This window comes from Lepidochelys olivacea (assembly GCF_965140295.1).
Source record: "Lepidochelys olivacea isolate rLepOli2 genome assembly, chromosome: 7".
Classification (NCBI taxonomy): domain Eukaryota; kingdom Metazoa; phylum Chordata; order Testudines; family Cheloniidae; genus Lepidochelys; species Lepidochelys olivacea.
In genome coordinates this window covers 21,359,890-21,615,974 of record NC_140417.1, presented here as the reverse complement: position 1 = coordinate 21,615,974, position 256,085 = coordinate 21,359,890, and the positions used below count along the sequence as shown (strand labels likewise).

The 256,085-nt window shown below is 46.1% G+C and overlaps 2 protein-coding genes, 1 long non-coding RNA gene and 1 pseudogene across 5 annotated transcripts; 2 read left to right on the top strand and 2 right to left on the bottom strand.

The window, feature by feature from the left end:
- Nucleotides 1-13,665: 13,665 nt before the first annotated feature.
- LOC311523221 (small ribosomal subunit protein uS13 pseudogene) lies at nucleotides 13,666-14,133 on the top strand (annotated as a pseudogene). The gene has a single exon. The product of its transcript is annotated as a small ribosomal subunit protein uS13 pseudogene (transcript).
- A 6,038-nt stretch (nucleotides 14,134-20,171) lies between these two features.
- On the top strand, nucleotides 20,172-85,843 carry CHST13 (carbohydrate sulfotransferase 13). Of its 2 annotated transcripts, none has more exons than XM_084634432.1 (3): nucleotides 20,172-20,406; nucleotides 75,460-75,542; nucleotides 83,372-85,843. In XM_084634432.1, exons 1-3 carry the CDS (start codon nucleotides 20,313-20,315, stop codon nucleotides 84,215-84,217), a joined length of 1,023 nt encoding a protein of 340 aa, XP_084490558.1. In that variant the 5' UTR covers nucleotides 20,172-20,312; the 3' UTR covers nucleotides 84,218-85,843. The 2 variants fall into 2 exon arrangements, with proteins under 2 accessions (XP_084490558.1, XP_084490559.1); XM_084634433.1 differs by lacking the exon at nucleotides 20,172-20,406 and adding an exon at nucleotides 71,021-71,077.
- Nucleotides 85,844-102,072: 16,229 nt separating this feature from the next.
- On the bottom strand, nucleotides 102,073-138,471 carry SLC41A3 (solute carrier family 41 member 3). The gene is made up of 11 exons (XM_084634431.1): nucleotides 138,043-138,471; nucleotides 135,663-135,979; nucleotides 120,612-120,719; nucleotides 119,036-119,107; nucleotides 118,589-118,733; nucleotides 114,756-114,902; nucleotides 111,154-111,298; nucleotides 110,621-110,700; nucleotides 107,526-107,660; nucleotides 106,373-106,521; nucleotides 102,073-105,419 (listed from the first exon to the last, which is right to left on the bottom strand). The coding sequence occupies exons 2-11, from the start codon at nucleotides 135,951-135,953 to the stop codon at nucleotides 105,234-105,236; spliced, it is 1,458 nt and encodes a 485-aa protein (XP_084490557.1). The 5' UTR covers nucleotides 135,954-135,979; nucleotides 138,043-138,471; the 3' UTR covers nucleotides 102,073-105,233.
- Nucleotides 138,472-157,448: 18,977 nt separating this feature from the next.
- Nucleotides 157,449-185,221, bottom strand: LOC311524202. Its single transcript, XR_014712503.1, has 3 exons — nucleotides 185,064-185,221; nucleotides 163,077-163,277; nucleotides 157,449-159,271 (listed from the first exon to the last, which is right to left on the bottom strand). It is a non-coding gene; the product is annotated as an uncharacterized lncRNA (long non-coding RNA).
- Between the last annotated feature and the right edge of the window lie 70,864 nt (nucleotides 185,222-256,085).

Here is a 256,085-nt window from a genome sequence, read left to right as displayed (position 1 = left end):
GGGTGGTTTTCTTCCGGCAAAAAGTTGTGGAGCCACTTTGCAGCCAGCGTTCTTGTGAGCAGGTCTGTGCAAGAGCTTCACCAGTTGAGGGGGAACCCAAAACTCTGGTGGGTAAGTAAAGGAGGACATTTTTTTTTCAAATATTTTGTTTAATGTAATTTAATATCATCAATGTGAGGCCTAATCCTGAGGAACTTGGGAATTCAAACCTGTTATGGGAGCCAATGGGAGCTTTTCCTGCCTGCAGTCTGCAAGTTTAGCTGCATTTTTCTTTTATTGATGTGGGATCTCCAACAGGTGTGTTTTTGTTAAAGCATTTCAGGTCTCCAGCAGGATTCCCCTATCTATCTGGTTTCTACCGTACTAACTGTCTCTGGAACTGGAGTAGACAGAAAGCTTTTCTAGCTAGGCCTGAGTGCAGCCAGGCCCGCTTAACTCTGCAGTAAAACTAAAACATTTTTCAAAGTGCCATGCTTCTTTTGCAGCCTGATTTGTACCCAAATATTACTGATTTTCCTATTAGTGTCATTTGGTGACCCTTGTTCTTGTGTTATGAGAAGGAAACACTTCCTTATTTACTTTCGCCACACCAGTCATGATTTTATAGACCTCATATCATATCATATCATACCTCTTAGTTGTCTCTTTTCCAAGCTGAAAAGTCCCAGTCTTATTAATCTCTCCTCATCTGGCAACCATTCCATACCCTTAATCATTTTTGTTGCCCTTCTCTGTACTTTTCCCCCAATGTATCTTTTTTGAGATCGGGTGACCAGAACTTCACGCAGTATTCCAGGTGTGGGCGTACCATGGATTTAAATAGTGGCATTAAGATATTTTCTGTCTTATTTTCTATCCCTTTCCTAATGCTTCCTTACTTTCTGTTCACTCTTTTGACTGCCATTGCTTGCTGATCAGATGTTTTCAGAGAACTATCCATGATGACTCCAAGATTTTTCTCCTGAGTGGTAACAGCTAATTTAAACCTCATCATTTTGTATGCGTAGCAGGAATTATGTTTTCCAATGCGCATTACTTTGCATTTATCAGCACTGAATTTCATCTGTCATTTTGTCATCCAGTTTTGTGAGATCCCGTTGTAACTCTTTGCAGTCTGCTTTGAATTTACCTAACTTGAGTAATTTTGTATCAGCTGCAGCCTTTGCCACCTCACTGTTTACCCCCTTTTCCAGATCCTATTAATATGTTGAACAGCACTAGCCCCAGTACAGATCCTTGAAGGACCCCGCTATTTACCTCTCTTCACTTTTATTCCTACCCTTTGTTTCCTATCTTTTAACCAGTTACTGATCCATGAGGGGACCGTCCCTTTTATCCCAAGACTGCTTAGTTTGCGTAAGAGTGTTAGATGAGGGAACTTGTCAAAGGCTTTCTGAAAGTCTAAGTACACTATATCCACTGGATCACCCTTGTTCACATGCTTATTGAAACCCTCAAAGAATTCTAGTTGATTGTTGAGGCATGATTTCTCTTCACAGAAGCCATGTTGACTCTTCCCCCAACATATCATGTTCATCTAGGTGGCTGATAATCCTGTTCCTTGCTATAGTTTCAATCAATTTGCGGTGTACTGTAGTTAGGCTTATCATCCTGTACCCAGGATTGCCTCTGCGGCCTTAATCTAAACCAGCGGTTCTCAAACTTCACTGCACCACAACCCCCTTCTGGCAACAAAAATTACTACACGACCCCAGGAGGGGGGACTGAAGCCTGAGCTTGCCAGCCGCTCTGAGTTGGGGGGCCCAAAACCCAAGCCACACCACCCCAGAGGGGAGGCCAAAGCCAAAGGTCTTCAGCCCCTGGCAGGGGCATGTAACCTGAGCCCTGCTATCCAGGGCTGAAACCCCTGGGCTTCGACTTCAGCCCCAGGTGGTGGGACACGGGCTTCGGCCCCGGGTCCCAGCAAATATAATGCCAGCCCTGGTGACCCTATTAAAATGGGGTCACAACCCACAGTTTGAGAACCCCTGATCTAAGCAATAGGTTACATACCACAGTTAGTAGTTCTGCGATTTCAGTTGTGAGTTCCTCCAGAACTCTTGAGCAAATACCATCTGGTCCTGGTGACTTATTACTGTTAAATTTATCAATTTGTTCCAAAACCTCCTCTACTGACACCTCAGTCTGGGCCAGTTTGCCAGATGTGTCACCAAAAAGAATGGCTCAGTTGTGGGAATCCCCCTCACATCCTCTGCAGTGAAAACAGATGCAAAGAATCCACTTAGCTTCTCTGCAATGGCCTTATCTTCTGTGAGTGCTCCTTTAGCACCTGAGTCATTCAGTGGCTTCCTCTTGAATGTACCATTGCAATCTCCATTTTTAAAGGACGGGTTTATTACACTGCCAGCGGCTTGGCGTGCTAAGGAGACATGGTGGCTCACAGGCACTGAAAAGAGATGGGGCAGCACCTTGAATTGTTCTGTAGTTGACCCACGGGCAAGGGAGATATGGTGTGGAAGATGGATCAGCCTGCTGGTAGCTTTTAGGAGTAGAATATGGGGCAATGGGGGAGGATTCACCCTCTCCCACAAAAGCACTAGGTAGGTTCTATAAATTTGTTTTCCATCCCCATGAAGAGCCGAACCAAAGTCTCTATGGCTGGGGGTCAGTGGCCATGACAGTGGAGCAAAGATCATTCTGGATCTTTCCCCTGATTAAGAGAGAGCTCTGGAATTGCAGACTTACCCCTGTCTCTCTCTGCACTCATACTATGGTCAGTGGGATTTCCACAGCACTCCTCTACTCATCCACTTAATGTTGAGGGGCAGGTGCTTGACTTGAGCGGCCATTCTCCAGGTCAGACGGTTTGGATGTGGCTTTCATCTGTTAAATCGGTTGTGTCAGTCTCTCCCTTTTGTATCCAGAACCACTGCAGATGGACACACAAGTGACAGCGAAGAGAGCTGCAGAGAATGGAGCAGTTTGGAAAACACAATATACTGGTAGACTTAGTCATGATCAACCTGATCAGTTACTATCTCTTTACACCTATTTTACATATCAAACCCCCCCTCCTCCACACAGACATGTATACATCCCATCAAGGGGTAATTTTTCCTTGCTCAGGGCTAGAATGCTGTGGGATTAAATCCCTGACAGGACCTGAGATCCAGAACTTCATACCTATTCCCAGCACTGCAGTTCTAAACAGCTGAATCATGAGACGCGACGTCCTCTGGCTGAGCTGTTTCAATTCTGCGTCTCTGGGGGAAGTTTAAAGATCACAATGACAATTTTTGTTAAGAGCTGGGGACAGCCTGGGTGTTCTGGCCAGCATGCCTTCTCTAGATAAAATGCTTTCTAATGTCCCAAGCTGTATAGGAGCTAGAGCTGATGGAGTCTATCCAGTCATGCTCCCTGAAGCCAGCACATAACTTCATGCTATTACCAGGCTATTCTAGTTGGTGATGAGCAGTCAGTGTCAGTCCTCCATTTGTGCCTGGCCACTGGGGGCCTTGAGATCAGTGTGTAATCTCCCAGAATAGCCACTGAGATACCGTCTCCTGGGGTGCAGAAAAGGACTTTGTAGTTAACTCCTTCCCCTGACCCACATTCCAGCGAGACAAATACCTGAGGTGCAAGTTAACTCCCTCTTAGCAGTCTCAAAAGCCTTGTAGACACAATCTCCAGGTAGTGACACAAACCAGCAATGCATCAGAGACATTCAAAGTTGTCTGGTTTCAGAGTAGCAGCCGTGTTAGTCTGTATTCGCAAAAAGAAAAGGAGGACTTGTGGCACCTTAGAGACTAACCAATTTATTAGAGCATAAGCTTTCGTGAGCTACAGCTCACTTCCTCAGATGCATCTGAGGAAGTGAGCTGTAGCTCACGAAAGCTTATGCTCTAATAAATTGGTTAGTCTCTAAGGTGCCACAAGTCCTCCTTTTCTTTTTTCAAAGTTGTCTGAATGTCTTTCTTAGTTCTTTATATTGGTGTGTGTGTGTGTGAGAGAGAGAGAGAGAGAAAGAGAGTAAGTGGTAAATTGTATACAAAATCTACATTAAAAGTTTGCAAAGTCAAACACTCAGAAGTTAGGGAATGCCAGAATTAAGGTTGCTTGAGCAAGCTTACTTCATCCCCTTTGTGCATATGTATTAGAAGTCTTTAATTACATGATTGCATGCTTTTTAAAAAAAACATTTGGATGGTTTCTCATGGATACAGCAAAAGGTGAATCCCTAACACACAGCCTACGCCCCTGCCCATTTTCAAGACCTTGCTCCAAAGCACGGAGACACCAGAGCGTCTCATTGAAATTGTTGTAAAAACTTTTTAATATGGGCAAAACAACTTCCTCCCTCCCACCGCCCGCTTTTGTTTTCAGAAACAGACGTGCCGTTTTAGCTGAAACTTTTCAGGGGGAAAAAAAAAAAAGCCTGAGGCAAACACCTGGCTTGGAAAATTTCAGCCTAGATGATTACGGTTTGGCAAAGTTATAAACAACTGAAAACAGGGTTGGAAAGGTTTGGTCAACCTTAACTATATGCGGTTCTACCAACTCCTCCTAAGAGATACTAGGCTCTTCTCTATTGCACTGTAAATGTACAAAGAAATAAAATACAGCTTAGGATAATCAGCAGCCTGGTTTCTGTGAGGAGAACTCCCTTCAAATGTGTTATTAACAGATTTCCTTTTCAGCAAATGTGTGTGTGTGTATGTGTATATATAGATAGAGTTCCCAGGCCAGACTCTCAGCTGTGTAAATGGGCGTAGTCATGCAGCTATTTACACCAGCGAGTATCTGGCTCTTAAATTGTATGTTCTAAACTAACAAGCCTGAGCTTGCGCATGAATGAATGAAGGAGCCCTGCTTTTGGGGGCAAACACTTTCTCCCTTTTAGTCATATCCAGCTATAGCCAAATCATTTCAAAGCACTGTGCTTAGGTCATGCATCATTTAGACAAAGCTTACGGTTTCACCTCAGAGGCCTCTCTCCCTTTTATGGAATCCTTTAACTCAAACCACTGGTCTGGGCTTGAAAGAGAGAATTCCCTTGGCCTAGCATGCTGGAATCCTGTTAGCTGTGTCAGCACTGGCAAAGCAGCTGTCCAGATGTTACCTGCTAGCATTGGGCAGGACCAAAATGTTTCAACTCCCTTTTTGTGCTGTCCCTATAGTCTGATCCTGCAAGATGCCAACTGCTTTCCGATTCTGGCTGCCATATGAATACAAAACTCGAGTGATTAGAGCTCAAGAAAGGAACTTGACTGAAAGCCTTGGAGGTTTAAATGTATCCGTATAATTGCTGCAGAAGAGGCAGCAGATGTGCAGGCTTCCCCCACACCAGCGTGCTTCGGTTGTGGTCTCCTCAGAGCTGTAGTTGTCGCCCCCTAGGGGGTTGCTGGAGTGCCGTGACACACCAGCCATTGTTCTGGCAAAGTGCAGTAGATCACTTGTTTGCTCCGCAGGACCTGGCTTTGCACCGCATAATCCATATTTCTACACTGTCCTGCGACCCCCCACAGAATGACTGGTCGAAGGAAAAGAGGCAAGTAGCTGTCACATCAGATGATCACTGATTAAGGTGACCTCAGACCGTGTTTAGTGATAGCAAAATGTTCCCAAGGTGCTGGGAATCTGTGTGTGGACCTAACTGCCACTCTAGCACTTTCATGATTAGGATCTGCAGAGGAAGTCCCAGTAATTCCCACAGAGGGGTCCCAGCAAAGAGGCATTAATTCACAAAATGTGTTACTATTAATGATACTGTCCAGGATCTGGTCACTGCCCATCAGGTAGGTGATGAAAGTTTGTTGTCAGTGACTCTGAATTCAGATGCAATCATACCTTTATGCTATTTGCTACAATAGCATTCCACTCCCCATGGTAATGAGTGGCACCGTGGACTTGCTTATTAAGTGTCATTCCTGGTTGATGGGTGTGAAAGGAGGAAGGATGCTCTTGTCTTTAATGTACTGATGTGGTTGCAGGAAATCTGTGTTCAAGTAATATGCTCTGCCACAGATTTCCTGTGTAATCTTGGGCAAGGCATGTAATCTCTTTGTGGCTAAGTTCCCCATCTGTAAAATGGGGTATAACATGTCTGTACATTCATTGTTTGTGAAGCGCTCTGATAGGAGATAAAAGGTTAAATGGCCATAGGTCACAGTGACTGTTTCTAAAATAATTATGGTCTGAACCCTGAAAACCTTCATCAGACAAAACTGTTGAAAGGTTAAGGAGAGCAAGGACAGAATATAAATGGAGCAAAGACTTCAGGATCTGGACCTAAGAAAGATTACCAAGGGAAGACTCCTGCTGCCAGCAGAGAGTAAGGTGAGGAGGTGGTGGATCCTTCCTTGTATAGACTCCTGCTGATGAAAAGAGGGTGCTAGGCTAGGGAGGAATTCTCCAGAGCAAAGGTAGGGAGGCAGGTAGCGAGATTCAACTGGTTGGGCCTCGGCCCCTCACAAAGAGTGCCTAAGCTTCGGATAGGCACCCAAACCAGCTCAAACCTCTGACCCTGTTTGGGTTTGCTCACTGTTCCTTAGCAATTTCCGTCTTTCAGGAGCTTTCTCAGGGACTGTGAGGGAATGAATTCCTCCAAGAACTAGGGACCATGACAAACCTCACCACCTTCCTCTCTGTGTGCAAGATGTGTTTTGTTGACATGGACCTCAAATGAGACACTTTACTATCCACATTTCTCCCCCTGGGGAGAGGATGAGAGAACAAACACGTCACAGATTTAGTCACGTTACTTAATGCATCACTGGAAGGGGTTGAGTAACTATGGTGCTAAGTGCAGACTAAAACCGAAACAGAATAGAATAGAACCCCTTTACTGGGGTTCTTGAGGATATATGTCAAGATGACACATGTTGGCTGCTTCTGTCCTGCCTGTGCTGTGGCTTTCGTACCTGGGGACATCTTCTTGTCTGTTCTGCTATTTTGCACAAAACAAAGATCTATCTGTACATGTGCTGATTTCCTAGACACAAACAGTGTATCCCAGAGGCAGGCTGGCTTTTGTTTACACTACCGCTATCCAACACTAGCGTCACTAGAATACCCCATACTAAAGCACACATGGCATCTCTGCTTCCTGAGCCAGCTGGATTCTGTTGGGGAGAAATTGCTTTGACAGTGTAACTTATTAAATCACACACTTACAGTTAAAGATGTCTCTGCTGTCGTGTTGCCAGTAGAGAGGCTTATTCAAAAGCAATTTGAGACAAGATCTTTATGAGGGGCGGGGAGCTGTGATCTGGAATGTAATACAGGAACATGAGGAACTGGGTATTCCACTGAAAATGGAAGCATAGGGGGGCCACTGTCAGGGATGGACACTGTCTGAGAAGCTAGATGGAATAGAATCGGAATGGCATTTTAACACAGTTCTAGTGTCAAACCCATCCTGATCTGAGTAAGCATGTGGAGGAGGGTGTTTTGTGTCTCATAGGACACACGTGCATGTTCCTGGCTGTGCGTGTGTCATGTGCTTTCTTTCCTCTTCTGTTTTGACAAATGCTTGCCCGCACATTGTGTTTTGTCTGTTTGTGCATTTCTCGATATAATGTGTTTCTCAGTTTGCAACAAAACAAAGTTTAGCTTCCAAACTGTTATGGACATACGTATGTGCCCAGCGGAACATCCACTGGAATGGCTCTCTGGAACATGCTGGCTTCCACGTGGTCAGAGACAACAGTGGAACCCTGCTCCAGCAGTTAAGGGAGCATGTGTAGGGTGGAGCTCCAGACCCCTCCTTCTTGGTGATAGATGAGCATGGTCAGTTCATTCACCAATATCCATGTGTGTCCTTATGGATGCAGACTGTGGTATCTGGATAGGGCCCACCACTTCCTGCTTCCCACTCCACCAAAGCAACTAAATACAAGTACACTATTTGCATTACAAAAAGAACAGCTGGTCTGATACATGGAGGGTTGGCCTCACGCTACATGTGCTGTGGCCCGTTGGATCGTGATGGGCACAGTGTAAGAACCTAGATAGTCTGGAGCTGGCAGGCACGGAGGATGACAGGCCTGCTGTGGCCATGGTGGGTACCATGGTGCTGGATGTGCTATCGCTTGTGTGGTTGTCATGGTGACATGCATTCTGGTCCTGGTGTGTGTCACAGTGATGAGTGTACTGGGGCCCTGGGTGTCGAGATGGGGAGATGGCTGTTTTTCTTTGGAAAATGGAGACAATTATTTTAACCCTTTATCCATGCTGATGGGCTCCCCAATGGAGGGTAGCGATATCCTTCTCTTCTGGGGATCGGAATGTGTCACTGAGGATCAGGAGCATCAAGGGGAGAAGGGCAATCTCCCACGGGTTCTACAAATACAAGAAGGACCCTCCCCTCCCTCTTCCAGGGCTGCCAAAACTTTTAAAATTTGCCCTATGTCCTGAATTATCACATTGTGACTCTACCTTTGCAATGCTGCATCAGTGTGTGGTAATGGAGTTGGCTCTGCGTTGCTTTGTGAGATGATGTTGCTCTGAATAAATTCAGGTCATTTTATCTGTCCTACAATTTACAAATCTGCCCCTTTAATATTCCTCCTGCCATGAAGTATAGAGCTATGTGGATTGGAGTGTATGCATATAGATGTACCAACTCCCACTCATCCCCCACCCACCCATGTAGGAACTCTGTGTTAGTCATTGGAATTTGCACTGCAAGACAGGAAGAATTGGAAAGGGACAGGATGGGTAAGATTCGTTTTTACTAAAAACAACTAGTATTCATATTCCAGCAACAGCCAGCCATGGTGCCGCTGCAACAGGGTGAAAGTACCAGTCAGACACTTGCTACAGATGTGAGGTGTTTCACTTGCTCTGAGTGAGTTTTCGTGACATAGTGGTAAAAGCTCCTGAGCCCTGTCTCACAAGGGCTTACCTCATTGCTACTCCCAGGGGAGCTGCAGTGGTGCCTGAATCTGGGGACTGCCTTTCCTAGTGTAGACAAGACCATAGGGGGATAAAAGAATAACTGGGAAAATTAGACCAGTAATTCCCACCACCAGAGAGATTTTTTTTTAAAAGATGGGGGCTGTTTTTCTCCCAAGCCTTGTTTGTGTGTGGGGAACACTCAGACCTGTAATTCACCATTGGGGCAGCCAACCATGGTAGCAGCCGTGGAAAGTGTAGTGGAAACGGAAGCTTGGGCACATTGGCCATTGAGTCATCTAGCTCACCTCAGTGCAGGCCTATGTGACACAGAAGCAACAACCCCTGAACTTTTCCCTCTACCAGAGTTCCCACTGCTGGAACTGCGCAACCGTACGTCCCAGTTTTGCCAGTGTGCTCTGAGAGTCAGGGCAATTAGTTTTCCGTTATGCATCTGTCATGTCCTTCTGTACATGAATCTGTAAATCAGATGTCCGCAGTGAATTAGCTCCTTCCCTATGTTACCGTGGAACCCTATACAAATATAAATCCCCACTACAAAAAGCAAACACAATCCCCAATTGCCATCAGCTGAACAAAATGGTTTAGCTGTTGTTTTCAACATAGCCGCGGTATTTCCAGCAGACTGAGCACTGCAGGCAGCAAGAGGTTCCCAGAGCCTGCCATTTGGATTGGTTCCCCCACTGCCCCAGCTGCTGCGTTTTATTTTTACAGTGTTTTTAAATTGGTTCAGTAAAGAAGTTCAGAGGCAGACATGACTGAAGGAATGAATTCCTGAAATCTAGTTTTGAAAAGTCCAGCATGTCCCTGATGGGAAGAATGAGCCCAAACTTTCAGTCTTCTTCTGACAAACTGTCTCCACAGGTATTTTCCAAGAGCCAATTGTAAAGGGATCTCTGGGAGCCCTCCTTAGTGCTATAGGTTTAGGATTTTGTATTTCTAAACTGAAATGGCAGCAAGACTTGAAAATGACAAGGGTGCAACCTCTGGTCACTGAAGCACCAGACTCTCTTAGCCCTACCAAGCGTTACTACCTTAGGCCTCAAACCTGCAAAGATGTATGCACTTGCTTAACCTTATGCATTGTGTGTCACCCCACAATCAAAGCTAACAGGACTACACACACTATGTAAGGATAAGCACATTTGTTGGTCTTCGCCGGACTGGCATCTTACTTCATAAATTGTCTGACTGAGGTCAATGGGATTACTCAATGAGTAAGGAGCTACTCAGTGTGAGTAAAGGTTGCAGAATGTGATCCTAGATTTAGAAGACACACATGCAGCCTCCCATTGCTTTGTTTATGTTATAACTATTGGGTTATCTTTCCAGAGGAAAGCTGGGCCTTGGTAACCTTAACTCTTGATCCTTCCTATTGTTCCTATAGGGCCCAATCCTGTAACACTTACCACTGCTTATTGGGCTTGATTTCTCCATTGCCCTGAACCTTGTGAAGTCATTTACATCAGTGCCAAGTAGGTTTTAAAATGCTATCATAGCAGAGTGGTCATGTTTATACCCACTCTGCACCGATGAAAGTGATTATAGCAGGTGCTAGAAAATGGAGAATCAGGCCCATTGATTTCAGTGGAACTACTTCAGACACTGAGTACTACATCTGCTAGTGATTGCACTACACCTGATAGAGTTTGCAGGATAAGGCCCACTCTTGTTAATTTGTAAATGTGGCAGAATTGGGCCCTTCTTTCATAGGACATACACTGTGTATTTTTTTTTGTAATCGTATGTAGGGTGTAGGTAACGGCTTCTGATTGCCTTTAGTTATGGGAATGTGCACAAAGTGAACTTGGGGAGGAAAGTAATTCATTGCTGAAGTCAAATTCGGGTGTGTGCATTCATTTATTCACAGATAGAGGATGCTAGTTAACTAAACTTTGCAGAAAAAACATATTTCAATTCTTCCCTCAAACCCCCACATTTATGCCATTTAAACTTACATTCCACATGATTCCCCATTGCCAGTAGAAGTCCTCCCTTCTTGGTAATTACATTCTGCCTTATTAAATCCTTCAAGCACTTTGATTTGGATATGACTCTACTTCCTTCACTTCCCACCCTACGCTGTTGCGCCACCCTGCAGTTCGCTGTGAGATGGCTGCCACATCCCACCCCAGAAGTGGCAGAATTTTAGAAGTGGATGAAGTGGTTCCTGCAGTTGTCATTAGCTGAAGCACTTCTGGATGAAAATCTCTAGGTAAATGCAATGTATTAAGAAACAAGCAGATGATGCCCAAGCTCTTAGTCATGTGACTCATTCAAGTCAATAGGAAAAATAAGTCTAAAATCCAAAGCAAGTGCTCTTAATTCAGAGATGTACAGACACACGTTGAGTAGTTCCCTAGGTACTAGGCTGAGCTACCCAGTGGGTATCACATCAAGCCATTTAACGTCTGTTTATAAGACTCCCTCATCTTGACAGGCACATTGTGAACTGATGCTTGGACTTCAGCAGGTGGCGCTGTTGCCAATGCCTAGTGAAAGCCGTTTACATTGGCCTGGTCGAGCAGGAATCAAGCAAGTTGGGGTGAAATGAAAACACGGTCCTGAAAGGTTGCTTTCCAGGTCAGCTGGGGAACGGGGCCCTGGGAGACATTGTGGATGTATCATTGCAGATTCCTAACCAATTTCAAATTAAACGAATGATTAATCTGCAGTCAGCTCATCCTTGTACCCAGTGTTTAGGCTTCATTTCACTCTGTGATAAGGGACTCGAGGAGCAACTAGCCTTTTCAAAGGAGCATGCAGAGGGAGGGTTAGTGATGAGCTTCTATAATTCAGATGAAGTATCTCCTACAGGCAATGGACTGCAGGCACTGCATTTTTGGCAGACACAAGGACCTGCTTGCTCAGCCATAGAACAGACCCAACCCAGGCAAGTAGCAGCGCAAGCTTCCTTCTGCACTGCCTGGCTACTGGGCCTCCTCCCTGAACTAGAGTGATCACCTCTAATCTCCAGGCACCTCTAATTCAGTGTTCGGTGCTTCTGATGAGGCTGGCAACAATGAATTAGTGCCTAATGCAGTGGTGGGTTTTGTGGTGCAGACATACATCAATTAAGAGCTGGGCTGAGACCAGTAAACTCATTTCACATAGGCCACTGAACAGCCATCAGATAGATTTTGTTTTAATATGTAATATATGTGTATAGATCATAGGTCAGTAATTCCCTGTCCTTTCCATACAGCGGCCAATCTAGCTGGGACCTGCAACCCCGTTTGGAAAAGGAGGGATGGCTCAGTGGTTATGGTGGTAGCTTAGGGCTTGAAAAACCTAGGTTCAGTTTCTCGTTCTGCCACAGACTTGCTGTGTGACCTTGGGCAAGTCACTTAGCCTCTCTGTGCATCAGTTCCCCATTGGTACAATGGGGATAATAGCAACTCCCTCCATCACAGGAGGATAAAGATTGTGAGGTGCTCAGATATTGTGGCAATGGGAGCTGTAGATAGAAGATTGATAGAAACATGGAGATGGCAAGCTACTGACACCTGTGTGAGAGCCCATGTTATACATTTATTATCCTTCCTTGGAGCACACTTGCCCTTTCAAGGGGTTCTGAGCACGCACAATTCCCTTGGATCTGTGGGGGACTGAGCATTTTTCAGGATCAAGGCACTCAGAAAGTGGCAAACATGCTCTAAGGGCAGATGGACCAAATGACTTTACAGTGGGTGCAGAGTTCGTTTACAATGGAATGTAAATACCTAGCATATCACAACTTAACAGCGTTCTTACCCTTAGCTCATCTAACCCTTGGGCTCTTAACAGCATATTGACCTCAAGACATGTAAAGTGCAATCCAGCATACACTGATATGACCACAAATATTCCAGTGCCCAACCCTTTTGGCATGAAATATAAACAAGGGACAGCATGAGCCAACAGATCCTTGCCTGGTTTTTAGCTTTGCAACTTTTAAAAAAATCTAGTAAATGCTAAGGATTTGATTATTTCATCAACTCCTATACGAGTTTGATTGTTTCATTAACTCCTGTGGGCTTCGGGCCAGATTTTCAAAGGTATTTAGGCACTGGAAGATTCCCACTGTGCAAATAATTGATTTTTCCAGTACAGTGGCCGAACCAAAACATCAAAAATAAAACAAAAATTCATTTCAGGTCACCCCAATATAATATTTTATTTTATTTTTATTTTTTGAAACCTGAATTTTTTCTTAAAAAAGTTGTGGGTTGAGCAAAACATTTTGTTTAATTATTGAGGGTTTTTTAACCTTCTTAAAATCGAAATAAAATCTGAAAAGAAAAATAATTTTGACTGAAAATGAAAACATTTTCTTTCAAAAATGTCTAAACCAAAACATTTTTGGGTATGTGGTTTTGGTGGGTTGGTTTTTGTTTTTTGTTTTGGGGAGGCTAGGACGGGATTACCAAAGCAACACAGCAAATTAGACACGAATTCACAACATGTTTCAGTTAACCAGCATTTTTCACCGAAAAAAAAGTTGAGGCCAAAACACTTTGCTTACCACTACTCACGGTGCAAGTGGGCGCCTCATGGCATTTTCAAAAGTCTGAGGCGCCTCTGAAAATTCCGTGAGACAGCCTAAACACCTGTCAAAAGCTGGTCCTTTTCTACTTAAAACTCGGGCTCAGGCTAAAAATGTTGGATATGGATTCAATTTTCAAACCCCACCTCTTTTCCCTTGCGAAGTTGAAGGATCTTGAGGAGTTTGGTTTGGTTGCTTCAGATATTCATTGTTCTGTAACTTTATACTGAGTGAGTGACTAAGTAACTGCCTTTTAATGCGGAGTAGCCGCCATGTCTCTTGTGATCCCTGAGAAATTCCAGCGTATCTTGCGAGTGCTCAACACCAACATAGATGGGCGATGGAAAATCGCCTTCGCCATCACCACCATCAAGGGTGTGGGTCGACGCTACGCTCATGTGGTGCTGAGGAAAGCGGACATTGGCCTGACCAAGAGGGCTGGGGAACTGACAGATGATGAGGTGGAGAGTGTCATCACTATCATCCAGAACCCCCATCAGTACAAGATCCCCGACTGGTTCCTCAACAGGCAGAAGGACGTCAAAGACAGCAAATACAGCCAGGTTCTGGCCAACGGGCTGGACAGCAAACTGCGTGAGGATCTGGAGTGGCTAAAGAAAATCAAGGTGCATCGGGGCCTACGCCACTTCTGGGGGCTGCGCGTGTGGGGCCAGCACACCAAGATGACCAGGCGCCGGGCCAGAACCGTCAGTGTCTCCAAGAAGAAGTAGTGTCTGCCCTGTGTCTGCAATAAAGTGCTGTTCTCTAAATAAATAAATAAATAAAATAAATAAATAACAAGTGTCCCTACCCTCTCCCCCACCTATGGAACCTTAAGATGGTGAATTTTTTCAGAGTAACAGCCGTGTTAGTCTGTATTCGCAAAAAGAAAAGGAGTACTTGTGGCACCTTAGCGACTAACCAATTTATTTGAGCATGAGCTTTCGTGAGCTACAGGTCACTTCATCGGATGCATACCGTGGAAACTGCAGCAGACTTTATATATACACAGAGAATATGAAACAATACCTCCTCCCACCCCACTGTCTTGCTGGTAATAGCTTATCTAAAGTGATCATCAGGTTGGGCCATTTCCAGCACAAATCCAGGTTTTCTCACCCTCCACCCCCCCACACAAATTCACTCTCCTGCGTCACCAGCAGGAGAGTGAATTTGTGTGGGGGGGTGGAGGGTGAGAAAACCTGGATTTGTGCTGGAAATGGCCCAACCTGACGATCACTTTAGATAAGCTATTACCAGCAGAACAGTGGGGTGGGAGGAGGTATTGTTTCATATTCTCTGTGTATATATAAAGTCTGCTGCAGTTTCCACGGTATGCATCCGATGAAGTGAGCTGTAGCTCACGAAAGCTCATGCTCAAATAAATTGGTTAGTCTCTAAGGTGCCACAAGTACTCCTTTTCTTTTTAAGATGGTGAAAAGACTCTGCAGAAACAAAAACAGTGCAGTAAGCCAGGGGTTTTCCTAAAGGGGGAATGTTTATAAACAGAAATCAGACCACATTAACATAAGCCCATAAACCTTTCCCCAACTAATTCCTATTGGCCTGGGATCATGCCTCTAACTTTTCCTCAGGCACTCTCCCCCATTAGCTGGCTTATAGTTCTTCCCCGGAGCTCCTGTACAAGGAGAGTTGATCCTTGAGCCCCTCCTAGAGCTGATGATTATTATTTGTATTGTTGTAATGCCCAGTCATGGACCAAGACCCCATTGTGCTAGGCACTGTACAAACAACGAATAAAGAGATGGTCCCTGCCCCAATCTCTTTGCAATCTAAGTTGCAATCTAAGTATAAGATAAGACAAAAAATGGATATAGACTGGTGGGGCAATCCAAGGAAACAGTGAGACAATATTGGTAGGCATTGATCTCAGGACACCAGAAGCCTAACCTATTAGGTTAGCTGTTAAGATTAGCTGAGGTTAATGTCTTGTTCACTGGGGACAAGACAGTGCCACTGAACGCAGTGAAAGCACATCAGGGTCACAATCATCATATTATTTGTGTGGTGCCTCTTGAGCCTGCCTGACACTAGCATGGAAAAGTCCTAGCAAAAGTCAGCATGCAACTAGTTCAGCGCTGGAGCCAGATTCTGCTCTGCTTTACCCCAGTTTTGTGCCAATGTTAACCCACTTACTTAGTGATGTTACTCCTGATTTATGGTGGTATAAGCGAAGCAGAATCAGACCCACTGTGTACACACGTCAATTTACAATCCAGCGTTAGTTTGACAGACGTTATAGGTGGCTCGCTTTTACACCTTGAGCTGTACCTGGTTTTTAATAGTAAGTATTTAATAACCAGAGACACATGAAAGGATTTGTATTCTTGCAGGGGAGCAGGAAAATAATCTTAAGAAAAAATGTGTGTTTAACACTGACTTTCAATCATTCATATTGCAATGACCAAAATAAACTAGCTGAGTTTAGAAAGAAACCACACATGGCATTTTATTGATGATGGTGTTGAAGCTTTGAACACTGATGATCGACCACATCCTGCTCTGCTTACTCACATGAGTAATCCCACTGATCCCAGTGAGTGCAGTCACATGAAAAGAGTGAACAAGATTTGGCTCACTGAGTCCATGGTGTATAATGGGGCTCTTCAATTAGAATCTAGAATTTCAGTCTTTCATAGGGAAGTGTTCTTCAGGTAATAAATCATCATCAGCTGTTTAGTAATTTTCTCTCTTGCCCTGAGCCCGCAGACTCTGCATCTGCCTTCAGCCCAAGTCTCCCATTCAGAGCTGGTCAGTACCTCTCTTTAATTAAATGGAGAGGTTGCTGTTTGGTTGCTTTAAAGAATGCTCAACTCAACTCAAGGCAGGGGCTAAGAGTGTTGCCTCCACTATATTGTGCTGTAAGGTACAATCCTACATCAGTTTTACACCACTGTGTTCAAGATAGTTACTCACAACTTATTCTTGGGTAGCTGATCGGAGAATCAAGCCCTTGTACTCAATTTCACAGCAAATTCTGTGATAGTTTACTGTCAGCTGTAACGCATTTGCGATCTAGACCGTGGTGTGTGATTTGTTCTCACGAAATATGTAAACTGAGTAATCACACTTTGATATAAATGTAAATGCAGGGTCAGCTTCTGATCTCAGTCCAACCTCAGCAAATCTGGAATAACTCTAATGAAATCAGTGGAATTGCTCCAGATTTATACTGCTGTAAGTAAAAGGAGAATCTGACCCAAAGGGAACTGGACTAGAGGATATATCTACTCTGCTTAATTTTGCTTCCAAGATTAACATTCATTTAAACCACAGCACTATATAAAATGATTAATAATAAGTGGGCCAAATCCTGCCTTATTGGGGCAAAATTTTAACTGATAGTGCAGGATTGGGATCACAATGACTACTGTATTAGCCTTAATAAATATGAAAAAGCTCATAAGAATATAAGAATGGTCATACTGAGTCAGACCAAAGGTCCATCTAGCCCAGTATCCTGTCTTCCGACAGTGGCCAATGCCAGGTGCCCCAGAGGGAATGAACAGAACAGGTAATGACCAAGTGATCCATCTCCTGTTGCCCATTCCCAGCTTCTGGCAAATAAAGGCTAGGGACACCATCCCTGTTGATCCTGGCTAATAGCCATTGATGGACCTATCCTCCATGAACTTATCTAGTTCTTTTTTGAACCCTGTTATAGTCTTGGCCTTCACAACATCCTCTGGCAAGGAGTTCCACAGTTTGACTGTGCATTGTGTGAAAAAATACTTCCTTTTGTTTGTTTTAAACCTGGTGCCTATTAATTTCATTTGGTGACCCCTCGTCTTGTGTTATGAGAAGGCGTAAATACCACTTCCTTATTTACTTTCTCCATACCAGTCATGATTTTATAGACCTCTATCACATCATATCATACCATACCTCTTAGTTGTCTCTTTTCCAAGCTGAAAAGTCCCAGTCTTATTAATCTCTCCTCATATGGCAGCCATTCCATACCCCTAATCATTTTTGTTGCCCTCTTCTGAACCTTTTCCAACTCCAGTATATCTTTTTTGAGATGGGGTGACCACATCTGCACACAGTATTCAAGATGTGGGCCTACCATGTCTTTATATAGGGGCAATGTGATATTTTCTGTCTTATTATCTATCCTTTTATTAATGATTCCCAACATTCTGTTTGCTTTTTTGACTGCTGCTGCACATTGAGTGGATGTTTTCAGAGAACTATCCACAATGACTCCCAGATCTCTTTCTTGAGTGGTAACAGCCAATTTAGACCTCATCATTTTATATGTATAGTTGAGATTATGTTTTCCACTGTGCATTCCTTTGCATTTATCAACATTTAATTTCATCTGCCATTTTGTTGCCCCGTCACCCAGTTTTGAGAGATCCTTTTGTAGCTCTTCACAGTCTGCCTGGGTCTTAACTATCTTGAGCAATTTTGTATCATCTGCAAATTTTGCCACCTGTTTACCCCTTTTTCCGGATCATTTATGAATATGTTGAATAGGACTGGTCCCAGTACAGACCCCTGGGGGACAGCACTATTTACCTCTCTCCATTCTGAAAACTGTCCTTTTATTCCTACCCTTTGTTTCCTATCTTTTAACCAGTTACCAGTCCATGAGAGGATCTTCCCTCTTATCCCATGACAGCTTACTTTGCTTAAGAGCCTTCAGTGAGGGACCTTGTCAAAGTCTTTCTGAAAATCTAAGTACACTATATCCACTGGTTTCCCTTTGTCCCCATGCTTGTTGACCCCCTCAAAGAATTCTAGTAGATTGGTGAGGCATGGTTTCCCTTTACAAAAACCATGTTGACTATTCCCCAACAAATTATGTTGAGCGATGTGTCTGTCAGTTTTGTTCTTTACTATAGTTTCAACCAGTTTGCCTGGTACTTTGCATTTATCAACTGGTACTGAAGTTGCCTATTATTACTCCTAACACATGCCTGCTTTAGGCCAGTAACTGCTGTTTTTCATGCTTCCCAACCCAAAAATAATTATTCTAAGCCCTTCACTCTTTAATTTGTTCTCATTTGCCCCCTCTTTGGAAAGAAAAATCCTGCATTTTATTTCTGTATCCACGTTTAGAGAGACAAGTTGAGTGAGGTAATATCTTTTATTGGACCAACTTCTGTTGGTGAGAGAGACAAGCTTTCCAGCTCTGTGTAAGCTCAAAAGCTTGTCTCTCTCACCATCAGAAGTTGGTCCAAAAACAGATATTACCTCATTCACCTTGTCTCTCTAATATCCTGGGACTGACAAGGCTACCACATCACTGTATGTATCTATTTGTAATATTACTTTGATAAGAAATCTTCAGGAAAAAGAGGAAGGCAAAAGTTATCTGTGTATTCCCCTCTTATTTAATACAGATGAAACCAATAGAATATTATAGAAATGTTTCTAAAAACTTATAGAATTTAATAGAGAGTTATGTCTCTTCTATAGAACTCCATAGGTTGATTTAGTGACTCCACAGAAAAGGGTCTCATTCTCTGTTAAATTCTACAGGATATTTCCATAAGGCTAGCCTTAAACTAGGAAATATGAAGAGACAAAATCTGAAGCCAGGTATTGCTTGTGGGCCACGGGGGATGGATCACTTGATGATTACCTGTTCTGTTCATTTCCTGTGGGGCACCTGACATTGGCCACTGTCAGGGGACAGGATACTGGGCTAGAGGGCCTTTGAACTGACGCAGTATGTCCTTCTTATGGGTATTTCACATTTCTTATGGGTATTTTGACGAATAGAAAACTCTCAAGGCACTGGAATTATTCATAGCTCTTTGTTTGCCCCCAGGGTATTTTAGTCCAGTCCTATATGGTTTATTGGCGAGTGATCATTTAAATGTGTAATGTTATTGGAAACAATTGTGATTTAATGGCAATAGCAATTTTTGCGCTGCAGGAAGGTGCTGGAGGTTGGTCAGAACTTTCCTCTGCCTTCTTTGCAGCTCAGAAACTACAGCCTTGTTTCCGCTCCCAGGTGACTAGTAGGTGAAACTGACCAGCCTTCAATTGTCTGATCGTTGTTGTTATTTGGGTTACAATGGCACTTTTCGGCCCAAACTGAGATTCCGGGCCCACTGCACTAGATGCTATAGGAAAGCAGGGGGGGGGGGGCTGGGCGTTTGGCCCGGCTGCTGGAGTTGTCTAACCCAGTGAGCCAAGCCCGACGAAGGGGCGAGATTTCTGAGCTGAATGAAACGCTGAGCCGACCCCGAAGGTGGAAAGCCAGGTGAGGTCTGTGCCAGGACCCGCCGCCGCGCGGGGACACAGAGGTGCTGCCAGACGGAATCTTTTGTAACAGCGAGCACGCGGGGCCGCCTTCCTCCCCCGGCCGGGGCAATCGCTGCACACACGGGCGCGGGCCAGGGCTTCTCTCCCGTCCACGTGCCGCTTCCCCCGCGGAGCCCCCAGCTGGAGCGCGGCCAGTCCCAGCCCAGCAACTTCGGGAACTCGCCGCGAGCGCTGGCGAGTCTGTAACTCAGCGGGACGGGTCCATGCAGCGGGCGGGGGGGACGCTGCCAGCCGGCCCCCTAAACGAGCCAGGCGAGCGCGCCTCCCGGGCTGGGACCCCCCAGACGGCGGGCAGGGCCTTTGCCCAAAGCGGCTGCCGGGAAGGGAGCGGGGCTTGCCCAGGTGTGTGCGCCCGTCCTCCTCTCACCCGCCCCCTCCCCCCCCCGGCCGGGAGCGGGTTAGTACAGCCCGGTGTGTGTGTGTGTGGAGAGAGGCTTCCCTGTGCCCTGGGGCAGCGGCGGCCGCGGCGGCGCGTCGGGCGGGGCTCGGGTTCCAGCGCCCCCCGGGCCATGCCCAGCTGCAGCCGCGGCAGCAGAAGCAGCTCGCTGGCCGCCCGCTGCCCCGAGGGGAGCCCCCCCGCCCCTGTAGCGGGCTTTGCCCCGGCGTGAGGATGAGGAAAAGCCGGGTGCAGCGGATGGTCCTGGCCACTTGTCTGGGCTCCTTCCTCCTGGTGATTTTCTACTTCCAAAGCAGCCTGAACCCAGGTGAGTGGCATGGTCGCAGACCCCAGCCGGCCGGATCTCTGCCCGCTCCCCCGGCACGGCCCCTTCTCTGTGTGTCTGTGTCCCGGCTCCCCGTCCCGCGCTCGGGGAACCTGCGCCCTGCAGAGGTGTGGGCGCGCCGCTCAATTTGCCCAAGTTTCGGCTGCTCAGTTGCAAGGAGCCACCCGCCTATCAAAGAGCGCAACGTCCCCGGCTCCGGGACCGCTGGGGCCAGGGGCGGTTTCGGGGGTTACAGCAGGACACGGGCTGAGCCGAGTCTCGCTGAGATCAATGGAAAGACTCCCTCTGACTTCCAGGGGAGTGGGGCCCTAAGTCCGCAGGAACTCCCCGGAGATCAGCGGGACTACTCGCTGGCTCTGAACTCGGAACCGAGCCCTTTGTTTCAGACGTTCACCTAGGTGCAGTTAGGTTTATGCACTTCGTTGTGTGCTCAGAGCCAGATGTGTAGAGACAGTCTGGCCAGCTGGCATTTGCTTACTGCACATAAAGTCCTGCTTATGTTGAATGAGTGAAAACTCCCTGGGGAATACACTTGGCGTTTACGTATTTTTCAGCTGCAATCATTTACCTTCACTTTGTATCTTGTTTGTAAGGGGAAGGAAAATGCGATGAGTGTAATTAATAGATATATGAATTTCACATATTCAAATGACAGGTTTCAGAGTAGCAGCCGTGTTAGTCTGTATTCGCAAAAAGAAAAGGAGGACTTGTGGCACCTTAGAGACTAACCAATTTATTTGAGCATAAGCTTTCGTGAGCTACTTGAAGTGAGCTGTAGCTCACGAAAGCTTATGCTCAAATAAATTGGTTAGTCTCTAAGGTGCCACAAGTCCTCCTTTTCTTTTTACATATTCAAATATCCATTTTAAAAAACAACTTTTTTTGGATCTGTTCCCAGATGGCTGCCTGTAGTAGAGTAGATTTGATTTGATGAAGTCAAGGAACACACCAATCTAAAATCTGCACTCGGTATTTGAATTAAAATGTCTTTAATGATGTGATACAGACTAACAAAGGTGAAAGAATGGAACAGGTCTCAGGTGTCATATGTCACACCTAGACCTATTGAAGTGCATCAAAAAAACCAGTTAAATTGTTGTCCCGCTATGGAAAGGAATATCTTTAATGTCTGTTGTCAGTAATACATTGTGCTTGGGGAGAAGATCCTATAGGAGCAGAACTAGAAAATAAACAGACTTGTACTAAAAGGGTGAGAAGTTTCACTGCCTGCTTTCTGCTCTTTCCTTGAAAAAGGAATTGCTTCCTATTTCCAAGAGATATTATTAGGTAATTCCCATAGTTTAACAATGCACTGATGTCTTCTGATAACAGCAGAGATTAATCAATGGTGCTTTTAAAGTTATCTCCTCAAATTCAAAATACCTGTTGGACAGAAGTTAGTAGATTTTTACCACTTTGGACTAAATGAGGTGTAATTTCCATTTTATAGTAGTTATTCCATCACTTTAATACTCTTTTCTTGAAAATAAAAATACATAACTTGTTGGCTAAATAGTGTCTGATTTGAAAAGTGTATTAGGTTTGTGTGTGTGTGTTATGCTTACTGTTAGAAGTTTACTAAACGAGCTGTGCAGTCCTAGAAAACTGCATTCAGTTTTCTATTAATCAATAATGTATACTTTAAAATGAATATCTGAGGTATGATTTTGATATTTGGAACATTCAGTAGAAAAATGCTGCAATGGATCAGTTAAGTATCTATGTAGCAGCCGTGTTAGTCTGTATTCGTAAAAAGGAAATAAGTACTTGTGGCACCTTAGAGACTAATGAAAGCTTATGCTCAAATAAATTGGTTAGTCTCTACGGTGCCACAAGTACTCCTTTCCTTTTTAAGTATCTATGCATCCAACAGAGAGAGGGCCAAATTTTACATTAACTTCACTGGAATTGCACTGGTGTAATTGAGAGGAGAATCTGGTCTGTTATATGATTTTACTGTAGCTTTTTTTTTTTTTTTTAAACAGGAGGATGCCTTCATGGGTGCTGATCCTGAAGACACTTACGCACATGTTTAACTTTAATCCTATGAGTACTCCCGGTATTGATCTGAACGGAATTACTCACAGGGTTAAAGTTAAACATGAGCAAAAATGTTTGCTGGTTCAGGCAATCAAACTCAGTGACAGAATCACTACAACTGCATTGGAATGAGATAATTTAATTACCTATCTGGAACTCATGCTGGCGAGGTGCTGAGTGCCTCTTGTTGAGTTTGTTGGAAATTAAGTGCCCTCAATGCAAGGAACATCCCCTTAATTCAGAAAAGGTATCATTTTTGAGAGGTCTCACAGATGAGCATATTTCATATAAAATGAGGTTTCTTTGCAGGTAAAGAGATAGGGGCAAATCCTCAGGTGGTATAAATGGTCATCGCTCCTGACTATTGAATGAGTCACAGGGACACGCTTGTAATCTGAAATCATGAGAGTTAAGGGTAGTTTCCAGTATTGCAGCTGTTCCTCCGTGTCCTTCTTCAGTTCTTGTGGTTTTGCAGCTCCCTTTCCCTATGTAGATTGAGTGCTGTCAAATGCAGAAAACAAGCAAGCTGAAAAATATCATTTTCTCTTAGTTGAGATAAAATTGAGATTTATCACTTAGATTTTAGGTGTTGTTTGTAGCAATAGTAGGTAACCAATTTCAGACAGAAGTGTGGTTATTTTTTATTTGTTTTTAGTGGCTCTTTAAGTTGTTTGATGTGTTTCTAGTATTACAAAAAAGCATTCCAGAGCAAGAGGTAGTCCCACAAGTCCCCTTCGAAGCAATCAAATGGTTTTTCCATTGTTGCTAAGCTAGGTTCTTCAGATTGTATTTCACACGAAACCTAAAGTGCGTAAATTGTAACTGATCGATCAGTGCTAAAGGCACATATAGATTCTGCCATCATTTGAGCCGGAATCAAGGCTTAAAATTGTGAGAGGCTGAGAGAGACAAATGATCATCTTATTAGATGTAGAAAAGCACTTAAAGGGCTTGATCTGCATGGAAGAGAAATAATTTAATCAGTAAAATTCCCACCTTTAAATATGCCTCTGTTTGGAGCAGCTGGCACTGAAATAACAAGTCATATAGAAATAGGGCACTCCTATTTCGAAGTCAGAGTGTGATGCACAGACTTATACTAAAATATAGTAGAATCTCAGAATTACCAACACCTCGGGAATGGGGGTTGTTCGTAACTCTGAACAAAACATTATGGTTGTTCTTTCAAAAGTTTTACAACTGAACATTGAATTACTACAGCTTTGAAACTTTACTATGCAGAAGAAAAATGCTGCTTTCCCTTTATTTTTTTCATAGTTTACATTTAACACAGTACAGTACTGTATTTGCTTTTTTGTCTCTCCTGCTGCCTGATTGCATACTTCTGGTTCCCAGTGAGGTGTGTAGTTGACTGGTCAGTTCATAACTCCGGTGTTGGTAACTCTGAGGTTCTACTGTAACTAAAAGTGTGAATTACCATTTCCAGTTTCCATGTAGACAAGGCCTCTGACCACAATCCATCTCCCTTGCTAGTGCAGGATACAGGGATCAAACTTGTTTCCGTCAAAGGCAAAATCCCCGTTGTCCTTGGTGGAAGCAGAATCAGGCTTGTATGGCTGAATCCTACTTGCAAGTACATCAGTGTAAAGCCTGCGTAACTCACTGACTTCAGCGGGCTACTCCAGAGTTACACGTGTCTGACCGAGGGCAGAATCTGGACCTTAGTCTTTGTCATGGGGAGAGGATGCATCTGATATTAAACTTGGTAACACATTTGATTTTAGCCAGAATTACAAAATACAGATGTAACTCTTTGTAAAACCTCTTGAAATAAACGTTTAGCGTTGGAATCTAATGCACACTTTGAGCTCGACTCTGATCTCACTTACGTTGGTGTCTGTCCAGTGAGGTTTTGGATTGACTCTGGTGTAACCAACGTCGGAATCTGATCCTCTATTTTTCTCCTCCAGCTTTTACTGAGCTTGTGCCTCATTGGCTGTGTCTCCACAAGCTTTGTCCACCCCAGATTTCCCATCAGAGCTAACCCTGGTGCAGCTTCCCCTGTGGTAGCAACAATGGGAGTGGAGTGGGCTCCAGCAGATGCTTGGGTTTTTACCGTTGTGCCATTTAACCCCACTGAAACTTCAGCAAAACCAGGGTGGGAGTGAGCCCAGCTGATTGAACAGTCCTGCAGGGGAACCTATGGGTTTGCAATTTGCATTAACCTTCACCGTACCGGCATTTTCCACACTGCCAAGCTGAGGAATGTTTTAGGTTTTGTGTGACATTTGCAGTCTCCAAAGTGGTTAAACAAATGGCCACTCCATCCCACAGGAATTTGAATATTTCCTATATAAAAGAGAAAAGTCTCTGAAGAAAGCTTTGTAAGGGACATATGACTCTGCGGGGCCTGATTCTCCATTAACCATTGTAAATCAGGAGTAGCTCCATTGAAGCCAATGGGGTTTCACTGGTATAAGTGAGTGGAGAAACCAACAGGCCCCTTGTGCATAAGGCATTTCAATTCGTGCCTTTGGTGTCTGTCTATTGGTGAAGGCCCACGGGGCTACGGAGTCGTAGTGAAATGCATGTGTAGCTACTACCAGCCCCCTCTGGCTGCAAAACAGTCAGGATTTTCCTCTGTGCATTTATTGACTCTTGCACCCTTGTTTACTAGACTCCAGTGGCAGTTCAGGGTGCCTTGCAGGATTGGGGTTTGCTTCGGCTAATGTATTCAAAGTGCTGTATTCATACAGTCATAGCATTTAATGCCAGAAGGGAGTGTTAGCTCATCTATTCTGAGCTCCTGTGTGTCACTGGCCACTAAACTTCATCCGCTTTCCTTTGTATTGAGACCAATACCTTTGTTTGATTAAACCGCTCTTCTAGAAAGGCATCCATCTTGATCTGAAGACCTCCAGAGGTGGAGAATCCACCACTTCCCTTAGGAGTTTTGTTCCCGTGGTTAATCTCCCTTGCTGTTGCAAAATTGAGGGTTTATTTCTAATTTGAATTTGCCATTGGTTCTTGTTGTATCTTTCTGCCCTAGATTAAACAGCCTTTTAGTACCCAATACTGCAGAGGGTGGGGGGAGAGGGATAGCTCAATGGTTTGAGCATTGGCCTGCTAAACCCAGGGTTGTGAGTTCAATCCTTGAGGGGGTCATTTGGGATCTGGGGCAAAAATTGGGGATTGGTTCTGTTTTGAGCAGGGGGTTGGACTAGATGACCTCCTGTGGTCCCTTCCAACCCTGATATTCTATGATCCTGCATTTTCTAGAGTTCTTTGCAGTCCAGCTGTTGGTGTGAGTTGTTGAACCTCCAAAGATGCCTTTGAATGCCAACACCAGGGCCTTACACCGCCCTTGATCCAAGCACACAGGTTCTGCTGACTTTAGGAGGACTTTTGCTGCCCATCCACAACAGCATATAGCTCATGAATTTTTTGGCACCCAGTAAGCTCAGGGAAAGCTATTTCTTTCCAACTAAGTTCTATGTCTGGTGTCCTAGGTACTGCATCTCCTATAAAGCCTTGAATTGCATTCACAATTACATCCCCTAATGACCTGAACGTTAATGAAAGGAATGGCAGAAGGGGCCCTGATGTCGCACACGTTCTGATATTGTACAAGCCATTAATATTTGCAGCTGGTTGTGAAATAATGCCTAAGAAAAGAAAGGGAAAGTGAAACTTGCAGCGTAGCTGACATTCCTTTAAAGCTTCTGTTCTGAAACTTGCCCATGTAAAGGGGCCCTGTCTTGCTCCCCTCATGCACCTGGCCCCAGCTGTTGACATTGTCGCCATTAAAAGGTTTTTTTTTTGCTACTTTTTACTCATGTTAGACCCGCAGAAGCAGCCCAGCTGTGGCAGAGTGAGCTGGAGTGGGGATTGTGATCAAGTATCAGGGAGATGCAACCACGTTGGCCTTCCTATATTACCAACTGTAAGAGGCATCCTAGCTCGATGGGAAGCAGATTTTGCGGGAAAAGAGGAATTCCGTTATGGAAAATATTGAAATCCTATTGAACATCCATTCATTTGAGTGATTCGAGACACAGTAGCTATAAGATGAGCCTATTTTCTGCTCGTACCTGTTGTGCTTTTCCTCACAGAAGAACTCGGTTTTTGTTTTTTGCTTTCAAGACATGGCTGTGTGACTTTAGAACTAATTCCCAGTGCTGTTCACGCCAGCTGTGACTCCTCGTGTGGCGTTTACGCTGTGTGAGATATCAGCCCAAGCTCCTGAATTTTGGATCTTCCACATCCAGATCCAAATTTGGTGCAGTTTGGATCTGGGGGGGGATTTGGTCCAGGCCCACCTCTACCTTGTACATAGTTAATAAACCCATGATCTCCTTTGAGCAAAGTGGCTCTAACGGACACTACACTCGCTAGGTCACTCAAGCCAAGATTTTCAAAGGTGACGAATGATTTTTGGGTGCATCCATTTTTGGGTCCCAAACTTGAGGTGTCTTAAAGGGGGCTAATTTTTAAAGAGTACTGAGATCTGCCAAAACCAGGCCATTTTAAGGTGTCTCAATTAGGCACCCAAAACTGATAGTAACTTTTGAAAATCTTGGCCAGAGTGAGCTGTCACAGTCAACTCTGGATTTGTCCCCACTGGGAAAATGCCCAGCAGTGCAGTTGTACTAGTGGTAGCATCAGTGGGAATTTTCCCCCTAAAATTCCCTACTGCAGGCCTGGCCACTAAGACTGGGGGAGCGGGGAAAATGTTTTAATTCATATCTTTCAAAATTTCTTGATGACAAATTAATAGTGTGCTCTTCCCTAGTGCTTTTCAGGTAAGGTGCTCAAAGTGCTTTATGATAATTATTTAAATAATATTTTACATCATCCCTGTGGCATATGTAAATATTATTACACCCATCTTGCAGCTGGGGGAAACTGAGGCATAGAGCTGTTAAGTGACTTGTCCAAGGCCACACAGAGTTGGGCCCCGAATCTGCAAATACACATGGGCTTAGGTTTAAATGGGGCTACTCGTGCTTAAAGTTAAGCGTGTGTGTAAGTATTTGCAGGAGTGGGGCATTAGCAGAGCTAAGAATAGGATTTATGGGTCCTACTCCCAACCCCCTCCCCCCATGGTCTGCTCAAACCACTAGACGAGGGTTGCCAACATTGTATTTCAAAAATAAAGGAATGTTTTCTTAGCACCTCACCTCCCAATATTATTATTATTTTATTATTTAATTTATTAATAATAATGAGTACTCACCTACATTCGCCAGGGCTATTTCTTATGGCTTTTTGTTGCACTCAGCAACTCCCGATCTTATTGTACAGAGATGAAGAAATAAGAGATGTTCCTGCTAATAAGGGACTGTTGGCAACCCTACCTAGACAACAGTTCCTCTGCATTTTTTTAAAAAAAGTTTATTTTTCATTCAAAGATTAGGGTAAAATCCGACACTGTTGAAATAATGGTAAAACTCCTATTGCCTTCAATAGGATCCGTGTTTCCTTCCTAGTTTTAAATTATAATAATTCAGGGAAATGAATACATCAGAATGACCCAATACTACTCAAACCATTGTGTTGTAGTTACTCCAAATGTCCACTTGGGGTTGCATCATTGTCTTATGTCTTAAAAAAATGCAATGTTGATCTTGTCTTTGCTATCCACTAGCAAATGAATGCAAGTGAAATCCCAAGTAGCATCAAGAGACGCATGCTCTGCCTTCTCTTACCTCGTTGGGTACTCACCTGTGTATTGAGTCTGGTCCTGCAAACTCTCTGTGCTTGGAACTCCTGCTGGAGCCAACTGGGATTTTGTGCACAGAGGGCTTGCTTGTTCAGAGCTTCTTAGCAGCTGACCGACCCAACTCTAAATCTTTCCAGATAACGGTGCTGATCTGACTTCCCTTTGGTTTGTGCAACATGACAGGTCCTGGTGTGAAAATATAAGGGACCCTCCGGGGCTTTTATCCATTTGCTTTCGTTGCAGATGAGTTGCGTGAGTTTTTTTTCAGCTCATGTTCTGGTTTTTAGCTGTATGAAATCCGAGAGGCAGTAACTGAGTTGTAAGAGGCAATATACTAGTGCGCTGTTAAAACAATTGGCCAGTATGTCAACAGAGGCATTAGATAGCACCGTCTGGAATGCCAGTTCCCACACACTGCTTGCGTTTGCTTGTGTTGAAAGGAAGGCGTGTAACATAGAATCTGTGACCTACTCTTGTGGACTCACTGGCTGGCTCTGCACTCGAACATGGATCCGTAATGAAGTCCATATGTTCCTGAGGGCCAATCCTTTCATGTGGAATGCTTTCTAGTCCCTCTTGGGTTTGTTCAGTTTCCTGACGGTCTGTGATAATTGCAAGAGATTTGAGAGAGGGCAAGTGTGGGACTTAGCTTGTCTGGAAGTTTATTCCGAATCTGCAGAAAAGAGACCGAAGATGGTGATCCTGGGGTCTTTGCCATATTGATCCAGGCCTTTTTCATCCCAGGGTTTGGTTCATTCAGTGCACCCGGCTTGGGGCTACATCTCATGAATAATGTCTGCTGGCTAGTTCACTCTTTTTACTCAGGTTGGGTCCCTGGGTCTCTCTGAAACAGGCTCATCCCTTGTGTATTACTGCATGTGTGGAGATCCAGCAAGCTAGCAGCCTTCATATCTAATGGAGAGGGGGGCTGGAGGCAGGGCATTCCCAGTGAGATGATCTGTGACTGTTTCACTTCTGGCATTGATTGGCCAGAGCCCAAATTTACTGATCTTCAAGTCACACAGTACTTTCTCCCAGCTGTTTTCTGATGAGGGCAAGGGTTAGAGTAAGGGAGAGTGAGGAGAGCACAAATTTCCATCCCCTGGCTAAAAGCAGAGGGAACTCTCCCTCCTCCTTGACAGGCACTGTTCCAATCTACCTTAACCCCTGGGTGGGGCTGAGGAGATGGTTGGGGAGAGCTCTATATTCGGGGAAGCAAAGTAGGAGAGTCTTATTTTGGATGATGTGGCTGTGTGTGTGCTGATGCAGCTCCGATAGCTGCGACATGTGCCCAGATCACAGGATTGAAGTCGTCTTTGGGCTAAATGGTACGAGCTGTAGTGAGGAGAGCCATGCCAGGCAATCGATGTATCCCCTGGGCACCAGTCATCATTTGGCCACTCTATGGAGCCAGTATGATAAATGTGTCAATGTGTGTCTTTAATCTGATGATGTTCCCCAAGGCTCTGCTGATGAGTGAGGTACATTAAACAAACAGGAAGGCAGAATCCTCCCTGGCATACCACTTCCAGCCTTCACTTCTAACACAAGTGAAACGTTGCCGGAAGCCAGACTAAGTGATCACAATGGTCCCTGCTGACCTTTAAATCTATGGAGTTTCACATAGTTGGGGAGTCTTGAGAGAATGGCTGTCCTACCAGCCAAACAGCGGGAAGCTCAACCAGAGAAAAGGAACCCTCTTGGTGGACAGATCTGGTTCTGATTCTGTAATTACTGCTTATGTCTTGATAGCAGGATGGACCCAATCCCACCATGAAGTTACTGGGAGTTGGTAGCATGCAAGGTAGACGATAGGCCTAATAGCAGAGCTGCTTGGAAAATGGAGTTCTTTTAGTGGAAACTTTTTCAACTTCAACATTTTTTCGATTTAAAACAAAAAACAAAAAAATTCAAAAGAAGGAAAAAAATCATTCTTGTGACATAAGAAAGAAAACCCCCAAACTGAAGAGTTTTTGATTTTTGGTTTTTCGATGAAAAGTCAACGTTTTTTGCAGCAGGCAGAGACTCTGGTGAAAAGTTTCATTTAGTAAAACAACCACTTTTCTGTCAAAAACCAGGTTTGATGGAAAATTTTCAAGCCACCTTCCCCGCAGACAAGACTGAGCTTCATGGTTTTCCCGCCATCACTTTCATTTGACAGAGACCTGACTCTGAAGTACACCCCAAGCAGGGGCAGCACTGAACACAGTTTTTGGAAGAGCTTCTGAATAATCCAGTGAGGACAACTGGCTGGGCCAGTTCAGGCAGAATCATGCACTGTCCAGAACACAGTTCTGCCAGCCAGTCTGAAGCTGGCAACTGAATACTCTCTTGATGGACAAATAATCTGAACCTCATTTGTAAAACCAAATTATTAAAACCACTTTTCCATCAGCTGCTGCTTGGAGAATTCCCCCAAAGGAAGTCACAGAACCTGTTACGGGAGCTGGAATTTATCATGTGATGAGTTGTCTTACCTGGCTGCTGTTTTCCATGTATATTTTAATTTAAAGCATTACAACTCTGTTTTAATCCCCCTGCAACCACAACGCTCCCCAGAACTTGTTATAAAACTGTTTATAATAGTGGCTTTTATTTACTTGACTCTGTTTATTAGACACATCTGGACAGATGCCCATATTCTCATTAAAATGCACTTACGGACCATCAGCCAATCCGATGGTAGGTCTCACTGAACATCTGCAGTTAGAGATTGGCCCAAATCACAAGGCCAGCTGTGAACCACCATCAACCATGGGTCCTTGTGTACACTGAAGCTTTTGCACTGTCGTAGCTACACTGTTTAGATGTGCTGCAGCAGTAGGATCGGGCTTGCACCAACATACTTACCCAAATGCAGGGGTAAGTCACTGGTGCATGTCTAAATTTGGGAGTTGCACCAGTGTAACTATATCAGTTTAGTTACATCAGTGCAGATTTCTATTCTGTATAGGTTCTTATACTGTGCTTGTCACTGTAGTATCTGAGGGTATGTTTACACTGCAATAAAAGACCCACGACAGAGAGTCTGGGACAACTGGCGCAGGCTCATGGGGCTTGTGCTACAGGGCAAAAAACAGCAGTGGAGCTGTTCAGGCTTGAGCTGGAGCCTGGGCTCTGTAACCTGGTGAGGGGGGAGGTTCCTGGAGCCCAGGTTTCAGCCTGAGCCTGCAGGTCTACACTGCTATTTTTAGCCCTGTAGCGTGAGCCCAAGTCAGTTATCCAGGCTCTCAGCTCTGCTGTGGGTTTTTTATTGCAGTGTAGGCATATTCTGAGTGCCTTCCGGTACTGCATTGAGCAACAGGGCTACCCATCTGTCAGGTGGTGTTTGTGCCTTAGTCTAGACAAGCCCAGAGCTGAAATTCAGATCTGCATCGGCAGCCTGATTCACTCATGCTCTGCACCCTGTGTAAGCATATTCACCAGTGGAAAGTGGGTGAGAAATGCTACCAGATCAGAATGGCAGAGTTAGCCTCTCCTGTTGCCCAGGTGTAGATGACTACAGGCAGGAAAAGGCAGGTCCTTGAACTTTATGTTTGGGGTCCAACTCTTGTTCCATTCATTGCATGCAAAAGATACCACATGCTGTGAACTACAGTAGCTGTTCTTAAGTTGTCCCATGACAACCGTCAGCTTGTGCATTTTAAACACACACTAAGGCAGGCCTGACATTCTTCTTGCTGTTGAAATTTTTAAAAATGAAATAAATATTAACTAGATAATATAGGTGAACAGTTATTGGTGTGATTTGGGCATGCAGTTGCCATTGTTTGCACATAGAAAGGGCTGATGCACAAAACTGGTTTGAGTTGTGTGCACAATAATAGTCATGGCACACCAGTGGGAGAGATTTTGTGTGTACCCAACCCTGGATGCACGTGTGAATTAAGATTTGCAGCCCCAGCCTGCACACGTGTATCAACAGTTGTGTGTGCAAGTTGGGGACGCACACATTTTTAGATGTGAAAAAATTGTCTCTTTGAAAGCAGTTTAGTGCCAGGTTCATTTAATTACTTCTTGCTGCTCCTTCCTGTGTTTGCAAAGCAACTCTATGATGTGGTCCCTCTCCTCAGGATCTAACCGTCTACTCTGGCTGAGTACAATACACACATTTAACCCAGGAGGCATGAGAACTGGCACAGACAGGTCTGTAGGAGATTGGCAGTGCAAAGGTTGGCAACACAGAGCACAAGTAATGCGCTCTTGTGCATGGGAAGAGAGAGTTGATGATAGCTTCTTTGATATATCGCAGCTTAATAATACATTTATATGGTGCCTTGAGGGTCCCTTAACCAGTATCTCTCATTTGCAGTTCACCCTGGAAAGGTGAACCTTGGTTTCAGTTTGCTGTACTATGGCACAGGACCTGAAATTATCCAGTAATAATAATTTAACTTATTTTGAACATGGCCTTTTGATGGAGGATCTCAAAGCACTGTGCCAATGTTAATTGTTACAACAACCCTGCGGATAGGGAAGTATTCTCCCCACAAGGCATGGCGGGATTTGCCCAATTTATTTCCCACTGACTTCCTTAGGAGTTGAGGGCATTCAACACTTTGCAGGATCAAGGCTAGTTCCACTTGCATTGAAATCATTGCTGTTGACGTCAGTGGATACAAGAGAGGGCTTGGAGTCAGCTGGAAATAAAACCCAGGTTCTTGACTCCCAAGCCTCTGATCTAGCCACTAGCACACACTCCCACCCTTGAAAAGGAGGCAGACTGTGGGCATCATAATCTGTTATCTTTAGAGAGTATATTGCTATGCAACTGAGGTCCAGATACCTGTCTGGGTCAGAGGCTTTGGTTTGATCCCATGCTTAGTTAGGATAACTTGATACTGATTTATTTTCCCCTCCATTCTGCAGTGTTCCCCGTTTTCTAAGTCCACATGTTTAAGTACAGCTAACCCTTTGACAGTAAATATCCCCACTGCCTCTTGAGAGGGAGCAACCTGGGAAAGCTGCAGGGCTTTAAACTGTTTACTTTTCACACCTCCATTCTTTATATTGGATGGTTTGTGCATGCCCTGTTGGCTCTGCTTGTGGAACGCTCTGTGAAGAACTCTCGCTAGGATGGGGATGATCCCCCGGCGAGCCTGTTGTGGATCCTTCTTGTTTATTCACCTCCTTCTAAATATCTGCTTTCACCGAAGTCCTTCGGGGTATGGCATGTAGCTGCCTACAATGGACCATGTTTGCTTGACATTTTACTTCTGGCCTGCCCAGTGCCACTTGAAAGAGCAAATACCCATCAAATCTATTTCTAAAGGGGAGAATAGCCTACGTTGTGCTGTTGGGGGGGAAAAAGGCCAGTGGTGGGAATCAAGACCTCTAGCATTGTCTCCTTTATGGCCTGCTTGGACTCTGTCTTCTGTCTAATATCACTTTCCTAGTAGTGATCCTGTAGCCGCCAATGAAATCCCCTCCATGCAGGCAAAACCTCAGTCTCGGGCCTAAAGCCTGAGGTTAGGCAGGTATGCGAGAGAGCTGAGAGCCTGTCTGTTGGGAGCTAACTGAAAGTCCTGGGTGACCATTGGTCAGCTGAGCTCATCTCCTTCCCTGTGATTTATTGGAAATCTACCAGCCTGTGGAATAATGTTGATGCATTGCTTTAAAAAAAAATTATTAACAACCTAGGGAACAAAGCTAATGCAACATTTATATGTTTTTGGGAAGGCAGCTGAATGCAATGAGGAGGGTGTCTAGCACGTCTGAGAAGAGTCAGAGCCACATCTAAAGGTGTTTAGTGAAATAAGGACTCTGTGCAGAAAGCCCTGAATCAAAACTTCAGTTCATTGGTGTCATAAACTACTTGTGCTGAATCTCCCGTTCCTTGGAGTACCATTAAGAGTTGGTATGAATATGATCATAACTTAATGAGTGAAGTGGCCCCTTTTGCAGGCACTGAGGTATTTACAGACTTTACATAAAGAAGCTCAACTCGTATCAGCTACCCCTGGAATGCAGCCACTTCTGGGCTAGGGGGCAGCAGCCATTAGAACAGTTCCTTCTTCCATACAGAGCGGTTGAGTAGAGGGACTGCTGAAGAATACTTCATGCAGGCAGGGGGCAGTTCTGACTGACAGTATGTGATTATCCAGAGTGGAGGTTAGTCAAGACACTGAGGTTGACACCTCTACCCCAGAATGATCGCACATGAGAGGGGCCTCTGCTTTACAGTCCTCTGCAGGCTGGAAGCAGCATGCTACAGCACTGTCGCGCTATTGAATCACCAGCAACTTGCCTTTTCCTTGGAGGGCTCCAGTCTACATACGTCAACAGCCCTGCTCTCCTTAGCTAGTGCAGACGGACAGAACCACAGCCTGAGGTCTAGGGAATGTCTTTGTACCTGCTGACCAGTAGGCTGACCAGAATGAACCCTCAGCTTTCTGTCAGCGTTTCTTTCTTAGCATTGCAAATATCGTAGTTTTTCACTCCACCAGTGCTCTCGCCACAGGTTCTGTGCTTTGGTGTAGGGTTTGGGGGAGATTAAAGCTTTTCTGTGCTCACCGTACCCTGGCAATCATTTACAACTCGGGCATTTTGAAAGCTTGCTGGCCAGCTGACTCTTGGAATAAGTCAAAGATCTGCTGAATTCCAAACTTGATTCTATGCGCTTAAGAGCTGCCTGGCTTTCCCTCCATTGACTAGAATGCCGGCCCTGCTCAAGTTATGCAGCTCCATTGCCCTCTAGTTACTGGGGTTCCACTGCGGATATAAAACCCCTAATGGTTACTACAGGGAACAGAGTTTCTTTCTTAGCTCAAAGGATGAAGGCCTGTGTATGTGGAGCCAAAAGAACTGATGTCGGAGACTGGTTGGTGTCTCCTGTTTGTGGCCCAGAGGTTTGTTACAGGAGGCCCTAGAGCGTGTTCATGAAACCTTTGGGATTTTTGTTTGTGTAGGAAAACCACTGATTGCCTAAGCCATAAAGGCAGTTCCTGAAGTGTGGCATTGACTGCCCGTCATTGGCCTGGAAGCCACTTATATTTCCTATAGCTCTCCAGTGCTTTGGCGTTTGGTATGGTTATATGGTTAATTTTGTCTTGAACAAGAAGAAAGGTTCTTTTCTGATAGCTTTTACCACTGCATTTATTGCTGACCTAGGGTTCAGTAGCTATCTGTATACCAAAGCCCTGGGATATGCTACTGCCCCCACCTGATCCGTGAGAGGAAGCACAACCACAACACCCACATCTTGACAGAGCTACATTGGTTCCCCGGCTCATGTCAAAACTAAGATAAAAATCTGTCGCCTTTCTGCTTGATTTTTAAAACTGTCCTAGTTTCCGGCTGACTGTTCCCTTGTGTGTCTCTCTCTGCTTCCGTACTGCTCCTACCCCTCCCCTAATACCAGCCTTTTCGTACAGTGTCACCCTGCAATGCAAAAACCTTGCGGTCTTCTGATGATCTGGAACAGCCTCTCTTTCTTACTAGCTGATCCATCTCTGTTGTATCTCTTTGACTCATCAGTTGGACAGATCTCCACTGAAGACGTAGGTCTCCGCCTTTTAATCACTCCCCCTGTGCTGCTGCTATTTAGTTTCACTGCACCTGTTTAATTTAGCTTCACGCAAGGCCTTTTGGCATGTCCTGGAGATGCTTTTCTGTACCTAGCAAAGCTGTGCCGTAGCGCACAGCGAGCGATCTCCAAGCTCACCGTGTTAGCTGTTTTGTGCTTTGCGTAGCTGCTTCCTCAAGCACCACCGAAAACCATGCTGCCCACGACAGGTTCTGGTGTTGGGCTCACATGCATAAATTATGATATGCTGAGAGACACTGGAGACTGGATCCGTAACAGACCTCTTTGAGACCTGATTGAATTGGCCTGGTCAACACTGGTTCTCCACTTGTGAGGTAACTCTCTTCTCATCATGTGTCAGTATATTTATGCCTGCATCTGTAATTTTCATTCCATGCATTTGAAGAAGATGGATTTTTTACTCACAAAAGCTTATGCTCAAATAAATCTGTTAATCTTTTTAAGGTGCCACCGGACTCCTCATTGTCTTTGAGCTTGAGTGTGAGTACCCTCTGCCATAGGCCTCGACTTCCCCTTTGCCCAGTGGGTGCTTGACCCCCCCCCGCCCCACCCTTTTCCCGCCCCTGCACTGTCCTCCCCCCCATTCCACCCCCTTCCCTCAAGTCCCAGCCCTTGCTCCTCCTCTTCTCCGCCTCCTTCCCTGAGTGTGCCATGTCCCCACCCCTCCACCCTCCCTCCCGGCAAGTCCAAAGCGCCGCCAAACAGCTGTTTAGCGGCAGCTGGGCAGGAAGCACTGGGAGGTACGTGGAGGAGCAGGGATACAGCATGCTCGGGGGAGGAGGTGGGAGAGGCGGGGGGAGCTTGGCTGCCAGTGGGTGCTAAGCACCCACTAATTTTTCCCCATGGGTGCTCCAGCCCCAGAGCATCCATAGCGTTGGCGCCTATGCTCTCTGCAATTGATATAACTGTCAGGATAAACTAATCACAGGATTCCACTTAGTACAAAAAGGGTAGTGAATCCACCCAGGAGTTCTGGATAGAGTGGATGGATGGGTTTTTCTGACAAGGCTGAGTACTGTCTGTGTGTGTGTGTGATAGAGAGAGAGACTGACTGGCCAGTGCAAGAAAACCAAGCAGCAGCCTGTAAGCATAGTGTGACCCTGGAGAAGCCTCGAGAGAAGCTGGGGTCAGGTATGCTGGCCGAGTGAAGCTTGGGGCTGTAAGCTAAGAAACTGCGCCTTTTGGTTTTGGTCTCTCCTGTGCTCAGAGAAGCAGGACTTAGTACATTTCTTTTAAATAAAAAAGTCTGCATCAAAGAAGATACCAGACTCCATCTCCATCATCAATATTTACTCCCAACTGGGACGTCCCAGGGGTGCTGAATTTTGACAAGCTGCTCTGGTTAAAAAGGGGCAACATTAGTTAGTTTATGTTCTGACTGTGCTTGGAAATGCACATTGCGTTCAAAGTTTTGGGGCTGATACGACATATTAAAATGGTTGGTACGCTCATACTGATGGGACCTGATAGTCACAGACTCCTTACAATCTGTGTATTCTTAGCCAGGATCTGTTAGTCCTGTATCTATCCCAATCATACACACATTCCACACTAAAGTGCTTTCACACATCCCTTGCTCTTTTATGCTGGAATTCTTTTCCCTGGACAGACCAGGATAGATAGATTGGTAGAGTTAAAAATTTAAAGATCCTTCTCCTCTTCCTCTGAAGGTCTGAATCTCCATTGTCCTGTCCCTTGTGTTGTGACGTGCTCCAGGGCAAGGTGAGTGCAAAGCGTGTGTGAAATGTTACCAGTTAACATTTTACGAGCCCTTTGCACTAGTGTAAATGACCGCAGAAATGACTGCAAAGTGACAGAGACTCAGGTGCTGGCTGTTGGCTGTACAGTCTTTGTGGCTTGTTCCTCACTTCGTGAATGGCACGTCCTGACTAATTTGCCTGCATATTGTGGATGCCTCCTGGGTTCTTTCCTAATTCTGCTCTTGTGGAGAGCCTTGGGCTGCATTGGGTCTGAAAGGGATTGCTGCGTTCCCTTGTCTCCGTGTCTGTCCCTTGGAGGCAGCTCCATGTGAGTTGTCACTCTTTAGACGTTCTGCAGACTGCATGGATTTGCAGCCCACCACAAGTATGAAACATGATCCAGCTCTGGTCTCTGACCAGATGTTATTTAGCTGCTCTGTGTGATGAATTATTGACCCTGCAGGAAGCAGGGTGACTGACATACGGATCAAAGATGATATTTTATTTGGAACTGTTCACGGTGGGTGTTTCTGTGTCTGTCCTGTGTCAAGGTGGACTTCCCGCGAGGCAGGGATTCAGGAAATTAGCTTGAACTAATTAGTGCTCAGCAGATTTTCAATAACACCCCTCTCCCCCATGCTCATTGTCCTTTCCTCTAAATCAGGAGCTGAAGTGCATGAAATTGTGAATAGCTCTCCATGGGTAGCAGTGACACCTGCATAGTATGCCTCTGATGCAAATGAGAAAAGAGGCACAAAGAGATCAAGGACCCAGTCTTGCACATACCTGCTCCCAAGCATGGTGCTTGCTAGGTGGAGTCCGATAGAAGCTAATGGGTCTATTTATGGTAGTAAGCACTATGCATGGTAGTAGCATCTTTGAAGGATAGGGCCTGACGTATTTTGCCCAGGATCACTCCTGGCTCTGGGAGTTACATTCTTATCTCCCTTGGACTTCAGGGAGGTTGAAGGGTGTGACAATTTGGGGGATCTGACTGTACTATATAGGGACTCTGGTTGATGTTATAAAAATTGTTACCTCATGGAATGCATCTAGGCGGATGTGGTCTCTACCATGTGCTGACAAGGCTGTAAGTAATTTCTCCCTGACCAAATACAATGGAGAGTTGCCAACTTTGGTCCAGAACACAGTTGTTAAACAATTGGTATGCTAAGGAGGTTGGCTAGAGCTGGAAGAAGCTCCGTCCTTCTGCTTGTCTGTGAGATGCTGATGAAGTAAAGAGTAGAAAAACAGCATCAGCAGAACAAAGGAACCCGGTGCTGGCAGAGGGACACATAGACTGGGAGACTCCATGGAGACAGGACAGAAAGCTTGGGGCAGGAGAAGGGAAGAAATGGGTATGCTTTCGCAATAGGGGGTCTTATTTAAATGTGGGCCAGTTAAAGTCAGAGAAAACTAGCTGAGCTGGAAAGACTCCATGATTTGGAAGAGAAGTCATACACTGTAGAGGAAGGATCCTAGATGCCCCAGAGGGCTCTGCCCAATCCCAAAGAACTCTCCAGAATGGTGAGGAACCTGAGACAGGGAAATGTGTCTAGGTGTGTGTGTTGTTTTGTATAGATTGGTATATTTCTCTGGCTACTCAGTAACGAAGAAAGGTGTTTAGAATCCTGTGCAAAGTCTGTCAGTGAGTCTGTTGGCTTTCACTATCACATACCCCCGAGGAGGTGAACTGTAAACCAGAAGGTGCACACCTTCAGTCGGATTCTGGGGAATGTGCAAGAGCTGCTGGAAGGCTTGTGGGGAGACAACACTAGTTTCAGGGCCTAGGCAAATGGACCCTGCAGTTCTCCCTGCCAAGAAGGGTGTCAACAAGAGGCCCACACCTGGAGTGAGTGCCTAGAGACCCAAAGCCAGGAACAGTGCCTAAATTCAGCCTTGCCCCAGCAGGCAAAGGGCACTTGGGATTCAGTATTTGGATCTCCTCACAGCACTCTGGTGAATATCCAACAGTGGGGAGCTTGACTAGATCTGTGACAGAGGACACTTGGAAGTCCGTAGGAGTTGGTAGGAGTCTTGCCAATGACTTCAACAGGTGCAGGTCCAGATACCCAGAGTCAGTTGGGAAGAGAATCCATGGTTCCTGACTCCCAGGCCCCTGAACTAGCCATTAAACTGCTTTCCCCCCTGGAAAAGGAAACTGACCTTCTGTAGCGCCTTCTGCAGACCAAGTGTCTCAGAGAGCTAAACAGGACAGCGTGCTTAATGCTGATCGTGCAGTAGCCGTGGAGGCAAATACTGCAGCTGTTCAGACAGCCAAATGGAATTGATACTTATGTATATGGTGTCTCAGTGCTACATTGATAGGCACCTTGGAAATGCTTGAATTCTTCTCGGACCCTTTTTCCGATACTCCGTTGGCTGAGAAGTCTGGGATATCCATGCTGCTTCATGATAACTGAAGTGGGAACTTGGTCATACTGGATCAGACCACTGCTCTGTCTCACCTGGTACCTTGTCTCAGGCAGCATCTCATGCCACAGGCTTCATAGGAAACTCCATGATGGATAATTATGCAATAACATTCTCACGAGGGGGAATTTCTACTTTCACCAGGCTTCATGATTGGTTTATGCCCTAATGTTCTTAAAATTTTATCCCAGCTAATACAACTGTGTCTATTCATATAAATCTTCAGTCCTTTTTTAAAGCTAAGCTCTTTAACTCTGTTTCTAGTGGCAATGAGTTCCACAGGTTAACTAATCATATGTTAAAAGGAAATAATCTAATCAGAGATCTGAACTGGGCCTATAGTTGAAGAAGCACTAAGAATCCCAGAGATAAACAAAGGGAAAGCAGGAGTAACCACTAGTAAACTGGTGCTATCAGAAAGGATTTGCTGAGTCTACCTTTTTCATGATCTGGTTCCTATATCCTGCTTTGTGATTTTTATCAGTCCCATATGGGGAGCTGGCCTGGCTGCTAGAAACATACCAGCCAGGCATATACATCCCTCTGAGGGAGGCTGGGTCTGTGAGCAATACATCATCCGGGATGTTTCTTTCTTGCTTGCATTTTTTGAGTGTTAATGTCGTGTGCCTGAAAACGAGTGACCAAAAGCCAAAAAAAAAAGTCTGAGCCAAATCTAAGTACAAGCAGGCACTGTGCAAGCTCCCTGGCCAGCATTCTGCAAGAATGCCTGATCCTAACTCTCGGCACCCTCCACTATCCTGGGCTCCCACACAGCAATCCCAAGGCCAGGGCTTGGAGCACAGTGGAACAGGAAGCAGTGGCCACTGGCTGGTACAGCTGGGCTCTTAATCTGACAGGTTGGCGCAGTTACCTGGAAAGTCTGAGTCCAAGGGCTTAGTGAAGCTGTGTGCCTGCATACACAGGCCCCAGTGATTGTGAGTCCATATGATTATGGATCGCCTAAACATTCTGCATGTGCACAGAAGAATCTTGGCCTGTGACTGTGAGTGGGATGCCAGCCTCCTCGTTTGAAAATCTGCGCTCTGGCATCCAGGCTGGGTGCTGCTAGACGGATCTCGATCTGCCAACCTGTCACACCCTCTGCATTGACAGGGTGAGCGCTGCTGGTACAATTCCTGTGAAGCAATGGCCTGGAAAGGGTTTATTGACAGTGAATGGGAACGCTCGTAGTTTAGATTTGCATCATAGCTCTCATCCATATGCTGCTGCGGCTGCAATGCAGAACCAGGAGAATGACTGACTTGGGTGGTAGTGTTGGGGACACCACTCTTGGAAGGCCTCTTTCTGGGTTTGCAGGAGAAATTAACCATTGAAGACGTCCAGGTAAGTATTGGGTAGGTGAAAGAGCCAGCCAGTATTTGCCTCTGTTCAGATCAGTCTCCATTAGCTTTGGTTCCTGTCTTCAGCCACAGGAATGACCCTGGGCTGTTGGCAAATAGGATCCAGCTTCCCTGACAAGGACCCATTCTCCTTCTTTGCCCACTTTATTGTGGGCTAAAGCTTGAGCTGTGGTCCTTTTAGGCCATTTGGCTGGAGATTCTTTGGCTGATTCTTGAACTGGTTTGAGTAAATGGATTGAAAAAAAATGTTTTCACCTTAAAAACCCTGACTCAGCACTGCTCATCCTTAGGAGGGGAGAGGGCCACCTACCTGGGGCCAGGTGTGCTAGATCCCAGCACCTGATGCATACCGCACTGAGATGGTGTGACAATTGACCGGTTGGAATCTGAATATAAGTTACCAGTAGGAAAATAAACCCAAGCTAAGGTTTGCAAACAGATAGGTTTATCCTACCTTAACTCCTTTCTTGAGAAGGTTTTATAGAACACGTGGAAGTTCTTGGTTCCTGGCTTTAATCTCCTCTTCTCTTTGTTAATGGAAAGGCTAAAAAAACCTTTGGGCTCTCCAGCAGCATAGAATTTCAATGCTGTTATGTAATGTCTTCTGGCAATCAGATCTTCATAAGTCACAGCTCCTTCTGGGGCCAGTGGCTGTTAGTAGCTGGGCTGACTCAGGGGTCCTTATTGCTTAACCCTTAGAAATCTGGTTAAAGCCTGAAAACTGGCTGGTTTGATTGGGGCTCTCAGAGGTCAGGTCGGGGCACTCTGTCAGAGGTTGGGCAGGAGGGAAGGATGAGGAGTGAAATTGACAAACACAAAAGTAGGGCCAGTTTCATTGCCCAAGGTGAATGACCTGCAAACTGTAACCAAGCAGCAGAAATAAACAAGTAGATTTAAAGGTACAAACCTCATTCAGTATCAAGAGTCTAAAGTTGTATATTACTAACACCACGTTTTGTAAAAATCTTAATGGCGGCCCTTAAAACTCACAGCCGTTCAAGGTAGTGGAGCCTTCACAGGCAGCCTGAGGGTTAGTGAGTGTATATGGTGTGTGTGGGAAAGAATTGGCTGCAAAACTATCCGCAGTAGATAGCGTCCCAGCTTTGGGAATAGCAACCGCTCCAGTGTTAACTATTAGCTGCCAAGCCAGCGGAGAATGCACAAAGAGCTGCAAGCCAGATGTTTATATCCGTTTGGTGGGCAAAATGCACACACGGACAAATGCCTGACTTGTGCACAAAGCTATTACATCTGCCCATCTGGTAACTGCATGGTCCGATGGCTCATGGTGGTCGCCATGTGAGCAGTTGCGCTACTAATTTGTCTGAAAAACATGGTCTGTATTTCTGGCTCTGTGATGGGGCTTAACCCGCAGCACCTGCCAGGCAAGGGAATGAACCCCAGTTAATCATGCTCCACAGCTGGGCGTGATTAACTGGAGGAGCTGGAGCTAAGTAGACTGAGGGAGCTCAGTTGGAGAGAGACTGCAGTGGAAGAAGACTCTTGGAGCAGGTTAGGCTTCTGTAGGGGAGCTCTGAGATAGGGCTAACAAGGGAAGGGCAGTGAAGCCTGAGGGGGTGAAGGGCTGTTAGTTTGAAAATGTGTTTCTATTTTTATTTGGACTTGTTTGTGCTACCCTGGAAGGGGTGTAGACTTCTGGGTGGTTGGCTGGAGGGCCAAGCCACAGAACACCCACAAGTGGAGTTGGGAGAAGATGCAGGCTGAGAAAAGCCTTCGCAGGCCAGGGAGAGCCCAGTAGGGGGCACCAGAGAAAAGAACCCTGTGCAATGCTGTGACTAGCGACAAGGAGGCGCTCATGAGATGAGGACATGCTACCACAGGCTCCCACTGAAAGGTGCAAGCAAAAAGTAGGAACTTGGGCTGGTAAGGCACCTCTTCCTCAACTGCATGATGCCTAAGGCCTGTCAGCCGAAACTGTGTCTAGTTTTCAGCCGTGTGTGTGTGTGTGTGTGTTTGGAACAAGGCCATCTCTGGTCGAGACAGACTTTCCCCTAGTTTGTTAGTGTTTTAATTTGGAATAAAAGCTCAAATAACTGTGAAGGTTGGGACTCTCTTCTGGTGAAGTCATTTTCTCCCTTCCCATCTTCCAGAACTATACTTGAAGTAGAGTTTTCACTGTAAGGAGAATTAGGAGCAACCTGAGCAGTTCCGATTAGTGTTCCAGCTACTCCAGCATGCGGTCTCTCATGGTAGCACATGCCTAAGTGGGAAATCCAGGAAATCCTAAGAGGACAGTGTCATGGAGTTCAAGGGATGCAATCCAGACCATTAAAGGGTTGTCACTGCTTGCCCTGCAACCCTGGGTGCCTCTCAATGCTTTGCTACTGCAGCTCCCAGCCTGGGATGGATGCTCTCAATCATAGACTCATAGAATATCAGGGTTGGAAGAGACCTCAAGAGGTCATCTAGTCCAACCCCCTGCTCAAAGCAGGACCAATCCCCAATTAAATCATCCCAGCCAGGGCTTTGTCAAGCCGGGCCTTAAAATCTTCTAAGGAAGGAGATTCCACTACCTCCCTAGGAACCCATTCCAGTGCTTCACCACCCTCCTAGTGAAAAAGTTTTTCCTAATATCCAACCTAAACCTCCGCCACAGCAACTTGAGACCATTACTCCTTGTTCTGTCATCTGCTACCACTGAGAACAGTCTAGATCCATCCTCTTTGGAACCCCCTTTCAGGTAGTTGAAAGCAGTTATCAAATCCCCCTTCATTCTTCTCGTCTGCAGACTAAATAATCCCAGTTCTCTCACTCTCTCTTCATAAATCATGTGCTCCAGCCCCCTAATCATTTTGTTGCCCTCCACTGGACTCTTTCCAATTTTTCCACATCCTTCTTGTAGTGTGGGACCCAAAACTGGACACAGTACTCCAGATGAGGCCTCACCAATGCCGAATAGAGGGGAATGATCACTTGCCTCGATCTGCTGGGAATGCTTCTACTTATACAGCCCCAAATGCCGTTAGCCTTCTTGGGAACAAGGGCACACTGTTGGCTCATATCCAGCTTCTCATCCACTGTAACCCCTAGGTCCTTTTCTGCAGAACTGCTTCCTAGCCATTCGGTCCCTAGTCTGTAGCAGTGCAATCAGCAACAAGCATGCAAGTCACACCCTGAGTGTCTGTGTGTGATGCAGCCAACCCTGGTTCAGCAGCTCTGACCCCAGCAGCCTCTATGCAGCCCTACTTTGGCTTCCACCAGCCTTGGTTGTAACCAGCAGGGTCACTCCCAGTTCCCAATTTCTCCCAAACCATGTGCCCTCAAGTGTCCAGCCCTCTGCTGGACGTTTCAGAGAAACAATAAAGTTCATTTGTTATTTAAAGAGACAAAAGCACCTCACAGTTATTAACTTAACTGGGGTAAACACTCCCTTTTGTGCAAACACAGCACTGCATTGGTTTATAGTAAAAATAAAACACGTTTCTCAACAGGACATAGGGTAAGGGATGTCAAGTTAGGAAGGGTTACAAGCAAATAAAAGGCAAAACGCTCATCTAGAAGTCTAAAACTTTATCTAGCAAGATACAGGCTTTGTTCAAGATGGTTTCTCTCCTCGGTCATTCTTATTTCCAGCTGTGGCTGACTTTTCCTCATTCAGGACCTTCCACAGAAGGACAAGGTGCTGGTATCCCTTGTCTTCCTAGGTGAAAAATCTTTGCCTCAGCAGGTTTCTCACTTATGTTAAGTTTCCAGAGACTTCAGCCCCTCCTTGGCTGAAAGACCCATCTTTCTCAGCTTGCAAGAGCTCTGGTCCCTTGCGTGTCTCTAGAGATGGATAACTTAGGCATCTTCTGTCCTTCCCTTTGTAGTCCAGTGAACTTTTGAAAAGCATATCTCAAAGTTCATTGACCTTGCTTCAAGAATCAGGAAGGCTTCATGGGGTCTCATCTCCAGCCCCCATCGAGATTAAGTGGTCATCTTTCCACACTTGCTCTCCTGGTGGCTATTTTTACTTTGCATGTAAATGTTCTTTTCTTTGTCTTTGCCTGACAACCAGGCAGGCCGGACAAGCAAATACACAGTCCTTCAGATCTGGAAATGCTGACTCCCCTTGGGAGCTTTGATGGTTCCATTTACTACATATGTAAATTGTAATCCCGTTGTCACTGGTTACCCCTACTTATTTGTATTCAAGATCTGTGCAGGCCTGTTTTGTACTTTGTTCAAATACAGACTTTAAAACATAATATCAGAGAACATCCATAAGGCCACGTATAGCATTAATATATGCCTCTTACAATGATATTAATCCCCAGTGTGTCATTGGAAAACTTTAATGACACCTTTTACATACAGATCATGACATCAGTGAATTGGGGTACTGGTCTGAGCTGCTCAGGCCAGCTGAAACTCATTACCTCGTACCAGTGAGCCCCTTACTCTAGGGTCATGCCCTGAAGCATGAAAGATATTTTTTTATTGCAACTCTGGCTGTATTCTTTAGCCGTATAAACGTCCAGTTCTGTTTAGATTCCCACCCTTGGCATCAGTGATATCCTGTGTCAATTGCACTGCTGTGGAACAATTCGGAGCTCTCCTTCTACTTCACTATGAAGGGAGGGTGGCCAGCCAAGAGTTTGCGATAGCAGTTTGTTAGCTGTATGTATGTGCTGGGTGGGGCTGTCCCATTATTTAATTATTATTGCTCAACTTTGTTATATTAGCAGCTAGAGGCCCTGATCAGTGGGACCCTCCATGGCACAGACACAGAATAAATGTGCTCCAAAGATCTTGCAATCTAATTAAGACAAGCTGCCACAAAGTGAACATAACAATCAATCAGGAGGAGGAGAAAGAGAAGCAGTGTTCTTACATAGGCCAGAGAAATATTAGGCAATCCCTAGCAGCGATCTTCATTGCTGTTATCAGTCAGCACCATCGTGGTAGAAATGAGCCTGGAGGAGGGATGTGAAGAAAGACAGGGCAGTGACTTAGTTTGGGAGACATGAGGGGCAGCGTGGAAAGGAAGCATGGAGGTGCTCGTGGAAGAAGCAGGCAAACGGGGGTTAGAGGCTGGCCTTGGGGATGGAGGGAAGGGGACACAGGCAATGCGATCAGATACAACAGCGCACAGGGAAGTTGTGACAAGCCTGAAAGGTGAGGCCCAGACGTCTGAATCTGACATGGTGGGGAGAGGTAAGTACAGGAGGCAGTGACAGGCATCTTAGTCGCAGCATTTGGAGCGGAGCTGCGGGGAGTGAGGTGGGCATCAAGAAGATTGGAGAGGAGGCAGTTGTAGTGGACACAGTGTGAGATAATGAGGGTGAAGGATCTGAACTGACCTCAAGTGAGCTCCGGCTGAAGCATTCTGCCTGCGGGAGTCGTGGGAGGGAAAGCAGAGACCTGTTCAAAGTGTTGGGTGGGAGCACAGGCGAAGGCCCTGCATTCACAGCAGCATCCTCCACTAGCCTTTCACATCTGTGCAGTTCAGCAGGCTCCCGTCACTGCATCTTGGCTGGGCAGGGCTGCTGTCCCTCCCTCAAAAAGGTTACCGCAGCATCTGGGCAGCTGGGGAAGGCATTTTCCTGTTCAAATCTATCTGTTTGTATTGAGCCGACTCCAGGCAGAGAAACCCAGAGCTGGTGGCAGTGAGTGTGGGAGTGAATGCACCTTGTCTGCAGTTTTATTGTGTCTGGCATTAGCCAGAAAATTCCCAGTCTGGGTGACAGGGTATTAACCAGGACGATTCCACCAGGGTGGAGGGGAGGGGAACCTTCAGATCAAGTATCAGGCTTAAAGGGCCACGCTTCCCAGACAGGCCACAGGTTGCGTGCGTGTTTTTAAGATTGCTCTCTTAAACTCTGGGGCATTTACCTGGTACCTAAATGCAAACTGTGTTCAGCAGGGGCCTGATCCAGACAGGAGCTGCAGTTTTTATTACCACCAATGGGAGCTGTAGGTCCTCAGCACCCCCTCAGTAGGCCCTGAATGCCAGTCCCTTCCCCCCTTCACTCAGGTGGAAATGAGGGAACTGTCTCTGCAGGGGACACGCTGAAACTGACCATTCCCAGAGCACTGCCAGACGCTCAGCAGGCTTGATCCAATGCCCGTTGAAGTCAATGCGGGGGCTGTCCGCTGACTTGGAAGGGCGTTGGATCCGGCCCAGAGTAAACGAACTGGAAAATATGGAGGCAAACACCTTTGTAATCTCTTGGTCTCTATCCATTCTCCTCCTCTTCAATGATACTTTTTAACATAGTAGGGCATTAACCTTCAGGCAGCAGGGATGTTTTTAAAATTGGTGGTGCCCTTGTAAAATAGAGTAGAGGCAGGTTCCAAAAATGCACCCAGATGGGAAAGAAATTCACAGGCAAGGGCAGACGCTCTGTGGTGCAACCTGCCTCACCCACTCCATTTTCTCTTCCTTATAGCAGAACAAGAGATGGATGGAGCATCTTAACTGGCTTGGGTTTACGTTTTGGGTTTTTTTTCCACTTTAACCCACAACTCTGAGATGACTTAACTGTGGGCTTGGGTATTTCGTGTCCTTCCGTCTCAATGTCTGATTTCTGACTTTATAGCTTACGGCAATTCCCTAGCGTCAACCTTTCATATGCTCCAGCCTGCAAAGCGTACAGTGCCATGATAATGTCCAGATCCACAGAAGTGGGCGGTGCTGCCTGGGAATGGGGTATACCCAGAGTCTCTGAGAGATGTGCTGATTTAGCAGATTCCCCTAGCAAATGCCTTTGGAGCCCAAACTAAATTAAAAGCTGTCAATCCCGCACCCTCCTCCCATCCTAAGGAAGCACAGTGGAGCGCACACTCCCTGGCCTCCCTACTGTGAATCGTCCCTAAAGCTCAGCTGTCCCCTCTTGGGATTCAGGGGTAAATCGAGACCACTGTATGTATAGAGTTCATTTGTTCATTGCTGGAATGCAGCTATCTGTTGGGTGGAAAGTGGCAACTGTGTATCTATGTACACTAGGGATTTGGGGGAGCAGAAGTGAAGAATATCTTCTCCCACCGCATCTGCAGGGGAAGTTAAATTAAACGGACATAACTACTCCTCCAGGAATTTGGCCTGGACTCTGGATCTTTCAAACAATGCGTTGGGACCATTAACTGTGGCAAGTCAAGTCTTTGGTAACTTTTACATTCCATCCAAAAGGCTGGTTGAAGTCATGGGTTCAGCATCACAGGTGCAGGCGGATCTGCTGGTATTTTGGGGTAGATAATTTCAATCTCGAAAAGTTTTGCATTTCCCTACCCCGATGTTTGCCAGTAACGGTGCTGCTTCTGGCAGAATCTGCTGCCTGTGTGGCTGGAAACCAGCAGGTACCAGGATGTGTGCTACGGTGACCAGATGTCCCGATTTTTATAGGGACAGCCTCGATATTCAGGGATTTATCTTATATAGGTGCCTGTTACACCCCACCCCCATCCCGATTTTTCACACTTGCTGTCAGGTCACCCTAATGTGCACGCACTCATGCAGGCAGCCGTTCCCATCAGTGTCTCCGAGAGAAGCGCTTAGGAGGTTGTAGATTAGCCTGTCCTATGCATATTCCCTTTTCTCCCCATCCTCCTAGGCAGCCCTGCTCTCCTAGAACAACAGCGTTGTCCTCTTCCAGCCAAAAATGCACATCCCTGGAGGAGTTGGTGCTTTTTCCTGATTAACTCAGTGCAATTGGTTGGATAATCCCCATGTAAAACCATGACTCCTCCGACCCTTCAAAGTGTGCTTTTTGGCTAGAAAGACTCTCACGATCCGCACGGGACCCCAGGCACCTCACATTACTCTCGAGCTGTTCACACAGCCCTGGAACTGAAGAGAAGCCTTGGTGTGGTCATTAATATTTGGGAGACATACAGAGGTGAGGGCTGCTGCTTTAGCAGGGTGTGTGCGTAACTCTGCCCCTTAATATGACTTAAAAGGAAAGAAAACTATTGCAAATGACCACAAACCTCTTGCTGTTCCCTGGCCCACAAACAAGAGTTTCCAGGTAACTCTTATTCTACCGTGGGTTCTGGGGTTGAGGGGGCAGTCAAGCCAATGTTTGCCTTGGCTTTAAAATCAAACATTATCAGAGGCTTCAAGTGCCCTTTATGCCTTGGTGCGGTAAGTAAGGATCTTGTAAAAACGGGGGAAGCAACTTTCAGCTGAGAACTGCTAGGGTCAGTTCTCGGAGTGGGGAGGCTCTCTGGTGGCTCACCTGAGAGAGGTGCTGCTGGTGGGACACAAGATAGCGTGCAAATTGCAGACGCGCAAGATCCAATCAGTTGTGAACCTCTTGTGCAACCAAGTCATGGTGGGAAGACTCAATATGATGTGAAACCCCCCTGCTTGGTTTCTAGTGCTGTGGAAAATCCTGGAGATTGTTCTGCTGTCATCCCTGCTCCAATGATCAGGGGTGTTCAGGGTGGAATGGCAACTGTCAAGTCCCCCTAAAGTTCATCTCATGGGTCCTGCCCAGGATCCTAAGGCAGATGCTATCTGTAATGGAGCAGTCAAGGTGGGCATTGCAGCTACAGTGTCTTAAGAATTGTTTAAGCTTAGAGGAGTGAATGTTTGTTACACAGGCCCAACCCAACTTGCTACAGATCGGCCTGTCCCAGGGGAAAGTCAGCAATTGTATGTGGTGGGAGGGGTCAGAAAATTGCTCCCTTTCCTTTTTTTCGGGGGAAGCAGGTTTGCCCAGCTGTGTGCAACCAGGTCCTTCTCAGACGCTGGAGGGGTCAAACTGTAAACCGGTTCCCATAGCAATTCTTCTGACGAGTCCATGTTAATGAGTGAGGAAGGGTCTTCTGGGATGCCACTTGATAAGAGGTCCAGGGGAGAAGCAGCTGAATGTGGATGGCAGTGTGAGAATTGCCGGAGTTCCAGGCCGGGGCGCTGGAACAGTTTGTACAGTGGGGGTGCTGGGAGCCATTGAACAAAACTGTGAACCCTGGATATCATGGAAACCACTTCAAGCCTGGGGGTGCAGGAGCCAGCACCCCTGGTTCCAGGGCTTAGAGAGTTTGCCTCTGAAAAGCATCTCCAATGTCACTGGCCACCTGGTGACTAAAAAAACTTACTGAAAGTCTTTTGAAGAAGAGGAGAACCGGGGGGCGGCGGGGGAGAGAGTGGGAGAAACCATATGCTGTGATTGTGGCTAAAGATGTTTTAAATGTTTTTATACAGCACTGTGTATGTGGGCAGTGGCTAATTAGCCACTGGGCCCGCACCCAGGGGCTCTGGAAAAATGGGTGCCCCCTCACCCTGACCTGCTCCGTCTGCCCACGCCCCAATCCCACTCCCCGACAGGAGCACTGGGCAGAGCGGGGCAAGCCCCCGTGCCCTGACCCCATTTCCCTGGCAAGAGTGCCACGGGGACTGCAGGTGGAAGGGGTGGGGAGGGGCCCCCACTTGTCATGGCCCAGGGCCCCACAAAACCATAATCCGCCTCTGTATCTGGGGCTGGCTGCTCTGATGTCACATGGGGGCAGAGATTGGGAACGGGTAGAAGCCTGTAGAAAGCTCAGTCAGGAAACAGATGGTAAAAACCGCCAATGTCTGTGGTGTCTGTGTCTGGGAGGTGTTACATTATTGTGGCTAGACTGCCCATTATAGATGTGCTGTGACAGTCTAGTACAGAGCTCACACACGTGCAGTGTACCTCACTGGGGTAGATCACTCAAGTGGAAGCCCCACTGTGCACCGTTCTGTTATCCTCCAAGCTTGGGTCTGATCGCACAGGCGGCCTTGTCTTCACTTTTGTGGGCGACTTCCCTGAAACTGCATTTCTCTTTTGTCAACTGAAGGGTGTGTAAATGCCGAGAAGGGGGGGGGGGGGCGGGTGTTTTGCTTGCCCTTTTCAGCTGGGCTGGGGAAAGGTGCTGGGCTATGTAGCCGTGGCAAATGTACGAGATCTAGCCCTTCCAGCACCCGAGTGCTACCGGCTGTGTCTGACTCTGCCAAGTCCAAGTCACTCTGTTGGTTTAATTTCTGGGTTTATTTTAATTTACCCACACAGAACAGCTTTAAATCGGGAACATGTAGGGTGACCAGACGTCCCGCTATTAAGTTATTTGTCCCGTGTCCCAACCATACATCGGTCGGGATGCCATTTGTCCTGATATTTTGGCGCGGGCCCTGCTGTGTACTAGTTCGCACGTAATCTGGGGTCCCGGGCTGGCGGCACTTACGTGGGGCAGGCCCAACCAGGGAAGCAGCTGGCAGGAGCCTGCAGCCCCTAGGCATAGAGGCGGTGAGGAGGATCTCCGCATGCTGCACCCGCCCTGAGTGCTCTGTCGTGGCCAATGGGAGCTGTGGGGGCAGGGCTTGCAGGCGCGGGCAGCCTGCAGAGAGCCGCTCCCCACCCTCCTTCCCCAACCCTGCCCTAGGAGCCACAGGGAGCTGCTGGATGCTTCCTGGGAGCCACCCCAGTAGGCACCACCGGGACCTCCCACCCACGGCTGGTCCCTCTGGCTCGTAGGGTCGAGAGGACAGGGGGCTCTGCACGCTGCTCCGGCCTGCAAGCCCCGCTCCAGCAGCTCCCATTGGCGCTTTTCCCAGCCAATGGGAGCCACGGAGCTCGCGCTTGCGGCGGGCGCAGCACATGGAGAGTCTGGAGACCCCCCCCCCCCGCCACTCTGACCCTAGGAGCCAGAGACCTCCCAGCAGGGCCAGTGAGTGCAGCCAGGGAAGGGTTCCTCTGCCCCTCCTCCCTCGGCTTTATTCCTCCCTGACCTATTTCTTCCCTTGGACATAGGCTGGTGTCATTGTGAGGCCAGTGGAGCAGGCTGGGGCTCCTGCCCAGTGCTGCCCATCCACCCCAGCATATCAGGGCTTGCGTGTGTGAGGCAATCGGGCGCAGTGGTCCAAGAGGGGACAGTGTGAAAAGCACAGACCTCCTGAATGGGGGCGGGGATTCCCGGGGGCCCAACTATAGGGGAATGGAACTCAGGAAGGGAGAAGCCCTGGGAGGGGGCTGCTGGAGCCCATGAATGTAGGGGGCTGGAGCCCGTGAAAATGTGGGGCTGCCTTCGGGTCACTGGGGCCCATAAAACAGGGGACAGAGCCCGTGGGGGGGCAGGATCCGCAGGGTGCTGGCTGTGTGAGGCAGCTGGGGTCGAGGGGCAGTCCTCCCCCAAACATGGACTGCTGCTGGGTCCAAAACTTCCAGGCTCATGCCACTGCTGCCTTTCGCCAGCAGAGTCTCATTTGCTCCAGGACGGGGGAGGCTGTCTGCTGTATGCACATTTGAACCTCGCCCCATCCTTTGTGCTCGACCCCGTTGTTGCCAAGGGCCTCACGTCGGCACCTGGGAGTCTGCCTGCATTGGGAATACAGTGGAGCATGCTCAGGCTGCTGCAGGGATGGGAGTGGCTCTGCCCTGAAAGTCCCAGCCCCTGCGCATCAAGCAGAGAGGGGAGAGGGCGGAGAGGAGCCAGCAGGCTTGGTGGGGTCTGGGGGCGCAGCACCATTGTATACTCAGTACTGGAAAGAGCTGCCCTTTCCTTGAGGCTGGGAACAAAAGTCACACTTCAATTCAGCTGTCACCTGCCAGCTCTTCAGCTTAGCGCTGCACCAGATCCAAACCCACTCTTGGCGAATGAGCTTTGGGATCCGACCGATCCAAAGTGAACTGAAGTCGCCCATTTATTTTAAAGCTCTGCCATCTGGGAAACTCACTCTGCAGTGACAACAGAGGAAAACCCACCCCAATCAATTGAGCCCGGGTGGGAATGTCCCATTAAACCTAATTGCGCTTTATGTTATCTACTGGCAATTTTGGTTTTTCAGGTTGTTTTCAGGTGTAACACAATTTACAGTAGGGATATGTATTTTTCAGTTCTGAACCACAGTGCATACCCTAGGGCATGTAATAACACGTAAGAAGCACAGAGACTGCGTGGTTCTTTTCAGTGGCTGGCTAGCTATCTAGCAAACGGTCTTTAGCCGAAAACCCCACCCCAAAATGGCAATGGCAAGGGAGGAGACAACTACCCAAAAACCAAAAAAGACAGTGTAGGTACAGGACAGAATGGGAAACCACTTACACCTGGATTCGGAAATCCTACGAGTGTGATTCAAAAGCCTTTTGTAAAGCACTCAGGAAAGAATTTAGCATTTGCCATGGCGGTGAGTCCAATGTTAAGCATCATGCTGATTCAAAAAACATGACCAAAACACCAAAACTCACAAGAGCAATACCCTTGTCTTAAATTTTTCCAGCAGGCCAAACGAAGCCTTCAATAACAAGGTTATCGCTGCTGAGCAAACCACACAGTAGTCTATCAGCACTCCTATCGCTCGTGTGACTGTGAACTTAAACTGGTGCCTACCGTGTATCCAGATTCAACGATTGCGAAGCTCGTCGGCTGTGGCCGTACTAAAGTGGAGGCATTGATCAAAAATGTGCTGACCCTGCTCTTGACAGGATTTTAAAAAGACTTCAGCAAGCCAGATGGTCCCTATTCCTCACTTGCCACAGGTGCCTCTAACAAGGGCAATGTGAAAACTTTCCCCTTCTCGCTGAGATACTGGCCACATGAACATGGGGTCCACGGTAAACTGTTAGACTTCTATGAGCAAAGTGAAGAGACTGCGGAGGCGATAAGCAACACGTTACTTGAAAAACTTGCAACACGCAAACTAGACCTGAACCAAGTGCCTTCCTACTGCGCTGATAATGCAAACGTGAATGACGGAAAGCAGCAATCAGGGTACCAGAATTTAAAAAACAAAACAAAAATATCTTGCCTGCAAACTGCCCTGCCCATGTTGTGCACAATGCCGTGAAACATGCTAGCAATACCCTACAAGTCGACATTGAGACTCTGGTGATTAAGACGGTCAATCGTTTCAGCAGTTCTGTGAAAAGAGTAGCAGCATTGAAGAATACGTTTGACTTTGTGGATATGGAGTATGCCACTTTACTGTGCCACGTTCTGACATGCTGGTTGAGTCTTTTCCCAGCTGTAAACAGGCTTGTAAATATGTGGTAGGCTGTTAAGTGCTACTTTGTTTCTCTGGCCAGTGACGAGTGCCCAAAATCTCTATGGATGCTGTTCTCGGACATGGAAAACGGTGAACAAGGTGAGGGGCCTAGCAAAGTTGAGGTTCATCTGTTTTTCCTCCAGAAAGTCCTGAAAATCTTCAATGATACTGTGCTCTGTTTGGAAAATGAGCGTATGACAGCATGTGAAATGTATGGCATAATGAATACTCTGAGAATTAAACTTCAGCAATGGAAGAATGACATTCTTTGGCTCCAAAGTTGAAAATGCATTATCTGAGATGCTGCCTGTCACTGCTGCATGTCTCCAGAAAGACTTCATGAAATTTGACGATGTGTTGATCCTATATTTGGAGAAATGGTTTGATTTTTCAACAACTGGCTACGTGTTCAATACCCAGTGCTTGAACATCAAAGATAATAGGGCATTTGAATACAAGGATCTGTCTGCGGCCGTGACAGCTGTAAACCTACTTAAAACAGTGGATCTTGATCAGCTCTCTGATGATGTCTTTGATGATACAGTACTCAAGTCCAAGTTGGAGCCTGGAAAATACTCAGTTGGGGAACTCTGGTCTCAAGTGCTGAGAAACAAGGACGGTAGCACTGAATTCCTGAACGTGACAAAGCTGGTGTCATACGTGCTCAGTATATCAGTAAGCAATACATACACAGAGCATGTATTTTCAATCATGAAAGGTGCATGGACTGATGTCCGGAATTGAAGCAGCATAGACTTGGTGCGGTGTGAAACCCTTGTCAAAATGAATTTTTGGGTGCATTGCAAGGACTTCTACAGCTTTGTGATTGCACAGAAGTTATGACTATGGCAAAGTCATCCAAGAAGTACTAGACTCCAGCCATGTCTGAGAGGTATGCAGATTGGGAAGCTGATTGATTGACTGAATAAAAAACCCTGCCCTTTACCCTTGTTGTTTATTTAGTGTACAAATAAATCTGAATGTTTAAATATGGATTACAGCTAAGTCTACAATTTAGTCAGGGGGGCCATGACACTCACTGATTCCAGATCTTTGTGATGTAGTTTGCTTCAGCTGTCAGTGGCTGAAAGCAGGACTGTGGGCCTCCCCTCTGTGACTGTGTGGCTGGGGCTGGAGCCAGGGCTAGAACTGGGACCCTTCACTCTCCTGCCCTGCAACTGGGTCTGACTTCGCAACCAGGATCCTGCGCCCCTGGCCCCATGTGTCCTGATATTCACTCTTGTGATCTGGTCACCCTAGGAACACGTAAGCCTCTGGCTGGAGCATTATCAACGTTTCCACTTTGGTGAAGACTGAGGCCTGGTCTACAGACAGATGGTTGTACGAGCAGAACTACATCAAATAGGGGGATGATTTTCTTTTCCCAACATAGTAATACCAGTACAACCCCTAGTGTGGACCCAGGGTGTCTGATGAGAAGCGCCTTGTACCATGCCCCTTCCCCTTCCCCTGTGGGAATAGCGACACTAGGCTATGTCTCTGCTAGGAGCACTTTACCAGTGTAGCAACACTAGTGTTCGATAGTGGCAAATGTACGACACTAGTGCGGACCCAGCTGTACTTGCAAAGCTGCACTGCGTACCACTCTCGCAAAGCCACCCACCACCAGTGAAACAAGCCAGTCCAGTATTATTGTCTGCGCTAAGAGCTGTGCTGACAAAAGCCCCGGCAGTCAAGGATCACACCACTTCACAACATAGCTATACTAGAAAGGGGAATAAGCTATGCCAGGATAAGCAGTTACAACCTCCTTGTGTGGATGCCATTATAGTGGTATAAAAGTGCTTCATACCAGAATAGCTTATTCCCTTTACCCGGGTATAACTGTGCCCGCATTAGGGTGCTGTGCTGCTTCAACTATACCTATGTAATGAAACGAGTACACCTTGAGCGTGCAGACAAGGCTTTACTAGTGACTAGACTCCGGAGTGAAGGCTGCAGTTTTATAGATGGTTTTAGTGCACTGGAATGCATGGCAGATAACCAAAGCCCAGGGCGTACTTCAGTTTTAATCAAAAGCATTTCAAAGCAGATTGCCGTGCTTTTTAAAAAAAGAAAAATGCTTTGCATTTATACAGAGCTTTCATCCTTAAATCTCCGGTTGGTGGGTGAAGACTAGGATCCCTGGTTTTTTAGAAGTGAGCAAACTAACTCCTAGAGAAGGGACATGACTTGTCTGAGGTCTCCCAGGGACTCGGCGGCAGAGCAGGGACTAAACCCCAGATCTCCTAACCCCCACCTTCTTCCTGTAACCAGTGGACCTTGGACCAATAATGGCTTGATTTTCCGAGGTGCTGAGCAGCCTGGACTGCCAGGCCTTGGAGAAAGGCATCTCCCAGAAAGGTGACGAGAGGGGGCTGGATTCAGACCTCACTAGTTTGATTCCATGGTTACCCTCCCGGTCCATGGAGTCATTCCAGACTCACGCTAGGCTGAAGAAGGGAAATGGAGCCCAGGGCTGAGGTGAGATGGCTCAGTCTATGGATTAACAGGGCGGGGAAGTGTTCAGACAAGACATGCTGTCAGACGGGGATGCTGGCTCCTTATTTTTTCAGAAAGGTGTTTGTGTCCACAGTGATGATAGGTGCCAGCTCTGTTCCCTAGCCAGGGTTGGCAGGGGCTGCGTCTGGAGTGTTGCTGGAAGCTGCTGCTCAGAAGGCTGCTGTATCAGGGCAGAGCTCAGTGCTTTGGTTGACAAGGCCACTTTGACTCTCGCTCACATTTTCCTGTGGAAGAGGCAAGATGGTGAGAATTAGACCAGGCTGCTGAACCCCCTCTGGTGTGATCTAGGGCAGGAGGCTTGAATGGCATGTGTCTAATTCATTGGTACCATAAGAAGGGCCAGTTAGGAGGGGGGCTGTCAGCTCCAGTTCCCTGGGTTCAGCTCCCAATCTGGATTACAGTGGGGAATGGGATTGGTGGGTTTCTCAGTCTAGTGCCCATGTGTGTGTCCCCCACAGCACCACTGTCTGAAATGCCCAAGTTTTTCTTGGTTTGTCTTGGACTCCTCTGCTCAGCACATTCCATTCTCCTTGGCACTGTTTTTGCTGCCTCTGGTGAGGCCCCTGGTCCTGGGTCTGAGAACTCTGCTATCTTCTCTGGGCAGCCTGGATGCCCTTAAAGCCTTTAGTGGTGAATGGCCAGGCTCCTTCTGCTCCATGTGGTGGTGAATACTTTGTGCAGAGAGGTGCCTCTGGATACTTGTTGCAAGACTGCCTGTTATCAGCTAATGTATATTACCACCTTGGCTTTCCCACTGTGCCCCCTTTTTGGAAGGCTATAAATGATCAGGTTACATTATTTTTGAGAGGATGCTTTAAAAAAAATCCTCTAATTTCTGATTCCTGCAGGGCTTCAGAGGACATGACTACGTACATAGATAGGCAACTTCAGCAGTTCTGCAGAAAAGAACTTGGGGATTGCAGTGGATGAGATGCTGGATATGAGTCAGCATTGTGCTCTTGTTGCTATGAAAGCTAATGGTATAGTGGGCTACATTAGCAGGAGCACTGCCAACAGATCGAGGGAAGTGATTATTCTCCTCTATTCAGCACTGGTGAGGCCACATCTGGAGTATTGTGTCCAGTTTTGGGCCCCCCACTACAGAAGGGATGTCCAGCGGAGAGTCCAGCGGACTGGAGAGTCCAGCAGAGAGCAATGAAAATGATCAGGGAGCTGGGGCACATGACTTACAAGGAGAGGCTGAGGGAACTGTGCTTGTTTAGTCTGCAGAAGAGAAGAATGAGGGGGGATTTGATAGCAGCCTTCAACTACCTGAAGCAGGGTTCCAAAGAGGATGGAGCTAGGCTATTCTCAGTGGTGGCAGATGACAGAACAAGGAACAATTGTCTCAAGTTGCAGTGGGGCAGGTCTAGGATATTAGGAAACACTATTTCACTAGGAGGGTGTTGAAGCACTGGAATGGGTTACCTAGGGAGGTGGTGGAATCTCCATCCTTAAAGGTTTTTAAGATCTGGCTTGACAAAGCCCTGGCTGGGATGATTTAGTTGGGGTTGATCCTGCTTTGAGCAGAGGGTTGGACTTGATGACCTCTTGAGGTCTCTTCTAACCCTAATCCTCTATGATTCTATGAACTTCCCTTTCTAAGCTGTATCCTGATTTTTGCACTGCCCAACCCTGAGCCTTCTTCAGTCTCCCTAACCCTCCTGCCAAACTCTAGCCTTCCTGCTACACAAGACAAGCATTCCGGCACTGGAATGAGTGGAGGAGCTGGGGTTCGAGGGGGTAGACTTGGGATAGCGGGGTTTGCTGCAGGTCAGAATTGAGGTGCATCAGCAGAGCTGGTAAGGAGATCCAGGATAAGGGAGGAGATGGGGGAGAAGGGGGAACTTTAGGCCAGGATTGAGCTATACTGGTATTGCTACAGGTGGGAAACTCATCTAGTGCCTGACTTGGCAGCACTGCCCTCCCTATTCACAGAGAAATCCGAAAGCCAAGCTCACCTGAAAACCGATTTCAGAGTAGCAGCTGTGTTAGTCTGTATCTGCAAAAAGATCAGGAGGACTAACCAATTTATTTGAGCATAAGCTTTTGTGGGCTACAACCCACTTTATCGGATGCATAGAATGGAACATATAGTAAGAAGGTATATATACATTCACACATACAGAGAACATGAAAAGGTGGAAGTAGCCATACCAACTGTAAGAGGCTAGCTAATTAAGATGAGCTATTATCAGCAGGAGAAAAAAACTTTTGTAGTGATAATCAAGATGGCCCATTCAGACAGCTTACAAGAAAGTGTGAGGATACTTAACATGGGGAAATAGATTCAATATGTGTAATGACCCAGCCACTCCCAGTCTCTATTCAAACCCAAGTTAATGGTACGTATCTAGTTTGCATATTAATTCAAGCTCAGCAGTTTCTCCTTGTAGTCTGTTTTTGAAGCTTTTCTGTTGCAAAATTGCCACCTTTAAGTCTGTTACTGATTGACCAGAGAGGTTGAAGTGTTCTCCTACTGTTTTTTGAATGTTAGGAAAAATACTCCTTTTCTTTTTGCTAATACAGACTAACACGGCTACTACCCTGAAAGCTAGGGGAAGGAGAATAATCCTCTGTTCGTCATGAGCCTGACTGGCAATCTTGCCATTTCCTGCAATGAGTGTGAAGGGACAAAGCAGAGAGTGATGTGGAGCCAAATGCAGCCCTGGTGCCAGCAGATGCATTTCCCATGGACTTTAATGCAAGTTGTTCCTGCTTACTCCAGGGCACAGTTCGGTCCTAGGTTACCAGGCTAACCTGTGCAGAGGTTCCAAAGGAATGAAATATCCCTACAGCGTATTGCACATTATAATAAAGCCAGCCCAACAGAGTAGGATGCCAGAATTGCATTGCTACAGACATGCACCACTGGATAGACTGGGCACAACTGAGGCTATGAAACCCAGAGCCACAGGAAGCACTTCAGGGCTTGGATTTCATCCGTCTTGGTTCCCTGAGCCATCTGCATAGAGACAAACCCAGCTAGAGGCATAGACCAGTGCACTCTTAACTGAGGGAAGGGGGAACAAAATGGTTTAGAATCTGAACCCAGATCTTGATCCAAATTCTGCAGCTGGCCTTATCTCTACAATGGACCAGATGTAAATCTCAGTACGCAACTCCTCTTTCCCCACCCCAAAAGCCCCCCTCCAAATTCTGGGGCAGGTTACCCTCTCTACTTTGTGGTGCTCTGAGGTCCACTGATGGCTTTGATGCAAATCCAGGTGAAAGCACATTCATTTTGACTGACATTTGATGTGAGAACCTAACTCACTCTCAAATTGAAGCTTAGGGTGGGTGGACGTAGACAGTAGGAACTCCTCTCCATATAAATAAATAAATGTGATTTTAATGGACCCCTCTGAAGTGGCCAGCTGAGTCATGAGTCCCAGGTTTTGGCATGGGACCTAAAACTCTCGGACCTGACCTACATCTTGTTCAGTATCCTAGGTGCATGAAGACCACCCACCCCACCCCATCTCATTCTCTCTCTGCATCGAACTCCTTTCTAATAAACATGGGTTCATGCCACAAAATTCAGAGTGGATTTTAAACACATCCAGAGGCCACTCAGTGCTTGGATATGGGGGCCTGGTTCAGCACGACGGGGAGAAAAAGCCATTTGCAAAATTCAGGTTTGCTTTGCAAACACTTCCAAATTCCAAGGTGTTTGGGCCATCTGAGGCCAGCAGACCTCTGGTTTCTGCTGCTTAAAGTACAGAGAATCCTAGGGTGACCAGATACCCTGATTTTGTAGGGACAGTCCTGATTTTTGGGTCTTTTTCTTATACAGGCTCCTATTACCTACCCCCCGTCCCAATTTTTAGCAAATGTTGGCATTTGCTCCAACCCCTCAGACAGAGACAAACACCTACAAGATCTCTATCAAGCATTCTTACAACTACAATACCCACCTGCTAAAGTGAAGAAACAGATTGACAGCCAGAAGAGTACCCAGAAGTTACCTACTACAGGACAGGCCTAACAAAGAAAATAAAAGAACGCCACTAGCCGTCACCTTCAGCCCCCAACTAAAACCTCTCCAACGAATTATCAAGGATCTACAACCTATCCTGAAGGACGACCCATCATTCTCACAAATCTTGGGAGACAGGCCAGTCCTTGCCTACAGACAGCCCCCCAACCTGAAGCAAATACTCACCAGCAACTACATATCACACAGCAGAACCACTAACCCAGGAACCTATCCTTGCAACAAAGCCCGTTGCCAACTGTGCCCACATATCTATTCAGGGGACACCATCACAGGGCCTAATCACATCAGCCACACTATCAGAGGCTCATTCACCTGCACATCTACCAATGTGATATATGCCATCATGTGCAAGCAATGCCCCTCTGCCATGTGCATTAGTCAAACTGGACAGTCTCTATGTAAAAGAATAAATGGACACAAATCAGATGTCAAGAATTATAACATTCATAAACCAGTCGGAGAACACTTCAATCTCTCTGGTCACGTGATTACAGACATGAAAGTTGCGATATTACAACAGAAAAACTTCAAAACCAGACTCCAGCGAGAGACTGCTGAATTGGAATTAATTTGCAAATTGGATACAATTAACTTAGGCTTGAATAGAGACTGGGAGTGGCTAAGTCATTATGCAAGGTAACCTATTTCCCCTTGTTTTTTCCTACAACCCTCCCACCATTCCTCAGACATTCTTGTTAAAGCCTGGATTTATGCTGGAAATGGCCCACCTTGATTATCATACAGATTGTAAGGAGAGTGATCGCTTTAGATAAGCTATTACCAGCAGGAGAGTGGGGTGGGGGGAGAGAGAACCTTTTGAAGTGATAAACACCCATTTTTTCATGATCTGTGTGTATAAAAACATCCTCATTGCATTTTCCACTTTTATGCATCCGATGAAGTGAGCTGTAGCTCACGAAAGCTCATGCTCAAATAAATTGGTTAGTCTCTAAGGTGCCACAAGTCCTCCTTTTCTTTTTCCCTTAGCTTGCAAGCCAAGACTTGGAGCATTGGGAAAGTCTCCTTTTGAAGACAGCTGGGGCTTCTCCATATACCTCAGCGGACAGAAATGCGGAGCAACCTCCCTTTAACGGATCATGGTCTGCAGAGTGAAGGAATAAGTAAAAGCAATGTATATATTGCTGGCCTGGTCGTCAGTGGATGGAATATCTGATGCTGATTGTTGAGGAGCTGCCTGTATCCACAGCAAACTGGCACTGCATCCCTGTCTCCCTGCGGTTTACAGTAGCCTGCTGCTGCTCAGTATGATATTCCCATCCCAAGGCACCTCCCAGGCAGGATACCGCAGCATGCAAATTCTCTGTCAGCTGAGTGAGGAGGGAGAGGCCCCATCCTCAGCATCACAGGGTTTACTATGCACCACTGGGGCAGCTCCTTGTGGCTCATCTGGGGATTAGCCCTCGACTGGTGTGACGCCCCTCCTTTGTTTGCTCACCCTGTGGTCTCTCTCACTTTCTGTGGACTCGGGTTCCTCCCTCTTCGGGACTCGGCCTTCTGGCCAGGTCACTATAGTTCTCCGCTTCTGGGGTAACAAAGCCCCATTGGACAAACTGTCTCAGCCAGTCTTCTGATCCTCTACCCAGCCTGTGCCACTTTCCCAGTGTCTGGCTGGGGATCCCACCCACCTACTACTTCAGGTTCCAGCCCAGGGACCTTATGCCCAGCAACCAGTCTGCTCAAGCTCCGACTTTGTTGCTGTTTCCCTAGGCGCTTTCCTACTTTTCTTCCCTATTGTCTGGCCCACCTCTGCGTTTACCACGGGAGTGTCCTCCACTCCCCAGGGCTATTGCCCCCTCTCGGCTTCTTGCCTGAGTCTGTAGTCCCATGCAGGATTCCTGGGCTTGCTGTCCTCCTAGAACTTCTCCTTGTTACCTTGTCAACTCCCTCCTCACTAGGGAGTGAGTGCAGAGCTCCTCCCTGAACTCCTCTCCTACCGCTAACTTCCTATCTATAAGCCTATCCCAGCTCCTCCCCGAGCTGGGCTTCATCAGCCACAAGGCCTTACCAGACCTTGGCTCCCCTCCAAGTGCAATCAGCCTGTTTTAACCTATTCAGGCCTTTGTGTGGGGCAGACAGCTCATCACACTCGGGTCTTGCCTTGAGTCTTGCTTTGAGCAGGGGGTTGGACTAGATGGCTTCCCGAGGTCCCTTCCAACCCTGAGATTCTATGTGCAAGAACAAATGTTGCTGTTATTGACCATAAAATGATACCTCCACATATACAATCCAGCTACAACGTGTAACTCCTATCTCAAGTGCACCTGTTGTAATGGGGCATGAGGCTACTTAGTGACACCAAACATGTTGACAGCAAGGGCTTATATGTTCTGGTTCAGAGGTAAGGCGCTTCTATGCATCTTGTCCCAAGCCCTTGCTTGGAGAACAGAGAATCCTGTTTGGAAGGATGCAAATCAGGATTGTGCGGGAAGGAAGAGTCGCTAATTTCAGACTGTCGCCCATGAGCACTTGCATGTCAGTGACATCCTGCAGTTTAATGTGCATTTTCTAGGAGGAGGCTGTGAGCCAGTGGACCCAGTGTTACAGGAGAACCTTCAATGAAACCCAGTCAATTTCACTTCCTTTTTCTAGTCAGTTTCACTTCCTGGGTCTCCTGCACCAGGGGAGTACTGTTGTTTGCGCTCACAAACCTGTAAGGAATGTGTGAATTTAACAACCCAAGCAGATGATACAGTGGATTTATGGAAAATTTTAATTTAAATAAGCAAATGCCTTTTATGTTACTCGCTCTTTAGAATCACTCAATTATCAACATGAAGTTTAATAGCAGGAGTCAAAGTGGGCCGGCTCATCGGTTTTCAGGAGGTGGCTCTCTTGTGTTCCAAAAATCTAAATTTTCATTTAGAAATAAAAATTCAGCTGAGGTGCTGAGCAGCTGCATCTCCCATTGACTATAGCTGCGAATGAAGGTGCTGAGCACTTCTGAGAATCGGGGTCTCTAGTCTTTGTGGTTGTGGAGATACTCTTCCAAAGAGTGAACCTGTGCAGTGAAGTGTGCCCAAGTTTGCAGACCTCCTGAAACAGTATCTCTGAGAGACGTGTGAACTGCTTTTATTAATCCCGATGAGGCCTAAACTCTGAAGACTGATGGCAATTTAAATGCCAGAAATATTACCCTTTTTCCCTGCTGATCAAAGCACACAAGAAAGGAAAGGGTCAATTATATTACATCCGATGAAGTGAGCTGTAGCTCACGAAAGCTCATGCTCAAATAAATTGGTTAGTCTCTAAGATGCCACAAGTCCTCCTTTTCTTTTTGCAAATACAGACTAACACGGCTGCTACTCTGAAACCTGTCATTATATTATGAAGATCAGCACAATGTACTGTGATTTGATGTCTTGCTTAGGTGTGTTGAGTGGGGAGGAGCTTGGATTGTAGGTGGAGCGTCAGTGAGTGCCACTCCTTTTCCACTTACCCTGAAGCAGCAGATAAATTGGAGCTCTCTAAACAAACAAAGACTTTTTAGCTTTATGTCTGTCTATACCTACTGATTAGAGCGCAGAGCTGGGGCTAGGACCTCTTAAGTTTTTAGTCCTGGCTCTGTGTAATGTTTTTCCTGGGTGACCTGTTTTGTCTATTTATATTACACCCCACCCTCACCCCAGTGCCTGTGCTCCACCCCTCTAGGCAGATCATGGCTGTATATAATATCCATTATGCATGCAGGGACCATCACCCTGGGAGAATGCTGTTGCTGCCATGCTCTTTCCACATGCGGCGTCACAGCTTCCAGACATCAACTGGAACATGTACTCCAGCCGTCATTCAAAAACTGAGATGGAAAACTGAGCTCAGACTGCAAAATGTCTGGATTTTTCACTCTGTGAAATATTGTGCAGACTGTGCAGAAATATTTTTCCAGTTTTAATTCCTTTTGGATTTTGGAATCGAAAATGAGACAATCACTAAACAACGGCTGCAGATCTCTCCCTCTTCCCCCCCACCTCCCCCCATATTGAATAATATGGTCTCAGTTCTCCTTTGTTAAATTGGACCACAGGGTTCTATGTTTCTGTTTTTATTGGTGCGGTTACTTTGTTAGCAAGGAAGTTGCTTTAGTGCATGGTGCTTTTATTCTTGTAATCGGGTGGATTCTATTGGAAGTCACTTATCCATCAAAACTGTGTCCCTCCCAAACTTGCTCATATTTCAGGGGAGGGAGGAGGGAGTAGCAAAATTTGGAGAAACTAATCCGTGTGATCCAATGGCCATCAACAGTGACCAAGAGGTCTAGGTTCTAGTCCCAGTTGTGCCACTGACTTGCCGTGTGATTTAGGCAAGTCAATTAATCCTTGTGCCTCGGGTTTCCTGTGTGAAAAATGAAGTGAAAATGCTCGCTCACCTTGATAACGCACATTGAGATCTGTGAATGGAAAGTGCTAAGAATTCTTGTGTATTTCACAAAATTTGAGGGCTGCTTTGGAAACAGCTGTGTCACATTGCTGTTCCTATCCAGCGCAGCTCTGCTGATGCACCTCGATCCTGACTTTCAGACCCCTCCTGTTCCAGTCTTGGACCAACATTGATCACTCTAGGTAGTAGCTTTTCTATGCATGTTAGGGCCAAGTACAGAGCAGTAAATTCGTTTTACTTGACACCTAAACGTGCTTTGGAATGCAGGGTCTCCAGAATGAAGGCTGGCCTGCTGTGGTTTTTCTTCAGTGGTTTTTCCTTGGTCTCTTTTTTGGATCTTGTTCAAAATGTTGAGGAAGAAAAGAGAGAAGCTGTCCCCAGGAAGGGTGACTTGAGGCTTGCCATAAAAATGGTGTCTTCCTCCAATACAAGCAGTTCCTCCCAATCACCTTTCAGACTCTCTGCCTCCAGGAGTCACAGACCATAATTAATGCCCAAGACCATAATTTCTGACTTCCAGGAAGAGCTATCATTTCTTCTTCTTTTAGGTCTTGCATAGACACAACAGGAAATGAGGGATAAAGTGAGTGTGTATTAGGCAACAATATGGAGATCAGTGCTTCTACCAGGATTAACCCTTTAGAGATTGTGTGGTGTGTGAGACAGAGAGAGAATATGCCCGTTTTCTAAGCACTGAAGGCATTGGTTCCTGTGGCAGAATACTTAGCGCTGTTCAGACATTAACCTGTCTGCACATCCCTGAATGGGAGGTAAATATCGTTTATTCCCATTTTACTAATGGGGAAACTGAGGCAAACGGACATTGAAGGTCCTGATTTTCAGAGGTGCTGAGGGCCCACAAGTTCTATGGGGACGGTGGGTGCTCAGCACCTTTTGAGAATCAGGTCTTCAGTGACCTGCCCAGAGTTGCACAGCATGTCAGTGGCAGTGCTGGGAACAGAACCCAGCTTTCCAGATTCCTACTACTGTGTATAATAATAATTAATACCCCCTAGCTCTGATAAAGTGCTTTTTGCCTGTAGGCCACTAAGCGCTCTTCAAAGGAGGCAAGTTTACAGATGGGAAACTGGGGCACAGAGAGGGGAAGTGACTTGCCACAAGGTCACCCAGCAAGCTGGGGTCAGAGCCAGGAATAGAACCCACGTGTTCTGGGTCCTAGGCCAGTTTGCTGGCCTCTGAGTCACATTTCCCCTCTGTTACCCACAAGCCCATATCTCCTCCCCTGGGAGCCAAACTGAAACCTTTAATCTGAACGTCGGCTGCTGAGATAAAACAGACTCTGGGTCTGAATCGCCGCTGGTGTTGGTTCTGCACAGCCCATACCAGCCTCGTCTGCCAACGTCTAGCTTTATATAGGTACGATTCCAGTCTGTGTTTCCAAAAACATCATCTGCATCTTCAGAACTCTGACAGCCCTCTATTTTGTGGTATGGTTTGGTCCTGGGTTTGCTGCAGAAAAAGTCTTCTGTGTTTTCCGTCCTCTGTCTTTTCCTACCTTCTCCTCAGTGGCCTGGCACTGTAGAGATGCAAAGGGGTTAGTGAATCGCTGTAGCAGGCCAAGGGGAGGTAAATTGGGTTGGGTGCGAGCAGAAGTAGGTCTTTATTCTGAATCGTACTAAGCTATTGTTCTCATTGATGACACAGATAGGACCTGGGGAGTTCTGAGCAGTTCTCATTCTCTCCCATACAGGGTAGTGGGTTACCAGCCAACTCATTACGATAATACTTATCTAGACCTTCCTCTTCCAAGCACTAGCTAGCAAATCCTCACCATGCCCCCATTAGATATTATTACTCTGATTCCCATGGACCCATAGAATCTGTCTCCCTGATGCCAGTACTGGCTTGTCTCTGCAGTGTTACAAGAGTGCAGGGAAAGCTTGTTGCTGCCGATGGCCGTGATGTCATCTGCTGCTGCTCAGTGGTCTTTGCCTGGGTTTCTGGAGAATCATCAACCTCTTTCCCTCTCCTTGGATCGCTTCCCTAGAGCACATGGACTCGCTCTGTAAAACAGATGCTGGGAGCAGGGGGAAACGGCGCCATTGGAGGGCTGCTTGCCATGCCTTTGTTTCAGCACTGAGAGCTCCTAGCTCCTCTTCCAGCTGAACAGTGGGCCCTGGCTGCAGGCCCTCAATCAACACATGGAGCAACTTTCCCCTGCTCGTGATGTGCCCGTTGACGTTGGACAGAGGATGCAGACGTTCTTCTCTTGACTGTGGTCCAGTATTTCCTGTGGGTGCGCCCTGGCCTGCCCTGAGCAGTAGGGGATTCCGGCTCCTGCAGGGGGAACAGTTGTCTAAATCCCCAGCTCGGGTGTTCACTTCAGCATTGCATTTACTGTTTAATTTACATTTACTCTGCTACTGTGTTCACATGCTCCCAAGTGCAATAGGGCCCTGATCTTGGTCAGTCCCTACACACTACCATAATAAACATGCTAATCAGAGTTGCTCCAAATTGACACCAGTGTAACTCAGAGCAGAATCTGACCAGTTCACTGCAATTTGGGTACCACAATTTCTGTTTTGTCTTGTTGTACTGTTCGATGCAGCGTACCTCCCATGGTTCTCCTGCATGCAGAGGAATAGAATCAAGACAGGAGGCCTGAAACAAGGCTTTCCCTCTCATGCACTCTTCTGCAGTGCAGAAAATAAGATTTGATAGCAGCACCACTCTTTCAAAGCATTCCCTGGGATATCAGCATCCTGTAATACTTCTGCCCACTTTATTGACTAATAAGCCTAGAAATGTCCCTGTAAAATTGATTTCCTTCTCCTTTTCCAAAGAGAGTGAAGTGAAAGAGCTGAACCCCAGACTGAGAACAATTATTGCTATCAGACTGCTGCAGGATAATAGCTTCTGTGTTCGGTGGAATATTAGTAGAATTTGGAGTGTGGGTTGATTGGTTTATTTGTTTTTTCAAGCTCTACAAGGAAGATTGAAAGCAACAGCAGCACAGAAAGCTCTAAAAAGTACCTGTGTTTCCTTCTAGTCTCTGATCATGTGGTGGGTACCGCTTAGCTCTGGTTCCTTTACAAGTGTTTTCTCTGCTGCTTCCCATCTCCCCCAGTCACACACCCGCCCACTGTATCTCTTCTGTCCCCCTTTCCCAGGCTATGGCGAAGATAAGCCTTTGAACTTTATAACCAATCCAAACACGCCCCCACCTGCCCGTGCGTCTTAGAAAAGTTTGGCACTGGGTCCCAACTTTGCAGCTTGGTCCCATCCTCACTGGTCACCCTCATCCTCATTGATTTCTTAGTTGTCTGAGAAATGGGGTAGGGAAGTGCAGGGGTGTGGGGTTTCTTCCCTATAGGAACTGGATCTAGCTGGCTGAACTGTACCCCTGCATATGGAAACAACTGTGGCTATGCGAAACCTTTCGGGGATTTCCATGTGCGGAGGGGGCTGGATGTGGAATCTGGGAAAGTCACTAACGGGCTGTAAAGTCAGAACTGGAGCCAAGACATTATGATCTTGGAACGGCCCGCGTGATGGAGCATCTGCTGTACTTATAGCTGTGATCCCAAAATGGAGAGGGATCCATTAATCTACCCTATTTCCCCCCACTGTCAGCTATTCCATTACCTGTTGGCTTCATCCCCTTCCTCAACCTCCTAGAGCCCAGAGGCCACTATAGCAAGGGTACCTCCGGCCCGGGAACTTAGCCACTGTAAGCAGAACCGTGGGGGCTTTTTTTTCCACTCAGTCTCTTGAAGTGAAGCCAAGGTAACAATAAATGGTCAGAAATATAATTCCCCACCTGCCCCCTGCTCTAATTCATGGTTCATCCCAAACCGAATGGAAGAAACAGGTTGGCATAAAAACCTGAGACTTTCTTTCCCCTCCAGCCCTATACTGGTTTCCAGTTCAAGGCTCAGTCCCTGCAGTTTAGCCAGCGTTCAATAGGAAGCCACTTGAGAGCTCTGCCTTCGCGGGCTGTGCTATTGTCTGCTTTGGCTTGTGTGGGGGGAGCTGTCTGTAGGGAAGTTCAGGACCGGAATAACTGGGGGCTGGAGGGTGGGATTGAAGTACATGAACAGAGCCGTTAGAGGGAGTTGGTTCCAAGAATAGGATAGCGGGGAGTGCTGCAGCTCAGGAGTAAGGGGCTTCATCAGAGCTGTAGTTGGGAGTGCGGGCAGCAGACCCAAGGCCAGAGGAGCAGGGGGCGTTGCAGGTCTGGATTCTTTGTTACACAGATACACCGTGGAGCCCATGTAGAGTAAACATAGAGTCAGTGACCTCTGTTGGCGAGTGAGTGTTCTGTATAGTTTCAATGCCTGGTGCCATCACCTATTGCTCTGCCTCGTTGCTGCACCGAGGCTCCTTCCGACTACAAAGCCCATGTTCCATTGATCATGTCTTCATCTGCCACGGCGTGAGTTGTGAAATGTTGCCACCCGCCTCTGAGTTTGCAGCTCTGACACTGCCTCCAAGAGAACCCACCCCCTCATTACTGTTCAGCAGCCATATTACTTCAAAGCTCCTGTCCTGCTGGTGACTGCTGGGCCAGCGAGTGAGGTCTAGCTGAGCCACTCGCGGCTGAGTCGCTGCTTCGGCCCCATTCGCCGGGGGTTTCAAACTCTGCTTTAAACATTGCTGTGAGCTGGGACTTGGCTGCATTACTGTCCCAGCCGGGAAGCCCATCTACGTTTCTTCTAGGGAATTAGAGTGTAAAGCAAACAGAAGTTTTCTGGGTTAGATGCTTCCTCTGGTGCATGTGCTTGTAAAAGCTGAATTGGCCCGGACGTCAATCATGAAAGTTTGGCAAGGGCCTAGTCCAGGGGATGGCGTAATCGCTTGTGAAAACTAAACCAGCTGAGAGCTATGAAATGTTGCAACCTGGCTGCTGCCCATTCGAGCTCAGAGCTCTAAGGCCCCCCCATCAGCATTGCAACAGCCGTTTTTAAGTGTACACAGTACGTGCCCTGTGACCAAGCTGACCAGGCTGTTGCAGGTATCTGTATCTATGGAAGGGGTGTATTCTGGGCCAGATCTTGCTCTGGTGTAGGGACAAAGGGGAGACAGCTTTCAGCTGCCCTATTCAGGGGCTTTCTGGGGACACTGCAGCAAACAGTGCAGGATAGGGAAGTCCCTGGTCTAAATTGCACCTCTGCTTCAATGGCTTTGCAGCTGTTGCCTTCAAACTTACCTGTAGCACTTAAAACCAGCCCCTCTCACACTCCAGTGGCCCCGCAGGAGCACCAAATTGCTGGAGGGCAGATCTGCCCTGCCCGCAACTCCTTCCACTCCCCACGCACCCCTCTGGCTGGCCTGCAACATGCTGCTGTTCTGCTCAAAAGTACCTCCTGTGCTGGGGCGGGGGCTCTTGCCTGGTGAGCAGATAGCCCTCAGAGCCGGCTCCTCATATGACCTACAGGATCCTGTACCAATGCTATTTACTAGGGTCCTTATACTGCTGCTAAAGCCCCCTTGCCTCCAGCCTAGCTAAACTAAGCCCTGTGGACTCTAGGGCCCCAGGTCAACCTCAGCAGTTAGTCTTTGGTGGTACAGTTATTTCCTGCAGCTAGAAATGTGACGATTTGTGAGCATGTTATTTTCCAAAGCAAATCCCTCCATGCTATTTTGAATAAAAGGCAGTGTTGGCCATCCCAGTGCTCACAAGCAACCACTGTGCATCCCCCACAATCAGCAGGCACCCCGATAACAGTATTGCCAACTTCAAATGTTCAAAAATCACGAGTCAGGCTCAACTAAAATCATGAGATTGGCTTTCAAATCAGGAGATTATGTACAAATAATAGATTTGTGCTTCTTTTTCTTTGCCTTCTGCTTTTTGAGCCTTTAGGGTGCACTGGGGTCACATTTTGAAGCTTTCTCCACAGTCACGAGGGCTAGAAACTTACTTTCTCTTTAAGAATGAAGGCTGACATCATCACATATCCACTTGATTCCAGGAGCTGGGGCTTTAAGGAAAACAATTATCATGAAGCTCATGAAAAAATCATGAGAGATGGCAACACAGCTAACAACAAGCCAGTGTGAGTGGCCTAGTACTCATAAGCAACCCTACAATAACAAATTGGGGGGAGGGATAGCTCAGTGGTTTGAGCATTGGCCTGCTAAACCCAGGGTTGTGAGTTCAATCCTTGAGGGGGCCATTTGGGATCTGGGGCAAAAATTGGGGATTGGTCCTGCTTTGAGCAGGGGGGTTGGACTAGATGACCTCCTGAGGTCCCTGATATTCTATGATTCTATGAAATCAGGGAAATAAAACTCATTGGGAAACTTGCAGTTTCAGATTTTCACTTTTTAAAAATTATTTCTTCTTTGTAACAATCAGGTTTTAAATAATGGATTTTTAAAAGGACCAGGACCATTTGCCTTTCGTTTGCAAATGACTCAGCCTGGCAATGCAGACTCTTAACCCCTTGGGCAAGTGTTGCAGCATGGCACTGCATGCCTCAGGCCCGTTCCTCATCTCTCCTCACCACAGATGTTGTTACACCCACTTGCGGGGTAACGGTTACATTGGATGGAGGAACCTAGCACCACTGCCCGTTACCTCCTGTTGAGTAACTCCTTGATCATCTAACGCTGCAGGAAGTGTCATTTCCTATGCGTATGTGGATTTAGCAGTGGCTGGTGCTGAGATCTTAAAGTGGGGTCTTTTTTTTTATGTTGTATTTCAAAAGGACTACAGTTGCGTGTCTTAGACCCCAAATTAGCTTGCTGAAAACAGGTATATTTTCAAACCCTAATATTAGCAGAATGCTTTTCATGCTTTAACCTCCATGAGACATGTTTGCTTTGCTTTTTAAAATGTCTCTGCAGCAATTATAACCTGCATCCTGCAACACTGGGCTGCTGAACTTTTCGGGGCATCCTCATCTTATGGAGAGGGCCAACTTATAGTATTACCAAGAGCTATGTGGTGGGAGGTCACAAAGCTAGGGCCGGCCCTGATGCAGGACTTGCATAGCAGAGTGCCCAGTGATGTCCTTTCAGGCTCGATCCTGTCACCTGTTTTCACATGAGCAGTCCCATTTACTGGGCTTGCATCAAGACTTGGTATCAGGCTGTTTAGGATTCAGGCTGAATCAACACTGAGGTGTATTTATTCCATGGCATCCAAATCTTGGGAGATTTTGGCCAAAAGAGGCAGAAATCACATCACATCAGGTGTGCCCGGGAGATTTTCACATGTCCCGTCTAGAACTGGAAAACAGGCCCCTGACTGTTTGGGATTTTTTTTGCGGGGGGTAGGGGTGGGATTCTAATCTAAACTGTTAACTCTCATTTATCTTCCCTCCCCACCAAAACAGCTGAGGGGATTTGGAATCAAGATTCTGGTTTGAATCCATCTCTAGCAGTAACTAAATTTTTAAAGGCCACTTTCAGTCCCAACATAAGCCAGAGCAGCTCCTCTTGACATCACGAGGGGTTACACAGGGTCAGATATGCTATCTTCCCCTGGGCATTCTCTGCTTCTCTCACTCTCTTCATCTGCCTTTTGGCCTCCCCTGCCTCTTCTCCCTCTTCCCCTCTTCTGTCCTGGGCTGGGGGTGATTTGAATGTAAGAGGATTGATCTCCTAAACCTCCCCCACTACTCCTGATCAGCTTTCTTCCTTTCCTTCCCAGGCCTGAGCAGGAACGTTGTTGTGTGGCGCAGACTTCCTCCTTTCTCTCCAGGCTCCTGATCAGCTCCATCCTGCTCCCCCTCTCTCTGAGCACTGTCTCTGCCTCCCTACTGCACTGAGCAAGGATCAGAGAGGAGGAGGATGAGCAACAATTACCATGTCTCCTAGTGACCAGAGAGTAGACACCCAAGGGAAGCTTTCCCTGCTCCCCACGTTTAATCTTTGTCCCTCAGGCAGGAAGCGAGGCATCCTAGAATCCAAATGAGGGATGGGGAATAGAACTGTGCTCTGGGGTGCCACCATTTACAGCAGGGCAGTTTTTTAAACTGACGGGGCCTGAAGGAGGGTAGCTCATAGCTGTCCTGCATCAATCAGCTGTGGATAAATGCATGAGCTGGATGTTTCTGCTACACCGACCAGCCGTTTAAATGGTTGACCATGTGCATATTTCAATTGTTGCCATTAGGCTCCAGAGTCAACACAATCTGACATATACAAGGTATCTCACTCTTCCTTGGTAGCCATTGTTTCAGGCTGTCAGCAGACTCAGGCAGACAGCATTGCATGAAGTCACATTTGGAACGTTTTTCACAACTTTAAGGGCTAGACACATCATTATTCTCATAAATGAAAACTTTTCCTCAGTATCTCCACTTGCCTTGGAAATTGGAATAACACAGCAGACGGGTAGCATCTATCCTGGAGTCTGACACCAGTTTAAACAACCCTCCAGTACAAAACCAGGGTATCTATGTAGTATAGAGAGAAATAAAAACTGAGCAGGAGGCTCTTTAGTTTCAAACACTAGAACAATTTTTTTTAAAATAGCAAGTAAGACTTAAAACAGATTTATAATGGTTAAGGATCTTGACAACTTCCCTATTAATTAGCAAGTGACCTGAGCCTGGAAATGTATATCTTAGTCCACGGGTTCTCAAACTGGGGGTCAGGACTCCTCAGGGGGTCACGAGGTTATTACGTGGGGGGTCGCGAGCTGTCAGCCTCCGCCCCAAATCCCGCGTCACTTCCAGCATTTATAATAGTTTTAAATATAAAAAAAAGTTTTTAATTTATAAGGGGGGGGTCATACTCAGAGGCTTGCTGTGTGAAAGGGGTCACCAGTACAAAAGTTTGAGAACCACTGCCTTAGTCTGTCCCACTATCACTGCCTAGCACAAATGCTGTTACACCCTTTTGTCAGATAAAACAGTTGGGATTGCTATCTGTTACGTCCTGTTGAGTAATTCCCTTGCTGATGCAGCCCAGCGGGCAGTGGTATTTCTCATGTCCACGTGGGTCAAGTTACTCGGCAGTTGCAACTGAAGTTGTGAAATGCAATTGCCTTTTACTTGTGGTTTATTATTTTAAAAGGACATGCATGAAATGTTTGTACCCCAAACTTAGGTTTTGTTTATTGGCAGAAATATTCTGAAGATGTATGCATTTTCTTGCATTCCATGTAAATAGTATTTTCTTTGATTTTAAACATGACCCATGAAGTGTTTGCAGTTCAAACATTGCAACAGTTTGCTAATATGGAGAGCCAGAACATGAAACTGACTAGAAGAAACAAAATAAAAGGAATAATGAGTAGGCTTACAGTACAATTTAGTGAAATACAGAAAATAAAAACATGCAAAAAACCACAACACAGCATTAGTCATGAAAAGTAAATTTGAGAATTTTAGTTCTGAAAACTTTCAGTAATTCAGATGATACAAAGAACAGGGATAAGGAAATTTGTATTACAAATACACTTACTAACCTGACCAGGCTCTTTTAAATCTCAGATAAACAGCAGGGCGTATGTGTGTGAGAGAGATTTTCATGTTTATAAGGCAGTGAGTTTGAACTCAGACTTCTAGGTCTATTCCGTACTCTCTAACTGATTCACTGTGGGCATGTCACTTATAGCTTGATTTTCATAAATCCTGAGCACCTATTGCCTCAGTTTCCCTATGTGTTATATGGGACACCAACAATTTAAAAATCACACATCTGCCTGAATTTTATGAATGCCTGCAAGATGTCTAGTACAATGGGGTGCTCAGCACACTTTTCCAAGACACCCCAGGGCTTTTATGATGTTATATATAATGTTATAAAATAATATTTTCTCTGTAGCCTTCCAGAAATGCTCCTTGCGTATCTTTAGCGATGAAGTCTTCCCAAAAGCACGCCTGAGCTTTTCTCTCTCCCATTATTGTAGCTGAGTTTTCTGGATACCCTTTGTTAATATTTTTGTGCACTCCTGGATGAGCCATTATTTTGCAATGTCCTAGGGATACTTGCATCGATATTTGCAATCCTGGATATGCAAGGAGCATTTCTGGAAGGCTATAGAGAAAATATTATTTTATAAATGTATAATGTATTTAACCATCAGCTGGCTCCAGAACTTTCATGTGGTGTGTAGGGCCATATACAGACCTGGATCTGCATTTAGCAATCCCACATGTGGGCAGCAGCAAGAAGCGCTTTGACACCTTTGAGTATGTGATGTGGGACTTGAATCCAGTAAATCCTAACCCAGAGGTGACCACCTTTCGCAAAGCGTCACACCCAGGGTGACAGACAGCTTGGCAAGTGGTGGAAGGGGACAAGTTGCTCGTTCAGTGTAAGAATCTGAATGGGCTTAAATCGAAGGTGACACCAACCCATATTTAACCCAGACACTCTTCCTGGGAGCTCTTTGCTCTCGTTCATAGCATCTGTACCCGAGAGGCAGTAGCGAGGGAAGTAAAATGCTCTGCTTTCTTCTCCCCTACCCTTCTCTCTCCAGCTGCAGAGGATAGGATTCTGGGGACCAGCTGGCACGGGAAGTCAGGCCGAAATCCACTCCAGGCACTTTACGACAGTGACCAGGTGGGTGAACTTGAAGAGGAAAATGAAGGATCTGAAAGGTGGGGGTGGGGAATCTGTGGGGGTTTGGAGGGAATTGACCCGTTATTTAATGACATTTAGTGTGTTCTTAAATTGCAGCCCCACACAGGCTGCTTTGCAGTAACAACCTGACCTTGAGGTGTCAAGGGCAGCGTCTGAAAAAGGTCACAACCTTCTAGATAATTATCAGTGATAAAAAGTACTCCAGACCCCTGCTGCTACTTGTGTCAAGCAGTTTTATTTGCCTTTGGCCTGGCACAGCCAGGCTGAGGTACAGTAATTGAGGATCCAACAATGGTACTCTAGCTGAGGATTTCAAAGCAAATTCTACAGCACAAAAGATGGGTAAAATCTTCCCCCGCTGAACACATGAATGGCCATGCTGGGTCAGACCAAGGGTCCACCTAGCCCAGTATCCCATCTCTGACAGCATGCAGTGGCAGGTGCATCAGAGGGAATGAACAGGACAGGGTCATTTTGAGTGATCCATCCGCAGTTGTCCAGTCCAACTTCTGGCAGTTGGACACCCCAAGTATGGGGTTGTGTCCCTGACCATCTTGAGATCACCTCTGCCATATTTTTCAAGATAACTGAACAGGGCACCATTGGGCTAGGTGCTGTACAGACAGAACAGAAAGATTGTCCCTGCCTCGAAGAGTCTACAGTCTAAGGCTATGTCTACACTACAGCTTATGTCAGCAGAATTTATATCCCTCAGGGGTGTGAATAAACCATCCCCCTGAGCGACATAAATTACACCGACATAAGCGCCGGTGTGGATAGCCCTATGTCGGTGGGAGAGTTTCTCCTGCCGATGTAGCTTCTGCCACTTGTGGGAGAGCTCTCTCCTGTTGGCATAGAGCATCTTCACCAGTGGTGCAGCTGCAGCGCAGTACTTGTAGACACGGCCTTAGTGAATCGCAGTCATCTTTGGATTGCGTTGTAGCCATCTCATCTCCACCCAAGCCCTAGTCCCAGCAAGACACTAGCTAAGATGATCAGCTATACCACACCTCTCAGGCGCCGACTTTCCAAAGTGCCGGGGGGTGCTCGACCTCCGGCTCTGCCCCAGGCCCTGCCCCCACTCCACCCCTTCCCTTCAGGCCCCACCCCGCCCCGCCTCTTCCTGCCCAGTTCCAGCCCTCTCCCGAGCACGCGGTGTCCTTGCTCCTGCCCCTTCTCCCCCCGGGACTCCTGAACACCGCAAAACAGTTGATCGCAGCAGGCGGGAGGAGCGGGAAGGAATGGGGAGGCGCTGCTCCGCATGGCCCGCCAGTGGATGGGAGCTGCTTGGGAGGGGGAGCTGATGGGGGGGCTGCCGGTGGGTGCCCAGCACCCACCTTTTTTTCCCTGTGCATGCTCCAGCCTTGAATTCTTTCACCCTTGTAAAGTGCTTTGAGATCCTTAAGAGCTAGAACAGGCCAAATAAATGCAGGATAACAGCCTTGTCTTGCTTAACGCTATCCCTGTTACAGTCAGAGCATTCTTAAAGGAAGCCCCCACCTGGCCTCCCATTCAGATGGCCAGCATCTCACTGGAAAACAGGCTATGTGCACGCCTTTAAGCATGTGGCTGGAAGGCCAGACCCATGTATCCTGACGGAAGACATGCGGACACTAACTGCCATTTCTGAAACCTTGACGGGACCCGTCTCCCCAGCGATCCCAGAAAACACAGAGCCGCTGTCAACCTCTTCCTCACCAGGGAAGGGTTAAGCTGAGCTGTCCGACCCAGAGCTCTAGGTCTGCTTCTTGCCCTCTTGGACATGGGCTCTGGGCTCCCAGCCTTCTGAGTGGCTGGCAAGCACATCAGGAGCAGCCGCTGCCAGAGACCAGCTCAGAATTCAGCACATACCTCCCCTTTGGGCTCCTGTCTGAACACTGTTGACTTTACAGATGGTTCGCAGAGGGGGAGAATGAATGGAGCTCGTTCCTTTCACTGCACAGCCCAGGTTTCCTGGCTGCCGGCAAGGGGAGGGAGAAGACGCATGCAGGCCTGGCTCCTGCAGCCAGCACAGAATCCCAGTGGCCCAAGCTAGCAGGGGAGGGAGGGACAGGCTTCTCCACTCTCCCCTGGCTTGGGTGCTCCATTGTCACTGTCAGGGGCTTGCGTGATTTGAGGTGTTTTCATCTATTGTTAGCAGTCCAGGCAAAAGGATTGAGAATGAGGGGACAGTAACCCCCTCATGGGACAGGAGCAGCAGCACAGAGCAGAGAGAGAGACAGTGTTTTGATGAGGAGCCCGAGGGAAGGCCTCGGGGGGGAATCCTGTGGGATCTACCACATCTTCAAAGGTTCCCTGAACTTTTCCACAAATGAGGAGGGCTGGCCATAATTCTCTCCAGAGCCTGACACAGCTACCCATCCATTGACTTTTGGGGGTGTCATGCGGGGGTCAGTGGGGATGCTATTAGCTACGGCTGACCCAGAAACTGAGAGACCAACTTCTGCATCAGCACTGCTGAGTGGGGATCTGCTGCTCGCTGTGGTGTTTTTCCATTGACCTTCCTTCCCATAATGCCCAGGCAGAGCATTCTGACTGTCAGAGAGGGGCAATGACATGACATTCAGGGGAAATTGACATAATCCTCAGCTGGGGTTTCCACTCAGCCCCCCTGTTTTCTAGGAGAGTCCTGGTTTGCCAACTACCTAGCCAACAAGCCCCCAACTGGGTCTGTGAATCTGCATCACCATGGCACTGGGTTGTGATGGCATGACACCAGCTCACCTCACCAACTCCCAAACATCCCATAAATGCATCGTAATGGGGCAGTAGTGCCACTCAGGATATCCTGGGTATCAGCCACTCCTCACACCCCTGCTCTGGGCCAGAGTTCCAGACTCTACAGGTTATACACTGTCACGTGGCTGACCAACTGCTAGCAGCCATGGAGGGACCAGGGGCCTGGAGGCATCAGAGATCTAGAAAGAACTATCCATGTCATCCTCACCATGTTGATCTCTCAGGTGTGTGTGGGGCAGCCTAAAACTCATCCCACTGAAATCAAGTTCACCCTCCACAACCACATTGTGCAGCATTATTGTTGAGAATGAACATGGACACAACTCCAGGAAAGGCAGTTAATGGTTCCCATGGCAACTGTAATGAGTCCCTCTTATGCCCATGTAATAGCTTTTATGCCTTTGTGTGGCTGCATTACATTTGCTCTGGGGAAATGGTAAATGTGGAATGTCTTGGCTCTGGTGCATTCAAAGCCTCAGACTACTGCTCCAGGAATGTAGTTGGGGTTTTTAAAAACTGATATTTAATGTCCTTGGCTTTTAAAAAGAAGGAAATGAAGGGAGCCGTTTTGCACAGAGATAAATACAAGGCGGGCACTTACTCCATTGGGTAACTGGTGAAATGCAGCTGCATTTCTTTGGTGCTGGGCATGCACACTTTTAGCCATCCCTCCATCCCTCATGGTTTTGAGCAAGTACAGAAAAAGCACTTGACTATAGTATGAGATGCTCTGTACTGTTTTCACGCACAGAAATGGCTACAGATTAAAAAAAACAAAACCAAACTCTGAGCTGAGACCACACAAGAGAAATTTCAAGCCAGAGGGTGATTGTTTTCAGGAAGTTACAGTATCTGAAATCCAGGGCTAAGAATGAAAATGCCTCTTCGGCCGTATCTGTAACACCACGAACAAGATGCTAATGTCGTGACTTCCAAGTAGCCAGCCAGGTACAGTGGGGCAGAACCTCAGTTGGTGTAAATTGTCATAGGAGTCAGTGGAGCTATGACAGTTTATACCTGCTCAGGATCTGGCCCATTATTTCCCTGCTGGGAGAAAAAAAATGAGTGAATAGCAGACAAAGGATACTTTTATTTCAGTCCTGCTTCAATTTACAATTAGTATGGGTCCTGCTGACTATGGTTTTGAACAGGGATGTTAATGTGGTTTCAGTTGCCTAAATGGTACCCACATAAACATCTACAAAGGTTATGGACCTGCATTGGTGGTGAGCTCTTCCCAGTAAAAGCTTCCTCCTGCACAGTGCAACTTCTAGTAATGAATCTGCAGGTTCCAGTGTAGGAGCCTGAATGCAAAGCATCAATGGGATGGAAGGCTTGTATTGGGTCCCAGGGTCCAAAGTGCTGTGTTTAGAAAGCTCCCAGCTAGCAAAGCACTCACAGCTTTGCCTGCCCAACCGAAGAAGGATCTTGAAGTGAGCCTTACAGGGACTGGCAGGCTGGCTGGGGGTCCATGCAGGCAGCCTGGGATAAGCAAACGGGCTCCTGGGGGAGAGGGGGTGATGTAACAATGGCGGACAGCTGTCAGGAAGCTTCAGCAGCAAGAATGTGAGGAATGCAAAGGTCTGGCTGCACCTTACCTCATGAGGCGGGAACTCTCTCCATGCGTGGTGAGCTGGGCTGACAGGATAATGATCCCAGTCTTGCTGGCTACTGAAGGAGCATCCAGCCAGAACCTGATTACAGGGATGGAATGATTTTAAGGCAACCCTTTTTTTATTATTATTATTGAGTTTTTAAGGTCCACAAATATTGGGGGAAATACCTGGAGACCCAGAAAGAATACGGGCATGTTTATCAAATGGGAGGGTCATTGTGCAAGCTTTCCCTGCATAATTCTGCCAATGCACTTCCGTCCTGACCTACAGCACCCTCCTAGTCCAGTCCAGGGGTCCCCCCCGTCTTAGCTGAAGCACCTCAAGCCTGACTTCCAGTTGCTCCCGTTATTGTAGTCCAGGGTCCTCATCTGGCTCCGCTGCACCTCAGTCCTGGCCTGCAGCATCCCCTGATCTCCCCATGGGGCACCCGCAGAAGAAAAGGAGCAGTTTGCCAGAGCACTGTCACACCTGTGCAGGTCAACCCCTGAGGTGGCTTGGAGAGCAGGAACAGGAAGGGTGTTCCTTGGGGGTGGCATGGAGAAAGGGGCAGGAGATGGTTGCGGGAGAAAAGAACTAACAGACTCATCTCTGAGGCATTATTGGTGAGGAGGAAGAGGAGGGGGGGAGGCAGATGGTGCGATAAGCAACCAGGTCAGAGAAGTAGGCCAGCAAGGAGCTCTGTAGGGCCTTGTAGACAAGGCTGAGCAGTTTAAACTGTAGGGGATGCTCAGAGGGAGGCCAATTCAAATGCCAAGCCATGGGGGTTGTTCCCAGTCCTGTGGAAGATCCATCCCTCTGTGGTTTGGGTGGTGAAAGGTGCAGGAACAGAGGGGTGTGAAGGGAAACAAAGTGAATCCCAGGCTACAGAAATAGGACAGCGAGCAGCTATTCCCCTGGACAGTGGGGTGCCTGTCTGGAGGAGCAGAGTCTGAAGTGGAAGACACACTCAGCTTGCAACATGGGAGCCATCATCATGGTAAAGCGACAGCTGCACAAAAGCAGGTTTCTTTTAGCAGTGGGAGTGGTAGTTACTTAACTGTCATCATAGTCTGTGAGTTGGTAACACTCTGCCAGCCTTGCAGTTTCTCTTATAGGGCCAGCCCTGAGTGGTATGGAGAAGCCACAGCAGTTGTCTTCTCCCTCTCTGCCAGCATTGATGGGAGCGGATGGGCAGGAGAGGGAGGGGATCTAGCGTCCTGCCAGTGGCTTTACTTTGAAATCGCATGGTTCTAGTGGTTTTAAGACATTGCCGTGAGAGGGGAGCCCCTGCTACAGAGCTCAGAGATCCAAACCTCCCCAGCTCTAGGTTTACAGAGCTAGAGGCTGGCGTGAAGTTGGAGCTGATCTTACCCAAAGTTTTTGGGGTAAGCTGAGATTTCGATCCAGAGACATCTCTGCTCGGCTTTTAGCAAAGCAGTAGAGCTGGTGGGAGAGGAGGCTCGGGGAGGAGAGGAGAGGAGGATTCGAAGACTTGAGGGATGAGAAAGAAAATGTAAATGAAGCGCTCCTGGGCTGAAACCCGAGCCTTCTGCCTGCATCCTACTGCAAAGCGGGGCTGTGTTGGGGGATGTGGCGTCGGAGGAGGAGGAGAGACGTCCCTAGGCTTTGTGCAATGGTGAGGGAAGGCCCCGAATAGGAATCTGAGTCTCTGGTTAGTGAACTTGCCCTGCACAGCCCAGCCTGGGGACACGTGCTGACCTCCGCCAAGCCTTGGCTTTGCAGACAGCTCAGGCAGAAAGAGATGCGAAGTGGGGGGAATGGGGGAGGGTGTTTGGGTTGCTGGAGGCATCTCAAGACAGGTGTGATCACAATCATGTCCTGCGGCCGGTGGGACCGCTCCAGTTACAGATGCTGAGCTGGCCTCATAGAAAACGGGGGGGGGGGGGTGGCGTTGAGACGACTCGGGGGCATCTGCTTTCCTCGTCTGCTGACCTCAGGAGAATAATGTGAGCGGGGGAGAACTGAGGCCAAGGCAGGTCTAGCCCCCCACCCCCCCCAGTCTGGGGGAGCTGCGGGTGTTGCCAATCCAAGCTCTGAGGGGCTGCTCAGCAGGCAGCCCAGCAGATGGCTTTAGCAGCAAGGGTGATGCTGTCTGGCTGTGCAAGGAAGGACAGCCTCTCATTCCCCTCCTACCTTCCCATCTCTGTATGGGGTTTCTTCACTCCCCTCTGCACTGCAGGAGGCCCTCAAAGGGGGCTGTTCCTTTGCCTACACCCTCTGCAGGGCAAGTGCCAAAGGCCCCCTCTTTGCTTCCTGCATTAGGCACAGGGCAGGCCTCAGAATGGTTTGTGCCTTCAGTCCGCGCCGCTCTGTGGGTCATGCTCCCTTCCAGCCACAGCCCGAGCAGCCCCTCGTCCCTGCAAGGCGTGCACGTTCAATCCCGGTTGCCAGCTCCAAGGGGGTGCTAGAGACCGAACGTTCTTCTGCTCCCGGAGCCATAAATGTCCCTCTCACGAAACCCAAGGATGTTCTGACCCTAAAGGCTCCAGTCTAAGGAGCAGGCAGTGCTGACAAAGCTGGGTGATGCAGGGCTCCTGACTCTGCCATCCAGAAAGCATGGGACTTGGAAACAGCTCATTCTCCCTCCCAGTTCCCTGCTGCTTTCCACACCTCTCTGAAAACGTGCACTTGAATCTGACTCATGTCCCAGCTGCCAGAACAGCCCCTAACATGGGAGCTGAGCCATGTGTTGGAGACTCACCTTCACCCAGCCTGCCACCAGCCCTGAGAATATCCCCAGACCCCATCCCACAGAGGCTGCACAGGCAGGCTCCTAAGCAAGGCTGGTGGAAGGGATTGTAGCTTCCTGGTTGAAAACTCCCCTGCCCCCACGTTTCAAGGAGAGATTTCCAAGGACGCGAGTGAGGGTTGTGTGCCTAAATCCCTTTGACTTTCAATGGACGTCTACCAGGCTGCCCCTTGGGCCTTTGAAAACACCCCCTCAACATTCATGGTTTTTCCTCTATGGGTAACTCAGTTCAATTTAATTTTTCCCTAGCCAAAGGGAAGCCAATTCCTTGTATTACGAACTCCGTCCTGACCCCTTAACTGTGCTAGCACAAGTGGCCAGTCTATATTTAGTGTGTATGTTTTATAGCAATTTTTAAAGTAGAATTTCTCTCTTTGCTCCATTTTTCACAAGCGCGTGCTCTCTCTCTCTCTCTCTCTCTCTATTTGCTTCCACTCTCCTCCTTTTTCCCCATTGGATCTAAGTGTCAAGTGCCTCACAGCAATCAAAGCTCAGAGCTAAGGCAAAAAGTCCACATAGGTGAACTCCACAGCCTACAAGCAGAGCCCAGTGCTGGGGAGGGGAAAGCGTGTTCCACCAGAGCAGAGTGGGAACATGGACTTCATGCTCTGATTCCCATGTCTGAACTCAGTACGTCTGGCTGGAGCCCAACTCCATTTTAAGTTCAGTTGGGCAATAACGATTTCCCTCTTGTCTCTCCCCAGTTTGAGCAGTCATCAGTGCAGGCCACTCACCAGCAGAGGCGGGACCTGCTGAGCAGCGTTTGCAGTCGCTACACCCGCAAGCGGCGCCTCCTGACACGCGATGATCTTCGCCACCTGGTGGTGGATGACGTGCATGGGCTGCTCTACTGCTACGTGCCCAAGGTGGCCTGCACCAACTGGAAGCGAGTCATGATGGTTCTGACTGGACAGGGCAAGTACCGGGACCCTCTGGAAATCCCAGCCAATGAGGCCCATGTCTCGTCCAACCTGCGCACCCTCTCCGAGTACAGCACTCCCGAGATCAACCATCGCCTGCGCAACTACCTCAAGTTCATCTTTGTGCGAGAACCCTTCGAGCGCCTGGTCTCGGCCTACCGCAACAAGTTCACCCGCCGCTACAACACGGCCTTCCACAAGCGCTACGGCACCAAGATCATCCGTCGGCACCGGCAGGAGCCCAGCAACGAGGCCCTGGAGCGTGGTGATGATGTGCGCTTCAAGGAGTTCGTCTACTACCTGCTGGACCCACGCACACAAGTTGAGGAGCCCTTCAACGAGCACTGGGAGCGGGTGCACTCGCTCTGCCACCCCTGCATCATTCACTACGATGTGGTGGGCAAGTACGAGACACTGGCCGAGGACGCCAACTACGTCCTGCAGCTGGTAGGGGCCGATGCCAGTGTTAAGTTCCCCTCTTCCTCTAAGACCACCAGGACCACAGACGACATGACAGCCCAGTTCTTCAAGGACATCAGCCCCTTCTACCAAAGGAGACTCTTTAATTTATACAAAATGGATTACTTGCTCTTCAACTACTCCATCCCGTCATACCTGCGCCTCCGATGAGGGTGGTGGTAGGGGGGCCCTAGAGAACTGGGGACCTCACTCATTCTTAGCTACTCAAGACACCTCCTGCCTTCTCCCCACATGCTTGCTGTTTAGTTAATTCCTTTCCCCTCTGCCTCTCCATTCCCCTTCAAGCACGTGCATCGCATGCCGACGCCCTCATTGGGACTGACCATGTGGCGAGAGGCTGCCTTGTTGATTAGCACGCGGAATGCTTGGGCTGAAGCACCCTTAGCCCATTCCAGTGCCTGCGGTAGATTGTTCACAGAAGCAGGCTGCTATTGTTTAAACGGTCAACTTTTGTGTTTCCTTTAGATGCTAAGAGAATTCACTGCGGATCTGAATCTTGGGAAGGCTGCTTATCGGGGTAGGCTCCCTTCACGGCCTGTCCCACTAACTGAGTTGTTTGCAGCCTGGTCACGAGGGATCTCAACCTTTGATGGGCATGGGGAGGAGGTCTGTCAGAATTTTGCATAGGATGATGAGAAAAGCAATAATTTGTGTATTGTTTTCTTTGTTCTTCTCCCTTCCCCCAAGCCACTCCCTTTCCCATTGATTGAGGAAGGGGGAATGTGAACCATTGATGTCGTCTTGTGATCTAGTATTTCTCTGTGGCAAAGCCTGTTTTTATTGCTTCTCCCTCATGCTCAGTTGGAATTTTAAATACTTTGTTTTATGTACATATAGAAAGAGAAGGACAGATTCATAATTGTAAATCGATGAAGCTGCATTGCTTTCAGTGAAACTGAGCTGATTGACACCAGCAGAAGATTTGGCCTAGATATTGTGTGTGTGTGTCCTGACCAAATATGGTAATTAAAGACCCCATGACCCTTATGTGTAAGAGTAGTTGTCAACTGCTCTTTGGGTCAGGGACAGTTTTATTTTCCATCTATTTGGGGTCCCATTGTGTTAAGTGCTGTACAATCTGGTTGCCCTCTAAGGACTACCATAATATAAATGTTCAATAGTATTAATCCTTGTGTCCTGGCCAAATTCCAGTTTGGCTGCTTAAATGTGGCCTACCAAATATTCTTCTTCACCTCCTGCTATGCGGTATAGCTGATGCTTCTCACTCCAGAGATGGCCGTATTTCACTGTTGGACCAAACAATTTCCAGGCATTGTTTGTGTATCAGTTTGTTTGTAAAGCACTTTGGGAGGGGATGCACTATAGAAATGGGAGATACTTATGAAAAGATGACGCAGATTTCCGGAAAGGGTTGGGGGAAGAGCAAGAGAGAGAGTCTGTGTCTGTGTGTTAGTGTGTGTGAGAACAAAACATAGACATAGACACCTAGTGGAAGGTTGTTGGCTGGCTGGCTTTGGACAATTCATTACTTGAAGAAGAAATAAGAAAACCTAAGATTTTAATATCCAACCAGTCCAGATAGATGGATTTGCTTAGACAAAAGAGCACTTCAGTCTTTACTCTGTTAAATTCAGCTTTGGCTCTGCATATAGAGCATCTCCTCTGTAAGTAAACATGCTGATAGCAGAATTACTGTACAGTGGTGTCTGCTGATTCTGTTGTGAATACTTGACTTAGTGCAATACAGTGGCAAGGTTTTTATAAAACTCCATTGTGCTCAGACTTAAGTCTTTGTAAAACAAATGTTTTCACTGAGTATTTTTCAGCTTGTTATTTCTTAATGTCTTTTGCCCTCTGCTTCTGAACTGCTCCTAAAATGCGGAAGTTCTGTCCTTGGTTATCACACTCTGGAAGGCCAAAGTGAAATCCAACTCTGGGAAAATCTCATCAAGTTTGGTAGTTGGGTTTGGATGAGCACTGGAAAAGTTCAGATGATGATCTGGAGTATCAGAACTGCTCTGCCAGACTGGATCTGAGAGCTCATGAAAATGGCCTTTCTTAGGCTATTTTGGCACTTCTCTATCTACCTGAAACCCAGAAGCACAGAAACATATAAAAATATTACAGAATGTGACCAATGAATTTTGAACTTCTCAGAGGTTTGGATTGAATTTTTGCATGGAGGTTTTTGTGTTCATTGGTCTTACATTACCTGGCCATCTTTTGCCCATGCCTGTTGAAAACCTGCCTTGCTCACATTTCTGTGACACAGTGTCATGTTTTTGATAATTGATTGTAGTCATGGGTCAGATTTAGGACACCAAAAGGCTGACACCCGACACCAAAAGGCTTAAACACCACGCACAGCACCAGAGTAGGTGGCCATTTCTTCTAAAATGATCAATAGTGACCTAGGACCAGATTGTAAAGGTGTTTTAGGCATTGCTATGCTCAGCGTTGCAATGCCAAAGTGATTTGTGAGTTTAAATCTCATTTTCAAAAGTGATTTAGGCCGTTAGGAGTCTAAGTTCCATTGACAGTCGATGGGATTTAGACCTACAAGTGCCTGAATCACTTGAAAATGAGATTGAGGCTCCTAAATCAGTTTGGTGTTGCAATGTTGAACACAGCAATGCCTAAAATACCTTTTCAAATCTGGGCCATAGGTCACAGTGACGACATTTACAACAGTGGTTGTCCGTGGTAGGTTTCAGAGTTAGCACCCCATTGAGCTGAATGGAGCAATCCACAAACCTCTTAAAGCTGTTGCTTCTTCAGACTCACCACGACAATTTGACGTTTGTTTGCTTTGTTTTTTGTACCCATAAGATCTAGAAATGTGGTGGGTGGGTTGGTTTATTTTTATTTTTTTTTAATGAAAGCTTAACTTTTACAGAAACCAGGGAAGTGTCCAGAAATGTGGTGGCTGGTACTAGCGCACTCCAACCCCTGCTCTTAGCAGGACAAGAGACCCCACTACGGTGTTGTCTGTCTGGTCTTTCCTTTTCTGGCTACTGTTGATGACTGTGCCAGTGAGCCAGGTTAGGACCTTCACTATTGAGAGTGCTTGTGCACTTAACACCATTTGACAAGGAATATCTCTGTGATAATGAGGAGTACTTGTGGCACCTTATAGACTAACAAATTTATTTGGGCATAAGCTTTCATGGGCTAAAACCCATGAATCATAGAATCATAGAATATCTGGGTTGGAAGGGACCCCAGAAGGTCATCTAGTCCAACCCCCTGCTCGAAGCAGGACCAATTCCCAGTTAAATCATCCCAGCCAGGGCTTTGTCAAGCCTGACCGTAAAAGCTTCTAAGGAAGGAGATTCTACCACCTCCCTAGGTAACGCATTCCAGTGTTTCACCACCCTCATAGTGAAAAAGTTTTTCCTAATATCCAATCTAAACCTCCCCCCCTGCAACTTGAACTCCCTGTGATTGTATATGAGGACTGGGTGGCTCGGGATGGGGAATGGCCTGCATTGCCTTTCATCTTTAAGTTGTCACAGTTTGATAGCTGTTTGATCTCAGTCCCTGTCCTGGCAGACAGATATTCACATCAGCAAAACTGGACCCCTGAATGCCATTACTTAGCCAAGAGACCAGGCCCAAATGGGCCTGACAGATGGAAGTACCCTACCACCCATAGACATGGTCCCTTCAGGAAGGGGACAATGGAAGGATGAAGTTTATAACCCTTCTATACAATGCTGAACTGTCCATTGGAAGTCAATGGGACTTTTGCTTCTAGATAACGTAGGTGCTTTTGAAAATATCACCCTCATTGGGTTTTTTCCACCAATCATTCTGCATTACGTTGCTGTTGAACTCTTGGTTTTATTCTTGACAAAATAATGCCTTTAGCATTCCCGTTGATGTGAACTGAAATCTGTATACCCTCATGGAAAATGGCCTCTTTTTATTGCAAAGATAAGTGAGTTCTGACTGGGTTGGAGCGTTCCATGTACTATAAATGCTTTGCATTTGCCAAGCCAAACCAGCAAATTCAGCCCATGACCAAGGGCCCGTGAGTCCAGGCTTGGTATCAAAAGAGAACGGTGAGGACTGCCCGTTCCATCAAGAGGAGACAACACACTGGTATCATGCTGAGTGGTGAAGAGGGACAGTAAGTTACATATTTCCATCCTTGTGCCTTCCCCTACCACAGCTACAAGGTAACTGCCCCTTCTCATGTCCCTGCTGTCAGAGGTAAGTGTGGGAAAGCCAATTTGTGTCTGTTTGATCCAAATGGAGTTATGGAGACACCATGAGGCCAGCTAGGAAAATTGCAATCCTTTTAATTTCCTATGGGATTCTGGGCACTATGTCCCATGATTTGTGAGTGGTATTTAAAAATTGAGCCATATCCACTCTCCTCCATCTTCCTAGCAGCTCTAAGCCCCTTCTCTCACGGCTTAAGACATTTTCTGGGGGAATTCAGATTGCATAGAAGATTTTATGCAACTCAAAACTTTGCCTTCTCTTGGAAACATGACTCTAAGATGGTGGCTGTTGATGGATGACATGCCCACAAAAATCCAGAGAGTGAATCAGAAACATGGGGTGATGACCACCTCTATAGAGAACATGGAGATAACAGGTTCTGAGGAAGTCAGTGGTTCTGGGCTCTCCAAAGGATTCTGAATCAGGGCAGTTAGTAGCCTGCATGTGAATGTATCCAAACAGAACAGATGCTAGAGCCCTATCATAGCAAAGTGATTTACGTATAGCAAACCTGCTTCTGACTATGGAGGCACCGATTCTTTGTATGCAGAGAGGAGCTAGTCTGGTAATGATGAGGCTGAAGGGAGGTCGGGCCAGAGAAGCATATTGGGACCCAGAGCAGAAGCACCGTTTCCAGGGTCTCTCACTGCCAAGCATGGTGCCTTGTGCCAAACTTTGAGGAAAGTTTGCTGGCCGCAGAAGAGAAGATGCAGGAGGACAAGGAGAGCTCGAGGAACACAGCTGAGATGGGAAGAGACAAGTTCCTACCCTTCCTTCTAGGCAGGGTGGCTGACCGGGCACACATGGGGAGACTCCTGGTGCAGCTGGCTGGCTTTTCTTGAGTGAGCCCTATTCTCCTTAATTCTGACCACGGCCAGACTCTGCTCTCCAGGCAGTGATGGTCAATTGCCCTGGTATACTGCAGATTTTCAATTCAGATCCAACAGCATCAGCACCTTCAAAGCTTGTGCATCAGGTGAGCTGGGATGTCGTATACTAATTATCTACCTTCATTTTTATTTAGATCCTGTCACCATGGTATCTGAGCCTCACTCTTCTCTAGCAGAATCCAGCCAGGGACCTGCATGTGCTTTGCAGACATGAATTAAACCTCATAACTTAAGTTCCTGCAAGATTGACATGTATCATTCCCATTCTGCAGGTGGGAAGCTGAGAAGCAGCCCAAAGTCACCCAGCAAATCAGCGACAGAGCCACGAATAGACCCAGGTCTCTTCATTCCAAATCCTCTGCAATAGGCACAAAGGCCCAGCTTTCTACTCCTTAGTTCCTTTCTTTTAGTGCCTCTGACCTACTCTTCTGAGGAGATACACGTTTGCCAGGAACATCATGGTACTCCACTTTCCCACTTCCTCACATGCATGGTGCCAATGTGTTTATGAATCCTAGAGAAGCAAAGGTTTTGGCTGGTGAGTTTGTTGAGGTATGTAGCAGTATAGCATCCAGCTGCTTCTCCCCTAGCTAGCAGGAGGAAAATCTGTCTTTGCAGAAAGCTCTGTAGCTGTGACTTGAAGATACAACAAAAAAATCGATCTTTGGAGCTAATTGGGGCCATTTTTACACAGTCACTTTTCTGTGTGCCTGTCTTGTCACCATATGTGATAGAATTCTATTTCTCCTGACCTGATTGGTGCATTAATTGGAATTGCATTAATTATCTCTCTCTCTCCGCAAAGCCCCCCGCTTTGGAGCAGCTGCAGCAAACCATTTATCATTCCCTTGTGCTGAGGAGTCCAAGGCACTTCATGTGGTTTCAATCTTTGTCAATTAGAGTGCAGTGCATTGCATAAAAGGATATAATCTGCCCCCTTTCTCACTGCACTAATCAATAAACTGCCACCAAATGGCCAGCTGTTCATCCCCTTACTCTGCTGTAGAACGCAGCGCTCTCCAGAGGGCGCTTGACATGGAACTGTAATCAATTCAGTTCAACATAAAACCAAAGATTTCAGGCAGCTGAGTAATAAATCTTCCTTCTCCTCTGCCCCCTTCCCGCTCCCCTGGGAAACTTCAAAACTGGATCTAATTACTGGAAAGAGCAGAAGTAGCTGCTGTGATAATCTCACCCTGCTGAAAGGCCAGTGTGTAGTATGGGAATTGTGACACCCACAGTTGCACCGGTGCAAACCCCTGTGTAGACACTCCTATTGTGCTTTAAGAGCGGATTATTTCAGTTTAATTTAAGCCTGTTCCCATTTGAAGTAAACCAAGAGCATCCACTCAGACTTTCGTACTGGTTTAGCTAAATCAATTTAAATTCAAACCTTTAGTTAAACAGGTAGAAATCTGTGTGTAAAGCCCAAGGATTGTTCTGGGACTCGGAAGACTTGGGTTTAATTCCCTGATTCGACACAGCCTTTCTGTGTGATTTTGGGCTAGTTGTGTCGTCTCTCTGTGACTCTATTCCCCATCTCCCTCACAGAGGGCCTGCTGAATTCTTTAGAAATCAGTCACACTTTTTTCAATGGAATGCTCTGTGTGAATATGATGGCAGGTGCCCAGACTGGTAGGCACAAGAGAGCTACACATTGGTTATCCATTGATCCAGTTCTTCTGTTCACTGCCTATGGCTTTTGGCTGCATGGACCACGCCACGGGCTGAACCTTTGCTTTGGGACTTGCCGTTTTTCACGGTGTGGTGTGAGAAGAGAGATTTCTATATTTTTGCTCCACTTTAATTCTCTCTCGTGCAGGGCATGGCTCTCTTATTCATTTGTTCTGGGTGGGTCCTTAATCTTGAGCTGCCTCTGCTTGAGAAACAAACTTTTGCCCCAGCCTCCTTCCCAAAGGGTGAAAGCAGCAAGCTGAGCACTAGCAGCTATTTAAATAAAGTGAAGTTGGCTCCTAAATTTCCTTTAATGGCCCCATCTGCACTGATGGAGTGACAAAGTAACCCCCTACCACCGTAAGTAACTAGCCTTGCAGTTGGAGAGCCAAATCCTGTCCCATTGGAATAAAGGGATTTGTGCCTAGATGAAGGGGGAATGCACTGTACTTTTGGCATGGTCTGGGCTGAGATCACAGCCAGAACTTTGGTAGAGTTTGGATCTGGACTGTGGCTTGACCTCATCCCTACTGAACAACGTATCCATGTGTCATGAAGGCAGATTCTGTATGAACCCTCGGTTTTGGCTGAGTGACACCAGCAGGTACCCCACAATTAGCTTAGCAGAGTGTGCTGTACCTTGGCTGTATGCATGAAGGAAAATCACTTCAAACCCTGGACAGCTAACTCTGGGTTAGTCGCTGTCAGAGAATAGAAATGAATGGAAAATCCAGGTCAGCTCAGCCATATGTGAGGAATGAATGTGCAAATCCTGCTGTAAAAAACAACAGCAGCCCTATCATATTCTGGGGTGCAATGCAGACTAGTGAAGGGTTGTATCACCACCTACCCTGCAACCTGGGGTGTCCCGCAATGCTTTGCTGCTGTAGCTCCCAACTTGGGCACTTCATAAACAGCATGGAGGTCACACCCACAGTGTCTGTGTATAGGCACAGCCCTGACCCCAGCTTCCTGTCAGCAACACACCAGCCACACTCTGGCTTCTTGTAGCCTTGGTTACTACTTGCAGGGTGACCACAACGCACTCCAAGTCCTATATTTTCCCTCTCCTGGGAAAGTAGAGAGTACTCAGATAGTACAGAGCTGTTGCCCCTGCAAGGGGTCAATACACAACAGTTCATTCCTTTAATTGGCGTTACCAAAAAATTCCTTTTAAACACCGGATTAGTTTTGATTAAAAAATAAAACAACATCTCTCTCAGTGTACTTAACTAAACATAAGTGAATAGAAGAATAAGGCAAAGTCAGACATGGTTACAAGAAAAATAAAGACAAAATGCTTTCTAGCAACTAAAACTTTACAAACTAGACTTGGGTTCAAGGTAAAAATCCTTCCACGATCCTAGCAACAGGCTGCCTGAATTCTCAAGTCAGGATCTGCCCCAAAAGGCCAAAGGGCTGGTTCCTCTGTCGTCTGAGAGGGCATATGCACGCAAGAGAGAGACTGGTGTGTTTTTGCCCCTCACTTTTATAGTCCAATCCCCCTTTGAAGTGGGTTAGTCTGAGGCTTACCCCTGAAAGCAAAATGTACTCAAAGAAGGCAACATGGGGATGGGGGTACAGGTGTCCCTGTGCTCTTTCTTTTCCCATGTGTATGCTGAAATGCAGATTTGCTGTCTCAAGGACCCTGTTTACTACTTATACATAAACTGAGATTAAACACACATGCCTTTGTTTAAGCTAGACCTGCTAAACCACTCCTGCCTAAGCAGGGGTATGTGGGTTTGAACACGTGCTACCACCATCATATAGGGGGAATTTGTAACTTTACAGATCATGTTGCTACATCTATTTCACCATGATATCATTGACCAGTGAGTTACTAGTTTTTGATTTTGTACAAAGATTATTACAATAGTGTGTAGGCTGTGAATACAGGGGTGCATTCAGTCACAAGCCCTCAGATGGTACTTATTTAAAAATTGAATCCTTCCCATTGATCGTAAGATGCTTCCACCTGTGCGATACCTATCCGGCATTGTGAGAGACACAGCTCTTGAGTCAAGGTGTTGAAATGGCAGAGGGTGAGTTCTGGGGAATGTACAGTTCCCTCAACAGCAGCAAATCCTTAAACAAGAGGAAGGGGATGTGGCCTAGTGATAAGGGTGGCTCAGAAGCCCTGTGTTGTGAGCTGTAAAGTAGGGGTGTGTGTGTGTCATGATCTTTACCAAAGTGGCTTGAGATTCCTGGATGAAAGGTGCTGTACACATGCGAAAGGAGGGGCAAAAGATCAACTCTCAGGTCTCACAACCTTGACAAGTTTACACTGAGCAATATGAGGAAACTTGGGGTTTAGTCCACTGCATTGCTGTGTGACTCTCCAACTCACTTAGGCCCATATTGGCAGAAGTACCCTCTGTTTCTTTTGATGTCCAACCTTAAATGCCTACGGCCTAATTTTTCAGTGCTGCGGTGCAGCCACACAACCCAGTGACGTCAGTTGGCATTGTGGCTGCCTGACACTGCTGAGCAGTTGCGGTTGGGCATCCAAAAAATTAGGGGCCACTTTGGTCTTTCTCTCCTTCAGCACTTCAGAGGCTCCAACTGTAAAATGGGTGTGCGGGTACTTACTCCTGCTTCTCAAAAATGCTTTCAGATCTATAGAGGAAAAGCTTCCGGTAAACATGTTAAGGCAGGGGCCAGGCCTTCCTGTGTGTTTATACAACACCTGACACAACTGGGCCAGATCCTATTTGGGATCTCTTGGTGCTATTGCAATACAAATGCATAAAAATGCAAATTACCGTATATATTATAAACTTAAAAAAACTGATGGCTTTAATGCTCTGCTTTTCTGGCATCACAGTGGCGAAGGGAAAGACAGAGCCTTTCTCTAAGCAGTCCCAACTACACTGCTCTTCATTCTTCAGACCATAAACCGTATTTCCTGTACAGCCTGATATTAAACACCCCTCCCCCCACCCCGCCCAGCAGCTTATTTAATGACATAAAGGTTCTTCTGCCAGTGAAACAAAACTGAGATTCAGTGATGCCAAGGTTTCCTTTCAGCGCTTCTTGGGTGACACTGATTGCCTTGTTTAACCAACTGGAGGAATAAACAGGCTTCCTGTGAAGGGGAAAATTACAGCTGTGTTGTCAAGTATGTCTTTGGAGGCAGTGTTCGTCGTGAAGGTTTTTTCATCCCCCCCACCCCCCAGATTTGCTTGTGTTTACCTGTTGGCTCTTGCACCCTGGGAGAATGCTACACTTCTAACCAGGCATTGCTTCTGGAAAAACACTGGCTTATGCTATGACCGCCGCTGGTGAGGTTACGGGGGCAGTGTATGCTGGGGAATACTGCTCCCCCTCTCCCCCTGCACCAACCCTATTCCCTCCTCCGGTAGGAGGCCGAAGTCATCGCCTCCTTTGCTGAAAGCAAGTTCTAGCTGCAGTGGTGATGCTCCTCAGCCGGCCACGGGTCAGGCTGTTCCTGCAGTCCCAGCCCTTTTGTTCCTCAACTGTGAAGGCATAATGGAACAAGAAGGGGATCTTACCAAGGGAAAGGGGTAACTTCTGCTCTCTTACATGGGGGTAAAGCAGGAGTAACTCCACTGAAGTTGCAGTTCTGCAACAGGATGCAGGTGCCTAACTCCCTGTGGATTAGGCACCTAAAGCCCTTTGAGTTCTGGCTTTAAGTCCTCTAAACCAGATGCTTTCAGTAAATAGGCTAAATGGGGCAAGGTGCTAGTTCACCAGGCAGCCCGGGCCACCTGAACATGAAATCGGGGGGGGGAGTCCCCTCTCACAGTGGCTTCACACTGCTGTAACTCTATTGACGTAATTCCCAGAGCAGAATCAAGCCTGTGGTGCTTTGTTCTGCGACGGATGCAGTGGAAGTGGTAGCGTGGGTTAGATGGCAGAGCAGCAGACACTCCAGTGGTCTATTCTGCCTGTAACTTGTGGGAGCTTGAGCGTTAACTGCTCTGGGCCTGTTGCCCCACCTCTAAACTGTAGATAATGCTAGAGGGGTGCATACTTGATTACTGCTAGACTCTGCACTCACTGCGCACACCTGTGACTCCTTGCAGCCCTTCATTTCCCCCACCCCCTGCCTGTGTGCTACCCTACCCTCCCCCACTATTTCAGGGGCTCCCAGCAACCCCTCCTAACGCCCTTCCTCATGCCAGAGATTCTGTGTGTTGCCTGGTCTCCTCTCCCCTGCATCCCAGGGTCTCACATGTCCCACCCCCATTCAAGGCATTTGTGTACCCCGTCCCCCATTCCTCCGCCCACCAGGTTCTGTGTGTCCTCGGTTAACCCCTCCTCCTCACTCGATATCAGACTATCCAATTCTCTGCAAGGGCTCTGTGTGCTGCCCATTGCCTCCTACGTAGGGTGTCCATACATCCCGTTTTGGCCAGGGCAGTCCCCTTTTTAAGCCCCATCCCGGATGTCCTGTCTTCTTTTGGCAAAACTTGGCTTTTGTCACATATTGCTTTTGCCAACTGATCAAGAGCAAAAGGAACAAACGTACACTTTTCCAAAAAGTGGGGTGTGTCCCCAGGGTTGGGCGGGGTGGCGAGGTGTCCAGCCCGTAGCCCTCGGCGCTGTGGGGTTGGGCCATGTGGTAATGCCAGGTGGTTCAGGCCAGCCCTACGCAATGTCCCATTTTTTACTTTGGGAAATATGGTCACCTTACTTCTATGCCTATTACAGGGACTCTGTGTATCTCCTTTTCCCGCTCCCTTTCTGCCCCCTGGCTGTGAAGGGACAGGCGCCTGGCTGGTGCTTTCTCTCTCGCACGCGCTTTCCCTCACCCTGGAGCAGGTTCTGTGGTGGCAGCATGCTGGAGGGAGGGAGCCATAAAACTGCCTTGCCTCTCTTCGCCCTCGGGCTACCCTGACTGGTTGCGGTCTTGGCTACACTATAGAGTTTTGTTGACTAAAGGTATGCTGATGTAACCCACACACCTCCTGGGGGTGGTGCTCTGTTCCCCTCTACTGGCACCGAGTTGAGGCTCATGCATTTAGCTCCAGAGGTCCCCCGTTCACGCCCTCCTGCCAACGACTGGGGTCTGTCGGTGTTACACTGACATAGAACAGCTGTTTTAATTAAACCGCTGCTGCATGTCCACACTACGCTCCTTGTGCCAGCAGACTGCGTCCACACTAGCAGCTTGTGCATTCCCACAGAGAGCAGTGCACTGGGGGTAGCTATCCCACTGTGCAACTGGCTGCGGGGTGCTTCAGGAAGGGGTTGCGGTGCCTCATGGGGCAGGTACAGTGCCGGAGGAGGCAGGTTTTTCCATCCCATCATTCCATGGACAGCCTACTGGACTGCCAACTGCCTTTCAACTGAAGGGGTGGGGGCGGAAGAGACCGTGTGCGAACTGGGACAGTGTGTATGTGAGAGAGACACACACACACAGCAGCACACACTCTGTCTCTCTCACATACACCCCCCCACACACACACACGCTTCCCCACCAGCACACACTCTCTCACACCCCCCCCCACAGTGTGTGCTGGGGAAGTGTGTGTGTTGCGGGGGCTGACATGCTGGCTCTAAGTTCAGACAAAGCAATCTGCACAGCACAGCAGGAGCTCCCCCATGTCCCCTCTGCAGCAGCAGCCCGCTGTGCCTGCCCGTGTTCCTCGTGCTGGGCAGAGCAGGATTCCTGCCGAGTTCGCCCACAGACCAACGAGCCGCACCCTGCGCTGTTGACCGTAGCGGATTAGCCACTGGGCCGATAGGGCTCTGGTCAACTGGGAGGCCCCAGAAAAAAAATCCACCGCTCAGTGCCCCTGCCACTGGGCAAAGCCCCAGTGCCCCGACTCTGCTCCTCAGCAGAAGCCATGGGACAGGGGAAGACACCCGCGCCCACCCCATCCCTGGCAGAAGCCCCCCAGCATCCCTCAACCCTGTTCCTGGCAGAAGCTGTGGGACGGGGGAAAGACCAAGCCCCTCCCCCACCATCCTAGCAGAAGATGTGGGGCGGCAGGGGAAGCCCCTACCGGCAGAAGCCTCCGGACAGTGGAAGACCCAGTGCCTCCCCTTCCCTGCCGACCCCATCCCCGGCAGAAGCTGTGGGGCAGCGGGAGAAGCCCCAGTGCCCCGACTTGATCACTGGCAGACACGCTGGGGGAGCGGGGCGGGAGATGCCCCAGGGCCCAGACCCTGGGCCCCGACACAAGCGCAGGGCGTGGCAGGAGAAGCCCCAGCACATGGACCCCTGCTGGGGCCCTGGGACTGGAAGAGCTTGTACGCCCTGGCAAGGCGCAGAGACAGGGCTTCTCCAATCTTGGGGCCGAGGGAGGAGAAAGGAGCAAATGGGTTTGGGGGCACAGTGGGGGGGAGTGTTGCCAACTTTCTAATTGCAGAAAACCGAACACCTTTAACTTGCCCCTGCCCCGTCTCCAAGGCCCTGCCGCTATTCACTCCATTCCCCCCTCCCTCCGGCGCTCACTCTCCCCCACCCTCACTCACATCCTCATTTTCACCGGGCTGGGGCGGGGAGTGTGGGGGCTGAGGATGAGGAGTTTGGGGTGTGTGTGGGAGGGGGCTGGGCTGGGGCAGTGGGTTGGGGCGTAGGAGGGGGTGAAGGTGCTGGATGGGGGTGTGGGGCTGAGGAGTTTGGGTTGTGTGTGGGGGGGGTGGCTGGGCTGGGGGGTTCAGAGTGTGGGAGAGGGCTCCATGCTGGGGGCCGGGGGCGGTGAGGACACTGGCTGGGGGTGCAGGCTCTGGGGTGGGGCTGAGGATGAGGGGTTTGAGGTGAAAGAGGGGGCTGCCAGGGCCCTGCAGCCCCTAAGTGCATGGGCGGCCAGGGAGGCTCTGAGCGCTGCCCTCACACCCGCAGGTGCCACTCCTGCAGCTCCCATTGTTCGCGGTTCCCGGCCAATGGGAGCCACAGAGCTGACACTCAGGGTGGGGGAAGCGCAGTGCCCCCCGGCCGCCCACGTGCCTAGGGGCTGCAAGGACCTGGCGACCGCTTGTGGGCGCCGCCATGCCGCCAACCGGACTTTTAATGGCCCCGTCATTAGCAGTTATTATTAGCAGTTTAATGGCCCCGTCATTAGCAGCAGTGCTAATTGCAGTTGCCAGGGTCCTGTTTCGACCGGGCGTTCCCCGAGACAACCGGACGCCTGGCAACCCTAGGCTCATGCCTGTGTAGCTGGAATGCAGGGCAGCAGCGGTCAAAACAGAGAGCAGTGTGGTCACGATGGGCATTGTGGGATATTGGGGTAGGCCCGTTATGGCGCCATAATGAACGGCAGCATCTACAGTAACACGTTGCTTTAACTTTCCCGCAAATAGCCCTATGCCTCTCGTGGAGGCGGTTTTATTTTTGTATGCAAAACAACAGAATTTTGCCACTAAAAGTAGCTTTGCAGTGTGTGCACCTCCACTGCTTTGTCGGCAAAAGGCAAAACTATGTAGTGTATGTTAGGATATAGATATTCAGGCCTGTCTGTAAAGGCCTATACTCTAAGAATTTAGGTGTATTCTTATCACTTGGCTAGTTCTAGAGGTATAAAAGAGAGAATCAAAATCACTGTCTGCTGGTGTAAGGGCCTTCTCTTACTGTGACAGTCTGAGGCCCTGTTCTCAGGCTAAGGCCTTTGGCTAAGCAGCAGAGGCAGCCAAAGCTGGGAAGTGACCGGTCACATCCTCACATTCCAACCTAGTCACATTGAAATAAGGTGCTATTGGGCTCTTAGGAATACAATCCTGTCCCGATAAAGTCTATCGCCTCCAGAGAAAGGGAAGTGCCCAGAAGATGTAAAAGGAAACTTAGTTTGATAGCATCCTGTCTGGCAAGAACTCACTTATCAATAGCTGGGATGTGAAATCCTCACTTCTGTATTGTTTTGTCATTATAGTTCCCACTTTGCCATTGTTTGTCTGTATAATCTCTGTCTGGGTCTGTGATTGTTTCTGACTGCTGTATAATTAATTTTGCTGGGTGTAAACTAATTAAGGCGGTGGGATATAATTGGTTACATAATCATGTTACAATATGTTAGGATTGGTTAGTTAAATTTCAGGAAAATGATTGGTTAAGGTATAGCTAAGCAGAACTCAAGTTTTACTATATAGTCTGCAGTCAAGCAGGAAGTGGGTGTGTGCGGAATGGGGGTAGGGAAATTGGAATCATGTTTTGCTAAAGGGGGAAATGGGAACAGGGAATGGGGGTGGGGAAATTGGAATCATGTTTGGCTAAGGGCAGGAATGGGAACAGGGACACAGGTGTATGGCTCTGTGGTGTCAGAGCTGGGAAGGAGGACACTAAGGAAGGAAACTGGACTCATGCTTGCTGGACGTTCACCCCAATAAACATCGAATTGTTTGCACCTTTGGACTTCGGGTATTGTTACTCTCTGTTCATGCGAAAAGGATCAGGGAAGTAAGTGGGTGAAGGAATAAGCCCCCTCACAGTGTAGGGAAGGCTTGAGACTGCACCCCAGAGCTGCTAAGACGCTCTCAGGAGGGAGACCAAGGAGCAACTCTTGAAGTGCTATGGGGTTTTCTGATTCTCATCGAGTTTGTTTGGGTTCAGCCTATGGGTGCCTGACCCATTCCCTGCAACTTTAGAATTGCTTGGAAACGGGGTCTCAAAGGCTATCACCTTACATCCAGATGGAGAAATGTGATTCAGGTTGAATGTAGAGCTTCTCTTCTCTCAGCCAACTATATGCTTAGCTTCCAGGGATGGGGTTTTGAGGCTGAGTGAGCGTATCTTTGACGTGGTAACTACCTTATTACTATTAGTGTAAGCAGTGTCAGGATAAGCTCCACCCTGACATCTGGTGGTGAGGTGTGGCAAGTTGTGGAAAAAAACTTCAGGGGCTGATCTCATTTGCATAGGCACACCCACTACGCCTAGAATGAGGCCAAAGCTGCCCAAATGGTCACTTTGGCTGCTGTGGGATCCCCAGTGTCTCTGTTATTGGGGCAGGAAGAATAAATTGTTATTATCCTGATTATGGGAACTATGCTTGGAGCTGTACTTGGCCTTTTGTTATGATGGAGGGACTTACCATCAACTAAGTAGCACTCGCTAGGCAAGGGTCATGGGTTCCAAAACTCTGTGAATTGAGAGAGGCTGGGGATGAGAGTTAATTCTTGGTGGTATGGGCCCCTTGGTGAGGGCCTTACATGCTAATTGCACTTCCTCTTCTCTCTACTGTGGAATATCAGAGCTAATTTTGATTTCATTAGAAGTCTAGTTACAGACTGCTGAGCTCACTCTAGGCTAATAGTGCACCAGCACTGCGGCTTCCCTACTACAAGCTGCATTCACCAAAGAGCTGACCTGACTAAGAGCTGAAATCACTGAGTGTTGTGTAAAGTAGTGGGGGAGCCTGAAGCTATAGTGTGGAACAGTTTGCGGGACGGCTGGAGTGCCTTGTGGACAGGCTGGTGGAGCAGTTCATAGGATGGTGGGAGCTGCTGGTGGGACACGGAGCAGTTCGTGGGACGGCGGGAGCTGCTGCTGCTACTGGTGGGCTGCAGAGTGGAGCCGAGCAAAGCAGTTCATGGGGCGGCTGGCGGAGCGAAGGCCTATGGAGCTGTGGGGCGCTCAGCTTCTGATCATGTAAGGTGCCTCTTACCCCTGCCCCCATCTCCACCCAGGTTGGGAGGTAAAGCTCTGCAGATAAACTTTCGAACTCTGGGGCTGCCCTGACCAGGGACAGAGACTTTTGGGTCATTGGACTTTTGGGACTTTGGGGTTGCTGGACTCAAGAACCAAAGGGAAAGGGGCATGCCCCAATTTGCTTGGGGTGGGTTTTTTTGCTCATGGGTTGTGGTGTTTCCCCAACATAATGCCACATTGTTTCTCTCTGTTATTAAAATGCTTTTTGCTACACTCAGACTCTGTGCTTGCGAGAGGGGAAGTATTGCCTCTTGGAGGCGCCCAGCAGGGGTGGTATATAGTTGTCCCAGGTCACTGGGTGGGGGCTCGACCCGGTTTGCATTGTTATTGGAATGGAACCCCTAGATATTGAACCCGGCCCTTGTTGCTGCCAACTCTGACGGGCAGAAGGGTTATATTAGTAATGGCTGACAGTGTGAACTGTTGATCTTAGTGCTGGGTTTTACTCAGTTTACAACATGCTGCTGTCATAGCAAGAATGACTCTAAAGTGAACTGGGCATTTGGGGGGAGGGATAGCTCAGTGGTTTGAGCATTGGCCTGCTAAACCCAGGATTGTGAGTTCAATCCTTGAGGGGGCCATTTGGGATCGGGGCAAAAATTGGGGATTGGTCCTGCTTTGAGCAGGGGGTTGGACTAGATGACCTTCTGAGGTCCCTTCCAACCCTGATATTCTATGATACCTGAGAGACAAGTGCCTTTCAGATTACTGGAAAAATCTCATTCTATCCCTGCCCAAGGCAATCCATGTTTTTCACTGTTCTCACAAGAAAGGTTTAAAAATGGAGAGAAAAGTGGACTCCGCCCCTTCCTCCTTTTAAAATTGGATACTAGATCCATCTAAATGCAGGCTCACGTGGCTTTTCACCGAGTTACGTATAGTTCTGGGACCCAGACGTGCCAGTGCTCCAGGCAAAGAACTTCCACTTAAGCCAAGAGGATTTTTATGCCTGGAACAGTTGCACGTCCGCCTTTTTGGGGCTTGTTTCCCCACTGCCCTCAACTTTGTGTTATAATATCTTTGCAAAGCAAATGCAAAAAAACCGCTACCACCACAGAATGGTAGAAAATCCTCTTTGCACCGATATGAATGACAACACAAAGAGCAAGACACAGAAAATCAGGACCTCCGGCATCGATAAATCCCAGAAATGAGTTAACAGTTTAGCACCAAGATCAGGTCTATATCACAAAGGGACTTGCTTGTATTTTCCCCACGTTGAGGCCCATTTTCAAATTTGGTCACGTGCACATCAGCCTATTTACCTGCTGCCTTAGCACTAAAGCTAAATCTTGTTACAGGTTTCAGAGTAGCAGCCGTGTTAGTCTGTATCCGTAAAAAGAAAAGGAGTACTTGTGGCACCTTAGAGACTAACAAATTTATTAGAGCATAAGCTTTCGTGTTACCATATAACACCCATTGTTTCATGTTCTCTGTGTACATAAAATCTCCCCACTACATTTTCTACTGTATGCATCCGATGAAGTGAGCTGTAGCTCACGAAAGCTTATGCTCAAATAAATTTGTTAGTCTCTAAGGTGCCAAAAGTACTCCTTTTCTTTTCTTGTTATAGAAGCTCTTTTGAAATAAGGTCTGAAATATATATATATACACACACACACACAGAGAGAAAACAGGTTTAGAAGACAAATAAATGTCCCTTTAATACGCACTTTAAAAAGCCCCTTGTACAGAAACCATTTTCTCCTGTTCTCAGCGATTCTCAAACTTCATCGCACAGCAATCCCCTTCTGACAATAAAAATTACTAAATAACCCTAGGTGGGGGCGTGGAGGAGCAGAGCCAGAACCAGAGCCCTGCTGCCCCGGGCTGAAGCCCTTGGGTTTCGGCTTCAGCCCTGGGCCCCAGTGAATCTAATGCTGGCCCTGGTGACTCCATTAAAATGGGGTCACAACCCACTTTGGGGTCCTGATCAAGAGTGTGAGAACCACTGTGTTATATCATATCTCTGGAGGATAGAAAAGAAACACCAATACAGCAACAGAATTATTTTGCTGCTTGGCCAAACAGCAAAAGTTTCAGTATGGCCAGACCTCGGACCTTAGCGAACAGCCCCTGTCAGTGCTATTTATGCCCCAGGCATATTGGCCTCAGCCACAGAGACGCATCTGGGATTGTCAAACCGTCCTACACAAAAACACATCAGTCAAAAGGTATAGCATTTGCTTGACAATCATGCCTGTTTAAATAGGACACAGCTGGGACTGATTACATGTTCCAGCCCAAGGACACTGTCAATATTTACAACCAGAAAAAGCTGGTCATTAAGAAATATTGTTTATTAGAAAAAAAATTAGAAGTGTGAATTATTGCTTTAAGTTCTAAGAGCGACCATGTATCAGTTACTGGGAATCATAAATCAGGAAAGTGACTGGCTCAGTCACTAGGGGTAAAATTCAACCCCGTGCAGAAGGCCAGCACCAGATAAGTCCTCAACATGGGTGCATTGGGCTTGTGCTGGCCCTTTGCACCAGTGTGAATTTCCCCAGGTGACTATCTGTAGGGAAAACTGCTGTAGGGGCAGATGATGGGAGCAACCACCTATTTAGTGCTCCTCTTAAAATAGGGAAAGATTTATCATGAGGCTCCCACCTGTAGGTTCCTTTTTGTCCCTGCTGGACTGTGCTAACACACTAGGAAGAGGCTTGCCTAAGTTGCTCAGATCCCCACCCTAGTAGGGAAGATAGCAAAAACAAAGGAGTCCTTAGAAAATCGGCACAGGAAGTTTGCCCTGCTGCTGCCCATGCTGTACCTGGTCTGTGGTGGGATGACTTTGTTCTGTAGAGGCTCTCAAGCCAGCATCACAGTCACTTCTTAAAAAATTGGTTACAGGCTTGAGATCTGCAAACTCCTAGACTGCACGGCGCCCCCTTCCCTACACATCTGTAATTGCTCAATTGATGTTTCAGTTTGAATGCAAGTAACCCGTCTTCCTGTCTACGCTGCTGCAATTACCACACGTCCGCTCATGGTTGAAACTGAATTGTGCTGACTTCACACAGGCAGCAGATGGTTAGTAACGCATAAGGGGCCATGATTAGAGGACAATGGGATGTGAATGCTGAAATGCAGCCATCCGGGAAGCTAATGTTCCATTCAGCCAGGGCTGCAGCACTTACCGTTGTGAATGAAAAAGGGGTCATCGGAGCTATGTTTTCAAACAGAACAGGGCCTCAAGCAGTACCGCAGAGCTGAACAGCCCAGGATTTTAGGGGTTAAAAGCTAAAGCTAAACTGGGATCTGAATATTGCAAATACTTTCTTCGTAATGGTCTGTCATAGGAAGATCCAGACAGCACTAAGGCTGGGATGTGCAACAGGGCCTAACAGAGTTAGGCACCCAAATCTGTTCATATTCAATGGAGCTGGTTGCCTAATTCTCATAAGCTCCTTTGAAAAATCTCAGTCTAAAACTTTAGCATGCTCAAAAGCCAGATCACAAGTTTGGCTTAAAGACTGAATCAAACCCTACTGAAACTCAGTTTGCAATCTCTCCAGCTGCTGCATCTATTACATGTCTCACAAAGCACCTAGGCACTTCTGAAAATCTCCTTGGCTGCCTACCTACATCTTTGGGTGTCTATATCTCTTTAAAAATCTGGCCCCACATATTTGCCTAAGGTGACAGAGGAAGGCTGTAGCGGAGTAAGGAACTGAACTGTGGTTTTTAGTCTCGCAAGCTAGTGCCCTCAACCACTGTTCCCCGCTTCCTCTCTTAGGGCTGGGGAACACCACCAACCAAAGACTTCTACAGAAATCAACAAGCATCAACAGTGTGACCTAATGGAGGCTTTTAGAATAGGTTGGACAAACACTTGCCAGGACTGGCCTAGGTTTACTTAGTCCTGCCTCAGCATGGGGGGCTGGCCTGGAGGGCTTCTAAAGGTCCCACCCTGTCCTACATTTCTATGCTAAATGGTATTTTTTTGAAGGGGTGGCTGGATTATGTATCCTAGCTGAAATATGACCCAAGCTGTGAAAGGTCCATGCTGTGCAGGTCTAGGTGTTAGTGATCTAACAGTTCCTTAGTACAGTGCCAATATCAGCGATTAGCAACATCAAAATAATGGCAATCCCACCCCCACCACTACGAAATGGTTTACATTTTATTTGTGTTTCCATAAACCATAAAAACTACTGAACAGATGTTCCTTAAGTTGCAATCCAATGGGGAACATGCTCTTTGAGACCCTGAATACAGAAGTTATGGAGAGAGAATTTTAAGGCCTTTATTGATTCTTGCTCCCAGGGATGTGCTGGGGAGGAAGAGGGGCAAGAAAATATTACTTGGGCTCTAACTGCTGATCAGAGACATTGCAACATCCTCATCTAGGATCTGATCCAAAGACTAACTGAAGACAATGGAAAGTCTCCCATTGACTTCAGTGGGGAGTGAATTAGTCTCCTACTTACCAGGTGGTTACATTCATACATTTTTAAGCCAATCAAAATGCAGATTTGCCAAGATATGACCTGTGTTCCTTAACCCCTGGTTTTATAGATGCACACATAGACAGAGTACACTGTTTTAAGATGGCTAGGTCACTTTCAAAGCTGGATAAATCCAGACAGATGCTGCTTCTTTTGATCTAAATTAGACAGCTGTAAGGCACTGCAGTGGTCAGTAGGGGTGGGCAAGGATAGCAGACCCGTTCAGTTTAAAGACTTAGTCTTAGAAGTAGTCTCTAACGACTTTGTTGGACCATATTAAAGCACCATACTGAGTGACTTGCTTGGTGGAGCAGCAATGGACCAACACTGCAGCAGATGTCCGGTTAGTTTCGCAGTTTCATCTCAGTCCCATTGACGAGCCAAACCAAGCGGAAGCAAAGTGCCAGGAATCCCGTGCCCAGGAGGTCACCCAGGGCAGTGAGGTAGGGGATGGAGAAGTTGTCTGGATCCAGGGCCTTCCTCCACACCAGTCGCACAATTAGATCAGCCATGTAGAGCAGGATTCCCACCTGTCCAGAGAGAAGACAGACCCAGCGGTCAGCGAGTGACAGGCATGCAGCTGGGATATGGTACCTATTGCTAGAATACACTGTCATTATGATGGAGGGATGGAGTTCCTGCTGCCAATGAAGACAATGGGAGACGTAAGTGTGAGCAGGATTGGGCCTAAAAATGTAGGGAAAAACAATGGGCCAGCCCGCAGAAGGTAACTTCTGTAGGCAGAGGTTTTATGCTTCTCTTTTACGTTAGCGATTCGGGTCTTGTCTACCTCGTTTTTCCTGGCAGTCTCCCTGGTACCAACTGGAGATCTAGTAGGTTTTTATCACATCAAAGATACCAAGCAAGTGAACCCTGAGTCACTGAAAAGAGAAGTGATTTTTATCTAGACTATTTAAAAATCTTTGTGGTTTTATTTGTTTTTCATTCACATTTACCTCAAGATCCCGATAACCAGCTGTAGGAAAAGCTTTTGTTAAAGATTAAAGACTGCCTTTTAAATTCAATTAAATATTGAGAGAGTTCTCCCACTCCGTATCTCTAGGTCCTCCAAGGGACATCTCAGCATATCAGGGACCACAAGATTGGGCATTTCTAAAGGGAATAAACCAAGCAGAAAAAATAGCAAGCACAACTCTCCTCCCCCTGCATCATTTCCTAGTCTTCATAGATTATAATGCAACTAAAAAGAGCACACGCCTAGTGTTTCCTTCACTACTAGGTCCCCTAGAAATCAGCTGTGATGTTGCTGAGATTCCATTACCGGTGCTGTAATTTATTGCATGTATTTTCATATTTGGCTCCAACTGTGGGAGTGGTTTTGCCATGGTGGATATGCAGAATAGCAAGTTTTTTGTTTTTTTTTAAAACAACTTCAACTGTGGTGTCGGGGTTGTGTGTCATATAATCACAGGCAGAGGATGGCAAAGATTCACCCTCAGCTCAGCTGGACTCTTTTTATTACCTGCAGCAAAGCAGCAGTCAGATAAAACATCACAAAAGTGACGGTGATGGCTGTGTGCCCGCCCTGCAGCAGGCGAATGGTGTACAGGAATACCAGGTGTCCGGGGATAACCAGCAGGAACAGGACGCGGGCTGACTTGGAATTCACCCCTGGAGAGAACACATGTATTAAAATGAACCAGAGCAGTTACTGCTTGAGGGGGAAAGAAGCATGAAGCTGTACATCCTTCAGTGACCACAGACACATTTGTGGATGTTAAATACCATTGCCAGGAGAGTAGGAGAGAGATATGGACTGTTGACAACTCATTTCTGAAGGATACTCAGTTCCTTAATATAACATTAGGTATCGTGAGTAACTATCTAGTTGTTTCATCCACCCCTCTGGATCCCACTTCTCACACCATATAAAGTATTTCTGGGACTGCCCCCAGCAGCTTTTTCTGGCATTAACCTCATAATAAAACCATGTTCTACATACATACTCAGCTCCCTGATTCTCTCCTGATCCTCTTGCTTAACTTCCCACAGCTGTTTCATTCAGCTATCCTACGCAGCTCCGGTCCCCACTCAGCTCCTGCTATGAATCACCGTGATCCACTTTCCTAGCTCTGACTCTGCCCTATCGTCAGCGCACAGACTTCCAACGGAAAAGCAACATAAGCCAGTCATCTAAAAGTAACAGACCAGATTCGGATTTTGCTTGTGTCAGTGTAACTCCATTGCCTTGATCAGAGCTACTCCTGATTTTCCCAGCATGAGTGAGATCAGAATCAGCCCCACTACGTGCTTCAGTCCGCTTCTAATTCATGCACTGGGGCATCTAGGACGGTCCCAGTTACAATGGGCGACTCGCCCTGAGCGTGAATTTGAAGTTTCTTTTCAAATGATTTGTTGCCAGCCACAGATACTCTGGAGGCCAGTGTTCCCTGTCCATCCACGGAGCAAGTACAGCACAGCTAGTAGGAACAAGCTTCCCCCAACCTGCCCTTTGCCAAGGTACCTCAATCCTGCCCTGGAGGTTCCCCCTCTCAGGAAGGAAGAGGAGCGCAATCTCCACAACCCATGCGGTCCTTAACCAGCCAGGGTGACAAAGGGCGCTCTCGTTGGGATGATGGGTTTTGCGATGTGCACACCTGGGGTTCATTGTCTACCTGACATGAAGAACGTAGTGCATGGATTGGGCCAGTTCTGCCTCATCTTGTAGGGCAGGACTCCAGGCGTGCTCCAGAAGTGCAGGAATGTGGAGATGCGGCTGGCTTGGATGGCTACCAGATTCCCACCAACACCTGCAAGTGCAAAATGCAACAATCCCATAAGCCTCTCTCCTAGTGGCAGCAAGTAGCCACATACAATGCATTGGTCTCTAGGGACTCAGCAGAAGGTTGGCCAACCTGTATCTGCTCAGATGCGCAGTGGGCATGGTGGTTAAGAAGAGATCAACCCAAACCCATGTGTCATTGTGGTGCTGTTTTATTCACATGCTAGGAACAGTCACAAAAATCACAGGAAGAGGAACGTTCAGATGAATGTCTCTTTTTGGTGGTTTTATATAAAACATTCTCCCCTGGACCTTCTGCTTGCTATGACAAGTCAAATGTTGCATGATCTCCAGCTGGCATGAACTGATCTCTGGGAAACACCTGGTGCAAACAGCCGGTGCAAAGGCAGCTGCTGCTCTCAGTTCTGCTTCTCGGAGGGACTCAGCTAGAGAGACTTTATTATTTAAATCACAAGTGAAACAGACCGTGATCATCCTGTTCATTTGGAAGCACCTGACACACTTACTAAGTGAGAAAGAATCAGATGAGAATGAATCAGCCCTAACCATGTTGGTTAATTAAAAGGCAATTAGTACCTTCCCAATTGTTTAATTCTGGCAAACATGAAATAGCTGCTACATTCTCCATTAGACCACTGACTATATTCTGGGGAGCAATCCTGCATTGCCTATGGGTCTGTATGTACCTGTGTGTGGCGGAGGGAATGGGATGCACTGGATAAAATAATAATGAGCTAAATCCTGCAGCTTTTACTTGTTTCTTTTCTCAGGCACTCTCTCTCTCTCTCTCTGTCACTGAAGGTGAAATCTGCCTGAGTGAAAACCGAGTAAAGTCTTCAGGACCTGATCCAAAAATAATATGACCTAAAGGGTGATATTTGCAAACTGACTCCCTGAAAGGGAACCCTCAAACTGTTCCTGGGCATCTTTGCCTATGCAAACAGGGAGTTGCACCAAAACAGGGGCATGCTTAATTCTGCAGATGATTTTGGGCCAATAAATGTTCTCTCAGATATCTAGCAATCTGTGAGAACTTTTATGAGCTCTGATCAATGGAATAGCTTTGATTTGATTTCCTAATGTAGCTTTTTGGCTGATAGCACTAGAAAAGGTTTGTCATAAAGGGTGTGTCTACACTGCAAAGTAAGATCAGAGTTAATAGAACCTGAGTTAGCAGACCTTGGGTTTGTTAATCTAGGGCTTGAACGTCTACACTCATTTGTAACCCCAGGTTAGGAATTGCTGAACCCTGGGTCCCAGCCTGGAGCTCCAAGATCTACCCTGCATTATGCAGCCTCGAGTCCAACCACCCATATCCCAGGCCTTGTCTACACTACATGGGAAAGTTGATCTAGCCTACACAATTTGAGTTACGTTAGTAGTGTAACTCAAGTCAACGTAGCTTAGATCTGCTTACCATGGGGTCCACACTATGCGATGTCGACTGGAGACACTCTGCCATCGACTCCCCTTACTCTTCTCGTTCCAGTGGAGTACCGGAGTCGACGGGAGAGTGATCTGCCAAAAGATGGCCACTCTAGCTCTTTGTGTAGTGTGGGAAAAGCTGATTGTCCACCAAACTTGACTGTCCAAAGTACAAAGAAAGTTGGCCCATGGGACTGTGGAATACTTTTGGTGGACTCCCAGAGCACAAGTCCAGTGGGGCAGCATCTGCACTGCAAAGCAACACGGTTTGAACCCTGGGTCCCAGCTTGACTCAGGCTTGGACCCTCCACCCCCATGAGGTCATGGGACCTGGGTCAGTGCGATTTGTGTGTAGTCAGAAGCAGGGTTAGGCTTGAGCCTAAATTCGAACCGTGGGCTTACATTGCAGGTAGACAGGTTTAGCAAGACATCTTGTGGGTATTAGAATCGCTGCAATTTAAAGAGCTGCTAGACGACAAAATGCTTTGCATATGGAACAACGCTGTAATTTCTTAATGAATGTTGGTTTCCTCTAGAATGAGCCTAACTTGCATTAAACATTATATCAGAAAAAAATCAATCCAAAAGCCCAGGTTGTTTCCACAGTTGGCTAATCTTGATCATCAATGTGTATCAGAAGCTTGAACTGATTGCACAGCTCAGACTGTTGATTTGGGATTGGAAGGAAAGGAGTTTTATTGTGATATTTTGCAGTGATTGAATGCTCATGAAACTCAGGGTATGTCCACAGTGCAATTAAAAACCCACAGCTGCCCCTGTGCTCGTGCGGCTCGGGCTAAAGGGCTGTTTAATTGCAGTGTAGACGTTTGGGCTAAGGCTGCAGCTCAAGTCTTGGGACCCTTCCACCTCACAGGGACACAGAGCCTGGACTCCAACCTGAGCCCAAATGTCCACACTGCAATTAAAGAGCCCCTTAGTTGAGCTCCAAGAGCCCAAGTCAGCTGGCATCGTCAGTTGCAGGTGTCTAATTGTGGTGTAGACAGGCTAACAGCAGATGTAGTCAGCTGGGGTTATGCAGGCTTCCTCCCCACAGCTCTGCTCAGTCCTGACCTGCAGCTCTCCCTGCTATTCCACTCCAGAGCCTCTCCCGATCTGAGGATATGTCTACACTGGAATCAGAGGTACAACTGCAGCTCAGTTTGGCATACTCACACGAGTTTTCACCTAGCTAGCATGGCTCAAAATAGCAGTGATTCGCAGAGACCGCAGAGCAAGCTAGGAGCATGAGCAGATACCTAGGGTTCTGGGCTTGTACAGCCCATGCCACTGCGTCTTCACTGCTATTTTTAGCCACACTAGCTAGATTACAGCTAGTCTGGGTATATCTATACAAGCTGTAATCACACCTCTTACTGCACGGCAGACGTAACCTGAAAGTGCCAATTGTTCTGCAATGTGTGATGTGGATAAAGCAAAAACCAGACGAGACCACCAGTCTCATTTTCTTTGGTAACATAAGCTGGCAAGTGAACCCAGCCCTCTGGAGGTGAAAGGACAAAAACATAACCCCCCTCAACCTACCATTAATCACAGGTGTAAAAACTGCCATGCCTTCGAAGTTTGGGTCAGTTACAGTTTTGTCCAAGATCAGCCCACCAATGCTGTTAAAAATGACACAAAATAAAAGCTTATTACCTATCATCTGTTACCAGGCGCAGAATACAGAGACTGAGGCAAGGACTAACTGTCCTTTTTGTTCTGTGTTAGTACAGCATCTAACACAATGGGGTCTTGATCCGCGACTGGGGTTTCTAAGTGCTACCACAATACCAATAATAATGACAGCTATACAGGTTGTATTTGACTATGCAGCAGATGTGTTTGTTTTATGGAACACACCGATCCATCAAAGCGCCTCTAACAATGACAGGTCCTGAGACCAGAGAATTTAAAACCATGTCACTATAAATCATCACTGGAATCTCAGACAGGCAGAATATTTTTTTTGGGGGGGGGGCACTGTCCTGGACCTTCAATTAGGCTGACTGTTATTCCCTGAAAGAGAAAAAGATGTTCGCAGAGTGTGGAGTGAGAAGGGTGGTTCCTAGGTTTACCTGCTGATGCTCATTGCAACAATCACCGGCTGCCATCCAGACTTCAGGACCTCAGCAATAGATGGACTTTGCTTGGCAATAGCAACCCAAAGAGGAATCATGATAACAAACACAGCGCAGATCAAAGGCGAAAGGTATTTCACATCTGGCATGGAAAAGAAATTCAAAGTTAAATGCGATTTACATGCCTCCAATTGCATAAGAGTGTAAAATCTGACTGGACACCACCATTACATTCCTGACTGACTGAAAGAAAGGAAGCACTGCTTGGGACTGAAGTCTTCATGTTGCAAGATATAAATCACATCATCCAGGATATTTTTTTCCCCCCACAGTCCATAATTCACCTCCGAAACTCACCGGCACAGGAAAGTACAAAGGCCAAGAGATTAGGAGGATTCAAATCAAGTTAGATAGATATGAATCACGACGTCCACACCATTTCATTAGACTGGATAGAAATGTATATGGGATATAAACCTTTTTATTTCAGGGATAAGTCAACCACTAACTCGCTGGGGCTAAGAAGAATGTTTTCCTGTGGGCAACTTATGCCATAAATAGACATGAGGGGGCATCTCACCCCTTCCTCTGAACCACCTGGCACTGGCTATTGCTGATGCCAGGGCAGCAGACTAGATGGACAACTGCTGTTTTCTGATGCTCCATACATCAGACAGCTGAGGGGCAGGATTTTTACTTGCTGGTTTACGTTCATTTCTATTAGCTACATTTCCCTTTGGCAGCAGCATAACCTTGAAACGACCTTCAGAAGCAAATGGCACTTAAAAAATGCTGCCCTACAAGAAAACAAACATGACTCAGCACCAGAAACATCTTCAAGAGATGGGGATTGTGCCAGGCCTTTTGAGATGCTAATAATTTGTCTATAGGGCTTCTCCATCTGCTCTCTGTATTAAGTCCAAAGCTGGGCATGGTAAAACATAGGTTTTGCAGGTATTCCAATATATAACGCAAGCTTGATACATTTCTAACCTAAGGCCCTGACAATATGTTTGGGAAAATGCATGTAAGACACGATTAACTTTCTTAGGCCATGTCGACACTACCCGCCGGATCGGCGGGTGGTGATCGATCTATCGGGGATTGATTTATCGCGTCTAGTGTAGACGCGATAAATCGATCCTCAATCGCTCTGCAATAGACTCCAGAACTCCACCAGGGCGAGAGGTGGAAGCGGAGTCGACGGGGGGAGTGGCGGCCGTCGATCCTGCACCGCGAGGACGCGAGGTAAGTGATTCTAAGTTGATCTAAGATACGTCAACTTCAGCTACGCTATTCTCGTAGCTGAAGTGGCGTATCTTAGATTGATCCCCCCCATAGTGTAGACCAGGCCTTAGAATAGTATCTTATCATTATGAAAGCTTTTTTACACAGGGAGGTACTTATCATAGTGCACTTCACCCACCACTGAAATGCAGCCTCTTCTGGGGTGCAAATGGCAGCTGTTTAACAGTGCATAGCACCCCCTCAAGCCAGCTAGGACAGGAAGCAAAGACGCACGATGGGACATCCAACCGAGTCAGATGCCAAGTATCCCCTTGCTCTTTTGGGCATTTGGCAATTAGCTTAATTTTAAACCCCACACATACAGGATGTTCACATCTATCACATACGATCCAAGGCCCACTGTAATCAATGGAAAGATTCCCTTTAGAATCTGTATGTCAGGCCTTTGGACCCAGTTCTGTCACCCTTACTCAGGAGTAGTATCTTACTAAGCAAGCAGTCCATTGATTATTACTTGTTGAGTGAAATACTATTCAGCGCGAGGAAGGGTGGTGTAATCAGCCCCGAAGTATTTAGAACTGGAAGGAGACATGTTGATTTTAAAAGATTATAAAACACTGTACTGGAACGAGAGCATTATACCTCCAGGGGAAAATGTAACTTTCAAAGGCATGTAACATTCTGGGCCTTCCATGACTCAGTGTCCTTAAGGGAATATACTTCTCTGATCAAGGCAGGGTCACACACCCTATCCCACTTCCCTCTCACCTCCATTGAAATACAGAAGAGTTTGGAAACCTGGGAATTATGAAAACCCACCAATTGGGTGATGTCACACTAGTGACTGACACAACGTAACCAATCCTCTGCCAGAGCACTGCTGAATAAAACTCCAGCAGAATTTATGCCCTCTCCAGCCAGACTACTCAGCTGCAATGATAGCCCCCTAAATTCACGGCTGCTCATTACTGTATTTGTACACTAGGGTATATGTTATCACCTTACTCCAGAATGCAGTCCCGGAGAGAGATTACTGGACGTATGCAGTAGGAGATGCAGAAGGCCAAGCCAGTTTTGTGTAGGTAGCTGGCATGGCATCTTGGGGAACTGCACACTGAATAAATACATTTCTGAAGCATAGGAGAACTAGAATGAAAGGACTATTGGACCTCCCCCAGCCTCTTTCTTTCTGGGATATGGATTCAATTGTTCTCCTATTTGTAGGCATGTGGAATAAGTTATTGGAATAGGAAAAAGCTGTCTCTCTCACCATTTCTGCTGTCAGTTTTCAGTGAAACTTTGGGTTTAATTGTTACAAACTTTTCATTTTTTAAAAACATCCTCAACAGACGTTGTTTAAAAAAAACAACCCAGCCCTGAACCTTTTCTCTTTCTAGGTCAGGCCCATGGTACTTTGCTTAGCTATTTTCAAACATCAATTAAAGCATAAATCACATTTCTCCCCAGTTCCAAAAATGTACTGTGCATTTTCCAGGCTCATATAGGAGAAGCAGTTCACGGGCCAAGGTTTTTAGCCCATTTGTCACCTCTAGGATTATGGATACACAGCAAAGAAACACCTGTGGCTGGCCCAGGCCAGCTGACTCAGGCATTCAGGGCTCGGGCTGCGGGGCCATTTCATTGCTGTGTAGACTCCCTCCCACCTTGCAGGGTCCTAGAGCCTGAGCCCAGACGTCTACAAAGCAGTGAAACAGCCACGCAGCTCGAGCCTCGAGAGCCCGAGTCGGATGGCACGGATCAGCCGCGGGTGTCTAGCTGCTGTGTAGACATACCCTCAGAGCATGGTTAACACAGCAGTCACAGCACTGGCCTAAAGAGGGTCTCTTAGGAGAATATATTCTCTCCCCCATTCCAAGATGATGATATTGCTTTGTGCTCCCAGAGGACCGGAGACATCAGCTAAGCCTCACAATAGCCTTATGAGGTGGGGAGCATTATTCCCATTTACATGTGGGGGTGCAAAGGCAAAGAGAGCATAAGTGACTCGGCCAGTGTTGCAGTGAGTTAGTGACAGATGCAAGACTAGAACCGAGGTGTCCTGAATCCCAGTCTTCTGCTCTAACCACTGGACAACATTATTTCCATTCCACTGAATGGTCCCAAAACCCTTACAATAGACCGGACAGTCATAGGACTTACCTACAAAGCCTTTTCCATCTCTATCTCCCACCTCCACAGCCCTACAAGACCACTCCCTGTTGTAATGCTGTGTCCAGTCTAGCTTCAACATTTCCAGGACTGTGGATGCTTCCCTTCCACAACTGAACAGCTCTCCCTAGCAGGAGGCTTCCCCGACAGCTGAGCCGCAGAGACTCTGCTATGTACCTTACCTATGTATTTAAAGAGGGTGCTGCTGATTCCTGCTAGCAGAGAAAGGGTTATCAAATCTCCAAGGCTCGCTGCTATGGGAGTGGCGACGTTGTCTGGGTTTATCCCCACCTTCCTCGCACCGATGATCACGCCGATCATCACTAGACCTAGAGAAGACACAGACCAGGGGTTCAGACACAGAGGATGATGCTGTTTTTTGTGTTGGCACCATTGCTCCACACTGTGCCAAGGGCTGCCCTGGTTCCGGGATGGCCCATGGTGGCTTAAAGTTGCCTTTGCCCATCACTTGGTGCAGCATCCAAGTGGAGTTTGATCACACTCAGGAAATGTGCCCAGTGTTCTCACTGTACTGAAGAACATGGCTCTGCCACGGGTCCATACACAACAAAGCAAACACCACGGCTCAGTGCAGAAAGCACTGAATGGCCCAAATGTAGATGCTGTCATCCCTGCCAGATAGTCTCTACTGGCCTAAAGTGGGACCAGGAACAAAGCACATTCATAGCTATGCACACAGTGGGTACTCAAGACCAGGCAGAAGTAGCAGGGGACTAGAGAGGTGCCATTCTCTGGGGTCACATCTAGATTCCACAGCCCAAAGGCATTTTCCAGAACAGCATTCAGTATTATTCAGAGTTTTTTTACTTGCTTTTGAATTCTTAAGTGGCATGGGGCTGCCACTGCAGGTCACAAGCCAGCTCCACATCCCCAGCATAAGGGTCTTGGCTGGGCATCCGTTTCCCCCAGCGATCCCTGGCTGCCAGAACAGCTGCTTGGGGACCACAGCTCTCTGGGCTGCTCTAATTTACAATGTGGCCTGGAGGCTGGACAGCTTCAGGATCAAGGGGGTATAAAAGTAGCTTCTAGCCACGTACACCCCCCCATCCTGAGGTGGGCTAAGCAAAATTCAGCTGCAGCTCAGGATCTGGGGCACAGTCTCCTGCTGGTTGGTGAGGATGGAATTTTGGCTTATTAATAGAAACCCCAAAGGCCAGGTGAGAGTCAGACTCTGAGAACAAGAGAGCGTCCTGCTACAGCAGTGCAAACCAGAACAGAGCGCAGCAAAATGCTTTGGAGAGTCACAGCAGCAGCAACAGTTCATTTTTGGGGAAATGAGACCTTGGCAGAGATCAGACAAAACTCTTATCTGTGGGCAAGTCAACTGACAGACACGTTTATCAGCCTGACTTGAGTGTTTTGTGACTGTTCAGGGCAGTAGCTGATCTCCAGCCTCCAAAACAAGCCCAGATCCAATGTCCTTCGAGCCTCCCATGGCATTCTGTCCTCTGCCACTGCCCCGAGGCACCTGACCACCGTTGCATCCCCTGCTGACCACCGTTGGCATGGCATGGGGGACGCAGGCCAGGAAAGGAGAACACTCTCTGGCTCAGAAACCTGTGTCTGCTCACAAAGGCCTGCGAGTGCTGAATCTCCATGTGTGCCTGGAACATACTCCATTCTTCCGAACACCACACCTCCAGACAACAGCTCACACACGTGCACACACTAGCCCCTCCCCTCTAACACGTGCACACAATGCACCCCCAAAACACCTTCCCCCCATGACACAAATCACCTGGCTCCCTTCGATGCACAAACACGACCTGCTTCCTTAACTACACATGTCCACACAACAGCAACTTGTCACCGTAGCTAGGAAAGACCTTAACATTAGCTGAATGTGTGTCAGCAAAGTCCTTCCTTTTTACATCCAGTCAATTCTTTGGAGGAACAGAGGTTAATAAAAGCTGTGAGGTTTTTATAAACTTCTGAGAAGTTGTCTAGTGCTCCTCAGCACAGGCACCTGTTGTTCTTGGACTCTGGCCTAGGAACATCTGTACGCTCTGACTTATCCTCTTTTTCTTAGACAACGCCATGTGTGCAAGGCTACTGCATAGGGTTGCCGATTTTAGCTGGATGTATTCCTGAAGGTTTCGTCATATGACAATCTTTAATTAAAGATTAAGCTTTAATTCCTGGAGACTCCAGGACAATCCTGGAGGGTTGGGCAACCCTAGATACACAACACATTGCTGCCCACTCAGTCACTAATAAGGATGTCATGCTGCTCTCTTGTGGCAGATGTGTGAATTCCTACTTTTCCCTTTAACCAGACCCTCCTTATAATGACATCATTGTGGAACGGCCTGCCAAGAACTCAGCTCGATTATCTTCATTTCACAGAGAGGGCCATGCAGATAGAGAAATGAAGTGATTTGTCCAAGTTCAAAAAGTGAATCTGTAGCCAGAAACAGAACTCAAGAGTGCTGACTCCCATCCCCATGCTTTAAACACTCGATCATACTAATCTACCATTGACCTTCCGTGAGGAAAGGGACAGCTTTGACAGCCATTTCCCATCCCTTATCAAAAGCATACCATATTTCCCTAGATCGACATGCTCTTAGAGAGAAGTGTGTGTGTGTGAGAGATGCTGTAAAAGAGCAGTGCGTGTATGCATGAAGTGCCCTTTATACTTCACAAAAAGAAAAGGAGTACTTGTGGCACCTTAGAGACTAACCAATTTATTTGAGCATGAGCTTTCGTGAGCTACAGCTCACTTCATCGGATGCTTCAGATAACCCAGGGCATTTTTCAGTGTGGTACCAATTTACCGCACGTCCTGGCAGCACGGTGATTACAACACCCACTCTGCACTTAGTCGTCACTCACACTCAGCCCTGAGTGTTACAGGCAGTCTTACTGCAAGATGGAGCACCCAAAGCTTTTGGATGGGCACTTATGTGTGTTAATCAGTGAACTGCATTTACTGGCTGGCTGGAACACTGGGCTTTGGATATGCTCAAAGATCTTCCCCGGGGTCTTCAAAATGATATATGATTGGCCACCAGGGAGAAACAGGAAGGGACTCCTCTGAAGAATGGTGCTTTTAACATAGAGCACCCCTTGCTGCTGCCCTGCAGCAGGAATGAGCCCCAGCCCTAACTGGTCTGAAGAGAATCCCAGTGGGGGAGGAGTGTCTGAACTTTCAGAGCACTGGGAACACACTGAATTTCTTTTCTGTCTTTAAAACAAAAATGTGTGTGAGAGTTTAGAGCGGATGGATGGCGCCAGCTGTTTGAGGACTGGCACGGGGGGCAGAGCAAATGAATGGCCCACCCTTTGGGTGTGAGAGAGGCCACAGAACCCAGAAATCAACAGATCATGGGACAAAAATGAACAAAAAGGGATGGGGGTGCAGGACACAGACACAAAACAAAGGAATTTAAAGGGACATGGAGCGGAGGAGAGCAGACAACACCCGCAGCTCAAAGAAGGCATTCAAGGAGTCAGTAGACACCACCCATGAGAATTCTGCGCAGATGTGTGTGCATGAATGAGGAACCCAAAAAAGGCCCCAAAGTCACAGCGAACCCCCACATCCAACATTCTTCTCTTGGACTGATGGATGGCACCACCTTGGCCAGTGCCAGGAGGAGGCTGATGAGGTGGTTTCTGGACTTTCCCTGGAGACTGAAGTCTTCTCTTCACAGAAGAGGTACAGCATGGATGAAGCAGGGCAAGCTCACCCCATCACATCTTGTCTCCTAACTAGGGGTGCGAGGGGAGCTCTCACTCTATGGTGCATTCAGTCCTTGGCCTCCCTAGGTGTCAGTTTGTGGTGGTGATTTTAATAATCCAGTAATATTTTGGGATTTGGCTGCCTGTCCACTGGAAGTTCCACCAAGACCCCAAAATCGTTTCATGTCAGCTACTGAACAGTGTCCCAGATGGGAAAAGAGCAAACAGTCCATGGAGAGCAGATGTGCATGGAAAGGGTGGTTTCTCACTGGCCCAAATTACCGGGTGTGGTGGGGTTAACGAGACTCACCTAGGGAGAGCGCAGCTATGAATGCTGTAGTCACACTGCTCGCACAGAGCACTGCAGCCTGATTCAGCTCCACGTGCCCCTTTGAGATCGCTCCCAGGATGACAGCAGCTATGGCAGCCAGCAGCCCCACTACAGTGGCCTGTACCTGTTGGGCAAAAATCAGCTGGTATGCAGAGTTCCATGTGGGGTCCGTGACCCTGAACACATACACAGGAGCCTGCGATCCCCTTCATCACCACCAGCATGGCACTAATAAGACATGGGGATCATTCCACCCCACATTCAGGAAACTGCACCCCAGAAAGCCAAACTCCAGCTGAATTCCTCTAAGAGAAAATCCCAATTCCATCCAAACACTCACTATAGAATGTAACGAGACGGAACAGCCTGAGAGGGCAGTTTAGCAAAAGAAAGGAGCCTTTTCCAGCTCCAGATGGAGCTGCTTACCTGAATCAGGGCTAAATTGCAGGTGGCCATTTTCCACTGTTCCTGGGTATCATCCATCTGTCCAGTGTTAGCCTGGAAATCAAGAGAGAACGTGAAAGGCACGTGAAAGAAAACGTGAAAGAGAACGTGAAAGAACTCCTGTGGCACTGGCAGCAAGAGGGTTTCACTTGGACCCTCTAGGAGGGAGTAAGTGAACGTCAGCATGATGAAAGATGCTAGCCAGTGTCCCCAGTCTTCCTCACTTCCCCCTCTCTCATTAATGAGTATCCCCCTGCCCTAGCCTCTGAAGGGCACCAGAGTTCAGCTCTGGTCTCTTGCAGGTGGGGTAGGATATCAGCAGACACGCTGGGCCAGACTTTCAAAGGCAGGTACCTGAGCTGTGTGCACTGTGTCTGCAGGAGCTGATCCCACGTGTGAGCACCCACCTAGTGCCAACATCCCAGTGCAAGCTCTGCAGGTGCTACAGACGAGTGTGCAAATTCCAGGCTCGCAGCTCAGGTGCCTGCTTGTTAAAATGCTGACGTACAGCGTCAGGAGCTCAGTGCTGCCGAGAGACGGAAATATGCTCAGAAGAGTCACATGGTTTAGTCACTTCTGCCAGATACAGGAGGCTGACTGTGGCCTTTGACAGAGCCCATAACCACCTGGGCCCATCTCTACTGGTGCTGCTGATGGAAACTACTGATGGATTGTGCTGTGCAAACTGAAGGGAAACGACACAATAAAAAAACAACGCAGCCTTCTTCCCACAAGGGAAAAAAATACCCTTCAGAATAAGGAAGAAGCAGGCTATAGATGACAAATATTATCTTTCTTTTTCAGGCTACTCAGATTCCAGTCCAACCCACTGTCAGACTCAGCAGAGAAAACCTGTCACCTCGTGCACAGAGCACAGCTGAACTGTTTGTTACTATTTATTCTTTACAAGCAGTTTTGTGGCCTGGCCTGTCTCAGGGGCAGACCTGCAGTAGGGGCATCCCACAAACCAACAAAAGGACTCCTAAAGGACAGATCATGCTGCTGCCAGAGGGGCTAGATCATGCCATAAGTTGCCGAAGCTACTAACGGTCCCAAGAAGTCTTGTGGGAACTTAGGGACATCCACATGCTGGTCTGCTGGGACAGCTCACTGCCAGGGATGGGAAGGAAAGTGTCAGTACCCATAACGGTCAGTGGCCATAAGGGGAGACATCTCAGTAGTGCAGCCCACAGCTCAGCACTGGTAGCCACTGTGTGTACAACCAATGTTCTCTTTGGTCTCTCTCAATTTTTGCAACACCCTCCACCACCGGCAACTGGACACATATGGATGAATCATCCTTTAAGAGGCGACCAGCTGCAGAATTGGGATGAACCTTTTTTAACACTCCCCCCGCCTGAAACACCTTGTTTCAGCTTAGCAGGGAAGGGGATGGGGTCTCTGATTCACACACACACACACAGAAGAGGATGGGGTCTCTGTTTCTCTCTCTCGGTCACACACACACACGTGCGCGCATGTGCGAAAGTAGGACCTGTTGGTCAAAGGATTCCTTCCTGCTCAAACCCCGCACTCCCCCCAAAGCTTTTACACTTACAGCAGTAGAGAGTCTGGACGCCAGGGTCATTTCAAGGTTACCCTTCAAGCCAACCAGGGCAGGAACCAGGATAAAAACTTCTGTAATTGTCCGAAACACATCCCAGTGCTAAAAAGGAAGGCAACATGAAGAACGTCAACCTCATCTAATGCCATTTTGCCTAGATAGGTGTTCTCCTTCCCTGGCTCATTTCCTGTCCTAAAACATAAGGCATGCACTGTGAACAACTGGTGTGCTCCACCCCAGAGGCAGCTGTAATCTGATGGTGCGTGAAACAATTTTTGAGTTTACAAAGTGTTCTCTGATCTCTTGGGCAGATAGGTACTACACAAATAAGAGATGTTATTAATGACTATTATTATCCAGAGTCACAACAGTCAAGACAAAGAGATTTTGAACAGGGTATAAAAAATACTTGTGCTTTAGGGCTTAAGACAATCTCTATCTATTAGGAATTAGGATGATACCTTCCTGGAAGCATCTTCCCACCCTGCGTTTCTGGATACTGAACTGGATGGACTGCAGGTCTAAACCAGTATGGCAATCCCCATATTCCGATGATTGCCTTTGAGTTGAGTTACATGAAGCTGATGTTTCAAACTGTGACATTCTATACGATCTGAAATCTCAAGTACAGTAGACCCTCAGAGTTACTAACACCAGAATTTCGAACAAACCAGTCAACCACACACCTCATTTGTAACCAAAAGTATGCAATCAGGTAGTAGCAGAGACAAAAAAAGAAAAGAAAAGAAGAAGCAGATACAGTACTCTGTTAAATATAAAGTACTAAAAAAATAAAGGGAAAGCAGTATTTTTCTTCTGCATAGTAAAGTTTCAAAGCTGTATTAAGTCAATATTCAGTTGTAAACTTTTAAAAGAACAACCAGAATGTTTTGTTCAGAGTTACGAACAACCCCCATTTCCGAGGTGTTCATAACTCTGAGATTCTACTGTGGCTTCAGTGACTAATGCAGAAATAATGTGCAACTTATTTGAATATACCTTTAAAGATAACGTCTGGCCATGCACTGAACTACTGTATGTTCAGGAGGTTAACAGATAGTCATGCTGCAGCCAGAGGAGATCCTCTTGGAGAGGAGTGACACACCAGACAAGCTTATCAGAAGGTTCTGAAGTCTGCAGAGCTATTCTGAAACTGATCCAAGTGCTGCAACAAGACCCCTTTTCAATTACTGTGGGAAATCTGATTCTGGGACAAACTGAGGAGGACTATCAAAGTTCCTCCTAATGTCGCTTCCAGTTTCATTGTTGCCCAGTGGAGCCAGTTAGGAATACAAGGATCAAATTCAGCCCCGGTGTAAGTGGATGGATCTCCCACTGACACCATTGTCCAGAGGTCAGTGGCCTGGCATCTCAGCAGACTTTAATCCAGCTGAAGACACTGGGATCTGCAGGCAGTCAGCACCTTTGAAAATCAGGCCACAAATAGACCTAATTTAATAAACACCCACTACAAGTGAGGAAGGTGGTGGGCAAAACATCTCTTCTGAGCCTCCTGTAGTGATGACCTGGAAAAATAAGCTACGGGATGTTAAGAGCTAACATGAGTGGGGAAGGCGTACTAGTCATACTACCTGAAAGTCTTTAACTTTTGTTTGATTTTGTCAACACCTAACTCAAACACCTGAAATACATTTGGGGTGGAAAAAAAGAAAAGAGATATTTGTTAAAGATTCAAACACCCCTCTTTAATTAAGGGGTAAGAAAGCTTCCCTCCAGTACACATTTGATCCTTCCAGTGAGTCTTCCAGAAAAAACAGGAAAGACCAGACTTGATCTTCTTCCTGTAAAGAACAGGCATAACTTTACCTCCTGCCACCCCACCTCCCCCAAGCTTGCAGGTTTTATACATAAAAAGAAGCCAAAAAAGGACAGAAACACAAGTGTTTAATTTCTTTTGCAGGCCAACTTTAAGGATCATGGTTTGTCATACCAATATGCATCCGATGAAGTGAGCTGTAGCTCACGAAAGCTTATGCTCAAATAAATTTGTTAGTCTCCAAGATGCCACAAGTACTCCTTTTCTTTTTGCGAATATGTTTTTGAGTTTCTATTGTATTCTTCAGATTCCTGCATGGATCCTGCAGGCTTCAAGCCAAAGTAGGCTAAGTTAATGGAGTGCCTTGTACGATTCGCAATGCTTCGCTTTACATATTGTATCTTTTATATGAATTACTTTGTGGGTCCATGGACAATTAATTAAAAATGAAAAAAAAAAGTAAAAAAACCCACAATATTCAGATCACTTCATTTTCCCCCCATTAGAGAGTCTCATTAGTAACATGCCAGGAATCCAAAGGCAGTATTAATTATTATAATTTGTACTGCAATAGTGCCTGGAGCCCCATACTGGACTAGCCCCCCTTGTGCAAACTGCTGTATAAACTGAACAAAAAGAGTTTACAATCTGAACTGAATGAAACACAAAGATTGAAACCAGTTAACACAGAACAGTGATTTTCAACCTGTGGTCTGCAGACCCCTGGGCATCCACAGACTATGTCTAAGATTTCCAAAGGGGTCTGCACCTCCACTTGAAATTTTTTAGGGATCTGCAAATGAAAAAAATATTGAAAACCAGTGATATAGAGGAACAGTCCTCAGAGATGACAGCTTCCCAGGTGGAATATTCCAGCTAGATTCTGTGGCATTTCATAGGCGTACAGGACCAAAAGCAGGGCGGGGGCCTTTCACATCTGCACTGGGGTCAGAGCAAAACTGAAGTGAGCTGGCCTGTGCTGTCGGAGAAGCTCAGGGCTGGAATACTGGGTGGCGTGGCATCTCAGTCCTGAGCTGCATTAGCAGAGCAGGATTGGGCAGTCGGTCTGGAGCAACAGATGGGTGCAGCAGGTCAGGACTGCAGCCCAAGTGTGTGTGTGTGTGTTTGGGAGGGAGCAGGGGAGATGCCTGAATAAAGACTTCAGGACTGAGTCTAAGAATAGTAACATTTTCATGATTCCTCCAACACCAAGTGAAGTGAAAACAGGTTTAGGAGGAACGTGAACATCCCCCTGCAGTATCGCAAGCCTACACTGTGTTAATGTCACAAAACTAGGAAGTGAAACTCACGAGAAACCCAAAATAAAACTGACCTCCCTCATTTCACTGTCCAAACTAATCCAAGCAGAAAAAGTTAAACATAATACATTGCATAAAGCAAATAATTTTATAAAAATCCCTGTCAGTGCTAACAATCTCATGTGCTACTAGCAACCAATGGTGAAGAATACTTCATGCATACGGCTATAATGTGGACAGTGTCTCACTGAGGATGAAAGAGAAGCTTTATTCCTGAATGTTCATGCTTGAAATGTAATCCTCCTGGATCAAATCTGATTCCTCACATTAATGTAACACAGTGGGCCAGATACCAACCTGTAGTCTGCAAGGCTGGTGCCTCTCTAGCAGTGCAAAGCAGTCTGGAAGCCGGTTCAACATGTTGGCTGCAAATTCCTGTGGGGTAGGTGGAAGTGTCTAGCCAGAGCAGTTCTAAGCCATACTCCGCCCCCAGTGCAGGGAGCAAATCATGGCCATGACTAGAGCACTGAGCCATTCTGGTTATCCCCAGAGGGAGGAACAGACTCTGAGGGGCTGCTACCAGTCAGGGCATCCTAGAGTAGCCTTGAGGCTACTCACTGGGGATGCATAAAGCTGATTTACAACCACCTTCCCAGCCCCTCTAGTTGTGTCAAGCCCAGCTGAAGATTTGGGCCTCAATAGAAATTCTATCTGTTTAAATTAAAGTACAAATAGATTAATTTGCATATATCTCAGATTGTGCTATCATTTAGCATTTGGAACCTATCACTGTGCCAACTTCAGCCCTGAAATAGGCGGGTGCACAATTCCAGGAAATTTACAATGGGGTGACAGAGTACAGAACAGGTTTCATTGACTCTTCTCAGCTCAAATTTGAAATTGACTGTATAGTTCATTTCTCCCTTGCCTACACTTTTTAATTCCTCTGTCCCTCTGCTATTATTTAGCTGGTAACTTGGTAAAGCAAATGGGATGCAGTTAAAAAAAGAAGTTGATTTACTGTATTTTTTTGCTGCTGCATTAGTCTCTGATTTGAGAGCTGTTCATTTGACTGTATCTGCTTTTCTAGAGTCTCAAAAGGCCCACAGGAATGCATCTAGCCACTTCCTCTCCCCAGCTTGTTATCGCCATGGATCAGAAGAAACAGTGTGGCCTCTCTCCCTGGCTAAGCTTGCAAATTGGAATAAAGGAGTTATCTCGAAGAGCAGCCAAAAATAGAGAGCATAGCTTGGTGCACTTCCCACCTCCATGCCTTCTGTAGGAAGCCATGTAAATGGGAAAGTGCTTGCAGCCACAATACAGAGGCATTTACTTTCCACCTGCCTTCCTTCTTCCCCTCACTCATTCACAGCTTGCAAAATACTGGTAGTGAAATCCTGACTCCACTGAAATCAGTGGCAAGACTCTCTGGGTACGTCTACATAGCAAGTAGCGGCCCGTAACATCGAGTCTCAGAGTTCGGGTCTACAGACTTGGGCTCATGTTATGCCACTCAAAGTAGTGGCGTACATGGTCAGGCACGGGCTCAGATGCCAAGGGAGGGGGTAGACTTCAGAGCCTGAACTCCAGTCTCAGCCGCAATGTCTACACAGCTGTTTTTAGCCCAATAGCATTAGATGAGGCTCTGAGACTTGCTGCCATGAGCCACCACTTGCTGTGTGGACATACCCTGAGTGTTGCAATGTTAAGCAACTGCTTGTGGCCCTGTGCTTTTGGGAGTTCCATGCAGACTTATAATCCATGGAGTGGAGTGGCAACTCACCTCTCAATCTTTTGGCAGTAGGACCAGAGAAGGAGGCACATGCCTCTACATGCCCCTTTACAGCAAGGTAGGGCCCTGAAAATTATATATAGCCAGTCCCAGCTTCCAGCACAGTGCCACTCTGCTGCTGTTTGGCAAAACAAGAGCAGTGTAAGTAAACTCATGTACACTCACTACACAGCATTCACTTCCATTATCAAGGTGGTACTTGTTTCTGTGTGTTCACATCTCTCTAACAAGGGTAAATAAGGGGATGCTGGAAAGCACTTTGTTGCAGTAACTGGAAATCCTTTAAAACAGATTTCTCAGTGTCAGACCAGCTCCTGCTAAAGGGCGGGGCACAGAGTCAGTTACGAGAGCTAGAAAGGGCCTCTGGGGTTGGTGAATCTCAATGTTACCAATTCTCACAATTTCATGTCAAGTCTTGTGGTATTTTCCTTAAGTTCACAGCTCTTGGGGTCTCATGAATACATCAAAATCTCAGCCTGTTTTAAAAGGATGTAAATTTCTCGTCCTCTTTGTTGTGGAGAAAAGTTAGAAAACATGAATCTTACTGGCTCAAAGACCAGAACACAAATAAAAAGCGCCCCAAATATATTATTTTTTGAAATCTCATGATTATTAAGTCATCTCATGATGTTTTTGGGTCTGACTCATGATTTCTGAATGCTTGGGGTCGGCAACACTGCAATCTATTGCAGAAACATCTCCTCTAAGCTATTTTTGATTCATAGCAGCAATGATGCTTACACCTCCTCTGGGAGTCAATTCCACTGTCCAATGGTTTCTCTTCCTATTAACTTAGAAACTTTTCCCTGTTATTTTGCTTAATGCATGGACCATCCTGTACAAGTTTCCAAGACCCTAATGTGTAAATAAATTAAGTATATATTAGGTACAGAGTCTGGTATTTATATCACGTGTGCAGTATGTTGGAATGTGTGCATCAAGTGTGTGTTATATATTTTCTACCTAGACAGATACAAAGGTACAGCAATATTCTTGAACAGGATCCCGCTTTCCAACAACTCCAAAGGATTTTAACACTTTACGTTAAGGGAACGTTTACACTTAAAATGCTGCAGCTGAGCTGCTATAGCACTTCTGTGTAGACACTACCTACGCCAAAAGAAGCCATCCTGTCAGCGTACGTAATCCACCTCCTTGAGCGGTGGTAGGTAGGTCGACAGAAGAATTTTCCTTAGTGCTTACAGAGGGACTTAGGTTGGCTTAAATGGATCGCTCAGGGGTGTGGATTTTTCACACCCCTGACCAACATAGTTAAACCAACTTAATTTTCTAGTGTAGACGAAGCCTAAGATTTACCTACTTGACAAGGACTTGGTGAGGATTAGTATTTTAATGCCTGTATCCTGCTCTGAAAGATAAGGCTGCAGATAAGTAAGTGCTAAGTATTATTATATAGCACAGGGGAGATGGTTAAGGAGAGGAGCTCCTGTAAGGCTAAAAGGTAGGTGTGTGCCTTGGAGCAGAGCACAGGTGGGTTGTTAGGCATAGTTCAGCATCAGGATACACTACTTCAGTTAGCCATTCTTTCTTTACTGCTCCTCACATCATATTCCCTTGAATCAATTCATTCTTTGCACCATTATTTTCCTTGGTCAAGTGACAGAGCAAGACTCCCCCCCCCCAAATATAAAGCAGTGCCCGTACATGGCTCCTGCTGGGGTACAAGTGCCAGAGAATCCTATGAACTCCAGCTTGCTTTTGAACACGGTACATAACAGTCTGAAAGCAGCAGAAGCTGTGCCAACATTCTGATTTGCAAATCCACCCACATAAGGTACCCAAACAAGATCAAATTTTGAGTTTCTATTTGCGCCACCAGTACAAAGGAAAGCTAGACGGGCCAGATTCTGATCTTGGGCACAGTAGTGTAAATCCAGCATAACTCTACTGAAGTCAAAGGGAGTTATGCTGAATTTATACCCAAGTAAATGGGATCAGAATCTGGCCCAGAAATGTTTAGATTCTAGTCTTATTTTCTTATTCTGTGCCTATCACCAGGATAGCTGAGTGCCTTCAAGATTAAAGAATAATCAATGAAAATAACCTCTAGTATCCAAGAACTGAAATGATAAACTTGCTTCAAAATGTGAACATGTTAACCACAGCTCTGACCTGGAACTTTCTCACTGGTGATCTGTGGGGGATAGAATGAATATGGTACAACAGATGAATATGCTATAGCATCTGTTTGATCCCAGTACTGTGGCCTGGTGCAGCTTCATACAAGTTGCCCCAAAATGCGTGGCTGGGCACAGAATGGGAGGAACCGTTCCTCTACCGTACCTAGGGTACTGTCTGTCCAGCCGCCCATCCCTAAATACAAAGCCAAACACCCTGATTTAGGAAGAGCCCTTCCTACATATTGACACAAAGAGGATGCTCTTTAGCCTGGGCAGGACCCGATGGCAAACATGCTTATTAGACACACGAATTACAAATGCATATGCAAGGTCACCAAGGCAAACCAGCCCCTTGCTACTAAGCTGCTTAATCACACATACGTACTTGAACAACATCCATCAACAGGCCAGCAGCCACCATGCCCAAACCAGCCAAGAGGAATGGCACAAAGATCTGGACGGCAATGGAGAAGGACGTCTCTGGGAGAAATCCATTCGCTGACCTGGTCAGCTTGCAGGTGAAACCTCTCAGTTTCTTCCCATGGAAGCACAGCTCCAGTTGTAGCTGGGTGAACACCATGGTCAAATGCCATTAACCCATATTCAACAAGCAAAGCACGAAAAAAAGCCAGGAAATCACACACACCACACTCCCAGCTGCTTGCTCCACAGTTTGAAGACACTTCTCCCCAACCTAGCAGTGAAGCCACAGTCCTTTGTTTCCTCTTCTCCTCCTCCCTTCCAGAGAGCCACAGCAAGCTTATCTTCCAAAATCAGCTTGACTTGGTTGAGCTCAGACTGAGAGGAGCCTCATGGAAGCTCTTTCTCCATGTTACCTCCAGAAGAATTTAAAAGAGAAGAAAGAAAGATTGCTGAGATGTTTGTGAATAAATACTGATGATCCCACCTCTGCTCCAGCTTCCCCCAGCTCAGTGAAAACCAGAAAGACCTGCTCCTCAGGCTATGGCATAAGAGTCCCTGTGCAAAGAGTGACAGGCCACGCAGGAATCCCTCAGTGTTCTCAAAGGCACAGGTGTCCTTTCTCCTGAGGTTACATTTCTTCACAGAGCATGACTTGCCTTTGATACAATGGTTTAATATATAAGCTGGTGCTGAAGTAACCCCAGCACGTGGGGCACTGAACTTTTCTCACCGTTCCAAGGCCAAGGGGTGGGGCAATTAATATCCAGGTTTTCATTTGGTTTCCCTCAAAGTCTCTGAGAGCAGGAGTCCACGCCTGTTACAACCACGGCTATGACCCAGCTCCCATCAGGGAAGGCAGCAAAGCTGTACTGGCTGTGAGAACGTTTGCCCCGCCTGACCTCCGTTTTGCTCCCCCCTCTCCAGTCTTGTCTGTGGTGTACGAGCTCAGGAAGGAATAATCAGCTTATGTCGCCTGTATCTCTAAATGATTGACTTAAAAAAATTCCACAGAACCAACCAATGAGCTTCAAAGACGAATACCCTTATCTGCTGTCATCACATCAACTTTCCGCTAGCTCACAAAAGACCAAGATAAAAGTCACAGCAAGAGCTTATTTAAGGTAGCTCTATAATCTCACTAGACCAGGGGTCTCAAACACGCAGCCCGCGGGGCTATTTCCTGCGGCCCGACAGCTCCCTGCGGTCCCCCTGCGTTTACCAAGAGCGGCTCCGGCCCGGCGCGCACCAGAGGCAGGGCAGGCTCCCTGCCTGCCTGCCCACCCTGCCCCCGCGCCACTCTGGGAAGCGGCCGGGACCTGGGAAGGGTGGGGGGCCAAGGGGTCTGTGTGTTGCCCTGGCCACTCCTCCAGGTACCTCCCCCAAAGCTCCTATTGGCCCGGTCCCCCATTCCCGGCCAATGGGAGCTGTGGGGGTGGTGCCTGGAGGCGCGGCCAGGGCAACACACAGACCCCTGTCCCTCCCCTCCCCCAGGTTCCGGCCGCTTCCTGGAGCAGTGTGGGGGCAGGGCGGGCAGGCAGGCAGGCAGGCAGGGAGCCTGCCCTGCCTCCGGTGTGCGCCGGCCTGTAGCCCACCTCCCGAACCCTTCCTGCAGCCAAACCCCCGGCTGCGCCCCGCACCCCTCCTGCACCCCAACCCCCTGCCCTGAGCCCCCTGCCGCACCCTGAACCCCTCCTGGGAATGGGGGCAGGGAAGGGATGGGAAGAGGCGGGGCCTCATGGAAGGGCTGAACTTGGGGCAGGGCCGGGGCAGCGGGGGGCGAGGTGCAATGTACTAATGTACCCTCGGGCCAATGTACTAATTCTCATGTGGCCCTCGTGGTCATTTGAGTTTGAGACCGCTGCACTAGACCATGGGGGGAAAAAGGGAAAAGTTTCCAAGTTTCCAATAGCTACTATATGCTCTTTCACTTCCTGTCCTAAAGCTTAGTGCAGCACTGCTGCATGCTGCTGAATAGCTCTTGCGTTTCACCCCAGAGGTAGCTTCACCTCAGTGCTTTCTGCTTAACGATACTTGGCCAAAGTCACTGGCATACGCCCGTTGACTTCAGTGTGGTTGCGCCAATTTATGCTAGTTTTGTATAATTTGTATCATTCTTTGTAGAGATGGGCCTAAACTGTAAAGCTCAAATCCAGATCCAAACTTATCTAAACTTGGGGGTGGAAGGTGTTTTGTCAGGGCTCCTCTGTGACAGGATGGATGAATTTAAATCAGCAAACAGGAAACCTTGGTTTAAATCAACAATTTTAATCATGTTTTGAATTTGAACTTTTAAGTTATTTTCCTGAAGAAAAGTTGATTCTCACTGGTTGATAACTATTAATCCACGTTGATCTGCAACTAAATATAGCCTTTACTCTAAATTTGGTCCTTCTTTCTACTAACCAGGAGGGTACACTATAGCTATATATATTTATTACATAGCTTAACATACAATTATTCAGATTCTTCATTTTTATATTTTTTATTATTTTAGAAAATGGCAAATGATTCATTTCTTATTCACTATCTGGTGATTAACTTTTTTTAAATGTGATTTGTGTCAAGCCCCATTTGGATGGAAATGCAAATTCAATTAAAATACACAAAAACTGCATTTTACTTGTTTTCATTAAATAAATGTGCTGAAAATGCAAGAAAAAAAGGATACCAAAAAGTTTATCAAAACATGTTTTGCATTTAAAACTAACCTGTTTATTAAACGAAGTAAGTATTATCTGTAGTTAGTGAATTGAACCAATTATTTCTGATCACTGTAGAATCATAGAATATCAGGGTTGGAAGGGACCCCAGAAGGTCATCTAGTCCAACCCCCTGCTTGAAGCAGGACCAATTCCCAGTTAAATCATCCCACCCAGGGCTTTGTCAAGCCTGACCTTAAAAACCTCTAAGGAAGGAGATTCTACCACTTCCCTAGGTAACACATTCCAGTGTTTCACCACCCTCTTAGTGAAAAAGTTTTTCCTAATATCCAATCTAAACCTCCCCCACTGCAACTTGAGACCATTACTCCTCGTTCTGTCATCTGCTACCATTGAGAACAGTCTAGAGCCATCCTCTTTGGAACCCCCTTTCAGGTAGTTGAAAGCAGCTATCAAATCCCCCCTCATTCTTCTCTTCTGCAGGCTAAACAATCCCAGCTCCCTCAGCCTCTCCTCATAAAAGTCATGTGTTCCAGACCCCTAATCATTTTTGTTGCCCTTCGCTGGACTCTCTCCAATTTATCCACATCCTTCTTGTAGTGTGGGGCCCAAAACTGGACACAGTACTCCAGATGAGGCCTCATCAATGTCGAATAGAGGGGAACGATCACGTCCCTCGATCTGCTTGCTATGCCCCTACTTATACATCCCAAAATGCCATTGGCCTTCTTGGCAACAAGGGCACACTGCTGACTCATATCCAGCTTCTCGTCCACTGTCACCCCTAGGTCCTTTTCCGCAGAACTGCTGCCTAGCCATTCGGTCCCTAGTCTGTAGCTGTGCATTGGGTTCTTCCGTCCTAAGTGCAGGACTCTGCACTTATCCTTATTGAACCTCATCAGATTTCTTTTGGCCCAATCCTCCAATTTGTCTAGGTCCTTCTGTATCCTATCCCTCCCCTCCAGCGTATCTACCACTCCTCCCAGTTTAGTATCATCTGCAAAATGTCTGTGTCCTTCAAGATTTTAGAACTAGTAGATCTCATCCTCTCACACCTGGTTTCTATTTGTAAACTGTAAGAGAAAATAACAAGCTTTCCTGCTTTTTCAACTCCCAATTGGCATCTTAATTTTGAATGACCTAGTCACTGAACTGAACTAGTTGAATAAACTGAAATGAAGGAAATATTCTCTCTGCAGTCAAAAGTTGTTTTAACACATAACCTGCTCCCAGGTGCTTAGCTAGTGGCTGCCACCAATTCAGTTTGACTTTCTTTCAAAGTTGGCAGCAACTACTGAATGTAATTTTTTGTATTTAAATGATTTTAATAGATTATAAATTTAAATTTCAAAATTAATTTTAAATGTTTTTAAAATAAAGTTGTATTTAATTTAAATAATCTGGTTTCAATTGAAAAAGTGTTTTTTTTTAATCTTCACTTTATACCTAGCCTTCTCTGTAATAATTTGGATGGCATGTTAGGGTCTTGGAGTCAAAAGGTTATATATAAGTTATTTGTAATAAAAGGGGGTTTGGACGGCCTGAGGAATTGGAAATTGGATAGGGAGCCTTTCACTGATCAGTTTCTGGTTTAAATTCAGCCAGTCAGTAGTGATAGAAATTGCTGGCTGTTTGATGACCAGTGCAAAGAGTTTGCTTGTCTCAGTCCAGTTCCTAGCATTCAAAATCAACATTGAAAAACCCTCATCACTATATTTGGCACTAGCTGGCCTCTGAATGGGCATTCTCAGCAAGGAGATTTAAGGACACATGGACCACGGACTCTGAACTAGCATTTGTCCCCAGAGCTAAGCACACTGGCTGGGAGAATGGATACCTTCCCCAGCCCTAAATTCACACAAACACACACACAATTATCAAGTCTAAAGGGTTTGGCTGCACAAGGATCTCCAGGTAAGTGTTAGAGGCCACAAAACAAGAACCCTGGCTCCAGATTCCTGACTCAATCCTTTGCTGCTCCCAGAGACAATGCACCAGGAGCAATGCAGAGAGGCAGTATCCTCAAAGCCCGTGGGATTTGGCACTCCACCAACAGCAGCACATGGTGGCTGTCAGGAAGCAAAGAGGGGAGGTTGTTTCAATCCTCCCTGCTGGAGGAGAGCTGAAAGGGACAGGAACAGGGGAGACTAAACAGAGAAGCTCTCTCCAATGCCTACAAAATGGGTTTTATGACCCAGTCTCCTTCTTCCCACCAAGAACTTCAAGGTAATAGGATGAAGCTCTGGTTCCACTCAGAAGTCCGAGGTCAAGTGAGTAACAAATGCAGAGCTGCTTCTAGTCAGCAACCTCAGGATTTCAGGGGTTTGTATTCATGTATGCAGATAAACAATATACAGTCCTAAAGAGTCACTGTAGGTTGTGAATTGCTCATTCATAGGCAAAAGCATTAGTATAAGAAGAAAAGGAGTACTTGTGGCACCTTTAGAGACTAACCAATTTATTTGAGCATAAGCTTTTGTGAGCTACAGCTCACTTCATCGGATGCATGTGAGCTGTAGCTCACGAAAGCTTATGCTCAAATGAATTGGTTAGTCTCTAAGGTGCCACAAGTACTCCTTTTCTTTTTGCAAATACAGACTAACACGGCTGTTACTCTGAAACCTGTCAGTATAAAGAGAGTATCAGATTGTTTGAAAGACCCAGTGCCATAAAGGGACATAATAGCTAGTATGTCCTATATTAAAGCTTTGGCAAGCTGGGGTGAATGAGGTTATCACTCTCCCTCATGCTCCATTACTAAGTAAGCACAATAAAAAGCATTCAACTGGCAAACAGACAGGCAGAAAACATAGTTAACTCAAGCAGCCCATGTTTGCACACTGGCTTTTTTATTGTACACTTAAGGAACCTCTGATTGAGAGTCATATATCTGGAGCCTCACCCCTTCCAGCACAAACCATCCCACAAGGTAATATTTTGCTTAAACTAAGTTCTTTCAGGCAGGAAACCACTTCTGGTTATATGCCTAGACAACGCCTAGCACAGTGGGGCTCTTACCCCTGACTGGGGCCTCTTGAATAACTTTCAAAAAGAAAATCAGAAGCGCTAAGAGGAGCAGAGGAAGAGACACAAAATGCCAAAGAACAAGATTTTAAACACATTTTGTTTGGATGGGACTTATCATTGCTGCAGAATATGGTAGCACAAGCGCTCCCCAACAGTGTGGCTGGCCACCTTCCTGCCCCCCATGTTCAAATCACTGGAGGGCAGGCCTGTTAAGCACCAGTGGGGTCTAGGAATAAGAACAGTACTGATACTGCTAGTTCACTGCCAGTGTGGGGCGAATTATTTCAATATCGTTTTTTAATTTATTTATCTCCCTCCCTCTATCTGAGCAGCGACAAAAAGGAGAGGAGGGAGCACTTATGTCAAGGTGGGCTGGGAGCAGGCAGACCCTGAGTGAATAAGGGAGGAGGCCAGAAAGGACCACGAGGGAAATGCTGAGTTCCTATTCATTCAGCAGAAGCCGCAGCAACAGGTGGCTTGGGATAAGTTAGGCTGGTGGGGAGGCAAACAAGGGAGGAAGAGTCCAAGCAGCAATGAGTCCATCCATGGCGGGGATGGAAAGAGCCATACATTCACTTGGGCTGTGCACATTCATCAGGACTCCCAAGTGCTAGCAGATGGAGTGCTTGTCTTTCCACAAGTGAGCCTGCACGGGGCTGATTTCTTCCCTGACTGGTAAGGAACTCGGCATGAGAGGGAAGGGTACTATGTATTCTTATTCACATATAATTGTTTGTAATTTCTGTCAGATAGAGGAATTCATTTCACTTCCTGTTCTAAACTACAGAGTGACCTTGCCGTGCATCTGTTTAACAACTGGCACACACTTCCCCAGAAGTGGCCGCCTTTCAGGAAACACTTCACCCGCCACTGTATATATGATCTGTAAAGTGGTTGTGTGAACATTAGATAAAAGGTAATTTATCTTAATCATCAGTTACTAATAAAAAAGGAAAAATCAAAACAGAGATTAAAAATTAAAAACCAAATTAAAAACCCTTTATATGTTAAAACTCCATTAAGGGGGAGACAAAAACAGGATCAGGAAGGACATTCTAAATTCAGAGGCGCTCTGCTGAGCTACTGACACATAGCATCTTCTGTTCTAGGAGGGTTCTTACAAGAGTGGATAATGGGTGCTGCAGTATCTGGCATCAATTGGTGAATTAAGGACACTGTGCCAGTCTTAAGAGGCAATGCCCTTTGCTTCTGTAGGTCCTAGTTGATCTCCTTACACCACAAGAGTAATCAAGGGGCTGAAGGGAAATAACTCCAACTCTGTGAAAGTTGTCAATACCAGCACAGGGCTTTCAGTGTCACCATATCAGATAACAAAGGGGCACGCTGACCTGATAGCTTGCTAGTCAAATACACAGGGAGGAAAAATACGAATGCAAAGCTGAAAAAGCACTACCCATTAGAAATAACACATTGTGACCTCTTGATTGTACTGCAGACATGAACTGTAACTCTAAATGTAAATTGCCTAAAATTAGTTCTTAGTCTAATCAGAACTTAGACTTTAAGTAGTGTCTATGACAGAAAACGTGTTACACAGGCTGGAAAGCGACAAGTTGTTCATTAGAAGGCCTTAGAAACAAACATGGAGAGCAACTGGGTGCTCAGCAAGTTGCACTCGGCACTAAGAAGAGCACTAGGGAGCTCTGGGGCTTGGAAGCACTATAGTGATGCCTTCAGTCTCCATGGGAAGTGCAGGACAAGGCATCTGACAGGCCTCACCCAGTGATAGCCAGAGCACTCTGCAGAAGTAGCTGTATAATGCTGGATTGAATTTTGGGGTGGGGAAGGAAATGAACATCTAAAATAAAGGGAGACCTTCTTCTCTCCCATATCCATCCAACCTGCTGTAACCCTGTCACTTGTGCATATCCAGGAAAGGAGAAAAGGCAAGAGCTCTGAAGCCTGGTAACAGGACACCACACACAGAAGAGCTTTTTACCCTTACCTGAACATAGTCCAAAACCATCCCAGCCAAGACCATGCCAAGCCCTGCTAACAGGTACGGCAGGAGCACCTGCAGGCCAATTGCAATGGCTGATTCGTCCTGCAGCTTTGCCATGGGCCCTTTCCCCTCAGCTGGCTGCTTCTGCAGTGAGACCAAAGGGACATCCTCTGCTTCCTGGCTGCCAAGTCTGCTGTCCTTGTGTTTACCCTTGCTCTTTGCTTTGTGCCTGGATCGCTTTCCATTTTTCGTCCTGCCTTCCTTCCTCCGCTGCCAAGCTTCCTCCTCTTTCATCTTGATCCTCTCAAATCAATGGCTTTCTAAAGATGCAAGACAAGAAACAGGCCAAAGTGAGAGATGATAAAAGGGAGAATCCCATGAGGTGTTTTTTTTTATTATTGTTGTTGAGAGAGAGAGAGGTGCCCTTTGTATTCAACCACACGGTTACCTCCATCCCATCAGCTTTAGGGCAAAATGCTACCTATTCCTCCAAGCAGTAGCACAGATTACTAGTTGATCCAAGTATTGGTCCTTTTAGACTTTCATTTAGCCTCTCATTCCAGGCCACTGGTTTCCCTCTCCGTAATCCCATCTCTCTGCACTGGCATGGGGTCATGCCACACCTCCTGCCATGCATTCCAGCACTCACTCAGTAAAAGGCCAGGCACTCACTAAGGAGATTGCAATCCAGTCCTGTGGCCATGGATGTGCCTGCTTCCCACACTCCATGAGTTTCCCAATGATTATGAGAGGGGGACTCAGAAACAGACTCAGCAATTTGTAGTTTCAGGCCCTTACCTGGTATAGGAAACTGATATATTCTATCCAGTAGGGGGCAGCAGTGCCAGAGCTAGCCCATTGGGAGCCCTAAGCAGGAGTATTTTGGGGTTCCCCCCTCACAACATATACTAATAATCAATATGGGGGCCCGTGACCTGCTCAGGGCCCTAAGCAATTGTTTAGTCAGCTTATACCTAGCGCCAGCTCTGAGAAGCAATGCAGTACAAATGTATATTACAGCAAGTAGTCACTCATTAGCTGATGAGCTGATATTTACTTCACCATGTGTCAGATCTCCATTATACCCTTCTTTCACATCTATCCTAACACACACAAATATGGGGACCTCAAGATCATATCTGTCTGCAAAACATCTACCATGCCTAACTATGGTGCCACATTAGTGGTAGATAATAGTGCAATGTGACATTTATTTGATGGCTCTGTGAAATAGAGTGGTCTCAGCCCGATCCTTGGTCATGTGCCCATGTCAAAATTGGCACTAACTGGGCCCCATGTTGGCAGGCTCATTATAAAGGCTACAGAGAACTGATTCCCAATCCTAAAGGTCTGACCCAGTACCTGGTCACTGGCTGGCTGATGTTTCATGATTTGCAGTTCAGAGAGCTGTGGATTGAACGCATGGGATGCAGGCCTCAGACAGATGCAGCCTAACCCTCAATTCCTCTAGTTCAGGTAGCACTCAACTCTCCTCTCAGCTTGGCAAACATCTGGAGAGTCACAGAGTTTAAGGCCAGAAGCCTTGGAAGACCAGACCATCTAGTCTAGTGGTGCCCAAACGTTTCCTCTCATGCTCCCCCTTACCAGTAATGGAATGTGTCCGTGCTTCTGCCCCCCGCCCCCTCCGGCCCCCGGGTGGAGCCATGGCCAGGAGCTGGAGGCTGAGCTGTGTCCAGGGGCTGTGACTGGGAGTGGGGCTGGAGGCTGCAGCCAGGAGCAGAGCTCTGGCTGGGAGCAGGGACCAGGAGAGGGGCTGGAGCTAAGGCCAGGAGCAGGGGCCAGGAGCGGGGGCCAGAGCAGACCTGGGGGCAGAGTGGGACTGGGTAGCACTCCCCTCCCCATACCCCATAGGAGCTGGCCCAGGCTCCGCCACACCCCCCAGATGTTCCTCCCCCCCCCAGTTTGGGGACCACTCTAGTCTGATCCCCTGTGTATTGCAGGCCACCAACACCCCCAGCACCCACGCTGAACCCATCAAATCAGATTAGACCAAAGCAGTGGTTCTTAACCTGTGGCCCATTTGACATCCTCAGGGCCCTCTAGGTAGCATTGGATGCGGCCCACAATGGTAAATGGGTTGAGAACCACTGGACCAAAGCATTACAGCCCACAGAAAACAGCATGGGAGGAGCTAAGGGGTAGGAAATACAGCTGTGGGAAACAGCTGGAGCCAGGCTGCAGGAACAATTTGTACAGTGCGGTTCCTGAGAGCCATTGAACCACGCTGTAAACCCTGCCTATGATGGAAACCACTTCAAGCCGGGGGGTAGGGCAGCACCCTCACCCCTGGTTCCAGTACCCTGGAGCAAGCGGCTGGGGGAGGCTCCGGGAGTCTCTGAGACCCCCAGTCCCCGGCACTCACCCAGCTCTTTGTCCTCGCCCGGCAGGGCAGGCCTCTCTATATCTCCCCCCGCGCGAAGAGGGGGACGGGGGGGCACGGCGCATCTGGACAATATGCAAACGAAGGAGGCGAGGGCGCCACATCTGGAGCCCGGGCTCCGAGCCGCGGCGGGGAGCTGGAGCCCGGGCTCTGCCGCCGCCCGAGGGGCGCTTTACAGCCGGAAGCGCCGCAGCGGGGCGGCGGGAGAGCGGAAAAGCAAGCGGCAGCAGCTGGGGAAGGCCCTGCCCCGCTCCTGCCGAGGGGCGGGCGGTGAGCGACAGGCCCGGGGCGAGGGCGGCGGCGGCCCGGTCTCCGCCGCAGGCCAAGTCTCTGCTCTGCCGCAGCTGGGGCAAGCTGCGACGGCGCCGCTGGCCCGGCTGCAGCCCTCAGTGCAGCCCCTGGCGCTGGTAGCGACTGCAATCCGGTACAAGCCGCACCCCCCCCCCCCCCAACTTCTGCAGCGCCTACTGCTACCCTGCAGTGCGTATCCTTCCCAACCCCCCACGTCTGCAGTGCCCAGCCTCTGGCCCTGCCCCGCAAGGATGGGTGCATACAGATAGGTGCTCCAAAACCATGCCTGGACACCTGACAACAAGAGAGGCGCGGTTTTTCAATTATGCAGCACCCTCGGCCTCAACTTCCACTAACATCAGTGGGACCTGGAGGTGCCCAGCACTTCAAAGTCAGGGTGCTTTCATTTAGTTGAGGGAGAGCTTCTGTCAGTGTCCTTAATCCACCTGGGGGAGAGGCAGTAGCTATGTCAACACTCCCACTGACAAAGCGCTGTCTACACCAGGGATTAGGTCGGTATAGGGTGACTAGATTCCTGTTTGTATAGGGACAGTCCTGGTTTTTTGGGACTTTTTCTAATAAAGGCGCCTATTACCTCCCACCCCCTGTTCCGTTTTTTTCACAATTGCTGTCTGGTCACTCTAGGTCGGCATAACTACGTCGCTCAGGAGTGTAGATTTTTCACACTCCTGAGTAACATAGTTATATTGATATAAGTCTGTAGTGTAGACCTGGCCTAAATGTGGAGTTTGGTACCTACCTTTAGGCATCTACATTTGAAAAATTTGCCTTAAATGTTGGCCTTACTTACTCAAAACCATAGACTGAGTCCATCATCAGAACTATGATAAAAACTCAGGAGTTCTATTTTCCACAATCTTATGCTCCCGCCAAGAGATTTACTTCTGATCTATTAGCATTATTAGGTGCATCACAAGAAGAGAGGGGCTTTATCTTTCTTTGAAGCATTCTGTCTTTGCGACTGTTGGAGAGAGAACAGTAAACTAAATGGTCTATTTTTCTGCTCTGGTATGGCAGCTGTTATTCATTGTTTGTTAATCACTAACAGTGTGCTAGGCCCTGTACAAAACACAGAGGAGGAGATATGATTCTTGCTTCAAGGAGTTTCCAGTTGAAGACCCTCATCTTGCAAGTTGGTCGCTAGATCCCTGAACCCTTCGGTGCCTCACTGAAGTTAATGGAGGTCTATGCAGATGCAGAGGGTCCACTCACAGACTGACTTGCAGGGTTAGGGTTTACATAGATGAAACAATTCACGCACAAGGTACACTGACTGATCTGTAGAAGCTCTGCAGCTTGAAGCGCAGTTAGTATTTGTGTTGGTTACGATGGCTGTGCAACAGCTCTTTGACTGGTTAACAGTGTGTTCCCAGAAGAAGTGAGTTTTAAGGAGGATCTGAAGGAAAAGGGGGTTTTCCCTGTATATCAGGGGCTGGAAAGGGTTATAAATCTTATGTCCTTCTGGCTCTGAACCTGCCCCCAAATGCTTCCTGCCGGCCTTTTTAATGAGAAATAAAGACACAAACAGAAAAAAAAAAAGTTAAACGTCAAAGGACCTACATGCATACTACATGAGGTGAGTAAGGGATGCTGAATGAGTTTCAAAGGAAACAGAGGGATAAGACAAAAATGGAGAAACATGTAAGGGTTAAAAGACTCACCACAAAATCTCAGCTCCCCATAAGCCATCCACAAAACATGGGAAAACTCAGCAAAATAATGACAGTAATTAACAAAACAGCAAGACACAGTGTTTACCTAAAAGAAAAGGAGTACTTGTGGCACCTTAGAGACTAACCAATTTATTTGAGCATGAGCTTTCGTGAGCTACAGCTCACAGCTCATGCTCAAATAAATTGGTTAGTCTCTAAGGTGCCACAAGTACTCCTTTTCTTTTTGCGAATACAGACTAACACGGCTGTTACTCTGAAACCAGTGTTTACCTAGTTACTTTTCAATATAAGTGCTAGTATATTCACACACACACAACAGTCATTTATGAGCTGGACCCAGGCCTGTCTTTCCTCGCCAGTAACACTTCTCAAGAGACTACCCACGTGCTCTGTCGATTCCTGAAGCTCAGCTGTAAATTGATAAGTATAATAAGAACTACAAGTCTCTCTGTGACTCAGTTCTCTACCTGTCGCATGAGGATAATAGCTTTTCCCTACCTCACAGGGGTGCTGTGAGCATAAATATAGCCTTTTGTGAGCTGCTCAGATACTACGGTAATAGGGATCATATAAGTATCTAAGATAGATAATAAAAATAGATAGTAGAAAATCTCCATTAAACATATACTTTAGCCAAGTACAATCAAGAAAGCTTATGCTCAGATAAATTGGTTACTCTCTAAGGTGCCACAAGTCCTCCTTTTCTTTTTGCGAATACAAACTAACACGGCTGCTACTCTAAAACCTGTCAAAAAGGGCATGTGGCAGTTGCTGAAGTTTCTTTCATCGAAAAACATTTCTTCAGTCTGTAACTTCAAAGGGAATTTTTTTTTCTTAGGACAGTAAAACAGTTGGATATCAAGAAAAACTGCCCGACAGTGAGATCTATCACATTGTGAAAGTCTTCTCAAAGGAAGTAATCAAAGCCACCTTTGCATTTAAAACTAGACTGGACAAAGCACTGGAAAATATACTGAAGGCTGCGATCGTGTAGCTTAGGCCTTTGGTGGAGAACTAGATGGGATCTGACAGAATTTTTCTCTCCCACAATTCCATGATTCTATAATAGATGCTGTTAGAAGCTAAAACTTTCAGCGCTGGCTTGAGTGAATGAGGCTGCAGCTGTGAAGGGGAGAAAGAAATTTCCTCATTTTTTAAAGTGTTTACATACCACATGTTTAAAGCTTCCTGGGTGAAATCCTGGCTTCATTGACTTCAGTGAGAGCAGGTTTTCTCCCCTTGATATTTGTTTCAACCTCCTCTAGAGTCAATGTGTTTTTACTACTCCTGGCATATAAGCACGCAAATCCCATTAAGCATTGCACTTATGCGAACTGATTGAATCATGCAATTTAAATTTTCAAAATAATTCAGGATTTAGAATCATTACCTCAATGCCAGAATTGTGTTGTATCTGAACGAAGTCGGTCCTGGAGGTTAGGTTGTTATGCTAAAGGTTTCATAAGGACAGAATGGTGTCTCCTGGCCTGTGAGCCCATGGTTTAAGCAGGGTAGACTTGAGTGTTGTGAGCCTTTGCAAGTGACAGTAACAAAACCCTGCAGCTGCTTGTGTGCTGGGACCATGCATTACTTCTGAACGTCATTTCTAAAATGATCAGGCTTAAATTTCAGCTCACCGAGCATTATTGTGTGTCTTATCTTCTTTGCAAATGATGCCTCCCTTACAGTGGTCAGAAGGGTTTTTTTTCCCCCAGGGGAAGGCGGGGGGGATGAGGTGCCAGTTAAAAATAGTGGCCTTGACAAGACATTTTAAGACTCGTAGCTCTTATTATACTATCAGTTTACAGCTGAACCTGAAGAATCTACAGAGCAAGTGGGAAGTCTCTTGAGAAGTTTCATTATGAGGAAAGTCAGAACTGGTTTCAGCACATAAATTAAAATAAATAATACAGTGTTCTGCGGTACTGGTGCACATCATGACAGCTTCCAGAAATGCTACAACAGTATTATGAATCAATACTAAAGGACACTAGTGCTCTTTTGTTTAAGGGAGTTGTGTGTGGTAGTTTAGATTCTGGACATAAGGACAAGAAATATATTGTTTGATGGCAGGCAGAGGGCTTTATAGGTGACAAAGTCAGACATCTGTGTGATGGTGTTGACTGCAGCTGACGACAAGGATATGCAGAGCTGGATATCAGGAGCCAATGGTATCACCACCTCTCCAACGAGTTTCAATGAGTTATTGAAAAGGGGAGTGGGCAACACAGATTCCTGCGGGAGTCTATAATGTGGGTCTTGGGGAAGAGAAGCATTTGCCAATTATGAATCTCTGGAATCTGAGAAGCAGGGGCGGCCCATCCATATAGGCAAACTAGGCGGTCGCCTAGGGTGCCAAGTTAAACGGGGCGCCAAATTCAAGGGAAAAAAATCAAAAAAAAAAAAAAGAAAAAGATGACAAAAATACAAATGAAATAACGAAGATGTCATTATTTTAATTCCTGTGCATGTATGGCGGGAATATGAATTATAATTCATTTCTCTACATTTCTGAGAATTTATTAATATGTCAAATCTTTTATTTACTGCAAAAATAAATAATATTTTAGCGAATTTTTTTTTCAATTTGCAATGTAGGGTCAAGATGACCCACTGCTCAATTTTGATAAGCAATAACTCAGCCACAGTGAAACACATCCACCAGTGGCAAGAGCTGCAATGCTAGTGACACCTAACTCGAATATACATCAAGGTTGCATAGCCAGAAATTCATATAGAGTGGAGATATCGCGAGTTGATACATGTCAAATGGTCATTTTAACACACTTCGCAGATAGATGGTTAAGAATTGAGTGAATACTGTGGAAAATTGTGTTTCTTGGTACCAAAGAATAAAGAACAATGTCTTTCACTCAGCATTATAAATCCAAAATGTGAGTATCTTTAAGCTTTATTAAACCTTAGTGTTATTATCAGACTGTATAATTATGAACTTTTCTTTGTTATAATTGGTTCACATGTAATAAATAAGGTCCATAAAAGAAATGTAACAGCGTTAACGCTTAACAGACTAAGAAAGTGATGACGTCACACTCCAAGTGGGTAACCGTGAAGAAGGGGATTACTTTTCAAACAACCGGTGTCGGGTTATAACGGGTTATAACTTTATAATTTTGTTTCCATGTAAACACTGTAACTGACTGTTTTAATAGGTAAGTGATTGTGTGTTTCTAATCACTGAACCTTTAAGCAGTGAAAAGATGTGTTGGGATGGCTGTAATGTGGTTTAAATTGCCAACCACGTGGTGGGTGTGTCAGCTATCCTTAACGCTATAATGCTTGCAGTCGGGAGCACAGTACATAACAGTATTCAAATGCCTCATGGTGGAAAGAGGAAAAAGAAAACCCTCAGGAGCTGAGTATCGTAAACGAAAGGCTGAGAAGGAAAAGGACCAAGCAAAACAGCAGGGATCCTTCCTGAAATATCTTCTCTTTAATCCAAATAAAGATGGAAGCAGTTCACAGCATCCAGATGAAATAATTTTACTTGGAGAGGAGGTTAGCTCACATCTGCATGGAAGCAGTTTGAAGCATCAAGATGAAAGTATATTACTTCGAGATGAGGGTAGCTCACATCCGGAAAAAAAGCAGTTTGGAAACTCAAGATGATGGAAACTTACTTCTAGATGAAGGCAGCTCACAGGATCAGACTGATATGGAAGTGGAGAAAATGTATTCACCTTCAGAGACACATGCAGAAATTGAAGTAAATGGAGTAGAAGGAAGAAAGGATGAGGAAGTTACAAAAAAGTTACAGTATGGGGACCCAGCTTCATAGCCCAGATGTGATGACAGTGTGCGGCAAATTCTCGTGGAACATGGACCTGAACAAGTTCATGAATTTCCTTTCCCTAAGGATGGAAATAAAAGAAAATTCTCTGCTCAGCATTACAAGAGGAAACTCATTAATGGGGAAGAAATTAATCAAAACTGGTTACAATATTCAGTGTCAAAGGACTCTGTGTTTTGCTTTTGCTGCAAGTTGTTTAGAAATCAAGCAATTGGTACATCACTTACTGAAAATGGTTCGAAGGACTGGAAAAACATAACTTTAATTCTCTCTTCACATGAAAGAAGTACAGAACATTTGGAATGTTTTCAAAATTGGAAAGAACTTGAATTACGATTGAAAACAGGAAAAATTATCGATGAAGAAAATTTACTTGTGATCAAGGAAAAAGAAGAATATTGGCCACAAATATTAGAACATCTGATTGCTTTAGTGAGAGTTCCCGTGGGCAAAATTTAGCATTCCGCAGCCGTGGTAGAAATGAAAAATTATACACTCTAGGTAATGGAAACTTTTTAAAATTTGTTGAATACCTAGCTTTGTTTGATCCAGTCATGAAGGAGCATCTACATAAAATAACTGATCATGAAACACAGGTCCATTACTTAGGATAAAATATGCAGAATGAACTGATTCAAATCCTAGCAAATGCCATTAAAAAGAAAATCATAGAAGCTGCCCATTCTGTAAAATACTTTTCAATAATACTGGACTTTACACCAGATGTGAGCCATGTTGAACAAATTACGATGATCATAATTTTGTGAGTATGGAAAAGTCTACAGATGAAGATAATGTTGAAGTGCTCATAAAGGAACATTTTTTGGGTTTCGTACCACTGAAGGAAACGACTGGAGCATTTATGACTGAAACAATTCTACAAGAGCTTGAAACAATGTCATTAACTGTTGAAAAAACTTATGTTGGCCAAGGCTATGATAATGGGAGTACTATGAAGGGTAAAGACAATGGTGTGCAAAAGAGAATGATGGAAATCAATCCAGGGGCCTTTTTCATTCCTTGCAGTGTGCATTCTCTGAATTTGGTTGTCAGTGATGCTGCTAGATGCTGTTTGGAGGCAAGCATTTTTTTTTTACCTGGTGCAACGTGTTTATGTGTTTTTCTCAGGCTCAACATGCCGTTGGGAGATTCTGACTCGCCATATGAATTCTCTAACTGTGAAACCACTTAGTCAGACAAGATGGGAGAGTCGCATTGATGCTTTGAAGCCTCTTCACTATGAACTTGGAAACATATATGATGCCCTAATTGAAATTTCTGATGATATTACCTTTACTGGATCATCTGGCCACGTTCAGATGCAGAAGCTCTTGCAAATGGCCTTTCCAAGTTCAAATTTGTGACTTCACTTATTTTGTGGTATAATATCCTTTTCAAAATTAACCTCACTAGTAAGCAGCTTCAGGAAAAGAACTTGAACATACATTTTGCTATTCAAAAACTGCAGCAAAGTAAAAATATTCTGGAGGCATTCAGAAGTGATGAAGGGTTTGAAAGAATACTGGTAGATTCTCTCAAGCTTACTGAAGAAATAGACTTTCCGACAGAATTTGAACAAGAGCCAGTTTGCATTTGGCAAAAGAAACAGCAGTTTTCATATGAAGTACAAGACACACCCATTCAGAACCCAGAACAAAGGTTCAAAGTGAATTTCTGCTTCGCAGTCCTTGATACTGCTATTCACTCGGTTGACGAAAGATTTCAACAGATGCAGCAGCTAGAGTCAGTATTTGGCTTTCTATATGATATCCGCAGCTTGCAAAAGAAAACAGCAAAACAGTTAAGAGAATTTTGTATAAAACTGGAGTTGGCATTGACTCATGAAAATTCAAAAGACATTGATGCTACAGATTTGTGTCGTGAGCTTCAGGCTTTTTCAAGACGACTTATGAAAGATTCCACTCCTGAAGAAGTACTGAAGTTTGTTTGTTAAAATAAACTCACAGACAGTTTTCCAAACATCTTTATAGCTCTACACATTCTTTTAACTTTGCCAGTTTCTGTAGCTAGTGAGGAACATAGCTTCTCAAAGTTAAAATTGATAAAAACCTATCTGCATTCAACAATGGTGCAAGAGAGACTTGTTGGACTTGCCACAATGTCAACAGAGCATGAAATAGCTGGAAAACTGGATCTAAAAGAACTAGTGACTGAATTTTCAAAACTTAAAGCAAGAAAAGTCATGTTTTAAGAGCACAAAGTGTTTTTTATTCAGAGTGTTTTGTAAATACAGGTTAAAGTTCATTGAAGAGTTTTCTTATTTCTTTCTATATTGGATGTGGTAGTAATGGCAGGTAAAGCAGGATAGTGTAATGGATGATTTTGGATTTATAATAATAAAAATTATAATTTACATTTTTAATGCATTTTTATTTGAAATCGGACTGAAATATCATCTAGCTGTTGTGTACAAATCTATTCTGAAAATTTTGTGCCTCTATTTTATCTGATCTCATTGGTTGGAGAGACAGACGGATGGACAAACTGAATAATTAGGCCTCTGTTTTTTAAAAAAAATGCTTAAAAGACATTAAAAGGAAAAATGGGGCAAAATGTTTCCCAGTTTACCGAAAACCTCAGCCTAGATCTGCCCTTGGGGATGGGGGCACCGATGCATGGTTCACCTAGGGCGCCAGTTGCTGGCAGCTAGTCTAGGGCCGGTGCTGCTGAGAAGTTTGAGCAGAACTGTCATAGTACTGCACCATCTTCTTCAAGGTCTTTTGTTTGCTGATCAGCAACACCCTTCAGCAAACAATATCAAAGGCAGCGTATGCATGAAGCTTTCCCATTGAAAGAGATGCCCTGCAAGACCTAGAAAGACTCCAGGTGATTGACTCCAGTTTGCTGTGTTGGAGGAGTGTATGTAAACAGCCAAAGCAAGAAAGATGGACTGTTTCAGAGAGGCTCTTCACATCAGCCTGCTAGAGCTCACAACAGCCCATCTTGCACTGATCAATCTCAAAAAGTCATTGCCACAGTCAGTGCATTCTTCTAAATGCAGACAACACTGCTGTGCTGGTGTACAGAGATCACCAAGGAGCAAAGAGCAGACCGTTGCTGAAGAAGGAGACCCTTCTGATCAAGTAGGGGGAGTTCCACCATCTGTCCATCAAGCTGAAATAAAGCCTTAGGGTTAAGCAGAAAACTGATATATGCAAGGATCTCAGTAAGTAAACATCTCAGAGGATAGAGTACAAGCAGGGTACACTGAGTATCAGCCTCTATGGAAAACTGAAAACACAAAAAATTCTGGAGCAGATACAGAGACAGGTGAGAGGGGTGGTTTCAGATGCCTTCGGGAGGCATTGGAACTTCCCTCAAGTGCATGCATCCTCTCTGATGCCTCTCATTTGGAGGGTAATAAAGAAAGTCATTTGAGATAGAGCCAAGCTCACGCTCCTTGCTCCTGCATGGCCAAGAAGATCATGGTTCGTATAAGCTGGTTGGTAGTGGTTCGCTTGAGACTTAGTGTCACAGAAACCCTGCGTTTATCATAATCCAGCGCAGCGTATCTATTGGATTGGCTCCTGTGGGAGAGAGAGTGATCAAAGTTCTAGATGCTCTCCCGTTCTCCAGAAAGAAGGGCACGTCATTTGCTCATAGCAGAACCTGGACAGTGTTCATCTCACGGTGCAAAGACAGGAGGCCAATTTGTGCTAAGTTGTTCTCTGTCCTCACCAACCTAGAATTCCTGCGTGCTAGTTTTCCATAGTCCTACCAGAGTGCGGGTAGCAGCCTTGAGAACTATGAAGGAGTTTGAGGATTGTTTCCAGCTAGGATTCCAACCCATAGCATCTCTCTCCTCTGACCTCTTCTATTCTCCCTGCTCCCTCCACAGAGCCTTCACTTAGTGCTTAATAAGCACTTTATTCCCCCATTCATACTATTCCACTTTTGCTTCTCTCCTGGAAAGTAATTTTCCTGGCAGTTATTACTTTAGCCAGGAGGGGAGGAAGCTATCAGCCCTTTCCTATATTCTGTTCTGTATTGTTTCCCACCCTGATAAAGGTGGCCCCTTCGGTTCTGCTGTGAAATAATTTTCTTCCCAGGATCACTTTAGGGATCCGTATTATCAAAAACTTTTCTCTGGTTAGTCTCTTTTGCCCTCGGCAGTAAAAGTGAAGCCAGCGTTAGCTAGCTAGCAGGAGGCTACTTAAGAGATATCTTATCTGTAAAGTGCCTTTTGAGGTGTAAGCAGTGTCAGGATGAGCTCCACCCTGACATCTGGTGGTGAGGTGTGGCAAGTTGTGGAAAAGAACTTCAGGGGCCGATCTCATTTGCATAGGCACACCCACCACGCCTAGAATGAGACCATAGCTGCCCAAATGGTCACTTTGGCTGCTGTGGGATCCCCAGTGTCTCTGTTATTGGGGCAGGAAGAATAAATTGCTATTACCCTGATTATGGGAACTGTGCTTGGAACTGTACGTGGCCTTTTGTTATGATGGAGGGATTCACCATCAACTAAGTAGCACTCGCTAGGCAAGGGTCATGGGTTCCAAAACTGTGTGAATGGAGAGAGGCTGGGGACAAGTATTAATACTTGGTAGCATGGGCCCCTTGGTGAGGGCCTTACATGCTGATTGCACTTCCTCCTCTCTCCACTGTGGAATATCAGAGCTAATTTTGATTTCATTAGAAGTCTAGTTATAGGCTGCTGAGCTCACTTTGGGCTGACAGTGCACCAGCACTGGGGCTCCCCTACTATAAGCTGAATTCACCTAAGAGCTGAAATCACTGAGTGTTGTGTTAAGTAGTGGGGGAGCCTGAAGATATATTGTGGAGCAATTTGCGGGACGGCTGGTGAAGCAGTTCGACGCGGAGCAGTGTGTGGATGGCAGGAGCTGCTTGTGGGCTGTGGAGCTGAGTGAAGGAGTTCGTGGGGCGGCTGGCGGAGCGGAGCGCAGCTGAGCGAAGGAGTTCGTGGGGCGGCTGGCGGAGCGGAGCGCAGCTGAGCGAAGGAGTTCGTGGGGCGGCTGGCGGAGCGGAGCGCCGCTATGGAGCTATGGGGCGGTCAGCTTCAGATCACGTAAGGTGCCTCTTACCCCTGTCCCATTTCCACCCAGATTGGGAGGTAAAGCTCCGCCGATAAACTTTCGAACTCTGGGGCTGCCCTGACCAGGGACAGAGACTTTTGGGGCATTGGACTTTTGGGACTTTGGGTGATTTGGGGTTGCTGGACTCAAGAACCAAAGGGAAAAGGGCATGCCCCAATTTGCCTGGGGTGGGGTTGTTTTTGCTCATGGGTTGTGTTATGAATCCTGTTGGTGGTGTTTCCCCAACATAATGCCACATTGTTTCTCTCTGTTATTAAAAGACTTTTGCTACACTCAGACTAGGTGCTTGCGAGAGGGGAAGTATTGCCTCTTGGAGGCGCCCAGCGGGGGTGGTATATATTGGTCCCAGGTCACTGGGTGGGGGCTCGAGCCGGTTTGCATTGTGTTATTGGAATGGAACCCCTAGATATTGAACCCGGCCCTTGTTGCTGCCAACTCTGACGGGCAGAAGGGTTACATTTTTGGGGGCTCGTCCGGGATCGCCTGGGTCAGTACCCCTCGCAAGCACCTGTTGAGTGATCCACTACATTGGGAAACAATTTATATTTTTTTTTGTTTGTGCTTATATTTTGAGGAAATTACTGTTTGTATAATGGCTAATATGTCAGGTTTGTTGGGCCCTGGCTCAGCAGCTTCTAGCTCAGAGGCTGCAGCCTCGGCTGATGATTGGACAAAAGCTCTGGGGCAAATATTGGAAAAGGTTGTGCTTCCCCATGCTGAGTCAGACTCTTGTCGTAAGTTAAGATTATTTGCTGGGGAGGAGGAGTTTGAACCCTGGTTAGAGCATACCACTGAAATGCTGCAAGAGTGGGCCGTACCAGATGCAGAAAAGCGAAGATGCCTTATAGAGAGCCTTGGCGGCCCAGCATTAGATGTGATTCGCACCCTGAAGCTCATTGACCCTGGGGTCAGTGTGAAGGACTGCCTAGAGGCCCTTGAACACAACTTTGGGAGCGTAGAGGGCCCTGAAGACAGCTACTGTAAGTTCCTTAATTCCCGACAACAAAAGGGCGAGAAGGCTTCAGCCTACATACAGAGACTGGAGAGACTGCTTCAGAGAGCTGTCATGAGGGGAGCAGTGACTGCTGAGCAGATGGATCAGACCAGACTGGCTCAAATTGTAAGAGGAACTCAGTATCAGAACCCGATTCTACTTCATCTCCGGCTAAGAGAACGACGGGAACATCCCCCAAGTTACTCCCAGCTGATAAAAGAGGTCCGAGAGGAGGAAGAAAGGCAGGCTGCCAGTGAGTTTTGGGAAGCCCAAACATCGGAGCCAGCCAGCACAACACCACTGCAAATGGCCAGTGTACTGATGGTGAGCACCAGAGAGGAACTTGCCCAACAAATGCAGGTCCTGACGGAACGGATAGCTGAGCTGCAAAGTACCGTTGACCGAGTTAAGACTTCTAGGAATAAGAAGCCTCAAACTGTGGCGATTGAGAAGCCCGCACTTAGAGCCACCATCCCCCCCAGGCGAAGGGGGAAAGGTCAATTCTTCTGCTACCGATGTGGTCAGGATGGACACAGTGCTGCCAAGTGCCGTAATGAAGAAAACCCCTCCTTAGTGTATGGAAAGCTGAGGATCAGTTGGGAGAGATCCGGTAGCTGCCAGAGGGTCTGGGGACGGGGACCCCCCAGGTCTGCAGGATTTGAAGATTCCCCCAGAAAAGACTGTCCAGCTGGGATCCCTGCAGGACTGATAGGGCCTCGAGCAGAGGTCATGGTGAGGATCGAAGGGGTGGAGTGTAAAGCAGTGCTTGACACTGGATCTCAAGTGACTATTATATTTCAGTCATTCTACCAACAGATGCTTAGGCACCTGCCTATACAGCCACTGACTGGCCTTGGCCTATGTGGCCTCAGCATGGATGAATACCCCTATCAAGGGTATGTCATAGTGCACCTGGAATTCCCAGAGGAGGTTGCTGGGGTAAGAGAAGAGGTAGACACAGCTGCCTTAATATGCCCTGACCCTAAAGGGACTTCTGATGTGTCTGTGCTGATAGGGACCAACTCCAGTCTCTTCAAGGTACTCGCGGATTACTGCAGAAGGCGGGCTGGGGACCAGTACCTGAATACCCTGATGATCCATACGCTTTGTGCTGAAGCCTATAGGAAAATTGAGAGCGCTAAAAGGGACACATCTGAGCTACCGCTTGGGGCACTGAAGTACGCGGGCACAACCCCCTTAGTAGTGCCTGCAAGGACGGAGCAAGAAGTGCTTGTCATGAGTACCTGTCTGAAAGGCAGTAAAGGGACGTTAGCAATGATAGAGCAGCCGATGGGAGGAGAGCTCCCTGAAGGAGTGCTGGTCCCCAGTGGAGTCATAACCCTACCTGCTGAAGCCCAGGAAAGGGTGACTATATTGATTGCTAATGAAACGAGTCGTGATATTTTTGTGAAGCAAGGACAAAAGATAGCAGACCTCTTTGAGCCTGAGTCGATTGTAAAACCCCAGTATGAAACTCCAGTTTCGGCAATAGACCCAGCAAAGTTTGACTTTGGAGATTCACCAGTGTCCGAGGACTGGAAAGATCGCCTGAGGAAGAAACTTTGTGAAAGATCCAAGGTGTTCTCACTGCATGAGTGGGATGTGGGATGTGCAAAAGGAGTAGAGCACAATATCAGACTACATGACTCTCGACCTTTCAGGGAGAGATCTAGGAAGATTGCTCTCTCTGAGATGGAAGATGTGCGACATCATCTTCAGGAGCTGGCTGCGAATGGCATCATTACAGAGTCCCGCAGCCCATACGCCTCACCCATTGTGGTAGTCCGCAAAAAGAATGGGAAAATCCGGATGTGTATTGACTACCGCACCCTAAACAGCCGTACTGTGGTCGACCAGTACACTATGCCTCGAGTGCAAGACGCCTTAGACTGTTTGCTGGGAAGCCAGTGGTTCTCTGTGTTGGATCTTCGAAGTGGATACTACCAGATCCCTCTGGGAGAAGAAGATAAGGAGAAGACAGCCTTCATCTGCCCATTAGGGTTTTATGAGTTTGAACGCATGCCCCAAGGGATTTCTGGAGCACCTGCCACCTTTCAACGTCTCATGGAGAAAGTTGTGGGAGACATGAATTTACTGCAAGTGTTAGTTTATTTGGATGACCTGATTGTGTTTGGAAGAACCTTAGAGGAGCATGAAGAAAGACTTCTTAAAGTGCTTGATAGGTTGGAGGATTATGGTCTGAAGCTTTCAATTGACAAATGCCAGTTCTGCAGAACCTCAGTGAAGTATGTGGGTCACATTGTGTCCCAAGAAGGTGTGAGTACTGATCCTGATAAAATAGAAGCACTCACTACATGGCCACGTCCAAGTAACTACAGAGAACTCAAGACCTTCCTTGGATTTAGTGGCTACTACCGCAGATTTGTGAAAAACTATGCTACGATTGTAAAGCCTCTGAATGATCTTACCAGGGGACATCAGTTCAGCAAGAACAAATCTAAGTCCAAGAATAAGGGGAGGTCCCCAAAGCCTCCTGTGCAGAGACACAATGGCCCCTTTGCACCATTTGGGCCACGGTGGGATGAGAGATGTGAAAGGGCTTTTCAAGAAATCATTACTTGCCTAACTCATGCTCCAGTCCTAGTTTTTGCTGACCCAAGCAAACCATTTATCCTGCATACTGATGCCAGTTTGGAGGGTCTGGGAGCAGTCCTGTACCAGGAAGTGGAAGGCAAATGTAAACCTGTAGCCTTTGCCAGCCGAGGATTGTCTGATAGTGAAACTCGCTATCCCACCCACAAGCTGGAGTTTTTGGCCTTGAAATGGGCCATCACTGAGAAATTTCGAGACTACTTGTATGGTGCTCAGTTCCAGGTGTGGACAGACAACAATCCACTGACTTATGTGTTAACAAGTGCTAAGCTGGATGCTACAGGGCAGAGATGGGTGGCCGCCTTGGCTAGCTATGAGTTCAGCATTCAGTACCGATCAGGGAGAAGCAATGTAGATGCAGATGCATTGTCCAGGCGTCCGCAGGCTCCAGAAGTTGCTGTGATACCCACAGATGGAGTGAGAGCTATTTGCAGTGTGAGTCGCCGAGAGCCAGAGGCCCGTGAAGACTTTCAGGGATGTGTTGCAGAAGCTTTGGGCCTGCCCCCTGAATGCATGCCTTCTGCTTCGGTGAACTATATTGCATTAGACCAATCTCCTTTGCCCATGCTCAATGCGGCTGACTGGCAAGAAGCCCAGCGGCAAGATATTGACATTCGTGATACACTACTTGCCAAAAGGGAGGGGCGAAGCCCAACTGCGGTTGTCCCACCTAACCCGGAGGGTAAACTACTATTGAGAGAATGGACCAAACTAAAACTGATTCAGGGAGTGCTACACCGAATGACCACTGACCCTTTACAAAAACAACGAGCACAACTAGTACTGCCAAAAAAGTACAGAGCCCTGGCCATGAGGGCCCTGCATGATGACTTTGGGCATTTAGGGATGGAGAGGACCCTGGAACTTATTCGTAGTAGGTTCTATTGGCCCCGAATGGCTGAAGATGTTCGCAGGAAATGTGAGACTTGCGCTCGATGTGTTCAAAGGAAAACTCTGCCCACGAGGGCTGCATATCTCAAGAACATCACCAGCAACAAACCTTTGGAGTTGGTATGCATTGATTTCTTGTCTGTAGAGGTAGACAAGAGGAATGTTGGAAACATTCTAGTAGTGACTGACCATTTTACACGGTATGCACAAGCATATCCCACACGTGATCAGAGGGCCACCACCGTTGCTCGAGTATTGTGGGACAAATATTTCTCAGTCTATGGATTCCCGGCTCGGATACACTCTGATCAGGGGCGGGATTTTGAGAGTCACCTTCTGAAGGAGGTGCTGAAGATAGCAGGAATTAAAAAGTCTAGGACAACGCCTTATCACCCCCAAGGTGATCCTCAGCCAGAGAGGTTCAATCGAACCCTATTAGATATGTTGGGAACTTTGCGACCAGAGCAGAAGGCAACCTGGAGCCAGCATGTCGCATTTCTGGTGCATGCCTACAATGCCACAAAGAACGATGCTACGGGAGTCACCCCATATCTCTTGATGTTTGGGCGAGAACCAAGATTACCCATAGACTTGTGCTTTGGTGTATCAGAGGATGGAGATAGCTATGAAACTCATCAGCAATATGTATCCCGACTAAGAGAAAAGCTGCGGGATGCTTATCGCTTAGCTACCGCTGCGGCTCGGAAGAACGCAGACCGCAACAAACATCGATATGATGCTAGAGTGCGTTCGCAGGAGCTCCAGCCGGGGGACAGAGTCCTGCTGCGAAATTTGGGTATTGCTGGCAAACACAAGATAGCTGACAGATGGAAGGCAATACCTTACCTGGTGATGGAAAAGCTGGGAGATCTGCCGGTCTACAAGATCAAACCTGAAGACGGTCCAGGGCAAATAAAGACGGTGCATAGAAACCTTTTGCTCCCTGTGGGGGAATTGGTAAGCACCCCTTGTGAGATGGGCCACGGCAGGGCCGCCGGGCAGAACAGAGGTGCTAGACCAAAGCCGCCATCCAACACAGACAGTGGGCCCCCTGCAGCTAACTTACCCCTATTCTGCACATCTGAGAGTGAGTCTGAGGAGGAAGACACAACCCTGGTGTATCCTGGGATGGAGACAAGATTTCAGTCTCGATCAGCTGAACCAAACGAGAGTTCTCCCTTTTCCGCCCTAAACCCATTGGCGGAACTATTTAGGCCCCTTTCTGATACCCCGGTGCTGCTGATGAGACCCCCCTGTGATGACAAACACAGGTTATTGGACAATGGGGACAGTCAGGTAGAGGATGTCCTGGGCACCTTGGACCCTCCAGCGTTAGAACTAGGAGTGCAGGGGCCTACGCCAGTAGCCGAGGGACCCTCCAGGGAAGCCTCTCCATCCGTCACTCAAGAGGATGTTCCCCTTACTTCGGCAACAGAGATTCTCAATAGACGAGACAGGGTGATAAGACCAGTGAAACGGTTAACTTATGATGCACCTGGGGTGACTAGTGAGGAGCCAATACATTTAGCACACAGGCTTGTGGAAGCTAAAGTGGGCTTCCTGAGGCCCTTTGGAGGAAACCAATGAGTTGGTATAAAGGGAGTGTGATTTGTCGGGACGACAAAGTCTCGGCTGGGGGGAGGATGTAAGCAGTGTCAGGATGAGCTCCACCCTGACATCTGGTGGTGAGGTGTGGCAAGTTGTGGAAAAGAACTTCAGGGGCCGATCTCATTTGCATAGGCACACCCACCACGCCTAGAATGAGACCATAGCTGCCCAAATGGTCACTTTGGCTGCTGTGGGATCCCCAGTGTCTCTGTTATTGGGGCAGGAAGAATAAATTGCTATTACCCTGATTATGGGAACTGTGCTTGGAACTGTACGTGGCCTTTTGTTATGATGGAGGGATTCACCATCAACTAAGTAGCACTCGCTAGGCAAGGGTCATGGGTTCCAAAACTGTGTGAATGGAGAGAGGCTGGGGACAAGTATTAATACTTGGTAGCATGGGCCCCTTGGTGAGGGCCTTACATGCTGATTGCACTTCCTCCTCTCTCCACTGTGGAATATCAGAGCTAATTTTGATTTCATTAGAAGTCTAGTTATAGGCTGCTGAGCTCACTTTGGGCTGACAGTGCACCAGCACTGGGGCTCCCCTACTATAAGCTGAATTCACCTAAGAGCTGAAATCACTGAGTGTTGTGTTAAGTAGTGGGGGAGCCTGAAGATATATTGTGGAGCAATTTGCGGGACGGCTGGTGAAGCAGTTCGACGCGGAGCAGTGTGTGGATGGCAGGAGCTGCTTGTGGGCTGTGGAGCTGAGTGAAGGAGTTCGTGGGGCGGCTGGCGGAGCGGAGCGCAGCTGAGCGAAGGAGTTCGTGGGGCGGCTGGCGGAGCGGAGCGCAGCTGAGCGAAGGAGTTCGTGGGGCGGCTGGCGGAGCGGAGCGCCGCTATGGAGCTATGGGGCGGTCAGCTTCAGATCACGTAAGGTGCCTCTTACCCCTGTCCCATTTCCACCCAGATTGGGAGGTAAAGCTCCGCCGATAAACTTTCGAACTCTGGGGCTGCCCTGACCAGGGACAGAGACTTTTGGGGCATTGGACTTTTGGGACTTTGGGTGATTTGGGGTTGCTGGACTCAAGAACCAAAGGGAAAAGGGCATGCCCCAATTTGCCTGGGGTGGGGTTGTTTTTGCTCATGGGTTGTGTTATGAATCCTGTTGGTGGTGTTTCCCCAACATAATGCCACATTGTTTCTCTCTGTTATTAAAAGACTTTTGCTACACTCAGACTAGGTGCTTGCGAGAGGGGAAGTATTGCCTCTTGGAGGCGCCCAGCCTGGGGTGGTATATATTGGTCCCAGGTCACTGGGTGGGGGCTCGAGCCGGTTTGCATTGTGTTATTGGAATGGAACCCCTAGATATTGAACCCGGCCCTTGTTGCTGCCAACTCTGACGGGCAGAAGGGTTACAGAGGTATGTCTTCACTGCAGAATTAACTCAGGTGATCAGCACCTGGGTCTGAGCACTCAGGTTAGCCTAACTTGCATCTGAGCAGCCACACTGCAAAGCCATACTTGAGTTACTGAGTCCTCACTTCCTCATGTGTGTCACTAGGACTTCTGGGGGCCTAGCCTGTGGTTCTTTGTGCTGCACTAAGATGAGCTGTGCTCAGTGAATTCTGGGAGAATCTGTTTGTCCTGGGAGCACAGGGGAATTTGTGGGAAAATACTGGAGGACTATCAGCCTTTAAGTAATTAGCCTGCATTCTCACTGCAAAGTGGGCCAGTTACCAGCCCAAGTGAAAGCAGAATCTAAGCTCTAACCCCACCCAGGCCAGCTAGTCTGGGTTTAAAGCACCAGGGACTTGGGTGTGAGGTTTGTGAGTGGATGGGAGAGAGGTTGGTAGAACATGTAGATCAAGTTAGCTCCAACCAAATTATAAATGGGTTGGAACTTCTTTCAAGAACAGATGGAACTTGAGACTGGGCCAGAGGTCGTCCTGAAGGAGAGCCCTAGGAACAGCCAAGTTTGGAGAGAAAGTGTAAGCTGAGGTTTATGTCTGAGTCACCAATAAGGTCAAAACCGGAAGGGGGTAAATGTGGCTTATGTAGGTATGCTGTCTTCAGAGCAATGTGGCTGCTCCACCTACTAAATTGTATTTGTGCTTGAATGGAGCTGGCATTCTGCCTGAAGCTGGCTGGCTCAGTTATCTAGTCGTCCCCTTACAGAATTCGTCCTCCCACCAAAAAAAGTGCAAAAACCTGCAATGAGCAAGACACTTAAATATTGATCATTATTAGCAACACAGGCCACAGGAATGTGCAGCAACATATATCTGGTTATTGCTTTATACGTCTCATTTCTGATTTGAATTTAAATTTGAAAGTTAATTTTAACACAGATAAGGCCCAGGATGATAAGATCCACGAATATTAGTTAAAAAAATCCTCTGTCAATATTGTTTTTACTAATGTAATAATGTACAAAAGACTGTACATCATAAGGCCTATTGTATATCACACATGCATTTAATACATTCAGGGCATTAGGTTTTAGTGTGATTTCCACCCATTTTGTTACCCACATGAATTTATTTGCTCTTCTATGATACTCAGGTGACATGGGAAACTCGTACCAATGTGCCACTAGATGGCAGCAGCATAGCGTGACATCTTGTTCAATCCCACTCTCAATGGAATACATTGTACAGCATGCTGATTTACTGGAGGGCTCATAGTCTTGGGATTCCAAGCCTGTCATTTGGAGGTCAGGGGTTCAAATCTGGCTCAGGTCAGCAGTGGTTAGAAATCTTTACAATCTGACAGCTGTTCAGTGGCCCATGTGAAATGTGTTTGTGGATTTCCATTCCTGTCTCATGGACAGGTGCCCATATGATAATTGGTACTAATTGGCCCCATTGCAATTTGCTAGCAGCATTTGCAGAGAAGCTAAAAGACTGAATGGGCCACAGAGACTAAATTCCCCTCTCACCTCTCTGGCTTGTTCCACAAGGCAAAGGGTTCATCTCTGTGCACAAGCCTTCCCTCTGTAATGATGCCAGAAGAAGAATGCCCTGGCTTTGTTCCTTGTGGGAGAAAACCACTGCCTGAAATGATCTCATTCGGGATAGTGGCACAGAAGATACGAGGAGTGATATGTAGAGTCCGTTAGCAGCTAAACATTAAGTTGCTGTTAATTTAGTACATGACACTCAGATATTCTAGCAATGGGGCCATTCAATACCATTAAACATGTCAATAACATGTGTTGTTGACAGATCAGCATAGCTGCACAGACAGATTTTATCCGAAGCATTTAGTCCAGCCATAGTGGTGACCTAGCTTTAAAAAAGAAAATGGATCTGAAATCCTTTTCACATATTGAATGTCTTCTGGCTTCAAAGGTTGTGGGGAGAAGGCCCTTTTTGTATCCCCTGCCCTGGAAGACATTTAGCTGGCCATGCTCCCTCCTAACCTCTTTGTAATCCCATGTGGGGTTGGAGCAGCTGATACTCTGAGGACACCCCATGAGATAAGCAATGAGCCTAGCCAGCATGTGACTGTGAAACAGTTCTAGTCTGTGTGTCACAGATCTTGTTCCGTTCAGATCTGAGAAGCATGTTGCTATGCAAATCTCTCTGGGGAGTTGGGCACCTCTCCAGTGCACAGATTTGCCTTGCTGCTAATGAATCAACCTCTTTTGCTAATTTACCTCCCAAGCTTGTTTACTTGGAAACCAAGGGTTTAAGGAACAAGGCTCTCTCCATGCATAACAACGACCTATTTTAGATGGTCTTCCTCTCTCAGTCATATTTATGGAGGGGAGGCACAAGTGAGGGGGCCTGTATCCAAGAGGCACTTCCAGGAAACTGTCACAAACAACATCAGGCCATGTCCATTTTGAGACCTGACATTTCAGGGTGCCAGCACTTCCACAACACAGAAAATGCTGGTGAGAGCCTGCGCTGGAATTCGTCTGCCTTGTACCAAGAGCCTGATGTGGACTCACACTCTCTGTGTATGTTTGTTATTTTGCCATTTCCCTATTTTAGTGAGGAACACAAACAGTCTCATACTCCCCCACAAGGGCCGATCAATTATGACGCTGTCACAGCCACGCCAGGGCAAAACATAAACATGCTCCCCGGCTCCCCAAACCTTCACAGGGCAGGACTGCAAAGGCGATGGCATCTCGATGGGGAACGCTTGTAGAGGCAAAACATTCCAGATGCCGTCCCATCTACGAGGGGCAGGGTGCTCTCTCAGAACAGCCCATAGAGAGGACAAAAAGAGCTCAGCTCCCTCTTGTGGTTCCCCTGTAGGCATCCCTAAGAGAGAACTGGAGACAAAACCATTCAGTGTTATTTAAAAAAAACAACCACCACATTGGAAAGAGAGATGGGCTGAACTAAACCCCTGACCTCACCAACTCTAAATGTGAGGTTTGAATCCCAGTCTGAAACTTTGGCTCGAGCCAATCTCTAGCATAAGACTATTCTTAATCAATACATGCAAGGAACATGGGAGTGCGATGACCAGGGCTGGATTAACTCTCCTGTGGACCCGGGCGCTGTTAGATTTTGTGGGGCTCCTGTATACAAGTCTTTTTCCTAATTTAAAACAAAATGATCACAATTATGGCATTGAGGCTATTAACACTATACTAAACTTGCTTTTTAAAGCTGTTTTGTGGTTACATTTCAGTCTTAAAACATGTAGAATATAGTTAAATTAATTCAAAATAGCCTACTTCTTACCTCAGAACAGCTCTTATATTAGTTTCTTTCTGGGAGGGAGTTTGGGTGTAGGAGGGTGTAGCAAGTTAAGGAAGTATGGGCTGGATGAATGCACTATAAGGTGGGTAGAAAGCTGGCTAGATTGTCGGGCTCAACGGGTAGTGATCAATGGCTCCATGTCTAGTTGGCAGCCGGTATCAAGTGGAGTGCCCCAAGGGTCGGTCCTGGGGCCGGTTTTGTTCAATATCTTCATAAATGATCTGGAGGATGGTGTGGATTGCACTCTCAGCAAATTTGCGGATGATACTAAACTGGGAGGAGTGGTAGATACGCTGGAGGGGAGGGATAGGATACAGAAGGACCTAGACAAATTGGAGGATTGGGCCAAAAGAAATCTGATGAGGTTCAATAAGGATAAGTGCAGGGTCCTGCACTTAGGATGGAAGAATCCAATGCACAGCTACAGACTAGGGACCGAATGGCTAGGCAGCAGTTCTGCGGAAAAGGACCTAGGGGTGACAGTGGACAAGAAGCTGGATATGAGCCAGCAGTGTGCCCTTGTTGCCAAGAAGGCCAATGGCATTTTGGGATGTATAAGTAGGGGCATAGCGAGCAGATCGAGGGACGTGATCGTTCCCCTCTATTCGACATTGGTGAGGCCTCATCTGGAGTACTGTGTCCAGTTTTGGGCCCCACACTACAAGAAAGATGTGGATAAATTGGAGAGAGTCCAGCGAAGGGCAACAAAAATGATTAGGGGTCTAGAACACATGACTTATGAGGAGAGGCTGAGGGAGCTGGGATTGTTTAGCCTGCAGAAGAGAAGAATGAGGGGGGATTTGATAGCTGCTTTCAACTACCTGAAAGGGGGTTCCAAAGAGGATGGGTCTAGACTGTTCTCAGTGGTAGCTGATGACAGAACAAGGAGCAATGGTCTCAAGTTGCAGTGGGGGAGGTTTAGATTGGATATTAGGAAAAACTTTTTCACTAAGAGGGTGGTGAAACACTGGAATGCGTTACCTAGGGAAGTGGTAGAATCTCCTTCCTTAGAGGTTTTTAAGGTCAGGCTTGACAAAGCCCTGGGTGGGATGATTTAACTGGGAATTGGTCCTGCTTCAAGCAGGGGGTTGGACTAGATGACCTTCTGGGGTCCCTTCCAACCCTGATATTCTATGATTCTATGAGGGGGCTCCAGGCTGGGGGCAGAGTGTTGGGGTGCATGAGAGGGTGAGGGGTGCAGGCTCTGGGAGGGAGTTTGGGTGCAGGAGGAGATTCTGACCTGGGGCAGTTGGTTGCGGTGTGAGGGGGGGTGTGAGGGGATGTGAGCTGTAGGCTCCAGCCAGGAGGCGCTTAACACGGTGGCTCGCAGCTGGTGTCGCAGCAGGGCTCAGGCAGGCTGCCTGCCTGCATGCCGTGGCCCTACTCTGCTCCCGGAAGCGGCTGGCTGCTGGCACGTCTCTGAGCGCCCCGCGGGGAGTGGGACAGTGTGTCTCTGTGCGCTGCCCGTGCTGCCCCCGCAGCTCCCATTGGCCAGTTTCTGTGCTAGCATCTGGCTGCTTCTAGGAGCGGTGGGGCCATGGCATGTAGGCAGCCTGCCTGAGCCCTGCTGCACCAGGGTCCCCCTCAGCCCGGGACCCTGGGCTGCAGCCCCTAAAGCCCCTGTGTTAATCCAGCCCTGGCGATGACCTGTGTCTATTAGGATTTTCACCATTGATCCATCTAATCCAGTGTCCCCAATAGCTGATGTTTCAAAGTAAAGAGACCGAGAAATGCACAACATGCCTAGCCATGGACGGGAGAAATAGTATTTAGACTTTATCCAACATGTTTCACCTTCAAAGTATTTTAGTGATATTAACAAATACATTATATTCCGCTCAGAGTCAGTGCTAGCCCATTGGGGTCCCTCAGCAGGCATATTTTGAACCCCCCCCCAACACATACTAAAAAAGCAAATGGGGACTCCCTTCAGCTGCTTGGGGCCTTAAGCAATTGCTTAGTCTGCTTATGCCTAGCACCAGTTCTGATTCAGCTCATATGATTAATTAGTTAAAATTCCTTCCTGAGTGGGATATTGGAGGTTGCATCATCTGCGGTGCATATATCAGGCATTATTTCTAGACATCCGTTAACTGGGCATTACATACCGTGGAGAGTAAAGGATGCTAGCAGCCTAACTCAGTCTTTCCAGTGGTCTCAGATTTTGTAGTAATTGCTCCCCAGAAAGCGGAACGAGAGCAATCTAAGTTGCCTTACTATGTAATGGTGTGCAGTGCTGACTGTGTATGGACACAGTAGACCACAGAGTGGTAACCATGTGTTTTCATAGCAGATTTACGAGCTATTGAGAGGGCTTTAAGAAAGGGGAGAGGGACTCTCTGCTGGAACAAAGCAGCTCCAAAGATCGGCAAGGATGCTATCATTTCTGCTGTTCAGTCCAGTCTGAGAGGGATTTCCTACTATGAATACATGAGGCAATGGTTCTGTATCTTTCTACTGCTTCTTTTTTGCACTTGTTAAAATAATCCATCGTTCTAAGGCACTCAGCCCTATGGTATGCTGGGCACCATTAAATACATTTAGAAACACATCATTGCCCTGAAAGAAAAGGAACAATGCTTCCTTCCAACCCTCTCCTCCCACAGATTAATGCCTCATAGTTAAGAGGAATCAGATCTAGATGGTTTATTCCCCAGAGCACATACGTATTAAAGTGATTTTATTAAGTGACTCACAAAATGATTGTTTTGAAGTGTCTTTCCAGTTCGTTAGGATATTTCCTCAGGCACCTATTTTATCCTTGGGTTTTGCTGATCTATTTCCTGAACCTCTGCATTTAATTTCTTACCATATTTTGTTGTTTTAAATAGATAAATTGTTCTACTGAACGCTAGCTCGGTCCTGTATTTCACAATCTGTAGTTTTGTGGAAAAAATAGACATGTTATCAAATTCGTTTTCGAATGATGACAGACATGGTATCAAAATTATCTGGACTGGACTGCATGATTCAGGGATTTGGTTATGAGAGAAAGAGTCTTTCAGCTCCATGTTGCCAGTGCTAGTCTTACTCAGATCAGTAATGACTGCACATTATTACTGTCTGATGATTATTCAGAGGCCTGTGTAATGAATTGTTGGTCTCAGTACAGTTCCCAGTGGACAGATGTCCACAGCACAGAACCCCCCCTCATAGCTGACCTGGCACTAGCTGATGGTCGCAGCAGAGAGGTCAAGGCTTGTCTGGATCATGGAGCCTAAGCATGGATGGAGCCATTATTACAAAGAGGCATTCAAAAATACAAAGGAAATGATACGTAATATAATATGTGGCAGTTAAAGAAATTCAGCATTTGGGTGTCACATTTGCAAAATCAGCCTCTAAAATTGCAGGTTGAATTTCACTCACCTCCATTTTCACATATCTGAACCTTCCATTTTGTACATGCAGATTGCATATGGGTATTATGCAGATGCAGTTTGCACCAGCAAAAACTCAGATGTGAATCATTGCATTTGCCGTTTCAGTGGCCACTTTTGAAATCCTGGAAGGTGCTGAGCTCATCTCAATCCGTTGAACTCCGAAGTCCACCCCTCTCAGAATGTGGCTCTAAAATAGGGACAATCAAATCTCAGGGCATAAACTCTTATTGGTTAATTTTACCTTGGTTCAGAAGAGAACTGCGAAGCCCTCCCACTGCCAAAGGCTCACAACCGGTACCACCAGCAAATGCCTAATGCCAGAAAGGTTCTGTGCCCTAAGCTCACATGATTTGGCAGAGAGGGGCTATATACATTTACATGGATCCGCTTGCTCTGACATCTGAATAAGTGATATGCAGGGGTCTGGCCACTACTCCAGCCTCGGGGCTGCACTAGCAGCTATGGAACCTGTGCTGCAACTATTCCACTCCCTGGCCTCAGGTTGTGTGCGCGAGTGCATGGATTTCAGTTCCCTTGTACTTCATCCACGGGAAGTATTGTGGACCGATGAGCTGGGTAGCACATGAATAATAATCATATTCTATGCGTCTATAGCACTTTCTATCCAAGGATCCCCAAGCAATTTACAGGATCCCCAAGCAGATCAATTAATGGTGGGATGGCATTTTGGAAAAAAAATAAAATGCAATAGCAACGTGTGTTACTGTTATTTTTAGAGAAGGGCAGAATATGGATCGCGATCCAAACTTTCTCAAAGTTCAAGCTTGTTCATACCCAGAGCTTTAATTTCTTCACATCAATTATTATTAACATTTACTAGCTATTAACTATCCTTTAACTAGCTAAGCCTCATAAAGCTATGTGACAAAGATCAGAATTAGAGGGGTAGCCGTGTTAGTCTGTAGCCACAAAAACAACAAGGAGTCCGGTGGCACCTTAAAGACTAACAGATTTAATAAATCTGTTAAAGATCAGAATTCTCACTCCCACATTACAGATCAGGAACTGAGGTGCAGAGAAGCTAAGCAACTTGCCTGAGGTTATGCAGCTTGTCATTGGCATGACTGGAAATAGAATCCAAGAGTCGTCCCACAGCAATTCTTCTGCTCTAACCACTACCTACAGCACTCTCTCCCACTGTTCCAATGCAGTCCTTTTTCTGAATTATCTGCTCTCTTTAGGGCCCACTCCTGCTCATGTATTTGAGCAATTCAAGGTCTACTCATGTGAATAAGGGTTTGAAGAACTGGGCCCTTATTTTGAACACCTAAAGCAATAACTTTAGGTAGCACTTCTAATTATATTTCATGATTTTCCTCCCTTTTCCCACCCACAAAGCACTAATTTCCCCTGTTGACTCTCTCCCATAAATACAGTTTTTTTCGACAGTCCAGAGAGGGTAGGGAGCAAAGACAGAAACAAATGCTCAATGCACAGAGCAGATCTGTTCACTTGGCCTCATTGCCCTCCCCAGAGCTCTGAAAACAATTAGAGCGATCCTCTAATTGGGAAGAGCTAGGTGTCCCTGGTCCCCAGCTCACCCACCAGCTTGGCAGGTTGCACACACTAGGCTCCCAAGGTTTACAGCCAGGTGTTATTGCTTAGTGCAGCTGGGGCCTTGCCAGGCTTTCTGAAGAAAGATGTATTTATTTAGAACTGGCTTATGCGATGGAAAACTGGTTTCTATATTTAACAGGAAGCACCCTCTGCAGATTAACACCAGTAGTATCTTCTTTGGGGACTGCTGTGTTCTTATGTGAAAACGTGCCACTACCCTCTGTGGCCTTTTTAGGCATAGTCCTCCACAGAGCTGTGGTCTGGTAATTTACATATTAACCATTTATAGGTCTTTTCCCCTTCAAAAGCCTCAGATTAAGAATTAAATAGCCTCCTAGAGCACAGGAAGATAGGAATTTTCAGAGCCATTGGAAGACTGTTGTGTAGGATTTGCTGGGAAATTTTTTCCATGTTGAGAAACAATCCTTTGAATGAGTATGTGCATACTACTTTGTTTGTCAACCTTGTCCATTGCCACGGGCTAAGCCAGGCATGACCACATCACTGCCTGAAGGGGAGACCTCCAAGAAACCCCATGATTCTGCAGCAAGAGGTGATTCACTATTACTGTGCTCCAGTGTATGAGGGTGCTATGGTGTTGGAGGTACCATCATTTGGACGAAATGTAAATCCACGGCATGTTTTTGTAAGAGTAAAGGTAGCGTCCCCCAAACTCCAACCTGTGTATTACATTCCATGTACCTACATTTCCACTGCCTGTTCAAATGCATGCAGTCTCTTTCCTCTCTTCTTCTGCTAGCTAAACTCTTGTGTAATATTCCTTTTTATTCCAGGGGCAGGTACATAGTTCTTGTATATGCCTTCCAACCTACCCATTTAGGCTTGTTGTGAACATTACTTACTGTTTGAAAAAAGGCATTTGGATCATCGGATGAAAGGTGCTATAGCTGTATCGACATAATTAATTAGGCCTCACTACACCCTTGTTAGTTAGATGGTATTATCCTTATGTACTATTTAAGGAAACAGGGGCACAAAGAGGTTTAATGACTGGCCTAAGACTATATGAATCAGTGGCAGATCCAGGAACAAACTCTTAGCATTTCAGTTCTCCTGCTGTGCCCACAAAACTAAAAATTCCCAGCACTCCTCATGTCCAGTCCCTTCTCCCTTCTAATAACAACAGTAAAAATATAAGTAAGATTTTTAGGGCTAGGACTGTGTCTTTAAACGTATTAGTACAGCATCCAGCATAATGGGGCCTGATCCCGATTTTGTGACCAGGACCCTATTGCAATATCAATATGAAATAACAGTAAAGCTACATGACAACATTACCATAGACAACTATTGTGCAAGGAAATCCTGCATTTGTGTTTGCAAAGTGGACAGCTGTGAGGAGCATACGTTCTTGTTTGCACGCAGTTACTCATTTAGTGTGTGCAAATGCTCAGATTATGTATGCAACAGGTACACATGTAGGTTTTGTAAGTACAAGTTGGATGTCAACATTTGAGAAACCTAGCCTAGTCATCACATTCACTAGCAAGGCCTCGGACAAATACGCGTACAAATTCAGTTTGTACCGAATTTCCCCAGTAATTTCGCAGATTTTGAGAAAAGCAAGTATTCAGGTTTTACCGATTTTAACACAGATTTTGCAAGTGCCAGCACTCCCCAGAGCCAGTTATCCCCAAACAGAGTCCCCACAGCACGACTCCACACAAGAGGGTAACTGCTGGCTGGCGACTGCTTCTGCACAGGGTGGGAGCGAGACGGGCAGGGACCTGAGTGATAGCCCCCATCTGCTTTCCTTGCCAGACAGAGCCCCCTCCTGACCCCTGCCCTTCAGCGCAGCCCTGTCTGCTTCCCTGTGGAGTGAGGGAGTGAGAGAGGCAGCCAGGTCCTGGCAGCTGAGACTGCTCGACCGCTGCTGTGACTGGCCCCAGGGAGTGGAAGGCTCCCACTGTGCCCCTGAGAGTACTGGGAACCCTTCATTTTCCACCTTCTGCCCCCCATGAGTATCAGGCACCTGCCAGTCCCCCCACCAGCTTAACCCCCATGAGTACCAGAGACCCCTCACCCTGACTACTATCCCCTGGGTGTACCAGACGCCACTCATCCTCCTGCCCCCCATGAGTACTGGGAACCTCTCACCCCTTCTGGCCCTTCATTTTAGTTTTTTTAACCTGTTTTCACCCATCTTTTAATTATTCTTTTAAATAAATGATAAATTCCCAGAATTTTTTTTTTTTTTTAAATTTTCTAAAGCCAAAGGCCTTACATATCCATCACCTGAACTGGCTTTTCAGAAACCTGCACACTGACTGTTAAACAAATCACTGACATTCCTTGTGCCACTGGCCATAACCAGAGCCTTGTTTTCTGCTACCAGCAGTGACTGATTTATATTATCTGCAAGGCAGCCAGTTCAGGAACAATGAGGATTTGTAGCTATTAGGACAGGAGACATGCTGAGGTGGCTAATTCAAACTCCTTACTGAAAGCCTCGAACCTGCAGAAAGAGGGCAGGAGCTTGACATGTATATGTCCTTGCCAGGCAGCACAGTCTAGTGGTTGAAATATGAACCTTGGAGGCAAGAGAGCAAGGTTTTACTTTTGGCTCAGCCACAGAATTGTTGTGTATCCTTGACCAATATTTAGGCTTTTGGGCCAGAGTTTCAAGGATATGTAGGTCCCTAAAGATGTAGATAGGCACCTGGTAAGTGTTTCTCAGGGGCCTAAGCAGTTTAGGTGCCTAGGTCCCTTTAGGAGCCTTATCTGCCTAGACACTTTGGAAAATCCTGCCAGGCGCCTAGCTGCATCTTTTGGCACCTGAATACTTTCGAAAATCTGGCCCTTTGTGCCTCAGTTTCCCCATCTGTAAAACTTGGCTAACTAAAATTAACCACCCAACATGGGCTACTATATATCTTAATTTGGGGATGTTTGTAAGGCGTCTTGAGATACTTACATGGAAGGTGCTGAAGAGGCGCATATCGTATTTGCAGATTTTTATTCCATTAGTAGCATCTTTCTGCCACAAATAGAATACAAAATAGCTCTGGTATCTTTAAGGAGAGATCTATTTATGTATCTGTGGGCAAAAAATCTAAAGTCCTTAGATTGACAGTTAAAGCATACTTCTGAACTGGGCATCTGCGCAGATGGGCTAACGGGGAAGAATATGCTTTAGAACCACCTCCCCCCCCCAAAAAAAATAAAAGAATGCAGTACAATGATACAAAAGAAATAAATTCTTGTGAATAGAACCAGTTCCCTTTTCTGCCTGCTGGAAACTCTGATCTGGCAGCAAGTGTTTGGGAGTAACAAGAGCCATAATAGGTATGAGACCCTTGTGCTTTCTATATTTGTAATGGTCTGGCCTGGTTGGAGGCAGCTGCATTAGCGGCCGCATGTTATGTCTTGTGACCTGCTCTCTGATAATAAGCATAAAATGATGGTGACGTTAAGAACTGGCAGAAGCCATTTTTAGAGTGTGGAGCAGGAGAGGGCAATAGTTTATTGAACTTTTGAAGAATTTGTGCCCTCCCAGGAAACTCTGGCCGTGAATCCTCATTGAAACATAATCCTAGTGAATATTCCTTTAGCTGAATGCCAGATCCTGAAGCTAAAACCCCAATGTGAGGCCCATGCAGGTGTGAAAAAGATCTAGCCGTCCTTTTATGCTTATTATCAGAGAGCAGATCACAAGACCTACCATGCGGTTTCATCCAGTATCAGTTGAGAATTCTTTCAGGATTCTCAGGCTCAGCCTGGACCAAAGAGATTGGAGGATGGAAGTGGCCACTGGCTGCTTTTCTAAAAAGGCACAGCAGCACCACAATAGCCCAATCACCAAGAAAGTCACCACCTTGAAAGTAAAAAATAGGCTGCATGGCGATTGTGAACCCTGTTTCTCCAAAATTACCTCCCCTTTCCAACGCCACGAAAAAAAATTGAAAAATTTCAGCCAGCACTATAGTTGGCTGAAAATAGGAGGGGAAACCCCCCAGAAAAAGCTGTGTCAAAAATGTTTCCCCCCCCCTTTTTTTTTTCCAATTTGCATCTAAATTAAAAAGAAATCCAACCAGCTCTACTTGGAAGATTTAAATGATCTTCAAAATCATTAACACTTGTGCTGCAAGCAGACTTTTTGAACACAAAACAAAATGCCTCTTCCTTACCTCCCAACATTAAAAACCTCCAAAATATTAGATGGGCTAATATGTGTCTCAGATAGTTTAGCTGCTCAATGTGTAGCGGTTACCAACTCCCAGACGTGTCGGCAGTAAGCCTCCCCCACTGCTATCTTACCATCATCTGAAAGCCTTCGATGTGTTTCATTGATCATTAATGCATCAGATTAATTATCTATGTTCAACTGCAAAAAAGCAAGGAAGATACATGGAACTGGCTAATTAATAATAACTAGCTAGGTAAATACTGCCTCATTATCATCCAGTCATCTCTTTAAAGGAACAAACATTACAGGGCAGTTCCTTAACCTTTTGCTAAAATGATGGAGTTCAGTTAAACTTAATATTTAGGTAGCTTAAATCAAAACTGAACCCAAATGTCAGGTGGAGGAATTCTCCAAATTAAAGCATTGTATATCACCAGGCCCACTTTTACTTCCCATCATTGCTCTTCTTTAGCCACTGTCCCTTCTCTAGAGTGTGCTGGCAGCTGAAATAGCTACCAGAGGTTACTTTCAAACATGGATTTTGCAGAAGTTAGACACATTGACACAACAAGGCCTATAAGCTGATTGTGATAATACATTCAGCAAGGGACAGATGGATATTCTGCGTTAGTCTGTCTCTCTTTCACTCTGTCTCTCAAGGTGCAGACAAAGAAGCGGACTACAAGGACCAAGAGAAGCTATGGGCTTCTGGAGAGATGGTTGGAATTCCAGTTAAGATTGAAAATGGAAATGAGTTGGCTGATCTCATCCGTTCAGTCCAAACTACAGAACTACTCTTTTGCATGACTGGTAATGTGAGTTCCAGAGATATCCAGGATCAGAACACAAGGGCGTGTTGCACATCAGAATTGGGCAGCACTTGCAGAGCTGTTTAAGGGAAGTTTGCCCAGCCTCTGTGCACACTGCAGCCTTATTCCGACAAGATCATGCATGATGCGCAAAAGGGTCCCCAAGTTTGTAGGCCAGTGGGTGCCCAGAAAGTTAAGAGCTAAGCATCTATCCTCCGTACTTAGCAGTAGTAAATCCCAAGTCTCCTGAACGTTTCCTTCCTTCCTCTCAAGATTGCAAGGTAAAAATCAACCAGGTGGGGTGTGGCCATTACTCTTGTACCTAGGCAGGAGCAGCTTAGTGACCACACAGCAGCAGTCTCACTGATGCAGGAATGGAGTCCCCTGAACGTTTACTCTGCCCCGTACTATTTACCTTGCACTTTCCCAAGCAACATGCTGCACCTATGCTAGATAGGCTCAAGTCCTAGGTCTGATGCCATTGCAATGATCTGTGCATAATTTCCATTAGTGCTAACTACAAGTTCACAAGCCATTCATTTCCAGCTACTTACCCCTGTCTTCCATTTTATGCACATCAAAAGCGAAAAGTAAGAATGATGTAAAAAAACCTGGATGGGGCAGGGCTCCAATGTGAGCCAGCATGGCTGCTGAGTGCGAGTGCCCTTTGGCTGTAGGGGAAGAGCTGGATTTCAGAATCAGTAGCTGGGGTTACAATGAACGTCATTGCACTGCAATGAAATGTGTTGCTCTGCAGTTAGAGCAGGGCTTCTCAAACTGGGGGTCGGGACCCCTCAGGGGGTTGTAAGGTTATTACCTGGGGGGGGGTGGTCACAAGATGTCAGCCTCCACCCCAAATCCCGTTTTGCCTCCAGCATTTATAATGGTGTTAAATATACAAAAAAGTGTTTTTAATTTATAACGGGGGGGTCGCACTCAGAGGCTTGCTATGTGAAAGGGGTCACCAGTACAAAAGTTTGAGAACCACTGAGTTAGAGAATGAAAGTGCCTCAGGGTAGCTGCTGCTCCTCAGTTGGTGTGTTGTTAAATCTCAGGTCCTTATGTTGATAACTGGGTGGCAATAGTGACACACTTTTGGTAGCCTAATAAGGGCCGTATTGTGCTTGGCCACAGTGCAGGTACAGCAAGGAATTGTGAGGTGTCAAGAAGTGTTGCTGTCTTTGTATCCCGTTCAGGGGCTGCACATCATCGCAATCCCTCCCCAAAGAGACAATCCTGGCTTATCCCTTAGGCTAGGAAATTTCCAGGGCTTGCTAAATAAACTGGCTAGAGCCAAGTATTGGTGGCTGGTTCTCTGCAAGCTCCCTGATTTGGAACAGCCCTGCCAATGTACCTCTGTTCTCATCTGTAACACCCAAAGCTAATCTACTTCTGGGTTTTCTCAAGCAGGGAATAAAAGTGGCAATTCTTCAACAAAAAAACTTCAAAAACAGACTCCAACAAGAGACTGCTGAATTGGAATTAATTTGCAAACAGGATACAATTAACTTAGGCTTGAATAAAGACTGGGAGTGGATGTTCATTACACAAAGTAAAACTATTTCTCCTTGTTTATTTCCCCTCCTACTGTTCTTGTAAAGTGCTGGAAATGGCCCACCTTGATTATCACTACAACAGGCTCCCCTCCCTCCCCCGCTTGTAATAGCTCACCTTACCTGGTCACTCTCTTTACAGTGTGTATGGTAAAACCCATTGTTTCATGTTCTCTGTGTATATAAAATCTCCCCACTATATTTTCCACTGTATGCATCCGATGAAGTGAGCTGTAGCTCATGAAAGCTTATGCTCTAATAAATTTGTTAGTCTCTAAGGTGCCACAAGTCCTCCTTTTCTTCTTATAAAGTCTGCAGATGACACCAAGCTGGGAGAGGCTTCGGAGGATAGGATTAAAATTCAAAATAATCTGGAGAAATGGTCTGAAGTAAATAGGATGGAATTCAATAAGGACAAATGCAAAGTACTCCACTTAAGACGGAACGATCAATTGCACACATACAAAATGGGAAATGACTGCCTAGGAAGGAGGACTGCAGAAAAGGATCTGGGGGTCATAGTGCCTCACAAGCTAAATATGAATCAATAGTGTAACACGGTTGCAAAAAGAGCAAACATTTTGGGATGTATTAGCAGGAGCGTTGTCAACGAGACACAAAAAGTAGTTCTTCCACTCTACTCTGTGCTGATAAGGCCTCTGCTGGAGAATTATGTCCAGTTTGAGGCATCACATTTCAGGAGAGATGTGGACGAATTGGAGAAAATCCAGAGGAGAGCAACAAAAATCATTAAATGTCTAGAAAACATGACCTATGAGGAAAGTTTGAAAAAAAAAATGGATATGTTTAGTCTGGAGAAGACAGAGTCAGGGACATGATAACAGTTTTCAAGTACATAAAAGGTTGTTACAAGGAGGAGGGAGGTTCTCATTAACCTCTGAGGATAGGATAAGAAACAATGGTCTTAAACTGCAGCAAGGGAGGTTTAGGCTGGATATTAGGAAAAGCTTCCTGTCAGGTTAGGTAAGCACTGGAATAAATTGCCTAGGGAGTTTGTGAAATCTCCATCATTGGAAGTTTTTAAGAGCAGGTTAGACAAACATCTGTCAAGGATGAAGATAACACTTATGCCTGCCACGAGTGCAGGGCACTGGATTAGAAAAACCTCTCGAGGTCCCTTCCAGTCTTATGAGTCTATGAAGTTAAGTGACTTGCCCAAGGTCACATAGGCTGTCTGTGGCAGAGCCAGGAATAAAACCCAAATCACCTGGCTCCTAGACCTGTATCTTAACCACAAAACCATCCTTATTCCCCTTCACTGATGCTTTCACAGGTCCAATAATTCAGTATTCTAGTGTAGCAACACAAAATGCCAAGGAATGATAGTCCTCAGTGGTTCAGGAGCCAAATTAGCAATCAAGATTACTCATAAGAGCCACAATACATACATAAGAATGGCCATACTGGGTCAGAACAAAGGTCCATCTAGCCCAGTATCCTGTCTTCCAATAGTGCTTCAGAGGGAACAAACAGAACAAGTAATCATCAAGTGATCCATCCTGTCTCCCGTTCCCAGCTTCTCGCAAACAGGGGCTAGGGACACCATTCCTGCCCATCCTGGCTAATAGCCGTTGATGGACCTATCCTCCATGAATTTACCAAGTTCTTTTTTGAACCCTGTTATAGTCTTGGCCTTCACAGCATCCTCTGGCAAACAGTTCCACAGGTTGTCAGTAGTGTGAACTCGTTTCATTTACTATAGTATTATATATTCAAATTTAAACAGTATGACGGGGAAATATTTAATTTATATTATTCTCACAGCAAAATAACTGACTGAGTATTATTATTTTATCACCTACAATTGGTTAATAACATAGTAAAAGCCTCCTGATTGGTGAATGATTAAATGACACCGTGTTTTAATCTCATGTGCTGCACCTGCAAAGAGCTGCAGGAGACACATTAAAGACTCACTTGCGGCTTGTGAGCCTCGCTGTGAGTATCACTGTGCCAAGGTAATTCCATTTATGCTGCTATGCTTCGAACATTTACCAAAGAATTACTTACAGACGTATGGTATGCTTTACCATAATGCAAAGTATATAACCATCAGAGCAGTTGGAGATCTAAGGAAGGCAATCTGCAGATGCAAAAGAAACCTTGGGATAAGAATATTTCCCCATGTTAAACCCTTAGCTTTCGGCAACTATTTGGGAAAACACTTGCCTTTTGCTACTGTATTCATAGAATAGAATTCAATTTGGACACTAAGTACAAAAGCCTCCAGAGCTTCTTGGGAGTAGATAAAGCGCCGCCATGCATTCTGGGATCTCCAGATTGCCTATCTTAGAATCAGATGAGTAACTGATAGTGGTACCCCCAAACCCCTGCTTTCAGAGTATTCTACTGAGTATCTTCACAGAGCCCTCTGAAACATTCCCAGAATTTACAAACCAAAAATTCATATCCAAAAATCCCTGTTTTTTGGGAAATTTGAGATCTGGATCCACATTCCCATCTGTATAAACGTCCTAGCTAGCATGCTCCAGGCTGACTGTATATGGTGAATCACTAATAAGCATGAAATAAGATACTTAAAAGTGCTGAGTATTTCCATTGGTATCACTGAATTAAAGTATATTATCTCACATTAATTACATACTAAATGTAATAAAGGATGAAGTCAAAAAGAATCAGAGGCTCAGTTTTAATAAACTTTATTATCCATATTATCCAGGCTTCTTGGGTTTTCAGAACTGGACCAGAAGTCTCATGAGAATAGGCCCACACAGTGGATTTCTGGGGCTTACAGCTTCTGCAGACTCCCCAAGAACAGTATTTCAATGCACCTGAACCAAAAATCCTTGAACCAAGTTCTTCAAAACTTTGGGAGAGTTCAGATGTGCATCTGTATCCAGATCCAAATTTTGCAGCTCATTCCTACCTCTATAGTGGGCTGAACCAATAATTGCATTAGCTTGGCACATCAAAAAGGGTAAGCGACCTGCAATCTGGACACTAAGGCCTTGTCTACAGTAGGGAAATTTTCAGCTCCTCACATATTAGCAATGCTAGCAATCCTAGTACAGGATGGGTCTCCAGCCCTGGCAGCTGTCTCCAGCACTGTGTTGGTTAGACTTGCCAGTTTAGATGACAGGGTGTTAAAAAATGTTTGTGGCCCCTAGCAACAAGCTTACAGTGAGACTCCCAGGGTTGATTGCAGAAGGTGCTGAGCACCCACCCTCTGGAAATCAGCTGCTTTTAAGGTGTCTCATGATGGACATCCAAAATCATTGATCACTTTTGAAAATCTCGGCCAGGAGCTTTCGTGTTGCAACCCAGTAGGACAGATCACTTTGGATGAGCACAGGTCCCTGGGAAGTGGAGGGATGAGGGATAGCCAAGAACAAAGCAGACCATCCCCCTGACTTTGTTTAATAATTAGCAGTGAGTTGACAGCTGTCAATAGTGCAGCTTGGGGAAACGCGAAATCCCTTCAAGACACAAACTCACTGCTCAGGGGAGTGCAACCACATCACATCCACTCCCTGATAGTTCTACCAGCTCCTCATACACTTCAGGATCCGGTTCAGAGTATGCAGCTTAAGGGTGCCAAAAAGGGGATAATGATGCACCACCGGTATTTCCCCTCTCCCAACTCCTTGTCCTGTACCTTCTGCTCAGGTAGCACAGGCCTCCTCCCTGTCCTCCATTGCTGGCGTGAGAGCCTTCTCCTGTGCCACACTGCTGTCTGCAGCTGCCTTGCTATGACTGTTTGCCTCACCGAATCCCCCCTGAGCAAGGCATGCAAGACTTGAACCACGGTCTGAAACAAAACAAAGAACCTGACCTCCCTTTTCCCAGCTACAGAGATAGCCCCCGGTACCAGTTTTCAACTCAGTTTCATAGAAATGTTTCATCTACTGCATATATATTTCATTTCAGAGGCCAGCCTCTCCCCAGGGGCCGTTCAATGCTGATCTCTAGTCTGCTACCTCTGTGTAAAACTCTGGCCCCAGCTCAGAGAAAACAGTGGCGGTGGCAGCAGCCAGGGGACAAACAGCAGGGGGTGCGCTGAGATTGGAGGGGGGTTTGCTTGGTAGATTTTTGAATTCTTGCCAAATAGCTCACAGAGGCTGTAATAATAAGAGCAGTAGAAGATAAACACTCTGAGGGCAAGCTACTCAGCTGGCATAAATGGGCACAGCTCCACTGACTTCATTGGAGTGACACCAATTTACACCAGCGAAGGTTCTGGCCCTCTACTGCTAGCAATGACTGGAGTTTAAAGTTATGCACAGAAACTCCAAGAGATGGAATTTCTAAAGCTAAAATTCAGCAGAGATACAGCCAGATCCTAAATCCCTATGAAGTCTTTACACAGGCGCTTTTCCAATTAAAGTCAATGGGAGTTTCGTCTGAGTAATGACTGGAGTAAAAATAGAGTAAGAATATCAGGCTTTGACACATAGTCTTTAACACATACCCAGTAAACCCTATGCTGCGTGATATGCTTTGACTTTTCATCCGCCACAAAGATGTTAACTATGCCACCCAGTACATTCCACAGCAGAACAATATTTATATTTGATCTCTGAGATGGTTTAACCCCACAAGTTACATAAGACAGTCATTCCCCATACAGTAATGGAAACAGACAGCGCTTGCCATAGTTTATTTTTGCACCAGGCATTCTTTGGCAGACACTTATGGGACACAATATGGCAGGGGAATGGCATCGGACTTCCCCTGTGCGAGAGTCAGGACAGCAGCCCAGCAGAAGAGCAACACAGAACTTTTTCTCTTTTTTTGAAAAAAGAAAAGGAGGACTTGTGGCACCTTAGAGACTAACAAATTTATTTGAGCATAAGCTTTCATGAGATACAGCTCACTTCATCGGATGCATTCAGTGGAAAATACAGTGGGGAGATTTATATACGTAGAGAACATGAAACAATGGGTGTTACCATACACACTGTAAGGAGAGTGATCACTTAAGGTGAGCTATTACCAGCAGGAAAGCGGGATGGGGTAGGGAACCTTTTGTAGTGATAATCAAGGTGGGCCATTTCCAGCAGTTGACAAGAACTTCTGAGGAACACTGGGGGGTGGAGGGGGGGGTGGGAATAAACATGGGGAAATAGTTTTACATCCACTCCCAGTCTCTATTCAAGCCTAAGTTAATTGTATCCAGTTTCCAAATTAATTCCAATTCAGCAGTCTCTCGTTGGAGTCTGGTTTTGAAGTTTTTTTGTTGAAGAATTGCCACTTTTAGGTCTGTAATCGAGTGACCAAAGAGATTGAAGTGTTCTCCAACTGGTTTTTTAATGTTATAATTCTTGACATCTGATTTGTGTCCATTTATTCTTTTATGTAGAGACTGTCCAGTTTGACCAATGTACATGGCAGAGGGGCATTGCTGGCACATGATGGCATATATCACATTGGTAGATGTGCAGGTGAACGAGCCTCTGATAGTGTGGCTGATGTGATTAGGCCCTATGATGGTGTCCCCTGAATAGATATGTGGGCACAGTTGGCAATGGGTTTTGTTGCAAGGATAGGTTCATGGGTTAGTATTTTTGTTGTGTGGTGTGTGGTTGCTGGTGAGTATTTGCTTCAGGTTGGGGGGCTGTCTGTAGGCAAGGACTGGCCTGTCTCCCAAAATCTGTGAGAGTGATGGGTCGTCCTTCAGGATAGGTTGTAGATCCTTGATGATGCATTGGAGAGGTTTTAGTTGGGGGCTGAAGGTGACGGCTAGTGGCGTTCTGTTATTTTCTTTGTTGGGCCTGTCCTGTAGTAGGTAACTTCTGGGTACTCTGCTGGCTCTGTTTCTCAATCTGTTTTTTCACTTCAGCAGGTGGGTATTGTAGTTGTAAGAATGCTTGATATAGATCTTGTTGGTGTTTGTCTCTGTCTGAGGGGTTGGAGCAAATGCGGTTGTATCGTAGAGCTTGGCTGTAGACAATGGATTGTGTGGTGTGGTCTGGATGAAAGCTGGAGGCATGTAGGTAGGCATAGCGGTCAGTAGGTTTCCGGTATAGGGTGTGTTTATGTGACCATCGCTTATTAGCACCGTAGTGTCCAGGAAGTGGATCTCTTGTGTGGACTGGTCCAGGCTGAGGTTGATGGTGGGATGGAAATTGTTGAAATCATGGTGGAATTCCTCAAGGGCTACTTTTCCATGGGTCCAGATGATGAAGATGTCATCAATATAGCGCAAGTAGAGTAGGGGCGTTAGGGGAGGAGAGCTGAGGAAGCATTGTTCTAAGTCAGCCATAAAAATGTTGGCATACTGTGGGGCCATGAGAGCACCCATAGCAGTGCCGCTGATTTGAAGGTATACATTGTCCCCAAATGTGAAATAGTTATGTGTGAGGAAAAAGTCACAAAGTTCAGCCACCACGTTTGCCGTGACATTATCAGGGATAGTGTTCCTGACGGCTTGTAGTCCATCTTTGTGTGGAATGTTGGTGTAGAGGGCTTCTACATCCATAGTGGCCAGGATGGTGTTTTCAGGAAGATCACCGACGGATTGTAGTTTCCTCAGGAAGTCAGTGGTGTCTCGAAGATAGCTGGGAGTGCTGGTAGCGTAGGGCCTGAGGAGGGAGTCTACATAGCCAGACAATCCTGCTGTCAGGGTGCCAATGCCTGAGATGATGGGGCGTCCAGGATTTCCAGGTTTATGGATCTTGGGTAGCAGATAGAAAACCCCAGGTCGGGGTTCCAGGGGTGTGTCTGTGCGGATTTGTTCTTGTGCTTTTTTCAGGGAGTTTCTTGAGCAAATGGTGTAGTTTCTTTTGGTAACCCTCAGTGGGATCAGAGGGTAATGGCTTGTAGAAAGTGATGTTGGAGAGCTGCCTAGCAGCCTCTTGTTCATATTCCGACCTATTCATGATGACGACAGCACCTCCTTTGTCAGCCTTTTTGATTCTGTGGTGACCTAGAATCCTATTTTCGACATCTCCGACTCAAGAAATATTTCCAACATACCTCTGAACAACATACTAACCCACAGAGAGCTTCCTACCAAGACTACAAAAAGAAGGATTCTGGGTGGACTCCTCCTGAAGGTCGAAACAACAGACTGGACTTCTACATAGAGTGCTTCCGCCAATGTGCACGGGCTGAAATTGTGGAAAAGCAGCATCACTTGTCCCATAACTTCAGCCGTGCAGAACACAATGCCATCCACAGCCTCAGAAACAACTCTGACGTTCTTGTCAACTGCTGGAAATGGCCCACCCTGATTATCACTACAAAAGGTTCCCCCCGCACCCCCTCCTGCTCTCCTGCTGGTAATAGCTCACCTTAAGTGATCAGGTTTCAGAGTAGCAGCTGTGTTAATCTGTATTCACAAAAAGAAAAGGAGTACTTGTGGCACCTTAGAGACTAACCAATTTATTTGAGCATAAGCTTTTGTGAGCTACAGCTCACTTCATCGGATGCATAAAAGTGGAAAATGCAGTGGGGATATTTTTAAACACATAGACCACGAAAAAATAGGTGTATGTAGAAGTCCAGTCTACTGTCTCGACCTTCAGGAGGAGTAGAAGCTGTCCTATCTCGGGGCCTCTCCTTCTGCCCCTCCACCCCCACGAACATGATACAGTTCTGTGGTGACCTAGAATCCTATTTTCGACGTCTCCGCCTCAAGGAATATTTCCAACACTCCTCTGAACAACATAGTAATCCACAGAGACCTTCCTACCAACACTACAAAAAGAAGGATTCTAGGTGGACTCCTCCTGAAGGTCGAGACAGTAGACTGGACTTCTACATAGAGTGCTTCCGCCGACGTGCATGGGCTGAAATTGTGGAAAAGTAGCATCACTTACCCCACCATCTCAGCCGTGCAGAACACAATGCCATCCACAGCCTCAGAAACAACTCTGACATCATAATCAAAAAGGCTGACAAAGGAGGTGCTGTCGTCATCATGAATAGGTCGGAATATGAACAAGAGGCTACTCGGCAGCTCTCCAACACCACTTTCTACAAGCCATTACCATCTGATCCCACTGAGGGTTACCGAAAGAAACTACAGAATTTGCTCAAGAAACTCCCTGAAAAAGCACAAGATCAAATCCGCACAGACACACCCCTGGAACCCCGACCTGGGGTTTTCTATCTGCTACCCAAGATCCATAAACCTGGAAATCCTGGACGCCACATCATCTCAGGCATTGGCACCCTGACAGCAGGATTGTCTGGCTATGTAGACTCCCTCCTCAGGCCCTACGCTACCAGCACTCCCAGCTTTGGAGACAATGTATACCTTCAAATCAGCGGCACTGCTATGGGTACCCGCATGGCCCCACAGTTTGTCAACATTTTTATGGCTGACTTAGAACAACCCTTCCTCAGCTCTCGTCCCCTAATACCCCTACTCTACTTGCGCTATATTGATGACATCATCATCATCTGGACCCATGGAAAAGAAGCCCTTGAGGAATTCCACCATGATTTCAACAATTTCCATCCCACCATCAACCTCAGCCTGGACCAGTCCACACAAGAGATCCACTTCCTGGACACTATGGTGCTAATAAGCGATGGTCACATAAACACCACCCTATACTGGAAACCTACTGACCGCTATGCCTACCTACATGCCTCCAGCTGTCACCCAGACCACATCACAAGGTCCATTGTCTACAGCCAAGCTCTACGATACAACCGCATTTGCTCCAACCCGTCAGACAGAGACAAACACCTACAAGATCTCTATCAAGCATTCTTACAACTACATACCCACCTGCTGAAGTGAAGAAACAGATTGACAGAGCCAGAAGAGTACCCAGAAGTTACCTACTACAGGACAGGGCTAACAAAGAAAATAACAGAACGCCACTAGCCGTCACCTTCAGCCCCCAACTAAAACCTCTCCAATGCATTATCAAGGATCTACAACCTATCCTGAAGGATGACCCATCACTCTCACAAATCTTGGGAGACAGGCCAGTCCTTGCCTACAGACAGCCCCCCAACCTGAAGCAAATACTCACCAGCAACCACATACCACACAACAGAACCACTAACCCAGGAACCTATCCTTGCAACAAAGCCCGTTGCCAACTGTGCCCACATATCTATTCAGGGGACACCATCATAGGGCCTAATCACATCAGCCACACTATCAGAGGCTCGTTCACCTGCACATCTACCAATGTGATATATGCCATCATGTGCCAGCAATGCCCCTCTGCCATGTACATTGGTCAAACTGGACAGTCTCTACATAAAAGAATAAATGGACACAAATCAGATGTCAAGAATTATAACATTCATAAACCAGTCGGAGAACATTTCAATCTCTCTGGTCACGTGATTACAGAAATGAAAGTTGTGATATTACAACAGAAAAACTTCAAAACCAGACTCCAGCGAGAGACTGCTGAGTTGGAATTAATTTGGAAACTGGATACAATTAACTTAGGCTTGAATAGAGACTGGGAGTGGCTAAGTCATTATGCAAGGTAACCTATTTCCCCTTTTTTCCTACCGCCCCGCCCCCCCTCCTCAGATGTTCTTGTTAAACCCTGGATTTGTGCTTTAAATGGCCCACCTTGATTATCATACACATTGTAAGGAGAGTGATCACTTTAGATAAGCTATTACCAGCAGGAGAGTAGGGTGGGGGGGGGGGGGAGAAAATCTTTTGTAGTGATAAACACCCATTTTTTCATAGTTTGTGTGTATAAAAACATCTGCTGTATTTTCCACAGTATGCATCCGATGAAGTGAGCTGTAGCTCACGAAAGCTTATGCTCAAATAAATTGGTTAGTCTCTAAGGTGCCACAAGTACTCCTTTTCTTTTTGCGAATACAGACTAACACGGCTGTTACTCTGATCCCTAAAGAAGCAAAGCATGAGCTAGATCAGTGGTTCTTAACCTTTACTGCAGCCTGCACCCCTTTGGTTCTCAAACTATGTTCTTGCACCCCTTAGCAAAAATCATTGAAGTAGGTCAGTTCTTTAAACCTAGATATATTTTTGTTTGTAGTTGTACTTACGTGCCTGTACTTAATTTGTGTTTTCCATGATTTACCTTCTAAAAAAATCTGGCACGTCTCACACCCCCAGAAAGGGCCTCTCGCACCCCCAGGGGGCACATGCATCCCAGGTTAATAATCACTGATCTAGAGGAACAAGCAGTGAGCTGGGAATCAAACTCCCAAGCTCAAATCTTGGCTCTGCTAGCAAATCACTATGCGGCCTTGGTAAGTCACTTCACCTCTTTGTGTAGTTTCACTATCTGCAGAAGAGGGGATAAAGATACTCACCTACCACGTCCAGGAACCTTATAAGGATTAATTAGTTAATGTTTATGCAGCACCTTGAATATGTACAACTGCTCAGTATTATTATCATTATTACACAGCTTGTTCAGGTCTAGCTACGGAAGACTCTACGCAGGTTATGTAGAGATGGGACTCAGCCGCAAAATTTGGATCTGCATCTGAATTTCCTCCAAGTTCAAGGGTGTTTGGTCCAGGGTTTTGGTTCAGTCTATTACAGATATCAGGCCAGCCACAGTTCAGCCTTGTTTGGATCCAGGTTTTGGATTGAGGCTCATCAGTAATAGACCATGGAGACAATATTGGCTTTTCATCACTTTCCTCATTTTGGGATACTTTCCATCATTAGGTATCCTCTCTGGGGAAGATGAGTATAAAGAACTGAGTGAACTTTGACACTATCTGTTCTGAACCCTTTGGAAATGAATGAAAGAAGAGCTCAGTCTTGAAAGGTACTGAATTGCCTACCCTGCCTGTGAGGTGGTGAGCATGGTTATCTCCAGTGGAAGCCAAGAGGAGCTGAAGATATTCAGCTCTAGGTTTGGGCCCTACGTGCATGAACACACTTAACAACTTCTGTCATGTGTTCTGATCCCATTCCTGCATGGTGCAAAATGCCTCCCGGAAGGCTCGACTTCAACGGAACTTGGACCCAGGAACCTGACCCTGGTTGAGCCACGAGTAGCTCTCAGTCGACAATTATTCTTTGCAGATTTTATTTTATAGATCAGGGGTTGGCAATGGACTTTAAATACATCTTATATATAACCCACTGTGAGCTAGGTTGCATGAGCGCGAAGAGGCAGGTCTATATGTAAACCCAGATGGGAATGCATTAGCGGGAGTCTTAGCACGCCAGCAACCACATGCATCATTTTTGCATCATTGCTGGAAAGAATGGAGCAGATCATACCCTGGGACTTTGTCACCTGAAGATATATGATGAACCTCCATGTGTGTCACATTCATATACGCCACAGTCTGTTCGCAGAGCAAGAACAAGAAGTGCTGCAGGGTGAGCTGCATTTCACAGCCCTCCACCTGTCAGGAGGAGCAGGGAGAGTATGGAACAGGCTGCATACAGAAGATGGGCCAAACCAGAAATAGTCCATCATGTGCCACGGGCCCCACATTCCTGAGGATCTTTTCCTAGGAGTCTGATGTCAGAAACAGAGAGTGTTACCACCATTCATCAGTCGATGAGTGCGGTTTGTGCTTTGGTGTTTTTCCCCTCTCTAGTTGCTCTTCCTGACAATACACTGGGGCTCCAGGGAATTACCCCGACTTGTATTGTTTTACTAACAGTTAGACCCTCTGTTCTTGCAGATGCTGCTAGGAGTGAAAACACTCGAGGGGAGTTCAGTAGCTGTTCAGGGATGGGATGGAGAAAAAAATGGAATGAAATATGTTCACATTTCTTAACTGCATGTCCCAGCTAAACGTCTTGTTCCCTGTTCCCTTTCTGCCATTTAATCCAGCCTTTTTGCCAGTGATCAAAGACTGCTGCAAAAAAGACTGCTCCTGAGTGTGCCCAAATACTTTTGCAAAACCCTTGCTTTCCAAATTCAACACCCTCCTGAGCTACTGCTTTCATGCCATCAATGGGGTCTTATGGGTGTTATCAAGTGCTAAGAAATCCTTTGCTGCTGTCAGAAGCTACAATAAAGCTCGCTGCTTCCCTAGCTCTTGCCTTTATCCAGATCACACACTTTATTTAGTTGGCTCTCTTCTCCAGTTTCAGCTGTAGATCCCTCCCCCCACCCCGCCCCCACCAGAGTCTAATGTCCTTCCCAAGGTCATGCTGCTTTCTGAGTCGCTCTTGTTTCCTCTTCAAAGTCAAGCTGTCCAACCCCTCCCCCGCACCATTCCCCTTCCTTGCTTCTTTTCGCTCTTCCCTCTCAATTGTTTAATCAAGTTTCTCTAAAAGATCAGCTCCTGTGGACAGCTCCCTGTATAGGCCTTTCCCCAACCCCTGCCTCTCCGCCTCACTTCACTTCACAAAGATAACGAAGTCACCTGGATGCCAGTGACCAGAGTGAATGTGAAGGCAACAGATGTTATGGTAGAATAGAACCTGGGGCTGTTCGGTGATCCAGTTTACAGTGGCCCGCTTTTGAGTCACTAGCTAGCTCACCTGTGCTTTGGGTTTGGTAGGAAAATAAGGGTCTGAATTTCAGACATGCACTTGTAGAAAATCACACGCACTCTTGCATCTCTAATGTGCACACACAGGTAAAGTGGAGAGAAAGCTGGGCATCCGTGCAGGACACCAGATAGGTCAGTGCATACTTCTATGCACAAATTGGGCATGCTGGGCTGGAGCTCCAGCCACTGTGGACAGGCATCGCGCCCGTGGACTCTTGGCATGGACTGCAGTGGAGCTATGCCAATTTTCTCCCGCTCAGGATCTCGCCCAAAATTCTGCCTGTATTGGAAAATTAGGTCCTAAATATATTTAGAATAAATAAACTAAGAAATAACTTGGCAGGTGATAGTTCAGACCCTTTGGTGGCCAGACACGTGCCAGTTGTAAGCTAAAATATTTAGGGGGCCATTGACTTCCTAGCAGATCAATAGTCCTTGCACCAGAAAGCTATTGGCTGACTGGCGATGGCCTGAGAGGAAGCCACATCATTCTGTGACTCTCACGGCCCTGGCCCTGACTTGTACGACTTGCAGCGGTGCTGACATCAGTGGAGATGAACACAATGTATAGCAGGGCAGGACTTGGTCCAGGAGCCTCCATGGAAGGCTAATGGTAATTACCCACATTGAAATTCTGGCAGGGCACTGGGTCAATGCCTCAGCTCCATCAGGATTCGATTGTCCCTGCAAAGCTTAGCCCCAGTTAGAGGGAAGTACAGAGCCACATCGCAGCAGAAGGTATTTTACTTCTGGAATCCAAAGTGCCTCTGAGAGCTCCAGTCTAGCATGGGTCGGAGTGGATTCTGCATCACCCTTTGAGAGCATATACAATGCACTCCCCATCTCCATCCAACACCAGATCTGCTGGCTGGCATGGAGGTGATAGCTGGGCTATGGCTAAGGTACGGCCTCCTTTAAGAAGGCTAGAGGGCATTAGTCCCATGTCGTCAGACACTGTAGTTGTACCAGAGCCCTGCGCATGGGCGGGTGGGGAGGAGGAGGCTGTCTCTCTTGTTCCCTGTAGGCCATATAGGAGCCAGACAATCTGGCCTGCACTGTCAGCAATTGTTTATTGCTTATACTGCAAAGCAACAGAGATGTCCCAGTAACCAAAAAAAAAAAAAAAAAGAAAGAAAAGAAAAAGAAAAAGAAAAGTAAATAATAGACTATGATCTGGAGGCTGTTTTGGAAGTGATTCTTTCTCTTCGTCTCCATAGGAAATTTGACACCCTCCAAAGACTAGAAAACTTACTGGTGTTAATTCCCAGCTTTAGCAAGGGATGCGACTGGAGGCTCATATTTCTAATCAAGTCAGGCAGGTTGTGATTTTTCAGAGTGATTCATTCTTTCCCTGTAATGATCCCAGAGGAGAATCCACAGCAATTCAGCCATAAGCCCCTGCATCCTTCCTCCCTCCCCTTTCCAATTATCCCTCTTGAAATTAAGCTTCTTGGCAGTGCAACTCCAGCTCCTACCTCTATTTCCTTCTGTTGCAGGACCCTTTTGAAAATCCTGGATTCACCACCTTTAGGGATTAGCCCATACACAACTGTCCCAGCACAGAACAGAGAGAACATCATGTTATTTCCATTCTTCTCGTGGTTGTGTTCTCTCACAGCCCCACATTGCTTATGGCTTCCATGCCACGTATTCTTCTGTCCGTTGCCATGGTGCAGCCGCTGGTTTGTCATTAATATTGTGGGTAACTTCAGATCCTTGACCTCAAGGCTTTCAGTGCTTTTCATGGTGTATTTTCCTCTTGATTGAGTTGCTCTGCATTCCCAAGCAAAGTTAAAACAAAAATAAAATGCGGCCACTTTTGAATGGGAAAATCTGTTCCACAAAGACACAGAACAACAGATGCTGAAGAACAGCAAATGAAGAGAAGATCAGCCATCCTCTTCAGGCTCGCAGGCTATGGGGTATATTTAGATTTGTCTGCGCTGTGTTTGTCAAACCATTGTCCCAAAGGATTTTTCATGAACTCAATACCTGCCCCAGTTTTAACTCTTCAGTACTAATATTCTGCACTTTCATCTAAGGATCTCAAAACACTCTACAACTATTAATCCATTAAGCTCCACAACACGCCTGAGAGATGGGTAAGGCATTATTATTCACATTTTATGGACAGGAGAACTGAGACACAGAAACGTTAAACATGTGCCTACCCAAATTATATATTCAAGCTCTCTCCTTCCAATATGTGTGTTCATAAGTCGTGACTTGCACGCACACTCATTGGAGGAGTGACCCAAGGGGTTGTGTGCTGAAGGCGAGTTCCTGTAAAAGTTTGTGTTCACTATTTGAACATTTGTGACTGTGTGAATTGTCCAACAGGATTACTAGCTAAACTGCACTTTCAAGGTCAAATTCTGTCCCTGGTTACTTATGGGCAAACCCTAAAGTCTGTCTTTAGCTACTAAGGGCAGAATTTGGACCTACAGCATCATTATTCAGGCTGATAATGTACTTGCCAGAAAGGATCCAGCGTCACTCTCAGATCCCAGGGTGAGTTTGCAGCTCTGGTAGCTACTATTATTTGTAATCTCAGAAAATATGATAGACATTTATTTGAGACAGGAAATATACTATGTCATTTTGAGTCACTTGTCAAAACAAAACTGCCCTTTAATGATCAAAAGCTTTTAACAAATGTATTCAGTTAAAGATACTCCATTTGCAGAGGGTTTCCCTGAAAAATTAACTTGTAAAAATATGAATTCACATTAAACAGGACTAACTTGCTGCATTCTTGAATATCAAACCCTCCTACCTTGTAGAGGAACAGTTTACATGGTGGTGTGCCCACAAGGACATGAAAACCTGGGGAAACAGCAGAGCTTCTTCACAAGGGGGAAAAAAATAGCATAATTGTCTAAAAGAGGAAAGTGATTCTATTTGGGGAAAGCACTTTAGGAGCATCAAACAAAGTATGAGCCTACATTTGTCACATTCCCTCAGTCCATGAGGAAGCTTGTTTCCACACCCACACACCCAGTGCAGGCTAATGGTAGCACTGATGATAATACCAACTACCACCTGGTTATTTCTGAATCAATAATACAAGAAGAGCAGCAAATGAAGAACAAGGCTCTGATTTTGAGATCCTTCACTCCTGAATTTAGCTCAGGAATAGGTGAGGGGGGAAAGGAAAGCCACCTCTTTCATTTTGGAGCCCTTTGGTGCCATTTAGTTCTTGCCAGCAGTTAGAGCAGCTTAAGGGTTACTCTAAATTCCACTTGGTTTCTCATGGCTCCCTAGGGGCTCTGGAAAGCAGAGAATAGCTATAGTTCTGACTGGTCTAATGCCCTCCCCACTCCTGAAATGCTGGGGGCTATGAGTGGGGCCTGTGTAGGGCCATTTTGGCATATCTTCTGGAGCCTCTTTATACAGGGAGAATTCCCATCTTTGATGCTCCCAGAGCAGCAGAAGAGGCTACAGAGCTACTGAGAATGACCCCATGTGGTTTGCTCCTTCATCAGCCATGCAATCCAGTTGGTTTGGTTTCAGGGTGGGCCATAGCCCTGTCTGTCTGTCTATCTAGCTATGACAACTGTAGGGGCAGCTCATTACTTATTTTTACCATTTATAAAAAAAAAATTCTCCTATCGTGACCTCTTATCTACATGTGCAGTAAATAACAACGTCTGCATAGTTGTTTATGGTGGTGTTGTAGCTATGTTGATCCCAGGATGAAGGAGAGACAAGGTAGGTAGGGCAATATCATTTATGGACCAACTTCTGTTGGTGGGAGGAAGACGCGTTTGAATGACACAGCCCAACAAAAGGTATTACCTTCCCTACATTGTCTCTCTTATATCTGCACACACACTCCATCAGCTGAGCCAATCTCAGGTAATGAAAGCAAAATGACTCCTTATACCCCAACTCAGGCCCCTCCCCACAAGCCATCTCTTGCAGAATGGCCAAATGGACTGGCATGGACAGATGCGCTGATGGACCAACGAATTCCAAAGTGGAAGGTCCTCCAGTAAGAATGGTCTGTTACAAGGCCCTAGACTAACACATCTAAGGAATGACAGCTCAAACGACCCATTAGATCCAAGCTGCCAGATTTGAATGCTAGGAGAGAGGTGGTCTGTTAGGTATCGAAAACAGGGAAGGGGGCTCCCTGTAACTAATATGGGTCCTATTACTAGGCTTGCTGCACTGAGCAAGTCTTGGCCTAATAGGCTAGATCCTTGGCTGTACTGTAAATGCCAGTATTTGCACCTAAAACCTGGCTCTACGAGCTTAGTGCCTCCACCTAGGGAACAGATACATACCATAAGACCTGTGCATTCACTCAAAGATAGCTGGTATTGCAATGACAAATTCTGATGCTAAGAGCTTGGTTCAGAGAACTTTGAAAAACTTGACAGTGATTAGGCAGCTGAGACCATTTTGATCATGCTGACCAATATTGTCTCATTGTTTCCTTGTGCTCTCCTTTCTGTCTATCTCCACCTCTCATCATACACCTAGATTGTGTAAACTCTTCGGGTCAGTGACTGTATTTCTGTTTTGTGTTTGTACAGAATCTAACACAATGGGGTCCTGCTCCACGACTGGGGCTCCTGGGCTTTATCACAATTATTGTAATAAAATAATAATGAATATTTGTGAAATAAGTTTGCAGAAAATTTGGAAAAAGACAAAGGGCTAAAGATGAAATAGGTTGCTTAGTAAAGCTGGTCAGAAATTTTCTGACCGAATATTATTCCATTGGAAAATGCAGATTTGATTAAATCAAATTGTTCTATGGGAACATGTACATTTCATTGAATATTCTGGTTCCCCACTAGCTCAGCCACCTCCCTGGCAACCTGTCTGGTGGGCTGCCACCAAGCTGGGAGCTACCAAGGCTGCTGGGTTCCCTGCCTGGCAGCCTTTGAGCGCCCCAGTGCAAGTCCCAGCTTGCACAGCAGAGAGCCTGGAAGCAGGGCTGCCAGGTCTCTGTGCAGATCGAGGAGCCCTGTCAATTTTGTTTCAAAAAGCTAAAATGAAATGTCAATTTGATTTTTTTAAAATGAAATTCTGGAATTCCCATTTCACTGGAAATGTCAAGATTTAGTGCTGAAAAAAAATCAGAATTTCTCGTGGAAATGGAATTCCACGTTCTGACCAGCTGCGTTGTTCAGTGCAAGTAGCTCACATATCTCCCACTGGAGACTGATATTTTGTGATGAAAAAAGGTCCGTTTTCCATTTTACCAACTCTAAACAATGTGGAAATGTAAAGGTCACAGGCCAGGTCCTCGGCCCCAGCGTCATCTTACCTGGCTCTCTGGGGATTTTCCTGTGTTGAAGGAATTCCCCAAAGGCAAAGAACCATTGTAATGGCTGCCATTGCACTCCCATACCTGTTCCTGGCATAGTGGGGATACATTTGGTGGGGGGAAAGGAAATACAGCCAGGACATACTTACAATCCAGTAATCCCTAGAACAGTTTACGTAGGACAAGGGCAGCCGGGAATAATTCACAGCAGCTCTGAAGGCTCTCTAATTTGTGTTGGGAGGCCAGGTGGACTAGATCAGCCACAGAAGCAGGGGAATTCAGAGGTGGTTGAGAGGCATCATTTGCCTCCTTTCGCTGTCATCCAATCGTGCACAAAGCAAGACTCAGACAAATCAGAAGATTTGGCACCATAACCTGGCTTTCAGTGTAGCACCCAGAATTTTGCACCTGCAAATACCTGCAAGTACAGTTGATAGTAAGAGACATACCTGATTTACAGGCACAACCAAGGAGTCAGACATCTACATTCTGTCATTCACACCCAGGGTCAATCATTCCCCCGCTGACTGTAGAAATCAAAGGGCCAAATTCATCCCTAGTGAAATTATCCTGAAGTCAATAGAGTTACACCGGGAGTTAATCTGGCTCTCAGGAAGCTTAGTTACACCAACATATTGATTTGATTGGACGTGCGGCTGTTAAACTGTAGAAGTTAATGGAACACTAGTTTGAGATGCACATTGACTCTTTCAAGAAAACGTCATCCATACCGGCCAGGTTACGTGTGGGTCATTACAGTAGTAGCTATTCCTCTACACATGTGCAAATAGGAATTTAAGATCTGCCTGATTTATAAATTGTACATTTTTGCTACTCCCTCTTCTTGTTTCAGAGTCAGGTATGGATTTTAATTGGGCAAGCCCCCAGTTATTGTGAAGAAAATGGGATTAACAAGCCTCAGAATAGAATGTTTCACTTGGAAACAGTTCCTTATCCAGTCTTTCTCCCATGTGGAGAATATGACTCTAGAATGGAAATAGCTTACACCATTTTACAAACTGGCATCAGTCAAAATAAACAGCAGGCGCTGAACGAATTCCAGCAGCGTGTTTGCATGCTTCACTTATTTGCAAATTGACAATACAATGATTTCTTCACTGGCAATTCTGTGAGCATCTATAGGTGCCGTATATCAGCACTTAAGAGGATTCTGATTATTTCTCTACAGAAGCCGTGGCCTATTTATACAATATGCAGTTAGCTCACAGTGATATCAGAAACAGCATCTCTAGTGGCTAACGCATGGGATTGGGAACCAGGAGATCTGGGTTCCAATTCCAGTTCTGCCACAGATTTGCTGTCTGACTCTGGGCAATTTGCTAAAGCCTGGATTTCCAAGTATCTGCTAATTTTGGCCCTCAGGAACAACTAAAATCTGATTTTCTGAGGTGCTAAGCAGCTGCAGTTCTCTCTAGGAACTGTGGGTATTCAGCATCTCTGAAAAATCACTTCCTCGATGTCTCAAACTGGGCACTCAAATTTAGAGGACCCTTGAATATTTTGGCATTTATCTCTGCATACTGATTCCCCACATGTAAAATGGGGATACTAAAAATACATTTCTATTTCATGGAGAAGCTGGCTGGCCTGATAAACGTCTATAATGAGATTTCAGATCTTCTGCTGCAAGGGGCTATAGAAATGCACAGCCTTACAACAAAGTGATATGATGTGTCATGTAAAGTAGCAATTATACAGCAGGATGTGGTGTTTTCACTTGTTTTTCATGATATCCTAACTAAAAGGATACACTCTTCCACAAAAATGTGTGTGCATTACAGCTGGCAATATTTAAAGCAGAACCTCAGATTGTAGCTAATGCAAGGTGAATCCTTTACAGAGAAACGCCAAACCATGTATACTGTTCAAATGTGGAAAATGAAAACAGCTGAGTTTTGCACAAAATTATGGTTTTGGGTCCTGTGAATCTTTTGTCAAAGCTCAAAGTGAAAATTCTTGCTGTCCCCGGAGAGCAGCAATTATTATTCAACCATGTTTTATGGTTTCCTTCCCGTTTTACTGCAAAGTCTGTGACAGCTGATCATATGGTATGTCTGGGTTGAATAAAGCAGGTGACCCTTTGCCAAACCTATGCACAATACACGGGGAGCTTAATGAAACGTGTCAGTTTCACTTTGAATTGTGCATTCATCCTACTGGATGAACCTGAATCTGCAAGTGAAACTCAAGGGTTGTATAACCATGTAAATCGTTACACAGGGAAAAAATCCTTGCAAAACATTCACCAAGTCTAGTTACAGCAAAACATATCAGTATATCTGGAACTGAATAGATTAGCTTGAGTAATAATTTAAAATATGTACCACATCTAGGGCTGGCTATAGGAAAGGAAGTATAGTTTACTGGTTAAGGCAAAGGACTGGGAATCAGAAGACCTGAATTCTATTCCCAGCTCTGCTACAGACTTCCTGTATGATTTTGAACAAGTCACTTATCTGTGTGCCTCAGTTCTCCATCTGTATAATGGAGATAAAAAGTGTCTCCCTTTGCTTGTCTTGTCTATTAGATTGTGAGCTCTGCAGGGCAGGGGCCATCTATTCCTGAGTGCCTGTACAGTTCCAGCCAAGAGGTCTCCAACACAATTGGTGCCTCTAAGCTCTGGTGCAATACAAATAATTATCTAAATGTTTATTGTACACAATAGAAAAGAGCACAGTAAGAAAGGATTTGACTGAGGTATAACAAACCACTGAAGTGTCTAATGTAAATTGATCAGACCTTTCTTTTCACTCTGCCCCACAATATAAAAACAAAGAGACCCTTGATGAAAATGAAAGGCACTAGATTTAACAGAAAAATAAGCCTGCAAAAGAGGAAGATCTTTCCGCAGCCTGTTGCCAAGCTGTGAAAGTCCCTGCTGCCCAGCAAAAGAGATGAACTGTATTCCAGCCCCCTTCCCCCAGCTCATTGCTAAAGAAGACTATTGGGTGAATAAGCTAATGGGCAGATTCTTGGAGATGCTGAGTGCTCCTGTTCTCATTGAAGCCAAAATGAAATGTGAGAGCTCAGTGTGATGAATTGGGGCCATTTTCTCCAGTCCATTTTCTCCACTTGTCGTGTGATAGCCTGCATGAGGCAGGGGACACCTCTGCCTGCCTGGACACCGATGGCCCCTGACGACTATCAAAGGAAGAGTGAGATAGAGAGGGACATGCATGTAATGTTTATTGTTTTGTATGATCAGTACTCTCCTGTGCTTTACATGTTTAAGTATAGAAGAGAATGTGACCCACATTAGGAGAGTGCTTCACAGCATTCAGACAGCTGACCTAACTGTACAGGTGGAGAAATGCAATGTGTGTGTGTGCGTAGGGGGTGGCAGAAGTGGGCTATCTTGGCCGTAGAGTGCGGAAGGGCTGCATAAAAACAGAGCCTGCAGAAGTGGAGGTGATCAAGAACTGGCCCCCTCCCCAGACAAGAAAACAGGTACAATCCTTTATTGGGATGACACAGTATTATTGGAGATTCGTCCCTCACTTTAGTACTCTGACTGCTCTCATCACTGATCTATGTAAAAAGGGTAAGCCAGCCATGGTCATTGGGTCCCAACAGTGTCAATGAGCAATCGGTGAACTGAAGGAAGCCCTGAGTACAGACCCAGTTCTAGTAAGCATGGCCTGCCACAAACTTTTTATGCTTTTCACCCATGCCTCTGACAAGGGGCTTGGGCTGTGCTGATGCAAAGCGATGAAAAGGGGGAGACACATCCCGGAGTGTATCTGAGCAAGAAAATGCTTCCCCCAGAGGCAAATTATGCAACAATTGCAAATGAATATTTGGCAATGGTGTTGGCCCTAGGAAATTACAGCCCTACCTTTTTGGGTGTCATTTCACTGTATATAGTCACACTCACCTGGTTGCATCAAAGGAAAGAGACAAATACTACATTGCTAAATTGCTAAATACTACATTGCCTTGTGCCCCAGACGTATGATATAGAAATGGTTTATGTCAAAAGGAATACAAATTTGGTCACTGATGGTCTGTCCAGGAAATAAGTCAGTGGGCCCCCCTTGGGTGCTGGAAAGCCATCCTTGCTAGTAACAGCTTCTTTAAGGAGGAGATGTGACAGATATTGTAACCACTTGCACATCTTTGGGGACTATATTATGTTTTGTGTTTAAAAGAGGAAACCCCCAAAAGCCATTATAATGAGATGGGCCAGTGTGAGCTGTAAAATACATACAGCCATTTGTGTATTTGTGTGATCTTGGTTCACAGAGGGTGGGTTTCCTGCAGAATCTGGAACCACTAGGGGGTGATTCATGAAAATTACCCAGTGCCTTTATGGAAAAAATCAGCCTTTCAAAGTTTACCCCTGAGGAGGAAATTGAATCATTGAATAGTGATTACCTGTTACAGGAGGTCAGAGATCAAAGGCCCAAACTGTACAAATGGCTGAACTTCCCGAAGAGGCTTCTGGTTCTTGATAAGAAACCTGATAAATTGGTAACCAGGAGAGCAAGCTCAGCTGATGGGTTTGAAAGACTGACACCTACGAGAGCCTTATGCTGGAGGTGGGGGTGACCACCGGCAAGGTTTTAGCAATAGGGATTTTTATTGTGTTTTGTATGTTTTCTCTGTAATGCTTTTGTCCTAAGAATGAAAATAAATGCTTTGTGAAGACTGTTGGTAACTGGGTATGCACAGTCATAACCCCAGGTGCTGGGCCCCGGTCAGACCTGTTGGGGAAATCACAGTAGGTGCAGAGGGACTGCAAGCCTAATCCCCCAGTCTGAAGGCAGAAAGACGCAGGACTCTGCCCAAGAGAGGTAAAGGCTGGGAGCCTGAAATCATAAGTGGGTGCCCTCTCCAGGTAGACCAGGAGTGGGCTCAAAGCCGCAGTTAACCCTGAAACTGTGACACTCAGCCTACGGTGACCAGACAGCAAATGTGAAAACTCAGGACAGGCGGTGGAGGGTAATAGGAGCCTATATAAGAAAAAGACCCAAAAATCAGGACTGTCCCTGTAAAATCCGGACATTTGGTCACCCTACAGCATCCCTGAAAATCAGGCCATTCATACTCTGGGTTTTATGCCAGCATAAATGTATTACCTTTTATCAGCCCTAGTTGCAGGGCCATTGCTCTTTTCTCTATTCTTTTTATTCTGCTACAAATTGAATTGCCCTGTGTCTAGACCTACCTGTTATTCCACTGGAGTGGCAACCTATGAAAGGAGAAAATCTGTAACCGGACACCTAACTTCAGTCGGGAGAGCTTGTTTCAGTTTGTTCTGAGTCATAGCCCTGGTCTACACTAGGACTTTAGGTCGAATTTAGCAGCGTTAAATCGATGTAAACCTGCACCGGTCCACACAATGAAGCCCTTTATTTCGACTTAAAGGGCTCTTAAAATCGATTTCCTTACTCCACCCCTGACAAGTGGATTAGCGCTTAAATCGACGTTGCCGGCTCGAATTTGGGGTACTGTGGACACAATTCGATGGTATTGGCCTCCGGGAGCTATCCCAGAGTGCTCCATTATGACCGCTCTGGACAGCACTCTCAACTCAGATGCACTGGCCAGGTAGACAGGAAAAGAACTGCGAACTTTTGAATCTCATTTCCTGTTTGGCCAGCGTGGCAAGCTGCAGGTGACCATGCAGAGCTCATCAGCACAGGTGACCATGATGGAGTCCCAGAATCGCAAAAGAGCTCCAGCATGGACCGAATGGGAGGTATGGGATCTGATCGCTGTTTGGGGAGAGGAATCCGTGCTATCAGAACTCCGTTCCAGTTTTTGAAATGCCAAAACCTTTGTCAAAATCTCCCAGGGCATGAAGGACAGAGGCCATAACAGGGACCCGAAGCAGTGCCGCGTGAAACTGAAGGAGCTGAGGCAAGCCTACCAGAAAACCAGAGAGGCAAACAGCCGCTCTGGGTCAGAGCCCCAAACATGCCGCTTCTATGATGAGCTGCATGCCATTTTAGGGGGTTCAGCCACCACTACCCCAGCTGTGTTGTTTGACTCCTTCAATGGAGATGGAGGCAATACGGAAGCAGGTTTTGGGGACGAAGAAGATGATGATGAGGAGGAGGTTGTAGATAGCTCACAGCAAGCAAGCGGAGAAACCGGTTTTCCCGACAGCCAGGAACTGTTTCTCACCCTAGACCTAGAGCCAGTACCCCCCGAACCCACCCAAGGCTGCCTCCTGGACCCAGCAGGCAGAGAAGGGACCTCTGGTGAGTGTACCTTTTAAAATACTATACATGGTTTAAAAGCAAGCATGTGAAAGGATTACTTTGCCCTGGCATTTGCAGTTCTCCTAGATGTAGTCCTAAAGCCTTTGCAAAAGGTTTCTGGGGAGGGCAGCCTTATTGCGTCCTTCATGGTAGGACACTTTACCACTCCAGGCCAGTAACACGTACTCGGGAATCATTGTAGAACAAAGCATTGCAGTGTATGTTTGCTGGCATTCAAACATCCGTTCTTTATCTCTCTGTGTTATCCTCAGGAGAGTGAGATATAATTCATGGTCACCTGGTTGAAATAGAGTGCTTTTCTTCAGGGGACACTCAGAGGAGCCCATTCCTGCTGGGCTGTTTGCCTGTGGCTAAACAGAAATGTTCCCCGCTGTTAGCCACAGGGAGGGGGGAAGGTTGAGGGGGTAGTCACGCGGTGGGAGGAGGCAAAATGCGACCTTGTAACGAAAGCACATGTGCTATGTATGTAATGTTAACAGCAAGGTTTACCCTGAAAGAGTGTAGCCACTGTTTTATAAAATGTGTCTTTTTAAATACCGCTGTCCCTTTTTTTTTCTCCACCAGCTGCATGTGTTTCAATGATCACAGGATCTTCTCCTTCCCAGAGGCTAGTGAAGCTTAGAAAGAAAAAAAAACGCACTCGCGATGAAATGTTCTCTGAGCTCATGCTGTCCTCCCACACTGACAGAGCACAGGCGAATGCGTGGAGGCAAATAATGTCAGAGTGCAGGAAAGCACAAAATGACCGGGAGGAGAGGTGGCGGGCTGAAGAGAGTAAGTGGCGGGCTGAAGACAGGGCTGAAGCTCAAATGTGGCAGCAGCGTGATGAGAGGAGGCAGGATTCAATGCTGAGGCTACTGCAGGACCAAACCAGGATGCTCCAGTGTATAGTTGAGCTGCAGCAAAGGCAGCTGGAGCACAGACTGCCACTGCAGCCCCTCTGTAACCAACCGCCCTCCTCCCCAAGTTCCATAGCCTCCACACCCAGACGCCCAAGAACGCGGTGGGGGGGCCTCCGGCCCACCAGCCACTCCACCACAGAGGATTGCCCAAAAAAAAGAAGGCTGTCATTCAATAAATTTTAAAGTTGTAAACTTTTAAAGTGCTGTGCTTAAAGTGCTGTGTGGCATTTTCCTTCCCTCCTCCACCACCCCTCCTGGGCTACCTTGGTAGTCATCCCCCTATTTGTGTGATGAATGAATAAAGAATGCATGAATGTGAAGCAACAATGACTTTATTGCCTCTGCAAGTGGTGATTGAAGGGAGGAGGGGCGGGTGGTTAGCTTACAGGGAAGTAGAGTGAACCAAGGGGCGGGGGGCTTCATCAAGGAGAAACAAACAGAACTTTCACACCGTAGCCTGGCCAGTCATGAAACTGGTTTTCAAAGCTTCTCTGATGCTTACCACGCCCTCCTGTGCTCTTCTAACCGCCCTGGTGTCTGGCTGCGCGTAACCAGCAGCCAGGCGATTTGCCTCAACCTCCCACCCCGCCATAAACGTCTCCCCCTTACTCTCACAGATATTGTGGAGCACACAGCAAGCAGTAATAACAGTGGGAATATTGGTTTCGCTGAGGTCTAAGTGAGTCAGTAAACTGCGCCAGCGCACCTTTAAACGTCCAAATGCACATTCTACCACCATTCTGCACTTGCTCAGCCTGTAGTTGAACAGCTCCTGACTACTGTCCAGGCTGCCTGTGTACGGCTTCATGAGCCATGGCATTAAGGGGTAGGCTGGGTCCCCAAGGATACATATAGGCATTTCAACATCCCCAACAGTTATTTTCTGGTCTGGGAATAAAGTCCCTTCCTGCAGCTTTTGAAACAGACCAGAGTTCCTGAAGATGCGAGCATCATGCACCTTTCCCGGCCATCCCACGTTGATGTTGGTGAAACGTCCCTTGTGATCCACCAGAGCTTGCAGCACTATCGAAAAGTACCCCTTGCGGTTTATCGGTGGCTTGGTGCTCCGGTGCCAAGATAGGGATATGGGTTCCGTCTATAGCCCCACCACAGTTAGGGAATCCCATTGCAGCAAAGCCATCCACTATGACCTGCACATTTCCCAGGGTCACTACCCTTGATATCAGCAGATCTTTGATTGCGTGGGCTACTTGCATCACAGCAGCCCCCACAGTAGATTTGCCCACTCCAAATTGATTCCCAACTGATCGGTAGCTGTCTGGCGTTGCAAGCTTCCACAGGGCTATCGCCACTCGCTTCTCAACTGTGAGGGCTGCTCTCATCTTGGTATTCATGCGCCTCAGGGCAGGGGAAAGCAAGTCACAAAGTTCCATGGAAGTGCCCTTACACATGCGAAAGTTTCGCAGCCACTGGGAATTGTCCCAGACCTGCAACACTATGCGGTCCCACCAGTCTGTGCTTGTTTCCCGAGCCCAGAATCGGCGTTCCACAGCATGAACCTGCCCCATTAGCACCATGATGCATGCATTGGCAGGGCCCATGCTTTCAGAGAAATCTGTGTCCATGTCCTGATCACTCACGTGACCGCGCTGACGTCGCCTCCTCGCCCGGTATCGCTTTGCCAGGTTCTGGTGCTGCATATACTGCTGGATAATGCGTGTGGTGTTTAATGTGCTCCTAATTGCCAAAGTGAGCTGAGCGGCCTCCATGCTTGCCTTGGTATGGCGTCCGCACAGAAAAAAGGCGCGGAACGATTGTCTGCCGTTGCTCTGACGGAGGGAGGGGCGACTGATGACACGGCTTACAGTGTTGGCTTCAGGGAGCTAAAATCAACAAAGGGGGTGTCTTTACATCAAGGAGTATTTCAGGCAGGACTTCACGGAGGGTTCCAATAAGAAATGGTGCACCTAAGTTATCGTTCTTATTGGAACAAGGAGGTTAGCCTGGCCTCTGATTGATACATGGCTAGATTTACCTCGCTGCACCTTCTCTGTGAGTGACTGCAGTGTGACCTAGAGGAATGAGTCCCCTAGACAGGGGAGGAGGCAAATGAGTACAAAACAAATCTGGTCTATTTCTTGTTTTGATCCACTCCATCTATCTTTTACATCTTTGGCTGGCAGCAGACGGTGCAGAAGGACTGCATGCCATCCACATCTCATGGCTGCTCGGCAGAAGATGGTACAGTACGACTGCTAGCCATCCTCATCTCTTGCCTGCCTGGCAGAAGATGGCACAGTACGACTGCTAGCAGTCCGTATCGCCTGCCCGCTCACCATAAGACGGTTCAATAGGACTGACTGCAGGACTAAAGAGAATGACCTGGTCAAGTCACTCCAAATTTAGTCCCTGCGCCCATGTCTGCCCAGGCGCTCCCAGCCGACGTGGCCAGGAGCACCTCGGACACGATGAGGACGACTACCAGTCGTATTGCACCGTCTGCTGCCAGAAGGCAATGGGTTGCTGCTACTGTTTAGCAATGCCGTACCGCATCTGCCAGCACCCAGGAGACATAGGGTGATGGTTACCTGAGCGGGCTCCATGCTTGCCGTGGTATGGCGTCTGCACAGGTAACTCAGGAAAAAAGGCGTGAAATGATTGTCTGCCCTTGCTTTCACGGAGGGAGGGAGGGAGGGAACGGGGGCCTGACGATACGTACCCAGAACCACCCGCAACAATGTTTTAGCCCCATCAGAGTGCTCCATTGTGACTGCTCTGGACAGCACTCTCAGATGCCCGATTGTTTGCCGTTGCTCTGACGGAGGGAGGGGCGACTGACGACACAGCTTACAGGGTTGGCTTCAGGGAGCTAAAATCAACAAAGGGGGTGTCTTTACATCAAGGAGTATTTCAGGCAGGACTTCACGGAGGGTTCCAATAAGAAATGGTGCACCTAAGTTATCGTTCGTATTGGAACAAGAAGGTTAGCCTGGCCTCTGATTGATACATGGCTAGATTTACCTCGCTGCACCTTCTCTGTGAGTGACTGCAGTGTGACCTAGAAGAATGAGTCCCCTAGACAGGGGAGGGGGGGAAGCAAATGAGTACAAAACAAATCTGGTCTATTTCTTGTTTTGATCCACTCCATCTATCTTTTACATCTTTGGCTGGCAGCAGACAGTGCAGAAGGACTGCATGCCATCCACATCTCATGGCTGCTCGGCAGAAGATAGTGCAATAGGACTGCTAGCAGTCCGTATCGCCTGCCCGCTCACCATAAGACGGTTCAATAGGACTGACTGCAGGACTAAAGAGAATGACCTGGTCAAGTCACTCCAAATTTAGTCCCTGCGCCCATGTCTGCCCAGGCGCTCCTGATCGACCTCACAGAGGTGACCAGGAGCACCTCGGACATGACGATGACGGCTACCAGTCATACTGTACCGTCTGCTACCACAAGGCAAGGGGTTGCTGCTACTGTGTAGCAATGCCGTATCGCGTCTGCCAGCACCCAGGAGACATAGGGTGACGGTTACCTGAGCGGGCTCCATGCTTGCCGTGGTATGGCGTCTGCACAGGTAACTCAGGAAAAAAGGCGCGAAATGATTGTCTGCCCTTGCTTTCACGGAGGGAGGGAGGGAACGGGGGCCTGACGATATGTACCCAGAACCACCCGCGACAATGTTTTAGCCCCATCAGGCATTGGGATCTCAACCCAGAATTCCAATGGGCAGCGGAGACTGCGGGAACTGTGGGATAGCTACCCACAGTGCAACGCTCCGGAAGTCGACTCTAACCTCGGTACTGTGGAAGCGCTCCGCCGAGTTAATGCACTTAATGCACTTAGAGCATTTTCTGTGGGGACACACACACTCGAATATATAAAACCGATTTCTAAAAAACCGACTTCTATAAATTCAACCTTATTCCGTAGTGTAGACGTACCCATAGTGACAGCTTTGAACCAGACAAGAAGCCCTCTGATTCTGTCACAGGGGGTTTAACTGGGGGGGGAAAAAGCTTATTGTAAAAGAGGATGCATAGGCCCATGTATAGCACACACACCCCGCCCCCATATCACATGGAGATCAATATTATATTTTGAAGACCCTCTGAGAAACTACTGAGTGTCTGAACACTGATATTAAATAGGTAATACATTTCCTCTCTCCAACATCTTCTGCTGAGGGATCCCAAAATGCATTACAACCATTAAGGAATTAAGCCTTACACCATCCTTATGACATAGGTAAAGGTTGTTATCCTATTTTACACATGGAGAAACTGAGGCTCAGGGAAATTAAGTAACTTCACCCCCAATCTCAGAGAGTCATTGGCAGAGCCAGAAATAAGATCCAGATCTCCTGACTCCCTATCCCATGCTTTAGCAAGCATGTCCTTCACCTCCTAGTGATGGAGATACGTGAGAGTTACAGAGCCACGGTGAGTAGGAAAGCACTAGGAAAAGATGAAGGGGACTAAACTAGTGGTGTGGGTGTGGTCAATGGGCAGATTTTCTAGCAATATTGATCTCCACCACCATGGCACATTCCCAAAGGGATGCGGCCTCCTTGCAAATTGACTCACACCCAGATCGATTCTGGCAAGGTACTTAAGGTGGTCTGATTGGGTATTCAGTTTATGTCAATCCCTGGCAACCTTGTCACGCCGCTGAAGCTATTGGTGCCCAGGTGATTGATGGCTGTGTTGTGGCATTCCTTGGTACACGTGCTTCAGAATTCCTAGGTCTTCCATTCTTATAATATGTCCATATCAAGAAAGCTACTGAATCTAATATGTCTGTACCAAGAAAGCCAGTTTCCTATCTCTAGGTGAGGTCAGTAAGGCTGTGTTCTGGCACCATCTTTGTTCATTATCGGTATTGACTGATCGATGGGTAAGCTTGAGGAGGCAGCTGTTGGTGGCACTTAGCTGAAAACCATTCTGCTTTGAGATCTTGAATACGCTAATCCCGTTGTCTTGTTGGCTCAGTTTGGTGAATCGCTGTAGCTGATGGCAGATCTGTTCAGGCAAGAAGCAGCATGCATTAGTCTGATTATTAATCCAGACAAAACTAAGTCTCTAGCCATTACCACGGAACAACCTCCAGCTCCAGATTACAACCAGCTCAATTTTATTCTATCCAGACAGGTGGCAGCTGTCAAATATTTGGGCAGTGTCATAGACAATGCTGAAGGATGCTTGAAAGATGTGGTTGCTTGTATAGCAGCCGCTGCTGCCATGATTTGGACCCTTCAGGGACGCTCTCTGGGGACATTGTGACATACACCTTGCTACGAAGCCACATATCTACAGAATCACGGTTTTACCAACTTTGTTGTACGTAAGTGAAATATCTGTGCTGAAGAAGGCCGAAGAATACAATTGACATTTTTGATTCCTGTCCTTTCAGTCAGCTACTCCATATAAAGTGTCAGGACAAGATCAGGTATGAGGATATTCAAAGCCAGGCCCAGCAACCTCCTCCATCAGAGGCTCAATTTTGGTGGCTAACAATATGAGCAAGCTACTAAAGCATTGTTCTGTCGCAAGGACTAATTGCACAGGGAGATTTAAAGGGACAATCATAGCAGATGATGGGGAGAAAAAATTCCTCCTCCCAATAATCACGTACACATGTGGCTGAAAGCCCGGCAAGCAGAGCTTTGAAGAAATCAATGTAGCATATCTTATAATGGTGCCCAAAAAAGACTAGAGGGGTGAAAGGATCATCCCCAAACATAGCTCCACTCCTCCCCATCCTCCATCCAAATCTTCCCTTTGCCCTAATTGTTCTCAACTCCAGCATCATCTTTCACCTTGTACTCTCCTTCTCCTCCCACAACTGCGCAGTCTGTAAATCTTCCGGTCACCACCTCTGCTGTGAATGCCGATGCTTTGACTCTCCCTCTGTTCATCTAGACCTCAATCTCCTCTTTCCTTGGAGTGCGGCAGTCTCCTCTCTCTAAGGCTCTTCACTCTCTGGACTCCAGCAGGTGCAGAACGCTGTTCTTCGCATTCTCACCCATACAAAGGGGTCTGACTGCTTCAAGCCCATCCTTAACCATCTCACCGGCTCCCTGTTCATTTCGGGAACCAGTTCCAAACTGTCACCTGGGCCTTTACATTTTTGATTAGTCTTAGCTCTTAGGCCTCATCTCTCGCTACTCTTCCCATTCTCTGTGGCCATCCAGCATCTACCTTCTCGCTCTCACTACACAAAATCTCCACACTGCTGGTAGAAGAATCTCCTTGGTGCAGTTTCCATTGTTTGGAACAGCAGTTCTATATATGGCACCTTTCCACGTTATTGGCTGTTCTTTCAAAAATCATCTTGACTTTATTATTTATATTAGGGTAACACTTAGAGGCCCCAACCAAGATTGGTGCCCCAATGGGTTAAGCACCGTACAGAGAGTCTACACCGCAACTAGAAATGTAATTTCTTGTCAGGTAGATGTACATGCACTCGCTTTGATTAAGCTAGCAGGCTAAAAAAAGGCAACATAGCCACAGCAACATGGGCAGTGGCTCAGGCTAGCCACCTGACTACAATCCCAACTGAGTGCCTAGGCATGTGTTTGGGCAGTTGGCCTTCATCACCACTCATGTTGCTGCTGCTGCTACAAGACTATTTTTCTCATGTTAGCTTGGTCAAAGTTAGCGTGTACACATATATTCAAGCTGTCCGTTACATCTCCAGCTGCAGTACAGAGGTACTTATAGTAAGAGATGGCCCCATCCACAAAGAGTTTTGTCTAAATATACATGGTGGCAGATGGAAGCATTATTATTCTTATGATTTTCTTAAGAGCACACAGGGAAGTCTGTGGCATATACCAGAATTCTACCTATATTTCCTGAGTCCCAGGCCAGCGTCTTGACTGGAAGGCAACCCTGCCTTGCAAGGAAAAAAAATTCTCCTTAGCCTGTGCGTCTTAATTTCCCTTTCATTTCATTAATTGGTTTGTGAATAGTCAAATATATTCAATGTTCTTTTAACCACAGTTTTCTGTAATTACCGTCATATACTCTCTGCTGCCCTCTCATGGATTCTGGAAAGAGGTTTGTATGGAAATCATTATATACAGTTGTACTGTGCTCTCTTGTTTAGTCTAATGAAAGCTGGTATTCCCATCAGGAGGGATTAATTTAAATGCTCTTATCTCAGTTACTTTAATCCATTTATTTGTAGATGGGCCAAACTGCTCAATTCTAGCATCCTGTGCAAAAATAAAAGGACTTTTTCATAGGAAATATCTCCATGGGATCATTTCCCTCCGCATCTACGGCTAGTGGCTGCTGTGAGTTGAAACAATTCTAAACCTTACTCTGGTAGAACCCCACTAATTGATGCTAGTGTTCTGAGTCTCTATAAGTGTTTTTAATTGCTCAGAAAAAATAATGCCAAAACTGAGCCAACTGCCAGTGTTTCCAGGGGACTGATTGCATTCACAAATCTTGTAATCTTTTTATGTTCATTCTGAGAATACTCCAAAAAAGGCAATCAGAACTTGGCCAGCAAATTAAGTGCTTATTCAAAGATTAATTCACATCATCTGTACTCCATTAGATGTTCTCTTTTGCCAGGGAATATAATGCAATATCTTCAGGGGGGAATAATTCCTGCTATTGCCAAGTGCTTGCAATTTACTGGCTCTCATTGCACTGACACAGGAATCACAGGACCATGGGCACAGCTAAATCAGGTATTGTGGCAATGTATGGGATGAGACATATGGAGCAAATCTGTTTCATTCTTGTGCTAAAAGAGTATTGATGACAAGTCTGCAATGCAGCCAACTGACATAGGGAAGGCAATCCCACCTATCATTAAAAACATATCCCCCTTATACTATGAGAGGAACAGAATTTGTTTAAATGTTAATAACTGGATTTTTCATTTGAAATGTCAGAGATATGGCTCAGGTGGCTAGTGATATTGGATCTCACAATTTTTGGGTGCCCAGCTTGGGACACCTCAAAGGGGCTTGATCTTCCAAGTGTGGGTGCTCAGTACTTTCTCAAAAAACAGGTTTCCCTATGGTGGGCACCAAAAATAAAAAAGGCTTCCAGAATCAGAAATTGCTTCTGAAAATCATGGTCATGGTTTCCATTGGGATACAGTGGTCACAGAATATAATTCTTCTTCTGGGGGTATGTCTACCCAGCCCACGGCAGTGAGTCTCAGAGCCCGGGTCAACAGAGCCTCAGACTCACGCTATGGTGCTAAAAACAGCAGTATAGATGTTGTGGCTTGGGCCGGAGCTCAGGCTCCGAAGCCTAGGGAAGGAGGTGGGCTTCAGAGCCCAAACCCCAATGTCTACAGAGCTATTTTTAGTGCCATAGCATAAGCCCTGCAAGCCCAGGTCTGTCGACCTGGGCTCTGAGATGCGCTGCTTGAGGCTGCCATTCGCGGTGTAGACATATCCAACGTCTACCCTGTTTCTAAACCTCAGGCTGTTCAAATGCTTTTGTGTAAGGTAGGGAACAAATATCAACTAAGCCTAGAACTTGTAACCTACCTGATAGCAGCAAATGACTTATTGGGTTAATACCATGGAACTACATACTTCCTGCTCCTCCATACAGTATACTTAAGAATTACCATGCAGAGTTCTGTCAAGTGTTGTTCAATATCCATGTGAAGTAGGACCATTGCTAATTATGGCCTAGAGCATCACCAGGATGTTGGTGATACAGAACTGTGTATCTTACATCCATGTTGTGGAGGCCTTGCCTGATTGATGTTGATCACTAAATGGATCCTCAGGCAAAACAGGAGTATTGGTGTTGGGTAAAAGTCATCCTTAGAAAGAAGCTCTCTCCCCCTTCATGTCTCTGCTTTTAGAGGAGACTCATAAAATAAGAATCTGAGACACACTGTTGACACGCTCTTTCCATAAAGAATCACATGTTGGATGTAGTCCAAAGGCTTTTCCAGTAACAGTTGGTGCAGGCCATCTGCTTATCTATTCCACAGCTCTCTTGAAACACATGCCCTCATAACCACAAGGCTTGGTTACAGGATGCCCTCTGAGTGGAGCTGTAAGTTGAGATCCTCCCAATGCTCACAACTTGTTCACAAGGAAGCAGCACATTTACTCACTGGCTTGAGCATCAATACATTTATATGGCACTCTGGGGTCAGAGGAAGGTTTGAGAGGAAGGAGTGCAATTCCCCCTCCTTTCCCTAGCTTAGGGATGGAGCGCATCCCTACAGCACTTCCTCTTCCTTGGCAGATGCAATGAGAACTCCGCCTCCTGTTTCAATCTATTTTAGCACCAGATCACACCCCCTTTACATCAGCAGCCTATAAAGAGGCATATGGACTTTAAGATGGTGCTGTTGGGTTTTTAGACTATGTTTGTTTGGTTGCCTCCTCTGTGCATCCCTCACTCCTCCGGCCTTTCTGGATTTATCAAATCAATTAAGTCTCAGGGTGATCTAGGCAGGCCATTTTAGGTAGGCTTAAATCTCCTATTGTACTGTCTAGGTCACTTTTCTGTGCGAGACTCTCAGAGAGACCCCATAGCTGGAAATATCCATGGATATATCATTTGACTGCATCGAGGGCTCCTCTCCCTCACAGAGGAACAACAACTGAAGAGATGTAAGTTGATGGGTATACAGTACCCCTGGTTTGATCTAGGTAGGTCTTGATGACAGACCATATACATTTTTCCAGATATGCCTCTGCATCTACCGTGTTGAAAAATACGAATGTACAGGTATCTCATGAAGCTTGCTTAAAGTTACATTCTTTTTAGTCTAAAGTAATTTTAATGACTGGATCACCATGGACTCTTGATGCCATATTGTCTGTATTAAAGTGTATTTGAATGAATCACACACCAGCTGAGTCATTTGCTCCAAGGCCCAGATCCAATGCCCATTGAAGTCAGTGGGAATCTTTCTGTTGACTTCAGTGGGTGCTGGAACAGGGTCCAACTGCACGTGGTTTGATATGGAAGTCAGAATGCTACATGTTTTGAAGTAGCCATTTAAAATGGGTTTCCCTGAAGGGCAGAGCTAAGCAACAGTAGATTGTTTATGCCCTGTAGGAACCATGCAAGGGGAAGTTCTGTGCTCCATAGTGAGGCTTTGAGATATGGAAGTAAATATTAAAATTGTTCCCAAAATAATATTGTGGAAAAACCTATGCTCTGCCTGACATTTAGAAAACTAATCCCTTCCTTCAGTACAAAATGCCAACTTCTCCCAATAGCTACTCAGAACCAAGAGGGAAATTTGAATTACCCTCTTTATGAAATTTTATTTTTATTATTATTATTATTATTATTATGCCCCATAAATATCAAGGTTTTTTTTATTTTTTTTACTCCCAAGCTCTTCCCTTCAGGAAATGTCAGCCAAGCATAACCCAGTGAAAAACGAACATTTAATGTTTGCCTTGGCTTCTCAGACTCATGATGCTTCCAGAGTGTGGGCAGAACAAAACAGAGAGGCCCAGACAAACAACCTGGCCTGAAAATTGGGCACTATTTGAAGCCAGATTGTGTGTACTGGGAATCAAACCTGTATGCTGGGCTTCGCCAAGTCTGGTGCTTTTCCTTCACTTTCCCAAGCCCATGGAAGCCACATCAGTATATATATTTTCAAGAAAGATATTTGCGATCTTCCAAAGTTTCAGGCTAACATCCTTCCTCACCCTCTGTCACACCATTTGCATTGAAACAACTATTATAAACGGCATTGTAAAGGTTTCACAGACTTCACTATCTTTGGGCTGTTTTGGGCTGTTTTGCGAGTATATAAATGATATCTCACGCTTTGCCTGGGAAAATGACTTTGGAGGCCAAGTACTGTGGTTTTGGCATTTGTACTGTAAACAAGAGGGCATCCTTATGTCTTTAGATGTGCCCCAAATGGAATAGGTTCATTTTGTAACTCATTCAAATTTAATTTGTATATAACTGTTTTCTGCATTAAAAATATAGGGAATGATTCATCACTCCATTACTCCAGTTGCAACATAACTCCATTGCAATCAGTGCAGTTAGACCAGTATCTAACTGGAATGGTAGATTAGGCCAATAGATTATGTTACTGTGACTAACAGATGATAAATTACTTTCCCTCTTTAAGCAGGAAAACCAACCTCCAGCCTCAATGGTAATCAGGATTCTGTTAGCTGCAAAATGATTTCATTCATTACAATAAGAGTGCTTCAGAACACTGGGGAAACTCTGGGTAACTAACTGGCTGGCTGAGCAGGTAATGGATTATAACTAGTACAGCTGTGCCACATCATACTGATGCATAGGGTAGTTGAAAAGCCTATATCCATAGCTAGAGCTGCTCAGAAATTTTCCATTGAAATCTAAGCAAAATATTTCATTTCAGCTCAGGCTGGCCTGAATCAAAGTATTTTGGTTTACTGAACTAATTGAAACACTAAATTTCAGGTCAGTTCAACATTAATCTATGTTCCCCAGAGCTCCCATGGTGCCTCCTGGGAGTTGAAGTTCAGGTACCTCATGTTCCCGTTCTCCACTATGGGCTTAGATCCCTGTTTGAACTACACCTCTCATGATCCATTGTGGTGTCCCCTCTGGGTGAAACACCAAAGTGCATCATGGGCATTCCATGATCATGGTGCATTATAGGAGACGTAGTTCAGCCAGGGAGCCTGGTCCATAGAAGACAATGGAGGCATGAGGCACCATGGGAGCTTGGAGGACAATGTCAAACTGACCCAACATTAAATGTTTTGACTCAGTTCAAGAAACTGAAATGAAACATTTGGATTCAGGAATGTCAGAATGTTTCATTTTGATTGAAAAATGTCAAAACAAAATATTTCAAACATTTTAAAATTGATTTTGGGGGATGGGGGTGGGGGGAATTTCTGTTCTTTGAAAAAAATCGATATATCAACTTTTCATCCCAAATCAGGATGCAATTTAAAAAAAAATATATCAGGAGGAAAATTCCACTTTTTGACCAGTTCTACCCATAGCGCTAACAAAGCCAGTATAGTTTTACTATCTCTTTTTTATTCTTCATCTAGCAAGAATATTGCTATTAACAATTACCCACATTTTCAATTATGGCTTCTCATTTTATGCCACTATGGTCAAATGGGCACACTGTTACCTACAGTTTGAACGCTATGTGGCAATTCTGCCCACACAAAATTGAATTCTGGCTTGAGTCACTGATGCCTTATGGGAAACTTGACAAACATTTCATTTAGAAACAATTCTGGTGGAGCTGAATCAGCAAACAAACAACACAAAACAAAAGCCAACAACCACCTTTTCAGACACGAAGTTTCTTCACCAAGGGAAACAGAAACAAAACAGTTTTACATAACCAGGAAACAGAAGAACCACAGCCTGGGTCACAAACAAGATGTGCAACTACTAGAAAATAGGTACTATCTTCTCAGGTGGGCTGATAAGAAGCGGATATTTATTTCCTGCCCCCAGTCACATGATAGGTATCAAAGTTATCAAAGGTTAATATGCCAGTCATATGGCAGAGGCCAATGTCCACTAATTGCAGTGGCTACTCTTACATTTTCAAAAAGAAAATGAGAGAAGATCAAAAATTAATAGAGACCATTAATAATAAACAGAGGCAAAACACAGTGTTGCCAGCTTCTGAGATTACTAGTCTTACAGTATTTGATGCATTACTTAAAGCCCCAGCCCCTGAAATCAATTGACTGCAAAAGAATCTCAGCTGTACGCAAGTGTACACAAAAGATTAATAGAAAGGACACTCCTCGACATTTATTTTTTAATCTCTTAATTTTTAAGCAAATCTCATGATTTTGGGAGGCCTGCCTCACGATTTTTTTAACACTGAGGTTGACAATACTGTAAACAATGTACGATGGAAGTCAAGATGGACAACCAGAAGCCTTCTATAGTAGAGGAGAAGATTATTCCACCTTCTTATTGAACACCTGTCAATAATCTCAACCTCAGTTGCACTCTGATCACATGGCCACTGCTTGTTCTCAAAACATTGTCTTCTGGAGCGGCCGGTTCTGCCACTGAGGTGGATGTCCCACTTGTAGCCTATATTTGCTGCTCCTTATGTTTTTTATTGTCAGCGACTGGGTGGGTTTGTGTTGATTTTGCCAGGACAGATGCATTGTCAGTAGCATTTTTGATGCTCTAAAAAAGCAGAAAACCGCCTGGGTTTCGATTTCTGGTCGGTAGAGCTGTCGCTTGTGCTTGGTTATGATACATGACCTTGATGCAGATGGTATAGAAGCCAGCCACTTTCTGTTTGAAATCTAACATTCTCTCCCACTTGGTATGGCTGGCATTCTTGATGGAGCTTTTCTTCTTTCCTAGTTTCCTGGTGTCTAGGTCATTTGTGACTCTTTCAGGTTTAATTATCTTTGGCTCAAGAAGCTTGTTAGATATTGGCACTAAGGTTTTTGTCCTTCTGACTGCAAGTCTCTGAAACACTGAGCTTAATGAAGCCTTGGGAGGTATGTTCCGATACACTAACAATCCAACTATGGATCCCTTCAACATGCCAGAGCTTTTCATCATCAAGTTATTTGCTATTTAAATGGACTTTTCTGTTAACCCATTTGACTGCTTAGTAAAGGTTTGATATGCTGGTAGGAGTCCGACGTTTATTTCCTGGACCAAATCACATGATGTGGCTCAAGGTCACAAAAGACACATGGCAGGGGTAAGTGTCCACTGACTCCATTGGCTACTGTTACACTGAGTAAACCTCTTGCAGAGTTTCTTGTATTCCCTTTGATAACCTGACTGGACCTTCTGTTCCCAGCTTGCCTTTTTATTTCACCCTGGACACCAGGAGCCTAAGCAAGAAGTTAACTCTGTCCTGCTGTAAAACAATTATGGCCTACCCAATACGTAACCCACAGGGGGATTTTTAGTTTGTTTGTGAGCCAAGCCAGTATTTCTCTGTAGAGCCAAGGGGCACGTGTAAATACTGCTCTACTTTCAAGAACAAAAACTGCTCAAAGGCCTTCTGATTAGAGACAGGGTTTGGACTCCTCTTGCCATACCAATAAAAGAGCCATCTTCTTCAGAAAGTAGCCTGTGGAGGCTAGGGAAGGTCACCAAATATTAATCAAAAGCTCAGGAGAGAACAAGGCTGAGGAGAGTCAGCTCAGGAGTTTGGAAATGTCAATATTAGGGCTTCAAGGGGAACAGGGGCTTGACCAGAGCACTCAGCTTATCTTCTGCAAGCTCTGGTCCCTGCTGCTAACACAAGGGACCAAAGGCTCTGAGTTTATGGCCTGTGAGCAGGGCCGGCTCCAGGCCCCAGCGTTCCAAGCAGGTGCGTGAGGCAGCAGTTAGAAAGGGCGGCAGTTCCTCCGGCCGCGGCGGCAAATTGGCGGCAGCTTCTTCCTTTTGCCGTCCTCGGCAGCAATCTTTTTTCACTGCTTGGGGCGGCAAAAACTATAGAGCCGGCCCTGCCTATGAGGTTACAGGGCGGTGCAGGAGGAGGACGGCAGGACAGAAACCAAAAGTTTGATTCTCCATTGCCTTTCCCTTTCACAGACATCCAGGCAAAGTGGGTGTAAAATGTCATCATTCTGATTTGGTAGGATTTGACCCTCACACCGCACAGGTGTAAACGGCTACACAAGGAGCAGAGGAAGGGAGGAGCAGACCACAAGAAAGAAGAGACCCTTACTAGGACAGAGGACTGGCTGATCTTGCCCTCCTCAGAAGCTTCTGGGTCCCATTCCCAGAACCTGTGTGGATCTGGTAACCACCAGCCCCACAACCTCTCCTTTACACAGAGACTTTGAGTCCTGGGACGTCTCCGCTCTATAGTTGCTTCGTGGGCCCTATCACTGGAGCCTCTCATCTGGGACAAGAACAGGCCCCACTATCTCTAAGGAGGCCAACATTTGTGTGCACTTAAGATTTGTTTTTGCCATGGAGTATTCAGTATTCTTAGTGACCCTCTAATGTGTGTTGGGGAGTTAGCTCTCATTATCTTACAACTATTAACATTTTATAGATTTTTAAAAAATGTTTCTTAGGACTATTTGCCATATCCCGCTGCCTGTAAAGGCTGGTCTGATTTTCACAGATGCTGAGACCTGCAGCTCCCTTTGAATTCACTGGGTATTCTGCACTTCTAAAGGTCAAGTAACATGAGTCCAACTATACAGGACTCAGAGGGAGCCAAAAAGGCCTCTAAAATTGGCCTAAAAACTTTTGTCACAGATTTAAAGTCCATTATTTCAGTACGTTGCAGGACTAGAACAGAGGCAGCTGTGTATGCTACTGGAGAGCTCTTGTTTCTTCTGGGCGAAATCTCCAAGGTCTGCCAGGTAACAATATTGGATATTTAATGTGTAACATTTTTATGTTTAGAAAAGCTGTCACTGGCCTGGACTGAATTTTACCTCCACTGGGCTTTAGGCTAGGGTTGCCAACTCTCTCATCTCACAAACCCAAACACCCTTGCCCCACGCCCTTCCCTGCCCCTTCCCCAAACCCCGCCCCTTCTCTGAGGACCCACCCCTGCTCACTCCAGCCCCCCTCCCTCTGATGCTCGCTCTCCCCCACCCTCACTCACTTTCACGGGGCTTGGGCAGGGGGTTGGGATGCGGGAGGGGATGCGGACTCTGGGCTGCGACAGAGGGCTATGCAGTGTGCAGTGGGGTTCCGGGCTGAGCCTGGGGAAGGGGATTGGGGTGCAGGAGTGGGCTCAGGACTGGGGCAGGGGTTTGGGGTGCAGGTGGGGGCGTGGGATGCGGGCTTTGTGAGGGAGTTTGTGTGCAGGAGGGGGCTGGGGCAGGGGGTTGAGGTGCAGAAGGGGGCTCAGGACTGGGACAGGGGGTTGGGGTGCAGGCGGGGGTGTGGGCTCTGGGAGGAAGTTTGCATGCAGGAGGGGGCTGGGGCAGGGGATTGGGGTGCAGGGGTGTGTGTGGGGTGCACTCTGGGAGAGAGTTTGGGTGCGGGAATGGGCTCAGGGCTGGGGAAGGGGTTGGGGTGTGGGAGGGAGTTCAGGGTGCAGGGTCTGGCTGGTCAGCACTTACCTCCGGAAGCAGAAGCAGCATGTCCAGCAGTGGCTCCTAGACTCAGAGGCAGCCAGGCAGCTCTACACACTGCCCCTGCCTGCAGGCACTGCTCCTGCAGCTCCCATTGACCACAGTTCCCCATTCCCGGCCAATGGGAGTCGGCGCTGGGATGGGGATAGCATGCAGAAACCCCCTGGCGGCCCCTCCGCCTAGGAACTGCTGCCGGACATGCTGTCCGTTTCCGGGAGCGGCGGGAAGCCAGAGCAAGTAGGGAGCCTGCTTTAGCCCTGCTGCACTGCCGAACTTTTAGTGGCTGAAAATCTCCAGGATTGGCTTCAGTAGTCTCCGGGACATCGAGCCCATTTCTGGGAGACTCCCAGCCAAACTGGCAGGGTTGGCAACCCTACGTTGGGCCTGGGAACCTGTGGGGAGACAGAGAAAACTCATTTCAGTAACAGGTTGACTTACAAAAAGAAAAGAAAAGAAAAAAGAAAAGCAGCAGCTGTTTGGAGCTGCTCACAATTTTGGGAGGTTAGGAGTCATCCTGCAAAAGGTGGATTAGTGGGCAGAGAACAGGTGAGATGGTCAAATGGTGCATGAGAAATGCAGTTCATCATATGGTTGTGCAATTTATCACATGGATACCACTAGCATACACTGGGTAGACAGATTGTGCAAATAGCTATCTAAACACAAAACTTACTGTACTGCTGTACTGATGCGTTTCTGGTCCTGCATGTGCCGAATTTATGAGAGATTCTTGGCAATGGCAGAAACCCAGCAGAAGAAAAAAATAAACCAGGACTCTCCCCTTTTCTCTTGAACAGCTTTGTTGGGACTTAGTAGGACAGGCCAGAAAGTACTGAGAGCGTCAAGATGAAAGTAGGAACATAATACAACTGTCAAAGTCCATTTGGGATAACATACCTCTGATAGTCTGACCAGAAATACTGTTCCAGAGGAACGCAGGTAACAGCAAAACAGGTCTCAACGGGGACGCGGGGGGAGGGGCACACAGGGTCATGCGCCCCCCAACCCCTGATTTCTGCCTTCCATTTAGCACAGAGGTTTTCATACTGTTGCCTCCTGCCAGGAGCCGGCGGATTGGAAGCTGGTGGGAGCCGTCCAACCCACTCGGGCTCCTGGCTCTCCACGCTGTGGAAGCTGGGGTGCTGGCTGGCTCACTGACCGGCAGCCATCCCTGCCCTGCGCCTTGAGACAAGCACCTCTGCTCAGTAGGGTGCTCCCCACACAGAGCAGGCAGCACAGCTCTGAGCTGAGTCCTGATGTGTTCCTGCCTCTTCCTCGAAGAAGCCCAGTGTGGCCAACGATGCCCCCTGGAGCCGTCCCCTGCTCGCAGAGCCCGCCTGCCATGAGATGTTCCCCGAAGCTGCTGCCCCTCAGCCCAGAGGCGACATGCAAGGCAGTCACGTGCCTCCCCACCCCCCCGGAATCTTTAAATTGTGTCCCCCCACCATCAAGTGTTACGCATTGCCTCTGCCTGGATTGTAATCCTAGCTCTGCCACTGATTTATTGGGTAACTTTGGTTAAGAAATTTAACCCCTCCAGGCTTCAGTTTCCACATCTGTAAAATGGGGATAAGGACACTGAGCTCAAAGCAATTAGGTGGAAATTAGTTAATATGTTTGCAGTGCCCATAAGATGTAAGATACTATATATGTATAAAGTATTGCATACATTACTGAGATATCCATTTCACCTCCACACTGCCAGTGACACCAGCCTCCATCACCTACTTGTTACATTTTCAAACAAGCAGCTTTGTGTTTCCTCACACTTGCAAGCAAACACATGCAAAGCTACCTCATTGTCCTCCTTCTGATGCCTCCTTAAAAAACCTCTCCTTCACCATGATGCCTACAAAACACAACAGTTAGGCAGCTGGTGAACTGAGCCAGCTGCCTATGAGGCTAACAAATCCAGTGTCACTGGTTCCTTGGGACCCCCTGTCAATCCATCGGTTTCCACCTGTTGTCTCTTGGCTGGTACTTAGGCTGTAAGCTTTTTGGGTCCATCTTTTTGTTCTGTGTTTGTACAGCACCTAGCACAATGGACACCTGGTCCGTGAGTTGGGCTCCTGGGAGCTACTGCAATACAACTAATGAAATACTACTACTATATAAATATTAGGCAACATCATTACTAAGGTAAGCTGTCATGACGCCTCTGTAGGTGGAACACACACAGGCATTGACTCCACAGCCGTCATAAGCCCTCATACAAGGTTAGATGACATGATAAACGCCGTAAATAGAAACTATTTGTTCTGAGCAATTGCTGTTCAATCAATAAACAGTCGAAACGTCAGCGAAAAACCACTATGTTTCCTCAAACAAGAGTCTGTATCTTCCCCCCCACCCCTTTCTAAACAAGTTCAGTTTGTGAAGACTGAAGAAAAACAGGGCGTCCTTTCAAATCCCTTCTCTGGATCAAACCTCATTAGATTTTGATGTCAATGGTGCATAGAAAGCTGACCACTGCCAGCGTAAGTATTTGGCAGCCTGACAGTTACATAATACAATCCTGTCTTTCACAGAAGAGAGATCTCTTTGCTACTAAAAGTGCTAAATTTTAACCCACTGCTTTGCTTCGTCCAGCCAAAACAACACTGTACATTTTCCACAGTAAAGAATTATGTTAAAAAAATGTTAAAACCCACTGCTTGAAAAAAAAATACCCCGAAAGATTGAGAAAATATTTATTTAAGGAAGTACACACTTCCCCCTCCCCTCCACCAAAATCCACTAGGAAGAGGGAGAAGTTTGTCTCTTAAAATGAATAGTTGTATTTTTAAAAAAACACCGTGTATGTTTATCAACAAGTACATAGTAAAGAAAAAAGGCTATGCTGATCTCAATACCACATCATTGCTTAATGGAAAGGTTTGGATTCAGAATAAACAGAAACGTGCACTGTTTTCCAAAGGTGTTGACACTGAGTTTGCATTTTCAGGTCCCACGAACGCGGGGAAAAATACTCAACAGTTTTATCCCCCCTCAGAATGGGTTTTTAAGTTTGTCTGTATATCATATGCCCCCTGAAGCAGCATCTATTCAAATAAGGCTTCTATATGTGTATGTGTATTTTGGGGGGGGGGCAGGGGGCGCGGAATCAGTGGCACTTTTGGCTTTTATTTGTGCTCTTTGCCAACAGGATGACAAGCTGCATGAGAGTTTTATAGGGCTGGATTCCAAAGTCCCTACTCAGGTAATACTCCCACTGAAAACAAGGGGGGATTTAATAGATTCAAAGATTTTAAGGCCAGGAGGGAACATTCGATCATCTAGCCTGACCTCCGGAATAAAACATGCCATAGAATTTCATCCATTACCCCTGCAATGAGCCTTATAACTTGTTTTGACGAAAGCATACCTTCCAAAAAGGCATCCAGTCTTAAAAGCAAACAGGATGTTAGGAATCATTAAAAAAGGGATAGAGAATAAGATGGAGAATATTGTATTGCCCTCATATAAATCCATGGTATGCCCGCATCTTGAATATTGCGTACAGGTGTGGTCTTCTCATCTCAGAAAAGATATACTGGCATTAGAAAAGGTTCAGAGAAGGGCAACTAAAATGATTAGGGGTTGGAACAGGTCCCATATGAGTAGAGATTAAAGAGAGTAGGACTTTTCAGCTCAGAAAAGAGGAGACTAAGGCGGGATTTGATAGAGGTATATAATCATGAGTGGCGTGGAGAAAGCGAATAAGGAAAAGTTATTTACTTGTTCCCATAATATAAGAACTAGGGGCCACCAAATGAAATTAATGGGCAGCAGGTTTAAAACAAATAAAAGGAAGTTCTTCACACAGCGCACAGTCAACCTGTGGAACTCCTTGCCTGAGGAGGTTCTGAAGGCCAGGACTATAACAGGGTTTAAAAGAGAACTAGATAAATTCATGGAGGTTAAGTCCATTAATGGCTATTAGCCAGGATGAGTAAGGAATGGTGTCCCTAGCCTCTGTTTGTCAGAGGGTGGAGATGGATGGCAGGAGAGAGATCACTTGATCATTACCTGTTAGGTTCACTCCCTCTGGGGCACCTGGCATTGGCCACTGTCAGCAGACAGGATACTGGGCCGGATAGACCTTTGGTCTGACCCAGTATGGCCATTCTTACGTTCTTATGTTCTCGAGAGGTGGTGAATCCTGCATAAGGACTGAATAAAAACCGAGTAAAGACGTCAGGATTTGACTCAGAGAAGGGAACTGCTCAGTTCTATGAGTTTCTGAGCACCCTCAATGCTTACTGATTTCAGTGGGCGTTGAAGGTATTCAGCATGACCCAGGCACAAACCCAATATTATGGAGAGATCCTGAAAGATACCAAGAAACTACAGCTCTCACTTTACACTTACTTTTCACTCAGACAAACAGCCACTGACTTCAGTGGAGTGGGAGTTTGCAGAATAAGGACCCGGGGCTTGCTCCATTGAATTTAGCAAGAGTTTTGACTCAATAAAAAGCGAGTGATGATTTCTGGTTTTGCCACAGTAGGAGCGGTAGGTGCACAGGGCCTCTCAGGATCAGACCCTTCATGCCCTGGACGCTAGGCTGCCCTTACACACTGTTCTTGCAGTAAAAAGGGGACATGAAGAATCATGAAATTCTTCATGATTAGAAATCAAGAAAAGAGAGCATGGGATAGTGACATAGAAGGGTGGAACAATCTGACTATCAAGATACACAGCACAAAGAGCTCCCAGTGACAGTGCTCTGAAATGCTCTCCTCAGCACAAGCTAGAGGTTGTCTCCTGGCACCCTTCCAATCCAAGCTCAAGCCCATTGCATTTTCTTTTGCGCTCCATGTGTTTTGAGTGGCCATTTTATTTATTGTACACTGGGAGGGGGTAGGGCAGTGGGAGTTTTACTGGGGACTTTGGTTTTTCCCTGGTTCAGGAATTAACTGGGTCATGTTGTGTGCTGTGTGTTGTTAGACCTAGAGCATGAGCACCATATAAACAAACACGGTTGTAACTGAGGCTAAAAGCTTGCTGTGTAGCAAGGGGTCACAGACCCAGCTCACAACAGAGAGTGACCCAGGAGGCGAGTCAGGCACTGGTGAATGGGCATTACACAGTTGTTTAAACAATTGTCTGTGCTCCCCACCCACACTCTGTGATCCCTATCAAAGGGGGCCCAAATTGCAGGCCCTCGCTAGGATCTACTACCAGCAAAGTACCCCTGCAGGCCCCATGCTGCCAAGGGAGCCCTGTGAAGAACACAGACAGAGACTCCTCCTGCATCAGCGGGACCTGAAGGGATGGATCAGGGGTTCTCATGGCCTGACCAGCCCTTGCAAACTCCAGTGCTTGACACTTCCTCATGTCTGTCATACCTCTTCTGTGAGGTGATGATACAGCAGAAAACTGGCTCCCCACCTTTTGAACCTACACCCTGCAATGTCAGATGTACCCCTGGGTCCATGGCCTATTTGTATAACTAGGATGAGGTGGTGTGGGAAGCACCAGAAGATGAGAGGCTGGCTCCACTGTGCTGGGGGAATGACAAGAGGGGCCTTGGGTAAGAGGAAGGATTTGCTAGGTATTTATTGGGCATGAGAATGATAATTAAACAGACTGAAGTAATTTTTGCTAGATATGGAGGAGGGCTAGATCAGTAACTCGCAGTAGCCAAGTGGAGGGGCAGCTGGAGATAGTCTATGTAGGCAAGGACAAAACTAACAAGGCAGGTACTAGTCATCTCCTTTACCACTTCGCTTGTGTGTTGTCCCCCTTTCCCTCGCTCTACAACTTTTTTTTTTTTAAGATAGGAAAACTCTTCAAGAAGGATCTGTCTCTCTTCTGTGTCTATACAGACCCTAATCCCGTGTGAGTACTACTGCAATCTGAATAATAATAAAAAAATATAATTCCACCTGCATGTGGCCCCCTTAAAATCCATAGGCAGAAATCAGATGTGATTTCCTCTTTAAACTGCAGCTGGTGGAGTAACAGGAAAGCTGTCCAGCATTTGCTTGGACCAAGAATACCCTCTCCTGTGGCACATCAATCTTTGGTTAACTGTGTTGCCCAACACAATGTGACTCTGTTGTGCTGAATTCAGTTGTTACTGTCTTTTTATTATTATTGTTACAACAGCTCATTCTCATTACTCTTTGTGATGGGTCTCAAATTCTAATTTTGCTGTAGTCCCTTGATGTGCTAATCCAGTAAAAGCATATTTGCATGGGATGCACACATGGAGATTATTAAACTTTCATTATCAAACAGATTGAGCAAGGCCTTGCTGAGTGAACCTCCAAACGAAGAGGCATTTAAATGCTAAGCAGTATTTACTTGACCAAGTTGTGTGCCCTATATTCATCTTGCAAACTACATTCAGATACCTGCTCATAACAGTTCCAAAGACTTAGGGTAATGTTTTCAAAAGTGATTTAGGTACTCAGGATGCTCAGTCTCATTGAAAGGCAATGGGATTTAAGAATCTTTCAATGAGATTTAGACTCCTAAGCACCTAATTTTCACTTTTGAAAATTTTACCTTTACATTTATTGTTCCATATGGTGTAGACACGTTCATATAGTACGTCTATGAAAGATCTACCTACCTACCTTAGGAACTAGAAAGCACTCATCCCTATGACTGCAGAATACGTACATAAGTACATGTATTGTATCTATCGAAATGGATCCTGAGAGGCACAGCACAGATGGACTGAAGAGAAGAGCTGGACTGGAATTAAGCTAGGTGTAAGGGGACTGTTGCCCCCTTACTAACATTCAGTGGGGGTGTTTTGGTTGGCTAGCTCCCAGTACTAAAAGGGGAAGGGTCTATGGGAAACCAGGACCCTGAGACTGACAGCCCCCATGAACAACGGGGAGAGGCCAGTGCTCCAGGTCAGCCTGAATGACAGGGCGAGCAGGCTAATCAGGGAGTCAGGAGGCCAGGGAGGTCCCGTCCTCTGTGTGAGCTGGAATTGCCTGGGTCAGATGGAGTGGGACCGAACTAAGGAGAAAGCAGGGGCTCAAGCTAAGCTGGGGAGCAGAGCTGGGCCAGATCCAGAGGGACCAGAAAAGCAGCCCAGAGAGAGCAGACTTGCCCTGGGAGCAGAACTGCAGCCCCAAAGTCAGAGGCACAGCCCAGAGAGAGCAGACTTGCCCTGGGAGGAGAGCTGCAGCAACCAGAGCCAGAGGGGCCAGAGAAGCAGCCCAGGGAGCTGGAGGCAGAGCAGCAGCCGTGCAGAGACAGAGTGGTGCAGCTGGGGCTGGAGCAGTCCGGAGCTGGGTTCGGTGAGCAGCTGGGGAGAGCGAGGGGGACCCTGGGCAGCAGGCCCAGCACAGGGAGATGCCTCAGCCAAGAGGCTCTGCAGGCCAGGCTTGGATCGTAACCCTGACAGGGCGGGGGCGACACTGGGAAGAAGGGTCCTTCCCCTTAGAGCCTGAGAGCCTGTGGCCACCACCAGAGCAAGTGTCCAACCCACAGCATCCCTGCCGCACAGCCAGGGCCTGAGGAGGAGGCCTGGGACTTACAAGGAGCAGGCTGTGAACTGCCCAGACATTCCAGAGACACTGTTTGTGATGTTCCCTGCCACAGAGCGGGGTGATGTGTTTCCTTTAGCCTTTCCCATTTTTCCTTATTCTTTTTAAAATTAATTGTTGATTAAATAACTTGCCTTTGCTTTAAATTGTATGTAATGGTCAGTGGGTCAGAGAACTGCAGAGAGAGTACCCCGGAGTGGGGACACCCTATCCCATGTCCTAGGTGACCACAGCAGGGTTGGGTGTCGAGCCCCCCTGGAATCCTGGGCCCAGCCTTGTTGGGGTTACGAGGACTCTGCCAGACAGGAGAGTGGAAGGGGAGTCCTCAAGGGCAGGGAGGCCACTGGGTAAAGGAAGTGGAAGCGAGGATTCAGATCCTTTCGCTAGCCCACTTCACCGGGATAGTGCAGAAGCCATAAAAGTTCCCCACAATAGTGGGACTATTCCCCCGCTTACATAAGGTTCAGGGTATGTATTCAAAACTAAACCCAGGGCTAGAATTTGGGTTCAATGCAAGAGGTTGCAACTTGCAAGCTATTCTTTCAAGATTGTCAGACCCAAATAGCAGAAATCTCTTGAGATCAGTTGACTCTGTGAGCTAAAAAAGCATTGCAAGAGATTTGTACATCTTGAGTTGCACCGCAACCAGGTCCTGAAAATGGGAGCCTTCTGATCTTGGATCCTATCAGGAACAAAAACTATGGGGACATGTTCATATCTGAGGGAATCAAGTCTGAATTCCTCTAGCCCCCAAACCGGGTGGCATTTGGATTGAGGGAGAGATATCCAAAGAGGCGCTGTTCAGATTTGGATTAGAGTTCATGTTCAAAGCCAGAGCTGGGTCAGGATTCTGATTTAGCAATGGTGAACTCTCACAAGTCTTTCTCCTGAGATTTCAGCCAAATTGCCAAAAATCTTGTAAGATCTGCAGTTCTTGTGAGATTTCTGCCCTTGGGCACCACATCTGTTTCACATCCAGAAAGTTCAAGGATGACTGGTTTGACCCCTTATAGAAGTAGCTGCGAGCTGTAAAAAAAACAAATCTGAATCTGAGTTCAGGTTCTGATTCCTCTGCTTCACTCCATAGTTTGGTGGTATTCAGATTTGGGGCTTTGGTTCAGAACCGTCTTTAATTAACCATTTTAAGCTAGATTAACCTGGAGGGAGCGTGCCTGTACCTAGATGGACCTGGTCATTGAGCTCTGGCCATCTCTCTAGCTCATGTAAACTAGGGAGAACCCCACTGAGGACTCCATTGGCAGCTTCCCAAGAGTGTGATCAGCCACCCCTAATTTGCATACAATAGACCTCATCCCTAAAAAACACTCACGGCCTGATCCTGGCTGCAATGCACTGGCCCACAGGGACCATTAAAGGCGCCCTTCAACTGTCCCCTGTCTCCCCCGTCCCCCCGGCGTGGGGAAATCCCTGGCTGGCATACAGCCAGCACAGCCAGGATGTGGTCACCTTCTTAACCTCCTGCCATGTGGGTACTGGCAGTGACCTGACTATGCTACCCACACCAGCAACCTCCAGATGATTTAACCTCTGAGCAAAATCATTACAAGCTGGAGTAACTTCGGTGGCATACAGCCATACTTGCCCTACACCCTGAGCTGCACTGAACAGAGCTCTGGCCCAAATTGAGGATCTAGCCCTGAATGCCCAAGACCATAACTTTGATTGCTCTTCGTATCTTACTTGTTAAATATCTAGATTGTTTGTTGACTGAACTCACTAGCAGCAAAAGCCCCCATTTGACCCAGCTTCATCCTCACTCAGCCATGAAACAGAGGAGGGAGGCTGTGGGCAGTATTTAAGGACTCTGAGTACCACCTTTGGTCCACAAGATGCATTTTAGCTGCCCCTGCTTTAAATTATGCAAGAGTTTAAACTCAGGGCATTAATGTAAAACCTCTAACCTCTGTGGGCTTGTGTTTTGCACTGGGTTACCCAGCCTGCCGGGCTGGTGTGAGGATGAGTCAGTTAATGTTTGTACTGTGCTTTGAAGAGGTAAGGCACCATATAAGTGTTAATATTATCCTTATCCTGAGCCCTTCTGTTTTTTCATGTAAAGCAATCATTAGAATGTTGGCTTTTAAAACAACTTTCCCCTCACATAATCCAGATATTTTAAAAGGTGTTGGATTAACAGCAGATTTGTCAATTTAGAGTCCACACATTTTAGAGCAAGCTTATTTGTTTTCTAGACATGACAGATGTCAAAATAGTCCTTGCCCCAGAGAGTTTACAGTGTAAAAGACTGACAGGCAGCTTTTGCTTCTGGCTGTTCTCTGAGCTACCTGGATTTGGGGATTGGATTCGATGGTCATTCCATCCTGGGCAGACTCTGAACTCCCAAGCTACAAACCATGGGAAGCTCTGCGAGGGGAACCTTCATGGAATTGTCCTTCCTTTACTTTTTTTTTTTGTGCAGAGGAGACAATCTGGCCCATTACAATTATTTCTAATATAATATAAACCTTTGCGCCAGGATAAAATATGCCATTCCAGGTCTAAAGCCAGGAGCAATTTTAAAATGTCTACATCTGTTTTCCACAAACTTGCAGTGAAGATCACCCTGAATAGAGCAGTGGCTCTCAACCTTTTCAGACTACTGTACCCCTTTTAGGAGTCTGATTTATCTTGTATACTCCCAAGTTACATCTCACTTAAAAACTATTTGCTTACAAAATCAAACATAAAAATACAAAAGTGTCACAGCCTCACTGTTACTGAAAAATTGCTGACTTTCTCATTTTTACCATATAATTATAAAATAAATCAATTGGACTATAACTATTGTACTTACATTTCAGTGTATAGCACATAGAGCAGTCTAAACAAGTCATTGTCTGTATGAAATTGTAGTTTGTACTGACTTTGCTAGTGCTTTTTATGTAGCCTGTTGTAAAATAAATATCTAGGTGAGTTGATGTACCCCCTGGAAGAGCACTGAGTACCCCTCGGGTACATGTACCCCTGGTTGAGAACCACTGGTGTAGAGGGCCAGTATGAGGTCTGTTTTGACTGACATGCTGGGAACCTCTAAAGCTAAAAGCATGAGCTGCTACAGTTTGAGCTAAAGAGCATACTGGGCCTGTAACAGACTCTCATTATCTGTGGATTGGACTCATGTGGGGATCTGTAATACATACTGCTCAATGGGTTATACATGCACAACTCAAATTCTATTTTGAAAGCTTAAGTGGCACATATGCCTTGTGTTGGCCCACTGCATGGGGTGAGTTTCACCCTTTCCGAGACAAGCTGTCTTTTTAACTTATATGAGAGCTAACAATAAAAGTAAAGGAAAAATAAAATAAAAAGTTTACCAGCTTGGGACATTCTGTGCTTCTGTAACGCCCAGCTGACTTCACTATTTTTTCAGGATCAAATTTGGCAAAGTTGTCAATTTCCTAACATGGACCAGGCTCTCTTGGTTACTTCAGAAAGTAATGTGAATGAGCCAAGTTTTTCAGGATTGAAAATTAGTAACTGCATATGTACATGTAACACTTGCAGAACAATTTCTTAACACGTACACTTGTACTAAAAGTGTAATCTCCCTATGGTGCAGATTGATTTATGTTGGGGGCGTTGTGTGACAAATTCATGTGAGCCTTCCAGAGAGGCTATAGTATCCATCATATATCGACTCTCAGGCTCGTTTTGTGCCATTTTTTCCAATAAAAAGTTAGGGAAAATGAATAGGAAAATTAAGGCTCTTAATTTGCTCACTCTTCAGTTTGAATTTCCTTTTTGATTTAAAAATCAGAAGCAAAACATAAAAGGTGTCAAACTGGTGACAACTGGGAGTGACCACTGATTTAAACAAAGTCACTCCAGAGTTATACCAGCGGAACAGAGCAAAATCTGGTCTAGGGTCTTATTGATTAATTGCCTCTCACCTGGTGGAAAGTGAGTTCTAGCCCATAGGATTCCAAGAAATTATCACAAATAGAGGAGCATTGTCCTGCTGAAAACATATGATCCACCAACCCTGTTACATAACAGCTGGATATTTATGGCTTTGGAAAGAAGCCCTTGTGAACCAGATTGTTACTGGCTCTTTTATGGGATATTCATGGCTGGGAAGAGGGAGAGTGTGAGGAGTCTGAACCACTTACACATCTTGTGCAAGGGCCCAAGACAATAGCAATCCCTTTGCAAGCTTCCTCTGGGAGAGGGTGGCTCAAGGCTTTGCCTATATGGTGTGATCAAGCTCTGTACATTTATGCACACACAAATTAGTATGTATTCCACATACTAACTAGGGAAAGGCCAGAACCAACCTCCCAGATCCAAACACTCCCAAACTTTGGAAAAGTTACTGTGTAGATTCCCTGGTGCAGGTCCATGTCTCCTGCTCGCTAAGTGCCCGATTCTGATCCCACTGAAGTCAACAGCAAAGCACCTCTTGGAGAAATATTGTGCCCAGAACTGGCCCAGGAGTCCATTGTTTCACTTGCTACATCAACACTTTTTTTTTTTTACACTATTGTACCTGGCTAGAGTTTCCAAATTTCTTTTTTTTCCTGATCTCACTCGAATGATGTCAGAAAGGAGGGGTGGGAAGACAAGTACAACAAATGCGGTAAATGCCAAGGCTGGAACCAGCGACTCCGAGAAATAAATATAATAAGGAGATCCCGTGCCAACACTGGAAACAGCAGCCGAGCAAAAGGGAAATGTAAAACGTTCTTGGCAAGGGCACATGGATTCAGCCGGCTGAAAGAAGCAAATTCCAGCCCACAGCATTGCAACCAATAATCTATGTCTCTCTAGAGAAAATACAGATGTTTGTAATTTTTCTGTTTTTTTTTTAACTGCACATATGAAATAACTTTGTTGTCTTGAAAAACCCCTCTAGGACTGGGTATTGCAAATATTACTTATGTACAAACTCTAAACTGCTGACTCAAACTAAACAAACAAACACACACACACACACACACACACACGAACACAAATACACAATTACATCCAGGGAAGTTTTGAAATACACTGTAATAACATTAATGGATTTGAAGATTAACCAAGGTCAATGAGCTAAAATAAATGTCTCCAGGCTGGAAGATATGCAAACTGATAAATAACAATGGAGAGATACAGTAAGTAACGGAATTGTTTTTGAATGCAACAGGGTATTTCCCTTTTTTATGAATATTTTCGCAATTTTTTTTTTCAAAAAATGGTACTCATCAGAATTGGAAGAGAGTCTGATCCTGAGGATCCTCTCATTTCAACTGGCATGCTGTGGGTATAACTCCATTGTTTGCAATACTGACGCTCCTGATTTACAATGATGCAGGTGACACGAAAATAAGGGCCTTTGTCCAGTATCAGGGGGACAGCTGAACTACGTCTTCAGGGCCAAATACTTTGCTAGCATATCACCACTAACTTCGGTGGAGTTTTTCCATCAGAGAATTTGGCCCATAATATGGGAGAGAGCAGATATTCTAAATATAAAGATGGCCTGATTCTTCCCTTGCTTACTCCTTGTGTTGTTATGTAGCGTTATTTAGAGTGCGTAGACTTATTGTGAAATGCAGCCATTCTGATTTACACCCACTTTGCACAGGTGTCAATAACTGCACACGCTCCAAGACAGTGGCAACTGAAGGCCAGAGTTCAGAAAGTTTTTTGCACACTTTTAAAAATTATTATTATAACCTGACTGTAGTTGCCAGATGTCTCTATTGTCTAATTATTGCTCCTGTTTATTTTTTCTCCTGCAAATGCTACCAAGCTACAGCCTCAGCATTTTGACTCACGTTTTGTCTGTAGTTGTCTATACTGCTCCAGAGAACACGTAGAGATGGGAAGGAGTTTTAAATTAACTTCCTCATAGAAGAACTTAGCTTTACAGGATTTGCTGATCATCAATCCATCAAGTTCAGTGTCCTGCTTCTAGTAGTGACCAATGTGTGATATTTTCAAAGCAAGGGTCAGACCCTCAGGTGGTGTAAATCTTCAGCGCTTCACCGAAGTCAAGTCAATGGAATGACACTGATTTACAAATAAAAAACCCAGAATGCTCTTGCACCAGTCTATTTGTGCAATGCCATGCACAGAGTAAAGATGCCTACAACTCATTCCTTGCAGTTGACAAACTAATCCCTTGAAGCATTATATCTGAACAACCTTGTAACACTGTCTTAACTTCTGTCTAGGCATTTTTAACCACACTCATCACAGTGGTATGTGAGCATCCTTTGCCACAATTATTGACAGGAGTAATAAAATTAACCCAGTCCTTTTTACAATCCAGCCACAAACTGTCTGCTGCAGTAGCACGTTCCGCAGGTTGCCTGTAGACTGTATATAGAGTATCTCCTCTCACATATTTCACACTTATTGGCTGTAATTGCAGTAAGCGTTCCTTTAGTCTTGCATCATGAGATAGGGCAAAGGTGTAAGGGAAAATGGTTGGTTTTTTATCCTGCCCTTCATTATGCTGCATCCCTCAGGCATATCCGCTAGTCCTCCAATCTCCTAATGGTTTCATCTAGCCTACTCCTAAACACCTCTGCTGACCAGCCCTCAGTGATCTCCCTTGACAAATTATTCCATTGTCTAACTGATTAGAGTTAAAACTGCTTTCAGAATTTCTCATTTAAATGACCCTGGGTTTAATTTCAGGATTTAACTCTCTGTATTCTCCACCTGTAACCACCTCAACTATGTCCTCCTGCTGGTTTTCATTGTTCTATTTTCAATTATTAATATTTTGGTCTCCCTCCTAAGCTATGGAGGAAATTGAAATTGGCCATTTCAGACACATTAAAGAAATAAGATCTCTCCTTCCTGCTAAGAGGAACCATGGCTTTATTGTTTTCCAGACTCCGCTGTGTCAGCAACTCCAGCCAGATAGTATAAAAATGAATTCTCCAAGGTTGGTAGAAGTCACCTTCTTATTAGTATCTGACTATCTGCACACGGGTTTGGGTCCAGTCTCCAACATCTGTTACGCACATTTTGTATTGGCTGTGACAACTGGCAAGTTGAGGATTTCTTCTTTTTATTGGTCTTGCGAATAGAAAACTGGGAAAGGAATTGGAAAACTATTCAAAAACTTGATGTGAGCCTTTATTTAACTGCCTGGGGATGGCGTCTCCAAAATCCATTACTCTTCATTGCACTCTTTGAATCACTCACTACCTCTAATAGACTCATTTATAATATGGCAGGCTGCATATCCCACTGCTCTAATTCTGCTTTAACTGCCACAAACCATGAGAGCCTGAATATAAAAGACCCAATGGGTGGGTTGATGTGGTGGGAGATGCCTGTTACAGGGCTAAAAGAAGTGGAGGGGAGGAGAGAGAATATGCCAGCTCTGCAACACTGTCCCCCTGCACCTCTGACTAACACTTCATAAGACATGCTGGGGAGCTCTCTGCAGGGTCAGGATCCATTTGAAGAGAAGGGTGGCATTAGGCAGGCTGAAGCAGGGATAGAGTGGCCCCACTTTGGATGCACTTCATTCCCCCTCTGATCCAGCTCAGGTCGTACAGCTGGGGCTGTATTAACTTTCCTGAAGCCCTTGCCACAGTGGGGGGAACCTGAGGGCAGCTATGGCCGAGAGTCATTCCTGGTAGCACAGTTCCACTGCAGTCACACTGGCCGCAGGGGATAGGGGTACCTCTGGCATAGAGCTTCTGTGGAGGTGTCATACACCTGATTGAGTCCCGTAAGTGGACAGTCACAATCTGCTGTGTTGGACTCAACCTTTGGATCCCCCATACTTCCAAATCAGCTGGGTCTGAGCAAAGTCCAGACAATGTTTCTAAGTCTGGGTCACCAAGGCACACTCCCCGGTGCAGACCTCCTCTCTGGCCATCTTCCTTGGGATGGAGGACTCTGCAGTTCAACTGCCTTAGGCCCTCAAAAAAAGTGCTCTGACCTCGCAAGCCTCCAGAGTCACTTATGCTCACGCCCCTCTGAGATCCACTGTGGTGGGTGCTCTGGTTTACAGCTTATCTCCTTGGGGACCCTGGGCAGATAAACTAAGGAACACAGGCTTTATTCAGGAGTTTCTAAAACCACTGAAACTTTTACTCTCAAAGCAGACACGTTACAGACCTTTAGGTAAAACAACAAAAGCTTAGATGCCTTCCCCGCTGAATCTATGCTCACTCCTTCTCTGAGCACTTAGGCCCAGCCCTTGTGTCAGGTGGGTAGGCCCTTCCTGCAGTCCTGTTGTTGGCCAATGGTCGGGGTGGCAGGTTTGTATAATTTTTGGTGGTGTCCAGAATGGGTCCAAGTCCCACTCTGCGCCCCCCACCTGCCTAAGGCTCTGGGAGGGAGTTTGGGTGCTGGGTGCATGCTCTGGGCTGGGGCACGGGGTTGGGGTGCAGGAGAGGGTGTGCTGAGTGGGCTCCGAGAGGGAGCTTGGGTGTGGGCTCTAGGCTGGGACAGGGGGTAGAGGTGCAGGAGGGGGTGTGCAGGGTGGACTCTGGGAGGGAGTTTGGGTACGGGGTGCGGGCTTTGGGCTGGGGCATGGGGTTAGGTTGTGGGAGAGAATGAGGGGTGCAGCGCTTACCTCAGGCGGCTCCCGAAAGCGACCCACACACCCCTCTGGCAGCGCTCCTAGGCAGGGGAGCCGGGGGTCTCCACATGCCACTGCCCACAGGCACTGTCCCCACAGCTCCCATTGGCTGCAGTTCCAATAGCAGAGTCAGTGCTCAGGGCGGGGGCAGTGTGCAGAGACACACACACCCCCAGGGACCGCAAGGACATGCCAGCCCCTTCCGGAGTGGCACGCCGCATGGAGCGAGGGCAGGCAGCAAGCCGCTTTAGCCCCACTGCACTGCCGGTGGTGGGAGCGGGGGGCCCCTGGGCCCTTTTAAATCACCCAGGAGTGGCAGGCAGGGCCAGGAGACCCTCCAGGGAAGGCGCCTGGTAGGTGGCAGGCAGGGCTCGGGGACAGACCCAGCCCCAAACATTGGTGGAGATGGGCCCTCATGTTGTGAATATTCCTGAAGCACGGGCACCATGGGCCCATATAACTTGTCACCCCTGCCAATGGTTGGCCAGTGAAAGTGATGGAGGCAAGAGCAGATCTTCCCCTTAAATACAGTTTCAGTCCTCTCTGTCATGCGACCCACTGGTTAGCTTCAGAATCTCAATCAAATGGTTAGCTCAAACTGGGAAAAACAGTTCTTGCAGCCTAACCACACTGTGTAGCAAATCAATTGTTCCGAGGGCAGATCCCTTGGAATGGAAGACCATCATATTTGACGGCTCTCATGTTAGTCCCTTCAGGGTGGTGTCAGGTATAGGGCTGGGTGGAAGACAGCAGTTCTATTCTGTGTAAAATGTAGAGGTTTTGGAATTTGTCTCCATTCTATGTGGAAGGAAAACAAGACCTTTCAAAGTTTCTTTCCCCATGAGAAAAAAAGAGATAAACACACACACCAGAATAGCCAAAAGCCTCGAGATTAGGGAGGTCACCTAGGATGTTGGCCGTCTAGGTTCAAGTTCCTGCTTGGCTTGAGCTGGGAACTTGAATATGGGTCGTCTCCATTTCAAGTGAGCATCCCAACCCCTGGGATATTCTGGGATGGAGCTCCCACACTCTCTCACATCCTAGACCGAAGAAATTTTTGTCAAAACTGACGTGTTTTCATCATACATTTCAGATACATCAACAAATTTTCAATCAGCTTTACTCAGGAATTATAACAATTAGTCTCTTGACATCTCCCTTTGACATCTCAAGGCAGTCACATACAAACTCAACATGTAGGTCGCATTCTTCAGAATGGTGATTACGCTGCCAAGTGAAGGACACTGTGATAGAAGCCTGTACACATATAGACCAGTCTGTCACAAAATGATACAGGGTTTCCATGCATATCCCTGAAGGTTTGCAGGGTTTTCGACAGGCCGTAGGGCTCGCTCTGTAGCAGCTTGCTCCCCTCCAGTGGAATGACATGGGCAAGAAAATTCTCACAGAATCCCTTCCCCTGCTCTCTCACAGGGTTCTACCACAAAAGGGGGTGAGGTGGGCTGAAGGAAAGAGAGGTATCTTGATTATTTAAATCATTGATAAAACATCGGCCACCCCACCCCACAATCAATAATCTACTGGTTTCCTGCTAAACAGTAACAGCTGAGAAGTGCAACTTGCAATTGAAGGCAGTCACAGAGATTTCAGTCGACAGCTGTTTTGTTAGCCAAAAAGATCGAGTTGCTGTAGGAAATCTCACACACTTTAAATCAAAGACTCAGATTATCCATGCTCCCCTGCTTTTATCTATATGATTGGCTTTGATTTCAAGCCATCTGTATTATGTTTTTTCCTCCCTTCTCCCCCGCCCCCCTCCATGGGAATACATTTGGAACGGGTGAAGGGTATCACACTGACTCTAAAGACTGCAGTCTTTGAATTATCCCCAAACTCTAATTGTGTGGGCAGCAGCAGCGCAGCTGCCTCTGTGCTCCTCCAACAATGTTTCAAATTTGCCATAGAAGGTGCGCTTCTAGGAGATGAGAGGATCCTCATGTGGATCCCCTGGAGAGGGACAAGGAGTGTGCCCCAACTGTGTATTTGATTTAATAATGACGAAGCTTGTCCATTAGGAACCAGACTAATACCACCATCGTGTTACACCATAACATAACGATCCTGTTTTGCCACCCTGTCTCACAGTAACGAAGGGCCTGATCCAAAGCTCACTGAAGTCATTAGAAATCTTTTTGTTGTCTGCACTGAGCTTTGGGTTAGGCCCTTACTCCACAAGTTATTCTATCAAAACCCATGGAGCAACTTACTTTAAGTAAAGATGACAGATTTGGGCTTTGAGGCAGATGCCTCAGCAATGCAAGCTGGGGCTAGTCTACACTGGAAAGTGACAGCTGTAAGTAACTAAGGCAAAAAAATTTTGTTTAGCACTTCCAACCTTATTCACAAGCCATGTGATGACTCTTTGGTAGCCTGTGGGAAAAAGCCCCTTCCACTTCTTTGACCAACTCATCATTTCCCTAAAATAGCAGAAGAAGGAAAAAAGAAAAGAAAACAAAAAAGGAGTCTTCACAGACTGGAAGAAATGTCAGTATGTCAGGCACTCAGGTACCAATGGTGATGGTCATGACATAAAAACCTAGATGGATTAGACACAGCACGTCACGTCAAAGGCCAGTACAGTTCAATATAACTCAGGTGAATTCAGGTAGAACAGTGATGATTTCTTATCCAACTAAAAGACTTTCCCCTGTATGCTATGACCACATAAATTAAACAAACCATGGATTGTTCTCCACTATAAGTTACCTGCCAATCTACAAAGGTAATTTTCTTTCATTAGCAATGGACTCAAGGCACAAAAGTCAGGGAGCTTGGATTTAGGATATGAGTTTGGTCCAATTTTTATTAACACATATTTTTGTCTCTCCCTTTAGCATGACCAGAGCTGGTGCAATTATTTCTAGGGCCCAATACCAGATGGAGGCCTTATGTGGTGAGGGAATGGGATTTTGCCATGATATAGCCTCCTCATCCTCCAGTTTTCCTGCTGGATTGGACTTGTGATTCACTGTCTGGTCAGAGTCCTCAGCTGCCCTTTGTGTGGTTTGTGCTTAGAACTGGACTCTGAGCATGGTCAGATATAATTTTATGCCAGCCTGAAGTTAGTCACTGAGGTCTACAGAAAGATATTCTCCATTCTTCCCAGTATGAGGAAACTTGTTGTTGTTTTCAAGACTCCATCATGTCAGCAAGCCCAGCCAGCAATTATATATACATATATAAAAAAACCTCTCCAAGGATAGTAAAAGTTCCTACTTATTACTTTATAATGATCTACAAATTTTAGATCCAAATGCCTGGAATCCACTGTCCACATTTCGTACTGGCTGACAAAACTGGCAGAGGATTTTGTACCAGGAACAGAAAACTAGGAAATGAGTTGGACACATACTAAATCTGGAAGACAAGCCTTCAAAACCGCAGAGGAGCCTCTGATTAAGTGGCCATGCCAAGTCTCTACAAACGATTCAGGTTAGGGGAAAACAGAACAAGAAGCCATTTTATTTGGGACCTTCACTATGAGCTGAATTGACTTGAACGTAAGGAGGTTGTTCCCATTCTGACGCTGCCTGAGCGAGACAAGATTTGCAGGACTAAGGGTAGGAGAAAAGCCGAATATACAAGCATTTTAATAACCGGGGGAGTGAAAGAGGGGAAAACAGAATTTCAATGCTTTAAATTCTCTCCCCTCTTATACTCTTCCAGCACTGCATCTAGGCCTCAGAGTCTGGGCCCATCACCATCACCATCTAGGCAACAGTTCCAACTAACTGTGTCCCATAGTCCTTCAGTATAAGTAAGTGTAGATGCAGAAGGTGTGAGATCCTTTGAGCTGAGGGGGCCTGCATGGTAGGCATAGGGTCCTTATTAAGGCCCCAATTCAGCAGAGTGCTTAAGCACGTGCTAGAGTGTTTTGCTGGACCAGCCTGAATATTGGGAGTAGGTTTACATGAAAGATGCTGTACCTTAGTCCTACTTTTACCCAGCTCCTGCTTCTCATTTCTGTTTCTGCAAGGAGTCTTCCTTCTACTCCTCCTCAGTGAGAAGGGCATTAAGAAGAATTTCACAAGGCAGATTTCACAAGTGGTTTGCTCTCTCATTCACCTTTAATCTCAGATCACAGCTCTCTCAAACAAAACCCTCTCATTAAAGACTCCCCTAAAGACTCACTGTCTTCACGGTGCTCACAGAAAGCAACTCAAACAAGAGAGGGAGGGAGACAGAGAGAGATTCTATAGAGAGAATTTATGTATCTCCAAACCAGTTCTTCCTTGGGGCTTCCAAGTGCATTCCATCTCCTGCATTTCTCTTTCAGATTGTTAACTCATCAGGACAGGAACTTTGTCTTGTAAAAAGCTGGGCCTAATTTTGGCCCTCAACAAATAAAACAACAAGGAGTGATGATAATAATTAATCGTGAGCCACCAAGCTGCTCTGAGGGATGGATTGTGCAAGTTAGAAGCATGTATTCACACATGCGCACACACGCATGCATGCTGCAATTTCATATAAGGAAGTATTCATACCTCTCTGTGTGCAATTTACGCAGAACTTGATTTTCAACATCTTATTAAAAAAATCCAAATTTTCCTCAAGTTACAAGAAGCTGAAAGAAACTTGGAATCCAATAGCTCTTGACTGGAAATAAGGCTGAAACTCCATCCATAGCCTCCTTTCATAGCTCACTCAATGATGGCAATAATCAAACAGTGTAAAGCTGCCATTTTTCTTAGAGAGTTACCAGAATTATTTTTAAAAAGCTTGTTTCAGATTCTAATTTGGCTGGGGTTTCCCCTCTCCACCAGGATATAAAGTAAAAACATATTTATGACATGATGTTAATTTATCTCTGAATTACTTAGGGTTACTGGTATGGAAGAATATAGCTGCCATTGAGCTGGCTGGAAAACAATTCAAATCTATATTAGAAAGAGACACTGTGTTATGATTAAGAGGTTTCAGAATGGTTTGAAATTTGATGATCTCCACAGAGAAGGACACTGAAATATTTCTCTCTTGGGAAACTGTTTCAGGATCTTTCCAGCAGAAAAATCTGAACAGATTAATTCTATTGAATTTAGCTTTTTGTGCAAAACTCCTTTCTGAATTTGACCAATTAGTTCCAAGAAGGACTTGAAGGAGAATACTGAAGGTACTCAACAGGGAGACTGATCCAGACATGGAGCAGCATAACAGACGACATGAAGCCAAAGGCGGAATAAGGTGAGAAAACGCAACTCCTAATACTCCAGGAGTTCACACCAACTCTTCATCTGCTCAAAATAACTGCATTCTAGTAAGAGATGATTGTTCCCTTACTGAGATCTTCTCATTTTTACTTTAATTTTTCCTCCCATGTCTCATAAACATAAGCACATAAAAAATAGGCCATACTCGGTCAAACCAATGGTCCATCTAGCCCAGGAACCTGTCTTCCGACAGTGGCCAGTGCCAGATTCTTCAAAGGGAATTAACAGAACAGGGCAATTACCAAGTGATCCATCCCCTGTTGTCCAGTTCCATCATCTGGCAGTCAGTGGCTTAGGAACACCCAGAGCATGGGGTTGCCTCCCTGACCATCTTGGCTAATAGTGATTGATGGACCTATCCTCCATGAACTTATCTAATTCTTTTTTTAACCCAGTTATAGTTTTGGCCTTCACAACATCCCCGGCAATGAATTCCACAGGTTGACTGTGTGTACTGTGAAGAAATACTTCTTTTTCTTTGTTTTAAACCTGTTGCCTATTAATTTTATTGGGTGATCCCTGGTTCTTGTGTTATGTGAAGGGGTAAATAACACTTCCCCATTCACTTTCTCCGCACTAGTCATAATTTTATAGACCTCAATCGTATCCCCCCTTTGTCCTCTCTTTTCCAAGCTGAAGAGTCCCAGTCTTTTTAATCTCTCCTCATCTGGAAACTGTTTCAGATCCTTAATCATTTTTGTTTCCCTTCTCTGTTTCTTTTCCATTTCTTATATATCTTTTTTTAAGATGGGTTGACCACAACAGCACACAGTATTCAAGGTGTGGGTGTACCATGGTTCTGTATAGTGGCATTATGATATTTATTGTCTTATTATCTATCCCTTTCCAAATGGTTCCTAACACTGTGTTAGCTTTTTTGACTGCTGCTGCACATGGAGTGGATGATTTCAGAGGACTATCCACAGTGACGCCAAGATCTCTTTCTTGAGTGATAACAGCTAATTTAGACCCCGTCGTTTTGTATGTATAATGGGGATTATGTTTTCCAGTGTGCATTACTTTGCATTTATCAACACTGAATTTAATCTGCCATTTTGTTGCCAGGTCACTCAGGTTTGTGAGATCCTTTTGCAACTCTTCACAGTCAGCTTTGGACTTAACTATCTTGAATAATTTTATATCATCTGCAAATGTTGACACGTCTCTTTTAACTCCTTTTTCCAGATCATTTATGAATATGTTGAACAGCATTGGTTCCATTATAGATCCCTGGGGGACACTGCTATTTACCACTCTCCATTCTGAAAATGGACTATTTCTAGCCTATTTCCTGTCTTTTAACCAATTACTGATCCATGAGAGGACGTTCCCTCTTATCCCATGACTGCTTAGTTTGCTTAAGAGCCTTTGGTGAAGGACCTTGTCAAAGGCTTTCTGAAAGTCCATGTACATTATATCCACCGGATCACCCTTGTCCACATGCTTGTTGACCCCCTCAAAGAATTCTTATAGATTGGTGAGGCATGATTTCCCTTTACAAAAGCCAAATGACTTTCCCCATAAATCATGTTCATCTATGTGACTGGTAAATCTGATTGAAACTGTAGTATAGAATAAAATTGCCTGGTACTGAATTTAGGCTTATTGGCCAATAATTGGCAGGATTGCCTCTGGAGACTTTTTTAAAAATAGGCATCACATTAGCTATCCTCCAGTTATCTGGCACAGAAGTTGATTTAAGTGATCAGTTACATGCCACTGTTAGTAATTCTGAGGTTTCATAGTTCAGTTCCTTCAGAACTCCTGGGTGAATACCATCTGATCTTGGTGACTTATGACTGTTTAATTTAACAATTTGTTCCCCAAACTCCTCTACTGACATCTCATTGTGGGACAGTTCCTCAGATCTGTCACCCAAAAAGAATAGCTCAGGTTTTGGAATCTCCCTCACATCCTCAGCAGTGAAGACTGATGCAAAGAATTCATGCTGAACCAGCTATGTTTGTGCCACCTTTGGTCCAGCGTGTACTTCTTCCATCCAAAGACCTCTCCTCCAATCTCAACACCAGCCAAGACAAGGGCATTACAACATCTTTTAAAAGTTCCATTTTCTTACTAAAAAAACAGGGCAGTTAGTTGATCACCGACTCATTGTTAGCGGATTTATCACTTCATCTACTTAAGGAAGGCAAGAAAAACTTTGAAAAAAACAACCAATGTGTCTCAGATCCATGCCACTTTTCATTTTACATGATAGTTCTTTGTGATTGAATAGCACAGTGGTCTCTCTGCACAGCCATTACGTTATGTTTTTCTGGAGATTGTTATGTCTTCAGTGATTTGAAAGGGGGCGGGAGAGCAACAGCTGAATTCCAGATGATTTGAGCATTTTGCTAACAAAGAGTGTGTTGAATGCTAAATGAGACAGATCCTTCCTAGAAAGAGCTATGAACAAATATGTACTGCATGGTCAAATGTTAGATTGAGATTCACTCAAGGCTTTCTGCATAGATCGTAAATCAAATTTTCCAGTGGAAATGGCTTGTGACAAGCACAGCGGATGTAGTATTCATTTGTGCCTAAGTATGTAGCCTAAGTATTCATTTGTGCACTTCATATTGTGAGAGTTTTTTGTTTTGTTTTTAAATTTTGGAGTGAAATTCAGAGTTCAGTCTCTCATTTTCATTACACTAGCTCTAGCCAGGCACAGAAGCAGGAAGATAAGCTCAAACAGCTAGCCCTTCCACTATCTGCAATTCTGCCAGTGTGTCTTAAACATGACCTGCACCTCCCATTGCATTTCACTTCTGGGAAATCCATGCAGCTCTGTCAATGCACCTCTCTCCTGATTTGCATATCTAATATTCCATTATTAAACCCACTCACCATATAGTTTTTGCCAAGGCACTTCGATCGTGACTTTCTTTGTCTTTCCTGAGCAAAGACGGTCCTAAGGGGAACAGTGTCAAATTATGTGGGGAGCTGCATAATCTGGAGAGATGATTACTAATGTCCCAGCTAATGAGCTTCACGGATGTGGCCAAATCTGTTCTGGCACTCATAAACCATCAGGGTATAATACGCAAATTTGTTTTAGTTTGTAGATTATTGGACTGCAGTGAACTGTGAATTAAGAGCAATTTATCTGGCAGACAGCAACTATCAAGTGTGACAGGGTTGAGCCGGATGGCTACAGGAGAGTAATAGAAGGCAGATATATTAGCCCCAGGTTAAGTAGGTCCCTTTTCCCTGGGAAAGGTAACAGGGATGGTTCCAGAACAATCAGGAACCTTCTGGAGACAATCAAGACAGACAGGCTGACTAGAACACCTGCAGCCAATCAAGAAGCTGCCACAGTCAATTAAGGCAGGCTAATCAGGGCACCTGGGTTTAAAAAAAGGAGCTCACTTCAGTTTGTGGTGCGCGTGTAAGGAGCTGAGAGCAAGAGGTGCTAGGAGCTGAGAGTGAGAACGCTGACTGTTAGAGGACTGAGGAGTACAACATTATCAGACACCAGGAGGAAGGTCCTATAGTGAGGATAAAGAAGATGTTGGGAGGAGGCCATGGGGAAGTAGCCCAGGGAGTTGTAGCTGTCACACAGCTATTCCAGGAGGCACTCTAGACAGCTGCATTCCACAGGGCCCTGGGCTGGAACCTGGAGTAGAGGGCGGGCCTGGGTTCCCTCCAAACCTCCCAACTCCTGGTCAGACACAGGAGGAGTTGGCCTGCACTGTGGGTTCACGGAAACAGCCAAACTGAGGGCTGCCGTGAAGCTCCAAGGCGAGCAAATCCGCCAATAAGTGAAAGACCCACCAAGGTAGAGGAGGAACTTTGGTACACAAGATAATTGTTACAGTTTCGTCAGATTATTGGTCCACATTTTAAGAAATGTTTTCAAATTCCCTTTTGATGCCTATTATGTCACTGATCCATCTCAAAGAGGGGAAAGGAATTGCTTTTGAAAAATTTACCCAGAAAAAGGGATTGGCATGATCAAAAACTTCATGACCTTCAAGGCTCAGCGGAACCATTTTGCTCTGTTATATAGTAAGTAAGACCAATTACACAGTGAGATTACTTGCCAAGAGGGCTATCAAGACAATCTCATTAAAGGGAGTCAAGAGTAAAATACATTTGGGCCAAACTCTGCTCTCAGTTCCACCAGTGTCAGTCTTGAGTCCACACTGATGTCACGGGAGTTACTCCAGATTTACTTAGGTGTAGCTGAAAACAAATTGGTCAATATGGCTTTAAACTGGAGGAAAAACGCATGGGGGCAGGATTAGATAAGCCAACCCTGACTTGTACAATTCAATATCGTGTCTGATTCTGATCGCATCAATCTCTGTTTTATACTGATGTAACTTCACTGACATTAATGGACCTATGGCTGGTTTATAGGAACTGTAACTGAGCATTGCTACTGATCTCTGTAACTTAGATCAGAATCAGGCCTAAATTGTAAAGGGGGAAAGCATAAAATCCCCCATGCCTTTACACACTGTACCTCTCCTAGGTGTAATTCTTTACACAAATCAGGTGGCAGACGGTTTGGGCTAATTTTTCTAAACATGCATGCAATAGATGGGCCCACCAAAAATACACATGGATGCAGTGCACGCATAACACACACACACTTGTGAATGCCTTCTGCACTTGCCCATCTAACTACACAGCTGCACTTAATGTACTGGCTGTGTGTGTGTGTGTCACTCCTGCTCTAATGTACATGGAATGTCAGGCCTGCTGAAATGTACACTATGTGACTATGTCTGCTTCTCGTGGTTGGGAGGTCCATAAAGGATATAAAGCCTAATGCTAATACAGGTAACAGTGCTTCCCCTTTAGCTCAAGTGACATATGGTTTTGGAGCCAAAGGTCCTCGGGACCCAGTAGAAAATGTATGCACTTTAGCATATAATTCTGATGTTTGTTACAGACTGGTGGCACCCAAACCAAGACCACGACCACAAACAACATATAGTTCAAACTACACACATACAGCACTAGGAGGTAGAATCCAGGAGCTTGAGATCCCAAATCACAGGCCTCTCTCACTTGATGGAGGGGGGAAAATCTCCATTAGATGTAGTAGTGTCAAGCTTTGTAGCCTCCTTGGGCTTCCAAACACTAGAGGGCATCATAGTCACATATACTTAAACAGACCTACCAATCCCTTCAGCAGTGGACTGTAGTGTGCAGGTACTGAGCCAGGACATGAAAAGGTGATAAGGTAAATGTACCTGTTACACTGGACTTGCACAATGTGAGCCCTTCTGTTAGTTTTTCAAAATAAATATGTGTATATTCCACACATAAGAACTGCATTAACAGAACATTACTAAGGTTGCAAAGTCAAGCACTCAAAAGCTGGGAAATGCCAGAATTAAGGTCATCCATGCAACCTGAAATCAGCCTCCTTGTGCATATGCGTTATGATGCAGTCTTTAATTACATGGTCACAGATTGTTTTTGCCATCGACCCCCACCTTATTCAGTGAGGAACAGTGCTGAGCAGGTAGTCAATATTTTGCTTTCTCCTCATTGTCCAATACGTGGCCCCAGGCCTTATTGATTAAACACTATTCAAACCCCCGTCTGAATTCTGCACCATTAAATTTCCTCATTGCCTTGTCTATGGCACTCGTAACTATCGAAGCCGAGGGTTTCACAAAGATTAAATAGTTTATTCTCACAACACCCTTATGAGGTGACGGGGTGGTATTACCCCCATTTTACATAGGGGGAACTGAGGCACAGAGAGATTAAGGCAAAAACATCCACTAATGTTGGGTGTCCAATTTGAGATGCCTAGAACTTGATTTTCAGCGTAGCATTATATAGCACTTTCTCTGTTCAACAAACTCCTCCCCTTGAGTTCAGTTGCAGATGTGAGCACTTAGAAGTGCTGCAAAGCAGACCCCAGTGTAGCAAGTCAGGCACCCAGAAAAGGAAGAACGCAAAGTGAGTGACCAGCTGTGGAAAGTTTGGTAACAGTGTAAGTGACTTGCCCAGCAAGGAACTCTGTGGCACAATCAGAAATACCATCCAGTTCCCCAGGGAAGCATTCCACTGCCTTAACCATGAACCACCCCCTTGCTCTTCCTGTAATCCCCATCTCATTCACTACACGGCTTCCAACTTCTGTAACAAATGAGGCAGAGGTCCTAACAGACACCAGTCTCCTTCACTGTACAGCTCTGGTTCATCCCCGGAGCAGATCCATCCCATGTCCTGCATGAGGCAGGGGCTGGGTGCAAAATAGTACATGATCATGTAATTAAAGACTGTAATCATAATGCATAAAGAACCCAAGGGCTGAATTAACATTGCACGAGCAAGCCACCCTGAAGAGCATACAATCCTGCTCTATCTGCTGATTTTAGGTTTGCTGTCATTTGTTTTAAACACACTAATATTTGTCATTCAGTGCTACATAAATAACAAATAGTAAACATGCTTAAACAATTTATAGTTACGCATCTAAAGCCATGCACAAGATTTTGAAAATACAAGGACAAAACTGCCAGCACTTGAGTTTGGTGGGATTTAAGATTTCTGTTTTCTCCAAATAGCCACATACTGAGGAGGATCTGGCTGCAAAAACTCCTCTTGAGAAAAATAAATCTTTATTTTACTTATTGGCTCCCCCCACCCCGCAACAAAGTGTCTATAAATCCTCTGCAATGGGGAGGGGCTGTAATGGAAAGGCTGATGGATCCTTAACACTACAGTGGCTCATACTGCTGCCAGTGCCATCAATCCTTAAATAAACATTCTGAACTGTCATATCCAATATACTAGACTCTGGTGGATAGTTAAAGACAAAGGAGGAGAACAGAGCAGCATTGAAATAAGAGCGGAAAAGACTTGCACTTCAGCTGGAGACCAGGGGCTGTTGTGGAACGTAACACCCGATGCCCAGCGTTTTTTGCTGGCCTCAAGCAGATATATTTAGAGGGTTTAGTAACAAACGGCCTTTGTTGATTTATTTAGTTACACATTTTGAAGGAGAAATTGACAGTATTTGGAGCTTCTCCGCACTCCTTTTTTGTGTTCCCAAGACCAAAATAGTCTCCTGCAATGTAATTTCCAGCTGACCTATCCAGTGGCCAGCTGGAAACTACAGGGGTAGATTAATGGCCTAGGAAGCTTTAAAGAGAACAATAGCATGATCTTAGGACAAAGAAGAACATGTGAAACTGAGTAGTCTTGAAAAAAGAATTCTGTGTATGATAAATTTTGCCACAGCTTATTTAGTATTTAACATGAAAGGCAAACATGCATGTTTATACTGACTCAAAATTTGCCAGCTCCAAACAATAACCCTTCAATAAACTTGTACAATATTCTTTCCTTTTAAAAAAAAAAAAAACAATTGTACCTTGTTGTAGGGCCAAGTTCTGCTCTTAGTTACACCTGCTGGAAAACCAAAGCCACTGCAGTGGCACCATTTGAGACTTACATCAGTGCAACAGAGAAGAATTTGATCCCTGGTGTCAATTTCATAGTGTGCCTGATAGGAATCACACATGAGACATGGCGACACAGAATCACATGTGGAACTCCAGGAATGATTTTGTCTGATCTACTGAACAGAAACTGAATGTTCCAACAGGAAATGTAATTTTACTATCAATGCGGACTTACTGTGTATAAGTAAATCAGTTTGGTCTCACTGTAGTGTGACTGAAATATGTCTCTATTTCATCCACTGACATACACCAGGGAGCAGGTGGTCGTTTCTTTAGGCGTTTTTTCAGTTTCTCAGGCACCTATCCAGAGCTCTATGCCCTTACCAAAATTTTAGAAAAAATAACCTGTAATGCATCAGCACAATCATAGAAATGTAGGAATGGAAGGGACCTTGAGAGGTCACCCGGTTCATTCCCTATGCTAAGGCAGGACCAAATATACCTAGACCCACCCCCAACAGATGTTTGTCTAACCCGTTCTTAAAAACCTCCAATGATAGGGATTCCACAACCTCCTTGGTAACCTATATATCAATTGGTAACAATGTATCAATTCATCCAATTTCCAACTTCGATTTCCAGTTAAATAACTCTCTCATAAAAATCAAAAGCTGCCCAATCAATCTGTTTAAGTCACCTCTTGATTTCTGTCCCCGAGCCCCTTCCCCACAATGCCTATGAGATTCAAACTTCTTAAGTATGTGAAAGAACATAGTTTTTACAGCATACCCAGAAAGCGAACAAATCTAGGCTCTGGCATGTCAAGGAGTGAAGCACAGTCAAGAGATACTCACAAAGAACACCCTGTCAGCATCTGTACAGAAGGCACTTCAGCATGGTTGCCTCACCCATGCCATGTGGAGACAGATGGGATCTCAAATTACCAGGTCCCAAACCATTTATAGGTTAAACATTGAGCATGCGTCTAAACTTCAATAAAAGACCCGTGGCACCGAGTCTCACAGCTCTGGTCAGTTGACCCGAGCTCACGGAGTTCAGGCTACAGGGCTAAAAATTGCAGCATAGATGTTTGGACTCAGATTAGAGCCCAGGCTCCAGTCTGAGCCTGGGCTCTGCAACTCCCCAGTGGGAGAAGGTCTCAGAGCCCAGGCTCCAGTCTGAGCCTGAATGTCTACACTGCAATTTTTTAGCCCCACATCCTGAACCCCATGAGCCAGAGTCAATTGACTGGGCTCAGAGACTTGGTGCTTTGGGTTTTTTATTGCCATGAGATATAGTTGGAGCCAGTGCAACTCTCAGAATACTGGTGTTTATATGCACCTTGCATGACACACTGCTCAATGGGCAGTTGGATGTATTTTTGCATTTGCTGAGTTTCCCAATGTACAGTGCATTACAGCAGATGACAAAGACATGAAAATGGGTTGCACGCTTTTCTGGCCAGATGGAAATAAGAGATGATATTTGGCTACTGGTGATGTTTGATCTCCTAAAAGCAGCCTTGGTTCTAATAAAACTCCAAAGTTGCAAACCTGACTTAGGGATAGCAAGTACACTCCCTCCACCAAGGGTGCAGTGATCACCCTCACCAATTCTTCCACTTGCTTCTTCCAGTCCACCACCATCTCTTCAGCCTCATCTAGATTAAGCCTGACCCACTTTGCCATCATTCTTGCTCCATTTTTGGAACGACACCAAGTTTATTCCTTCCTCTGCATTGACTCATAGACTTTAAGGCCAGAAGGGACCAACATGATCATCTAGTTTGACCTCCTGCACATTGCAGGCTACAGAACCCACCCACTCCTGTAACAGACCTAGAACCTCTGGCTGAGATACTGACATCCTCAAATCATGATTTAAAAATTCAAGTTACAGAGAATCCACCATTTATACTAGTTTAAACCTGCAAGTGGCCATGCCTCATGCTGCAGAGTCAGGCAATGGGGAAAATTAAGAAGGCCATGTTGAATGTGACCCATCACATCCCATTGGGTCTGATGTAACGACAACATGGAGCTAGTACCTTCTGCATACTAAATATACCACAGCTCACTCTTCCTTATTAACTCTGCCAGTGGCCTCAGATACATATTGATAGGAAAGGTGATGCTGCAGAGCTGCTGCCTCAGAGCACTCCCTTGTGGCCTGGGGTGGCTGCAGTTGCTCTGACTCAGTTTCCCCCCTTCTCAGGGCTCCACAAAACTCCACAGCCTGTTTTGGCTGCTGCAATGACTTGGTCTTCTGGTTACATCATTTTTTGAAACCTTCATCCCTTCTGGTGCATGCAAACAAATCAGTCAGGCTCAATCTGGGCCTAGTCCCTTCTCAAGGGGTCTGTTTCCTCTCCTCTAATTCTTCTGCCCATCTTCTAGGATCCTTAAGGGTACTCCCTGCTCTTTCCTAGTCAGGCACTCCCAAGGCCTTCCTATCTGGAGACTTCCACAGGCCTCTGTCTGCCTTATGAGCTCCTTTGGTTCCTCACAGCCTTTCTGCAGCCATTTGCTGCCATCACTTCCCCTTTCTCCCGAGGCCTCTGGGCTACCTAAAGTAGAGACTTGACTTGGTCACATGACCCACCCGTCACACCAACATGACGGTCTTCATTTTCCCCACTTGGGGATGACAGTTGACTTGTCACCAGTGGGGCGGCTGACACCCACCTCCCTTTAAAGTGCCACCCTGTGACAGGTGACAAACTTGGCACTTGCAGTACATCACGACAGAGCCATTGGGTTAGACAAACAACTGCCCCAAACCATCCTAGGTACCTCCAAAATAGAAATGAATGGGACCACATGAAAGCACCTTCATCCACTCCCACTAGCAAGGAGAGGGTCCCAACAAACCCTCACGATCCAATGGCTGGAAGCGGATGCTAGACAAATTCAGACAGGAAATAAGGCATAAATTCTTAACGGTGAGAGTAATTAATCGTTGGAATAATTTACCAAGGGCTGTGATGGATTCTCCATCACTGACAATTTTAAAATCAAGATTGTATGTTTTTACTAAAAGATCTTGTCTAGGAATTATTTTGGGGACATTCTATGATCTGTGTTTTACAGGAGGTCAGACTAGATGATCATAGTGGTCCCTTCTGGCCTTGAAATCTGTGAATAAAAACAAGTGACAGATCTAAAAATTGTTTATCATGCCCAACTGAGCACATCCCTCCCAAAACAAGGAATCAATGCAGAAAGAATGAACTTCATGGACACAGGAGCCAAGAGCCCACACTGCGTGGGATGCTCAGTATAAAAAAAACTCAGTAACCTGTTGACAAATACCATCCCTGATCTTGGAAACGTTCTGTACAGTGCAGAATGTTCTCAACCCTGTCTTCAGCCCAACTCAGTAGGGTCTTTATACAGAGAGTAAATGAGGAAGAGAAATCACTCACTTCATAATGCTGCACTTCAGCAGACCTGAGGCCTAGTCAACATACAGTTCTTAAATGAGAAGGCCTGTTTTCAAATAGCACAATGTGGTTACCTCAACATACTTGGCACCAGAAGGGATTGGAATTAAAGGCGTTTGGTGGTTTTGGAGAAACACATGAGCCCTTATTTTACAAAATATATTTTTTTTAGTGTTTGTTTTGTTTTTTCAAATAGCAAACTCCCCTCCCCCCTCTCCCCTATTCTGGGATGTTATGTCTGGAATGCATGGATTCCAAGGGTTTGTTTTCTTCCCTTTTCTACTCCTTTGGAATTTCATCCTCAGCTGCTTTTTTCATCAGAGGGGTTTGCAGGACATTTTCTTTATATATATATATTTTTATATATATTATATATATATATATATATATACACATATATATTTTCTTTTAGTGCGTCTTATTTTTCTGTATGTAGATACACATTCTGCTGTACTGTTTATCAGAGATGCATGCTCCCCCTGAACCCCAAGCACACACATGGCTTATGAGAAAAATAAACCCATTTTGTTCTGCGCCAGTTTACCCTCATATTAACATCTTACTATACTGGTTTCTTATACATCGTATTTATTTGCCTGAATGTGATGCAAGAACCCCCAGACAGGGAGTGGGTCTTCTATGTGTTTTCAGAGACACATAATACATAGTAAATAAATCATATTTAATAACAATGATGATTCTACTGGCTGGTTGGAACTGTTTATTCAACCCTATTTTAGCATAAAAGGAGATGCAGAAATAAGGGGATGGGGCCACAAATTGAAATGGTTTGCTGATTGTGGTATGTGTTTTCCCTGCTCATTTGCTCTATATTACATTGGCTCCCACTCACTATCCAGTCATATGACCAGCATTGAAGAAAGCCAGATCCTTTTTATTTGGGAATTGCTGATATATGTATCCAAGTTTTGATTCAAGTGTCAACCTGACCAAGAGTGACATGTCTCTTTCTTAATCAGGTTTATATATATATATATACACATACTCGCACACATACAGATCTACACAACCCCCTGGCGTCTATATATGGCTTTGCTTCGGTGTTGCTTAAGTGAGGCTGCTATGGAGTTGGAACACAAACCCAGCCCAAATGTGTCCACGTCCAACCATCCCACCCTAGTCTCACATTTATACAGTATACCTCTTGCCCTGCTTATTGTAAGTTTCTCCTGGCTGGTTTCCCAGAATATCCCTTGCTTCTGGCAAGAGAATTGTACATGTCTGACATGCTGTCGCCAGAGTCCTTAGCTACAGTATATGCTGTTCTTAATATAATCAGGGATTTGGAAGATGGCAGGGAAGGAGGGGTTGTTCTGTAGGAATTAATTCTGTTTGATGTTCCAAAAATCACACACTTTAAAACTGTAACTCCAAGATGATCAGCCTACGTATTAAATAGAACTGGTCAAAAATGGGTTTTGTGCCCCTGCAGAAATTTTAACTTTTTGTCAAAACCCCCAAAATGTTTGGTTTTGGCAACCCAAAAGCAAAAAATTGGGCCGTTTGGGTTTTTGACAGAAAATGGAAAAATTGAGGAGTAAACACACTTTCTAGAAAATGTTTTTAGCTGGATACCCAATGTTCTACTGAAAAAAAAGTTTTGATGGAAATGTTTTGTCTGGCCCTAGTATTAAATTATCTGACCCAACCAAGCATCAAAAGGAGAGAGACGTGTTGTCTTTCAGGTATAGATTCCTCTGTCTCTACTTCCCTTTTCTTCAATATTTTAAATGTAATAATAAGGGATGAGATGTCACCAACAAATGCCATGCAATGACATGATAGAGATGCTCTACCATCACCCTGCTGGGAAATCACATTGCATGTCCTTTATGCAGCAGAGCCCCTCTTATGGCAAAGTGACTTCCACTTTTCCAAGGAAAGGTTCCCCAGAACTGGAATGTTGTCATCCAGTTAGGAATATTCCCTGGGCCAGATTCTGGTCTTTGTGCCATCTGTGTAACTTGGAGTCACTCTATTGAAAACAGTGGTGTGACTCTGGGTTTTTACCAGTGTCATCAAGATCAGATGCTGGTTTACTGTCCTATATTGCACTATATCGCTTCAGGTCAATAATTGTCCAAATGACCTTGAATCCAAGTTTGAGAAGTATCCATTTTCTCTTTGTGTTGGGACAAAGGCAGGGAGAGGAAGGATGGTCTTGCGGTGATGGCACAGACCTGGAATTCCAAAGATCAGGGTTCTACTGCCACACAGGGTGCCTCTGTGACCTTGGGCATGTCACTTCAGCTGTGTGCCTCAGGTCTCTATCTATGTAATGGAGATGAGAATATTTCCTTTTTTAACCAACCTTTGTCTGTCTTGTCTATTTAGATTGTAAGCAATTAGGAGCAGGGGCTGTCTCTTTTAAAGGGATTGTAGAATACCTAGCAAAATGGAGCCTGATCTCAGTTGGAGCCTCTAGACACTACTGTAATATGAGTAAATAACAATAATCCTCAGCACAGGAATTATCGCTAACGTGCACGGCGGCTAGCACAACAAATTTACTTGGTGCTACTGTAATACAAATAATAAAAGCACAGAAAGCATAACATTGTGCTGGGCCTCTTGTGTGTTCCTACAGGTAGAATATCATGCATTATCTGAAAAATTACAGATAAGTTAAATATATAAATGTCATGAGAGTTAGCGCAATTAAAGAATGCCATACGTTTCAGTCGGTCCTGAGGTATCTGAACCTTCTGCTCTAAATCTCTTCCCATGCTGAGATTGTGAGCCCACTTCTTGTGATCTTTGCTTTGGCCCTGTAAGGCAATCTCAAGCACGGACCTGACTTTGTTATATTACTCCTTTACAGTACACCTGTCCTTCCATACAGGACAGATTATTGACGTGGAGCTTCTTCCAGATCACAATCAAAGCGTTTGGGATGATGTCATTATACCAAAACAGGTTAACTGCTATCCAAGCCCCAGATCCTGTTACAGACTTGGAATACGGAGCTCAACGTTAATTCTTGTCAAGAACAGATGCACACTGGAGCAAGACAAATTGCTCTCCTATAAATATTAAAAGTAGTCGTTTAACTGGGTTTGCTGCTGTCGAGGTCTCTAATTCTGAGCTACGAAAGAGAAAGTTATCCATTATTCATGTGGTTAAAGAAAACAAGTGAGTGTCAGACTGTTCAGTAACAAAAGCAGTAACTGAATGTGATTCAACCCTGTCCCAAAGGACATAGATTAAACACTTTGGGCCAGATTCTGGTCTCAGTTGTGTCAGGGACTTCAGTGGAATTACTTCAGATATACAACAATCTAACAGGGCAGAACACAGCCCAAACACACACTCAGCATCGGTGTTTCTGTTTCCTAGACAGTTTCGTTCTTTTTCGTACCTTTGGCTGTTGAGCAGAACTTGTGAAGTTTATTAAGTGTTGTACGGCAAAGCTGATTCATTGAATGCAAGCTTGGAAATTTCTTGAAGACACTACTGTAACGTCAAAGCATTTAGGAGAAAATTTTTTGCTTGTGTGTCAGGAAACGCCCCCCCCCCCCAAATATTCAGTTAAAACATTTAGAGCGTGGGAGGGAAAAAAATCTAAACATTCCCTGCAATGCTGGAAGCCCAAAGAACAGCATTGTGTTAACAGACAGATCCAGAAATGCAAATTAAACTGACCAGTCCAGCATCAATGCCCAGGCAGAGTGAAGTACAAACAAACAGTATAAATGACCAACAATGTGAGAGTGTAACATTAAAGTGTAGCATAATCTTATTTTCCTAAGCTGCATGATTTATATGGCTCAGGAAAGTACTCCAATATGCCATATAGTTTTAACTTTCCTATGTTCTTTTAATATGGATATTGAGTGTCATCTTTGTTGCCCCAATAACCACATGCCTGGTCCTGTCTTCTCTGCCAGAAATACAGCTCTCCCTCTTATATTTCACATGCAACTGAATATCGAATTGAAATAAGCACTTATGTTGTGCCTTTTAGGATCTGCACTGCTATAGGAGGATCACGGGAAGCACTCCGGGAGTTTCCCTATATGCTGAGGAGCACACAAACGGATTCATCCCCTTAAGGAGTACAACCTACTCCCACAGTGTGGTTGGCCAGTTGTGATGCCTGGTGTAGGAGAAGGGGAGTCTTATTTCTGCCTATGCTCCCTACTCCCCTCCCCACCCACTCTGGGGCCCTGTGATTCCTCTGGGGAGTAATTAGGGAGCAGGGAGTCCTTATGCAGGACATGCAGGAGCACTAGTGAAGGTGCCTTGTCCTCCCCCACACTGTACCCTTATAATCTAGCTCATAAACATATTAACTGAGTTGAAATGGCTCAGGAAGTATCTAAGTCCGTTTGACATTAAGATCACAAGATGAAAAGATTTACAGGACATCAGTTTCTATTGACTTTTATGGTTTCCTGCCCATGACCTGTGTTAAGGCAATCTAAAGATTTCTCCTGATTGTCTTCTAAACCCAAGCTTATTTGGGGATAAATTGTTATAGAACATGTTATAGAACTATTCAGCTGGGAAGGAGACATAGAGAACCTCAGCACAGAAAAATGCACACAAAGGAAATCAGTTCTCCTCTATCCTCCTTCACGAACATCAGTTTTCACAGCCATGAGCAGCAGCGCTTACGGGGAAGAGTACAGGGGGGAGCAGGGGGAAGAATGACCACAGAGTGAATTATGATGTATTAGCCTTTTGCCTCTAGAGACCTGGTTGGAAAGCTGAAAATATCCACACGTGAAATGAGTTTGGGAAGCTCTCAGCTTGGTTACTATTTAGTGCCTGACCCTAGAGCTGCAGAGCATATCCTGGGTACTGCTGAAATCAGTGGGAGCTGGTACTTACTTAGCAGCTCTCCAGACATGCCCTGCACATTGCAAGACCGCGCTCTTACAAGGACAAGTTATGAAACGACTCCCATAGAGTTTTCTACTAAAGTGCTGGACTATGAGTTGGTGTTGAAGGCAAGGTAGTGCCTCTGATTCACATGGCGAAGTTTGCCCAGCACTGAATTCTACTCTCTGTTACTTCAGTGAAACTTCTTTGACTTGAATGCATTTGATGCCTCTTGGTCTCTCACATTTATGTGCAATGCCATTCACACGTGCAAAAAAATGTGTTAGCCTTCAAAAACCCGCTCTCTCCACACACACCTTCCCACCCTGCTGCCCAAGGTATATTCCTAGCATATGCTTCTATTGATCTCTGAGTATAAGGTAGCTGAAGGAATCTACCTCAGTATATCTAGGTAATAACCGATACTATTACTCCTACCTATTTCTTATAAAATGCTTTTCACCATAGATCTCAAAGCACCTTACAAAAGAAGGTATCATAATCCCCATTTTACAGATAGGGAAGCTGAAGTACTAAAAGGTGATGTGACTGCCCAAGTTCCCACAGCTGGCAGAGTTGGAATAGAATCCAGGTTCCCAGCTCCTCCCCTAATGTCCTACTCCCTTGCTATTGTGGATGGGGCAGAGAAAAGAACATTAAAAACAGAGCACTAGAGGCAACGAAGTGCTGGATTCTCAGCTGATGGAACTCCACAAAGACCAGTGGATAGCCCAGCAGAGAAACTGACCCAAAATTGAATAGGAAGACTAGTTTTTATAAATGAAAGTGCAACTTTATCCACATTAACACTGAGTACTAGAGATGCGCCAGATTAGTGTTTGGATTTGATCCACACTTTTCCAAAATTCAGGAAAGTTTGGATCTGTGAGTTTGGTTTGAGCCCAGACTCTACGTGGAGCTTGTCTACATGGGAACTTCACTGTGAAGTTATTGAGAAATAGCTAGGGTGTGTAGTCAAAAGCACAATAGCTCTTCTGCGCTAACTCTCTATGCAGACGCTTATTATGCACTAAGCTAGTGTGGAAGAGCTATTCAGCCGTTCTAGTCCGCAGAGTTATTCCAGGCTCCCCCACAAGCAGACAAGCTCTTAGAAGAATGTTGCCACCATAAAATAATACATAACAGGATGCGTAGCCTACAAACAGTTAATCCGCCTTGGCAAGGCAATTAGGCTGGAGCAAGGGGAGGACTCTGCTTGGAAAAGAAGTTCTGCAGCCGACGTCACAGATAGTTTGTAGGTAGGTAGGCAGTGGCCAGTCAGTATTTTATTTTGGTTTTGAAAGTGTTGAGGGTTTTTCTGTTTTGTTTGTCATTTCTTTCCAGAGGCTGAATCAAACCCAGCTCTGTAGCCATTTGTCGGTTATGCAAGGGACCCTGTTTACAACCCGAGATGGTTTTCATTATTGGTAACATACATTTCTTTCTTAGGCTGAGACAGGCATGAAAACAAGAATTACGTTGCTCTGGGATGTTTGAAGGCTACCGCACTTCCTCTGTGCGATTCTAGAACTAAGACGTGGACAGACTACGCTCAGCTCCTGCGTGGATGTACAAGCCTAGGAAAGGACACAAGGAGCCCCCCCCCATATGGGGGCCAGACACAATCACATGAACACAACAATTATAGGGCAGGCTAGTGCCTCTCACAGTCTGAGCCAACGCAAAGGGGTAGCCAGCTCTGGAGGACAGCACACGGTGCAGCCTCTTGACAGGTGGTGCAACAGCTGTACTCCCCTTGCCTGCCAGGGAGCTCCAGGGGACCCTGTGCTTTCCGGAGGCATAGTGCCGCCTAACGGTCCCCTGGGCTCTGCAACTCTACACTACCCCCAAAGCACATGTGTCTATAAAGCAAATCAGGGCCCATATACAGCACAACCATATCTCTCCACCCAATGGTTGCCAATTCTGGTTGGACATATTCCTGGAGGTTTCATCACATGACATAATATTTAATTAAAGATTAATCTTTAATTCCTGGGGAGTCCTGGACGATCCTGGAGGGTTGGTAACGCAACACAGAGGCTTTATCTCTTTGGAAATCTCAGTTGAAGATTTATTTTCTCCCTTGTCTCTGCCTCTCTCCTATTGGTGCTATTTAAGTTTCCAGTCCTGCAAATAATTATGCCCATTTCAAATGCACTGTAAACTAAGTCCAGGTCTGTGGGACCCAGCCTTGTGGAGTTAGAAGCACCGATCCCATGCTTCTACCCTGCATTGTAAACCTGGGTTTACCATTGCTGGAGCTGGGTCCCACAGCCGTGCTAATGTGTCCATACTGCACTATGAAGACCTTCTGACTCGGGTCTGCGGCTTGACCTGCATCCACACAGCAAAATGTCAGGGCTTGCACCCAAGTCACAGTGGGACTCAGGCTCTGAACCAGCCCCCTATCAAGGTCATAGGACCCAGATCCTGAGCATTTGCTGACCTGAATCAGACTGATTTGTGTGTGGACAGAAGAGGTGGCTTGGGCTCAAACCTGAGCCAGAGCCCAGGCATAATGTGCAATAGACACATACCCTATGGGATGCCACATGGCAGTAACGACATGTGAGAAGGCCACCATTTTGGCTGACAAGGAATAGCGTTATAGCTCAAGCTGTAGAGACTTATGCTTCTGGGGCTCTCTGGTGCTGAAAGCATACGTCTCTACAGGTTCAGCTATAGAGCTAGGTTCTCAAGTCAAGTGGGTGAAGCCCAGAGAAGGACACAGAACTAGGCTTAGAAGGATTAGATTGGTATCGGTAAATGTCAATTTCATCATACACATGCAAACGGATGACAAAAATATTTTCATGGATGATCATAAAAATTTACAGATAGGCAAAGAAAGAAAAATGCTGCTTGAGAACTTATTTAGGGCTTGTCTACACTGTGAAGTTGTCAACAAAACTTTTGTCTTTCATGGGTACTTAACCCCCCCACCCCCCGCAAAAGACAAAAGTTTTGCTGATGCAAGTAGCAGTGTGAACGCAGCTTTCTCGGCAGGACTGCTCTCCTGCCGACAAAGCTAATGCCGCTCACGGGGCTGGAAGTATTTTGTCGGCAAAAGTGTGGACAAAGTACCGAAAAAGAGAGTGTACACGTGCTGACTTTTAAGCTGTGTGGTGTAGACAAGCCCTGTGTGTTGATGTAAAGCTATTTACTGTGTGTATTTTGACATGTGATCTTGACCCCTCCTCTCCAAGCAAAGCTGTGAAAATGTACATTGATAAAATAAAAAATTAAAAAGCTTAAAAATAAACATTGATCTTATCTGTCGAAATTATTAAAAAAACTATCGAATTGTGCCAAGGCTACGCATAACCCACTGTAATTGACCAGCGGGTTACATGTACATGAGAGTAACCGCTGGCAGGATCAAGCCCTAACTCTGTAAAGCATTTTGGGATCCAGCTTGCCTGACACATGCAGTGCTCAATCCTGCATTCATTTCCCCCCTCCCCTCCTAAACTCCTACTGATTTCAGCGGGAGTTTTGGGAGCAAAGAGAATGTAAGTCTGTGCCCTAAAATTCTATGTTTATCTCTAAACACTAAGATCCCCAGTTGTCTAATGTTACTGGAATGTTACTTTCTATATTTAAGAAGGTGAAAGCCCAGACATTGAGAGTCCTAACTTGAAAACACAGCCATCCACTGAACCAAGGTCATTAGTTTACAGATTGTGTGTTCAACCATTGAGCTGAAGATGATGTTCTTGTGGCTTAAGACCAGCACATACTTGTGCTTTACCCACAGACTATACACAGTGCATTCCTGTAGCTCTCTTGGAGGGGTTGGGCAAAGCAAGGGCTGGAGATCAGAACATGTAAACTGCAGCATCCTGAATACAGACAAGATTTTTCTTGAAGAGGACCTATGCTAAGTAGCATAACACAGTATCTGTGAAAGTCCTGAACCCAGTCATTTCTATTGTTTACTACCATACTACACATGTAAGCCCCAATCACTTTGTTCTCAGTGTTGAGACGTGTAAATGCCTAGAGCAGACAAACGGATGATAGATTTTTCTTTCACTCGTTACCTCCCACCTTGATTTCTTGTCTTGTTGGTGGATAATAATAGGTTAGAGACAGGAACAGAGAATAGTATTCTGAAAATGACATGCTTGCCAACAGTTCAACTGAGTAAGGATGCCATTGTGGATTTTTGAAAATCAAATTATCTGGAAGAACTCCTGTTAAGATTATGTTAATCAACAGCATGAAGGAAAAAATGAGCAGGAGACTCTGGCAGAAGCTGTCTGGGATGTTACCAATTAAACTTGCTTTTTTTCCCCTGGAAGCCAATAGCATTCATATTAGCTATCCTCCACTGCTAAAGCTCTAATAGCTCAACATGCAATTACTGTGATAGCTGGCTGAATAATTAAAAAAAAGATACACACATAAATAGTCCACTGGATGAAGGACAGGGAAAACATTCAAAACGTTATCTGCTGAATATTGTTCGGCTATCTATAGAACAAGTTAAATTATGGAAAAACATTTGTGCAACAAAAAAATGCCCAAATCCTGAAAATCATTCTGAATTCATCTGAAATTATCCACAACAAATCAACTGACTCCAATTATTATGTTTACTTCAAAATAAAGTCAGAGTTTTGCCCCATATCTAAGTGTCATACGTGTTCTCAGTAGGACAGACCCTCAGCTAGTATAAATTGCCATAGCTCCATTGACTTCAATGTCACTAAAGAAGTGTCAGAATTTTATGCATCTCCACCTGAAAATAGGACCTAGAGCAAGGGGTCACAACCACCCTGCCCTTCCCATATTGGTAGATGGGAAGGGAGCTGAGTGGAGGAGCCAAGAACCACTTACCTAGACCGATCTATACCAATCGGTTTATTCCCCTTTGGGAAATATGATTTTTGGAAATACATGGAAGGTTTGGAGTAGGGCCTTAAAGCCATTCACCCAGCCTTACATTGAAAATGTTTATTGCGACCTTCTCCCTGGGCATATTGGTCAGTCAATTCCATTAGGCCACTTCTGACTTCCCCATCTCATAACACAAGAGTAACAGACACTCACTCAATGACATTAAATGGGAAGACATTTAAAACTGATAAGATTTATTTTTTAAATATACATAGTGCATAACTAATCTGGGGGACTCACCACCACAAGATACCACTAAAGCAAAGACTGGTAGGAATCTGAGAAACATTAGACATTTATATGGATATTAAGACTAAACAGCCCCCATGGCACTAGCTAGGATAAACATTTATGAGGCATATCAAACCCCAGGCTTCAGGACATAAGCCAACCACTAACTGCCAGGGATTAAGAAGAAACATCCCCCGAAGTATGTTACTGTGCAATAGTCTATTATGAGGATTTTACACCTTCCTCTGAAGCATCTGGTACTCAGCACTGCCGAGAGTGGGATCCTCAAATTGATGGACAACTGCTGTGATCAGAAATGGCAATTCCTATATCCTTGTGTTCCTAACAAGAGCTTTACTGAGTGCTCTTTACTGCTACACACGTTGTATGTTCTGTTTCCATCTGACGCTACCAGGTATCCTCTGTAAGAGGCTCTACTCCATTACAAACTATAGTCTTAAAATAGTCAATCATAACATTCACGGTATGTTGGCAAACACCACATTATGTCAGTAAACTTAGGACGACTATTGGCAAAAACAGGACACCTGTTGTCAGTATACTGCTGAACATGATAGTTTTAACATTGGAAAAACTTGGAATGGCTCCATGCAAACCTATTTAATGCCAAATTAACATCCCAGCCAGCCAATTACTGTGACTGATGTAAATTTTCAAAATGTTCTTTAACCACTAATTTGGAGCTAGATGTAAATAGTTTAGATAGGGCTATGGGTGCATAACAGCATGTCTGAACTTTGTTTGCAAAAACTGTATAATCAAAAAATAGAAACTGAAAGACTCCCAATGGCTGCAAGCAATCTCGCGCTTCTGATGGAAGCACCATCGGCTACAATGAAAGGAAATGATCAGAATTACTTGGTGAAGCAGGTGGAAGGAAGTCAGTAAATGGACACTGGAGACTGAAGGCAAGGCTTTAAAGCACATGCTACTAATGTTAAGCCTAACAAACAACTGGCAACAGTGGGAATTGCATTGTACATGGTCAGATGTACCTAGTTCCAATCTGTAAAGTGAGTAGGATTTGGCGATCTGTTACATGACCTTTTTAGAAACTAGTAGCACGAATCTTTCTGCCTGATGAGTCAGCATGATGATGGCTCAAAAATGACTCCAAACTGAAGCGAAAGAAAATGAATCCATGAGACGCTCTGGAGAGTGAGTCAAATTTAGCATCAAGGTATTGTGTTAATTACTTTAGGGAGAGGGCACTTGAAGAACAGATCTTGGCCAAAAGCAGGACTAACCTGATCTATGAGGAAAGATTAAAAAAAACTGGGCATGTTTAGTCTTGAGAAAAGAAGTCTGAGATGGGGACCTGATAACAGTCTTCAAATATGTTAAGGGCTGTTATAAAGAGGACAGTGATCAATTGGTCTCCATGCCCACTGCAGGTAGGACAAGAAGTAATAGGCTTAATCTGCAGCAAGGGAGATTTAGGTTAGATATTAGGAAAATCTGTCTAACTCTAAGGGTAGTTAAGCTCTGGACTATGTTTCCAAGGGAAGTTGTGGAATCCCCTTAATTGGAGGTTTTTAAAACAGGTTGGACAAACACCTGTCAGGGATAGTCTAGACCAGTGGTTCTCAACTCTGATCCACCGCTTGTTCAGGGAAAGCCCCTGGTGTACCGGACCGGTTTGTTTACCTGCCGCGTCCGCAGGTTCGGCCGATTGCGGCTCCCACTGGCCGCAGTTCGCCGCTCCAGGCCAATGGGGGCTGCGGGAAGCGGCGTGGGCCGAGGGACGTGCTGGCCGCCCTTCCCGCAGCCCCCATTGGCTTGGAGCAGCGAACCACAGCCAGTGGGAGCTGCGATCGGCTGAACCTGCGGACACGGCAGGTAAACAAATGGGCCCAGCGCGCCAGGGGCTTTCCCTGAACAAGCGGTGGACCAGAGTTGAGAACCGCTGGTCTAGACTAACCAACAGTGCTGGTTTCTCAGATTACAATACAGTGGATACATTATTA

Bases quoted from the DNA above. Each gene is read 5' to 3' on its own strand.
- SLC41A3 (XM_084634431.1), bottom strand. From the start codon at position 135,953: ATGAAAGAGGAGGAAGCTTGGCAGCGGAGGAAGGAAGGCAGGACGAAA. The intron at 118,734-119,035 runs GTAAGCAGCTCC...TTTGCCCAACAG, and splicing joins GCAATTTAGCCCTGATTCAG to GTACAGGCCACTGTAGTGGG. The intron at 107,661-110,620 runs GTAGGTTGAGGG...TTGCACTTGCAG, and splicing joins TTTTACACCTGTGATTAATG to GTGTTGGTGGGAATCTGGTA.
- CHST13 (XM_084634432.1), top strand. From the start codon at position 20,313: ATGAGGAAAAGCCGGGTGCAGCGGATGGTCCTGGCCACTTGTCTGGGC. The intron at 20,407-75,459 runs GTGAGTGGCATG...TTCTCTCTCCAG, and splicing joins CCAAAGCAGCCTGAACCCAG to CTGCAGAGGATAGGATTCTG. The intron at 75,543-83,371 runs GTGGGTGAACTT...GTCTCTCCCCAG, and splicing joins CACTTTACGACAGTGACCAG to TTTGAGCAGTCATCAGTGCA.